We start from the raw sequence: 284,807 nt of genomic DNA on the forward strand, positions 1-284,807 counted from the left end.
CAGCCATGTGTCAAGGAGGCTGATAGGGGGTGAAGGTGGGGAGGCTGGGAAAGCCCTGTAGTCTCTAAAGGCCCCACCGCGGAGCATCCCTGTGCCGAAGCCTTGCTCCTGCGTGGTGGGAGGGCGGGGGGAGGGCTTGGCGGTGCGGCTGCGGTGCGGTGCGGTGCGGCCGGGCGGTGGCAGCAGCGATCCGCAGAGACGCAGCGATGCTCGGGAGGGGGGGGCTGGAAGGCGGAACGTAGGGGTTGGAGGATGGAAATGGGGGGGTTGGAGGCAGAGGGTGGCAGAAAGGCGGGGGTCTCCTCCTTGGGGCCGTCTCCAAACCTCTTGGCATCCTTGAGCCGTTCGTGCTCTGTCTTCCCTCCCCAGGAGCATCCCTTGCAGGTGGGCAGTTTGGAGCACCCCAGGCTGCTGCTGTCCCCTCCGGTGCTTCATTGCACCCCGGAGGATGGATCAAGCAGGGGGGAGGATGGTCCCTGCCCACACAGGATCATCCCAGTGGATATGGGGGGTGCAGGATGATCCCTGCTGGGGTTGTGACCCGCTGCGGTGTCACGGCAGAGCAGTGAGGTGGGAGGGCTGCAGCCCAGCCTGACATTTCCTACAGAGCCCCACCGCCCCAAAGGACTGCTCCCAGATCCAGCTCCTGCCTGGGTTTCTGCCCTCTTCCCTTTGGCATTTTCCCTAAATCTCTCCGATATTTGAGGAAGGGCAGCAGCCCAGGCAGGCTCTCAGCCGACGTTTTGTTTAAACACCTTTGACTTTTAAAGCCCGGTGCAAACAAACGCAGCTTGACTCGCACCCCCTCCTGCCCTTTTTTTTTTGGGCTGCACTCAGCAGAGGGAATTCCCATTTGGAAAACACATGTGAGCCCCCTGCTCAGGCAGAGATGCTGAGAGTGTTTGCTGGAAGCTGCTGGGGGCTGCAGGAGGGCACTGGGCTGCCCTATGGGAGCTCCTGCGCCAGCAGCCCTCTCGATGCCACTGAGGAGCAGAGTGCTGCCTCTCCATATCACCATGTAACGTCTCCTTGGGCCGCCGTGGTGGTCAATTTCTAGAAGCCCAGATTAGCTCTAATAAAGCAGCAGCGAGGTGTGGCTGTTAACCTTTTCCATCCATCTCTATTTATCGAGTCGTTCATTAGGGGCCGCTAATTTCCCAAGCCAATTCCCTGCGTGGATGGGGCTGGGAGGAGGAGGAGGGTCTCTCCTTTGTGGCTCTGATGGCAGTGTGTTTTGCCTGGGTGGTTTTGGGTGATGGGGGACCCTTCTGACCCACGTGTGTGCTGGAAGGATCCCTGGGTAGCACACAGAGGGCAGCACATTGCTCCATCAAATCCAGCACCGATCCGGTTTTAACGTTACTGTGCTAAACAGTAGTATGGGATTTCTCTCTGCTATGTGCTTGGCTGCAGGATTTATTAGCAGAGCAGGGCTTGAAGTGAGAGCTGAGCAGAGCCTGTGGATGGAGCTGTGAGCTGGAGTTACTGGGGAATGGTGCAGCACTGTGTTTGTGTGAGGCTGCAGGGCGGTGGCAATGGGGACGTGGGAGCCTCCGGCCCAAATTCTGCCTGCTGCAGGGGAAAGCTTTGGCTTTGGAGGGGCTGAGAGTGACTTTAGAAGTAAATTGAGGTGTGTGAGATGGGGTGATGTGAGACGCTGGGCATCCTCATTTTGAGGCCAGCCTGCAGGGTGCACCCCTTGGTGTGCAGTGGGGACAGGGCTGGGTGCCATGCATGATGTCACTGCCTGGTCACTGTGTGCTGCTTTTGGGGAAGGAAAGGGAAGAAGCCGCCCCAAGCTCCTCAGGGGTGCTGCTCCCTCGGTTTGGCATCGCCCCACACAGATCCCACTGGGTGGCAGTGTTCTTGTATGGCACGAGGCGTGAGGTTTTCCTACAGAGGGATTTGCATCTTCATTAGCTTCATTTTCTGCTTTGGAACAATCCGAGAAAACCCATCACCCCCTTTCCCCTATCAATCCAATCCCAAAGCTTTTGCAATCCCAAAGCCCTCTCCTCCTTTATTTTACCCCTCTCTGAGCCTGAAGCAAAGAGCTCCCCTCAAAGAAGCTCAGTTAGATAACGGGGCCGGCAATTAATAACCAAACAAAGGGATGGAGACGACATTTCTTATGCTGCTTGCCTTCGAGGCGGTGATCAAAAGCGGTCGGGGCCGGGAGCTCAGAGCTGCTCCATCACTGTGGCACTCTGAAGTCGCAGCCGACAGCTCCTCACTCATCCCTGCACCGCAGAGACTGGTAATGAGGGGTTGCGAGGTGCCACGCTCCCTTTTTGTCGGTCTTTTCCCCCCTTTCGTTTCTGCAAACCGCACCAATACAAAGGGGTGAAATGAGACGGGGCTGTCGGAGCTTGGATGGGCTCTTTGTTCCCGGGGGGGGTTTGGGTTGGACCCCTCCATAAGGGCTGTAGGTGGGATGAGGGCATCAGCAGGCTGCGAGTCACCCGCCCCACGGCTCTGTATGTGCTCTGTTGCAGGCGGCAGCCTCTCCAAGCAGGACTGGACCATCCAATGGCCCACGACGGAGCCGGGCAAGGAGAACCAGCCAGGCTGTCCTCAAGAACCCGCCCCGTGGAGCCGCACGCACCTCTCGGCCAGCCCCAAACCCCCCGCCAAGTGCGCCCAGCACCACTGCCACGGCCCCCTCTACACCCACGTGGACCGCCTGACTGTGGAGGGCCACCCTGGGCTGTGTCCCCCCGTGGAATCCGGCCACCGTTCCCTGCCTCCCTCCCCTCGGCAGCGGCACGCCGCTCACACCCCGCCGCGCACCCCCAACATTGTCACCACCATGACACCGCCGGGCACGCCGCCGCTGCGCCGCAGGAACAAGCTGAAACCCCCCGGCACCCCCCCCACCTGCCTCCCGAAAACTCATCCACCTCCTGCCTGGCTTCACAGCCCTGCACCGCAGCAAGTCGCACGAGTTCCAGCTGGGGCACCGCGTGGACGAGGCGCACACCCCCAAGTAAGTGGGGTCACCCGTTAAGTCCCCATCCCTGGGGTCCCAAACGGTCCCTCTGAGCCGAGGGAGAGGCATGGAGATGTGTCAGAGTGGGGTTAAGGAAAGATTCTGCCCCAGTGGGAGTTGGGCATGGCACAGGTCCCCGGGGCGGTGGGCACGGCCCTGGGCTGCATTCAGGAGCAATGGGACGCTGCTCTCAGCCGTGGGGTTTGGGTTTTGGGTGTTGCGTGTGCTGCCCAGGGAGGTGGTGGGGTCACCATCCCTGGAGCGGGGAGGAGTGGCACTGAGGGATGTGGGCAGTGGGTATGGTGGGGGTGGGCTTGGTGATCTTAGAGGTCTTTTCCAACCTCAGTGATTCCGTGATTCTTTGGGCCCAAGGGTTGGATTTGGTGATCTCCACGGACCCCTTGCAGCTCGGGATATTCCACACTGCTATGCCTGGATGCAGTTTTGGGGTGCTCCTATTTAACACCTCACCAAGGCAGGGCTGGGACCCAACGTGCAGCCGGGCCACGAGATCCAAACAGGGAACAAAGTCCTCCTCCAGCTGCAGCACGGCACATTTCCCACACCTTCCCCTGTCGCCGTTGCTCCGGCTGCTCCTGCTCTGCAGCCCGGTGCCGGCAGAGGCTGCTGCAGTGCTGGGAAGCAGACTTATCCCTGCCTGCTCCTTCGGGCCCTTTTAGGGAGCAAACCCCAAACCCTTCAGCTCTGTGCTGAGGTCTGGTTGCAGTGTGTGGCGACCCTACAGCCCCCAACCCCAGCAGCTGTGGCAGCGCTCGGTGCAAGCAGTGAGGGCGGCCGTCCTCCTCCCGTATGGGCGGTGATGGATTTCTGTCTGTAAATGGGAAACTCTTTGGGAAATGATTTGATTTGGGTTCCTGCAAGGCGACGCTTGGGAAACTGCACTCCCCCCCCCTCCCCCGGTGCTGCCTTCGGTTCTCCTGAGTCGTTTGATCATTGCACACCCCCGGTCATGGTGACACGGCTTCAGGGTGAGGCTGGAGATGCGCACAGAGCACGAAAGCTTTCATCTGCTGCTTCCCCACGGGGACGGGTGAGGCAGGGAGTGGGGTGCCGTGACTTCTTTGTGTGAGCCAAGGGGGCCTCATAAACATCAGAGAGGGCTTTTACATCAGCACAGCCTCACAGCCCCGTCCCTCACCGTGTCCCTCTGCCCAGTGCCACCTCGGTTGCTGGGATGATTCCCCTTCGCTGGCCACCAGCTGCAGCCCAATGGGTGATTAAACTCAATTAACAGAGGAAAGGGAACAAATATTGATAGAGCATCGGTGGGGTGCTCATCTTGGGGAATGGAAGGATGGGGTGCTGCGAGACCCAGCCTCCCCAGAGCAGCTAGGAGTGCTGAGGAGGTTAATTTTCTCTAATGGCACTTAATGATTTTCAGGAGGCAACCACTAAATCCCGTTTCCTAATCCCATTAGTGCTCGGGGATGACAATTAGTGCGTTTAGGAGGCAGCTTCATTTCGCCCTGCCCTGCAGCATCTGAACACGGCGCGGTGCTGCAGCCTGGGCGCTTTTCCTGCCCTGGAGAAGGGCCTTCCTGGGCTCTTATCAGCTAATTCTCACCTGACGGCTGTGTGGTTCTGGGACGGTTTCTCTTAATGTCACCATTTTCACGACGTCCCACTCCGCTGTGCTCCCTGCAGGAGGCGTTTTTCCTCCAGACCTCAGCCCCGAGGATCACTGAAATGGAGCTTTTGGCTCCAAACGGTTTTTTTCCGACTGCACAGCCGTGCTTTCAGCACACTGACCTCCTCGTTACTGCGGGTGTAACCCCACGCTGCCTCTTTGCAGACCCCCACCTGCTGGGACCCCCCCCAGGGGCTGTCCCCAATGGCGATGGGCTGACCACAGCAAGGCCTTGGGCTCAGCCTTGTCCCCATCATGTGGCTGCTGCTTTCCTTTCTATGATAGCTGATGCATTTGCTCACGTTTTGCTTCGGAGCTTGTTTCTAGGGTTTAATCCGTTCTGGATGCTGAAGCTTTCTGCAGCAGGGGTTAAACTTTGGGAGCTTGCAGCCTCCAGCTGCTGACCGTAACTCTGGGGCATGGAACATTACTCCTTGAAAGATCCCCTGGCTTCCATAAATCCACAATCCATAAACATCTCATGATTGGTCTTGAAACGGAAACCAAACATTTAGAGTGGCTGATAATATAATGCCCATTTAATACCTCATGAGTTCCACGGGCCATTTACATCTTTCACGGATAGTTAATGATTATTCATCAGCAAGAAAGCAAAAAAAAAAAACAACAAAAAGCCCCAAACACCAAACCCAACAAGCAACCTCAGAAAGCAAACAAGGTCTTAAAAAAAAGACATTGTCTGGGGAGAGAAAGTTGGGATGGTTCAAAGGGAGCCCAGGTGAACCCCTGCAGGTGTGTGGAAGGGTGAGGTTTGAAGGGCAAAAGGTTGGGAACTGCACTGAGGGCGTTTGTGCAGGTGGGGTTGGGTGTGCTGGTGGGGAAGGCAACCTGGGGATGGGCACCAGGCATTGAGGTCGGGTTTGAATGCTGTTTTTCACAGTCTGGGTGGTGCTGCCTGGGCTGGCGACTCTTTGCCTTACCTTTGTGATAGTTCCAGCTCTAACCTTCTGCTCATTTCTGTTGCACCTGGCCCTATGCAATGCTCACATCTTGCACCTCTACTGTGGGTGGTTGCTTCTCCATTTTGTGTAATAGAAAACCCCCTGAGAATGGTGCATCTCCCATGCCCCTTGCTCTTCCCTTTTGCTTTGCCTTCCCCAGGCACTGGCTCTGCCCTGGGCAGCCCTGCTGGGGGTGATTATTTCTTCAACGAGAGCAAAAACATCCCCTCAAAAGAGCTGTGCTGTGCTGTGAGCACACTCTTTGCAGAATGTGTTGCTCAGGATTGTTGGCTGAGCATCTGCAAACTCATCCTGGAGCTGGAGCAGCCGTTCTTCCCCAGTGTTAGCCATTTTTTTATTGTATCCCTCAGGAAAAAGAGGATCCCTGCGTGCCTGGATTCATGCTGGCTCAGCCATGGCCATTTGTAGGGTGGGCTGAGGTAGGGCACCCAGGCAGGAAACTGAGAGCAGAGGGCTCCCACCCAGTGCCCCGCTGTTAGGCTGCCCCTCGTTAACCAGTTCAGCAGTGGGTCACTCATCCTGCTGTCCTGCAGCCTTGCCATAACGATGTTTTCCCCTCATATCCATCCCAACCACCAAGCAGATCAATTATTTCCTGTTCTACATGGGCTGTGCTGAGGCAGCTCTTGTCTGGCACTGCTTCTTCCAGCCTTGGCGACGCACGTGGGCTCGTGGTGATGGGGACGAGCATCGGTGACTCCCAAAATGTACACACAGTCCCTAGGCAGTATCTTAAGGGCTGTGTTTTCCCTCTTGTACGCTACCTGAAAACTCAGAGACCATCCCAGCCCAGGTGCAGCAGGGAGAGCACTGCAGAGTGGGGACTGGGACAGCCAAACGAGCAGCATCCCTGTTTCCAAATAGCCCTCCTGATTAATCTCTGTGCTTTGGTGGTGAGTCAGTGGAGCCGTGCACAGGTTCTGGATCACCTCCAGCCTTCTCAAAGCACGGCTCACACACCATGCCCTGACAGTGATGGCTTACCTCCGTCCCGAGCTGGCTCTGTGCTGCCATCATCCCTGTGCTCCGGGCTCTGCTTCTCCTTAGGTATGTCATTAATGTTAATTACTGCTGCGGCACTCCATCAAGAGGAGGGGGAGCTTTCACATGCTTGGAGGAGAAACTTCTCACCGTGTCCTTTAACGAGGAGCCCAGCCGCCTCTCGCCACTCAGCGAGCTGCAAGCGTGGTGATGCATTTAGATGGAGATGGGTGCTGGGGGGGAGGCGTGGGGCTCTGACTGCTGGCGTTGTGGTGAGGTGTTGGTGTGGGAGAAGGGCACAGTGCTGCAGGAGGTGTCCCACCCGGAGCTGGGGCATCAGTCAGAAGGTCAGGCTCGAGCTGATCATGGAATCATAGAACAGCTGGAGTTGGGAGGGACCTTGAAGAGAATCCATTTCCAACCCCCAGGGGCTGTGTGCCCCCCACCAGATCAGGCTGCCCAGGGCCCCAGCCTGGCCTTGATCCCTTCTGGGGGCACCCACAGCTTCTATTCCTTTTCTCCCAGCTGTGGCTTTGCAGGGATGATGAGAAGCATCTCCCACAGCCTCTTCTTTATGTGCCCCAAGTTATGGGCGAGCTCATTTCCCCTCCAACGTTGTGGACATCCCGGTGTGGGCAATGCACAGACCAGGGGCTCTGCTGGCTTTCTGGGTAGTTACAAGGAGGAAGCAGAGCTGACGAGGATCTCAGGTTGCCCCAAGAAACAGTTTGCTCTGAGTTCTCTACTTCTCCTTTGGAACACATCTCCCCAAGCCCACCATGCTCACAGCGTGCATCAGCTCATTGCACCCCAGGGCAGCCCATGAAGGAGAACTTTCCGTAGCCTTGTCTGAGATGAAAGGTTTGCAGCACCATAATTAGCTTAATGAACCTCTGCCTGGGGCTTTCCAGGCACGTGCAGCCTGTGCTTCCCCTCTGGTGGTGTGGATTGTGGGGAATTGCCTCAAAAAATGGGAGCACGCCTGGGGCCGTGCAGCGCACTGCCCTGCCTTGGGATGGAAAAAGTGCATTGTGAGCTCCCCGTCCCCGTGGGACTCACCACGTGCTTTTCAGTGGTTAGTGCAGAGGTGACCGTGCTGGGAAATGGAGCCAGCATCCCTCTTAGAGCCACTCCCAAGCTGGGAGGAAAACCCCAAATCCTATCACCCCACCTATTTCTTTTACTAATTCAGGGGCTCCATCACCTCTCCCCATCCTCACCTTTCCCCGCATTGGCTGCTTGTGTCGGTCTGCCATCCTTGTGCGCTCCTCAGAGGAACGTCAGGAGGAAATCAAGGAAGCAGAAGTGCCTAACGAGCAGCAGGACCTGCAGGCAATTAGCTCCTCACCTCCTCCCCGCAGCACCCTCACCACAGAGCACACATCCCAGGGGATGACACAGGGCTGCAGCTCCCTTCAAAGAGCCTCCAAGCGCCGCCATTCGCAGCCACGCTAAAAAGTTCTGCTTCGTGCTCCAGAAAGAGAATAATAGATCAGTGAGAGCTGAACCTCAGAACGCAGCCGGCCTGGGGAAGCGGGCACGGGCACTTGGATCAATATTTCACCGCTGGCTTTGATATGGGAACCCGCTTTTCAGGGCAGGGGGCTGCGGTTGCCTCTTGCTGTAATGAGGATAAATGTAACATCTGCTAGGCTGGGTTTGATTTTTGAGATATCAAGGCAGCGTCGCTCGGTGCTGGCTGTGTGAGAAGGAGCCTTTCAGCTCAGCAGCACGCTGCCTGTCCCTGCGCTCAGCCCCACGCCTCAGTTTCGGGTATTCAGGCGGCTCGCTTTGCACGAGCCTTCAGGAACGGAGCAGAAGGGGCTCTTCCTCCTGAAATATTTACCATAAGCTCAAAGCTGCGGGCTTTCCCCCTTCTTACAGCCATTCCCCACCCGTTCTGCTGGGCAGGAGGTGGCCGTGTGCCATGCAGAGCTCATCGCACTGATCTAATTCAGAATATCGCGCAGTTAAGGCAGTCAAAAGGCCATCAATCTTCAGGGCTGAATTCCGACCGCCGCAACCCAGACGGCCGCAGTCTTTAATCCTTTGCAGAGAGCTGACCGAAATGCTGATGATTTCTATTTTTTGTAACGTTTCACCCTGCTTCCCTTCCTTTAAAAGCAGCGCCGGCGTCGATAATTGGAGTGTGCTGGAGAGGAGCGGAGCGGTGAATAACACCCAGCGCGGTGCAGGCAGGTGCAGGGGCAAAATCACCTGCTTCTGCAAATTGCCTCTTTTTAATCTTTCTATTAAGATAATGACGGCAGCAGGATGGCAACGCATGCCTGCAGAGCAGGTACTCAGCCTGCTTGTTTATCCGCCTATTATCCATGCAGGTTTTATTTGGCAGCGGGGCACGGGGAACCGTGGGGTGAGCAGCCCCACTCCTGCCTCTAGTTGGGTCGGCCATAGTTATCCATCTACAAGGAGGGGCGGTGAGTGCTGTACATCACACGCTGAATATTTCCTTTCCACGGGTGTGCATTGATGATGCTCCCTTTGTTGGGGTGCACAGATCCCAGCCCCAGCCCCACGCACACCTGGCAGCGCTGCCTTTTGTCCCACGTCTGCTGCTGTTTGTCACCGTTGCCTGAAACCCTCTATTTCTTTCCGAGGAGCTTTTGAGTGATTTTGCACAGCGGGTGAGGATGGGCCCTTGGGGCGGGTTGACACCTGAAGGGATTTGCATGGAGCCTCTCGCACTGCCGCGCTCTTTTTATGTTTCCCTTTTAGAAAATGATCATCTGTTTAGCAAAACCTTGCATGAACTGACATCTCTGATGGGGACGTGAGCTGTTCTGTGTGGTGGTGGTAGGGATGGCTGGTGGCCCTGGTGCTGCTATGGTCAGAGTTTGAGCTGGAGGGGGTCGCATGCCCAAGGAGGCTGTGGATGCCCCATCCCTGCAGGCATTCGAGGCCAGGCTGGATGTGGCTCTGGGCAGCCTGGGCTGCTGGTTGGTGACCTGCACACAGCAGGGGGTTGGAATTGGATGAGCACTGTGCTCCTTTGCAGCCCAGGCCATTCTGTGCTTCTGTGATTCTCTATACAGCCTGTGGCATAAATGGGTGCAGTGAGGGGGGGAACAAAGGTTTGGAGGCAATTATTGTCAGAAATGGAGGTGATACATTGGCACAGACTGCCCAGGATGTGGTGGGGTCACCATGTCTGGAGGTGCTCCAGAACCGTGGGAGTCAGTGGGCACGATGGGGGTGGGCTGGGGGTGGACTTGGGGATCCTAGAGGTCTTCTCCAGCATTAATGATTTCATGATCCTAGGAACTAGCAAAGGGAATTGGTGTGGTGTTTGGATTTGGGGTTTTCCTCCAGTTTAGGACTGGCTCGAGGAATGGGCTCTTGTCCCCATGGCAGTGCAGCCCAGGGTGTGATGCAGTGCTGTCACTCTGGTGCTATTCCTCAAGTTTCATGGGCTTTGAGCCTGGGGGGGGGGGAGGGGGGGGCTCTTGGTGCTTCTGTTTGCTTTACAGAAAGCTTAGGAAAAAAAATATATAATAAGTGGGCTATCACAAGCTCCACAGCGCAGGTCAAGGCTCATTTCAGTGGTCACCCAGCTGTGACTGCAGGACGCTGCTCCCCACACAGTGACGTTGGACACTATCACTGCCATCTAAATAGCCCTCAGCGGGCTCTGCAGAGCTCTGCAGCGCTGCCCGTCGTGCTGCCATGCCTTTTCCATACCATCACCTTATAGGGTTCTAATAGGGGTTACCTTCCCCCTCCTCCTATGTGGGGTTGCAGGTGGGGCTGGGTTAGCACACCCCTAGATGCATCAACCCCAAAGGCAGCCTGCACCCTGCACTCCACTCTCACAGGATCCTGGTCAGCCCCAGTGAGGCCCTGGGGCAGTGTCCCCATGCAGCTGGCCGTGGGGCTCTGTGCCCCCTGCTTTGGGGTTGGATTGCTGTTAAGCTCCTTGCCCCGTGCTGCACGGAGTGCTGTCGCAGGGAGTGGAGTTTATGGTAAACAAGCAGCAGCCAGAAGGGAGCTGCTCCGTATCCTCAGCACGCCTGCAAAGGTCGGTCTGTCTGTCTGTCTGTCAAGCTGTCAGCTTCCCAGGGGACACCTGTCCCCATGAACCTTTCTGGGGGGAGGATGCTCCAGCAGCAGCATCCCACTCCCCTCCTCAGGAGCAGCAAGCCTTTCCTCCCCATCCCCTCTTTTAAGATGTAGAACGGAACCAGTGCTGTGGTGACCCTCTCCAGTTGGGTGGCAGTGTCAGGGCTTTGTGCGTGTTTATTATTATTATTAATTGTGGGGTTTTTTTTTTCTTTTTCTGAAGAAACAGGGAAAGAGAGAAAAAAATCTCTCTCTTTTCAAAATCACTCATCCTTCCTAATAATGAAAGCTGTCACCAGCTCTGCTTGGTGAGGAAATGATGCTCTCGGTAAATATTTGGTCTGGAACTGATTTATGGGAGGAAAAAAATGAGATTAGTGGTTAATCACAGTGCTGCAGGAAATGCTTTGGGATGGGCTTGGGGGAGCTGCAAGGGGCTTCAGCAGAAACCTGGTGGTTGTGCCACGGGTTGCGTGTGGGAAGGTGGGTTGGGTTGGGGTGCAGGGGTTGGGAGGGGATGAAGGGGTCAGGATGGGGAGCAGGGGTCAGACTGGCTCTGGGGGCCGTTGAACTTTCCCTCAACCTGTTGGTTTGTGCATTTGCTTGAAGGGATGGGGTTTTGGGGTTGGGATGGGCGCAAGGCATGACTGGCATCAACAGTAGGGCTGCCGTGCACTGCATTGCTGCAGGCAATTGCCTGCCCTGTGCGCTCCATAAAGTTATTACAGGGACCCTAAAGGCAGCAGCGGCTTTTCCTGTGCAAGGAAACAATTAGCTTATTAGAGGGTGGGTTAATTTTCATATGCTAACACGGGCTGGCAAGTGCAGAGTGCTCATTTCCTACCAATTGGCAGGGCCAGATGCCCGGGTGCTCCGGTCAGCGCTGCTGGAGCAAGGGCAGAGCAAGACCTGAAGGGGAAGGGGAAAGCGCGTGGGTGCCTGGGGGCTGTGGCTGGTGAGCATGAAGGGGAAAGTTTCTAGAGAGCGATGCAGGGTTTTGTGCCGCTCTACAGCACTGCGTGGCACGGCGTGCACTGCACGGCGCAACGTGGCGTGGTGCAGCATGGCATGGTGTGGCATTTCCTGGCACTGAGCAGGGCAGCACGGCGTTGCACAACATTTCTTGGCACTGCACAGCACAACATGCCGTTGCACAGCGTTTCTTGGCATTGCACGGTGCATCGTGGCGTTGCACAACGTTGAAAGGTGCTTGGTTGGGCTCTGGGGCCAGATGCTGTGGGTTTCCCTGCTGGGCTGCAGCTGGATGCACCCAGCTGCTGCTGCAGAGGTGCCACAATTCATTCCACTCCCACTTGCTTTCAGTCTAATTAGGATTATAACAATATAGGCAGAAACAAACGCAGTGGATTGAAGAAAAGGCTGTAATTTGACTGCACATCAGTGCTAACCGTACCGTTGGCTCACTGTTGGTGCTGTGATGTTGGGCATGCTGGACATCCCCTATCCACACCCAGGAGTGTTTCTTGATAATAGGGCTATTGCTCAAAAGGGGAGTTTCTGTCCCAAACCCACTGAAGGGGCTGAGATGCCTTTCATAGTGTCTGATTTGGAGCACAGCAGACCTTTTTTTCCCTGACCAGCACAGAAAAAATCCCTGGGGTCTCGTGGAAAGGTTTTTTGAAGATTCATGTGTTATTGGACCACCAATCCATGCAGGCAGGCTGAAGTGGGAAATCTGAAATGTATGGTTTAGTTTTTACATAGTCCTGTCTGCCTGTTTGATCCTCGTGGGTCCCTTTCAATATGGGGTCTCCTCTCCTCTCCTCTCCTCTCCTCTCCTCTCCTCTCCTCTCCTCTCCTCTCCTCTCCTCTCCTCTCCTCTCCTCTCCTCTCCTCTCCCAACCCATCCCATCTGTGTTTGTATCCTTATCCTATTGTATCCCATCCCTATTTCTATTCTGTCCCATGCTTGGAATTTGTGCCTTCAGGTTACTGATGTCTGACACATCCTGGTGTTGACAGGGATGGTTTTCAGGGACATGGATGAGCAGAGTGGGGGCTGACAGTGGTTTTGGACCCACTGACCCTTTGCAGCTGGGTTTTGTGGATGGTGGAGCTCTTGAATGCAATGTTTTCTTTAATATTTCACACACATTACCTTTTTTTGTTGATGGCAGGGAAGGATTGGAACTTCTCACAGTGCTGAGGGTCCAATTATCCTTACTTATTACTTTTGGGGCAGCACGGTGTCCCCCGCTGTGAGAATTGCTTCTTGGGTGCACGGTGGGGGAAACCCCCAGACTTCCTCATGCCTCACTCCTCTCTCCTCCTTTCTCTCCCAGAATAAAGAAGAAGAATAAGCCCCTCAACCTCAAGATCCACAACAGTGTGGGCAGCTGTGAGAACATCCCTGCGCAGCGCTCACCACTGCTATCCGAGCGCTCCCTGCGGTCCTTCTTTGTGGGCTACCCTCCCTTCCTGCCCTCCACACCTCCTGTCCACACTGAAGCCACCTTCTCTGCAAGTGAGTCGCAGCCGGGGAGGGGGAGGACATGGGGGCACAGGGCTGCAAACCTGAACATGTGTGTCTGTATATGTGCCAAAAGACTTGTAGTAATTGTTGAGCCATGCAAAAGCAGTTGGATTGACGATGGTATTGCAATATTGCTTGTGTCAACATAGGGGCAGGAGCTTGGCCACTTCGATTTGGAAGATCCCTGGGCTTTCCCTGTGCTACCTTTTGCTGCTTGAGAGGGATTTTCAAGGACTCCTTTGTGGTTGCAGCCATTGCTTTGCCTCTGCACATGGATGCTGGGGTTGGGTGTTGGGTTTGGGTGCTTGAATTGAGTGTTGGAGTTGGGTGCTGAGGTTGGGTGCCTGTGTTGGGTGTTGGGGTTGGGCAGTGCTGATGCCAAGCCGGATGCAAACCCATGGAGCTGGAGCTCAGCAGCCTGGTCACAGCCCTTGTTTTCTGGTGTACCTCAGAGCATTCTGTAGGATTGGAAGGCGTTAGCAACCAGGTGTGATGCTCAGCCCCCAGCAACGGTGGCTTTTCTCTTTGCCACTCACACTGGGTGCATGCGTGCAGGACCTTGTATGTGGGAAATTGCAAAGGCCTTGCAATTTTGTGGAATCACAGAGCAATTCGGGTCGGAAGGGACCTTAAAGACCATCCAGCTCCATTTCCTTGTCACTCCCCTCTTTCACCCCTATCAGCCGCCATTTGGTCTGAGGACACGTCTGGTGTCCTCTTGCTCCCACTTCCTTGGTGCTGGGCACAATGGGAGCTGGCAGCAGCTCCAAGGGCAGCGATGCTATTTATAGGGAGATGTCCAGCTACCTGACGCTAGCTGGCATGGCCAGCAGATTTGCCTGCAGCGAGGGTATTTTTGCATCGCTCTTCCCTCTGCAGCACTGCCTGAGCTCCACTTGCAGCCCTGGGTAGTGGACCAGAAACCCTAAACCAAAGCCCGTTCTCTGCAAACCGTGGCTGTGTCTGGTCGCATTAGGCTTCCTCATGCATCAGCATTGGATTACATCCCATGGTGTGATAACCTGATGCAATGTGGCAGAGCAGGAAGGCGATACAATGAGAAGTGATGGAGTAGCAAATGACTGGCGCTGCTGGAGAGGTGTCTCCTCTCATTTCACTCCTCTCAGCCCTTCAACTTGCTTGGTTGATGCGGATGTTCATTTTCAGAGCTTGACGTGAGCCATGGAGAGAGGTTGATCCCTGTTGAGAGGTTTTAGCCTCAGCCACGGCGCTCATTCCTTGTGGAGAGCATCAATGTGTCTGTTGGTCCTGGGCACCGAGCACGCCGCAGGCAAATAGGATGCAAGGCAAAAAATAAGCACAAGGCAAAAATAATCATATTTTTCCTGGTTCTGTCATGTTTCTGCATTGTTTCCGAACCTTTGTGTTGACTTCAAGCAGTGTCCTGGGTTTCCCTTGTGCCCCAACTCTGCGGGTGATGTGGATGGGGCAGGGCAGCCCCCAGGTAGCAGGCTGTGGATGGGGTGATGTTGGTGAGAAGGGTGGTGGGACAAAACCTCAAAGCAGGTGTGCTGTGCTCCCACCCCATGGATTTTGGAGCTATAGGTGCATCTTGTAGGCAGCAGCCGGATGCTGGCCGTGATGCTGGCGCTGCAGCAGGGTGATGGAGCACTGGGGTTTAATGGGGCTTGAAACCAGGGCTTGCTACGTTGTGGAGTGAAGATGACTGATTGCAAGCAGTGCAGAAACACGGTTATGTGTGGGGAGGAATAAATGGCTCCAGGGCAGCCTGCTTTCCCTGCTTCAGGTGGAAAGATCATGGCACTGGGATGGAGCCTTATGAGCCCTATGGGAAGCTGCAGGCATGCTTTGGGACTGCACATCAGTCCCAGCATCTCATGGGGTGCTGGGTTTTCCTGTTTGTCCTCAGTGTGATTGGGTTTTCCGCTTGTTGCTGGACGAATTTAGTTTCTCCAAAGTCAGTGCACCAACCTGTCCCAGCCCCCAAGGAGCCCACCGTCCCCATCCCTACCCCTGAGCCACAGACATGGCTCAACAGCCGACTTCTCCACAGTATTCCTTTCAGTATTCCTTTTCCAAAGAGCATGGTTTTAAAAACCCAGTGGGAAAAGTACCACTGCCATGCCTGACGTAGTGTATGTTGGTGTTGATCCTGTTATCTAAGCATCAGAACAAAGCAGTGCTGTTGCTGTTGGGTGGAGGTGCCGGGAGCAGCCCTACGGGGCCCCAGTCTCTCAGATTGCAGACCTCTGTCTCCTGAGGATTTCCTTTCACCTTCCCATCTGACTGCTCACAACAGAGCCTTACTAAACTGTTCCCGGTCCCAGGTGTGGGGTTGGATGCTTCCTTTTTGTTTGTAAACAGTGGATTTTCCCTAATTGCAATGAATTTGCAGCTGGAACGTGAAGGAGAGGCTGGCACTGCAGAAAGACCCTTTCCTCTTACAAATCTCAGCAGAGGGGTGAAATTCCCATTCCCTTCCAGCAGAGGCAGGATGCCTAGGAGTTCAGATCCGAACTGACTTTTATTAGAAAACATACAGTAGAGAGGAAGAAATAACTTTTGGGGTGCCCTTGAATTGTAGCTTGGCCTCAGACGCACTGCAGGTCGGAAGAATGCTTGCTTGGCAACATTCACACTCAGGCTTGAGAACCTTCCTGAGGTCTGTCCCCAGAGATGGATCTTGGTGGCCCTTGTGTCCATGTGCCCCTCCAAAGGGTGCTCTCCCCAGGGTTAGATTTGCTCGAGTTGCTTGCAGATGCAATTACTCTGAACGGTTCCAGAATCTTTAGGACAGTGAGATTATGCTGAAGGTAAAAGAAGGGAGAGCAGCAGGTGAGAGCCCACAAGCAGGGGACTATCATGGTCCTGACCCATTGCCGGTGCTGCTGCAGGGGTGGGGATGGAGATAAAGAAGTATCTGCTTCCTCCCCTGGTGTGGTGGGCAGGGGGACGTTGAGGACATTTGGATGTGGCTCTTGATGTGCAGCATCTGTCCTCACTGCTCTCCTTCCAGCTGTATCCAATCCTGCAGAAGAAAATGAGAATCCAATGCAACCCAGTTCATTTGAACACAGTGCCCTGCAAGCATCAGGAGGGAAAAACATGCAGCCTGTCCTCTGCAAACTGAAGCAACCTGTGAAGTCTCCATGTGCAAGGATCTTGCTAAATGCCTTCCCACAGCACACAGAAAAAGCTCTTTCTGTGGCCTGTGGCATGACAGGAGCCATGCAGCATCCCCTGGTGTGTGGAGCTATGTGCAGTGGGCGCACAAAGCCTTGCTCCTGTAGGGTTTCCTATCCTGGCTGCACTGAGCCTGAGCACACAGATTTTTCTGTGCGAGACTGATTGGCCCTGCAAGGCTCCTGATGGGAAGAAAAATCACGATTCCAGCATTTAAGTCAATTAACTGACCAAACATGACGTTTAGGAAAATAAATAGGATTGTCATGCTGCAAAGGAGAACTGCTGTTATTATGAAGTGACTTATGCTTTTTTTTTTAACCAGAAATGCTCTGGGAATAGCTCTGCCTTGGTTGCCTCAGCTGCTGCTGCTGAACTGAGGTTTAGTTTCAGCCCGCAGGGTTGCGGAACGTCCTTCCACCCCCAGCAGGGACAAAGCAGGGACATCCCTGTGCTGTGGTGTGACACAAGTCCATATGAACCCGAGGGATGTGGCATGTTTCAGTCCTGCGTACACTAAAGAAGAAGGCATGTTGGATGCCTTTTTTAGCCTGAATTATGCAAAAATATTCTGTGCACCTACCCACAGATGATGCTCCCAGCGCATTTGGTGAGGGTGAGCTGAGCCCCAAGCCCATCCCTCCCCATCTGCCCCAAAGGGGCCGGAAACCCCAAACAGATGAAACCCGGCAGCTCTGGCTGCCCTTATCCATGCATTGCGGTGCTCCAGCATCCACCTCCCGCAGCCAGCAGGGGCCACGAGGGCGTCACGGCCCCATCAGCACTCAGCAGCATCCCGGCCCCGTCACCTGTGACGCGCGACGAGTGCCACTCAGGGAACCATCAGCAGTGCCTGTCACTGCTGCGAGGTGACAGGGGCTCCTCTCCCCTTGTCCGCTGTCACTGCTGCGCCGGACACGGCTGTCACCGTCCCCTTCTCTGTCTCTAGGCACATCTGATAGCCGTCAGGCGTGGGCTGCTGACTTGAGATGAATCGTGCCGTGCCCGTTTGTGAGAGGCAGTGGGAAACGTGGTTGTTTTGGGGTGCTTTGGGCGCAGGACTGCCACACTGGGTACCGGCAGCCCGGCTGCAGGGCTGGTGATGCTTCATGGAGGTGGATGTGCACCCAGCATGGGGCCAGTTTTTCGGGTTCTGGAAGGAGGTGGTTTCACTACTCAACTTTTCCTGCTTTCCTCTTTCACTGGGGAAATAAAGTCCCCTTGGTATGAATGGGGTGCAGCACAGATCCTTGCTGAAAAAGGCGTGACAGCAATGCCAAACCTGCACGGGATCCAACCCCACAGTGGCCTTTCTGTTGCACCAATGGCACGTATCCTTTGCTCCCACCGTGGCCACAAGCTTTTATCTTCTGACCACCTCTCATCCTGGTACCTTTGGTGTTTGGATGGGAGAATTTGCATCCATCAGAGGCATCCTCACTTTCCCCTTAGGCACAGCCCTCAATTAATCACGCCTGAGACAAGAGGAATACCTGTTTCTCACAGGTAAATATGCACAGGTGTATGGGAACTGCTGAGTCCCAGCCTGCAGCACTGATGGAGCAGCTGGGGAAAGGAGCCGGTCAGCCCTGGGAGCACAGGGGAAGGCAATTCAGCTATGTGATAGGAATGGATGGAGCCTGGCTGTGCCTCTCTTAGGCCTCACTGAAGGGCTGGCTGCCACTGGGGAAGGATCTCTTTCTTTCCCTGTGAACCTGGAATCTTCTGATAGGGGTGAGCAATCTTCTTTCCTTCCCTTGTAGCACCTTCCTGTCACACGGGTCCTTCTGTCATCTCACCTTTGCTGTAATGCCTTTCCCACTGTACCGATCCACCAACCTCGGGGCTGTGCCGGGTGCTGCTCCCCTCCTGCAGGCAGCAGTGCTGTTGCTGGGCACGCCGCTCTGCACGCTTCATCCCCTGTAATGGAGATAACTAACCATGAAGCATCCAGGTCTCATTTTTGTTCAGAAGTTAACCCTCCTCCCCCCCCAGTACACTTTAATAAATTTTGCAATGAGTGCATTTAGAAGGTAATTAAAAGCCTCGGCCATCTTTCTGTCTCCCCCTTCCTGGGATGGCTGGATTTAATTGGGACCAGTTGAAAGTTGGTGCAAATAAATTGTGGCTGCTTAAAGCAGAGCTGGTAATTGAATTTGGGAGAGGAGCTGCTCTGGCCTGTTTGATTGGGACTGATGGGGGGGATTTTATTTGTGTCATGTGATTTACGTGTGGGAAAATGGCACTTAGGGGATAGAGTGCTTTGAGATTCATCCCCAAAAACTCATCGGCCCCATGGAGATGTGGTGCTGAGAGACGCGAGCCGAAAATATTGGTAATAAAAATACAATAGGCAATGGTGTAAAGTGGGCTACAGGGGCAGCAATTATCCTAATTGACTTTGCAGTCCTCAAACATCTTAATTGCTAACCATGCCCCAGGGCTGGAAAAGCCAGGGAAGGAGTGATGTGGGGTGATTTGGAGACGCTTTGTGGAGCAGGGCGATGGGTGTGGGCATGGAAATGTAACCTTCAGCCCGAGCACAATTACAGCGCACTGCTGCCTGCTATATTAAAGTGGGATCTGAGAGCAAACAGCCGCTGGCAGGGATCGCGCTGCGTGTGTTTAGCGAGGGATTTGCCCGTGCCCAGCCGATGCTGGGGCTGCAGCTGTCGGAAGCCCAACCCCGCATCTCCCCTCTCTTACCCCTCCGAGGTCCTGCTGCCCTTTCTCCTCTCTTTCCCCCTGCTGAAGTACACAGAGGCTGCTTTCCTTGTTTGATTGCCTGTTTGGATAAGAGTTCGCTTGGCTTCCAAGCGGCTGATGCTCAGCTTTTTTTTGTTCAGCCAGAAATGCAAGTGAGAGGCGTGATGTCTTATTAATAAATGACGCCAGTGCCGTTTGTGCTTCATTTTGCCTTTCTTCAAAAATGGCTGCACCTCCTGCCTTGCTCTCTGACCCAAGGCTGCTGGAGTGGTAGGAGCCCACTTCCCCCTGATTCAAAGCTCAGTGAGTCTTTTTCTGGGGAAAAAATGAAGAGCCTTCCAGGATATCTCTAAGTTTGGCAAAACCTCGTATTTTGGTGCCTCTGCACCTCCAGCTTTCTCCTGCATTAACCCTGGTAATTTCCCCATCTTGCCCTCTATAGATACGCTGTCAGTGCCTCGCTGGTCCCCACAGATCCCCCGCCGAGACCTGGGCAACTCCATAAAGCACAGGTATGCAGGATGGGGGCAACCAGTGGGGACACCAGAGCTATCCCTGTCCCATCCCTGCTCCCCCAGGACCTGCAGCAGCCTCAGCACAGTGTGTTGTGTGTAACGGGCATCTCTGTGTCCTCCCGTTGCACAGCACCAGAGCTCTGCAAAAAGTTCCCCCTTTCTCCTGCTTGGCTGCATTGTGCCAGCAGCCCACTGTGCTGCCGTTTCAGCTCAGATTTGGGTCAGATAAGGCTTGAGCTGCTATCAATAAAAGCCACGCGTTGGCCGTGACCTTTCCAACCTTCAGCAAATTTCCCATTTCCAGTTTATTGCCTGTCTTGAGGGAGGGCGTAGAGCTGAAATAACCTTGGTGTAGGCTGGAGGCTGAGTGCTGGGTCTGGGGGGGGTTCAGAACCATGTACAGAGCGTCGGGTGGGCAAAGGTTGGAAGCTGCAGGCCGTCCTCCTTGGTGCCCTCTTTGATGTGCTTTGTAGCAGGCTCTGCATAACCCGAAGATGCAGGGATGTGCTCTGGCATCTTTAGAGAGGTGCCCCTGCATTTCTCTGTGTAAAGCAAAGGGTAAATCGTGGCTTGGCACACATCTGGATGTTTGTGCCGTAGGAAACATTCAGTGCCTTTTTTCTGCAGGTTCTCCACCAAGTACTGGATGTCCCAGACCTGCACCGTCTGCGGGAAAGGAATGTTGTTTGGCTTAAAGTGCAAAAACTGCAAGTACGAAGCTCTGTGGGCTGCAGCTCCTGGATGGTGAAGCTGCAGTGGTGGAAAGGGGCAGGGTTTGGAGATGGGAGGGGGTCAGCATCTCCCCAGGCTGAGTGGGAAGTGGGAAAACACCCAGCACGGGGCTGAGCGGAGGTCTGAGGGACAAAAGCCTTCTGTTTACCAGCGAGTGTGTGGCAACCCATCCAAACCCACAGCAAAGAAGTGGGACCGTGGTGGAGAAGTCCATAAAGTCAGCAGGAGATGGACAAAGATAGTGAGGCGCACTAATGCCATTTAAATGCAGGACTGCCCAGCCCCGGGCCGTATCGAGCAGGAATCAGCACTTAGTGGAACTGCTGCTGGAGCCCAATTGCCTTGCTAGGGATCAGTGCTGGGAATTTGCTGATTGTCTGCTGGTAACTGAGTTAGCAGGGCTATCAAGCGATAACGATCTCTGGGGCCGCTGATTAAATGCTGATGAGTTAGCAAATGGGGGTTGGAATCGGGGTAGGGAATGCAGAATTATTGCTTGGGTCTGGGTGGTGGTGGTGGTGGTGAGGGCTTTCTGGAAGTAACAATAGTAAAAATTCTGTTTTGTTTTTTTAAAAAAAAGTGGTGATTCTTCTGCTTGTTTTTCCCTTGAGCGCCGAGTGCCGCCTGCATGCATCGCCTCGTTTCTTTGGGAAACTTTCACCCTTTCCCTCTGTATGAGGGCTGGAGAATGGTCAGGATGTGCCCTGCTCCTGCGTCCCGCATTTGCTTAGAAAAGAGCAAACGCATCCCATGCTTTTAGAAAGGATTTCTATTTGCTGACTTTTGCGTAGCACGCAGCCCAGTGCTACTTTCCCCTACCTGTAACAGGCAAATCAAACAAATAGAGCCAAAAAAAAAAAAAAAAAAAAAAAAAAGCCCCCAAGTCTCGAATACCAAATTAATCTCTGCCTTTCCCTTAAGGAATGGCTTTGCAATAAAAGCCAACATGCGAGGTTCCTGAATTTTCATTACCCAGCTCATTGACTTGTAGCTGCTGCTGTTTTTCCTCCTTTGCGGATGGCTTTTGAATCCTGTTCTCTTTTTTTCCCCCTTTTCCCCTGGCTCTCCCCATCCAGCGGACTCTTTTCCACCCCTAATTGGGAACAAACAGGAACGTTTTGGGGCGTGGGAGCTGCTGTCGCTCTATGCACAGCCACAGGGTGCAGCCCTCCTGGGCTCTGACTCTACAGAGTGTTCACCACCATGCCTACGATGCTCTCATTATTTCGGTTCAACATTAGAAATATCACTCAGGGACCGTGCTGGGCTGCTCACCCATGGGACCGTGGTGTCCCCGAGGTCCCCAGGCATGCAGTGATGCCCTGGAGGCCGCATCCATCCCCATCCCTTACGGCTCTCTCTCTGTCTCCGCTGTAGGCTCAAGTGCCACAACAAATGCACCAAAGAGGCCCCTCCGTGCCACCTGCTCATCATCCACCGCGGAGGTAAGGGCCTTTCTTCCGCTTCTGCCTCCCGGGATGCTCTCGCCAGGTAAAACTTTCAGAAGCCCCCGGGCGACTTCGGGAGCCCGACCCTCCATCTCGAGGCTCCCGAAACCGCTTTGGGCGCTCTGTGAAAATTTTACCGACCGTCTTTTCCGCTTGTAGGGAGACGAGCCGTGCGGGGCGAGGCAGATTTGCATTGCAAACCGCTTCCACCCACCCTCCCCCTGCCACCTTTTCTTTTCAGATTCCCCACCGCACGGGGTAAGTGCCAACAGGTTTCAGCCTTTTGCTTTGGAGAGCTCAGGGCGTGGGACCGGACCCGCTGCGGCGCTCGGTGCATGGGGGTCCCGGCTGCGCCCCTCCAGATGCTCTCATGATGCTTTCAGAGCTGCCTGTCCTGAGAGCTCGTTGGAAATACAGAGAAAATTGGAGATGCTTGGAAATTCAGAAATTTGGAAATACAGAGAAATTCAGAAATTTGGGCGTGTTGGCAAGCCCAAAAGGAGATGTTCAGCTGGAGAACCCTTCCCACCTCTTCTCTTCCAGATTTTGGCCAGGTGCTCTGATGGTGGAAGATGAAGGGCTGAGACTGCTTTAGGGGAAATATTTGCAGTGCCAGTTCCAACTTCTGCATTTAATTTTGAGCTAATGAGCATGTTACACACCGCCCAAAGCATGCTCAGTACTTTAGCCCTGGGGAAACGCATTGTGCTGGTGGCACCCTGCAAGGCAGTTTGGCGTGGAGGTGGGCGAATCCCCAGAATTGGGCTGAGCACTGGAGCTGCCCACCTTCGGGGTAGTCCCTGCAAGCCAACGTTCAACATGAATGCAATAACCCTCTCCCAAAGCTTCTGAAAGGTCCCTGCTGCGAGCAGGAGGCTCTGAGCCGGCTCCCTGCCCACCGCGAGGAGGAGGATGGATGGTGACATTGGGTGGGAAATGGCTCGCACTGGGCTCTGGTGGCAGCTGCTCTTTTCCAAATGCCTCTTTACATCGTTGGGTCTCTCTCTTTTTTTTTTCCCCCATCCCTCTCCATCCCCGTTCCCTGTTCCCTTCTCCTCGCAGCACGGTTGGTGCGGACTGAGTCGGTGCCCTGTGACATCAACAACCCCCTGCGCAAGCCCCCGCGTTATTCAGACCTGCACGTCAGCCAGACGCTCCCCAAAACCAACAAGCTCAACAAGGTGAGTGCGTGCCCACCCATCTCTGACCCCCAGCAGCTAATGAGGTTCTGTTCCCCTATCGTTCCCTTCTGTGCTCTCCGAGAGGGGATCAGGCTCCACATCCCCAAAATCTGAGTGCTTTTGTTGGGGTTTTGGCCACCACTTCTCTGGGTCCATTCATCACCCACCCAGGGCATCTAAGCCATGGAATCACTGAATGGCTTGGGTTGGAGGGGACCTCAAAGATCACTGAAGGAGTTCAAACCCCATGTGGGAGAAGAGCATTGAAAGGCATTTTTAAGGGAAGGGATGAACGAAAGGCAAAAAAAACCAACATGCCCTATGCTTGGAGCAGGAGAGGTCCTTTGGGTTTTCCCATTGCTGTAGCATCTGCTGGGGCTCTGCAAGTCTTCAGGCACATCACAGCACCTCTGTGGGATACTCTGTGTGTTTTATGTCTACCAACCTTATTTATTTTAAATGGCTCAAAAATCACATGGGATCAGAGCTATTGCCTAAGTCTCATGTCCCTGACCCAGCCAAGCCAGCCCTGGCAATGCACCTGGCTCCCTTTCTCTACACTACATTAATCGTAATAAACCAGCGTGGGTTTATATTAGATGAGATTTAGAGCCTGTTGCAGTCCTTACACCCTGAGCTGTTAGGAGATCCTCGGTGTAATTATCTGCCTTGCTGTTATTGTGGCTCTGGTGTGGTGCAAATGGCTTAGGGGGCACCTGGGGAGGATGAAAGCTGCTGCAGGAGCCAACAGGAGCACAGAGGCATTTCTCTTTTTAGTGCAGGTCCTTCAAGTGATTTGTTTCATGTAGGTATTATGCTCTTTTATTTTATCAGAGGGCACTGGGGAAGTGATTCAGCACTGGGCTGGGGCAAGGAGGGCAATCAGCACTGCGCTCCTTCTGCCACTGCATCAGCTCCTTCCTCAGCTCACCTCTAACCAGAGTGTAATAATGCACTCTGTATTTTATGCTCTGAAAACCACAGATGAGACTCATTCACTCATCGAGTTATATAGATATATGTCCTAATATACATGTGCATATGCAAATTCAATGAACTGTGCTCAGCTTAGAGGATGCAACGGGGCATTACTAAGGAGGACCGATAGCAACGCCTGCATCAGCAGCAGCTGGAAATGGTCCCTATGCTTCTGCCGAGGCTGTGACCCCAGCACTCCCATTCCCAGTAGGGCTTCATGCCTCAGGACCCCTCCTTTCTTTGATGTTTCCAAAAGTATTTCTCTAGAGATATCCCATTTTCTGCGTGTAGCAGAGGAATCACATTGTTTTTAACATTTGGCTTTTGTTTAAACCAAGCCAAGGTTGCTGTGTGTGTCAGGATGGACCACACAGAGTGTGGGTGGCATTCTTGAGAAGCCCAGCTCATTTAAAACCTCATCAACTGGGACAAAATACCAACCAGGGAGGCTGGCAGGTCTTCCCATGGGTGTATGCTTCTGGAGGTGGAAAATCAGAGCTTGCAGAGTGTCTCCAAAATGAGTAGCATGGATGAAGTAGGGAAACTCTCTGTTTTCTTCTCAGATGTTCAGATCCTTCAGGTCCTCCTTGCTGTTTTGCCCCCAGGTGGCCCTCAGTGCCCCATCTCCATGTGCCCATCACAGCTGTCCCGGCCTTGAGCAGGATCAGTTAATGGAGGGCAAGTTCATCCCAAAGCACCTCGTGTGAGATGCCCAGGTGCTGCCTGGAGAGCCTTGCCTGGTTCTTTAAACCTGCCAGGAATCAGCCTGTGCTCCAGTTAGGACAGTGGATTTTGGCTTACAGAGGTCAGCAGAAGCTGCCAGGTTCGTTACACCCATAAGGACCAAACTGCAGGAATGTTTGTCCCCAGCTTTATGGACTTGGAGTGCTCTCATCTCTGGGTGCGCAGCACAGAGGGGTTGGCAAGGAAGGAGCAGCCTTGGTGCAAATTCTGAGTACGCATACAGGAAAAAAAGTCAGGCTGGGGCTCCAGTTGTCCTCTAGACCTTCTCAGACTGTAGCAGTGGGTTGAACCATGTCACTACTACTTGTTCCTTGGTGTCTCCTGCGTGGCAGCACCTTGTGGTGCCGTCGTCAGCACTGCCCTCATCCTCTCCCCTCCCCAGGACCACATCCCGGTGCCCTACCAGCCGGATTCCAGCAGCAATCCCTCCTCCACCACCTCCTCCACGCCATCCTCGCCGGCCCCACCACTGCCACCCAGCGCCACGCCGCCGTCCCCGCTGCACCCATCCCCGCAGTGCCCACGCCAGCAGAAGCAGTTCAACCTGCCAGGTACCAGATGTGTCCACCTTCTGCAGATATTCCACAGAACTGGGCACAGCGGGAGCCTAGGCTCTGCCTCGAGGCACTCAGACACCCATGACTGAAACAGGGCTGGTGAAACTCGTTGGTTCCATGTCACCTCCATGTTGCCTCATCTTCGGTGGGGTGGGGGCCAGGTGGTTGGGTTCCTCCTGCATTTCCCCATCCAACCTGGCATTGAGCACCACCAGGGATGGGGATTTATTTTGTGCTGTTTGAAATGGAAATCAGAAGGAAAGCCCATAGTTGGCACCTGGGGGATCTGGGCTTGTACTGGGCTGGCAGGAGCTCCAACCCATTGCACGTGTGAGCAGCAGCTGGTAGGACACAAAGCAGGACTTACCATGCTTTCATCTTTCTGTGTGGGAAGATCAGAGCGACCTCGGTGACATGGTCATCTTGAAAATTAGAATTTGAGCTGGGAAATCACAATGTGGTGACTTTTTCCCCTACAATTACCTTTGGGTCTCCTTTGATCTTGGATCAGGGTTGCTCTGGTCCCTCTGTGGGGTTGATGATGCTCTGAGGTCTCAAAGCTAAAAAGGAGAAGCTGAAAGTTTGTATTTGGGATCTTGAAGGTCAGGATAAGACCAAGGCACCAAGAAGGTGCTAACCTCTGGTAGGCTCAGCAGCCCTGTATGTCTTTGTTCCTTGTGCTCATACAGATGAGTGTCCAAATGCACCAGGAGGGATGCAGCCCTGTGCTGAAAGGATGTTTCCCTAATACTTGGCAAAAACCTACATTTAGAAATGCAGAATCAAGCAAAAACAGGTGCAACAGCTGCAAATTCACTGCCTGGTGTCTGTGGGACGAGTCGCAATGTTCACGGCCCATGGGTTTTGCTTGCAATTGAGCATTCAAATCCCACGGGCAGCATCATCTCTCCCCAAATGTTAATTACTGGTGTGAAGGAGTTGCTGATGCTGGCACAAAGCAGGGAAGTTTTAGCATGATGAGCTGCTAACCTGACCGTTGTGGCGTCGTCCCCCAGCGCTGCCTGTGGGCTTGGCATTTGTACAGGCACAGAGCATAGAAGAGCTTACAATACGGTATATAAGGAGGAAATGCGAGAGGGAAAATACCTCTGCACATATTTAATATATTTATGGAGCTGGGGAGGGAGCGTGCGCAGGATGGATTGCATTATCTCTGTTCCCACAATGTGGGCAGGAGCTGTGCTCGGGGTCAGATCTCACGGTAGAGGATTGGGCACAGACCCATGGTGTCAGGGTCAGTGCTTAAGCCCACTCTCTCTTTTGCAGCCTCCCATTACTACAAGTACAAGCAGCAGTTCATTTTCCCAGGTATGTCTCCTCAAAAGTCTCTCCTATGGTGCAGAGTACTGAGTGTCCCCTTGGAGATGGGCAAGATCCACCCAGCTCACCTTCCGCCTCACTGGGGGTGGGTGCATGGCTGGATTTTGCATGAAGATGGGGTTCTGCCAAAACCTGACACCTTGCTGCTGAACCATGCGTTCTGAAGGTTCCGCAGGCTAGGGGATGCTAATTCATAACCAGACTGAATAGCACAAGGGCATGTCCCAAGGTTTTGGAGCTTTGCTCCCTATCCTACTCTCACTGCACTGTCTCCTCTCTAGATGTGGTGCCTGAGACGCCAACCCGAGCCCCACAGGTGGTCTTGCACCCCGTCACATCCAACCCCATGTGAGTGATGTCCTTTTGGAAATGCCATTTGGGAAGGGTTTGAAAGAGAGGGGTTTAAATGGCTGGGATCACCTGTTGGGGTCTGAAGGACGCTAACTTATTTCTGGGGAAGTTGTAGGGATAGGGATGCCTTAAAGGTCAGCAAGCACTTCTTGCATCCCTTGGGAAGATGATGTACCTAATGTCAGTTTTCATGCTGTAGTTGTTGTGTCTTGTTGTTTTTTTTTTGACAGCCTGGAAGGAAATCCATTACTTCAAATTGAAGTGGAGCCCACGTCAGAGGTGAGATGCTGTGTGTTTTGCATGAGGAGTGAAAGGAAAAGTTCAGAAGCTGTAGCTGAGACAGGGAACAGGGGCTTGGCATTTTGATGCCTTCGTCATCTGTACACCTCTAGATACAACTCACAGAACTGTTTGGGCTTAGCCTTGGGTTCTGTTGGCACCTGCATTATGTGTATTTCAGGGCATGTTTCATGGGAACCAGATGATAACCTGACTATCAGCCAGGCCTGTCCTGCCCAGTCACAGCAGAACATGGACCCGTGATGGGTCTCAGTAGGTCAGCTTGGTGGTTGGATTTAGTCTTCTCCAACCTGGATGATTCAGGGATTTCGTGCTGCACCTGTGTCCCACCCCATGCAGTGGATCCCGTGTGGGCTTTGTGTCTGCCCTCAGGTTTATATTCAAAGAGATATTATGAGACATGAAAGTTTGACGTAGGGGCAGGGTTTGAGGATGTTCCTTGGCAGCATTTTCCTGTTTTATGGCACGTTGCACGACGCAGCCCCACTGAATGCCCAGGTGGCAGACGGGTGCTGTTCCCCACGTGTCCACCTTACTGTCCCCACACAGAATGAGGAAGGCACCGAGGAGGCTCAGGAGTCAGAGGACGACTTTGAGGAGATGAACCTCTCGCTCCTCTCCGCCCGCAACTTCCCCCGCAAAGCCAGCCAGACCAGCATCTTCCTGCAGGAGTGGGACATCCCCTTTGAGCAGCTGGAGATCGGTGAGCTCATTGGCAAGGGCCGCTTTGGGCAGGTCTTCCATGGCCGCTGGCACGGGGAAGTGGCCATCCGTCTCATCGACATCGAGCGGGACAACGAGGACCAGCTGAAGGCTTTCAAGAGGGAGGTGATGGCGTACCGGCAGACGCGGCACGAGAACGTGGTGCTCTTCATGGGAGCCTGCATGAGCCCTCCACACCTTGCCATCATCACCAGGTGAGACCCAGCATCGTGACCCCGTCAGGTTTTCATCCCAGAATGTTTTCTCATGTGATCAGCTTCTCGTCGAGGTGCTGAGAGGTGAGGCTGGCCAGTCTCCCAGATGGCTGTGTCAATCTCTATCCCCAAAGGGACAAATTCCAGCTCGTTATGCCAGCCTCTGTCCCTAAAGGGATATCCTCCACTTGGCCATGCCAGCCTCCAGCCCTACAGGGATCTCCTCTCTTCCTGGTGATGAACCTCCCGTGATGCATCTCTTGTAGAAGTGGAGCCTGGTGGTTTGTTTTCATCAGAAGGAGCTCAGTGTGGTGCTGGCTGTGGGATGGGATCGGCAGCTTCTATTTCCATGGAGCTCTTGCATGGCTCCTGGGTCTGTGTGTGAATGGGAGATGGGGTTTGGAGCATGGAAAACACCTTGTGTTTTGTGAATAACTTGGTGTTGAGAGAATGGATGGTTTGGCATCTGAAGGATTAACAGAGTGCAAATGTGGTGCCAAATCCTTCATGGAAAGGCAGGAGGGCAGCAGAACTGGAGAAAATGGAGCACATGCAGGGGCTCCAAGGAGCTGGAGCTCATTTGTGGGGACTCCTCGATCCCAAGACCTTGCAAGATGAGTTATGGTCTGCTGAAGCATTTCCTGTCTTTCCCAAAGTATTTGCCCCCACGGTACACCAATGATTGTGTGTGGGACTCAAAGTGAGCTTGGGATGGGGCCAGGGGAGGGAGATGCTGCCTTTGGCGCAGTCACAGAGGCACTGCTGGAGAAATACTTTGAATTACCCCTCGTCTCCTGCTCACCGAGGCCTAACGTGACAGCATTTAAAATATATTTCTCTCTGAATATTCAGCTGTTTCCCTCACCTCCAGCCTACGTGTGCTGCTGCAGGGCTTGCTGTGGTGCTGCTCAGAGAAGTTTTCCCAAGGTGAAGTTGAATTTCCAGAAAGTCTGTGTTGCTGTATCAAAGCAGCAAGCCCTTTGCTGGGCTTTTCAGTCCTATTCAATCCCAGAAATGGAGTGTTAGATATCTGTGTATATTTTAGCTCTGGAGTGTTTTCCATCCTATTACCTCTTTATACAAAACCACTCAGGTGCCGTTTTTGACAGTTTGACAAAATAAATGTGTGCGCCACAGTGGCTTGATGCATTGATATTAGGGCTGAAAAGCACACAGCTCAGCTTTCTTTTCTTCCCCACCTGCACTCGGTCCTTTGTAAGGTCTAAGTACGGCGTTATGCGATTGCCTGGGATACAGCTTGGGCTTGCGGCATCTCTGAGTATTGCATGCTCACAGTCCTAATGATCTCTGCTTCATGAACGTCTCCTTATCCAGTGTTGTTTGCTGGAGTAGCAGATATAGCAGATAACGCAGCCTTGGAGGCTCTTCCTTCATGGTGAAGGGCAGAGATGATGTCTGGGCACTGCGGTGAGAGGACGACGTGACATCAGCTGGACTAGGAGTGGTCCAGGATACCTGGACCACTGTTCAGGGTGATGGCAGTGGCCTGGGATGCTGGGGGAGGTGGGGAAACTGCAGCATTAACCATTGCTTCGTCCCTGAGATGCATCCTTGAGTGTCAGGGAAAGGGAGAGATTGGGCTGCTGGTGGGAGTTCAGTGGTGGTTTGCACGGTGGTGGCTCCGCCGGAGCTGCTAATGGATTTTCTCTTGGGTAATGAGCAGTGGGGACAGTTAGCATTCATCTTAATTATTCTTGAGCACGAGCGATGGGAGCGTGGTGCTGTAAGATGAGCATGGAGCTGCGGGAAGCAGCCCCACAGCCCTTCGCTGCTGCAAAGCAGGGAGTGAGAGCCCACATTTCAGTGCCTGTGGGCCCTTTCTGAACGCGGGGGTGGGGCTGAGCAATTTGGTACATGGGATTTCTTGGGAGACCGAGGAGATGGCTGAAGAACATTATGAATTGACCTGATGAGAGCTACGTAAGGAGGATTAATTTGTCGAAGGTGCCTTTCAACAGAGGAACTCTGAGTTGTTCTGCTGCAGATGGAGCATCTCCAGCACATCCCGCAGCCGGTCCCTGTGGTGCTGAGGATGAACAGTGAAACTGAGAGCATCTAGAGATGGGGAGAGCATAGGGATGTCCTGAACCATGCTTGGTCTGGGACCAAATGGAAAAGGAATGAAAGGGTTTGTGTTCACAATGATTGAATGGGCTGCAGGGGCAGCAACACAGCGCCTGGGAGCTCTGCACTTGAAGACCCAATAATTCTGCACTGAGGGAATAAGGGGAGATCTTCACCTCCTGACATTTACATCCCGGCTCAGCTGCTCAGGATTTGGGACTTGTAGACCTTAATGCTTAGGGAGCTGGGGATGAATATTTAATGGGGTGTGAAGGACGGGGTTCTCTCTCTAGGGTGCAAGGCTTTGCCTCCTATGAACCTCCCCACGCTTGAGTCCCCCAACACCAGCTTTGGCAAACAGCCTCCTTCCCTTTTCTGTTGTTTTTCTCCTCTGGCTTCTGCCACCTTTCGCTTTCCATAGCATTTAGAGTAATGAAGCTCGTAGATCATATAATAAATAGGTATTGACTTCTTGCCACTGGATGGTTCAGAATGGATTGACCTGTGGGAATACACTTCTTCTCAATCAATAAGAGGCCATCGGGCTGGATAAATCTTGATAACGACTGACAAAGGGAAAGTCAATATGTGTATTAATATATACATTAAGTGAGCATATATCTTCTGCCCGCAGACAGTGATGCTCAATGGCAGTGCTGGGGGAGACCGAAATACCCAGAGAGGGGAGGGGCTGGGGGTGAGATGGGCACCGGCGTGGTGTCTGTGGTGCTTTGTGCTGGAATGAGGGATGCAGCATTCAGGGACCACTTGTTCGCAGCAGATGAGCCGCTGGGGACAGGGGCTGCTTTGCATTCCCCTGCCTTGGAGCTGCTTTGCAAGCAGCTGTAGCAGAGCTCGCCTCCTCTGCCACTATCTCCTTGAAATAAAAATGCATGGAGTTTGCTTTTTCTAAATAACTGGCTGCTTCCCAAGGCGTGATGGGCTTGGAGGCATTTTGCAGGGAGGCTGCTCTCCCTCCTCCTCCCCCAGCCTTACTCTGTAATGCCGAGGAGGAAAATACAGCTGTGTCTGTTGCTCCCATCCCAGGACAGTAGGGAGGATGCAGTCGGGGACGAGCACAACAGTGCACCTTCACAGCTCCCTGCTAGCTTTGCTCCGCACAAAGCGTGCTGGGGCAGTTTGGCTGTGGGGCTGCAGCCTTGCTGCTGGTGGCTGGCTCCTGGCTGCCAGAGCTCTGGGAGGTGTTAGGTTGGAAACAAGTGTTTCCTGGCTGATAAAGCCGAGGAGAGCCCGGCTGTGCAGCCCTAGTATGCTTCACATAGGAGCTGGATTTTTTCCTGGGGATTTTTCCCCCTCAAATGATGCTCCAGGAGGGTCTGGGCTTGGGAGGATGCTGCTCAGAAGGAGGGCTCTTGCAGTGCCTGGGGTTGATGCTTTGTTTTGACTGAAAGGAGTGTTTGTGTGCCTCCAGTCCCCAGGAGGAAGGAGAACCCATAGAGTTTGGCAAAACAATGGGTGTGGAGAGGAAAGGCGGCTCCCAGAGGGCAGGAAACGAAGTGAATGTAGTCCTGGGGCAGGAGTGTGTCTGTGCTTGGTTTTAGGACATTGGGTGGCTGAGGGGAGAGCTGCGGTGCGTCCCAGTGACACTGGGATTTCTCAGGCTTCTATTGCTGCTAGCCCTTGTTATTAATTCTCACTCTCTGTCTCTGCCCTGGGCATAGGATGCTGGCCATCGCCATGGCATCTCAGCCGCTTCCCATAAATCAATTGAGCAGCGAGCAATGAGCTTCTTGGGGTCTGGCATTTATCACTTTGGGGTGTTCAAAGCGATCCCATTTATTGGGCCCCCGTGACATTTGCGCCGATGGTTGGGCAGAGTGAAGGAAAGCACAAAAATCCTACTAAAGTAATGGCATCACGACCCGAGCGCAGCCACTGAGGTGCTATCGGCACTGAATTTATTCCAGCATGAGTGAGCAGGAGCTGGGCTGAGGTCTTAGACCCTATTGAGCTGATGACCATCAATATTGCAAGGAAGATGAGGCTGCTTCCGCATCAAATGAGAAAAATACCGCGAGGCAGTGCTGCTGCTCTCCCTGGCTCATCCTTCCTGAATTGTTCCTCTGCAAGTCGCTTTGACTTTGCTCCCATTGCTGATGTCTCCAGCCCACACTGGTGAAATGCAGCATGTTTATAAAGCAATTTGGGATTTGGTTTGCTTGGCTGAACACTTCAAAAACTCATTTTGAATAGTGAGCACCTGCAGTGGGATGGGGCCAGGCTGTCCTGGGGCTGAGGAGGCTGCAAGGGGACTTTTAAGTTTGATATGAGGGCCAAGAGACCATGGGTTGGAGTCATTGAGCATCTCCCCATGGCTCTGGTTGGGTTTGGTCTCGTGTCACCACCTTGCCTGCTTTGCTGATGGGTGCAAACAAAGAGGTTCAGGTGGAAGAGATGAATGCTTGCTTAGGGATGTGCTCTTCAGATATAGATGAGCTGGGATCCAAAAGAAAGCACAGCTCAGGTGCCATTGTCCCCAGTGTCACACTGTGGTGTCGCACGCCATCCACAGCCTTTCAGCAGTGAATTCTCCAAGCAGAAAGGCAAGGCAAGGAATGAGAAGGGCCCGAATGACTGAGAGCTGCCATGAAAAGGTTCTGCAGGTGTTGGTTCAATAGGCTCAGGTGCTGCATAATCGGTGCAAACGGGGCTTTGTGGCTGCACTGGCATCGCTCGCAATTAAGTCAGAGTTATTCATCAGGGGAATGTGAGCAGTGAGTCATGGGGTTGTATCCCTGGGGCTGGAGGAGTGGTGCTGGCATGTCCTTACTCTACCATGCCGCGTCCTACAGTGCCATGTCCCACTGCCAATTGCTGTCCTCGCACCAAGCTCGTGGCATGTGTGGCCAATGACTTGTTCAATGAATCCCCCCTGCCTGTAGCCGGAAGAGATGGGAATCTTGTTGGAAAGGGGCTGTGGGTTATCACTGTCATTTAGAGATGCAGAAATCGGAGAGTTTTTTTTCTCCTACTCAGCCCTTTTCCCAGGCAAACAGCCGATCTTAACTCACTCCAGGGCTGAAATCACAGCCCGACCCAGCACTAAGCTCTTTGTTTGATCTGTAACATTGATTCATGACTAACCCAACCCATAAGCAACTTTGGGTAACTGCTCCGGAGGGAAACCAGTGTTTTCTTGGGATCTTGGAGAGCTGGGCTGTGTGTGTGAGGGGCAGGGAGCCTATTGCATCCTGCAGCCTAAGCCCCACAGGTCCATTTTGCAAACCAGTGCAAAACAAAACAAAAACAACTCTCCATGGAAAGAGAATTCACGCCCATTACTGTTTTGCACCCTTTAATTCCCGCTGCAGAAAACCAAGGGCAGAGATTTCCTTTATCACTTATTTCCAAGCAATGTTGAGAGCACTTCAGAAAAACTCTTGTTTGTCTATAATGGCAGCCAAACCATTCCAGCAGGTAAAGTGGCTGATTTGGGTGGAAGGAGGCAGAGTGGCCCCAGGAGGGGCTGGCGCTGCTGCCTTCCAACACAGCAGCAATGAGGTGCACTGACAGATGCTGTCGCCTTGCCCAAAGTGGTGAAATTTTGGATTGCTCCATTCCTGCTTAGCTGCCTCACCTGGAAATGGTGCCTGTGAGCCGCTCTTGGCTTTGGGGCAGGAGGGGCTGCAGGAGCTGTGATCCCATTTGGAAGGAGCAAGCAAGGATCAATCCCAACCGCAACCCATTCGAACCTCAAAAGCACTGCGGGAGCACAGCTTTCCCCCCCGTTCTGGAGGTGAGCCCCAAATTTGGTAGAAATCTGTGGGCATCCAGACATTTCCTTGTGGTTTGCAAACCAAGGGCTGGCGGTAGGCAGGAGGATGGGAATGAGAATCTGTGTCTTCACGTTCGATAACGAGATCAATTAACAGCTGTGCTCACAGCCTCTCTAACGAGAGGCGCGCCTGCCTGGTGCTTTGTTTCCTGGGCGCAGGTATCCAGTCCCATCTTTCTAGAGTTGCCTATAATGAGTGTGGGTGGATGCAGAGGAGCTAAAAAAGTCCTTTTTTTTTTGGTGGGCGGGAGTCAAGGCAGCATCCACCCACGTCTTCCATTATGATATTCAAATGTCAATATATTTTTAATTGGTTTATATGTCCCGTCCCGTCCCCCCCCCCCCCCCCCCCCACAGCTGCCTTTGGTAATTAAGGCTCTGTAAATAGATTTTACTGTAATTGGTATGAGAAGGAAAATTGGAGGACATTGTAGAGTGCATTGGGGTTTTTTGTGTGTTTTCTTTTTTCCCTTACTCCCTGTCTTTCCTCTTTTGACTCATGTTACATCTGTGAGCATTGTATCCCACAGGGGAAGAGGTGGGAGGAGATGTGGGCACAAAATAAAGCTCTCAGGGAGAGGTCCAGCTGGTGGCTGGGGCCTGGGGATGGGGGCCTCTGGCAGCAATTTATGTAACCCCTACCACTGATGCTGATATTAGGGGATTTTTGCTCAGCAGGAGTTTGTCAGCTTTCTCCCTTTTCCTGTCCTTCCAGCTTGTGTAAAGGACGGACTCTCTACTCGGTGGTGAGAGACGCCAAAATCGTCCTGGATGTCAACAAGACGAGGCAGATAGCACAGGAGATTGTGAAGGTATGCTGTGGTCAGGTGGGACACTGCTGTCTGCCGTGGGCACCCAGATGAGCTGCGCAGGGTGCTGGGACCAGCAGCATCTCTGGCTTTGAGCTCCTTGACCTCAAGTGAACGCTGCAGGTGGGACCTTCTGTCCCCAGCCTGTAACAGGGAAGAGGCCACGAAATCCTGGAATCCCAAAACATCCCATCTTGGAAGGAACCCACGAGGATCGAGTCCAACTCCTGGCTCCACACAGAGCTCATAATCCAAACCCAGTGTCTGAGGGCGTTGTGCAAAGCGGGGCTCAGCATCCCCACAGACAGCAGTGAGGTCCTGTGGACACCGTGGCTCAGCATACATCAGCAACAAAGAGAGCTCTGTGAGAGCTTCACACCTTTAACACAGAATGGTTCCTAAAGCACCAGATATGGGTCGGTCCTACCCCAGCAGATCAAGGCTGGGCAGCGCCTCCAGCAAATTCCAGGGGCTGAGTCCATATAAGCAGCTAGCTATATGCACCTTCATGGTGTACCTGGCCATGGTGTGCCACAGGAGCTCTGTGTCTGCCCCAGGGTTGCCCCGAGCTGGGTGATGTCACCTTCTTGCAAGCTCCAGCCTTAAGTTGGTGTGCCCAATGTCTGTTTCCCTTTTTCTGTTTTTCTCTTTCTGATCTGTATTTTCCGTTTCGAAAAGATGACTTTTTCCTGCTGAGCAAATGTCACAGGCATCACACACGTTCTTGCCTCCCAGATGCTCACAGCGGGTGCTAATGGCTCAGGTCAACCCTTTCCCAGTACCAGTCATGTCTCCTTATGCTGATCAGGGTCTGCAGGAGCAGCTGGGAGGTTGCTGCGTTAGGAATGTGTTGGAGTCCTGAAGCTCTCAGTAGGTTCCTGCAACCCACAACAGACGGCAGATGTGGGGCTGCCCTCAGTGTATGTGGGATGCAGCGAAGCTGCTGTTAGAAGAAGTTGACTGGCTGGGGAGCATCACCCAGAGGAGCTGCCGCTTGGACCATGAGAGGAGTTTGAGCCCCACTACCCTGCACTTGTATGGCTTTATCCTTGATTCCCTGCATGAGTCAGGAGATTCTTGGAGCTTATGGGATTACCGGGTGCAAAGGCTCTTGTTCCACTGTGATCCTCTGGAGCTGAAAGTTAATTTGTTTTAGGAACAAAGCCGGCAGAGGGAGCTGGATTTTCGTGTACATTGGAGCAAAGGAAGGTGACACTGAGCCGGGCTTGTTGGCTCGGCTTATCCTCAGGCCTGGAATTTGTGGATATGTAGGATCTGTGTCATCCCCTGTGGAGGCTGTGGCTCATCTGGAGGACTGGTTGCTGCTCTAGGAGTGCCTTCAGCAAGGGCTGCTCTGTGCTTCTGTTCTGCAGCCTGCTCTCCAGCCTCCCTGTGCCCCATGTTGCAGAGCAGAGCCATTGCAGAAGGCTTGGTGGCATGTCTGGAGGGCGGTCGTGCCTCAGTCTGAACATCAGCATCCACAGCCCCTTTGGCAAGCATCCTCTTCTATCATACTGCTCGGACCCCTGCATCCCAACTCTGCAGACCAACCTGTTCCCAAATCTCTTGCAGTCCTGGGGGCTGCACCGTCCTCTTAGGGTTCAGGGGCAACCCCAATGTTCCAGCTGTGCACACAGATTTTAGTGTGCTGTGGGCTTTGGGATGAGCAGCCTTCACAAGCTACTTGTGGGTGATCAACAACCCCAAATCACCAGACAATATTTGCAGTAACCCACATCTACTGCACGAAGAACACAACATGAGAAGGCAATGGTGGTATTTTACAACAGCTTTTAAACCTTAGCATTGCTCCACGTGCTGGGGCTTGGAGACTCCTAATTAATTTGGCTCTGGCACCTGGGGCATCTGTGTCTGTATGAAGTGCTCAGAGCTGGGATGGTGGAAACCCATTTCACTCCTCCCATGTTGATGATGGGCAAAGGATAATTGCTCTCAAGCAACAGCTTGCTGGCCCGTTCAGCATTTATCCTCTGGTGCCCCCTCTAGAAGAAGTTTCCTTACTCTGCTTATGAGGATGAAAACTGAGACAGCACCGTGGGCCTTGCTGCAGCCCAATGAACATCCCCGTGAGCAGCAGGTCTGCCCACAGGCAGCTCCATCAAACGATGCTCTACAAGCCTGGTGCAGGCGAGTTTGGGTTTCCCACCCATGGCCTTATTTTTGCATCATTAGCAATCATTTTAATTAACTGCCAAGTCTTTTTTCCTAGGGGAAGACATTAAGGCAGGGCTCCTGCCGGGCTCTGCTTTCCAGCTCACTGTGCTGGGATGCATGTGAGAAGCCCCAATGGCTTCAGCAGGGAATGTAGTAGTGGGATGGAGAGCTCTGAGTTCTTCCCCTTTTGCTCTCAACCCTGATAGAGAAGGCAAAACCATTACCACCAGTTTTTCAGCAGAGGGTTTCAGGAAAGAGAGCAGCTTTGCTGTTTCTCAGCATAATCAATCAGCAGACATTGGTGAAGCTGCCCCTTTTCTCTGTTATCCTGTTTCTGTGTGCTTCTTTGTCAGCTCTGTTTTTTTCTCTCCTCCACCCTAGGGCATGGGGTACCTGCATGCCAAAGGAATCCTCCACAAAGATCTCAAGTCCAAAAATGTTTTCTATGACAACGGGAAGGTTGTGATCACGGACTTCGGCCTCTTCAGCATCTCGGGAGTTCTCCAGGCAGGCAGGTAGGATGTGGTGCAATGGAAACCCAGGCTTCATCCTTGGTCCTAGAGCTGAGGGCATGGGGAAGGAACCCCAGAAACTCTTTTGCATGTATGCTTGGCTCTGTAGCCTCGGTGGGCATGAAGGCAAAGAGGATTGGAGCGCCTTTTGGCTTTGCTTCAGCCATCCCCCAGCAGTATCCCTAAAATCCACCAGCATCTGCTCCATCCTCAGCTCCCTGGCTGCTGAGTGGTGCTGCATGCTGACCTTTGGGTTGCTGTGGACATCTGGCCGCGGTGCCTGTGCCTAACTGAGCGCAGCGAGCAGAGAGCCAAGCTCGGGACATTTACAGCCTTGCAACATTTTGGTGTCTCTTTGGGTTTGAAATAAGGCACATTTGGTAAATGTTCCTTACTAAATGTCTTTTTGCCAGTGTTTTGGGAGGGTTGCAAGCTGTAGGCTTAGCAGCACAGAGAGTTTCAACAGCCGTTCAGGGGAGAAAAACAAAGCTAGAGTGAGGGGGGAATGAAAGAGGAGAGAAGGAATTAAAGTTTTATCTTTTGTCTTGAGCAACGCCAAAAAAGTGCTGCTGACTTTGCAATTCCCACTTGCCACTCTTGGTTTTCATTCGTCCTCACCAACACCACGTGGTGGGCTTTTGTGGATGGTGGGACTTCAGTCCTTCCCTTGCAGTTTCCTCCACTGGGGTCTTTGTGTGCTGGATTGGGCAAAAACGGCCAAAGCTTTTGGGAATGCTGCAGTAGAAGAAAGCAGCTGGTGTTTTGAATGGGCCTGAATGCATTAGTGGATGGGGACGTTCCATGAGTGGCCTGTCCCTGTTTCCAAAAGCCAGAGAGGCTCTGTAGGTGAAACGTGAGATGAGGCAGCAGGGAGATGAGTACCCAATTAAATGGGATGATGCTCAAGGTCAGGATGCCACTTGGTGAGATTGCTTAATAGAGGATAGGTGACATGTGGAGCTGTACAGACATACAAGGTCCGCTAGAAACGATGGGCATTCTGCTGGAAAAATGAGGACAGTGCAGAAATTCCTGTCCAAGGAGGTTTTGGGGTGGCCTCCCTTGACTGTTGGACCCACTTGCATCTCCTGTTGGAATCTGCACCCATCGTTCACCATGGATTTTGAAGCAGAAAAGTGCCTGCAAGTCTGATCTCCTTGTTCAGGTGAAGTTGTTATTGGTGGTTGTGGTGTCTCACGATTGTGTAGAGAGGGAAGCAAATGTTGGCAGGCCAGACTAAAGGTGGTGATGTTACTTCATGCACAGATGTGAATGAGGACTACTACCTGGCCTGTTCTCACCAGAGTTTAAAAATGCCAACACTTAAAAACCCTCCTCATCCTCCTAGCCACAAGATTGCCTTGAATGCACTCGGTGCACTGATACCAACACTCTGTTGAAAAATGGGATGGCTATCATACCTACAGCACACTCTGCAGAGAACTTGTTACCTGGCATCTTACCCTGGTGAAATCGTATTTATTTTTCCTTTACTTAAACACTGTGGGACTTGGTAGGGCTGCTCCAGATATTTATTTTTCCTGTACTTAAACGTTGCAGGACTTGGTAGGGCTGCTCCAGATATTTATTTTTCCCATATTTAAACGTTGCATGGCTTGATAGGGTTGCTCCATATATTTATTTTTCGTGTATTTAAATATTGCAGGGCTTGATAGGGCCGCTCTGTAATTAGAGGTGGTTTGGAGTGGCCTGAAGAGCTCTTCTGCTCTCACTGCTGCTCTCTTGTTCTGTGATGTGCCTGGGTTGGTTATGAAGTCGTGAAATTGCCATAGTTTAGCCAAATTTGGGATAGCTCTGGAGCTCAGCCTTCTCTGCTGATAGAACTGATGCTGGGGCACTGACTGAGTCCAGGGCTCCATCAGTGTGTGCTGTTACCAGGATGCAACGTGGGAAAGCTTCACACAAGAGAGAGGGTACAGGGGAGCTCTGTTACCTGGTGAAGCATTGCTTTGGTCAAGCAGCTCTGGAAGGAGCAGGAGAGAGCAAGTTGTGCCATCAGTGCATCCAAGTGCCTGCGGGAGGAAGGCATCAGCATCATCCTCAGCTGTTGGCCAAGTGATCCCAGTGTGTTTGTACTGGCTGGGGGGACCTCGAGGAGATAGGGAAATGATGGGCTGGAAGGGATCAAACACCTGGAAACACCGATTGCTGGGCCGTGATTGGGTGAGTTGGGTTGGAGTGCACTCCTGGAGGTCCCTGGTCTGTGCTCAGGTCTAAGCAGGACCAGCTCAGATGTTGATGCTGGTGGGATTTACCCAAGGAAATGTTTGTCCCTGTTCTTCTGAAGAATTTTGGTTCAAAGTACGAGAGGTGATGGTCTCAAGTTTTGCCGTGGGAGGTTTACATTGGATATGAGGAAACGTTTCTTCTTGGAAGGAGTGCTGATGGAGTGGCACAGCTGCTCAGGGAGGTGGTGGTGTCACCAACCCTGCAAGTGTTCCAGAACCATGGGGATGTGGTGGCACTGGGGGATGTGGTCAGTGGTGGGGTGGGCAGGGACTGGACTTGGGTTGAGCCTTAGAGCCTTTGAGCCTTAGAGGTCTTTCTCAACCTGAATGATCCCTGTGTTTGTATGGGGGGTGTCAGTGAGAGCCAGAACAGACCAAGGCACCAGCCCAAACTGTGCCCTTCCACCAGGGACGAATATGAAGACATCTTGCCTGCAGACCTTTGTCACAGTGGGGCTAAATCCCAGACTTGCAAGGATCCTGAGGGGAAAACCAGGCTTAAATGGGTGCAGGGTCTGGGAGACAACAGTGGTTCTCCCTGCCCTCCCCAGCATTCGTGCTCCTGGCTCCGTATTCTTACAGGAGGGAGAACAAACTGCGGATCCAGAATGGCTGGCTGTGCCACCTGGCCCCTGAGATCATCCGCCAGCTCTCGCCTGACACTGAGGAGGACAAGTTGCCCTTCTCCAAGCACTCGGACGTCTTTGCTCTGGGGTGAGTCCCTGCTGTGTGATGGGTGTCTGGTGGGGCAGTGTTGGTTGTGACCTGCTGCCATCACTGAGGCATGAGCCTGCTTCAAAAGAATTTGAGTGAAAAACCTCCAGCCCCCCCCCCGTGTCACAGACAGACAAGGGTGAATCTGGGAAATTGTCTCTTAGCATGGGTACTGATGGGAAAGCAGCTGGAAGTGGAATGAGGAAGGGATAGGATGAGAGCATGGTAGTGTGAAGCAATTGGGTGGAGGCATGGTGGGATGGAGATGCAGCGGGATGAGGAGGTCACAGGATGGGGATGCAGTGGGATGGGGACACGGTGAGGCGATGCAATGGAATAAAGAGTTCATAGGATGCAAATGCAGTGGAATACGATTGTGGTGAGATGATGGGGTGAGTGGGATGAGGATGCAGTGGGATGGGCGTGTGGTGGAATGATGCAGAGGGATAGGGGTACAGCAGGGCGATGCAGTGGGATGAGGATGCTACGGGATGCAGATGCTGGCCCACAAATCCCCAGAGCCCTCCAATCCTCTCTGCTGGGTGCCTGCAGATGGTCTGAGCAGCCGTGGCTGTCACTGGGGGCTGAACGCGCAGAGGAGGAGATGCCAAAAGGCTGAGCAGGGGAGAATTGATGAGTCTCCTTCAGCGGGAACGCTCAGCCGACCGACTCATCGCTCCTGCTATTTATCTAGCAGAAAGCATCCTTTGTGTCAGGAGTCCCATCACGCCCTGATAAAACCTTTCTCCAGGCGAGTGTAGGGCTGTGGTTTTTGTTTAATCTTATCATGCACACCTTAAAGACTGCAGGCTGCAGTGATTAGTTTACGTGAAGCTGTTATCTGAGGTGATATTTCCATCAAAACTGCAGTAATTAAAGCTGAAAGAGTTTGGATATTCCCTCCTCCAAGGCAGAGCGTCAGCTCGGAGAAAAAAAAGAAAAAAAAAAAAGTAATTAGGGGATCTGATCAAGCTAAGACTGTTACTTATTTTTTTCTGCAGTGGGTCCGCCTGCTCCCCACTGAACATCTCGGTGTGTGCCTGCAGCAGCAGCCAAAGCATGCAGTCTCCTCACTGCTGTCATGCACAGTAAATACAGTTACGTCCCATCAGGGTAGATATTATAAACGTGGAGCAAAACGATGGCTTTGGACAGGGCTGCCCACCCGCAGTGGATGATGCCTCAGATGGATGCTGCCTCTGAGCGAGGGGAAGTAGCTCAGGACCTCGTGCAGTGGAGAAAGGGATATTCCCCCAGCTCAGGGAATGTGAACGGGATGTTCCTCTGTGTTGGGATTTTCGGCCTCAGTTTTCCCATCTGGGAAATGGGAGCAGTGGCATCTTTGTACTGAGCACTGAGTGACACTGGTGGCCTATTTGGGGGTGAAGCAAAGATGCTGCTCTCTGTTGGTTGTGATGGGGTTTGAGTGGGGACACGTTAGGGTGCCGTTTGGGTGTCCCCCCCCTTTGGAATGACCCTGGTCCTGGTACTGCTCTCTCCCCAGCACCATCTGGTATGAGCTGCATGCACGAGAATGGCCCTTCAAGACACAGCCGGCAGAGGCGATAATATGGCAGGTTGGGCGAGGGATGAAACCCAACCTCAGCCAGATCGGGATGGGCAAGGAGATCTCGGTAGGTGCCACGGGGCAACCAGACCCATGGGGGGGGTGGGATGGGGGATGTGTGTCGGGCAAAGGGTTCTGCTGGTGGGGCTCGATCTCGATGCTGAACACGTCCCTTTCATGGGGTATGGGATGGAGATAGGGCTCCCTAGTGGGGCTGTGTGGGGGGGGGATAGGGTTCCCTATAGGAGATGTGGGGTGAGTGTATGGTGCGTGGGCAGTGGTTATGGGACCACCTCCGTGTGCTCACCTGTCACTGTGCGTGGCTGCAGGACATCCTGCTGTTCTGTTGGGCCTACGAGCAGGAGGAGCGACCCACCTTCACCAAGCTCATGGACATGCTGGAGAAACTGCCAAAGCGCAACCGTCGCCTTTCCCACCCTGGGCACTTCTGGAAGTCAGCAGAGTAAGTCCCTGATGCCCAAACCTCTCCTCCCTACCTATGCTCCAAGGCAGGAGCTCAAGCAACTCTGTGTCCCCACATGCTCAGTGCTCCTGGGAACATTGTGCAGCCAGCGGTCGGATGTCCCCTGTGTCACCCGGAACTTGAGCCAGCATTGATCAGGATGGGAGCTAATTGCCAGTCTGTGTTCTGAGCAGGCACTGGGGGTGGCTCTGCAAGGAAAGCTGAACCCCAAAGTAGTGGAATGTGTAACTGCTGGGGGTCTGGGCGTTATTGTGGTAGGATCCAAAGCAGTCCTAGTTGAAGGCCATGGGCACAGGAGACAAAAGCCCCCTTGGGGTCCTGCTGATGCATGCACACGGATGCACGTTTGGGGGACTCTTTTGCAGGACCTCAATGCTGCTGGACACAGTGCCCCACGTTGACTCTGCCATCTCATCTCTTTTCCAGGCTGTGACAGGAGGAGCTGAGGGATGGTGCCTTCCTCCCCTGCGTTTCTCCTCTTCCTCGCTGCTCTCCTTCATGTGCCAAGGAAGGAAGAGCGGTGGGCACTGTGGGATGGACTGGGATGGGATAGAACCACCACAGCCTTTCCCTGCACTGAAGAGGAACTGATGGGCAGAGACGCGTGGGGACACCGTGGTGGCAGGCAGACAGCAGGGGCCGTGCACACATGGGGCTGCAGGGCTGCCGGGCCCAAGATGTGTGAGGGCAGGTGGCTTCTGTTCAACCCCCGGGCTTCTCTGATCCCAATCGGTATGGTCCATGCTCACAGCGCTCTTTTGGGGCTTGCTTTTTTCATTCTAGGGGATTTTATTTAATTTCCTAGTGTTTTTATTTTAAAAGTAGAAAGCTAAGGGGGGAGAGCTGCTGATCTGTGGGTTTGTGTCGCTCTGTTAGCTGCTCCCTGCAGGGAAATGCACCCACAGTGCCCCCTCCTCGGCCCCTCACCACGGCAATGGTGACCATTCACAAGTGGCTCTTTGCTCCTGGCTGTGCCCAGGTCCTCCCCAGGCTGTCCCTCTGCAGGGCCCAGCTCCACAGCCTCACTAGCTCATCCCTGTGCCTGGCACGGAGCTCATCTGCCACCCCTTCCATCTTGCCTTTCTCCTCCTCTCCCTCTGGTTACAGCCGTGGGGTGCTGATGTCTGTTTGTCAGATGCTGTGGGCTGTGTTGGGTTTTAGGACTGGTGGATGGAGCAAGGGGAGCAGTCTCTGGTTGTACAGAACCAGTGCCCCCCTCCCAGCCCCACAGCCATCCCATGCACCCACAGCCAGAGCTGATGTGCCGTGCTTTGTGCTGCCATCCGAGCACCTCGTGCTGGTGTTTCCCTCCCCCTGAGCCCATTCTACATGAGCTGTCATCACGGCAGTGGAGAGAAAATTGTGTTTTCAGGATCCTATTGAGCATAATTGCTCGTTGGGAGCCATCCTGAATAATTCAGCCGTTCTGTAAGTTGGCTTGAACTCAGAGATGTTGCAAAGCAATCGGCCTTGTATGTCTCAAACTGTTGGTGTCTGAACCACTTTATCCAAAATGAATGAAGGTTAAAGCCCTCTGTTCAGTGCTGGGCAGATCATTACGTGAGCAGAGATCCTGAAGGTCCTTCCTAAGAATGTCCTGGTTCTTTGGACAAGGCTCAGGCTGGTGCTTTTCAGGTAGTTTCTGTGCCACATGGTTGCCTCCTGGCTGTTTGCACGAAGGATGGAATTTCTCATCCCCTGCCCTCCCCAACACAACCCAGAGCCCTGTCCTACCCCAACCTTCTTCTGCTGTCTTCTGCTGCCTTCCCAGCTGAACCATTCTCTCTCCATCCTCTCTGTGTGTGCCATAAGCATCGCACTAAACCTCAGAGCCTCTCTGACTTCTCGCCAATGCCTTCATCCAGGGGTCTGTGGGTGCTGGGGATGGGGCTGTTCCAGTGCCCTGTCCCCTTCTGTCCTGTCCAGAACCATGCCCATGTTGAGTGACAGATGCAGGAGCAACGCACAGCTCTTGGTTTTGTTTTCCAAGGAGTTGTGAACCCTCTAGGTGTGAATTGGAACGATGGAGGCGATGCTCAACAGTGGGGTGACAAAGCCTGATAGAATGCTGTGCAGGTTTGCAATGGGATACAATCAATCTTAAAAGCCTTGCTGTGGGTGTGCTTTGTGCCCCAAGCCTTCCGCTGACTGCTCCTCACGGGGTCCCCCCTCCCCTGTTTGTAGATGTCCATCAGATGAGTGCTGTTGGTTGGGGCATCCCGCTGCCCCGGTCCTTGTAGAAATACCACACGACTCCCTGCTGCCCCTTGGCCATCCAAAAGAGCTGGGTAAAGCTATGGCCAACAACTGTGCCCAGCCCAACTGCCCCCACTGCCCCTTTTTCCTCCCTGGAACATTTCCATCCAAGGGAGCCATTACAAAACAGCACCAACAGAAGGAGCTGCCCTGTATTTATCCATCCACAAGCCCAGACAAGCAGCTCCCTTCCTTCCATTCAGCACAGTAGCGGCTGTTGGTACAGCCGTGCTATTTGCATCAATGCCTTCTTATTTTTGAAAGTCTTAATTATAAAAACAATATATTTATATTTTCTTTTTCTTTCTTTTTTTTTTTAAAGTCCAGCTTTGTGCCTGGATCTGTGTTGCTTTTTTAAATTTTATTTTAAATATCTCAGCCCTTCCACATGGAGTGAAGGTGGGAGCCGCTCTGCGCAATGCCTGCCAATGGGCGCCCACCCAACAAGGTGTGTGGGGTTTGGAGGTGGGTTTGGGAGGCGTGGGGATGGGCGTGGGGCACTCTGAGAGCAGCTCCACGTGGGAGAAGCCATCCCATGGCGCATCCTCAGCCCCTGCATGGCCCCAAATGCTGCGTGCGCCGTAGGGTTGCTCAACCAGGCTGTGCTTGGCCACCGCTGTGTGGCACCCATTGCTTGCGTCGTTCCTAGGTTTATTTATTTTAACTTATTTAAGTTATTTTAACTTATTTTTGTGTTGCAAACGGTGATTTTTCTGGGGAGCTTTGCCAGCCTTCTTGATTTCCGTTCCCTTTAAATGGCGCTGTTACATTTTCACAGAATCACAGAACTGTAGGGGTTGGAAGGGACCTCCAGAGATCATCGAGTCCAACCCCCAGTTTTCCTGTACATAAGGTATATATAAATATATATACATATCTCCATATGTATGTATATAGATATATACATATCTAAAGAGCTCGAAATCCTGTACAGTTTCAAACTGAACTCGGTGGCTGCTTTGTTTTCTCCGTGTTAGTTCCGACCGTTGCAGAATGAGCTGGTTTTCATTTCCCCCCTCCCTCCTTCTGTTTCCTTTTTATAAATATATACATAAATATATATATATATATTTTGTTGTTGTTGTCGCAAAACTCTTGTCACTGGGAAAGAGCAATTGATTCCGGTGGGGGAAAAAAAAAAAAATAAATGAAAAACACACATACAAAAAAAAAAAAAAAAAAAAAAAAGCAGAGAAAGGCACGCTAGATCTCCCCGATGTAAATTTGTACAGTAACATTTATAACGTTTTCTACACTTTAAGAAAGTATTTATAATTTCCGCTGTCTGACTGAGTGCGACCCTCCGTGACCGCAGAGTGGTGAGCCCTTGTCCCCGTGGTTTGTCGTGCAGTGTTTGGTGAGGTGACGGTGTATGAATTATTTATGCCAATAAAAAACACTTTGAAAACAAGCGTGTCCCCTGGCTGCGCCGTGGGGCTGCCACGTGTCACCCGTGGTGTGTTGTGTCCCTGGGGGGGCGCACCAGTCTCTCCATCCACGTCCCATAGGGTCCCAGTCTCTGTCTTTGGTGCTCGGTACGGAGACCCCCACGTTGCCCTCCTCATCACGCTGCCCGTTCTCAGCTCTTTGGGGATGATGGCTGATGGTGGCTGGGTGGAACGTGGCCATCAATCTGGGCTGGGTGCTGCTGGGGGTGTGTGTCCCCGCTGGGCCCCCCCCACGGCAGGCTGAGCCCCATGGGCTGCACGCATCTGCTGTGCTGTTTGCTCGCTGCTCCCTTGCCATCAATCTGCCCAGCCTCCTGGTGGAGCGTGGCAATGGGGTCCCTATGGGAGGGGATGGAGGGGAAAGCTGCAGTGTGTTTGTGCCGCTTCCTCCTCCCCAGCCCTTTCCCATGTTGCTGTCACCCGGGTGCTTGAAAGGTAAAATAATGATGGCTTGCCATTAATAACCCATGAGTGCTCCACACTTTATCCTGGTGAGGGCTTTTCATCTTTCAAACCCTGCAGGAGGTGGGAAGCAATTAGGGCAGGCGCATCCCGGGAGTTTGCATGGGAGGGATGGGAGAAGCAAGGAACAAGAGGGAAATTGGGGTCTGGGGACAGAGTCACTGCTCAACGCCCCATTATGCCCAAGGCTTTGCCCCCCAGGTTTGGTTGAATGTTGGGTTCACCTCATAGCTCACGTGTTCAGTAACTCCTGTGTGTTCCCAGCGGTCCAGAGCACAACTGGTTGGTGCTGGGTGGGATGGCACTGTGTTGAGCATGGAGCTGGAGGTGCTGAGCTCTCATGCCTGGCACCACTATGGTGAAAAATCCAAATTGCAGCCCCAGATAACCTCAGTTGTTGGGGATTTGAGGCTCCTCTGGATCTGAGTCCCTGCATGCGGACGTGCGCGTTGCAGAGCCACGGGGTGCATGCATGTGTCTGTCATCCCCGGCTCGCTGCTGATGAATCATGAGCCATTAATACTGCACAGCAACCGGGAAGCTCAGGGAGCAAGAGGGGAGTAGGATGCGCCTGCTGCCAGTGGGGATGTGGTGGTGGTGGCACTGTGTCCCCAGGGCTGCTGGGAGACCCCTCCCTCCAGATACAGATATGTGCACATCTTCCCCTGAGATTAAACACATCCTGAAGCCACTGAGCTGAACTTGAAAAATGAGATACGGGAGCGCCAAACTCACACAGCTCTGAGGTGTGGATGCTGATTCTGCTCGTTGGGGGAGATTAACGTCAGCACAGAGGCGAGTGGCCCTGGGGGTCCCACCTGCAGGGGAAGGGGTTGCCTCGACCCCCAGTGCCTGCCCCCCATCCCATGTCCCCCTGCTCCCATTGCTCAGCAGATTCCCTTTCCTCACCTCTATTTTTACCCTGACCTTGGGTGTCCATCTCCCGAAATCTGAACCCAGTACCCACGGACCTCGTAGGGCTCTGCTGGACACTGACACCCGGGGAGAGCCCTGCAGGACACTTTCCTGTCCAGGGAGGGGCAACCATCCACAGATACAAGCTTTGTGTCCCAGATGTCACAGCTGCAGCTTCCTTCGCAAGGCGAAGAGTCACGCCGTGCCCTCAGCACAGGTAGAGAAACCAGCTGAAGGCTCTCCTATGCCTGACAGCTTTTTGTTCCTTGGTTTTGGGGGCTGGGGTGGCTTTATGTGTTTGTATGGCAAACTGTGAGGCTGGGAGCTCTGGAGCACTACCTTGATATCCTATTGGAACCCACTGGAATGGTGATGGAAATGTGGTGTCGATGTCCTCCCTGAGAATGCCCCATTACAGCATGGGCTTTCTGCCTTGGTTGTACTCACTGGTTGCCACATAGGCACCATGTTGGGGGGTACTGGGCATCCCGGTGGGTCCCCAGCTGGCATGGGAACAGCCCCACAGACCTGATCCCATGGACACGGATGCTGTGCGGTACCCGTTAGATCCTTGTCCCCATTTCTGCAATGTGATGTGGGTCGCCAAAACTGCCATTCCAGCTGGGTGTCCTGAAGCTGGCTGGAGGACATGCTTGTCCCATTCCAATAGCCACGGGGCTGTTTCCCAGCCCACTCTCACCCTGTTGCAGTGACCCCCTCCTGTACTGCTGGGATGCCCCACACTTGGAGACTGGGGACACACATGGTGCCACTGTGGCCAGTCTGAGCCCCGGGTAGGGTTTTACTGTCAGAGGGCTATTTTCAGGCTTGCAAATCCAATGGGTGACAATGCTTCTGGCTGCATGCCCGGGGCAGAGCCAGCCTCAGGGTTACACATCCCTCAGCCTCTATGCTGCTGTGCTGGGTCAGATCCAACTTATTTGTTCCTATTTTTGGCTACAACCCCTGTTCCAGCAACCCGGTGTGTATGGTTCTGCGCTCCCTCCTTGTGTGTGTTACGTTGCTCCCAACCACAAAATAAACCCCATCTGTGCACGAGGTAGGATCCAGCCAAGGGGAAGCCAGGGCATTTTGCCTGGCTGATTTCCACCCGCTCCATCCCCCGGGCTCGTCCAGGAGCTCACCTACCTTCGGTGCCCATTATGCAGACAATGGATCTCCCATCAGGGTTTCTCCCACACCTCAAACACAATGCAGTTTGTGCAGGGGAGCGGCCACAGCCTCCAGGGGAGCACCTGCCTGGTGCTGTGGGGACACGCTCAGACTGAGCAGCACTGCGGGATGGTGGTGAGCAGGGCTGGAGGTCAGTGGGGCTCAGTGGGGCTGGAGGAGGATGAAGGCCACTGAGGACAAGAGTGCTCTTTAGGGGAAGCTTAAAATAAGACCCTACACCCTTGAAGGTAAAATTCCTTTGGTTTGAGGCTTGCCATGGTTCGTTTTCCTAGAATTGTGTCTTTTGCAAATTTGTGGAATGGCTTGGGCAGGAAGGGATCTCAAAGATCCTCACATTCCAGCTTTGGGGTTTTGTGGAGGGGAAGGAGCTGGTGCCCCTCGTGGTACCCAGCTGGCACGATGCTGCAGGATGGGGCTTTGTCCTCTCTGTCCTGTTACCTGGGTGCTCTGCATTGCCCTCCCCCCCCCACAAAAACACACCTGGATGAGACCCAGAGCTGGAGGCCTCAAGCTGGAATACCACAGCTCACATGACTGGGAAAGAGCAGCGCTCGCTGCAGCTGGGGAGGGAGAAGTTACTGAATAACCCGAGTGCTGCGGGGCCCCCAGGTTGCAGTGTGCTGCAGGTGTTTGCTGGACCCAAACCATCCGAAATGCCCCCAGCTCCCAACCCCACGGACCCCACATCCACAGGGCGGTGTGGAGCCCTGGGAGGGATGCACAGCGCCGGGCACAGGGAGGGGATGCAGTGGGGTGTCCTGAATGCCACCGTGGGAAAGCTGCGCAGCCGGCTCGGCACAGCCCTGCCAGCCCTCCTGCAGCTCTTCCGCCAGCCAGCGCGGATCGCCGAGCTGAGCGCTGCCATCCGCATGGCACCCAGATGGAGCCGGAGCTGGGAGTCGGTGCGTGCCTCGCGTTGGTGCTGGGGATGGGATCCTGCATGTGGGTGGGTTGGAGGTGGTGTGTGGTGGCGTGGGGGGCGTGGGGGGGGCTGTACAGTGGGGTGTCCCCCTTGTCTCCATGGTGTTCTATCTGTGCTGCGGCTCAGATGCTGCTGGGGGACTACGTGGGCACGCAGGAGTGGCAAATGTCCTGATCTCCATGTCCCTGCCTGCCCCACAGCCAGGGCTGCACTGCGCTGGGGTTGCTTCCCACCTCCCACCCTCTCGTGGCTCTGATTCGGGCCCTTTAGCCCTAACACCCACCCTGGGAAGCTCCATGGGGGACTTGCAGGTGGGGATGACAGCACAAAGAGTTCTCTCCTTCCCCGGACGAGGAGCTCATCCCACAGCCCTCGGCGCGCAGCTGCTCCGCTTTCTGGGAAGTCCTATTGATGGCAAAGCACTGCTGCGGGGGGGGACACAGCTGAAGTTATCTGGGGCCGCGTGTGCTGCAGATGCAGCCCTCCATTCTGGGGGGGCTGGATAGAGTGATGAAAAGTTGCAGCCCCAGCCCATCTGTTTCTGACAACCTGAACGCTCTCCGGCAGCTTCTGAATTCAGAGTTTCTGAATTCCTCAATAATTGCAGGTTTTTGTGGGGAAAAAAATACCCCACCAAAAAAAACCCAACAAAAATCAAACCAACATCTGGGCTTTTTCATGATGGGAATGAAAAGCCAAGGTGGGTGTAGGAGGGGGAAGGTGGATTTTCATCCTTAGCAACCCAAATCTTGAAATATTACATCAGCACCGAAGAGGTGTAATTAAGAAGGAAACAAATGAGACCGGCTAATCTGTTTTGCTTGTTTGAGCTTAGCAGAGTGCAGAAAACAAACAGAGGCTGGATGATGAATGGGACTTCTTTCTGAACCCCCAGGGGGGCTGGGATGTGGGGCTGGGTTTGGCCGCTTTCCCCTGGCGCTTGCTGGCTCAGGGCTGCCCGGCGGTGCGCGCGGTGCTGCCCGGTTCTGGCTGTAAGTGGCTGCTATGAAGGCAGCTCCCTTGGATGCCATCCCGGAGCAGCGAGTGATGGGGACAGGGCTGTGTGTTGCTGGGGAACAGCAAAGCCTGAGCCCCGTAGGAGGACGCCCTTCAGAGCACTATTCCCATGAGCTTCTCTGCGTCCCCAGGAGGATGAGCTTGGAGACATCCCTTGGGATTGTGTTCCTCCTGGAGAAACAACACTGGTGTGGAGCACCAGAAGCTCAGCACTCCCATCCTTGGGAGTGATGGGGATGGACGGAGCAGCATTTTGCAGCCGTTCAAACGCCCTACAGGGCTTTGGTGTGTTGGCCGGAGTGGAGCACTTCCTGCCTGAGCCCACTTCCAGGGTTTTGTTTTCTCCCTTCCCTGCTCTCCGGCACAGCCTGAGGTGCCAGGAGCAGATGGCAGCCATCGGCTGGGCTCACTCCGAGCCCCCACAGCTCCTGGCACAGGGCAGTGGCTGTGTAACCCTCTCACTGCCGGGCTCATCCTAACCCCATGGCCCGCATCTCAACGGGCTGCTGGGAGATGTGATCCCCTGGGGTGTTCTGAGGGAAATGGGATGTGGGTGAGTGGGATTGGAGTCACCCCACTGAGGTTTTGCATTTTAGGCTGCACCACCGAGCATGGGCTTGCCTCAAAATACAGCAAAGCCCACTGATGCTGGAAACCAGTTTGCTCTGGTTGGCATCACCCCAGCACCCAGGGCTCCCTCTGCACCCATACACTTGCTCCTTGGTGACTTAGGGCTGCCCCAAGCATCCCATTTCCCTCCCGCTCCCCCCTCCCTCCTCAGCCCTCCCCTGTGAGCCACATTGCACATCCTGCCCCTGGAGGGCTGGGAAATTGGGAAGTGGCCAAAATGAAACAAGTCCTCCCCTCCCCTCCTGGGTGACAATTTCAGCCCTGCAGGAGCGCAGTGACCGCCAGCTCCCGCGCCCACACCAGTCCTGGGCAGGAGCACCTGCAAAGGCCACAGAGAGCACAGCCCTTCAGCCCATTATTATTGTTATTATTACATTTTTATTCGTATCTTTCTCTCCAAGAAGGCTGGAGCTGTTTGTCTGCAGCACTGCAGCCAGCAGGGCTGTTCCTGAGGCTCCTTCTGAGCAACAGGAGTGTCTCTGAAAGGGAAAATTGAGCACCTTGGTAGCAGGCGGTGTCCTCCTCACTGAGCCGAGTGCGTATCCCTCCATTTTGAGCTGAATAAAATTACCAGCAGTGATATTAGCCCGGTCTCAAAGACTTTATCAATTTGCAGTTGTCTCTTCGATGATAGTTTTGTTGTTGCTGTTGTTTTATTGAACTGTCTGAGATGACTTCCAAAGAGAGAGCTGCAATCTGAACTATTAAGTAATTTGGAAGAGCAATTACTGTTAATCTGGAAACTCCCTGTGTTGTTCCCAAATAAATCAACCTCGCAGTGAGAGCTGCGTGATGGAGCCAGGCTGATTTATGGGCAGGGCAGGAACATGAGCTGGTCTGGAGAACAGCAAGGAGCAACTCTGTGCTCTGGGAAACTTTTGATAGGATGGTGTTGGGTTCATAGGGATTGCAGATCCCTATGGACTGGACAGAGTATCCCCATCTTGCTCTTTGTGCCCTTGCTGTATCCCCATCCCCAAAATGCTCCCCCCAGGGAGGGCTGAGCCTCTCAGCACTGGGGTTTTGATTCTGGCCTGGCTTTTTCCCATGGAATCTTGGTTGTGAAGAGCTGAGAAGGGCTGCGCTCCCCTTCGTGCTGTGTGACCAGCCCTGGAGCATCACGCTGCGCATCAGGTGCCAGAAATGCTGTGATCATAGAATCATGAAGTTGTTAAGGTTAGAAAGGACCTGTAACATCATCTAATACAGCTGTAGTCTCATCAGCTGGAGCTGGTGGAACCTTTCCTCCTCTTCCCTCCCCTCCTTTAGGCAGATTCTGTGTACAGATGCTCCAAGCTCTCGCTCAGCGGTGTTCCCAGGGCACTATTTCCTACTGCAGGTGGCAAATACAGGGAGCAATCCCTTCCATTGTCCTGCTGGCTTTGCAATGGTTGTTCAGCACAGGAGGCGTTGATCTTGGCCAAGTGAAAGTTCATGGATTAGCTGTTCTAAACCACATCCTCTAGTTCAGTGGTGCCACCATACCCTTTCCTCCAAAGCTGTTTTCCAGCCTTTCAGACCCATCCAGTCACCAGGGTTACCCCACCCAGGACAGGAGGTGATGTTTGCCTTTCACCATCCCTCCAGGCAGAGCCGTGACCATTGGCACACCAACAGTCCCTCTAATCTGGGATCATCTGAAAGTGTTCTTACAGAGCACTGTGCCTGCTTACAGTGCCTCCTTCTACATGCTCTGCTCCGATTTGTCTGTGTATTTGTTCTTTATTTCACCACTTGGACCACAAGAGTGCTATGAGAGGCTGTCAAGTGTCAGTGGCACAGTGGAACCACTCTCCCCTTGCCCACAGAGCCAACCTCCTTGCTCTGGAGGCAGTCAGGGCTGCTGGCTGTGATTTACACCTGGGAAATCCCTACAGGCACTTCTCTCATTGCTCTTGTTCATCGTGAGCAGGAACAGCCACCAGCAGGGCTTTCCATCACCTCCCCAGGCAAGTGCATAGAATTGTAGAATCATTAAGGTTGGAAAAGACCACTAAGATCATCCCCCCACACTGATCACCTCCCTCAGTGCCACATCTCCATGTTCCTTGAACACCCCCAGGGACAGTGACCCCACCACACAGGGATGGAGGCAGCCCAGCAAGGCAGTGCATCGCAGCCCCCCTCCTTCTACATGCTCTGCTCCCACAGCTCACCCTGGGGCAGGGATTTGGGGTTGCATGACATCTGGAGGGCCCCCACCCCTCCGGTCTGTTGATGCTGTTTGGAGCTATTACTGTTTTCTGGTGGCTGCTGTTTGCCCACTCAAATACCTCAGTAATCCGCTAAGGGACCTCACATCTTCCTTCCTTTCTTCTTTTTTCTTCTTCTAAAACAATTAGCTTGGCTCAAGCCCTCTGCAATACATCAATTAATACAAGCTGAGGCAGTAAATTAAAGGGAAACAGGAACAACTATGCTGGGATTAGGTCACTGAAACTATAAACTTTGGAACAAATCAGATTTCCTTGGGAAGGGAAATGGACAGCCGTGATATGTCAAAAGTGAGATGAGACAGGCTTGGACCAACTTTCCACTTGGCTGCTGGATGCCAGAACTTCTTCCCTGGGGAAGTTTGGGCTGCCAGACCCTGCTGCTACCAATAATGCTTGGATGGCAAAACAAACAAACAAGAAGCAAGAGAAAGAGAAGTAGAGTGGGCAAACTGCAGATGGATTGGGAGAAGCATGGAACGGCCAGGTGCAACCTAAGGGGTAGGGAGGAAGGGAGAACCTTGGGGATCCTTCTCGCCCCTTTTTCAAACAGCACATGGGCCTGTTGGCTTGTGACACGTGTCAGAGGGCACGAGAGAAGCAGTTGGCTTCTGCCCACAGAGCAATCCAGGGCTAAGCATCGTTTGTTTCTTCTCCACGGCTCTTCAGCAAAGAGCAGAATCTGGAGGTGGGAAAGGAGGGGAAGGGATGACTGATATTCCCCATCCTGGGCAGGGCCTTGGTCAGTTCACTGAGGAGAATCACTGCACCTATAAGAAAGGAGAGTGATCTGTTTTGCCCATAGTCACGGAGCAAGGCTGCTGGTAGAGTCCATCTATCACCGTCTAGGAAGACATGGCCAATGGTTTGCTCCGTCCAGCTGTTCAGGCTGTTGGCTCTGATCAAAACCAAATCCAGGGCTCCCCCAATACCCACGCTCACACAAACATGGGGGGTGTATGTATGTAACCTCTGGCATGCACACAGAATCTGTCTGGCTTCCGGCACTTCCCTTATGGACAGTTTCTAATGTATCTCCAAACGATATCATGAAAAAACAAAGCTGGAAAGGTCACTTACGTGGCAGAAACAGCTGTTATGGCATAGGGATAAATGCATGGAGTGTGTAATACATCCTCCTGCGGCCTCTAATTGCATCTCTGAGACTTGCAGCTAGCCAGGTGTCCTGTACTGAGCCCTGTGTCACCTCCTCTGCCAGGCCTGTGCTCTGGGATGTACTACAAGGCTGTGTGGGAAGGTCAGGTTGGATCACTGCCTGTTTCACAGAGCCACAGCTTGATGAGCAACACGTCTGTGCCATGTGCAGTGACAAGAGCCATGCAGGGAGAGCAACGGTGCTTGGGGCTCACAGAATCATGGGATCATTAAGGTTGGGAAAGATGCCTAAGATCCCCAAACCAAATCCCAACCCACCCCCACCGTGCCCACTGCCCATGTCCCCAGGGTCACATCTCCACATTCCTTGAACATCTCCAGAGTTGGTGACCACACCACTCCCTGGGCAGCCTGTTCCCTGCAGAAGAACCCAAGGAGGGCAGAACGCTCGCACTTCTGTTCCAGCAGACACAGTGGGGAAAAACTCTCTGAAGGTGGGAGGATTAAAGTGATCTCTGGATGGAGGGATCAGAAGCATCCTTGCTGCGGCCCTGCTGCATGGCACGGGGTGACTGCCCATGCTCTGCAGGACAGACAGACAGACAGATGTAGGCTGGGGCACCAAGAGGTGAGCAAGAACCACTGTGCTCTCCCCAGGATTATGCTCCCAGTGACATGAGGCTTCTGCAAGGCCAAGAGCGGGGCTCCATCCTCCCTCCAGCGCTCGCCAGCAGCACTCATCATGCATGCTCATTAGCCGAAGAAACGCTTCTGCCCTTTCGGCCTCTTGCTCAGTTCTTGGCTTTGGTGCTCTTCTGCAAACTGAATTACACCGTGTTTGTGTGTGAGCAAAACTTCCCCTGCTCTGCACCACCCCTCCCTCCTCCTCACGCCCTGCTGTGTCCCTGGCATTAATGCAGGACCAGTGATGTCCCCACGCCTTCCCCGTAGCGTCCCCACATCTCCGACTCCCGGCACTTCACTCTGCCCACACAGCTTCGTTAGCAGCCCTCTGCCCGCAGACAGATCCCTGCTAATGATGGCAGCTCTTGGTGGAGCTGGAGCAGCGTGGGAGCCGCGGGGACGGGGCTGCGATGCTCTGCGTGGCCTTTCATCTCCGCAGTAATGAGGGATCACGGCCACCCCTGGAGCACGGCAGGTGGGAGTGCTGGGCTGCCTGGTGGGGTGAGGGGGTCTCCAGGCTCCCACCCCTGGCAGGGAGGTGTCAGAGCAGGGCTGGGCTGTGGGATGGGTGCCTGCGGTGCGCAGCATGGGAGAAGCTGCCCACAGTGGGTGTGCAATGGAACAAGGTGTTGCTGGAAGCATGTCGCAGCGAATTACTTTGTCTAAAGGAAAACAAGAGTTCATTTAACCCCATAAAAGCTCTTTCAGTGCTGTGGGAGGACTGAACTGTCTCATGGGTGTAACTACCACACGAAGCAGTGTTCTCTGCTCTCCTTCAATCTGTGTTGCCCTCCCCACTTGCTGTGGCTTTCTATAGGGACTGGCTGTTTCTCTCTGTGCAAAGCGGTGTGAGATTGAAGCAGTGGGAGCTGGTTGGTGGTGACAGTTGGATGCTCAGCCCCCTGGAATCATAGGGGTATCTCTGTAAGTGGTGCTGCGTTAATTTACTGCCCTTTCACCACTTCTTGGGGGCGGTGGTGGGAGAAGCAATGAGATTTCAGTGTCACTGAAGGCAAATTCATGGCTGTTCTGGTGGCACCATGTAAATTGGTTTCCTCCTTCATCTTCACCTCTAAATTACTCATTCCTAAACCTCTTAAAGACGGAGAGCTGATCCCAGTAAGAATGCTCCCAGACAGCACGTTGGCAGCCCAACCCTCCATGTAGGCTCCAGAACCGATGCCAGGAGGACCCCACCAACCCACCCTGTGTCTCAGCATTGCCTCTGTGTCATGGAAGCTGCTGCTGGTGGGAAGAAAACCTGTGGGTACAGTGAGTCCTGGCTGACGCTGTAGCAGGGCACACATCAATCCACTGTCCTGTGGGTTTTTATGAGCTTGATGCCCTTGGACACTTCGTGGACACTTTCAACAACACCCTTGAGTGCAGAGCCAGCAAGATGGGAGAAGCCAAGGCAGCGAAGCACAGTGGGGATGCCCCCCACCCTCCCCATCTTTTCCCTTTGGCCCACTAACAGTTGGGGTTTTCTGGGGTCCGGGAGATGCTGCGGGAGCAGAGCCGCAGGCAGCGTGGTCGGGAGGTTCAGACACCGGCTAATCCTGTTAGGAAGGCAGTGGTTATTGCAGGGCTTCCAGCGGGACCTGCTAAATGAACCGTAATTCTGTAATGAGATTTCCTTTTCCCGGCCAGACTAAATGTTCTCGGCCACTGGGAATAAGAGGTTGGGGGAAAAAAATAAAAAGGAAAAAAAGTATCGGGGAGGGGGAAGCCTGTCCAAGGCTGTGTCAAGTCTCGGTTGCATTGGGGATGCGCAGAGCTCTCAGATGCATCTGCTTGTTGCAGACATGGGCTGCAGGCTGCCCTGTGCTCCTCTGCAGGGTGTTGACAGAACCTGGAGAGCAAGCAAATCCCATCCGAAGTTGTGATATCGCTCCGAATTTCAGAGAGGCCCAGAGGCTGTGTGTGAGGCAGCAGAGGGCTGGAAGGACGGGGGCATGCGAGGAGAAAACACGCTCAGGGAAAACAGAGGGTTCTTTGTGGAGGAGCTGAATGGCAAGAAGTGTCCCAAGTGGGTTTTGTTCTGCCTCATGGCTACAAGGGGAGAGCAGTCGGGCTCCGTGGGGTCTGGGGCTCCTGCTGGGAGCTGCAGAGCCAGGGGCAGTGCTACCACTCATTTCTGTCTTCCCTGATCCCGAGTTCACTCAGTTGTTGTTTTTATTGTTATTATTTTCCCCTTTCTTCCTGATCTTTCTCTTAGAGAATAGGGCAGTCTTGTATTTCTAAATGGGAACAGCAGCTCTTTGCCTGCCAAGCACAGGGCCAGGCTCTCTGGCCATGTAGGTGAGACAGGAGGCACCATCTGCAGCCTGCCCTGTACAGAGTGCCCCCCAGCCCCCAGCCCCCACCCATGGGCAGCTGAAGAAGGAGACAGCTCTCTGAGCCTTTTTCTCCACTTTTATATGGTGTACATTGGCCCCTGCCCTTCACATGCCTCCATTTCCCCATTGGTAAGAGAAGAGTTGGGAGATGGGTGTTTGTTTTCTGGCATTTTGTAGGGCAGTGCTTCACAGGACCAAGGAGTGCTCACTGTTGGGCTATTTTTCCTGATTTCAGCCTTGTTAGTGTTTTTGCCCACAAAGCCTTCCTCAGACCTCAGGCTGCAGGGGCTCGTGCTCTTTCCAGGCATTCCTTCAGTCCACTTTCGTAAGTAAATGGGGTTCATGGCACAGCTGTCCAGGGAGTGCTGGGGCCACCGTCCCTGGAGGTGGTGAAGGAGCATGGAGATGTGGCACTGAGGGCCGTGGGCATTGGCATGGTGGGGCTGGGTGCTGGGGTTGGTCTGGGGATCTCAGAGGTCATTTCCCACCTTACTGATTCCAGGATTCTGTGATTCATCCAGCTGTGCTCTTGCACCCCCCAGCCTAGCACAGCTGCATCCTTTTGACCAAATTGAATGGGAGGGTTGAGACACCAAAGCAATGAGGTTTTGGTGTGTGTCACCTGCATTGGGTCCCAGGTGATCTAAATGAGCATCCCCTGTTAGGGCTGGAACCTACAGGGTGCTGGTCAGCTTGGGAGAAGGTAGTGTAGGAACATTTCTAATCTGGGAGGTACTGCTAGCATTGTGAGATCACCTCAGTGCTCACCTACAAGTGACACCAGGGCTGTTCTGTGTTCCTCTAATTACCAAAGTTGGCTTTGGAAGCAGCAGGCAGAGTTGCTGGGATCCGGTGGCTGCAGGTGAGTGGGTTGCTGGGGGATCCAAAAAGCTCTAACTTGCTTTCAATTCCATGGAGGTGGTGAGCCCAGGGTGCCAAATACTACAGCTGGGGCCTTGTGTCAGCACGGCAGCTTGTGGGGGGGCTGCTGGGATCTGGGCTGGGTTCAGTTGGCTCTGTTTCCTCCTTTTCCTGCTCTTGAAGAAAGATTTTGGTGGCAAGGGGAATGAATTGCCTGAATTGGAGGTGAAATGTCACGATGGTGCTGTTCCCCACGCAGTTGGCTCCTTTCAGCATTCAATTCCATCTTGGTTGAACTGGGGGAAGCTGCTTAATACCTCCAAATTACAGCAGCTTTTCAACATCCCATGAAAGTCATTCCAGAAATAAACCCAAATTCCTGGCAGTGCTTCTGCACAAACTTCTCACTGCTCGGTGGAAAGGCCGAGTGCCACTTTCGTGGGTTTTTCTGGCTGTAGGGAAAAAATGAAAGGGGGGAAATGCACAGCTCTGTGCCTCCCGTTGTTGCTTCTCTCCTTGCTGGCATGTGCATTTGGGATGGGGCAGCTCCTGTGCTGTTGCATGGCTTTGTCTGGAGGACACTGTGTGAGCGATGCAAAGTGTGTCCTGGCGCATGCTGCTACCTACGTGTGCTGAAGCAGCAGCCTGGGGCTGGGATGACCTTCCTCACCATCACCAGCCCTGCTCACCATTGCTGAGCCTCTGGGCTATGCCCGTGGGGCTGCCCTACTGCTGCTTCTAGGGTCAGGGATGGTGGGGTTCGCAGCTCACTCAGCCTCAATGAATGCCCAGCACGTGTTGCTTTATTTCCATGGGTCTGGAGGGTACGGCAGCCCCTCTTCACCCACCCCCAGTAGAACACGAGGGGCTTCACCAATGGGTAGCGGAATATTTCTGTCGCTTTCTTTGCAGCTTGTTTTCTGCTAGCAGGGTCTTTTTTGGGAATGAAGAACTCGGCAGCAGCTGTGGCTCAGTTTCGGGCTGGCTTTGTGTTCCTCGTGCTGTGAATGCTCTGCAGATTGGGCTTATCAGCCCTGTCAGCCTGCTGCAGCCCTTCCGTGCTGCCCCGCGCCTGTTTACCCAGCGCTGCGCTGACGCAGTGCCCCTTCCTGCCTCTGTCCCACCCACCCCGAGGTCTCACACCGATAACTCTGAGATCAGAGATTTGGGTCTTAGAGAAAGAGCTGTGGACCTGCAGCCCTCTGCTGTGCTGCTGCACAGGGAGGAACCTCCACATATACTGCTAAGGGTCGGCACAAAGTGACTTTGATGATTATCCTGTTAATTGACTCAAAGATTAAATAGCAACATTTGGGGGTCAGATCCTCCTGGAGAGGAGTGGGCATACAGCAGGGACCCAGCTGCTGTACAGCACAGGGGATGGGCTGCCTTTTGCCAGCCTTAATGATCTCCATTCTGCTTATTTTTGGATGGTATCTGAGGTCTCTTCCAACCCATCCCATGGTTCTATGATGCACATCTCACTGGTTCTATGGTTTCAGTGCAACTCTGTGCTGCTGAGCACCTTCCCTCCATTTCCAGCTGCCTCAGATATTTGTGTTTGAAAGCGTTTGCATCTGAATAACCCAGGAGTCACTCCAGCCGCTCCAGCATGCGGAGCAAGCGAGGTCTCTGAGCAGGTTTTTCATCTGTTCAAATTAGAGCCCGGATTTACGAGGCGTCCTTGGGCTTTGGTGTGTTTGTAAAACCTCCAGCATGTCCTTAAAAGGAGGATGAAAACAATTTGGGTTTTGATGGGGAGGTGTGGGGCTGGCGCGGGAGGGACGCGGTGCGCGACTCGTGGAGGCAGAGCATCATGTTTTGAAGTAAGGAGAAAGGAACACAGAAAGGGAAGACAGACAGGTACAGCTCTGCCCTGTAACAGTGATGAAACATTAATTCATCCCCCTGGAATTTCTTGTTTGTGAGCTGCCATAATTTCATTTCTTTGGTGTCTGTATGAAGCTGGAGTTAGTTTAATGCCAGAAGCCAAATACTCTCCAACTAATATCTCTTTATTAGATTTGTGAGTGAGTGTGTGTGTGTGAGAGAAAGTTCCTTATAACCTACTTTATGCCATTGGAGGTGGTGTGATGCATTCTGAAAGACTCAATCCAGCCCCGTGACCCACGGTGACGTGAGGCTGTAGGGTTTGACTTTATGATGCCATTTCCAAGTTGGTTTTATTTTTGCCCCAAATGTATCCTAACTGTCACCGAGCTGGGGACTCCCAGGCCCTCAGCCCTGCGGTGCCAGCCAGCAGTGCGGGCTCACTGCCACCCATAGGCAGCTCCAGCATCCGCACCCGCTCCGAAGTGGAGCAGGGATAGAAATCCTGGGATTTGTCCCAAATCGCTGCCAAACCCCCATCAGCTGGCGGCTGTGTGTGTCTGTGTGTGCGCGGTGCCATCGGCTCCTTAAGCTTTGGGTATAAATACGTTCAGCTCTTTCTTTATTCCCGTCGCAGTAATCCCTTGGACGCATTTCGGGCTGCATGGAAATAGCAGCCGGGTGACTGCTGTGTGTGTGTGTGTGTGTGTGTGTGTGTGTGTGTGTGTGTGTGTGTGTGTGATCTGCACTGCTGGCTGCAGGGGATCTCTGAGCACATCCCCCCCACTGTTGGGAACCCCCCCGATCCCTGCAGCTCCCAATGGAGGTGGGTGAAGCTGAGGGGAGGGCAGTGAGCCCTGGATGGGGGGAGAAGGGGCGAGCGAAGCGCTGTGTTTATATTTGGCTCCCATAACACCGCCAGCATATGGCTGGAGGCAAATGGCACTGAGCTGCTTTCGTGGCAAGGGGGAGCGTAGGAAGGGGCAGGGGCAGGTGCTGTCCCCCGCCACAAGCTGAGCTGGGCGATCTCTTGCTCATAGTGCTGTTTGCATTCAGTACATGGCTGGGGTGTGGGGTGACTTGTGCACATGTCTTCCCCGTGGCTCTGGGCTCCCTGGGCTGGATGGGACAGGGTTACAGGAGTGTAATCCCCATGGAGAAACCCTGCCCCGAGTGTTCTTTGCTGGAGGAGGAAAGGTGCAAATGTTGGTTGTCACACTGAGACCTTTTCCAACCCCAGCATCTGGGGGTGGCTGCTATGACACAGCTGGAGGCTGAGTCCCCTGGTGCAGGATGTGCGGAGGCCACCAGCTCCTTCTGATGCCAGCACTGTGCTGTGGGCTTCGTGGGCAAAGCCTCAGCCAGCACAGAAGTGAGCACTGCTCTGCTGAGTGTTATGCAGGGCAGCGTCCTGGGAGGAGGAGGATGATGGTTATCCTAGTGACACATAGAGCACAGCTTGCTTTCTTCCTAGTGGGTCTTGTGTGGTTGTTAGTGGGGTAGGTGGGCAGGACAACCAGAGCTGGCTGCTGGGAGCCCCTCTGTCTGGAGCCCAGCACCCATTACTCTGATCCCTGATTTTTTTTTCCTCTCCAGCAGAGTAGGAGATGGATCTCACCTCATGAATCAAGGGAAGAAGTTCTTGGGCTGCCCAGGCTGAAGGTGACAACTTTTGGCCCGTGACCACGTCACGAGGCCTTTCTTTGCCTGCATGCCCCCACCCCGTGCAGCTCACCCCTCTGTGGGGCAGGCTTCCCTGCCCGATGGAGCACAGCAGATGTCATTTAGAAGCTTGCTATTAAATTAGTCCTCCTGCATCTAAATAGGCATAATTATGTTTTCATTAGCCCCAGACAGTGCGTTACAGCTTGATGTATGAGTAGCGAGAGGAGCGGGGGGGGGGTGCAGCCCCAAAAGTGCTGCTGCCATCCTCCCCTGTTTGCCAGCTCTGTGAGAGTCCCCGTTCAGCAGGGAGGATCAGGGCTGCTTGCTTTGCCCTCCCTGAAGGAAGTTTTGTCGTTTAGTCACCCGCTGTGCCATGGTTTATCCATGAGCATCCTGAGCACCGGGCAGCCGTGGCCATGTGCTGGGCTGCAGATGTGTTTCTCTGCTCCAGGGGAGCTGCCTCTGTGCTCTGGGAGGGGGCTGCATGCAGGTGAGCTCCTGCCCGAGCTCCCAGTGGGGTTTATATAATATTATATATCTATAATTATGTGTTTGTTGTTGCCATGGGAATGAGCACAATTGCAAAGCCTGGAGACTGATGTCAAGCCTGGGTCTGTACTGGGCCTTTTTGGGGGCAGGGGCAGGTCGGAAGGGGAAGTGGAGAGAGGAGGAGCCCCTTCCCTGCACTCTTCCCCCATGTGCAGCCCCTGCACAATGCCCAGCTCTTCAGTGGGGGCAGTGGGGGACACTGGTGCCACCTGCCCTGGGCTCAGGGGTGCACGGACGAGATTGGAGGGAGGCTGCTTGCTATCGGGGAAAAAGGGAACCCCATTGTCTCATTGCCCCCTACAGCAGCATGGTGCAGGGAGAGGACTGTGGCTCTCTGGGGATGTGGGGCTGGGTGGGGAGCTGAGCTGGCTGAGCCCCCCTGCCCTGGGGTATGCTGTGGAGGGCTGCAGGGCAAGGAGTGGGGCTTTCCAGCAACAAGTGGGGGCCGGGGAGGGGGAGGGAGGGGGTCTCTCGGCTCTTTAATTGATAAGGGAGCTGAGGAGGGGGTGATTCTCATCATTGAGGGGAGGGGAGGGGGGGAAGCCAGGCTGGAAATGAGGTTATATAAAAGATGTATGATTTGGAGAGCGGAGTGTCTCCTAATGAGGGCTGCACCGGCTCGCTCCACACCCATAAAAACCCGGGTTGGACGTCAAAGCGGATTCGTTTCGGTGATGCTGGGATAAAGGGGCGCAGCGAGGAGCGCTCCCTCCCCGCACAGCACCGCGCTCGTCCCTCCGCAGCTGCCGGGAGCGAAGCGATGCTCCGGGCACGGACGAGGACGGGGACGGCTCAGCTCCGCCGCACGGTAGGTGGTGGGACGGTGTGTGGGGGGGGAAATGCCCCCAAACCCACACTGCTTCTCCGGGAAACTTTGCGGTGCGGGAACCCCGCGGCACCCCGCAGCCCTAGGTATGTCCCCTCCGCGCTCCTTCTTACCCCGGGGGGATCCGCCGCAAACTTCATCCACCGGGTCCCCCCTTGGCGCCCCCGGGACTGGGGGGGCTGAGACAGCCGCGGGGGGAGCGCAGTTCTTGTCTCCCTTCCCCGCAACTCTTTGCAGTAAGTTTGCATGGGGCGAGCGGCACAGCGGTGTGCTGGGGTGGGGGAGGGCACAGGCAGGGGTAGGGGCAGTTTTCTGGTGGGGGGGGGCGGGGGAGGGGAAGGGGCAGTTTAACAGGAGCAGGCGGACGGTTTGCGTGGGGAAGGCAGGGGGCCAATTTGGCTGGAAAAGGCGGGCAGTGTGCCTGGGACGGGCGGCAATTTGCCCGAAGCAGGGGCGGAGGGGGGGGGGGGGGGGGGGGGGCGGATGTAATTAGTCCGGCAGCGGCTGGGGTAGGGAAGCAGCAGGTCTGGGTCGAGGGGGGGAGGGGAAGGGGGGCGGGTATTGATTCCTGTAGGATGCGCGGGGTCCCGGGGTGGAATGTAGGTTCTCGGGCAGCACTCTGCAGGTCAGCAGGGGAGGGGGGGGGGCAGAGCTGTGGGATCCCGGGGGTCGCCGGCTCCCATCGGACCCAGAGCCGCTCCCCGATGGCCGCGGGCGCTGCCGGAGCTGTCCAGGGTGCTGAACGCGCGCCCCGACCGCACCCTTTGCCCCCACCCCGGCTCTGCGCGGGGCTCGAGGCTGCTGGTTATGCCCCTTCACCTTCCCCCCCCCCCCCCCTGCCCCCGCCTCCCCACGCAGTGCTGCTCCGCCTGCCCCACGCGTGTTACCTTCGTCTCCAGGGCAGTGGGGTGGGGAGGGAGCGAGGTCTGCTTGGGGAAGGGGTACACCGGTGCAATCCAGCATCAAAACCCTGGGACTCAAGGCTGGCTTCTGCCCCAACCCCCACAGGGACAGCCTGAACCTGATCTCTTGTTTGTCCCCACCTGGGCACAGCGGACCTCAATAGTCCCCTCTGCAGCACAGCTGGGAGCTGCGGTGTAGGGAGCGCAGGAGCTGAACCCAACTGGCCCTGCCTGCGCTCCCACTCTCGGCTTGCTTTGTACACAGCAGCTGGGGTGGTGGAAAGCTTTTGATGGAAAGCTTTGGGTTTTCTCTGGCAAAACAGAAAAGAACCTCTGTGCACACACATCTGGAGCCCCTGGCGCTGGGGTGGGTGTCGGTGGGTATCACTCCCCACTCACTGCTCTCCCTGCAGGGCATTTCCCCGCTCAGCTCCACAGCCCAGGTGCAGACATTTTCTTCCAACGCTTTCAAGTTACGACTGTCATGAGGAAATTCTGGCAGGCAACTTGACAATTATCTGCTGAGTCCCCGAGGAGCTGATCCGCCTCTCACTGATATTGAGGGGAAGTGTCTCCTTCCTTCTGGTGGGAGGTGTGTGGGATTGCAGGGCTGGGGGCCCACTGCTGTGCGTGCCAGCTGCTTCTCTGCCTCCCCCTTCTCTGCATCCCCCACTGATGGGGCTCAGGATGCAGAACAGGACATGGATGGAGAGCTATGGGGAGGTTTTGTGGTGGGGGCGTACAAAATAACACTAAGCTGTAGATGTCCAGCTGCACACCTTTGCTATTCCTTTCAAGCTAAAGGTCTCTGGTGGGGAAGTCTTCTTTTGAAGAGTTTGATTTTTGTGTCAGCAATTTCGTCCTCTGTTTCCTTCCAGCTTATGTCACCCGGAATATTTTCTTACCGCTGCCACCAGCAGCCCACCACTCTAGCTTTTGAACGTGCCTGTGTTTGCAAACAAACACCTGGTGCGGAGCCTCTCCTGGCACAGCCGTGGTTCAGGGCAATATTGCACTAATGAGACATCTGCGCTGGGAGCAGCGTTGCGCTCCCCTGAGAGCAGCTCTGAGCTCTCACGCCCTTTGCTTTCCACCCATTCCCACTGCCAGGGATTGGTGTGAGCTCCAGAGAGGCCATCTTAGGCGGGGGCATCGCTGCCTCATGCCTGGGGCTGAGCGTTCTGACAGGGGCCCTTAGGGGTGTTGTGACCCTCTTGGTTTTATTTCTTCCCCCCCCCTTCCAGCTGCCTGCCTCGCGTATTTTGTGTTTTGTGTTTCTGTAGTGAGTCTGTACAAAAGGCTCAGGAAATCTGCCAGATTGCCCAAATCAGCTCCTGAAAACAACTATATATAGTAACCGATAAGTCACATGAGCTCGGCGCGCATAGATTAGCATTTACCTTTCCCGAGTAACGAGGGTATTGTCTGGTACTTGTTGATACCATCAGTTTTGACTAAAGAAAGACAACCCCGATAGAAAGGGACCGGTTCTGACAGAGTACAAATGAGAGTGAAAAGCCCTCGCTCTGCTCCCGCTGCTCTGATTGTATCTGTGTATTAAGTGAAATCTATAGACGTGATCCGATCTCTTGTACGTATCCAAAAATAAACACATTGTGTCCCGAGGAGAGAAGGAGCTGTAAGCCACTGTCTGTGACTGGAGCTGGATGAAAGCACGTTTGCTTCCATCTGCTTCTCCCCCAGGAGCCCCGCTGGGCTGTGTGATGCCAGAGCCCAAGCCCTGCAAGGCAGCTGCAATGTGAGGTAAACCAGCACCAACCCGGAGCTCAGGGTATGGCCACGGGAACCAGCAACCTGCTCTATAATCTATGGCTGCGAAGCCCGTATGCTATCGGTACGTTGATCCATATGCAGAACGTTGAAGCCTGCAAGTGCTGCATGTGTGTAGATAAAACTGGAGGTATTTATGCTAATACAACTCTTTCTATAGCCCCTCTTTTGCATGACAATTCCGAAATGCTTTATGAGATCCCGCAGTACCCTTCTAGGGCAGGCTTGTCTTAATCCCATTTTGCAGACTTTCGGGCTTATGCTTTCAGACACGCTGAAAGCACGCAGCCCATCATAAAATCTGGCTGTTTTCTGAGCAGAACTCACCCTTCGTCCCTCAGTCCACAGAGCTGTGGCTCAGCTGAGGGCACCGGTCCCATTGGGGTGCTTCAGCCAGAGGCGGCACAGGGTGGTCCCATGAGCTAGGGGAGTTGAGCATTGGGGCAGCACCCACAGCACAATGCTGGAAGCTGAAAAGTCTACATCCCCCCACCCCAATCGTGCTCAAATCAGAGCCAAAGCCCTCTGCGGGACAAGGGATGGGTCCCAGGAGGGCACTGCTGCTGCTGTCGGTGCTATGGCAACACGTGCTGATGGAAAACCCAAGGGATGGTGCAACCAGGAGCTCGATATTTTCCAGAGGTTTGTAAATAGTGGCACAAAGCAGTGTTGGTGCAAGGTGGTGACAATGAGGTGAGTTCCCACTCAGCGTCCTGGAGGGGTGACCAACCCCATTGGAGCACTGAGCCAGGAGCTTCACTCCCGGCAGCGGCCCCGTCGACGCTGATGGCTCAGGAGTTGCAGCCCGAGCCAACCTGCTGCAATTTCAGATTCTCTTTTTCCTTTATTCCGAATGGAGCCACGATTCCTCTCTCGTGCTGGGACTGGGTTTCAGCGCCATCCATCACGCGGCATTTTCTCATTTATTTCCCATCTACCTATTTTGTCATTTAGGACAAAGCGTTGTTGTGTTAACACGGCTCTCATTTGTCACATTGGAGCCGCTGGTGCAACTCCAATCCTCTCGGCAAATTGATCGTGGCGAAATTTATGCTTTGCAGATGGGCCGAGCCCTAATAGGAACATCAGTTTGCGGCGGCGTTAGTGGCGGAACCGACGGTTTTATCTGAACTCTGTTTCAGTGCACACCGCAGGCGCCAAGAAAATATTGTACGAAACAGTAAAATAGAAACGGCAGCCGTGCTACCAAAATATGTTCAGCCTCGAACTCCAAATTAAAACAAACCCGGGTTTCTGTCAGCCAGAAAAAAAAAAAAGAAGAAGAGATTTTGTCAACAGAGTTGTCTTGGCAACACTGGAACCGATCACCTCGCAGCCTGCCCGGTGTGGGGCACCAGGTGGGGCAGGGTGCAGGTGAATCGCAGTGCTTTGATGGGTCGTGGTGGCGTTTTGGTGGTACTGAGGTGACGGGGACACGGAGCGCACGGGATGCACAGACTGGACCAGGCTTCCTTTGGTTGTTTAATTCGCTATGGAGAGATGGTTTGGGTGGACACCAAAGGCAGTGGTTGTGTACGTGTGCAGGACAAAGGGATTTGGGGCTGCCCAAAGGTGGGGGGCTTCAGCTCAGATTTGTGGTGATGAGCAAACGCATAAAAATTTGCCTTCCCTAAAGCAAAGCCCTGCGGCTGGGTGCTGCCGTGGGGTTGTCGTGTGAGTGGCAAAGCAATTCCATGATTCAATTCACACCTGGTGTAAATTGGGTTTGTCAGGAAGGTGCAGCAAATGCAGTGCAGCGCCCCAGGTCCCAGCAGTAGGGATGGGATGGAGGACAGGGCTGTGGGTCTTGGCTGCAGCTGCGTGCAAACATCAGAAGGGCTGGAGGGAAGTGGAAGGAAGGGCCGTGCACACAGGTACGGCGTGGTCTGAGCACCCAGAAGGGCTGGCATGAGCGAGCTGCCTGCCAGTGAATCGCTTTAATGCTCCATTTTCAGATGCACAAACATGCCGGTTTACAGTAACTGTGCATATGTTGCATCCCATTGCTCCTCATCAGAGTCGCTGACGCTCCACGGGTTGTAAAAATTAAACGGGCATAAATCCATCAGCCCTGGGGTTCTGCGTTGAGCGGCATAAATCCCACGAAAACTAATTAAATAAGACAATGGTGTCCATTTAAAGCTGGCACGTAGAAATGTGAGCCATTACTGCAGTGATGATTTACGAGAGATGAGACTTGAAATCACATTGTGAGGGCAGGGGCGTGCAGGGTGCCCACGCCAGAGGCTCTGGGTCCATGCCGGCTCTGCCCAGCCTGCAGGTTGTGGCTGTGATGAGCAATGGATTGTGCTCAGGGAAGGAGATTTATTTCCCCTCCGCTTTGCTTTTTAAATCAGATCACCAATTAAGGCATGTGCTGGAGTTTGTTGCTTGGAATGTTATCTGGTGGTTCGGAATGCTTTTCTCTGTTGGCTTGCATAAGACTTTTGAGGCCCTGGAGTGTGTCCAGCGAAGGGACCCCAGCTGTGCAGGGTCTGGAGCACACGTCTTATGGGGAGCAGATGAGGGAGCTGGGATGGCTCAGTCTGGAGAAGAGGAGGCTCAGAGGAGACCTTATTGCTCTCTGCAACTCCTGAAAGGAGGCTGTGGTGGGGTAGAGTGGGGTACACTCCCAGGTAGCAGCAATAGAATGAGAGAGAATGCTCTTAAGCTGTGCCAGAGGAGGCTCAGATTGGGTATTAGCAACAATTTCTTCTCCAAAAAAGTGGTGATGCAGTGGCTCAGGCTGCCTAAGGAGCAGGAGGGTCTGCCATCCCTGCAGGTGTTTAAGGAACGTGGAGACGTGTCACTGAGAGACACTGTCAGTGAGCATGGTGGGGTTGGGCTGGAGTCGAACTTGGGGATCCGAGGGGTCTTTTCCTACCATAATGATTCCATGATTTGTTCCTTATGCAACTGCCCTTGAAGCTGCACTATGCCCCTACACCTGCCATAGGGGTACGTGTGCTGCACCTATTGCACTGGTTAATGCCCACAAAATGAGGCACAGCTGCACAGGTGGATGTTGAGACTGGAGGGAGTTAATGCTTCGGTGATACTGCAATGAGATTCTGAAAGCTTGCAGCTCTGCAGCGCTTGCTGCCTTCTGGGAATTCAAGTTGGCTTCCTCTCCTTTATGCTTCAGAAGTCGAGGGAAACTGAGGCAGAGTCAGACAGCCCAGCAGGGGATGTGTAATGCACTGGGGGCACACAGCACCAGCCCCTCTCCAGGCTGAAATACATTTCCGTGCAAATAGAGCTCAGTGACAACACTCACTGCGCTGATCTGAAGGACTGAGACGGCAGCTCTGAACACCCGACCTGACACACCTGCTGCTGCTGCCGGCTGCATAAATCAGGCTGCTAATGGTGCTTGGAGGCAGCGCCGAGCCCAGCAACCCACACCGCCAGCACAGCATCTCCCTGAGACATCGCATGGAGTCGGTGCTCTGGGGCTCATCTAAATCACGCCCCGTGGTAGAAAGGCAGCACTGAGCACAGAGGGCAGCGTGTTCTGGGGCTGTGGGGATTTATCCTTGCAGTGAATGCAGCGCTGGGCTCGTTGTGAGTATATTGCATGGGCTCTATATGCACTATTGCAGCAGTGACTAACGCAGAGCAAGCACTGGGGCTGACCCCACGGCAGGGAGGCTGGTGGCCCTGCATTGAGTGCTGCTCGCACAGCTCTCAGAGCCATTTGTTCCTACATCGTGTTGGAAATGAATCCTGCACGGCTCAGACTTGCCCGGGATTTGGGGTCCTGATGACCTCCTCAGAGCTGGAGATGTGGGGCTGGGGATGTGGAGATGGGATGGAGAAGGAAGGAGTTGGTCCTTTGGGCACAGCTGGTGATGCTGAAGGTGCAAACATCCCCACTGTGGTGCCTCTGGGGGATGAGGAGGATTCTGCCACATCAGTGCATTCAGTTTGCAGACCTAGTGCCCTCCGTTTCCTCCCCAGAATTCAGGTTTAGCAAGAAACACCATTTGCATCTCAGCTGGCTGTGAAACGCCACAGCACAGCTCCCGAGAGAAACATCTGCAGGGCACCTCAGAAATGCCAGAGGAACACAGAGTGGGTTTGGGAGCTGCCGTTAGCAGTGTGAGCACAAAGCCCCATTGGCAACCAATGACCCGTGGGCGCTGTGCAGTCATGCACAGAGCCCCCAGGAGTTGGGGTTGGCTTGCTACCAGTGCAGACAGCTTGTGGGGAGCTGTTGGGCTCGGGGGAGCCCTGCTTTGTACTTCAGTGCTAGAGTACGGGAAGAGGAGGAGCTAAGCTGTGATCCCATCAGGCAGGCTTAAAAACGCCTGTCAGTGCAAAGAGCTCAGTGAGAGCCTGGGTGAGAGGAGCTGACTGTACTTTCCTACCACCTCGCTTTGCTACCGGCTGCTGCCTTACCTCCTGGTGCATTGAAACGGGCTCAGTGGAAAGGTACCAATTGGCCAGATTGTGCCCTGGGCAGGGATATGGATCCCACTCCCCCGACACATCTCATGTATCGGGTTGGAGACGCTCAGCAAATCATAGGCGGATCTCCAGCAGAACCCTGTGGAGCTCCACACTGCTCTGCTTTGCACAGCGTGTTCAGGAATTTCTGCTCCTGGATAAGAGAGGGCAGGGCGTGAGCTGGGCTGTCCTGCAGCCCTTCCAGCTCCCTGCTCCACCTTTCCATCCCCTCCTGAGCAGACAGTGAGGATTGCTCTGCAGGAGAGTGAGGACTGTGAGAGGCTGTAGCGCGGTGGCTGATATCTGCAGGGCTGGGCTGCTCCATGTGGGTGTCTGTGGCACTTTCTATCTACCCCATGTCACTTCTTCCTCTCTCTTTGTTGTCTTCTCCCCTAGATAAAGCAGCTGTTGGCCCACCCGCAGCCTGAGTAGCTCACGGGATGCTCTGTGGGACCTGGCACTGAACTGCTGCCTGATGCTTGCTGAGCGATGCCCCCGCTGCCCCTCACCCTGCTGACACCTGCTGCAAGGATGCTGCAGACAGAGCCCCGAGGTGTGCTGCAGTGAGACGAGGTGCTCAAAGCCCCATCGTGCCCCGGTTCTCAGCTTCCAGCTCCCAGCCTGCAGGTGGCTGCCATGGAGGAGAACGCCTTCAGCGTGCAGCAGCTGCAGCCCAACGTCATCTCGGTGAGGCTGTTCAAGCGCAAGGTGGGGGGCCTGGGCTTCCTGGTGAAGGAGCGCGTCAGCAAGCCGCCCGTCATTGTCTCCGACCTGATCCGGGGAGGAGCTGCTGAGCAGAGTGGCCTCGTGCAGGCTGGGGACATCATTTTAGCTGTCAATGGGCGGCCCTTGGTGGACACCAGCTATGAGAGCGCGCTGGAGATCCTGAGGAGCATCGCCTCCGAGACCTACGTGGTGCTCATCCTGCGCGGCCCCGAGGGCTTCACCACTCACCTGGAGACCACCTTTGCAGGCGACGGGACACCCAAAACCATCCGTGTCACCCGGCCCCTCTGCCCTGCACCCAGAGCCGTTGAGTTGTCCAGCCCCAACCTCCACGGCCAGGAACTGCCTGCAGCCATGGGTTCTCTCTGGACCAGGGAGACGGGGCGGGATGTGGAGCCCGTGGTCCATGTCAACGGGTTGGTCACCGGCCCCAAAGGGCAGGATGGCAACAAGGGCAAGGAGAGTGCCTGCAGCCACCTCTGTCTCAATGGCAGAGTGGAAGACAACGAGCTTCTCAAGGAGATTGAGCCTGTCCTGGACCTCCTGAAGAGCAGCAGCAAGGACGGCGGTGGAGATGTGCCCTGCAAGGTAGAGACAAGGGATATAGAAGTCCAGGTGGACTGGTAGGTCCCTGCATACATTTTTTACCTTGGGTGCGATGCGCTGGTGTTCGGTGGTGGAGGTGCTGGTAGATGGCTCCCAAAATCATCATACAACGCAGCGGGATGGGAATGGGATGCAGGGAAAGAGGGGAAGCTATTGTGAGGGATAGATGAAAAGGATGGAAAATTTGGAGCAGGTGGCAGAAGAAAGGGAGATGCGGGAGCTGGGGAGGCTTAGGAAATAAATAGCATGTTGTGCTGATTTGATGGGTGATGTAAAGACCCAAGTCCCCGGGCACATCAGAGTGCTCCAAGAGCATTTCTTTGCTGGGACAGCTGCGGTGTTGCAGCAGAGCCCTGGGGGCATGGAGCAGCCCCATCCCCATGTCCCCTTGTCCCCAGCCCAGCAGCCGTATCTCCACCAAGGAAATTCTGCTCTGGTTGAGGGAAACGAAAAACGTGTTTGTTTTTTTTTTTTCTTTGAGGAATCTCTTCTACTCTCGAAGAGATTAAACTGAAGCACTCTAAATTCACTGAAATTGAAGGACCTCAAACCAACAAAAATATTAACAAAGTGGGTACTTCAAAGCTCAACTCCTTCACTTCCCAATACCCTTTAAAAATCTATATAAGTGGCTTGGAGTTGAAAATCCACTTTTCAATCGAAATTAGCCTTCAGTCTTCCGCCTGATGAGGAGCTGCAGCCCTGCTCCTGCGGCAGGACGGGAGAAGCTGGGGGGGGGATGTGCTTGGGGGATTTGTTGGGAGCTGTGCTGCAGGGAAAGGGCAGCCTGCACCCACCGCTGCAGATGGGTCCCCTCCTCTGCTCGGTCTCAGAGCTTGGCATTGGGAAGGGCTTCTGCAGGGAGAGTTTTCTTGGTTTGGAGATGCGCAGAAAGGTCAGGGACTGATGGAGAGTGGAAAGATGTGTTGGTCGATGCCAAAGAAATGCCCCAAACTAAGCAAGCCTTGATGGATTGATGGTACTGCAGGCAGGGGTTTCTGCAGGCAGGGGGGAATGCGCGAAGCTGACATTAATCAAAACAGCAATAGGGCTCTAACTAATTATCAGGAGGTTGCAAACCCTTGCCCAAGGTTGACCTCCAGACCCGCAGCCCGGACCCCTTGGCCATCAATCCAGGTGCCGGGCCCCACCCCGCTCCATCTCCATCTTTGCCTGGTGCTGACCTTCACTGCTTGCAGCGATTGTCAGAGCCGCTCGGGCTGCTGAGCTCTGACAGCTTTCCCAGGGCACGGAGGGGCAGCATGGGGCTGAGGTTATCCATGAGCAGCAGAATGTTTCCTGCTCAAAGTGGGCTTTGCTGAAAGCGATGCGAATTACACCTGATGCTGTGTGATCTCAGCACTGCTTCTCGTAAGAAGGATGGGAAGTTTGCATAGCAAAAAAAAATCATTTCATCCCCAACCCCTGCAGCCAGGGTCTGTGCTCCTGCAGTGACCCATCCTCAGCTCCTTGCCTGTTTTGAGGCGCCCCACGGACATGGTGCATGCTCATGGGATGAGCCAAGGCTGAACGTCCGCTCCATGGCTGGAGCTGTCTGCTGTGAGGTCGGTCATAAATCAGCGTGGAAGTGGGGAGCAAGGTATGATGAGAGCTGGCATTTCTGCCACGAGGCTCACCGTGGGCTAGAAAATAAAAATAGAGTTTGATTCACTCCCTGCCAGCGAACCTAGGTCTGTTTTCCCTCTGAGCTCTGGGGAGATTGTCATGTCCCATCTTTCCTCCCTCTCCACCCCGCCGAGTTGCCGTGATTTATTTTTCTGCTCAGGTCAGCTCCCTAACACAAGTGGCACGATGGAAATGGCAGTGTGGGGGCCTGGGAGGGAGCAGAGTGCTGGGAGCAGGGATTCTGTTTACGAAGGGTTTCAGGCTCCATCCTGCATTGGAATAAACCCCGTAATTTTGCAGTTCTATACGAGAAAATTCTCTTCCTCCCACCTCCCTCGCTGCCGCCAAAATCTCTTTGTGTTGCTCAAAACATTTCATTTGCATTTCTGATGTCTTCATTATTCTGCACTTGGACACAAAACTTTAAAACCTCTGAAATGAAAGGTTCCCTGGGACTATCATGTGATTGCATTCTGTGACATGGTGAAGCTCAAAGCCTTGGCAGTGAGCAGCCCTCCCCTTCCTCCCCTTGCTCCTGTGCAAACCCTTCCTCCTCACCACGCCGACTGCACTGGGCTCTCCCAGGGGGGCTCTTGGTACCTTGCATGTGGCTGCAGATCAGGCACTGAGGCTGAGCTCCTCTGGATGCCCTTTGAGCATGGCTGGAAGGGAACAAGGACAGCTGTGGGTCGTGCCTGACATTGGCTTGAATGATGCTGGGATCAACTGGGGTATTGCAGTCTCTTCCCAGGTCTTTATCTGCCAGCACCCATTCAACCCCGTTTAGCACCCTCCTATGGCATAGCACGGCCTCTCTGAAGCTCTGCTCCACTCATCTCAGTTCCTGCGCTGGTTGCCTTGACCCTGAGAACTGCTCTTGTAACGAGTGGGGCTGTGGTGCTTTCCCATGTGGTGGCCATCCCACATGGGCCCCAAACTCTCGGCTCCTCAGCTGGGATGGAGCCATGTCTCAATAGCATCCCAGTGTGCGGCCATCCCCGCCACCTCACCCAAATTGGCCCCTGGGGATGGCAGCAGCCGGTTGTGCCTCTCATCTCCGCCTGGGAAATCAGAGAGCTTGCTGCCAAGCAAATTCAAAGGAGCCGAGTGACAAACTTCTTTTCTTTTTTTTGCTCATATATTTATATTTTTTTTTTCCTTCCTTTTTGGAAAAGCTTTGGAGATGTTTCTCAAAGGGCTGTTCTCAGCAACTTCCTTTCTGCTTCATCACTCCGAGCACTGCAACATCATCAAATTAGTCAAAAGAAAACAGTGGTGCCTCTCATTTTCCCAAACAGCCAGATGCTCCTTCCGAGGTGAGACAGCATCTGCACGGCTGGGGGAGGACAGGATTCCTCTGCCTTTTTTTAAGCAGTCGTTTTACTTTCAGAACCACAGAAAAAAAACCCGAGGTCCCTTCCCAAAATCCTGCTCCAATCCAAGTGTGCAGGTTTTGAGCGCGTTGGAAGCGCTGCCTGGAGGCTGGCACGGGTCTCCGGGCCAGGAGCATCCTGCGTGGGCAGCTCACCCCGGGGATGGGGCCAAGGGAGGAAAACAGCGGGTCTGAGAGACCCTGCTGCTGCCTGCACACAGGCAAGGAACGGGCAGGAAATATTTGTAAAATGAAGCTATTGATTTTTTGTTTTATTTTCTTCCCCCCATCTGGGTTAGGACTGGAGCAAGGCTCTGAATGGGCTTTTCTCTCCTCGCTTCTGTCTCTGAAAGAGCCGGATACTTGTGGGCAAACCAACGAGGTCTGCTCTTGCTCAGCCAGGGCACAGCTGCTGTGCTGTGGGGACAGCCCCCTCCCGCAGCCAGCTCCAGCTTCAGCTGGTGATTTCGCTGCGTCTCCTGCAATAGGTCCCACCTTGTTGTGAGTGCAAGCCAAAACAGCAACATGCAACCTGGTGCTGTCCCAGGTGCAAATGTGCAACAGGGCACGGAGCTCTGAGTGTCCAACCGCAATGCCTGCATGGATCGTGCTGTGAGATGGTGCCTCTCATATTTTTTCTTCATCAAATCCACCCTGCTTCTGTCTACTCTCCCTTCCCAGGAGCAGTGGCACAGCTGCCTTGGGGGTGGTGGGGTCACCATCCCTGGAGGTGTTCAGTGTGGAGATGCAGCACTGAGGGACGTGGTCAGTGGGCACAGTGGGGTTGGGTTGGACGTGGGGATCTTAGACATCTTTTGCCACCTGAGTGATTCCATGATTCTAATGCACAGAGTGGCTGACTATGACGATGACTTAATTTGAGCATCTGGCCATTCTCCGTGCCATTGGCACAGGTACCGGCCTGTGCCTGGAGGAGGACATGGAGACTCATTGGCTACAAAGGGTGGTTTGTGCATGCTCATCTTTGTTATGCTCACAGGCTATGCATCCATCAACCTTCATGCTCTCTGGTGTCTTGGGGCTCAGGGTAAGGTGCAGGAATGTGCAGCTGTGGAAATGGGTATCTGTAGAATCACATAATCATAGAATTGTTTGAGTTGGAAGGGACCTTTAAGTGCCATCTAGTCCACCCCCCTGCAATGAACACAGACACTGGCATCTGATCAGGTGCTCACTGCCCCATCTAGCCTGACCTTGGGTATCTGCAGGGATGAGGCATCCATCACCTCCCTATATTCTCCAGGAGGTTTAACAGCCGGGATTGTCTTGTGGGAGAGCCAGATTTGATGGGAATTCATGATGCTGTCCTGCTGCTGGGAATTCCCTAGATAGAGGGCTGTGTCCAGTGACCCTGATGGGCTGGTAAAGCACAGAGTGTGTGGTTTGTGCTGGTCCCCAGCAGCATCAAGAATGGCCAATGACCTGCTCTAGGTTGGTCTCCAGTCTGGAAAAGCAATGATGCTTGTCCAGATGCGAAGCCTACAGCAAATTTCTTCTCACCACCTTTTTTTGGTGTTGGGGGGCACAAATTTGGGTACGAACTGCCTCGATGACACCTGTACCCTTCTCATGCACAGCACTGGCCATGCTCGCCCTAAGGCAGCCAATGTCTGGAAGACGTCCAGGAGCCTAGTGTGATCTCTTGGCAGCTGAATGTTATGCTGTAAATGCAGAAAAACTGCTGAAAAGTTAGGGTGCAGGGAGGTAGCCTGTAAGTGTAGTGTTTTGCTTAAGCTTCACCCACGCTGAGGGCGAGGGAGGTCATGAGACTGGATTTGTTTGTGCGTACGTGTCTCCTCGAGATGGTGTCAAGAGCACCGTGCTGGTGTGAATCATGTCCTGAGCACCACGTCCTGCTTCGGTCGGTGCCAGAGCCTGCTGTTGTTAATGGGAAGGCTCGTTATGGACTTTAGAGACATCTGGAAGCTTTTTAAGGACTGACAGTGGGAGCGCTACTACTGCCAGAGCTCACTGCAAGTCGGGTGGTTGAGGAAGGGCAAAGCAGCACCACGCTGCGCTGGACCCATCCGTGGCCACGTGCAGCACAACCTATGGAGCTGAGAAGCTCCTGCCCAAGTGTGGCGTCACTGAGGCTGTCGGTGCTTCGTGGGCGATGCAGCCCGCGCACTCTGGGTCTCACATCTCCCAGACTCTGTTTGTTTTTCTCTTTTACGTGGGTTCGTATGGTGGTGGTTTTCCATCCGCTGGTTGGATGGCATTTAGCAGCCTCACGAACGCCTTGCAGACGGTCCCCAGACAAAGCACACAGGCAGACATGGTGCAGCGAGCTCCATCAGCCGTGTTGTGCAGACAGGGGCAGCAGCACCGGGGACGTCCCTGTCCCCAGAATTACAGATGTACGCCGCGTAGGCGGGCTGCCTGTTTGTTTGCACAGATCCACCCAGGTACAGCCACTCGCACCCGCCAGCGTTTGCAGCATCTGTAAAGGTCAGGAAGAGGAGAGAGCGCTGCCTCTCCCTCCTGGGAGCACCGACTTTTCCTTGGATTTTTTCTTTCCCTCCACTCATCAACACCAACCGCTGTCTGCAAACACATCTGATTTTGCTGCTAGGCTTTGTAGCTAGAAATGTGCACGACTCTCCTTCCCCAAACGCTTTGTTTGCTCTCTTGCTTATTTCATAGAATCATAGAATCATAGAATCACCAAGGTTGGAAAAGACCTAAGAGATCATCCAGTCCAACCGTTCACCTATTCCCAATAGCTCCCACTAAACCATGTCCCTCAATTTTTTCCCTCATTTTTGGGAAGCTTCTCACATAACCCCACTGGGGCTGTATGGGCACGCTGCAGAGCACCAAGTAGGGTGCAGGTCTCCTGCAGTTGTGCTTTGGTTTACCTCGCAGAGGTGATTCATCTTCTTGGCCAAGGCAGAGCGTTCCTTCCACTCCCTCAGCGCAACTTGTGAGTTTTGGCTCCTATACGAAGTTGTTCCATCAGAACCTGGAGCAATCACAGCCCAGACACTGCTGTCCATCCCCAGCCTGCTCACCCCACTGGTTTTAACCCTCCAGTTTCAGGGAAGGGGAGAACAAGTTGCAGACAGCCTTCCCAGCTCAGATGGAGAACGACCGCGTCTTTGGTGACCTGTGGGGGAAGAGCAATGCGCCTGTGGTCCTCAACAACCCCTACTCCGAGGCAGAGCAGGTAAGCGCCCGCCTCTTGTGCTGCTTTGGGTGGGGATGGGTGGTGGAGCAGGGACCCTTCTGGCAGGCTCCCACCCCATGGATGGCCTTCAGGGACTGTTTGGGTTGTCCTGAGGATCTTTGGTCCTGAGAGCTGACAGTGTACTGAGCCCATGTGGTCCAGCAGCCAAATTCCCCATAGCTTGGGCAGGGGAAGGGTGCCCCTCATCCATAGAGCCACGGTGCAATGGGAGCATGGCCAGGACATGTCTCCCAAACCTCCTTTGGGACCGTTGTCCCTTTCATAGCTAAAATGTTGAGCCTCATTGTTAAGGTCATTCTGATTTATATGACAGCAATTCAACACAGCACTTCAGATAATGTGTTGTACCGCACCTTTTCATCTCCTGACGCTGCACGGACATAAATTCTCAGGCTCCCTTGCCAGAAATGGATTAACTCCCACTTGTAGCAAAGCCAGGGAGAGGCAGAATTACCCCAGGGACAACGTGATGTGCGTGAGCATGGCACAGCCTGCGTGGTCAAGTGAGTGTCCCGCTGGGATTAACCAGCCGTGGGTCAGGACATGGGGACCGATCCAGGGATTGTGTGTTCTTGCCTGCCCTCTCCCTGTGAGGATGACATTGTGTTCTCCAAGGGAGGGAAACAAAGTGATTTCATGGTCACATGAAGATTTCTGAGAAAATCAGCATTCCTTCAGCTCAGGAACGCCCTCAGCAAATTCCTCTGTCTGGTGCCACTTCCCAGCTCCAACGAGCTGCCATGCAATGCTCATAGGATTATACCATAGAACCAGAAAACATCCTGAGCTGGAAGGGACCCACAAGGATTACTGAATCCAGCTCCTGGCCTCATCTGCAACAACCCAAACCCAACCCTGTGGCTGAGAGTGGTGTCCCAGTGCTCCCTGAGCTCCGGCAGCTCAGGGCCGTGCCCACTGCCCTGGGGAGCTGTGCTATGCCCACCATGCAGAACCTCTCACTAACACTCAACCCACTCCCCATCGCCACCCTGTGTTCTGCCCCGGTGTCCCACGGATGGATGGATGGATGGATGTCTGTGGAAGCCCTAGTGTCCCCCATGCTCAGTGTGCAGGTCTCAGTGTCAGCTCCCAGGGACAGGTCACTGCTGTGCTCCCTTTCTGGAAACCACAACCACTCTGCCTCCTTCTCTAAGCTCCATGCGTGGATGTGTCTCTTACTATAAGCACTTTATAACCTTCTCTGTTCAGAGCTTAATTCCTCTCCATGTTCAGGCTGCCAAAATCCCCAGACTTAAGCTGCTGTTAAACTCTTTATTTTCCTTCCCGCTCAACGCGCAGTGCTCTCTTTTGATCCCTCTCATCCCAGCACTGTTCTGGAGACAGGGCTGCTTCTCGCTGCCAGAAGGGGCAGTGGGAACGTTGCTGAACTTCTCACATCAAGCCAAACCCCAGCTACGTCTAAGAGCTTTAAGGCAGGATTTGTTGGAGCTGCTCAGCCAGGTGGGCAGTGTTCACTGATGCTTGTAATAAGGTACTGAAAGGCAGCTGGGCATCCATCCCTTCTCCGGGTCTGAACTTTGGGTTTTCTTGCAAAACCACAACGTGTGCTGTGCTTGTTTCCCAAGAGCCCTGAGCCCTAGGGAGATGCACTGACTCCAGCAGGAGTGCTGTGCTGCAGCCATGCAGATTGAATTGTTGGAGCCCCAAGATGGCACAGGGGACGCACGCACAGGCTGCAAAGGAAGGGACCTGCACCAGCTCTGTGCCTGCGAGGATGATTTACAGCTCCATAACAACAAAGAGCACATTTTCAGCCAGTGGAGCTGATGCAGGCTAGGAGGAAATGCCCCAGCCCCACTCTCCCCAGGCAGCACCCAGTGTGTTCCTTCAGTTCTTAAGAGCTGCAGACAGTCTGTGAGCTGCACGCCCTGTCAGTGCCCAGGCTGCCCATGGAAGGTGCTGCATAATGTATGCTGCAACGCGTGCCTCACCGCCCCTCCTGAGTCACTGATATCACAGCTGCCTAATTAAAACATGACAGCATCACGCACAGCCTGCCTGGCAGAAGCTGGGGTAATATTTGGCTCCAGCAGTGCCGTGCAGGGAAGGCATGGAGTCCTTCCCCGGTCCTTCTGGGTGCTGCTCACTCTTCAGTGCTCTGTGCCGTGGTTGGAGGTGTGGTACCCCCACTGCCTGGGGCTTCAGCACACCCTGGGACTGTGGCCCACTTTCAGCAAGGATGCAAACCTTGCAGGTATCTGCAGGGGAAAGACAACAACAAAAGGGAGCCGTTTTGAGAGAGATTTAAGACAGAATAGGATAAATTAGAGTAGAATTGGGAAGAGTGGAGTAGAGTGGAATGGAATAGAACAGAATAAAATAGAACAGAATATTTGTTAGGCAGCCAATATCCACCAGCTTGGACTGTGTGCTTTCTTGCTCCAAGGTTGGGCTCAGTCTTACACCTGGGTTCATGGTGTGCTCTTGGGTACAACAGCATTGTTGTCATCCTTCTGCTTTCCCCCTGCTTTCCCCTGGGTCTGCTCATCAGCAGAGCAGCTTGTTCTGAAATAAGAGATTCCTCCACTGTGTGCTGGCTGTTCTTATCCTGGTCCTTTGGGGACCAGGGCTGTAACATTGGATTTACTGCTGCAGCTCCATGAGCCATGATCATGGCAAGAGCCCAGAGCTATGCTTCACTACAGAACCACCAACAAGGGGTGAAAATCTGGAGGCAGTGCCACCTCTACACTTAAAACAAGCAAACCTTTCATGATGGATTAGAAAAAGAAACAAGCTACAGAGTTCACAGAAGAAGGTTACATCAGAATCCAGCCCACACACCTGTTCTGCAGGGATGCAAGCTTTCAAGTGGCACCAAATCCAAGCAGGATTTGGCCCTGCTGTGGGCTCAGGTTTTCCCTTGAAACCTCCATCAGCAGTCATTGAAGCACACTTGAATTTGAGATGTGATTCCCAGAAGAAGTGTCTCTATTTCCCAGGGCCGCTGTGGATCTCCCTGCCATGATACCCCAGCAGACACGGGCTGCTCTTCAAGTTTCCAAGTTCTTGGGGGAGCAGAGCTCGCATCACAAGTACTGCACATGAGACCTGAAAGCACACACAAACACAAGTGCTAGCAAGCAGAAGGTGCAGCCCAAGCTCACTGCTGGCTAAGCCCCTTCCTTACGTTGGCATGTAATTGAGGACGTGCCGTGTGAGTGCGCCCTGACGCAGAGCACTGAGGTGGGCTGGAGATCCAGAGCTGACACTGAAGTAATCCGACCATGCATAATTCAGCAGCCCTCCCACTCGCATAATGTATCCATCCTTACTTCTGCGTTCTTCCTGTGCTGATATCAAAGCAGATATCTCTCTGGCTTGCTCAGAGGCTGTTAGCTCTGTCTCAGAGGGCGCATATCTGTGAGGCTGAGCTTGGCACGTGCAGAACCTGAGCAGGTGATGCTCCTTAAGAAGATACATCTCGTACACTTCACAGAGGTATGTCCTCCACTGGGAAACTTGAACACAGTGTTCATCTCAGTCACTTCTGTTTTTTTAACTCTCCTCCTACAGGTCTGGCTGTCTGGTGAGCAGAGATGAATTCTCAATTGCATTGAGAGTTAGTTGCTCCGTTGCAGATTCTCAAATGCTGCCACATATTTGGATCGTTCACCTTTTCTCACTGCACCATCACCAAGATTTAAGCGCAGGCATCCACTAACAAGAGACACTGCTTGTTGTCGTGGCTTTTCCTTGTATCCCACTGATGAACATTAACCTGTGCTTGGTCTTCTCCATTGCCCAGCCAGCACCATCAGGGCGGCAGTCCCCGACGAAGAGCGCAGCAAACGGCAGCCCCTCCAAATGCCCGCGGTTCCTCAAAATCAAGAACTGGGAGACGGGCTCCGTGCTCCACGACACTCTGCATCTCAAGACGGCAATGGTGAGTAGGGTACTTTCAGACACTGCCCAAAAGCTGTCTGAGCATAGATGAGTGGATCACAGTGCTCCTAAGATGGTTTTTTTTTTTGCTTGGAGATACAGAGCTGGATGTAACCATGCTTGCCTCCTTTTGTCCTGCCAGACCACCGCATGCACTGAGCAGATCTGCATGGGCTCTGTGATGACCCCCAGCCAGCACGTCCGCAAATCAGAAGACACCAGGCCAAAAGAGGAGGTGCTCCTCCTGGCTAAGGACTTCATTGATCAGTACTACTCCTCCATTAAGAGGTAAGTGCTGGCCAGAGGAGGGGCTGCTCATGCTGACCTTTCACACTTGCAAAGACCGTGGAGCAGCTGTTTCTTCATGGAGTTGCATTCGTAGCACTTACTGTGTGCTTCCACACAGAGGACTGACCTCTTCCATTTGCATCTGGCCACCTTTTATCTGAAAGCACACATACATGCTCCCAAGAGGAGAGCAGCAGGACTCTGCCCTCCAACCAGGCTGGTGAATGCCATCTCCTCCACTCCCTGCCCACACAGATCTGGCTCCAAGGCCCACATGGAGAGGCTGGAGGAGGTGACCAAGGAGATTGAAGCCACCGACACCTACCAGCTGCGGGACACAGAGCTGATCTATGGTGCAAAGCATGCCTGGAGGAATGCAGCCCGCTGTGTGGGCAGGATCCAGTGGTCCAAGCTGCAGGTGAGCACCACGGCAGCACAGCCTGCAAAGGATTTACTGGGGTTTTGGAGAGGCGACTGGAAGCTGGCGCTCCGGAGAAGTGCACCTATGGTACAGAGGTGCCATGGCAGAGATATTTGGCTCCATGCCATTTGGACTAGCTGGAAGCTAGAGTAGGATCTGAGTTAGTGATCTCCAGTGGAATCTGGTGCCAGGGAGCTGGTGGGCTGCTTTGAAACCCAAAGCATAGATCAGATGCTTTTGAGGCTCAGCAACAGCTTAGCCTTCAGCTGTTTTTTTTTTTTTTTAGCATTTCTGAACCTTGGGGATCCATTTCTGTACGATGTTGGCTTCAAGTCTAGTGATGAGTCTCTGTTCTGTTTTCCTCACTCCCTCAGTGTCCCTCAGACCTCTCAATTTCAGCCTTGAGTCATGATCTACAAAAAAGAACAGAAACCAGAGCTGCAAGAGGATGAGCTGGGCTGAGAGCACTGCACTGAGGAAGCTTTTGCCTGAGCAGGAGATGAATCTCCTCTCCAAAGCAGGAGCATCTGGATCAGATGTCCAGCTGTCATAAAGGGGGGGGGGTCACATAATTATGGAGCTCTAGCTACCTAAGATATCAAAGTGGCCTCCAGGGTCTTCCCTGTGCTGTTTCCTTCTGCCTGACTCTGCCCTAGGAGCTCAGCATGCATCCTGTACCACCACCACTATTGCTTGCACTCTTTCAGGTGTTTGACGCTCGAGACTGCACCACAGCCCATGGGATGTTCAATTATATCTGCAATCACATCAAATATGCCACCAACAAAGGGAACCTCAGGTGAGCCACCACTGGGTCACCATGGTTTCTGCGTTGGGATGCGTACCTGGAGAGCTACAGCCAGCACCTGTTCGGGGGAGCATGAGCGTGACCCGGTGTTGGGGAACTGATGATGCTCCCCATGCTGTACCGTGCAATCTCCTTGGTGCTCACGAGTGCTGCCTCTTCCTCACAGATCTGCAATCACCATCTTCCCACAGCGGACGGACAGCAAGCACGACTTCCGCATCTGGAACGCACAGCTCATCCGCTATGCCGGCTACAAGCAGCCCGACGGCACCGTCCTGGGGGACCCTGCCAACGTGGAGCTGACAGAGGTACCAGTGCCATGGGGCACCAGATCCTCCACGTGGGGCACCAGGGGGCTGCTGGGGACACACAGCGGCTCTGGCCATCCCAGGAAGGTTCTGGGTCTGCAGTGTGCATTAAACCCCCTCCGGTGCTTGGTGTGTCCTCCTCTAGTATTTTTCCAGGAATAAAAACGTTTCCAGGTATGGGTTGGTTGTGATAGGCAAACCCGTGGCATAGCTCACTTGGATGGACATCAGTGCTCAACCCTAAGGGTTGAGTCCCTGCTCACAGCACCCAAAAGGCAGATGGCATGCAGGAATTTCTGACCCTCTTTGTTTTGGTCGTAGATCTGCATTCAGCAGGGGTGGAAGGCACCGTATGGCCGTTTCGATATTCTGCCTCTGCTTCTCCAAGCCAACGGCAACGACCCAGAGCTCTTTGAAATCCCCCCAGAGCTCGTGCTGGAAGTGCCCATCCGGCACCCCAAGTAAGTTAGAGGGGCTCAGCTTTTCTGGTTTCACCACTATCTCCTGTGCTTGGCTTGCATCCTTGCATCTCCTTGCTGTGGCTTGGGTGCTTGACTACTCCCGCTTCCAGATCTTCCTTCCTCCCAGATGGAGGTGACCTGGAGACAGAAAGCAACTTGTGTTCTTGTCTCAGGGCTGGTTTCTCTTTGCTTGAAGTCACCCAGAACTCACTTCACTGTGTAACAGTCCTAATGTCTTCCATAAGGTAGACACCTTCTCCAGGAAATGCATCCTTTAGCCCAGTGGTTGCTACCAAAGCCACCTCCTTGATTCCCCAGCCGAATGTTGCTGATTGCCTGACCCTGTCGCATCCTGGCAGGTTCGAGTGGTTCAAGGACCTGGGCCTGAAGTGGTACGGTCTGCCTGCAGTGTCCAACATGCTCCTTGAGATCGGTGGCTTGGAGTTCTCCGCCTGCCCCTTCAGCGGCTGGTACATGGGCACAGAGATCGGGGTCCGGGATTACTGCGACAACTCCCGCTACAACATCCTGGAGGTAATCCCCTCCTCCAACAGACCAGATGCTTCTGGATGTGAGGTCACTGGGCACGGGGACAGTGCGCCTGAGCATCCCTTGCAGACAGCAGTTGGGTTCTTCCTCTCTGGGTCCTTGTCCCCAAGCAGGGATCCTCGCTCCTTGGCTCACCTCCTGTCATGCTTTTTTTTGCAGCAAGTGGCCAAGAAAATGAACCTGGACATGAGGAAAACCTCCTCGCTGTGGAAGGATCAGGCCCTGGTGGAGATCAACATCGCTGTGTTGTACAGCTTCCAGGTGCGGGCACAGCAGTGTTTGACAGGCCTGAGCTGGCCTGCAGGGATGCAGGGGTGAGGTGGGACATTACAGAGAGTCCTGCACAAGGACAGCAGCAGTTGATAAAACTCATCTGAAACTATGCTGTGCCTTCCTCATTTTGAGCTGTTCCAGGAGCCTGCAGTGAAATTTAATAATCTCTCTGCCCTGGATGTTGGAAAGAGCACTACCAGCACCTGAGCTTTGCTTATGCAGAGGGAGGGCCCCGAAGGGCAACATTCATCCCTTCTGTCCTGCTGGTGAGGCAAAATTAGGTCCAGATTCCCCCACACTTGCACTTAAAGGTTGAGTAGCAAAACTGGTCCTTGGCCACTCAACTGCAGAGAGTGGGAACCCCTCCTGGAGCTGGGTCAGAGCTGTGCCAGCAGTTCTGACAGCTCTCTGGGGCGCAGGGTGATGCTCCAGCCTATTTTTCCCACGTTGGTTCTTGCACAGTCTATGTCAAATAAGAGGAGGAGCACCCGTCCCCTAGCATGGCTGCTTATAAGGGATGAGGGCAGGATTGCCTGGTGTCTGCGCTCATTGGGAAGAGCAGGGTTAGCAGTCACCCCCACTGTCCTGCAGAACCATGGCAGTGAGCCTTTCTGGATGGCTCCTGGATTCACCTTAGAAAGAAATGACTTCAGAAGCCAAAATGAACATCCTTCAGCTTTGAGCTTCTGCTCAGTCATTGCTAGCATTGATCACTGGTAGCATTTCCATCCACTGCATGGAACACCTGATGCACACCCCAAGCTCCGCTCCTTGGCCTGAGTCCTTTTGCTGGGAACGGCTTCATTTGGCTCCCACCCTTTGGGTAACATTAACCTGTGGTTGTCTGCTCTGCTTTTACTCCCCCATCAGAGTGACAAAGTGACCATTGTGGACCACCACTCAGCCACCGAGTCCTTCATCAAGCACATGGAGAACGAGTACCGCTGCCGTGGGGGCTGTCCTGCTGACTGGGTGTGGATCGTGCCACCCATGTCTGGCAGCATCACCCCAGTTTTCCACCAGGAGATGCTCAACTACCGCCTCACACCCTCCTTTGAATACCAGGTACCTTCTGTGCACCCAAAGGAATAACCAGGAGTAGGGTGGGAGCCAGGGCACGGAAACTGGGGGATGCAGGAAGGAGAGAGATCCCACCCAGTCCCCTCACCAAGTTGTCCGTGCAGGCAGCAAAGCCCATGAATGAGTTGAAATGACCTCCCGTTTGCCTGAGGTCTCAGCAGGCTGAGCAGCAGTTTGCAGTGCTGCTGCTGGAGTATTTAACACTTCAGACCATGGGAAAAAAGGGCCCTAAGCAAATGCTCCCTCATTAGCCAACCATCTCTGCTTTGCTGGCTTTCACACAATGTGACCTTTAGTCAAGAGCCCTCAAGGAACAATCAGAAAAGAGGAGCAGGCTGTTCATTTCTGTAAGCAATCCACCAGGAACTCCGATGATTCCTGGCCCTGATTACAGACAGCCGCCTGCGAGGGCACTGAATTAGCTTCTGTGCTCTTGTTCCTTGCTTCAGCTGCCTCCCCTTCCCAGAGGGCCTCTTAGAAAAAGAAACCTGTGGGCTGGGAAGGGGAAGGACGTGTTCACATTGCTTCTCCCCTCCTGGCCCTGCCTGCTCTGTCCTTGTGGTTGGTTACTGCTTGTCCCAGAGGTGGGAGGACACTTGGCCAGATGCTGTCAGGAGCCACCGAGGTTTTATTAAACTGTAATTTTCTGTGCCCTGGTGTCTCTGGGGAGCTGTACAAGTGATAAAGCTGGTTAACAGGCCAGCTGGTCCTCCCATTTCCAACTGGAGGAACTCAGTGCTCAATGCAGTGGGTACAGCACCTCTCCAAGCTCTGAGCACTGCCCACAGCTGCTGCTCTTTCTCCCTCCTAGCCCGACCCCTGGAACACCCACATCTGGAAGGGAGTCAATGGGACACCTACCAAGAAAAGGGCCATTGGCTTTAAGAAGTTGGCAAAGTAAGTACAGCAGGCAGTGAGTGCCTGGCGCCGGTTCTGCTTTGGGGTAGCAAGCTGAGGGGCTGGCAGTTCAGGTCCAGGCTGCTGAAGGGGAATGTATGGAGAAGCAGGAGCCCTTCGAGAATCCATATAGACCTTCAGAAGGTGTGGCCAAGGGAATATTGGGTATTCCATACAGACTCTTCCCAAGCTGGTTCACCCTGCAGTACAGGCATTCTTCAGTGCTCAGGAATGGCTTTAGCATGTCCTGGGAGTCTATTACCTTCTCCTCCTTTCTCAGCCTCTCTGGGCCATGCAGACACAAATGAGCTGCCATTTGTGTCTTTATTTCTCCCACTACTAATTACTCAAGGAGCACTTGTCTCCAGCACAAGTCCAAAACTCTGAATGTCCCCATTGCAAGGAGCAGCGCAAGAGGACTTCCTATTCCTGAAGAGCCTTCCTGCAGGCAGCAACGGCTCAGGGCCAAGCTGAGATTTGCTCTCCACGGCTGGCTGACCCCCAGCAACGGGTCACACAAGTCCCTGTCCCCTGCCAAGGCTCCCAGCGGGGGTGCTGTGCTGAGGCACCATTTGGACGCCTTGGCTGATCCTGGTCCAAATGCTTCCCCGGGGGCCAGCAAGGCTGGGGCTGCCCCGGTGCCCGTGGCCAGGCTGCCAGGTGGCCTCACGTTGTTCTCCCCACCCCTCGCTTTGCCTTGCCTCCGCTGTCGGTTTGTTCCCACTCTTCAGCTGTCGCCTCCCGGGAGCTGCTCTCCACGGCGCATCCATAACCATGATCAGCAGCTGATGAATGCACTCCTGGGGCTGACACTGGTGCCTGGGCCTGGGCTGCAGCCCGGGGCTGCCGGGAGAGCAGGAGATTAATTGAGCCATTGAGTCAGGAGAAGCAAAGCTTTTATGCGTGTGTGTACTGCTGATAAACGATTTTATAAAAATGTAAGCGTGGCAGGTAATTTAAAAAAAAAATCTTCTCCTTTGTTCCCAATGCGGGGGAGAGGACAGGGTGAGAAAGAATTATCTTTGCAATTCACCATTAATACTGCCTGGATTGGAGCTAAGTGGTTGAACAAACAGCAGTCCCAGCCCCGCCACCCAAACTCAGTGATTATGAGTGGCCCTACAATAACACACCGAGCTCAGTGCCCCAGTCTGCAGCCCCACAGTTTTCCCATGGCGTTCTCCCCTGCTCCTGTAATGCAGAAACTTGGAGCCAGTGTTCCTAGTGCTGCATCACCCCACCAGGACTGGCAATGCCGTGACCTCTCCAGCCCCTCTGTCCTGCTGTCAGAGCTGAGCCCACAGGCAAAACCAGAGCAAACGTACCCAGTCACGATGCAGCCACAGAAGGCAGCTGGCGAGACACAGCTCTGCCAACACAGGGACAAGTGTGTGGCCTCAGAGGGCTGCTCCACTGAGGTCATGGCATTGCTGGAACACAAAGCAAAGGGACTGCAGACAGCTCTGACCATCTCCATGGCTGGGGGCTGTGTGGAGCTCGGGTGCTTCTGCTGGGCAAGGGCACATCCCCCAGCCAGGTGGGATTTAGAGACATGTGGAGATGCTCCTCCATATCTTAGGCACTGCTTGCTCTCCAGCTGTTCCCTTTGAGGTTATCTTCCTACTGCTGCCCCTGAATCTTCTGCTTCTCCATCCCTCACAAAAAGCCCCTCCATCCTTCAGCTAGCATTGCCCATCCCAATGCTCCAGATCATTGCTCAAAGCCCCCCAAGATGAAGGCTCTTCCATAGCTCCCACTTGGCACAGAACAACAACAAAGTGTTGCTGTGTTTCTTAAGGCAGGTTGCTCGTTAGTAAGAAATAACGTGGTGTGAACAGCTTGGGCTAGAGGTGCCGACAAGGCAGCAAGCTTCCTCACCAGGATTTATTCTTGCTTCTCAGAGCTGTGAAGTTCTCAGCCAAGCTGATGGGACAAGCCATGGCCAAGAGGGTCAAAGCAACCATCCTGTATGCCACAGAGACGGGGAAGTCACAGGTCTACGCAAAAACCCTGTGTGAAATCTTCAAGCATGCGTTTGATGCCAAGGTGAGTGCCAGCCCCTGGCCCAGGGGGTGGTGGGTGCAATCACAGCGGCTTTGGAGCTCCTGCTAACAGCTCTGTTGCTCTCAGGTGATGTCCATGGACGAGTATGACATCGTGCACCTAGAGCATGAAACCATGGTCCTGGTGGTCACAAGCACCTTTGGCAATGGAGACCCACCTGAAAATGGAGAGGTAGTATAGTGCAAGTCTGGAAATCCAGGAGGACATGGGCAGGGTCCCATCCTGTGAGCTCATCCTGACCTCAGACAGCCCTCAAAAGCTCTGGGTGCAGTGCAGTAGCAGTTCTGTGCCTATGTCCCCTCCAAATAGGAATACCTGTGCATTCCTCAGTGAGATGCAGCCTTGTTAAATTCATCCCATACAACTGATGCCACTGTAACTGCCGCCAGCCCATTTGCCAGGGTGCCATGACCTCATACATCCCATACAACAGCAGTACACCTGCTTGGAATGGCAGGCAGAGAATGAAGATGCAGTCCATCACTTTCTGGTTGCTGCTTTGTGTCCTGCACAGGGACTGAAAAAAGTTGATGGTCTTTTTCCTTTGTCTTCTCTGCAGAAATTTGGCTGTGCGCTCATGGAGATGAAGAATCCCAACTCCAACCTGGAGGAGAGAAAGTAAGATCACCTCAAATCCCTCTCTTCTCCCTCCATTTGCCTCCTCCTAGAACAGAGCGGGAAATCAGTCCGGGGCATTGGACGTGTCTGGAGAAATGGGAAGGAGCAGGGGAAGGTAGCAGGGAGGACAGAGCACAGGGTCCTCGTGCTTGCAAGTTCCAGCTTGTGGCTGGGGTCTAGGAAATCTCTCTTTAGGGCTGGGTTGGCGCGGCATGGGGCTAGGTGAAGGCAGCAAGCCAAGCAGCTTCCAGGAGGATGACAGCTTCTGAGACTAGTGTTGGTTGTCCCAGTCAGCTCTAAACGAAATTTAAGGGACTGGCAGGAGGTTCTGAGAGCCGGAACAGCCTGTGGCTGGGTTATCTGACAGCAGAAGTGGTCAGAGCCCTGCAAACAGTGACCCATGAGGGAAGATTAAAAGGTGAGAGCTATTTCATCTGCAGGAGAGAGAAATGCAGCGCGGTAGCAGATTTCACATACGGGAAAGGTGACTGCAGAGGAATAAATTACTCCTGATGCCCCCCCCAGAATGGGCCAAGAGGTCATGGCTCCGGATGGCAGGAGATGCTGACGTTAAGCACGAAAAAAAGCTTTTGCAATGAAGAAAGACAGAAAAGGAGAGCATCCAGGGGCAGTGGCAGCCTGGTTCTGTGGGAAGGGGTGGGGGAAGCAGCTCCTTGGGCTCCCAGCTCCATGCAGGGGATGCTGAGAGCTCCCAGCAGATATCAGTGCCCTCTGAGCCATGCCCATACCTGCACCCAGATGGGGAACTGGGGCTTCATGCCTGTCCAAACCATCACATAACCCCAGATGGGGACAAGACCCAGGGGCAGGGCAGAAAAGTGACTCCATCCATCCGGAGCAAAACAGGTGAGCACGAGGAGCAGGGCAGAAGAGGCCTGTGCAGAAAGCAGGCGGTGGTGGAGCACAGCTGGAGCAGCGCTTTGCGACCCAGCGCTATTTTCCTTGGGGTTGTCTCCTCCGCGTGGCGTGCCGGGCGCCGGAGGTCTGCTGTGACTCATCCCCACACTACTGTTTCGTTGTTCAGGCAGTATATTTAGAAACTCTTGTGTAGAGCAATTTCTGAAGATGGTTCAATTCAGAAATACTTCTGCTGTTGTCAGATTTTTTTTCTGCGCTCCCCTTCCCCCTCCTCGTCCCCTCCTCTCTCACTCCCCTTTTTTCACTTCCTATGAATGGAAAAACCTTCAGAATGCTTGCTCAGGCACGTGCCTGACCTTGTGCACAGGCAGGGAAGGGCAGGTAAAGCCAAGGCTTTGTCAGCTCTGCATGGCTGGTGGGAACGTGGCGGCCAGCACATGGGTCAGCCCATGGGAGGTGACCAAAGGACCCCATGGAGCACAGAATCATAGAACTGTGGAATCACTGAGGTTGGAAAAGACCTCTAAGACCACCAAGTCCAATGGTTCAGCTGGTCTATGTCCACAAACCATGTCCCTAAAAACTTGCAGGTATAGCACTGAGGGACATGGCTTAGAGGGCATGATGGGGATGGGTCAGCTGTTGAACTTGGTGGTCTTAGAGGTCTTTTCCAACCTCGGCGATTCCACTATTCTGTGATTCTATGATCCTTGAACACCTCCAGGGCTGGTGTCTCCACCACTTCCCTGGACAAAGAGTAGCTCTAGCTGAGGATATGCATTGTATGGGGTGCTCTGGCTCACTCTTAGCAGGGTAGGTATTTCTCTACTACCTGCTCATGAAATGTTGAGCATCAAGCTTCAGCCTGCTCTGCTTTTGTCCCCTCTGGAGCCCGGTCCTATTCAAGCAATGGGATTTGTCTCACCTGTCACCTCTGCAATGCTCTCTGCCACTGCTCTTTACAGGAGCTACAAGGTCCGTTTCAACAGTGTCTCCTCCTACTCGGATGCACGGAAGTCCTCAAGTGATGGCCCTGACTCCAGGGACAACTTTGAAAGTACAGGACCCCTAGCTAATGTCAGGTAAACAGAATGGGGAAGGAAGGTGGTGAGTCCTGCATGTCCCTGGAGCAGGGCGGGTAGATGCCATTGTCCCCACGCTGCAGCCACAGCCGTGTCCTCTCTCTGCAGGTTCTCTGTGTTTGGGCTGGGTTCACGAGCATACCCCCACTTCTGTGCCTTTGCACGGGCAGTGGATACCTTGCTGGAGGAGCTGGGCGGGGAGCGGATCCTGCGCATGGGAGAGGGGGACGAGCTCTGTGGCCAGGAGGAGTCCTTCCGCACCTGGGCCAAGAAAGTCTTCAAGGTAACCTGCCTCCCCGGTGCTCCAGCGAGGTGAAGTGCACGGGGCCAGTACTTGCACAGCCGATGGTTAGAGCTGGATTGAAGCCTTCTCTCCTTCCCTACACTTGGAAGCCCAAAAGGGACACTGGCCATCATTATTGAGATTCTCCAAACTTAGATGTTTCGTGGAGAGGGTGCCCCAACTCATGCCAATCTCTTTAGCAGAGTCTGTTGTAATGGGACAAGGGGAAATGGTTCCAAACTAAAAAAGGGGAGATTTAGACTGGATATAAGGAAAATTTTTTTTACACTCAGGGTGGTGAGGCACTGGCACACGTTGCCCAGAGAGGTGGTGGACAGCCCATCCCTGCAGGCACCCAAGGTCAAGCTGGACAGGGCTCTGAACATCCTGGTGGAGCTGTGGGTGTCCCTGTTCATTGCAGAGAAGTTGAACCAGATGGCCTTTAAGGGTCCCTTCCAACTCAAATGACTCTATGCTCATGGCCTGCCCATGGTACAGCCCTACACCTCTAGGGCCTTCATCCCCATGTGTCATCTGTGGTCGGGGTGGGTCAATGGGCTCTTGGGGCTCAGTAGGGCACTGCAGGAGGCAGGGGGGCTGCTGAGAGCCTGGTGCGTGCTGTAGGCAGCGTGCGATGTCTTCTGCGTGGGAGATGATGTCAACATCGAGAAGGCCAACAACTCCCTCATCAGCAATGACCGGAGCTGGAAGAGGAGCAAGTTCCGTCTCACCTACGTGGCTGAGGCCCCGGAGCTCACACAAGGTGCAAAGATGGGGTGACCCAGGGGGTCTGGGGCAGGCAGAGGGGGAGATGTACTGGGAGCAGTGGGGGCAAAGGACCAAATCTTTTTACTCATTCCCTGCCTGCCTATGTTACATTCCCATTGTTTCAGTCTTGCTTTCTCCCCAACCTGTTGTGGTTTAGCCTGGCATAGTGATGCACAAAGTAATTGCTCACCACCTGCCAACCGATGCTCAGCCGGTCCCTGAGCAGTGGCTGCTCCCCTGGCCAACTCCCCTTCATTACAGTTTTTCATATGATGTCATGTGGTATGGAATGTGGAATTTGGCCAGTTTGGGTCAGCTGTCCCAGTTTTGTCCCATCCCAGCTTCTTTGTCCCCCAGCCCCTCGCTGGCAGGGCAGTGTGAGAAGCTGCAACGTCCTTGGCTCTGTGCAGCCCTGCTCTGCAACAGCTACAACATCAGTGTGTTATCAATGTTGCTTTCTCCTAAATCCAAAATATAGAATCATACCAGACACTACGAAGAAAATCAGCTCTGTCTCAGCTGAGACCAGGACACCCTCAAACACTCAACGATGAATTTGTGATGACCTCAGTCCCCTCTGGTTGTTCCTTGCCTGTTTTTGCAACAGGGATGTTGAGCTCTGAGCTTCTCTCCCTCCTCCTGACCCCTTTTTGTGAAGCACAGAGCTGGAAAGCTGGGAACCTTCCAAGCTGGCCTTGTCCAAATGCCGCTCATCCGAGCATTGCGGTGCAATGGCAGGGCCAGCCCACAGACACCTGGCCCCTCAGCATGGCTCCTGCAGCTGATGCTCTGCCGCACTGCCCTGGCGCTTCCCAATTCAGCCACCTTGCTGCTGGCACCGGTAGCCAGGTCCTGTCCCCACACCTTGTGCAGGTGGTGGCTGAGCCCTCCCTGGTCCTCCGCAGAAGGGACACGTGCTGCGTCCTCCCCAAGGCTCCGATGCTCTGCTGTGTCTTTTCATGGGCTCTTCTCCTCTGCAGGGCTGTACAGCATCCACAAAAAGCGTGTCTACGCAGCCCGGCTGATCACACGCCAAAACCTGCAGAGCCCTAAGTCCAGGTAGGAAACGTGAGCATCCCAGGATTGCTGGAACCAAATGTGCTCACAGGGCACCCAAGCACCTGTACATGTGGTGCTGCATGCATCCCTGACCCCAGATGTCCCGTTGACACTACATTTGTGCAGATCATGGCTGTGTGAGCCTGAGAAAGGGTATGTACTGCTTTCAGCCACCTTGTAGTCTCCTGCCTGAGAATGAAACAGGCTGACCAGAGCTGTGGGTGCTCACAACCCTGGTGGTGCTCCAGGGCATGGATGGATGGGGCCCTGGGCAGACTGAGCTGGTGGAAGCAATCATCCCAGGGCAGGGGTTGGGTTTGGGTGATCTTTAGTGTCCCATCCAACCCACTCATTCTATGATTCTATGAAGGCAGGTTGCTATGGTGCCCAGCAACACATCTGTCAAGGATGTCACTCAGCAGCTCCTTGTTGTTCTCCCCCAAACACCATCCTGCTTTGTCTCCTTTCTCTGCAGTCGGTCGACCATTTTCCTGCGTCTCCACACCAATGGCCACCAGGAGCTGCAGTACCTGCCTGGGGACCACTTGGGTGTCTTTCCAGGGAACCACGAGGAGCTGGTCAATGCCCTGATTGACAGGCTTGAGGATGCTCCTCCGGCCAACCAGCTGGTGAAGGTGGAGCTCCTGGAGGAGAGGAGCACAGCTCTAGGTAAGCACATCCCTAGTCCCTACGTGGAGGTGGATTCCCCCCTACTCATCCCCCACGTTGGTCCCTGTAGCTCCTCGAGGAGGTAGGTAGCCTCGAGGAGGAATTTTGCCATCTCATTGCATTTATCTGGATTGGGAACACCTCCTTCCATCTTCTGCTGCCCAGAGCCATTCCTCCTTTCCTTATGGGGCAAAGAAAGGGTTTGAAGGCTGAGCAGGGACCACAGAGAAGAGGTTTCCTTGTTCTCCAGACCAATTATAAGTGCTAATATTCTTATAGAAGAAGTAGAGATATTCTGAGATATTCTGGGAACGAGCCCAGTGCCCTACTGCCATGCACAGTGTGAGAGGAGATGGAAAATAGCACGCACTCAGAGTGACCAAAGCTGAAGGTGCTGCACTATCAGATCCCGTATTTGTACTCACGGCACAGCATCTCACTTGTAGCACGAAGATATCTCTGACACTTCTTTCTGGCTCTTCATCACTCACTGTCTCAGAGCTGAGCAGGGGGGAACGAAAGCAAGGATTTATCCCCCCCGGCTCTGCTGACCCGTGCAGCTCAGCTGACCCATGGTTGTGCTGGATTCCCTCCTGGCAGGCGTCATCAGTAACTGGACAGACGAGAACCGCATCCCACCATGCACCATCTTCCAGGCTTTTAAATACTATCTGGACATCACCACCCCTCCCACCCCGCTGCTGCTGCAGCAGTTTGCTTTGTTGGCCACCAGTGACAAGGAGAAGAAACGTCTGCAGGTCCTTAGCAAGGTAAAAACTCAAATCCCAGTTGCAGGGGCTCGCAGGGGTTGTTTCACTTCTGGAGCAGACTTCCTTCATTTTTACACGTGGCAGTCCCAGAATTAATTAATGACACCCCAGGGTGCAGACCTTCCGCTTCAGCATCAGCCTGTTTAGTAGCCCAGTCCTTCAGCTCCAGATAAAATAAATTTCTGGGCACACAGAGGCCGATGCTGCAGCCCACCCTCCCTCTCAACCTGGCTGCAGGGCTTGCAGGAGTACGAGGAGTGGAAGTGGTCCAAGAACCCCACGGTGGTGGAAGTGCTGGAGGAATTCCCCTCGGTGCAGATGCCCTCCACACTGCTGCTCACACAGCTGCCCCTGCTGCAGCCCCGCTACTACTCCATCAGCTCCTCCCCGGAGATGTACCCTGGAGAGGTCCATCTCACCGTGGCCGTGGTCTCCTACCGCACTAGAGGTACCAAGCTCAGGCAGGGGACAGAGGAGGTGGGCTTGGAGTGGGGAGTAGGGGAAAAACATCAGCACATGGGCAGATCCATAAGGGCTTTGACTGAGAGATGTTATGTAGAAGCCTTTCTGCCTGTTGCAGCAGTTAGATGCCTTCAGCCCATGCTACTGCTGTCACACAGCACAGAGCAGGGCCATCCACCTAAGGGCAGCCTGGAAGACTTGGCCCAGACCAACCAGTAACTCCATGTGGGATTATTCCATTGCCCATACCAAAGTCCACACAGCAACTAACAGCCAGATTTTGGTACCAGTGGAAGCAATGATGTCTCTCAGCAGCCCTGTTTGTGGTGTGTGTGTGTAGAGTCCATTGATGCCACCACAAAGTGTGGGAGAATATGCTGTCCATTTACTTTGGGTTGCCAAGGACAAGACTGAGGGCTTCCAAGGTATCATGAAAGTCCAGCTATCCAGGTCTGGGGGAGATTGGGATCCAAGTGCCAACCCCCTCCCAAAGGCATGGGGATGGATCAGAGATGCTGACAGACAGTGAGTGTACAGGAGGAAACGTAGCAGGGAGAGTTTCAGAAAGGAAAGAGACTTCAGTACTGGCTGGTGTGCTAAGTGCGGCCCTTCCTCTCCTTCCTCCTAGATGGAGAAGGCCCCATCCATCACGGAGTCTGCTCCTCCTGGCTCAACAGGATCCAGAGTGACGAGGTTGTGCCCTGCTTTGTAAGAGGGTGAGTGGCCCAGGCAGGGGGTGAAGGATGGGAGAAGGGGGTGAAGGATGGGGCAAGACCCTTGCAGAAGGAGCTCTTTCCCCCTGGTCCTTCTTTGCAAAGCACCAAGGGAGCAGAGAAAGCAGGGCTGGCTTTGTGAACAGATGGGTCCCTCTTGCGTGTTCTCTTCTGCACTAAAATGCCACTTTTAGAGATTTCAATCCCTGCTTCTCTGAACAATGTCTCGGCTACCAGAGGCAAGGCAAGAAGCATCATGCCTGGCTTTAACTGATGTCTTCAACACGTGCAGGGCTCCTGGGTTCCACCTGCCCCAGGACCCTCAGGTGCCCTGCATCCTCATTGGCCCTGGCACTGGCATTGCCCCATTCCGGAGCTTCTGGCAGCAGCGGCTCTTTGAAATCCAGCACAAAGGTGAGCTGACACTTCTTCCTCCTGCTCCTCACCCCAAGCAGCACTCATAATCCTGGGCTGGTTGGGGCCCTGATCTGGCCCAGACCTCCTTAAAGGGGCTGCAGACTTGGAACGCAGCTCAAACTCCCTAACAATCTTCCTATAAAACTCAAAGTTTTTATGGTTCTATGTACTGTAGCGTTGGGCTGGTTTGCTGTTTTCTTAAGGGCATTTTGGCCCTGGTGGGCTCCTCGCATGGGCTGCTGGGGTGGCTGGCAGTGATGCAGTTTGCAGAAAGGGATGCTGCTGGTCTGCAGGCTGATGGCTTTCCCCCATCTCTCCCCAGGCCTGAAGCCCTGTCCTATGGTTCTGGTGTTTGGGTGCCGGCAGTCCAGGATTGATCACATCTACAAAGAGGAGACGCTGTTTGCCAAAACCCAAGGTGTCTTCAGAGAGCTGTACACAGCCTACTCCCGGGAACCGGACAAACCAAAGGTGCTGGTGGGTGCTGGGGCTGTGGGTGGGGATCCTCAGCACAACACCGCGTCCTCCCCACTGCAACCTCATGCCAAGGGCAGCAGGACAGTGTCAGCCAGCAAGGCGATCCAGAACCAGCAGAAAAAAGTGCCAAATGAAGCTTTGCTACTCACCCATCTCCTTTCTACCTCTTTTAGGGGTGCAGCAAGGCATTGTTTGCTCTCCACAAGAGGCACTGGAGGCAGCTGGGCCTCCCAGAGCATGTGGGTGAAGGGGGCTGAGAAGCTGAAATTAACTCTGCTCCCCCCTCCTGCAGAAATACGTGCAGGACGTGTTACAGGAGCAGCTGGCCCAAATGGTGTACAAAGCGCTGAAGGAGCAGGGAGGCCACATCTACGTCTGTGGGGATGTCACCATGGCTGGGGACGTCCTCAAGACCGTTCAGCGCATCGTGAGGCAGCAGGGCCAGCTGTCGGTGGAGGAGGCAGGCGCTTTCATCAGCAAGCTGCGGGTGAGTGGTGTCCATGCCCTGCACAAGATCCTGCTCCGGGCATTGCACCTGGTGCCTCGTCCTGCAAAGGGGAAGCAGTGAGGTGATGAGCAGCTCCTCCCCATGAGATCTTCAGGGCAACCTTCTTGGGCCCATTCACCACACTGAGTGCCCGCTGTCCCTCAGTCACCGCAGCAAGATAAAAGCACAGGCTGCGGGTCCCCTGCTTGTCTCTCCCACATCAGGGCTGCTCAATGCAGCATGACCTTGGGAAGGTTGTGTCTCTGCCCGTCTGCCCTCCCTGCCCCTTCAGCTCTTGTCACTGGCCCCACAACACTTGGTGTGTAGTGGGGACCTGCCCACAGCCCCGCAGCCTTCTGTGACATAGCAGCACCGACCATTTGTAAACCCTTCCCTTTCCCCCCTGTTCCTCTCCCATCCTCGCTCTCAGGATGACAGCCGGTACCACGAGGATATTTTTGGAGTCACCCTGCGCACGTACGAAGTGACTAACCGCCTTAGATCTGAGTCTATTGCATTCATCGAGGAGAGCAAAAAAGATACGGATGAGTGAGTTGACATGTTTATTTTAACCCCTGCTCTGGTCCCCAAGTGTGTAGGCTGTGGGATGGGAAAGGAAGTTTAACTTCTGCACATCTCTAGCCCTAAAGAATGGCTGGAAAAAGACATTTCACTTCTGCATGTGTCGCAGAGACTGCTGCATGGCCATCTCTCTGTGATAGCAGAGAGAGTGCAGGCAGCTGCTACCCATTTTGGGGGGTACCCATGTTGGAGCTCCAATTGGGAAAGATTTGGAGGCTTTTCTGTCTTTCCACTCTGGAGAAAACAAGCAAAAGAAGTCAAAATTGGTGCCGTGAGGTATCTGTGCTCTGTCACATCCTGCCATGCGCTCAGCTCTGTGCTGAGGGACTCTTCCCTTAGTGAGCAGGTTTGTTTAGGATGAGGGATGTGCACGGATCTCACTCCTCATCCTGGCTTTTGTCCTGGCGTGCAGTTCTGGCTTCCCAACTTCTGTGGTACTTGGGAGGAACTCTGCCCCAATGCAGTGCGTACACCAGGGTCTGCACTGTGTAAGGAGAGCCGCCAGTTCCCATCTGTAGGGAGGGTTAACGAGTGCCCACCTCACCCAGCTGCCACAGCCCTGTGCATATCTGCAACAGTAAGCAGTCCTCTGGAGGGACCTATGGGAAGATCACTGCCTTTCCCTGGCCGTACTGCAGATGCCCTGTGGGGAGGTACACAGGAGAGCACAGTACTCCCGTTTCCAAAGAGACCCCTGAGGATCCCACCCTGCCTTCCTGGAAGCAGAGGACAAAGCTCCGGAACGGCTTTGCTCTACATCAGCTCTACTCATCCCGCATTAGGGCCACATGACCCAGCAGGGTGCTCAGCTGCTTCCTCTGAGCCCTTTCTGCCCTTTCCCTTGCAGGGTTTTCTGCTCCTAACTGGACCCTTCGCCCCAAGGGATGCCCAACCAGTCCCGGCACCTGCTGCCCACTCCTGCCGAGGGCACTGGGTTTTGTATTTCACGGACACAGTGGCTCCTTTTCTGGGGAACTGCCCATGGAAAGCGCTCTGTCTCTTGTCCTGTTGTTGTGTCATGATGATGATGATGATGATGATGATTTTTATTGCCTTTTCTTCCTCTTTCTCTTGCTCTCTCTCTTGTCCTGTTGTGGTTTCTTTTCATCCCTTTTCCCTTCCTCTGATCTCCCCACTGAAGTACGATGGCTTTATAATTCGCAGTGGCTCTTAACAGAACTTCTCGTTTCTCCATCCTCTCATGAGGGCATTTTGCAGCTGCATGAAATTACCATTTTTGTGACCATTTGCGTTTTAGTGTTCTGGGGGCAAGCAGAGTGGCAGGGGCTGGGTGCTGGCTGGCTCTTGCTGCTTTATGGGATCCGGGGGCCGTTCCCTCAGCCCCAAGCTTGGGGCTTGGCTGAGTCCTGGCGTTTATCTTTGCTTTCTTTTGGGCTTATTCAGGCCTGGGCACGAGCCCATGGCTGGGGGCAGTCAATGTGCCATGTCCTTGTGCCTGTGAACTTTGCTCATCCCCACCCAGCCTGGGTGCAAATGCATCTGTATTGAGCCAGAAGGCAGAACATCTGCAGTTCACGTGTTGTAGTTTCTCCTAAATGCACTCTGCGCTGTTTGCCTCCTTCTCTGCTCCCCATTGCCCCTAAGTCTCCCCTTTTGCTCAGTCCCCACTTCTGCTGGCATGAAAGTCTTCCTGCTGAAGAGCAAGCACTGAACACACAGGATGTCTGTGCTAGGGAGAAACTTGTAGCAACGAGTGCTGCTTCGCCAGGCTGTCCTCCAAAAGGCTTTGCAGGAGATGTGCAATCTGCAGCTGTGATGCTGGGGGCAGAGATTCAGCTGCATCCTTGAGCTTTGCAATGTGAATGCTTCAACCCTCTCCCAGGTGAGACTGGAAAGCCACAAGGAGGGAAGAGAAGCAGCTCCAACCCCGGGTGCAGGAGCACCTCCATGTGGGAAAGCAGAACTTGGAGGGCTACAAAGGCTCCCACCACCTGGTCCCTGCTGAGGCTGTATTGACAGAGTTCCTGAAAGCACGGAGAGCACCAGTTCCACCTTAGCGCAGTGTTGTGAGCAGTTCTGGGACAGCAGATCCCAACCCCACTCATGGCTTCGGGAGCAGCGAGCGCCAGCATGGAGTGACCTGACTGCCAAATAAAGACACTGCTGGTGGCAAGCCTGTCCCCTCTTGCAGGCTGTGTGCCACCTGCCAGCAGCACGAGCTGTCTCTGCAGGGACGTCTCGTCGACCTGGAGGTGAGATGGGCTGCGAGGCTGCTGCGTGACTCTGGGCTCTGCCACGCTCGCACCTCAGCCCGGCTGCAAAACTGCAGCCCCACAAATGAGCCGTTAGCAGTGTCACAGGAAGGTATCGGTCCCTTTAGCAGAGGAGAGCTGTCAGAGAGGTAAATCAAGCACAACCTCGTGCGTCCTTCTTCTTCACCCCCCCCTTCTCGCCCTCAGGAGGTTTTGTCCTCCTTCAGTGCAGGGTGAGGGGCTCTGGGCGGTTGCGGCCCTTGCTGGAGGCAGAGACACGAGGCTAGTGTTGGAGCTGATCCTGTCCTCCTGTCCCCACTTTGCTGCACTGTGAACTGAAGCTTGTACAGAACAAAGCACCCGCACCAGAGACAGCAGAAGGCTTGTTCAGGAGCTGTAAAGTAGAGCTTTGCTTTCAGAGGGCTCGGATTTGCTGCCCTAAGACCAAGTGGGAACAAAAAGAGCTGCATGAGGCTTGTTGCTCCCTCAGCCCGTGGTGCAAGGCGCGCTGGCCTCCCTGGCAGTGCAGCTACCATACGCTCAGCCTGCTGCCCTTTCCTGCTGCTTGGTCGGTCGTAGCTGGGACCATCTGCAGCCTCAACTCCCTGGGTGCTTGAAGCAGCTCCAGCTCAAGAGCCAGGTGGGCACCAGAGACCCAGTCTCAGTTTTGCTGGTCCCAGCAGCGCACTTTGCAGGGCATGAAACGCGAAGGAATGCTGCCACAGTGTGGCCAGAGCCGAGCTCGTTAAGATGGCAGTTACAAGGCTGGGTTCGTGGCGCTGCCTGGGGACTTGGGGATGTGGAGGTGAATGCTGGACAGGATGGGATGAAGTGCAGCCCCTGGTCCTCCTTTAGGGCCAGTGCCCCAATCCTAGGGCAGGTAGTGGGGTGAGAGAGCTGGGTCCTTTTTTTGCTGGGATGTGTGAATTCAGACAGGCGTCCTGCTGATGGGAACCAAACCCCTGGCTCTAGACCTGCGTACATACAGCAAACCTGGCCCTAAACCCACGTCCCATGGCTGCAGAAACAGAGCTAAAGAACAAATTCACATCACATCCCTGCCTTGATTCTGATTATGGCTCTCGACTCTGTGCTCTGCTCCTACTTTTAATAGAACTGGTGACACAATCTGAAAAGGAGGGTGTGCCCAAAGAAACGCCCTTGTCTTCGTCCTCTTTTCAGCTCAACCTGCGTTGTTAGCAATTAGTTTTTTCCAGTCCTGCCTTCTGCCTGTACTGCTTTAACATCTCCCATCTGGAAGTCCTATTGCTGTTGCAGTCTGTGACTGAGATGAATTGGCTTGCTCTTCCTGTGCCCCAAAGCCTGCTGTCTCCATCTTCTGCTCCAGCAGATACCAGTGAAAGCACTGGGAAGCACAAAGGAGGGAACAGGGCGTGTGTCTTGCCTTCAGTGGGACTTCCAAAGGGGCAGACAGCTTTGGCTGTCTGAAGCTCAATGGTTAGGTGAGTCCTTCATAATCTTCCGAAGAGAAATGCTGCTTGAAGGGCAGCCGGCCTGCCTGGCTCTGCCACAGATGTCCACAGAGCTGCACATCCTGCAGGACTCGGAGCTGCCTCTCTGCTCCTTCTGCCCTCAGCAGGGCTTCTCACAAGCCAAACTACGGGGAACTTTGATTCATTGCATTTTGTTGAGTCAGTCTCAGATGTCTTCACTCCCCCTTTGTCCTTCTGACCTGGGAAGGCTTTGCGCTCCCCTTCGACTTCAATTTTCTCCCACAGCGCGGGGAGAAATGAACCTGTGGATCTGCTTTATCATTCATTCCACAGATGTGGCTCTTCCACCAGTTGTCTAGACTCTGCTCGTCTCAGTGTGACGTGTCTGACACGTGGGTGCAGCCACAGTATCTCCATCATGCACAAACAGCAGGGAGTGCTGCACACCGGTGCCCTGAGCTGCCCAGGGTGTCACACCAGGATGGACCATGCCTTTTGGGCCCTCGGGTCACAAATGTCACTGCTGGCTGCTTGCTGCCCTGCCCCATGCAGCTCCTGCAGCAAGGGGGCACAAGGACCCAATGGGCTCCTGGCCCAACCCAGTGCCCCAGTCCCTGTCCTGGAGGATGCCCTCCACCACTGTCTGTTTTGCAGCAGTTCAGCTCTTTTTTGCTCCCCAGCGATTAAACACAAAGAGGATCTTTTCTAAATAGGAGATTGGATTTTCAAGATGCTACCAAGTGAGGTTTTTTTGTTTTGTTTTGTTTTTTGTTTTTTTTTTTCTGCAGAGATTTTAATTTGTAAGTTTCTCAGATCTCCACAGAAAGTTATGTACCAACTTGAAAATTCATGGGAAATGGTTCTGTGTTTTCCCAACCTGCTGTGTCCATTAGCAGGGGAAAATAAGCTGTTCGTTCAGCACAAGGGTACCTGCTGCCTGTGTTGTTGATGACTTCAAAGGTTTCATCTCCCCAGAAGGACTGCTTAGGAGTTTGCTGTTCTTCTTTCTACTGCTATCTATGAGAGACAGCGGGAAAATAATGAGACTTCTCTCATCAGGATCAGACTTGCAAAGACAACACACTTCACAATCACCACTGGGTAGACCTAAGATCATTGTGCTGGAGGAACCAAGGCAGTTGCATCCATCTTGGCCAGATAAACAGAGTTTCAGGCTGGGCAGCCATGCTCCCTGCCCCTGTCCTGTGCCTAAACTTCTCAGTGACAAGCAGGGGACTGCGTCCACACTCAGATGTGTCTGTGTATGTCTGGGAAAATTGCAGTTGTGTCCTGAGCAAACGTGATTTCTCCCGTGCAGAAAAGGAGATGTGAAGAGACAGCAGCCGCATGAAGCTGTGTCCAATCTAAATGGGATTGCTCTGCTGGTTCTCTTGCTGTTACCATGCAATGCCTCTCACCTCGGGCTCCCTGCACCACCTCCCCCTGCAGATCCTTCCTGTGTCCCCCCCAGCCCTGTCTGCCTGTCCACAGCTGGGTGAGGGCAGGTCCTCGGGATGCCAACAGGCTTGTAGTGCCTTGTGCTAGGAAGAGGTGCTGAGGGTGCCCTCCTGTTCCTGCTCTTTTCAGAGCTGCTCCAAGCACACAAAGGCTGGAGGCTGAGAAGAACAGATGACTTCATTTCACAAGTGAAAAACGTGGTGGGTAAATTGCTCACCAGGTCACTGAGAGCAGGCTATAAGCTCTGCTGTGCTCTGCAGTTTTCTTTTGGTGGGGCTTCACAGTGGTACAAAGACAGGGCAGAGTTGGAGTGTGGGTGCAAACTGGACACCATCTTCTACACACACTGCTGAGCGGTGAGCACCTACCACAGTTTGGAGGCCAACGTTCTCATTATGCTTTTTAGAGAAGGCTGTGTTTCTGATGAAGCCTTGTGGACGTGCACTAAGCCTGAGCCCAAGCTGCTGCCTCCTGACATACCACCGAAGCCATTACAGACCTTTGATTTATACCTATGGGGAAGCTGCGGAGAGTTCCCAGCATTTTTGGAAGGAAATTTTATGCTCAAAACTAAACTTTGTTCCTGCCTTCACTGGGGACCAGTTCTCAGCTTCAGAACTGCTCTGATAACTTCGCAATTGCTTTGATAGTTCCAGAGGGGAGTGCAGTCTCTTTACGGAACAGATGGAGACACACTTACAGGACCATTCAACTTTGCTGTAGCTCTGCCTTTGTTAGAACAATTTCCTTTGCTATAACAGGAGGAGCAAAATCTGGACAGCATTGCAGGCTTGGAAAATTGAATTCACAAACTCAGGTCTTGCATCTGAGTCCTTCCAGGTACGAAATGCCTTCCACAACCACTGGCTTCTGTGGCACTGGGGGTGTTCAGCAGCTTGCAGGATAAAGCTTTCACAGCAGCAGCAGCAGCTTCACAATGGCAGTATTCCTGTGCGTGTCAATCTGCACTTGCACCTGCCTGCAATGCATGACTCTAGTATTCCATTTGAAATCTACCCTCAATGGGAAGATCTGAGCTCTAGCTTCTTCCATATGGTCGTGTGTATTTAATGGGAATTCAGGGGAGCTGGAGAAAGCTAATGAGATTGCTGCTTTAAAGCACTTGGTTGCAGAAGTAAAATAGATACTTCGGAGGTTGAAATTGGCTTGACTTGAGCACGGCTGCAAGGGCAACTCGTGAAATATTTAAGCACTGTAATGCAGACTTACCTGCATCCTGCTGTGAGATGAAAAAAGCAGATCGGAAAGTCTTGGCTTCTACCCCTACAGATGTTTCCAGCGAAGGCTGTGATGGAAGTTTGAGCCATCAAAATCACTGGGAGAAAAAAAACAACTACCAAACAGGCTGTGAGTTCATAGCTGAGCAGCCGCAGCTTGTTTACCAGTGAGAGTGCCTCACTGTGAGCGCTGCTGTTTCCCTGCCTACTCATTCGTGTGCCTACCTGGCTCGATTTCAGGGAGGAAGGAGGGAGGAAAGACATCAAAAGTGAGATGCATGAGCCTTGCCTTCAGCACCCTCTATTTAATAGGTGCCTGCAGGCCAAGGCTTTGCAGTTGCTCTTCATTGCCATGGCAGGGCAAGATGCTGGGGGCTACTCTGGGACCCGCAGGCTGAGCTTGCAGCAATTCTGGGGCTGAGGAGAGCAGCACAGAGCTGGGCTGCAGGTACTCTGCATGGCCTGACTGCAGAGCTGGCACACAGTTCCATAGGGCCAGTGCAGAAATCTGCCAGTGAATAACACAGGACAAAGTGTTTGTCTTCGAGAGGCATTTTTAATACGTAAAAGTACGGAAAAGGCTAAATACTGCAAAAGCCAATCAAAAAGACCAAGTGATCTACGAGTTCTTTTTTGTTGCTTCGGATGAAATTGAGTGTTTTGTCCCCACAGTAATCGCCAAATGGAGATTTTATAATTTTCCACAGGCAATAAAGCTGCCTTAATATGCATTCAGATCCAACAAGAGGCATTAGTGCTACCTGCTTTCAAACGTGGGTTTTGTCTTTCTGTTTGTATGATCATGGTATGAAGCCATGTCTTAATAGAATATGTTTTGCAGTGCTCACCAAGATGTCTGGAAATAGAAGACGTTTCAGCATCTCCCCGTGCTCAGCATTGAAGTGATGGCTTTGATGCCAATGAAATTCAGTGCAAAATGTCTGCTTTGCTGGAATTCTACAAAATAGGTGTATATCCAGAATAGCTAAGGTTAAATGTGCCCTGCTGCCTTGAGATGCCTTCAAAAACCCTGGGATCCGTATGCTAAAAAGAGCTTGAGAATAGGTTCCCTTAGTCTGTAGCAACATCCTGAGTTCTTGTAGCTTGCACACAACTCCCCAGGCAGGAGACAAATGCAGTGAGATGACTTTCAGCCGGGACTCATTGCTTTTTAGATTGCACGTAGTTAGAAACACGAGTGCTGCCATCCACCCAGGGAATTTGATATTCAGTGCCAATTAATTTTTGTAATAGGAACAGGGATTTCTTCTCCTGATTCCCTTAAGCACCTCTGGAAAGTGTAAGCCTAAAAGACTGATTTGTTGTTGCTTTGTTTTTTGGTGTTTTCTTTTCTTTTTTTTCTTTTTTGTTTGTTTTGTTTGCTCTGGTGGCCTTTTTCCTAAAGAGCAGTGGTTCCAAATTGAGAAAGGAAACCACTCTGTGCAGGGCAGTAGCTTTGGGGCAGGCGACTCCCAGCATTTCCATTGCAGAGCTTTACTAAACGCTTCAGCTGTGGGTGAGTTCTGCTCTGCTGGATGGGACCCCAATTTCTCTCCCCTTCCTGGTCCTCCCGCTCCTTCCTCCCTCTCCTCAGCACCTCATGTCACCGTGCCTTCATTTGGTCAATAAAATGATGCCCCGATTTCAGACCGGTGCATTTTCATCTCACTTGGCATCCCATCAGACACTGGAGAGGGGTGGTTTATCTTGTAGCTTCTCGTGTGATTCTAAGGTAGGTTTCTCCTGAGGAGCAAAGGGGCAGTGGGAGCAAGGGTGAAGCAGCGTTGTGTTTGATCATAGCAGTGCTTTAAGTGGTCAGAAACATGGTTTTCCCCTACCTCTGAGCTCTCAATGCTGCTAAAATCTCTGCCATTCGTACAATGTACTCCAGCCCCCTCTCTTGGACTGACTCTGGCTCTGTTTGCAAGATATCCACATTGTTCTAAAGCATGCACCTTTCTGTATAGTTCCAATCTTACGATTTTATGGAATACTTATGCCTGTTTGCATTACAGTCAAAATAATAAGAATAAAAAAACCCCTAAAATACAGCAGACCTCATTCTACTCTTGTCTGTGGGCTCTTCGCACTCAAAGGTCTCTCCTGATACATTGGCCTTGCTCTGTTTCACTACCTGTGCTGCTGTCGGTGATATCTACTAACCTGACAGAAACGAGGGCTGCATCACAGCACTGCATCACTCATCACTACCCATCACCCACTGCCACAGCCATTGGGAACGTCACCTCAACACTGCCATGGCCATAGGGAACGTCACCTCAACACTGCCATGGCCATAGGGAACATCACCTCAGCACTGCCATGGCAATGGGCAGTGTCACCTCAGCATTGCCACAGCCATGGCAGTGTCACCTCGGGCACTGCCACAGCCATGCAGAGTATCATCTCAGCACAGCCATGGGGAACATCAACAGACCCCATAGGGAGCATCACCTCAGCACTGCCACAGCCATGGGCAGTGTCACTTCAGGCATTGCCACAGATGTGGTGGCATCACCTCAGCACAGCCATAGCCTTGGGCAGTGTCACCTCAACGTTGCCACAGCCATGGGGAGCATCACCTCAGACCCCATAGGGAGCATCACCTCAAGCATTCCCACAGCCATGGGGAACATCACCTCAGGCACTGCTAGAGCCATGGCATAGCATCATCTCAGGCATTGCCACAGATGTGGTGACATTACTCAGCACAGGCATAGCCCTGGGTAGTGTCACCTCAGGCATTGCCTTGGCCGTGTAGTATCATCTCAGCACAGCCATGGGGTGCATCACCTCAGACCCCATAGGGAGCATCACCTGAGCACAGCCATGGCCATGGGGAGCATCGCCTCAGCACTGCCATTGATTTGTGGAATCAAACTCTCTAACCCACGTAAGGTTAGAAGAGCAGATACGTCTTTATTTCAGCGCTGCGCCACACGCAGGGTGCAAGGGGGATCGCTCCTCCCAGCTTGCACACCAAAGAGTGGGGTCCTTTACATTTATAAGCCAAGCCATGCATATTCAACAGTATTACCCAAGATCCATTAGCAAATTAATTGCTTTTCCAGGAATTCATTTACATACTGTCCCCCTCCCCAGGGCATGTGCATTAGTTTCCATTGGATGAAGGCTTGATGTCTTCCTCCCCATTCGGTGGTCGTTCTGGGATGATGTCAGATGTCTTCCTCACCATGTCCTTTCGACCTTTGTTCCAGTTCTGAGCTCCTTTCCCGCCTTGCATGCCTCAGCAGTTTCCCATCTTGCTTATTTCCCCATCCATTGCTTTCTCACGGGCCCCTTTCTACTGACTTGAGAAGGCTCCCAGGTTAAACTAAGCAGTAAATTGGTCTTGAGGTAGCAAGAGGTTAAACTAAATAACAAATGCTTCTAAGCAATAAGTTCCTCTAAGCTATAAATCCTCTAAGCAATGCTATTTGCGAATTCCCTTTGAGTTAACAAAACTAAGAGATGTTATGGATCCCTTACACATTGTATTCTACAGCTCACCATCTCACCATGGCCATGGTGAACATCGCTCAGGCACTGCTAGAGCCATGGCACAGCATCATCTCAGGCATTGCCACAGATGTGGTGGCATCGCCTCAGCACTGCCACGGCCATAGGGAACATCACCTCAGCACAGCCATGGCCACGGGGAGCATCATCTCAGACCCCATAGGGAGCATCACCTCGGGCATTGCCACAGATGTGGTGGCATCACCTCAGCACGGCATTACCCCAGACACGCTCCCCCTGTTCCCTGCCCCGCCCCCAGCCGTCCCCCCGCATGGTCAGCAGGGATCGCTGCCCCAGCCCCGCGCTCCCCCCTGACTAGAAGCGGCCTGTTTTATGTCCTTTATCGCTCTCCGTCGAAAGCCGGCGCTCGGCGGGCCGGAGGCGGGAGGCGCGCGGCGCTCCGTGACCCCTCCTCGCCGCAGGGGGGCGCTCAGGTAACCGGCCAAGATGGCGGCGGCCGAGGCGGAGCGGCCGTGCCTGACGGACCTGCCGGGAGAGCTGCTGGAGCTCATCCTGTGCTGCGACGTGCTGGGCGCCGCCGACATCGGGCGGGTGGCGTGCACCTGCCGTCGGCTGAGGGAAACCTGCCAGCCCCGCGGCAAGGTGTGGCGGGAGCGCTTCCGCCTCAGGTGGGCAGCGCGGGGCGGGGGGCGCCGGGCGGGCCGTGACGGCGGGACGGGCCTGGGTGTGCGGCCTGCGGCCAGGGGGTCCGTGATGGAACTCCGGGCTGCTTTGCTGCTTCGGGGCTCGGTTCGCCCCGCAGGCCGCTGTGGGATGCTAAGTGTTTAATCTAGATGATTCGTGTCAAGGGGCTGTGAGAGGAAAGGGGCGGCGGGGTGTGTGATAAGACAGGGGGAGCGGTGATAAGACGAGGGGAGTAGCTTCAGGCTGAAAGAGGGGAGTTTTAGGTTGAGCATAAAGCAGGAGTGCTTTACAATACGAGTGCTGGGGCTCTGTGAGGCTGCCTGCACAGGTGGATGTCCTATCCCTGCTGACGGCCAGTCACCTGAGCAGCTGTGGGTGTCCCTGTTAGAGTGCTGGAGGCCTTTAAAAGTCCCTTCGGACTCATTAGATCCTCTGTTCCCCCCCATTCCTGAAGCAAACCTGAACGTTTTTGTACAAAGGTTCAGATCCACCAGCTGGAATGGAGTGTGGAGGTAATCAGCACGTGCTGCTGCCCTTGGATAGCAGACTCATCATTGGATGGCTGTGAAGAGGAAAGTGGGTGTTGGTTGATGCTCAGCTGAAGAAGAGCCAGCAGTGTGCCCAGGTGGCCATGAGGGCAAGCACCACCCTGGCCTGCATTAGAAATAGTGTGCCCAGCAGGAGCAGGGAGGTGATCATCCCCCTGTGCTCAGCACTGGTGAGGCCGCACCTCGTGTGCTGTGTTCAGTTTTGGGCCCCTCACTACAGGAAAGACACTGAGGCTCTGGAATGCCCAGAGAAGGGCAACGAAACTGGTGAGGGGTCTGGAGGTCTGGAGCACAAATGTTATGAGGAGCGGCTGAGGGAGCTGGGATTGTTCAGTGTGGAGAAGAGGAGGCTCAGGGGAGACCTCACTGCACTGTACAACTTCCTGAGGGCTGTGATGAGGAGGAATTTGGCCTCTTCTCCCAGGCGACAAACAGGACTCATGGAGATCGCTGCAAGTTGTACCAGAGGAGGTTTAGACACAAGGAAGACACAAGGACACAAGGAAGAACTTTTTCTCTCAGAGAGTGGTCAGGTGCTGGAATGGCTGCACAGGGAGGTGGTGGAGTCACCGTCCCTGGCAGTGCTCAAGAGGCGCCTGGATGAGGAGCTGTGAGATGTGGTTTAGTGCTTGTGGTAGTGATGGTGATGGGAGGACGGTCGGGCTAGATGACCTTGCAGGTCCTTTCCAACCTTATGATTCTATGACCCGCTGGCAGTTGTTGGCACATTAGCCTTGCTGTCCCAGCTGGCTTCCATCTCACATGATTACATTTTATCTTCCTAAAACCGTTGATGTAATTTCAACCCCCCCCAAATCCTTCTTTCTTCTCCTTTTGTCATTGTTATTTCAGTGATAGATGACCAGCTAGGGATCCATCAGGAGAAAGGTTACGGCATAATGTGGGGCTGTTTGGTTAGTCTTTGACTTTGTGTAGCTGCAGTGCAGTGTGGTTTTATGATTAACTGGTAGTAACAGACCTGCTGTGTGTGGATGAACACATCAGTGCCTTCTGGTCCACTGCTAAAAATTGTTTTACAGGAGTAGTGATGTAAAAAACAAATTGTACATAAACAGGTGGGAGCATTTGAGTCCTGAGTTAAGCTTCTGCAGTCTTCTTTTAGAGGGAAAAATGTAGGGTTGTTTTTATTGTGTGTTTGTTTTTAATGTGTGTGTATATGGACTCATTTCTTCCGTTAACACTGAAGTGCAAAGTCATCCCGCTGGCATTATTTGACTTCAGAGCTCTCTGCTCCCCTCCACTAGATGCTGCCACCAGCAAGGGTAATAGAAGGAGCTTGATTTTTGTACATCCTTTTAATTAGGTCCACAAGGGTAGGAGGGAGAATGGAGGACAGCGAGTTTTTGCTTTTAGGTGACAGGTTAGCTTTAATGCGATGCATTTTTAGAATGGCAAGCTTTCTTTTATTATAAAACTCAGCATCTATTTTGCTGATGTGATACTTGTATTTATATTGGAAAGCTCCAGAGGGAATTGCAGAAGTGTTTAGCATATTTTAATATCGAAATACCTGGGTTATGATCATTTTGAAGATTTCCTGTTAACATTTGCTGTTTGTAGGCTGCAGGAGAGCTTACTTTTAAAATGTCCATCAGTATTCAGTTGAAATCCTTTGTGTTTATGCTTTGATGCTTGAATCGATCACTGGATTAATTTGTACAATTACATTTAAGGCTGCATTATCTCTTGGCAGTATCTTAGCTCCTCAAGTCTTGTGATTACAATAAGCAGCATTTTACAGTCCTGGGAGCTATCAGTGATGCTGAAACACCAACAGCCCATTTACTTCTGTCTTGCTGTACAGGTGGCCATCGCTACTGAAGTACTACAGCCACACAGACAGTGTCAGCTGGCTTGAAGAATACAAAGCACGGCACAATGCTGGCCTAGAAGCCCAGAGAATTGTAGCTTCCTTCTCCAAAAGGTTCTTCTCAGAGCATGTAAGTCACGTGGAATAGCCCAGCTCCTTGTGAGCACTTTCTGGCCCTCTGTCTTTCCTCTGTCTCCTTTTCTTCTCTGCTGTCGGAAAATTCTGACTGCCTCACCTGATGTAAGAATGCCAGGCCAGCAGCCAAAATGAGAGAGATGGTCCAAAATCCAAAGGTGCACATTGCAAGAGTCCAAAACATGCCCTGCAGGTTGTGTGCTCTGCAGTTGCTGAGTCTCGCTGTGGCTTGAAAAGCTCTTTGCACATTGCTGCATGTTCAGAGCCCTGGGAACTCAGCGACTTCTGAAGGACTGATAGCTGCCCCCTGCGTGCCACAGCCTGTGTGTTTATCTCCCTGCAAGGATTTGTTCTCCTGGGAGTTGTCAGGAGTTATTTGAAAGCGGGTCAAATGCACATTAGGTTCAGTGAGTTGGAAAGCATGTTGTTTGAGCTCCTGGCCTAACCGTGACACCAGGACGCCTTTCTGTCTTGTGTCAAAAGTAGAAATTTATTCTCTCAGAGGGATTTATCTGCATGCAGAGCAATGGTTGTTCCATTGTCTGTTGGCTGCTTGGGTTTTGTCTAGCTGTACAATTTGGGTGAACCTGGAATTCTGTGATGTAGCCATAACTAAGGCTGATCTTAAAAGCTCCTGCTGGAGCCAGTCAGTGGCCACTCCTCACAAGCTGTTTTGTAAATGCTTTGTGTCCCAGTACAGAGTTCCCCCACAATAAAGGAGACTCACATTGCAATCTTCTATCTGATTTCATGCAAATGCTGACACTTGGGTTTTCACCCCGAGAGAAAGGCCGGGGTGCATGTAGGGTGTCAGGAGGTGCATGTGTCCAAACTGTTTGTTTTGATCTGCTTCACTGTAGTTGCTGCAGCCTGACATTCTACAGTGGAGAAATGTGTGTCCAGGCATTACCTGAATGCAGGGGCTCCTGGCTTCTTGCAGCTTCAGTCATGTATGCAAAAGCTGTTGGGGCTGTTGATCAGCAGTAACCAAACGTTTAAAAACTGGGGCTACCTTCTAGAGAGGGCTTCCTTCCTGACACAGAACTGCAGGGAGGAGACTTTCCACCAAGTTCTGCTAGATCCAGTGGAGTGCCCACTAAGATATGTGTAATAGGAATTGCATTTCCCTTTTTATTTTCCCAGGAAAAAGTTGATTCAAACTTAAAATTGCTTTTAGCTTGGGCCCAGTCCAGATAGGACTGCATCTGGTGTGCTTGGGCTGGTCCATACAGCTCTGCAGGAGCCCTGAATGCTGGAACAGTTAGCTCAGCTTGCTCTAGGGTGCTCCTTAATTTATCAGTGGATCTTCATAATGAATCAGTGGAGTGGAGGCCATGAGCAGCCAGCTCTCTGAGCTGAATATTCCCTAGATCTTAAATGATGTTTAAAAAAATCAAACAAAATTGGTTTTGAAACATTCTATGAAATAACATCCTTTAGGAAAGAATCTCCTGTGCTCTGCGTAATTCAGCACCTCATTTTACAGGTTCCCTGTGATGGATTCAGTGACATTGAGACTCTTGGGTGCCCGAGTCACTTCTTTGAGGATGAGCTGATGTGTATCCTTAACATGGAAGGCAGGTAAGGAAGAGCAGGAGGGTTTAGGAGTGCAGGGCTTTTCTCCTTTCACTGGCTGAAGGAGAATGGTGCCATGGTGAAGGCCTGATGTCAGCTTCTGCCCTTCTGTAAACTGGCATCCCCAGACTTGCTGGGGCTGGGAGTATTGCTTTGCAGTTAGTTTCAGAATGCATTTCATATTCCCAGGAGGAAACCACATAAACCATTCCACAAGGAGATCCTCTGGCTTTTGTTGCTTGCTGGCTTCTCTGCACATTCATACATTCCACAGACCTTCTTTTCTGCAGTGGTTTTGTTCTGAGGAGTTCTCATCCCCACCTTCCTTTTTTTGTTACGTTTTCGTTTCAACTGGGGTCAGTTTGCTGCCCTGAATTGCAGGCTGGCCCCACAGCACAGCAGGGAGGAGATGTGCAGTGTGCATTGCCACTGTGAAGCCCTGCGTCAGAAAATCACAACTTTTTTGTGTTTTTAACCTTTTCTTGTTGCCTTTCTTAGCTGTAGTAACTACGTACGATTTTTATCCCCAAATAAACAGCTGAGCTTAATTGAGCTGCTGCAGAATTTGCTGTTCTGTAAATTATTTAGACAGGTGAAATGAAACTTGTAGTTCATTTCTGCCTGGGTGTTCTCATTACGGTGATCAGCACTGAGCAAGATGAATAAGTTGCTGGTTTACTTGAAGGTTTTTCTGCTGGGAGCATACAAAGCACGCTGGTTTTGCTGTGATACAAAGCAGCAATAGATTTGCCTTAATGGGCTCTAATAGCCTTGATTAAAGGGGCTGTTAGTAGAGCTTGGAAAAAACAAAACCAGCACCACAATCATCTCATTTTTTTTTTTGCTTTTTCACATCCATTTTATTACCTTCTCTATTTGAACTGGGACTAAACATCTCTCATCTGACAACTGGTTAAAAAGCTTTTGAGCTTTTGCACGGGCCAAATGCTTCTCTGTAAAGCAGAGTTGATGCTAATTACACCCTGATTAAGCTGTGGTTGTTGCCATTCAGGAGCATTAGGCTAAATCATTTCTCTGGAAGATAGCCCAGTAAAACAGTCGTCCCTTTTGAGCATCCCGATTTATTGGAAGAGGGTGAAATGTTGGGAGGTTTGATTGTCCTGTTCAGCCGGATGGCTGAGACTGATTTGACCTGCAATCTGAAGAGAGAAAACAGGTGGGGAAGGAGTTACTTTGCTGAAGGAGGAGGCTGGACTTGTTTTATAAACATGGCAGGGGTGCAGCCTGGGAGCTGAATCCTCCCTGGTTTCCTGGGGAGAAGGCAGGGCTGTGTGCCATTGCTGACTGGTGTAGAAGTGCTTGGAAGCCCTGGGTGGCACATCACTGAAGGCCAGCCGTTGCTTTGCTGTGTGTGGTTTGGATGCCTCCAAGTTGGCCTGTCTTGCTTCAGGTGACCTCTGCAAACCTTACCAGGATAACAGGCGGCTCTGTCCCTGCTTCTGGGCCACTCTGCCTTCACCTGCTAATTTCAAAAGTGAAGAGATTTTACTATGAAAGCTGTAAGGTTTTGGGCACTGTTCTCCAGGCCAGCTGCTGATCCCTTCCAGCCTTTTCCAACTATCAGGGGTGTTTTCACTGGCAATTACTTTTCTCAATACTGCTGCACGTACCTTCCTGTTCCTCATCAGTGTTTCTTGTTGGTGAGAGGATATTTTAACGTTGCATTCTGGAAGGATTTAGAGTCAGAGGATAATGTTTTATGCACTGTATCTTCTCAAAATGCCATCCTAGTGGCTGGGTGAAAGTGGGAGATGATAATAGGGGCAACGTATTGTAAGTTGTGTTTCTTCTGCTGATGAATTTCTACCTCTTTGGAGACTGTGGCATCATCAGTCTTGTTTAAAAGATGGGTGTGTAAAATTTAGATTTGCCCTCATTAGAAAAGTTAAATCAGATGCTGGTGCACAAAGTGCCTGTTCAGGGTAATACAACTTTTTGTATTTGAATGTGCAGGAAAGGTCTCACCTGGAAGTACTATGCAAAGAAAATTCTATACTTCCTACGGCAGCAAAACATATTGAAGAATCTGAAGGAGTATCTGCAGCGCCCTGCTGAGCAGCAGTCGTTCCTGGAGGGTAAGTCCTTGCCACCAGTCCCACACACAGCACTGAACAGCTTCCCATCGCCGTTGTTTTGCTGGAAGAGAGGCTTCTCTGCTTATATTTCACTTAGAGACAAACCAGAATTAAGATTGGGTTTTTGAGGTGTGGATGGAAGTGTGGTGGCGCGGTGGGAAGGCTCGTGCACACTAATGAGGAAAGGAAAGGCTGCGCTGCAGCTTGAACCTTGGTTTGTTGGATTATGCTCTGCCTTAAGCTTTCTGAAAACCATCTTTGGAAGGAGGTGAAACGTGTCACTGTCTGAAGAAGAGGCCCTTGCTCTTCATGTCACCTCAGAACATCACAGCAGAGTTGCTGTAGCACCAAACGTGGTTCTTGGTGGTGGTGGAACAGCTTGAGGGAGGGACCGTGCCAGGGCAAGAAGGAGAAGCCAAAGATGGCCTTTTTTGGAAGGTAGTTAACTGTGACTTAATCATGAGAGCCATGAATACAAGTGCTTGTCTGCCATGCAGGTGCAGTTACAGTGCTGACAAATAGACTTCTGGGAAGCTTTACCTGGTCAGAATGGGAAGCACTCGGGAGAGAAGATGTTAAGATTCTGCAGCTTGAATACAAGCCTGTTGTGGAGGTGAAGCACTATGAAGCTGAAGGAGGCGTGATCAGTACAAAATCCTTGCACTTAAATACGGTTGATTCCAAAAGTTGAGCAATTTGGAGCTTTGGGAAGAGTGTTCTTGATTGATAAGATGACAAGGAGAAGATTCTGCAAAGGGCTGTTCTTTTTTTTTTTTTTTGGCAGAAGTTTGACAGAAGAGTGTTGGGCAGCAGACAAATGAAAATCTCGTCAGTTGTAGTGGATTTCTGACATGAAGATGGAAAGCGGGCATGGGAAGATGAATGTAGCAGAGAGGGATCAATGAGCAAGAATGATGACAAGTGAGGATGCGGCTGGAAGAAATCAGAACTGATGTAGAGTGAAGCTGGGGCTGTGTGGGGCTCAGAGTGAGGAGCATTATGAGCTGGGAGGGTGCCAGCGAGACAGGAGTTGGCTGGTTGAGCAAGGCTGGTCCATCAGCTCCCTGCTCTGTGTGCAAATGAATGCTTTTCCTTTCAGGATGGCAGGTTGAGGTCTGCTGACTTTAATGGTGTTTATCACTGTCAGCTCTGTTCTTTGCCTTTTGTGATGAATCCCATATACGAAACTGAGCTTGAAGAAGAAAGCTGTTGTGTCCTGCTGCAATTGCTTGCTGTATGCCATAGGCCTGGAACTTTGATTAGCTCAAACCAAGCCAAGAGAAAACTCAAGTTCTGTTTCTTATATAGTTTGTTTTTTCCAGGTGCTGTTTTGATTGACCAGTATTGCAATCCACTGTCAGACATCTGCTTAAAGGGCGTCCAGGCGCAGGTGGACGAGATCACAGACAAAGTGCGCAAAGCGCTCCGGGCAAAAAACCCAAGGCACCCCAGCGTGGCTTCCAAGGCAGGTACTGTACAGAAATGTTTGCCTGCAGAGCCTTTCCTCAGCTCTCAGTATAGGCAGGTGAGGTGAAACAGCTGTTGAATTATTGCAGCTTCAAGTGTTGTCGTTCCTCACCTTGCTGAAGCATTCTGACATTTGCTTCAACCTCTGTCGAGGCAACAGCTGTTTGTTCAACCCTAGAAACTCGGTTAGCCCAGGGTTGGCTGTCCGTGCGAGGCTGTTTAGGCAAAAAGGATTGGTTAATTAGAGGCAGGATTGTTTTTCCCCATGGAAGTCCCTCAAGTCTTGTGTAGTCGAGACGCGTGCGGCTCAGCCATGGCACAGGGCGTCAGCCTTCTTTCTCTGCACGTCTGAGAAAGCAGCAATAAAAGAGGTTTGTGCTGTAACGTCTCCCACGGTCAGGCAGAATGCTCCTCCTTTCATAAGTTTTTATATTAAGTTTTATAAGCATTAGTCTGATCTGTCTTTCAAAGAGAGAATGAGGGGTCTGTCTCTCTGTATACCTCCAGTCTCTTGGCTACTTGAATCTGCATCTTGTGTTCCCAGTACATACAAGAATTTTGGTGTGAAGTTCAGTACGTAAAAGTGAAGTACACTTGTGTTCTTATTGCTCTGTGTGCTTTTAGGAGAGATCCTGATTCCAGAAGTGGAGCTTCAGCGGCAGGTACTTGATGCTATGAACTGTGTCCTATACGAGCAGTTAAAATACAAAGGAAATGAACTGGATTACTATAACTCCCTGAATTCATACATTCATCAGGTATGTCTTAGGTAAAAACTAGAGGACTGCAGGGCTGGATGGGCTCTCTGTGGTGTTTGATTTGTCTAAGTGTAACCAGACGAGCAATTCTTCTTTGGAGTTATTTGCTGTAAGATGGATATGTCATGTTCTAGTGCTTATTCTGCCAAGTTGGTGTGAAATCAAGCCTTGGTGTTCGTTTTGTTTTTCTTCATACCCCTTGCATTTTTGTCCCTCAGGTTTTGATCCGCAGAACAGGAATTCCTATCAGTTTGTCTGTGCTGTATTTAACAATTGCCAGGCAGCTGGGAGTCAAACTTGAGCCAGTCAACTTCCCTAGTCACTTTCTGCTGCGATGGTGTCAAGGAAAAGAAGGGTAAGTGATCTGCTGGGCTTCAGAGTTTTATCCTCAGTTATAAATGCTAGGAGTTTGCAGTTACAGACCTACACCAGAATGCTCAGGTATTTTCCATCCTAATTGCAAGCTGTAAGGAAGTAAAGATGAGCTCCAAAGAAGCTTTCCCAGCTCTCAGCTCTGCCCATACTGAATGGCAGCATTAGCTGTGTGTGACACAACAGTAGCCACGAAGTAATGATTCTCTTAACAAGGTTACAGAAAGCTGAGAAGAAGGAAGAAGGTGCTGATTTCACATAACCCTTGATGCAGAACAGCTTCTAGAGGCCATTGCTGCTTAATTCTTGATTCTCTGAGTCAGTGCAGCACACACCAACCAGGTCACGGTCAATTTACAGAACTCTGTATTTTCTGAAGGACGCTGGCAGTCCAGCTCAGAGCAGTGGTTTTGTGTGCATACATACACCCCCCCTTTTGGCACTAGGCTTAGCTGCCACCTTGTGCTCTCTGCCACACGTTGCAGTGCAGCATCATGCCGTAGTCTGGCAGTCAGTACAGCAAATCTGAGCATATCTGAAGGAAGCAGCTGATGTGACGGAGTGAAAATGACCTCCTAGTTTCTGTGTCTTTTCCCATGTGTGTTTAGCTGAAGAGGAAGCTAGGAAGAGAAGGCAGCAGGTAATCTCTCTTTAGGAGGGAGCTGGGGTGTAAATGCCACTCGGAGCTTTAAAAATAATGAAAGTGCTGTCAGGAGAACAGAAAGAGGAAATCCTGCTTTACCGTGGGACCCATCTTAACGTCCTGGTGTCTTGCTAGAAGCACAGATATCTTTGACTACACCTACATTGATGCCTTTGGGAAGGGAAAGCAGCTGACGGTGAAGGAGTGCGAGTACCTCATAGGGCACCACGTGACAGAGGAGTTCTATGGGGTGGTGACTTCAAAGGAGGTCCTGCAGCGTATGGTGGGAAATCTCCTCAACCTGGGCAAGCGGTGAGTTGTCGTGGGGCCTGGGGGAGAGGGAGCCACGCTGTGCTGCCTGTGCTGTGCTTGTGTGTCACTGTGCTGCTGTGGGAGCTTTACATGGCATCGCTCATGGCGGGCGGCCTTGAAAGCTCTGGGTGTCACATCGCAGCCCCTGGTGGCTTTTAATCATCCGTAGCAGCACGGTGTGGAAGCAGGAATATTCAGTGAGGCCGTTCTCACTGGAGGGAATGGAGAGATTTTGTTTTCTCCTGTGTGTAAAGCAGACAGGAGCTGTTCTCTTTAGAGCAGACCTTCGTTTTGACCACGTATGTGTCACCCAAGGGCTTTGTGAGCAGTTACAAAGGGACTGTCTGAGCATGCAGAAACCTGGTTTTGTGTTCACGTGTCCCTGGTGATCGCTTCCCCAAACAGCATTAGGCAGAAATTGCAGAGGAGAGGGGTGTAATTTAGCAAGGGGAACAAAAGGAAGTTTCCAAAGGTAAGGACTTGGAGAATGAATCCCCTGAGCGGGGTTATTTGGCCAAGCAGATAAAAGGGGAGGGTAAAGGCCAACTTCCAGCTGTGTAGCTTTTCTTCTGAGCAGGCTGTTGGATGGATGTGTGCCAGCCTGGAGTCACTTGCTGAGTGTGCACACCGACCTGTAGCGTCATTTTTGGTGACTATCCCTGTAAACCAGAGCACGAGGGGTAGGAATTGAAGAGCTAGCCTTACAATTGAGTTTCTTTTTTGCTGGCAGAGAAAGCACTGATCAGTCTTATCAACTCTTGAGAGACTCGTTGGATCTGTACCTGGCCATGTATCCGGACAATGTGCAGCATCTAATGCTCCAGGCTAGGTTATACTTCCACCTGGGAATCTGGCCAGAAAAGGTACCTCGCCACTCGGTTGTGTGTTTTCTGGTAGGCTAAGCATAATTAACACCAGTCCATTGATTTTTATTTTTTTTTTTTTTTTAGACTACATCAGCTTGCATTACAGTCTGCTACAAGTTGTTTCTGTAATAAACACAACTGAACCAGTTATCACATTTCAGAGAATCAATTCCTGCTACGTGAAGCAGGGAAGGAGGATGATTCTTGTTTGCCCTTGGGGAGAGTTGTATGCAGCCTCAGGTCTGAGTCGTAGATGATGATTTAATGCCAGAGTCTGATGGTTTGTCCTAGCACCAATACTTTGGACTTGGAGCTGTGAGTTACTAAAGAGTTCTGCTTGGTGTGCCTCCGTTGTGGTGGTGGTGCTGGAACTTTTGCAGGACTCATATAAAAGGAGCAATTACTTTATCAGGAAACGTGCAGGAAATTATCTTTTACAAACAACCAGCCCTGTTCTCTGAAACCTTAGTTACACCATCAGTGACTTGTAAAGAAGCAACGTGGAGAGGATCCCAAGGACAGGAATTTTGATACCATCTTCAGCCCCGAGAGATCCTGTGGTTGGGAGACAGGTGGCACAGTAGTGTTCCTTCTGGTGCCTCACTGCAGCTAGGAGGATTTCCTTAAGCAAAACTGCCTGTGCTGCCTTAGTGAATATCACCTGCTTGGGCAGTGCCTGTGCTGTGTGTGAATGTCAGGTGTGAGGAGGAGGTAGAAGTATTGCTGGGCAGCTGAGCAGGAGGCACAGTTCTCACCTCCACATTAACTGAGCCACATGATTGCTGAAGAGAGAAGGCGCCTTCCTTTTGAGGAATGCATTGTGCTAAGCTGGCTGTTCCTACCTTATGGCAACGAGTTTTAGGATTCCCACAGGAAAAGCAGCCCTGACAGAGAAGCTGTGCACAGGGGGGCTGCCTGAGCTGAGAAGGCAAGCACGCAGTGCAGGTAGATCATCTCCTTTCCAGCACTCAGCTGCGTGTCTGTGGTGTTTAAGGAGTTGCACCCTGCTGCCCTTAGGACAGACAGCAACCCCCAGATGCTGACTTACCCGCAGCCTCCCTGCACCACGTTGCCAGATGGAATGACAGCATCCAGCTGTTGTTTTCCTGTGGTGTCCTCGTGGATCCCATCCTTCCAGGCTATCATACAGGACTGTAGTTAGCAGAGAACCCCGGAGCTCTGACAGAGCAGGACGTACCAGACTTCATAGAGGTCTGTCAGGTTTTGTAAGAACTGATACCAAATCTTCCAAGTCAAGCAGAGCTGCCCGGAATGTTGTCTGAAATTTGCCCAGAGATGCTGTGGGTGCCCCATCTCTGGAGGCATTCACAGCCAGGCTGATGGGGCCCTGAGCAGCCTGGTGGTGCTGCTGGCAGTCCTGCCCACGGCACAGGGCTGCAGCTGGATGGTCTTTAAGGCCCCCTCCAACCTGAGCTGTTCTGTGAGAAATGAAAGTGTTGAGAATCTGTGGCAGCTGCAGTCACCACGCTGAGCCTTTCCCTGTCTGTGAGGTTTTTCCATTTGCACATCATTCTTCAGGCAGTGAGATGCCAGCCAGCAATTTCAGGTGGCTGAGAAGCCCGAGTGCTGCTGCTTCTCATACCTGAGGCCTCGTCTGTTTTCCTGAATAAACTTTTTTCCCCCCCACCATTCATGCTAATTAGCCAGAGCTGGAAATTTTGGCCGACGAGCCTTGATCACTTTGCCAGGGGCGTCAGATTTTGGGGTTGATGTTGGGACTGACCTATCTGCCTCTTTCCAACCTGTTTAGACAACATTTTTAAGATCAAGATGCAGGAAGACAGAGCACAGCTTGCATTGCCTGTCTCTAGCAAAGCTGGTGCAGCTGTTGTGCCCTGGTGCTGTGATAGCGTGCCAGTAGGCTGCTATGTTGGATTTACTTTGGGAACGCTTGTAAAGTCAGTGCCCTTCAGTCATAGTGAGTCAAGCAGATTCTCTGTCTGCTGTTCACTGTTTCATGAGTACAGCATTGCACACATTGCTGCGTTTTTCTTCTGTGATGAGGAACTGTTTAAAATCTTTGTCCTCAACTATAGCAGAAGTGATCTGGAATGACTTCAGAGTTAGGAGGCGAGCAGCAGAACCCTCTTAGCATCTCAGGAGCCTTACAGCACTGCCCCGTGATTGCAGGGCGTGCTGCTGCCTTTTGTGACTTAGTTTTAAGGAGTTACTCTGCTCAACAGCGCCCTGCCTTGGAAGTGAGCATCTGTACAAGCAGAGGATCGAGCTGTTTGCAGTGGCTGCAGGCTGAGTGTGAGGAGCTTGGGGCTGTGCAGGGAGAGCACAGGTTTGCAGTCCTGTGTGGAGAACATAGTGAAGCACATGTGGGGCACTGAGAGCCAGCTAAATTGAGAGAGAGAGCGTGTCTGACTGCCCTAGAGACCTGCTCTGAACGCTTTCATGTTTTGCTTGCTGAAGGTTCTGGACATCCTGCAGCACATCCAGGCTCTGGACCCATCGCAGCACGGGGCTGTGGGGTACCTGGTGCAGCACACCCTGGAGCACATCGAGCGTCGGAAGGAGGAGGTGGGACCTGAGGTGAAGCACCGTTCGGATGAGAAGCACAAAGAGGTCTGCTTCTCAATTGGGCTGATTATGAAACACAAGAGGTGAGCTCTGCGGGGGATTCCCTGCGCCGTAAGCACGAGTGCAGAAGTGTTTGTGCTGGCAGTAATGAGACGTGGTTCTGGCAGCCCAGAGACACCTGGAGCCGAGGGTGCCTGGCACGTGTGCCTGTGCTGCGTGTCTTCTCAGGGAAGTGGGGGCAGATCTGTCCTATCTGCTCCTTCAGAGAGCAGCACTGCTGCTCCTGTGTGCTGGGGGAGGTTTGTGAGGTGCTGTGTGAGTCATGGTGTGGCACAGATAGCATTTCCACAGTGCAGAGCTCTTGAAGAAACATCAGTAATCAGTTAATGAGGAACTGTGGAACAGAATCGATTTCCAAAGAGATGAGATTTCTAAGACAGCTTATGAATCTTGTGCTGGGCTATTATTACCTCCCCTCCTGCACTGCACAGGGCCTTTGTGTTCCTGCCTGTACAGCTCTGCCAGAATGACAAGCTAGCTCTGTTTCTTCAGCCATTTCTCCATCTCAGCAAGACGTCTGGAGCTTATTTTAAGAGCATCAGCAGTGCTGGTTGTGGTACCACAGTCATATAAATGCTCTGAAAATAACGTTGGCTTTGTTTCTGGCAGTTCAGTATGAGGACTGCCACGTCTGTGTATGTGAACAGAGGGTGGTTGTTTCCCCTCCCTGTTCCCAGTTTCCTGCTCTCCTGCTTGTTGACATCCCAGTCTCTTTCCCATCCTCATTCTTACTTGAATCTGCCTTTCCTTTGTCCTCGGCTGTTTGTTGCTCCTGGTCACTTCCCCCCTCTCAAAACACCAAGTGCACACAAGTCTTTTGTGTTGATTTTGCTCTCTTTGCTCTCACCTACTCACAGAAACCCTCCGTCCCATTTGTGCTGCATTGGCCTTGGTGAAAAGAGTTGGCTGTGAAGTTTTCTCAGTCTTTGCCATGAATTCTCTTTCATCAGGTATGGCTACAACTGTGTGATTTATGGCTGGGACCCTGCCTGCATGATGGGACACGAATGGATCCGGAACATGAATGTGCACAGCCTCCCCCACGGCCCCCACCAGCCCTTCTACAACGTGCTGGTGGAAGATGGCTCTTGCAGATACGCTGCTCAAGGTGAGCAGGAGCCTCCTGTGCTTGCTGTTCGGAGTGCAGAGAGAGCAAGAAGGTGCTGAAGGGAACAACTCTCAAGCAGCAGGCAGGAAGCGTGAGTTATAATTGAAGTAGGAAGGAAAATGATGTTGAATTGGTGGCAGGTTTCTTGCTGTCCGTGAAACCAGTGCTGCCAGGATTGAGTGTGAATCCACTTCCTTGAAATCTCCTACTGCCATAGAAGCAAGTCCGTGTTGGACACCATTGATTGTCAACTTCTTTCTGAAGTTTGAAATTCTGCAGGCAGCTCTCAGTGAGATCACAGCCGTGCTTTGAGCAGGACCTGGAAATCCAGTGGGAGCACGGGGGGCTTCAGGGCTGGTCTGTGAGCTGCTGTACGGGAGGCTGTGTGCCCAGATCTGGGGAGCGCAGGCAGCGTGGACCCAGTGCCACCCCTGGGAGGAATGGGACTGAAGTGAGCGTTCCTTCAGAAGGTGTAGGGGGGAAAAAACCCAAAACAGCTCTGTCTTCATAGGTTTAAAGTGCAGGTGTTCCTCATATGCGTTGCAGCCCTTCTTAGAATCATTTGGCCTCGTTAAGAGTCTTTAAATTACAGATGTTGTGTACCATAGATTCATCTTAAAATGTGCTCCTCAGCGACAATTAACCTGGTAATCACCTGCAGTGCTTCTGGAGTTGAGTCATCTCTCAGGGTTGTTTTTTTTCCCCTCTTATTGTTGATAAACAAGTATAATGAGCTCTGAGTACAGCAGATTCCTGAGCACAGCACTCTGCCTGAGCTGCAGGTTGGTGCTGTTGTCTGCAGACAGGGGAGGCCGGGCTTTGTCCCTGCTGAGGCCTCGCTGCCTGTCTGAGGTACAGCTGCGTTGCCCTCTGTGCGTGGTGAGAGCTGCCTGCTTGCTGTCCTGCAGAGAACCTGGAGCACAACTCGGAGCCTCGGGAGATTCCTCACCCCGACATCGGCCGCTATTTCTCAGAGTTCTCTGGCACTCACTACCTGGCCAACGCCGAGCTGGAGCTGCGCTACCCGGAGGACCTGGAGCTGACGTGCAGCACGGTGCAGAAGATCTACAGCAAGGAGTGAACGCCAGCAGCGACCCGAGGACGGAAGCAGACCGGAGTGCAGCTTTACCCTCTTTGCAAGACTTGCCCGGGGGGCGAGTTTGGTGACAATCCTTTGGCTTGATGCACTGAAAACTGCATTAAACCTCGTAAGCGGTGCTATAGGATCTTTCTGTTGCCTCCTGCCCGTTCTGGCCCGCAGGGACGCTGTGGTGAGGAGCCCAGGCTGAGGGTCTCGCAGGGCTGGTCGTGCTGAGCAGCGTGCTGTCCTATGGAAGATCTGCCCATGAGCTGGTGCTGTGCTTGTCCTGCCTACAAGGCCGGCACCCTGAGATCCCTGGCGTGGAAGAACCCCGTCTTCCAGAGAAGTTGCTTGTCCTTACAGTGTTGTGGGGTTTTGTTTTGGTTGGTTTTGTTTTTTTTTTTTCTTAATCTGTGTCTCATGCAGGTGGTAGTTTTTAAAGCCTGTAACGTTCCACTCTGTCTTCTCCAGTCTGAATTTGTGGTCAGCTTCTGCTTCACCTCACTGTTCTGGTTGTTCACAGATCCGTTCCCATACTGCCCATCCTCACAGGCCTGGGGCAGAGCCCTGCCAGCAGCAAGGCTTCCAGGGGCGCAGCGCAGCGCCGTTGGCTGCCGCAAGCTCTCCTACTGCAGCAGAGGAGCTGCTGCTCCCTCTCCCTGTCCTCACCCTGCCTCTGAGCACTGTGCCACTGAGCGCCCTCAGCCTGCCTCCCATCCCACATTGCTGTCACCGCTGCTGCCCTGTGCTCCTGTCGGTGCCCTGCAGCACAGCGGGGTGAGGACTGGGACTTGGCCAACCTCGGACGCAGCCGGCCAGGCCCTGCAGCAGAGATGCTGATTCCTGCAGCTTGAGGCCCTTTGCCTGCTGTCAGAAGTGCTGGATGTGGGTGGGGGCACTTACCCTGCCCTTCTGGGCGCTGAGTGTTTAGCAGCTCCATGCACGTGAGTTTCAGCACAACCTGAAGGCCCGAACAGCATCTCTGCAGAAGGGGTTTTCCTCTGCATTCGGGTATTAGCAGGATGCAGAACAGCAAAGTGTTCTCGTGCATGCAGAGCTGCACGGCTTGGTGGTTGGTGAAGCAGAGCCTGCGGGCTGCAGCCATCCGTGTTTGCTTTTAATCCAAGCTTTAGAGCAGAGCAATAGAAGCTGCCTGCAGGTGGAGGCTCTTAAAGCACTTGGGGAATGGCCACAAGAAATCTCACACCCCTCCTCCTCTTGCCAGAGCGCTTGACCTGCTGCATGCCCTCCTGCTCACGTGTGACAAACAAACACCGAACGTCCTTTTCCCCTCGGTGCTCCGCAGCGCTGAGTGCTGGAGGCGGTGCCGAGACCGAAGTAAAAGTGTCTTTCAACGTGTGTGTGCTGATGTCAGCTCTAAGGGGGGCAAAAAATCCTATAGCAATATGGGATGGGATGGGATGGGATGGGATGGGATGGGATGGGATGGGATGGGATGGGATGGGATGGGATGGGAGGAGGGGTGGGGGAGCGGTGCCCGCCCCCTCCTCGCTGCGCCGTCCCGGGGCGGTGCTGCCGGTGCCGGTTGGGCGGAGCGCTCCCCGCCCGCAGCGCTGCCGGCGGCGCGGTTCCCTGTGCGCACAGCGGCGGCGGGGCGATGGGCTCGGCGCAGTCCGTGCCCCCCGAGATGCGGGCGCTGGCGGAGCGCACCGGCTGTGAGTAGCGCAGTGGGGGGGGGGTTACCGGGAGGGGGGGCATCGCCGTGGGCTGGGAGGCGGTTGGCTGATTCCCGGTCCCGGCGGCACCCCGCGGCTCGGATCTGGTAGGAAGGACCGCCTCCAAAAAGTCCCACGGAGAAGAAAGGTCGGGGCCGGAGGGGACGCAGCGCTGTGGGGGTGCACAGCGGGACCCCCAGGCTGCAGCCGCTGCTTCCCATCTCCCCTCTCCTCCCCCCCCAGGAACACCCGCAGCCCAACAGCCGTAGGTGGAGGGCAGCCCCAAAGCCCCTTCATTTCAGCCCTGATGACTCCTGGGGTTGATGTGCTGGGGGGGCTCGGAGCGCTGCCCCGTGCCGGGTTTGGGGAGAAAAAAGGGGAGAACGGCTCTTTTGGCATCGTGCTGCGGGAGATGCGGGGCTGACCCTCGAGCAGCCCGCGGGCGATCGCGGGTCCAATCGCACTGTGGCTGCGATCCCCTCTGAGCATCATCAGGGATTTGGGTTTGCAGTCACCGCAACAGCAGCAGGCGGACAACATCCCGGGGGTGGGATGGGGGGTGGTTGGGGGCCTCACCGTCACCGCAGAGCGACCCCGGAACCCCCAGTGCTGCCCACGGGGAGCTGAGAGGCAGCACAGCGCCTGTGCGGGGCACTGTGAGCGCTCGGATCGATGCGGCGCAGGGTTCAGGGCTGGGAAACGGCAGTAACTAATGGAGCCGTTAATTAAACATCATAAAAGAGAGAGGGAGACGGAGCAGCAGCGAGCGCGGACCGTTGCTGTGCTCGTTCCGTTACCCACGTGCGGCTGCGACGGGGCGCCCCCGATGTGTCCCCGCGTGTCCCCTCACCTCTCGCTCTCCCCCCGCAGTCACCTCGGAGCAGATCGAGCAGCTCCATCGGCGCTTCAAGCAGCTGAGCCACAACAGGAAGACCATCCGGTACGGGCTGTCCGCTGGTGGGGTCGGGTTGCAGGGGAGGGGGAGGGAGGAGGAATGCAGCAGCGATCCCTGGGCCCACGTCCTGGAGCATCGCACAGAGCTCCGTGTGCCGGGGACCCAAACCCTGGGCACCAGCATCACTCACTGATACACGGCGCTGCTCGCTGCCACTCTGAACCGGGGCAAAAGCTCACACTGGGGCAAAACCCTTTTCTTGTGGTCGCGTTGGAAGGACGGGCCGGGATTTCTGCCCGCAGCGTTCCCTCCCCTCCCGCCCTCTCTGCCTTGTTCTGTGCAGCAAAGAGGACTTCGACACCATCCCCGACCTCGAGTTCAACCCCATCAGGGCCCGAATCGTGCACGCCTTCTTCGACAAGCGGTACGTGCAGCCCCGAGGGGAGGAGCATAGAATCACAGCGTGGTTGAGATGGAAGAGACCTCACAGCCTCCAGCCCCTGCCCTGGGCTGGTTGCTCTCACCAGCTCAGGCTGCCCAGCGCCCATCCGTAGCCATGAGCACCGCTGGGGACGGAGCACCCACAGCTCCCTGTGCAGCCTGGGCTGCGTGAAGGTTGGGCAGAGCTCTGGCCCTGAGGGTTGAGCCAGAGCCAGGCTGGGAATGAGGGAAATTGGAGCTGAGCTCTGGGGAAACGCTGGCGCCGTGCTGAGCAGCCCTGGAGCTGCACGGTGCCCATAGGGAGGGCAGGTTGGGGCACTGCAGCCGCCATCCCCAGCAGCTCTGCTGCCATCAGGAACCTGCGGAAGGCGCCGGCTGGGCTGGCAGAGGAGATCAACTTTGAGGACTTCCTGACCATCATGTCCTACTTCAGACCCATCGAGATGGACATGGACGAGGAGCGGCTGGAGAGCTTCCGCAAGGAGAAGCTCAAATGTGAGGCGGTGCTGTGGGGCAGCGGGGCTCTGGGGGTCGCACGCTGACCCCGCATCCCCTTCTCATCCCTCCCAGTCCTCTTCCACATGTACGACGCCGACTACGACGGGATCATCACGCTGCAGGAGTACAAAAACGTAACGTATGGGGGCAGTGGGGGCCTCCTCCTCCCCGCCGCCGCCTCGCCGCCCACCGCAGCCCCCGCTGCCCCGCAGGTTCTGGATGAGCTGATGTCTGGGAATCCCCACCTGGAGAAGGAGTCGCTGCGTGCCATCGCGGAGGGGGCCATGCTGGAGGCGGCCAGCGCGTGCATGGCCCGCACGGTGCGAGTTCACACGGGGGGCACAGAGGGGCTGGAAGGGGCCGTGGGTGCAGCTGTGAGGGTTCGTCTCCCGCTGTGCGCAGGGCCCGGATGAGGTGTACGAAGGCATCACCTTCGAGGATTTCCTGAAGGTTGGTGCCTCGCTCTGCTCCCCGCTGCCTGCCAGCACCCGGCCCTGCTCACCCCTTCCCTGCAGGTGTGGAAGGGGATCGACATCGAGACCAAAATGCACGTCCGCTTCCTCACCATGGAGGCCATCGCTCACTGCTACTGACCAGGAGCAGGACGGAGGCTTCCCAGCACCACAAGGCCTCGTTCCGCTCTCTAGAACCGTAAGAGGTATTTTACCTGTAATAAAAGGTATTTCTGTTTTTACTCTTTGCTGAGAAATGCTCCAGCCGCTGCCCGGTGCCTGATGGAGCTCCGTGTGAAGTTACGGCACCGTCTGCCTGACTGCACATCAACCCCAGATCTGCCACTGTGAGCAGAGCCACAGCACGGCTGGGATGGGGACAGCAGGGACACAGAGGGGCTGGAAGACACAAATGGGGGCACGGGGACATGGGGAGTGGGGGGTAAGGGGGCACCACAGGGACATAGGGATGCAGGGACGTGGGGGAGGAGGGATTGGGGGATGCAGGAATGTAGGGCCATGGGGACACAGGGCCATAGGGGGGACAGAGACTGGGGGACACAGGGACACAAGGACTGGGGGATACAGGAGGAAAGGGTCATGGGGACACAGGGATGTGGGATCTGGGGACCCAGGAAAGCAGGTTCCTGGCTGCTTGTGGCTGCCACCCCCACACGTTCCCACTGGAAACGGAGACAACACTGCATTTACAGCACTAATAACCGGAGGCTCGAGGCAGATCTCTGTCTCTAAGGCAGCCCGAGCCAGGAGGGAGGGAGCTGGAGAAAAGGGCAGTGGTTATTTTTAGAAAAGCTGGGGAAAAAAGTGTTTGTTTCTGTCTTACAAACCCATTCCCCTTATGCCATGGCACTGCCCCCCACCCAGCAGTGGGGCACAGCAGCAGTGGGGCCCGGTGAGCTCCCCAGCCCCAGGGCTCAGGCGCGGCTCCTTCCCTATGGGGACAGCACAGAGATGCTGCAGCACCGCACGGTGCCCCGGCAGGAGCTGTGTGCTGTCCTTCTCTGCCTGAGAACTGCAGCACAGCACTGCATTGCTGCAAGGCTGAGGGGAAAAAAAAAAGCCCAACCTGCAGCCGCCGTTGCCTCTCCAGGACGTTTTCTTGGAGCATCAGCACTTCCCGCTCAGAGCTACTGGCAGCGGGCTGCACTGCAGCCAGCCAGCCCTACAGAGGATGCACGCAGTCACGGCTGCATGTGCTGCACCGATGAGAACCCACCGAAGTGGGACAGCAGCCCTTTGCAGAAACAAAAATGCAGCTCCATCCCAGCGCTCTCTGGCTGGGTGCCCTCGTTTGCATCAGGGATGCTGGCTGAACACCCGGTGCTGCTGTTCACACCGAAACAACCGCAGTGACGGAGCGGCAGCCTGCAAGGACCAGCCCACCCCAACCCACCACCAGGAGCTGCAGCCGAGGGGAAGGGGAATCCTCCTCCACTGGAGGGGACCCCACATCCTCCAAAGACCGCATGGCTCGGTCCCCAACAAGTCCATGACCACCAGCCCCACTGCTCCAAGCCCATCTTCTAGCAGCACAGCGACTGCTGCAGCTGTCAGGGCACAGCGCAGAGGGACGGACGTGTCCTTGTCACCACAGTGCAGAAAGAGAGGGGAAGTGGCTGCCCGGAAAAGGTCCTGACGTGCACTGGCATGGGGCAACTTATCTGCTGCTGCTTGCAGAGGCAGATGGAGAAAGAACAAAGCTGCTCTGAAATAATGAGGCCGAGATAAGGAAGGTCAGCCTCCTAACGAGCCAAGGACACTGAGTGAGACGAGGCAGGGGGTGACAACCCTGAGGTGAGCAGAACAACAAAAGACAGCAGCTCTGTGCTCAGCCACAGGGCTCGAGCAACCCCAGAACTTACTGTGCCCTAACAGCTGTCCCTTGCTGGACAGCTTTCATCCAAATTCTTCTCTGCTTCATGGATGCTTCTCTGCAACGTCAGTGCAGTCACCAACGCACTGCAGCCAGTTGGTCCCTCCACTCACTGAAGCAACATGTAGCTCTGCAGCAAGGACAGTCAGCAGCCCAAGTCCCTGCCAGCTGGGGACAGCCTCTGGTGCTGTTAGAGTGCTCAGCATGGGGAGTGCCTCATGCTAACCTGAGATGTGATGGGCCGTGGTTTCAGTGCATGGGGATCTGCTCACCCCAACAGACTCGGGAACAAAAGCCACAAACCACGCACATACACATAAAAGAATCAGAAAACATTTAATTTAGAATTGTAGAGAATTAAAAAAATAATTTGCTTTAAAACCATTGCTCTGTGTGTGACTTGCTGTGGGTTTCCAGTCATCCAGGCCGGACACGGCCAACATTCACCTCATCAGCCCCATCATCTTCAGTGCCCCTGCCTGTTTCTGGACACAACCTGATGCACTCAAAGAGCAGCGAGCAGCTCATTATTAGGAAAGCAGTGCCAGACACATGGGCTCAGCAAGGTGCTTTCTCCAAATCCCATTTTTCCTCCCCCAGGAGAGGCACCTGCAGGCCGTGCCCTCCTTGCTGCTCTCTCCCATCTCAGCAGTTTGCCATCAGGATTCCTGCCTCCCGAGCAGCCCATGCCCTCTGCCAGGATGGGATCTGCAGCATTCCTCCCACAAGCAGCAGGACAGAACACTTCTGTTCACATCAAAGTGCACAGTTCCCCCTCATCCTCCAGTCTCCCTGTTCCTCTGCAGAGGATCTCTGGACCCTTGCACAACACGTTCTAGCATCAGCTTGAGGGCAGCCCTGCTCTGCTGTGGTTCACAGCCCCACGTTTTCAGCTAAAGCTCAGTGCTCCCCACCTGCAGCCAACAAGTCCTGCTGGTGCTCAGCCCCTCCGAGTCGCCCTTCTGCCTTCGGCCTCTCACGTGGCAGAGTGCTGAGCCAGGTGAGTTAGCTAGATGTGGTCGTAGGGCACTGCAAGGCTGATGTTGTAGTTGTAACCCATCACCTCGTCGTAGGAAGAGCGGCAGATGGGGAGGACGCTCTCCACAGCCAGCTGGTCCACAGAGAACTCGTAGGCATAGATGATCCCACGATGCCTGTATGAAATACATCCGAGACAGCACAGCATTGTAACTTCACTGTATTTCAGCAGGGATAACTGTCAGAGGTTGCCTGAAAAGTCCAACATTCAGTGCTTCAGAAGACGAACATCAAAGCTCGTCTTTTCTGCACTGGGGCTGTTTGTGCAGACGCAAGAGGAGAAGATTCTCTTCTGCCTCCTTCCTGCCTCCCTCCAGGGACCCCCCAACCCCTGCCAACACACTGCATTGCCTTACAGACAGGTTCAGAGACGTAGCTGCCGTCTGCTGGAATACTGCTCACCCATTGGAGTGGGAGAAGGTAAGCACACTGCAGTTTGTCAGTTCCATCAGACACACTAATGTCCATAAATACCCAAATCTGCCGCTTAAGTACCAGCAGCTTTTCTTGAGGAGGAGACATCATTGCTAATATTTGAAGTAAGGGAAAGACTGCATTCTCTGTCTTGCTTCAGAGGCCTTTATATTCACACCTTGATCACGAAATGCTTTTTTTCCTGTGCTCAGAAGTACGCAGAGAGCCAAAATTCATCAACACTTTTGAAAGGCTTCTCTGCGTTTTTTTTCCAAACACGCTTTGTCTCTGTTTGTGCTCTGGATGATGACTCAAGTGCATATGGAGCCGTTTTTAAAGGCAGTGTCACGCTGTGCTGCAGATCCCAGCCCTCAGAGCTGCGCTCACCTGCGGTGTGCAGTGAGGTCGTCGTCCATGATGCTGGCACCGCGGGGCGTTTTCTCATCAGGGATGTTGGCAGTGATGAGGCTGTGAGAGTTAAACCACACATAGCGCACTGGATGCCTGGAAAACAACCCCCAAGCGCAGTATTAAATGAGAACTCATCCAGCTCAGGGCCCCCCTCCAGCCAGGGCTTCGGAGGCTGCACCTTTGGCTCCTCCCCGCCTGGCGGCGCCGGATGAACGCAGCCTAGAGCGCCACCTAGCGGACGGCTGCCGCAATGCACGCGGCGCCACAGCACCCGAACCTGGCAGCGGGGCCAAGGCCAGCAGCAGCAAGGCGCAGGGAGGAGCTGGTTGCTCCCCAAGGGATCACAGCACTCCCTCTCCAAAGCAGGGAGTGAGGGCTGATGCAGAGATGCCCTACGCAGCACATGTGAAGAGGGCTGGGCTTTCCTTCCTTGGTTCAGCTGACCCTGAACCAAGCAGGGCTAACAGCAGGTAAAGACTGCTCATCTCCACAACCCTAACCTTCCTCCTGCCCTCTCCCCTACCTCTGCCCTTGCCTTCCATTCACAGCACGGGTTACAGACACGGATAACAACTTCAGCATCTCTCCTCTACGAAGGCCTTTTGACTGAAGCATTCCTTTCCAAGTCCTACATAGATTGAACAGTATTTAAGCTCATGGTTTCACTTCGAGTACATCTCCCCTCCACCTCAGAGCTCAGCAGATCTGCACTGCCTGCCCTCCTTCTTGGCATGCTCATTAGTGCTGCCCCAGAGGATAATCAATGCAGTATTGTCCTTAATGCACCGACTGCATCACATTGGGCTTTATAACTCACAGGGTCAAAAGAGAAGGAGATAGCTGCTATTAATTAATGACAACTCCCACTTGAACTTCTCTGACTGTAAATCTCTCATATCACCTCTGTGGGGGAGAAGCATTAATAAAATAACATCAGCATGTATTTGGGATGTATCTGTTCATTTGACTGAGAACAGTGCATCAGCTGGAACAGGTCGCCCAAGGAGGCTGTGGATGCCCCAGCCCTGCAGGCATTCAAGGCCAGGCTGGATGTGGCTCTGGGCAGCCTGGGCTGCTGGCTGGTGACCTGCACACAGCAGGGGTTGGAACTGATGAGCATTGTGCTCCTTTGCAACCCAGGCCATTCTGTGATTCCACGACTCTATGATTTGGGCTTACTTGTGGCTAAATCCTTCAGGTCTTTATTCAGACAAAGCAAACTCCCCGGGAGTTTTGCCTCAATCAGAAAATGGTAATTTGGCTAATAGAAGCCACTAATAGCCTTCTGTCAGCTCCAGGATCCTTATCTCAGCTTGTACTTTCAGCTCCTTCAGCACTGCCTGTTCTGTGCTTTCAGTACAAACTGTTACTTCCCTATCAGTGTCTGTGTGTTTAAATACCAATCTGGCTTTGCTTGTTGCTGCTAAGGGAAATGTGGAGGAGCAGAACAGAAGCACAGGTACTGCAGGAGGTGTGGCAAGTAAAGAGAACCAGTCACAGAGGGGACAACAGGCAGCAGTACAGCGCTTGAAGGCCAAGGTTTGGTAAGGTCAGAATTGATGGATGGGGCAGGAAGAAGATGCTAACTGAAGTCCAAAGGAAATCCAGGGGTGGAAAAAGCATCCATTCTCCCTTACCCTGAGCAAAAGCACCGTGAGAAGTGAAAAGCCCTCGCGAGCTAGCGGTGCACAGAAGCTCACACAGTTACCTGGCGTGCATCTCCCAGAGCTTGGCGCCCATCCGCTGGTCCCACACACACACCAGCCCATCTTCTCCCCCACTGACGATCTTCCAGTCGTCCATCTGCACTGCAGACACCCCCAGGCGGTGGGCAAACAGGGAGCACAGCGCTTCGCTCCCGCGCAGGTCGTACACCCTGACCCTAAGGGAGAGCAAAGCAAGAACTGGGATGAAAGCAGCCGCACTGAGAGCACGTGTTAGGCTGCAGCAGTACATGCAGGGCAGTGACACGGGTGGTTCTGAGGCAGACTTCTCACGCCGTGCAGGATCTCACTGTCTCTCGGCAAGTCTCAGGTGATAGAAATGAAATTTGGAGGTCATCTGTGTCTGTGCCCCCCAACCTGTGAGAAATGATGTGAGGAAGAAAGGCCATGCGCTCAGCACACCACTAACATCCCCTGCACCCAACCCACGTCCACTAAGGGCTCAGGAAGGATAAACTATTTCTATGGAGACAGAGGACTACATGTGTAGGAATCCAAGAGAAAAATCAAGGGGATCACAGGTTTCTATGCTAGAGTTATGACTGAGTACACCACTACTGAAACAAAGCGATCCTCAAGCACCAGCAACCAGTACCTCTTCTCAAAAGTTTACATACATATATGCATATATAAACAGTCTCTCTATATTGTGACTTTGGGCAGCTTTCAGGTACACCTGACTCAAAAAGTACTCAATGAACAGTTTGAAGAGAGGCTATGATTAAAGAAGAACTTTAGAAAAAGAGGAGAGGGCCTCAAGTTGTGCAACAGGTCTATAAAAGCAGTTAAAGCCAAAGGTGTCATTTTTTACATCTAGTATATACCACAAAGGAGGATGTTTCCTCATCCTTACGTGTCAAGATTAAGATACAGCAAAAGAGATAAAATGCAGTGAGTGAAAACAGAAGTAAGGGGAAATACTGATCTCAGCTGAAAAGCAGCCAGAGAAAGTTCCTCCCAGCTGAAGGCTATCAAGAATGAAGCCATCAGGTACGCATTAATTCAAAAAAAGGCCAAATCACACTTGATCCAACACATTAGCTGTATTCTGTTCCACACTCTTGCCACGATCTTAATGGTGTGGCAAGTCTTTCCCTTTCCTTTCTCACAGGGAGATTGCATCATAGGATTTTACAAATAACACATTTCAGCAACTGAAATAAAAGGCTGCAGAACGGTCCAAAACTCCAACTGAGCAACATCCATCTGACATGCAGAGAAACACGCTGGAACAGAGCGAGGAGCACGCTTTGTGTGGCTCTGGGCTCACCCCCAGGAAAATCCCCCCCCAAACAGTTGCTGATAGTGGAAAGGACTTCTTGCTTTCTCCAGCTCCAGCAGAGAGAACCTTTGGCTAGACATAAGAGCTGTGCTTTGGGTAAGGATGGGGTATTTTGGAAGTGCTCACACTCGGCACTCTCCCTGACTTGCTGCACGTGTTCTGTATGACAATCAAAGCTTCTTCTGTTTGGTAAGCACAGTTGGAAACCAAGATGTGTCCTGGTTATTTCATTAGCAAGGGTCCAGGTTTCAGGCAGGTGTCCATTCTGGCACATCCTTGGAAGAATTAGAGTCACATGAGTCGCTTAGATGCGCTTACAAAAAAGAAAAGAGCATTTTGCAAATCTAATGTGATGCTCTAATGTGCTCTAATGCAGACCTGGCACTGCCCTCCATCTCCTGCCTCAACAGCTGGGCTCAGTGGGAGCACATCGGGCTCATCCCAGTTGAAGGGAGCTGTAAGGAAGGTGCTCTTGTGAAAGGCTGTGACTCTCCTGTTCCATTGCTTGAGCAGTGGTTGCTTTTGGGAGAAGACAGAACACAAGTTTGGTTGCACACCTTTCAGCAGTAACACACACTGGGCTTGCCACGCTGGCTTTCCCCATGCTAATCACTGTCTTAGATACCCACGAGGCTGCAGTGCATTAGCAAACACCCTGTTATCAGATCTTGCACTGGTGTGAAGCACAGCCATGTTATCACATCATCCAGCAGTGCTTCAGGAGAAACATTTTCCAAGTGCTGCATTTAATTCCACCAAGACATTCTCCCAGAGGTGGTGTGGCAAGGCCCTGCTGAGGGGCTCACTCCATACCAGGGCTAGCGAGGTCCCGGCCCCAGCCCACCTGTGGCTGCCCAACACGTATGAGCACCTTTCAGGCAGCTCCCTGTGAAGAGCTGACCTCTGAGATACACGTGGTTCTGTCTCCTGGATGCCAAACTTATTTGCTGAGCTATTGATTCCTCATGTCTTGTTGGTTTAGTGATGGCCAACCCCTGAACTCAGCTGGTGCTTGAGCTAAATACAGCTGAAAAGCTTTCTTCAGGGGAAAGGCCAAGACATTTACTCTGGTATAAAGGGAGGACATTTTAATCTCACTTAGGGGCTATTAACTTTATCTGCTCTCTCACCACTGTGGGAAAGATTAAAATTGCAGGTAGTTTTACCAGGGTGCTTTGGAAAATCAATTATATGCTTTTAGAGGAAAAAAAGCAAACTCCCAAGGATTCAATTACACATGTCAAACTTCAGATATTTCCTTTACCCCCGTGCTGAAGAAGTGTGAGGTTTGCTTCCGCTGCCTATTCACTGAGAGAGGGGGGAAAGAAAAAAATGCTGTTTGACAAAATAATCATTTTTGCAAGCTGCTGTGCTGGCGGGATGGAAGGCTGGGATTTGGCAGAGGGAAGCACCCGCCTTACAAGCTGATACCCACATCCACACCAGAGCACCACCTGCAGCCTGGTGCCCAGCGCGGAAAGGAGGAGGGAAGGAACCAGGAGCCATTAGAGACTGGCTCCTCGCCACCCCACATCTCCGTCGGTGCACTGGATCAGACCCCGCACGCAACCAGCCAAAAAAGAAAACCTAAAAATTGGACTCAAAGGGTCTTTTTAAGCACTTTAATCCTTTCGCGCTGACTGTTCCCAGCGCGTCCATTCCTGGCACCAGATACTGTGCAGGGAAAATCCTGCTCCCCAAGCCAAGGAGTTAAAGAGAAAGCTGCTAATCAGCTAAATAGAAGTTGGAATCTGTTCATATGAAAGTCTCTCCTTTTTTTTTCTTTCTTTTTGTCACCTGAGGGACATCGCAGTGTTCCGAAATACACTCCTGACATCGCTTGGCAGACGGACCCATCTCATCCTACGTGATTCATCCCTTAGGTTATTTTTTTAATATCAGAAAGTGAGCTTTTAAATGCCAAGCTAATTTTGCGGGTGGTGGCGGGGAAGTGGAAGATATTCCAAGTGGTCTCGCTGGGCTGTGCACCAACTGCGTCCACCAAATGGCTCAAAAAGAAAGTCTTCCCATGGAGCTTTCCGAAACAAAGCAAACTGGCAGCCACGTCCAACTATTACCTAATATTTTGTTCCTGAAGTTCACGCTGGCTGCGTTTGAAACATTAGAGGAGAGACAAATCCTAGCAGGTCCAGATGTAGGACAGCAGGACAGGAAGTAAGCTAATTGGAAAAGGGTTACAGCTCTTGGTGGTACCTACCTTCTGTCTTTATTGCCTGTAACGAGCATGTTTGGAGGACTGTCCTGGAGGTTGACGCATGTAAAGTCACCCATGGAGTTGCCTAGCTTCCTTAGACACTGACTCGTTTCCAGGTTGTAAAGAAGAACCTGGCAGAAACAGAACAAACACTGGCTAAATGCAGCGTGAGCACAGCTACCTTTTGGTGCAGTGGGAAGCAGAGCGCAGTCACCGCCATCAGAGCTGCTTTGCAGGGCTCGTTTCTCACTGTTCTATCGCAGCCAACATACAGGCACTCCCTGTCAAGAAGGACAGAAACACACATTCAAAAAAGAAAATCAAAGTCTCACAATGGAACCCACCGCACAGCTGGGGTGAAGGCTCTCTGCAAGCCTTGTAGGACAGGCAGAGGTCCAGGCAGTCCATAAAGCCATACTCGTTTTCTCCAGGTCAGTTTTTACAGGTTCACACGGGTAAAGAAACCACCTGACTTGCTTTTCAACTTGCATATTTGAAAGAATAGCAAAAGGAAACGGAGTCAGCACTTGGAAGGTTTAGACAGATGGACTGTGCAGAAAGATTCCATCAAACAGAGCAAAAACTGAAGAGCAGAAGTGCACTGACTCAGTGCTGACAGGCCCTGCAACCAGCTTTGCGCAGATGAAGAGAAATTGTGCATCTGAAATGGCAGCTCAGATGGGAAAGGAACAACAACAGCTCTGATTTTAGGCTGCATCCAGGATGACACCGCTGAGGACTGAAGGGAGGTACGAGCCGTTTCCCTTCTGCTCTGCACACCCTCCTCTGTGCTGCACAGCAATCAGTTTAATTATGTTCACTGTCTCCCCTGTGGGGCCAGATGAGGTTGATCTGTTTGGGCCTTTCCACGAAAAGGGAGGAAGTATTTTTAGATCCAGCAGAACATACTGGGCAAAGTCCGGTGAAGCTCAGCGAAGTTCTCAGCTTAACACTGACCTCAAAAAATTACTGCATTTCATGGTGACGTCCCTTTAATTGACTCATTCAACAAAAATAATCATCTATGACCGTGAAAAGAGAAACAGTACTTAAAATATCAGAAAAACAACCAAACCCTTATGGTTTCCATGGCAATACCAGCGTGGCTATGTCAATGCCACGTGAACGTTCTCACCTTGTGCTTTTCTGATTACATCCTCACACGGTTCAAGAAATATTACACTGTCAGTGCACACTGCTTCCACGCTCAGCAGAGCAGTGACGTGATGCTGTCTGCCCTTTCACTCCCTCACCGTGCAATTTGAAGATGCATCTGAAAGGTTGAATTAAGAGAGCAGGAGATCATTCTGTGATGGATGTCTCCAAACCTCTAGGAATAAAGCGAAGATGTTGCAGGCTTTCTCCTGCCCCCATTTCCTCCAGTTAAAAGAAACACAGAGTTTTATCCACATAAATTATCAAGTTCTCCACTAGAATGAAGACACTCATATCCAATACACTCAGTTACTTACATTTATCATCTCCTAACCAGTTCCCTTGTCCTACAGTATAGTGCTGTACAAATTGCTTGCCACAAATACCATTTCTAGCACGTGTTTTTTCATCCCTGAGACCAAAACAAGAAACACAAACCAAAGCAATTTCACCGTATCTCTGTACAGTAAGAGATTCTGCCTTTGCAGGGAGACTTGAAAGCTGTTAAAATAATGTAAACTTCCATTCCAATAAAGTAGCTGCTACAAACTGGAAGTGTTTGTCATCAAGATAAAAAACAACACGCACAGAACAGCTCCCAGCACCTCCCTAACCAAAGATAGGGTGAACCACATTCTGGCAAAGGCACTTTGCAGAATTCTCAGTGCAAAGAAAATGAGCATCTCTGCCTTGCAACCAGATTTCTCTTTGGGAGGTTTTGTTGGAAAAATACAAAGTCAACACACTGCTGAACTCAGCGTGCAAATGACAGACGATGGGCTCAACAGCAACACTGCAGCTCCCAGTGTGTGCCCTGCAAGCTGCCCTGCCAGCTCTGCTTACAGCTCTGGAGAGGAGAGGGGCAAATGCTGCTTTCTCCAAAGTCCCCTGGGAATACCACTTACCATAAACATCCAAAGCCTATTAATTTACCTAAATGACCAGCACTTCTGTCTCTCCTATCAACATCTGATACACACTTGAACAGTGATGACCATGGAAGACCATAAAGATGAATTGCTTGCACGTAGCATTCGAAGTTCTGCTGCTTAAAATCTGAGCAAATATTCCATCCTTTCCTGCTTGTGGTCCAGTTTTAGACCTGTGCTGCTCTCCTACGTGCAGCCCCAAATGAAAAATGACTGGCTCTCCTCACCTAACATGCTGCTGCCCATCACTTCCAAAATGTTTCCATCTATTAGAATCTGTAGAAATAACGTTTCAGATCCACAAAGCTGCTATAAAAGCTTTTGTTTTGCGCTTCCTCAATTCATGTCAGTCTCCAGTCTTTGAAAATTGCTTTTTACAGATGTTTAGAATGCAGATGAGCATTTCTAGCCAACGAGCCCAACCACTTGGTAGGAAGGTGCTTCCTGTGATTTCCACCCAGCTCCCAGTTGAACTTCTGTCCTGGTCTGCAAATGAACTTCAAAACCTGGTAGGTAAAGAAACAAAAGGAGTACAGAATGCGTTTTGAGGTCTGAATAACTTCTTGGATACAGAGCTTTAAAAGCATACTGATAACAATTTTGAAGATGCTAAAACACCTCTGATGAGCTCTTCTCTAGTGTCTCAGCAACGAGGATTTTCTTTAAAAAGGCCAAGGAGAAAGAGTGAAATACCTGGTCAATAGGGACTTGAAATAAGGGCCTGTATGTTAAAGGGCAGATAAAGCATAAGATCTTTAGGAGGTTTATAATCCTATAATGCACACTGCAAAGGGATTACCCTTTCAAAGACATTTATAATCCTATAATGGCCACCCAAGACCAGTGACCTAACAGTCACAGACCTGAAGGTAAGCAAACCAAGAGCACTTGGGTGTGAAATGAAGTACCCTGGGATAGCACACTAACGAGCATCCCAGCCCCCATGGGACTTCTGGGGCACAGGGGAGGACAAGCATTAAATACTCCGTGCAGATGTATCAGGATCTAATGCACAAAATAAAAAGCGTTACCTATTAACATTGTTCAAATGAAAAAGTCTGAGTTATTGGATGAGAGCCAAGCAATCTCCCAGAATGCTTAATAATTCAACAAGCCAGAAATAGCTAGAGTACCTTTACCATTATGTTTAGTTAAAGACCACAGAGATTAGAAAACACATTATCCATCTCAGAGGCGATTCTTTCCATGTTACAAGTCCCTTAACGACCTTTACCATCTCTCCCTCTCTCTCTCTCTCTTTTAATAAGGCTGAGCAAATGGGACTTCATTTTATCCGACTGCCACAGACTGGTGGTATTAATTATTCATGCTCATACTCTCTTTTGTTAAGGCAGTGCATTAGACTAATTTCCCTCCTTACTGCCCGAGTTGGGCAACTCTCAACCTGTGGCCACCGTCCTCGGATGGATGGACTGAGCAACTGGCAAACTGGTGGGCAGAGGAAGAAAGGAAAGCTTGCTGCACTCCAGGAGCTGCACACCGGTGGGTACAGGAAGCTCCCTTTAAATGCTGTCCAAGAACTGAAGAAAGAAGGCTACATTAATTCAGCAAGTCCCTGCAGCCAGGATAGCTAAGCCGTGAGCTTCGTTACATCTTGCAGCTAAGTGAGGTCAAGCATACTCTGTGCACTCTGGTTGAGATACTTCCAAGAAAAACCAAGGAACTGAAGGAAATGCTGCTGATGGAACTCTTCCATGCATGTCCAACACCCCAGCAGGTGTTTCGGGATCCTGTGTTGTTGGAGATGTCTTTTTTGGATGGAACATTAAAACAACAAATCCCCGAGCACTTGTTATCAAAGAGCCTGTGGTATTTTCAGCAAGAGCAGGGGTGTTCAGCCCACTGTCCTGGCTGCAGGCCAGCAGAGAGCTGCTTTGTGCAACTGTGTGCTTCCCCTGCAACCGTGCTTCTGCTTCTTGTCCTGAGTCACTGCAGCTCTGGGCTGGTAAAGGCACTGCCTCTTGGAATGGGGGGAAGAACTCTTTCTATATAGTATATTTAATTCTTATTTTGATGAGGTATTAGATAGGAAAAAGCACGTTGTAAAGCCGTGCTTCCAAAGCCTACATCTTTGCCCTTACTGAGTGACACAGGATGCCTTCAAGGACTGCTGTCTCAGTAACTGCCTGGATGGAGGTTTCTAACCACTGACTACAGAGAGCAGTGAGCAGAGGATCAAAACAAGAACCCCAAAACTGCCTACATTTGTTTTAGGATTTTGTTTTGCCTCCTTTCTTCCTGCCCATCCCTGTGCCAACCCAAGGGAACACTGCCTGAATACACACAAATATGACCAACAAGAGATGGGGACGTGACATTTCAAGTCCACAGTGGATAAGAAGGGATCTGGCTTTTGCTCAGGTTAAAACCGTTTCATTCAGAGAATAAGCACAGAAGTGACAGGGCTATTCCATATGCATTTGTGAAAAAAGCTATCAAATTAAGTACAGCACACGGCTGCAAGTTGGAATTCTATTTCTAAAGGGATGCAGAAAAAATATTTTCAAGGTTCACAAGCCTCAGAGGCGCAGTTTCCTACTGCAAATGTGTTGCATTGCCTACTGTAAATATGGCACGTAACACTGCAACAGCAACAACAAAATCTGCCTGCTAACAAATGCAAGGTCAGCATGTTGGTACTCGCACAGAGATAAGTGTGCTGGCTCCATAAATTTAAAGATGAGCTAAGATTTAAAAGGAGCAGATGAGGGAGACAGACAGACAATCAGAGAGAAAGAAAAAGAGTAAATCATACACAAAACAGCCAGCAAGAAAAAAAAAATTAAAAAAGCAGTTAATATACATGAATAATGGATGCTTGATTTAAAAGCAGTTTACTCCAATATGATGTAATTTTTGACAATCAGCCAGAGAGACTATTTTGCAAGTTCTTGCCAGATATAAGTCATTGTGTGAAGCTGGTAACAACATTTCTCCGAGCATGTGGAAAATTGACTTTCATGCCATCCTAAAGGTGACTTTCTGCTGGCAAGCAGGAACTCTTATTTCACGTGCACTTAGCTGCACCGAGCAGCCTTCAGCAATGCTTCAAGACCTGCACAGAGAATTACAAAAACAGTCTGCAGCAAACCCAGCCCAGCTGCCAGCCAAACACGCTGCCTGCTCCTCCAAACAGCCACAGCTGCCACCCAAGTTACACACAAAGCTGAAGACAAGCACAGGACAGCTCTTCCTTGTAAGTTTTCCTCTGACTGGAGTCACAAGTAAGGCTGCACGCTGGTGGCAAGAGGCAGAGCCAAGCATTGCCCAGGCAGCGCACAAACCCCAGGAAAGCAGCTCTGCCAATGCACCTGCAACCCCTGCTGCTGCTCCAGCACTGGACACATCCCGGGCACAGACTGCCAGCTCCAGTGCTTTGCCAGACCCGATGGGTTTGTGGTGCTGACAGATGTCTGCGAGGACCTGCGGTGAGAGCACCGGGCTCATTTAACTCATGGCTGAAGTCTGATGTAAGAGTTCAGGTATCCAGAGATGAAAGTCAAGTCACCACCCACCACGACACAAGCAGCAGCCTGGAAGCGCTCCTTCCTAAGCCAAGGAGTGGGCAGGTGAAGGGAAGGCAAAGTAGTTCTTAAAAATTGAATGAATGGCTTTGGTTTCATAGATCAGCACCTGGGATAAACATGGCACATCCCAGCAGCTCTGTTTGCAAAAGCAGAGACAATCGCCACCAAAGAAGCCGTGCCAATTTTGAGGTATTCACATTGATGTGCGAATAGGAAAAAAAAACCCAACCTGAATGTCATTAACATCAGCCAGGAGAAAAGAGCTTCATTTGCCAAGCTGCAAAATGATTCTTGGTCATTTGCAAGCAGAGAGAAACCAAGATGGATTATTGTTACTTTTTGGTGAGACAGAGGTTAAGTGACATATCCTGCAAAATTTAGGCAAAGAAAACTCCCGCTCTCTCAGCAGGCTGTGCTCCTCACAGAGCCTGACTGGTGGGCACATCCCTCCTGTCCTCTTCAGTCCACAGCAACTGAGGACAACAAGAGTTTGGAAAGATGAGCGCATTCAAAGTGCTTACAGGATTTGTGCTGGCTAAGAAAACTGAAAAGCACTCACAGAAAACTGAAATCTCCAGAACTGGAGCCATTATGACACCAGAAGAGCCCACATAAGATCACTGGTGCCCAAAGAAAAGGAATTCAGCTACAAGAGGGTAAAGATGTAAAGGTTTACATGGAATATCTGTGACCTAAAAACATCATCCAAGGGAAACTAAACTACGAGATTCAACTGACAGGATTATTTTACAACTTCTGGTTTTTATTTTTTTGTATTCACATAACACCAGTTCAGACAAACTGACGTTAGCAGGCAGCTGAAGAACTCTGCAGGAATGTTACATACAGGTGCACAAAGAGGCAGCGTTTCCATGGCTGATGAGAAGAGACAGGTGATATTGAGTAGCATCCATCAGCACAAGCCAATCATCAGCCCAGAGCAGATGAAAACATGACAGCAGAACAAACAGCTCCAGAGCGCTGCTCTCAGCACACCTCCCTGCAGCCTGTGACATGGGGGCCCCGAAGCCACGCTGCCCTCCTCCCACCCTCATCCATCCGGTCTGAAATAATGGTGAAGGTTGTGCAAAAATAAAATCCTGCCACGATGACAGAAGGTAATTAACAAGAATTGCTGAAAACATGAAATGATTTCAGCTAAGCTTTAAATGCGGGAGAATAATCTCACCAGGAGATTAAAGCACCTGTGCATCTCACTGAACTAACTCACAAGTAGGACAAGTGGGCTTCTCATGGAGTCCAGACTTACGTGATGGAAGTTCCATGCAGGGAAGCTTATCAGTATACAAAGTATAAGAACAGCTTCACTCCATCAGTGAGATACACGCACCAGAAATCTGATCACAGAGTTAATCCTTATTGCCCAATTCAGATATCCTGGCATGAACAGTACCAGAACTACCTCTAGATTAAAATTATGGATGCCTGTGGAGTTAGGAAATAGTTTCACACACAGTGTGCAAACAGGTGAGCAGCAGAGCTCTCCCAGCAGCTCAACATGGGGTAACGTGCAGTCTGTGCAGCACCAGCCTGCAGTACATCGCCTGCTCTGTACTGCTGGGTAACAGTATAAGCCAAGGGGGGGTAAGGTAAGCCAAGGTAACCCATAAGCCAAGGGGGGAACAGAGGCCTCTGTGTTTGGATTTGGTACTTAAGGAAAACAATGCACTGCACTTTAATATAGCTGAAACATCCCTAAATAAAGAAGTTCCTGTTAGCTCAATGGTAAAAAAAAAAAAAAAAAAAAAAAAAGGGTTTGAGGAGCACTCATAACTTTCGATATGCACCATCCTCAGGCTGACAGATGCTTACTGAGGTGGGAGGTGAACTTTCTCCCACAGATGAAGCATTGCTGTTCCTCCCTTCTCCTGCACGGATGTCTATCATCTAACAAGAGGTAAGCCTATGCTGTGGATTTCATGTTTTTCTCCTTTCCAACATAAAAGTGCCTACAAAATGTATGCCTCAGATCTCGGCTCTGCTGTCAGATTTGGTTAAAATTAGACAATGATTAAAAAAAAAAGAGGGACAGAAACGATTTCCCTGCCTGCACTGCCTTCAGAAAGCAGGTTACCACTCAGCAACCTTAGGCTCATGCGCCGACACTCAACAAGAAAAAAAACCCTCAGGAAAAACAAAGAGAACCCAAACAGAGAGGCAACAGCTTTTCTAGCACAGCAACACAGCCAGCAGCAAATGGGGTTGGAATTCTCCACGAGCAGGTTTTGGAGATCAAAAGCTCTCCTCAAGACAGATTGTCAACTCATGACCGGCGTAATCAACCAATGCAAAGTCCCTTCACGTCTGCGAGAGGTGAGCAATTATCATCAGAGACATTAGTAATTAATTTCCGGTGTGATGTCAGCTGCTGCAGCAATGCCAAGCACGTGTCCTTGTCAAGCACGGCCCGGCCGTCTGGGCAGCAGCAGCCCCATCTCCTGATTAGGATGTGGGCTGATGTGCTGCTGAATGCAAGCTGCCACCAAGCACTGCAGGGATAAAGGAGATGTGTCCGGCTGTAGCTATGGAGATTTCTCTGCTCCTTATGAGGCACAAAGATGACCGCCATTGTAATGTAAATGAGGCAGTTTTACCTTCTAACCTCCCACCTCTGTGGGGAAAATAACTGGATTAGGACAGCAAAGGAATTAAGAAAGATGGCACAGCCTTGCAGCACCTCCCATCCCTACAGATGTTCATGGTGGGCTCTGCATTTCCCCTGGGAACATGAACTTTGTGGGGAATCAGATGATGCAGGTGGAGAGATTTATCCCTAACAAAGTAGTCCTAAATAAAGCTTTCTTGTTTCAGTCACTTGCCAAAGAAAACAGTGCTCTTGTGCAGACCACAGCTCCTACCTTCTGGATGTTCACCTCTACCTGCCCAGGCACTCCTCTTCCACTCAGCTGATGGCCTGTTGTATGCTGCAGCACAACCACAAACATAACAGACTTAAGCAATGGGCAAGTTAGGCAAGATGCAGGAAAGGGATGGAAACACTTAAGCAACTGGAAGGAGGTCTGCCTGCAGCCTGCTCCCTGCCCTGGAGAGGTGAACCGAGGTGGAAGGGTTGCACCCAGAAGCATGTTTCTGAGCCAGAAAGATATACAGTTCTTTCTGTTACCTTCTGGGATGCAAGAGCCCAAGAACAGCCCATCCTGAAAGCAGAGAAGTTTGAGAACAGCTGCATTAAAACAATGCCTCAGCCACGAGTCTGTAGCAGTTACCAAATGGGCGCAGTTTCCATCAACCTTGCGCTGCCAAGATGTGCTGATGAAATATCTGACTGGGTCACAGAGGCTTCAAACCTACGACCAGCATGGAGCTTCCTCTAATGCAGCAGCACCACCACTCTCACTGGTTTAGAAGTAACTCAGCTCAAACACTCAAGTGTACACACTGAAAAAAGCCTCCTCCCAGAACTGCGCATCAGCACACGCAGGGCTCGGCACACTGCTCAGGATGTCCTCACTACAGAGGCTGGAGAGTGCATTTTTTGTTTCTTTGTTTGGAGAGGTTGTTTATTTTATTTTTTCTGGTTTTGGATTGTTTTCTTCTTGGTTTTGTTTTTTTTGAGACTAGTTCCCCCTAGAGGACCACTGGTGCAGCATACAGCTGGTACTGAGGAGCAGAGAGCGCAAAGCAGTTACACAGTGAACGCAGTTAGCTGAACAGTAACCCCTTCAGCTTACTGTAAGAAATCAGCAACACATTACTGTACTTAAAAGTGTTTTCCATCTACTGCCACCCCAAAAAAAAAAAAAAAAGCTCAGTAGTAGAGTGGAAAATGATCCTTAGCAGAATTTTTCATGACACAAGCGCAAAAACACGACAGAAAGCATTAAATACCTGGTTGGGCTCATTCAGTATCCAGCCAAAGCCTTTGACCCCAAAGGCTGCTTCATGAGCAGAGACATCAAGACATGTGACAGGCTGACCATAGACAGAATGAAGGATTTTCCCAGGGTCTTCTCCTTTCAGCAGATAGACAACATCTTCTGCAGCTGCTACTGCCACCGGACTGTCCCAGACCTCTGGAACCAGATGAAGGAAGTTCACCTAAAAAGAGCAGACTTCATTTTTATTGCAGACAAAAACTGTTTTAAATCACTGCTGTGATATGTTAACCTAACAAGCTACTGATGCACAGGTTACCCGTGATCTTGAATCATCCCAGTTACAAATTACTTTCAGATGAAGAGCATTTCAGAGCATCAACTTTATTTCAGAATATCTGCAAATTTAGCTCCTGTGATGGAACACGGCTTACAGACAGCATGGATCCAACTACAAGGGAGAGAGTGTTGTTTTAACACTGTTACTAGGAACATTCTTCAAATGTTTGGGGATTTTGTCTATTTTTAAGTACTGTAGGACTGGCAGATTTGAAAGAGGGGATGAATCAGGAATGGTTTAAATTGACTTCATACCCATTAGCTGCGCAGTTGATTTCCTGCAAAAGAAAAGTTGCAAGGCTCCATTTTTTTCTTACACAATTCCTTCCCCATTTCAAAAAGGGTTGACACACTGAGCCATGATAAAACTTCAGAGAACGGGATCGCTCTTGGTTTTTAATTAAAACAGCCACAAAAGTTCAGTGACAGAAGGTGCAACCTGAAGGAGCTGCACAACTAGTTACAGCTTCACAAGTGATACTATTAGCTCGTCTGCAATATCCTGCCTCAGAATTAATCAGATAGCATTCATCTGGAATGAGACCTCGAGTTTTAGCTCCAACTCTATGCGAGAAAACTGATTTACAAGATGAGCCAACTTAGCTTAATGTTGACAAAAAAAAAATAATTGATAACAGCCAACCTCCTGCACCATATGGACTTCTGTTCATTTTCACTTGTAGCTTAAGCCAGCACTGCACCCTTGCTCCTTAATAATGAAAGGTTCATCCATTAACCTGCTACAGAATCACTGCCTCTATCTGATAGTGCCGTTATCCAGCTCACACAACACTCCTGTAAGATTTTTAAAAGATCCCTCTTAACCATACCAAAAATAATTAGTAGATCACGAGCTCCTGGAATGAAGCTGGGCAGTCTGGAGACTCACCAACTTCTGGATTTCGAATGTTCCTGTAGTTTGCCAGAATCCCCTGTCATCAGGGCTTTCCACCTTGACCTCTAAGCCAGATGCTGTTGCTACTGTTGTACCCTTGGAACCCAGAGCTAAAGCCTGTATCCTCTGGTTATGCTGGTAGCGATGGATTGGCTCGCGCCCCACCATCAGGCTCCAAACACTCACAGTACCTGCATACAAACACAAAGCAAACTCACGTGAGAATTTAAGGAAATCTTGTAAGATCAGCTGAAGATGCAAGCTTATAAATGTTCTAGCAAAAACAGTATGCGTGCATATGGGAAAGAGACTCTAGAGCATGGGACCAGAATTTCAGCACAGAGGTTCAGAAGGAACTTTCCAAAATGATGGGTACAGGCGCTCGAGGCTGTGCTGCTCTCTGCAATTCCCAAGCTTAGTTTTCAGGTAACTCTGGTATCTGCCTTGAGGAAGACTGCTTGACTTCTATCCTACGCTTGGAGAAGACTGGACCTAAACCTCTGATGATTGGACTTGATCATCTCTGAGGTTTTTTTCCAACCTTCATGATTCTGTGGTGCTGTGATTCCTAAATTCTTCTTCTTACACTGAAGTAACACGAGCACAGCGAGGAGGAAAAACGTGAAGCTCTGACACACAGCAGTCAGGCCACAGACATTAACACCATTCCTAACAGTCAGCAGCAAAACTCTGAACAGTGACACTCTGGAAAACAGAGTTCAAAGCTTTCAGAAAGCCAAAGAATGCAACCTCAAAGAATACAGGAGTGCAAGTCAAAAGAAAATGCATTTGCAATTGCAGATTTTCCTTGCACAGATCACCAATACCCTATTTAAAAGCATGGTACATTAAAGCAGCAATCTGAATAAGAGCAACCTGAAGCAATTAGGAGCGTATTACAGAGCAGAAGGGCCAGACAGAATTGGAGACTCCCAGGCCACCTTTGCACTGAATTAACAGAGAAGCAATCTTCAGACATGACAAGAGGAGCGGGGCAGGAGAAGCCTTCTTCCTACGTGAGTATGCCCATTAATGATGAAATGATTAATGACAGCTCTTCCTTCAAAAGGAGACATAAAAGCTCTGACAGACAGCTGCGGACGGGCACCAATGCCAGTTTGCAAACACTCCTCCCGTGTCCCAGAGGAGGTGAAGCAAGAGTGTGGTAATGAAACTGCACAGAGCAAAATGGTATCTAAATGAGTTTAAATTGATTTATGTTTGCTTTTGTAAAGATTATTTGGTATCTGGAAAGTGCTACCAATGTGAAATAATGCAGATAATCCTTAAGATCCCCGTCTAATGGCACTCCCACTGAATATTTATATTCCTCGCCATGGGAACGTGCACCATAATGGGGACCATTTTTGTTTTATTAGGGATGCATATTTAAATTAATCTGCTATTTGCCTAAACAATTAGCTGCCTCTGTTTGTTCACACAAAGCCAAAACTGCAATTAGGCTTCCATCAAAGAGATAAGTCCCGACTCAAACTGTCCCGATGGAGTCGTAAGGGCTGCGAGCAGAACTTCCCAAAATTACTTCTTAGCATAATGGTAATTATGTTAATTGCTTGAAAGGTAAATAACCACTGAGCTGGTTTTGAGCAACACACCACTGGCCCGCAGCACGCACACAGAGCTGTAGGGAGAGCTGGCATTTAGGGGTCTGCTCCCCAAAGCAGGCAGCAAATCCACTGCCACTGCCTCTCAAATGAGAGGACAGTGCAAGCACACTGTGCAATAATGCAGTCTGTTCAAGGCAGGTATGCAGCTTTTCACCAAATGTGTGACAGTCATCTCTTCCAGAGCACCTGAAAGCTTCACAATACGGTGTTTGCAGCAGCTGACGCACAATATGGTGTGAAAATATCCTCAGCGCCACCAAAAAGCAACTGACTTGTAAGGTCACAAGTCAACACAAGGAGTGAAAAGAATGCAAATGGAATGCAAAGAGAAATACCACTTTATTTCATTGGGATGAACCACTACTTCAACATGAACAACAACTACACTGGAAAAGCAAACACTCCACTGTATTTATCAAGAGATAAAATTGCTACTACTTCTAGAAGTGCCACTTAACAGCATTCTCTACTCTGCTTTTCATTGCATAGAAAGCAAAATGTATTTATTAGCATGTAACTCTTTGCAACAGTTCATCTCGTTTGTGCAATAGCACAAAAATATCACCATTACAGTTGAAGATATCAGTATGGCAACACAGGAAAAATTAGGCTTAAGATTTACCAGTGCAGATGAGATCACTGCTTTACATAGTCTATCTTCCTGTCTCCAGCACTCTCTAGTACTTCATTCCCAAAGCAGAAATCTTTGCTAAGGTGAAGTTAAGGCTGCAAGCACATGCGTGTTTTCTTTTTTCTTCTTCTTCTTTTTTTTTTTTTTTGAGTACTGAAAGCCATTAAATCAAAGTTATACGTAATAATTTCACAGCAGGCTGAAATCTGCATGGCAACTGTGTTTATATTAAGTGAACTCCAACAATAACTCCTGGAATTTGGACTTTGCAGAGCTTTGTCTTGGCTCAGGAAATGAGTTAATTGCAAGAGGCTGCTGAAAATGGTACAATTGCAGACACTTGACATTACTGGTCTTCCTATTTGTCACTTTAGCCCAGGTTGTACAAAGGATGTAGGCTTGTAACTCACCCAATATACTGCTGAAATGTGGTCTGGGGAAAGGTCCAGTTATCGCAGCTGACTCTATGCTGCAGGATATTTGTGTAACACATTTAACCACGGCTCTATTATACCTCACACAACGCACTGCTGACATACTGTAGTCCATTCCAGCAAACATCAGCAGCACTGCATACACTCCTGCTGTGACAAAGGAGGGCTGGGGTCATTCCTCAGTAATGGGGCAGCCTCCAGTACAGCTCTTCATATCTGGGAGCACAACGGCACCCTGCAAAAGCAGCTGCATGACTTGGGAGGCAGTCATCCCTGGCCTGGAGGTGAAATCACACCTCATGGAGCCAAATCCACGGACTGTACACATCTCTCAGGAATAAATGTAAATGTACACCTATAGACACATGCTTTGTTTAAAGAACAAACAAAGAAACCTCAATCAAAAGAAAAAAACAACCCCCAAACCCAAAAACTTTCCTTAATTTGAGGCAGCCTGCCTCCTGCTGTAGCTTTTGCCTAGCTCTCCATAGTGCTTGGAGGAAGACTCCCATCACATCACTCCACTTCTGCATCTACAAGCAGGGCACGGAAGGGACAATGCCTGCAAGCAGTGCTAAGGGCACCAGAACGGACAAGACAGCAGATCCCCTGTCCCAGAAAGCACTGCCAAAATTCCCCTCCTAAAGGCTGCCAAGAAGTGAGCCGACTTCCAATCCTTGCAGAAAGCACCCTCCTCTGTCCCAAGGTGCTGCTGTGCGACTTGAGAAGTGCCACCAACTCTCCCCATAGGTCTTAAAGAGCTGCTGTGAACAGGAGCAGTGCTGCATCACCCTGTCATACCTACACGAGTATGTAGCACTGCATTTAAAACCAAGAAAGCCACCACCCAACCACTTTTCTTGTTGCAGCACATTGTTTTCAAGTCGAACTATGAGACTCTGGAGGGTGGAGGGCTGATGGCTAAAGTAGACCGCTGCTTCCCAAAGCTGTGGCTCACAGCCAAAGGCAGGCAAGCATGGAGCAGATGGAGTCCTGGCAAGGCCCTGACTGTCCCTGCATTAGCAGCATCTGCTCATTACCCAGAACCCTCGCCTGCTTTATCTAATGCTCCAGGAAAAGCATTTTGATTTGATTCATTTCAGTTCGGTAACGTGCAACACAATTAGTGGTAAAATCAAACTGGAGGGCTGCCAGTGCTGACAATAGGAAACAAGGCAGAAGAAATATGAGGCCAGTGGGTTGGAATTCAAAAATCACAACTGTGGATCGAGTTGCCAAGTCCCACTGCCCCAGGTGTACATGCAGTACCCCCACCGAGCACTGGCACGAGCAGAAGGAACTTCATTTTCTCCCTGTACTTTTTTCCCCTCCTTTCCCTCTCCTTGCAGCTTGTTCCACAGAGGCCGACACTGTCGGAAACATTCACCGAAAGCCACAATTCAATTTTTCTTTAGTGCCATCACAGAGATGCAATTCACTTCGGATGCAGGCATCCTGGTAAGACAGCCTTTCCTCGCTGCACCTCACATGCCTTGGGAAGCGCTCTCTCCTGCAGAAGCGCAGAGCAGCGCTGCGAGGCAGGCATGGTGTGAGCAGGATCTGCCTGTTAGCTCTTCCCTGTGATCAGGTGCCAAGGACATCGCTGCGTGAGCTCTGTTGAACTGGGAGAAACTGATGTTATCTGCACAAGTCTGCTAGCCAGGGATTCGACAGAGAAGTCTAGACTCTCTCTGCCTGACAGCACTACCTCCAACACTAGCAGATGGTTTCTCTCTGTTAGTCAAACTTACAAACAAAGAGAAAAGGGAGCTGGAAGAGTACAACAAAGAACAATCAAACACATTATCTTCAAAGTCATCCCCCCCCCCCCCCCCAAAACCCCCTCCTCCCAAGTTTAAAATAATTCTCTCCATCAAACTGTAAATATGTGCTTTCAGATTTGAGTTGGTAAACATTTCTAAAAACAGTATTTATAATTCCCTGTTCACATAGAAACTAATCTATTCTGACCAGGATTCTCAAATCAGAGTAACTGCCATATCACAGAGCCCATTAAAATTTCCACCCAAAAGAATACGACGCTGAGCTTTATGCAAACTAGTGCAGTCACAGCACACGCAGGGCCGACAACAAGGAATCTGACAGGAAAAAAACCTGGAAAGATTATTAGATTAGTCAGTGGGAGACTAGAAAGCAAACAAAAGAGCCTCTGGTATATTCACTGTTTGGCATACTGGACAAAAAAGTCAACAGTTAAAACCATCACTGTTATAATTTCCTATGACTTGAGTAAATAGCAGTCATGTTTTGTAATACCAGGCTCACTGTTGTCATAAAACGTTGCCTATCAATTTTTAGCCACGGAAAATGGAAACAGCACAATCCAGATTAGAAAAACCACTAAAAATGTTGATCATCTTTCACACTTACTTTCAGATACAAAGCATATAATTTACTTATAAAATAAAAGGATTAGCTATTTTGTTTGGACATCCCATCTCTGGCTTTGCTTCCACACGGAAAGTGCCAGGATCAGAGATGATACACGTACAGCACTCCTTAACTTAAAAAGAAACAGTCAAAAAAATCCTCTTTATTCACACTCGAGGAGAAGTTTAAGTACCAAATCACACAGTCTAAAGAAAGCTGCCAGGAGCTGAGTCCTGCCTGGGTTCTTCAACTTAGGACCCCAAGTGTCAAGCACTGTTCAAACCCAGGTTTTTTAATTCCCATTGTCCAATAGATGCATAGTTGGTCCCTGGCTCTTGACAGCCATTATATTTAAGCACATTTAAAACAATGTGTATAAAGCAGGATTTCATTAGTTTCATTAAATATTAGGGCACAGTTTTCATTTCTCTATATCAAAGTATGAAAGTCAATAATGCAAACCAATACTTCAGCTACGTCCCTGTGTAGCACACGGATGCACAAGGGAGCACGCAGCCTCATCAGACATGCAAGTTTACCACTATTCCCATTACAAAGCCTCACAGTACCCTCAGGGAGTTTTGGACAGAGGAGAATGGCAGTGGAAGAATATTTAATATTTTTTATAGCAAAACAAGTTATTTGCTTAAGATAGTTTGGCTGGACTTCAGCCTGGCACTCAAGCTTTGTGTAGCAGTTCCAGTAGGAATTAAACATCAGTTTTAATGGGTGCTATGTTCCAATGCCTCCTAATGCATTTAGGGTTATTGGCCAACTTTCTCACATAAAAGCAAGAGTGTGCGTGTGTGTATATACAGGATTACGGGCACACAAAAAGCTGAGCACAGCTGCTTCATTTTTATAAAGCTTTTTTTTTTTTCCTCCCCTAAATAGGGAGGAGAGTTGTGGTTACTTACCATCCTCGTAAGCTGCTACAGCCAGAGAGCTGTTTATCCTCACAAAGGAGACATGTGGCTGAGGTCCAGCATCACCAGGACCCTGCACTGGTTCCAGGATGGGGGCTGTGTAGTCCCAGGTGCGCGTGTCCCACAACCTCACTTCCCCCGATGTGTATCTGGAAAAGAAAGCTTTTATTCGTTCCAAAAACATCTGAAAAGAGGTAGCTGCAAGGGAACAGAGCGAGAATGAGAAGGTCTGAAAACTCGATGCCATTCACAGTTCCTGGACGGATTCTCCACACATCAAATCCCAGCAACTTTGTTCATTTTATTCCCATTTACTGAATGCAGCAGCAAGTCTACTAACACAGGCAAACTGGGGCTTTGGGGACACCACTGGGCTACCACGGGTTACCAACTATCGGAGCTAGCTTTACAGATAAAATGCAAGAGGAGCAGGGCTCCAGGAAAAATAAACTTATCAGCAATGAGTGTCAATTACATCACAGCAAAACTTCAATCTGTTTCCTTCTGGTCTTTAAAAACGTTGTGGTGGTGCCAGAGAAAGGCTGTTTAATCAGAGTATTTATGTACACACGTACAAGCATTCACACGCATCCATCCATCCAACCTGCCGCCCTGTAGAGAAATAAGCTTCCTAATGCCTCATCAACACATCCGAGTTGCCTACATCTCTGAAGACTAATTAATTTATTCACAGGATTAAGTGTTGTCTTTAGAATTAGAGCAGTGCTTCCTTCCTCGCAGAAGACTCTCTTACACTGTAGTTTTTCTGATGTTTTGCTAACACCAGACACACTACAGTTTGCAAAGGAGAAAAAAAATAGGAATCAGCTTCTCAAATGACACTGAATACATGTAACGGGAGAAAGGCTGTGACACAACAACACAAGAACTGTTCTGTGTCACCTCTGCTGCGCCACAATGTACTATTAATTGAAAAAAATATCAGTCCAGCATCTTGCAGGCAAGATTGAGAAGTAACTCTCCATACGTCTGACCAAAAAATATGGTCAATCTGGAGCAGATCTACAGTTATTAAGTTTCACCAGAACTATGACAACAGTCAGTCTCAGCTGCGTTTCTCTGTCACACCTGAAACACAGATTTGTTGGAAATGAAGGCTGCTGCTCTGCCAGCTTTGTTCTATTCTGCTTTTGGGGGGAAAATCATTTCAACAGCGATTCTTAGCCCCAGAGGTTCACAGGGCAGGAACAACCCATGTTTATGATGACAATAAGAAAGTATGTGTTAACAAAGGAGGCGAATGGAGTCGCTTAACAAAGATTCAGGCGATGCTGGACAGGTGACCCAGTGCCATACACCAGTACTGCAGGTACTCCGGAGCAGAGCATCACTTCCAACACCTCTGGTAAAAACGTACCACTTTATACAACAAACTGGAGTGTCTGAGGAGGTGGCAGAGAACTGCTAAGCAAAGAGCAAAGCTCATCTAAGCAAACATTAATTCTCCGTACTGAACTTAGAAGAGTCGAGTCCTTGTGACAAAACTTCTCTCCCAGTGCTTCACACCACTAAATAGAAGAAAATGAGAGAACTGGGAGAGACGGCACTTCTCCATCCTCCTCCTTCTGCAGATAAGGTCACAGTCCTCCTATAAACCTTGCTTTTCTTCCCCATTTACAGCAGCACTACTTGAAAATAACAGTTCAAGAAAGAAGCTTCCACAAAGCAAAGCAAAAACTAATTTTGGACTAAACAAGCAGTCCAGGTTTGTCTACATGAAATATGTTCAGTCTGCAACACTGGAAAGCTTTTGTTTCAGATAAATTTCAAGCTTTGGGGATAACACACAATAATGAAAGTATTCAGGACAGGTAATCACATCTACCTGTTGCAGGCCCCGCTCCCTCCCTCATCAGTGACTGAGAGATGCACAATGAAGAGCTTTCACTTTGGCACCACAAAGCTGTGCTCTCCCACCCTCAGCAAGGACTTGTTAACAGAAGAGCTTTGTAGGTGTACCTCAGGAATGCCCTAATGAGTTTACTCAGATACTACAGAGTAACATGTAAGGAGACTGAAGTAACAACACCCATTTCTTATCTGTGATGACAGAGAATCACAGAACCATCTAGGTTGGAGAAGACTTTCAAGATCATCAAATCCAACCACCAACCTGGCCTACAGAGTCCATCAGAATGGAGAGCCCCATGTGCCAGGAGAACCAGCCTTTGCACGTTGCTGTCCAGGCATCCCAGAAGCGCAGTGCAAGCTGACACAAGTGCCACAGGTCCATCAGGAAGAGCAGGGAGGAGGGCAGTAAGGCAGCTTCCCTCCATACCCCTCCCACCCCATTTCACTCACGTCCTTCCCAGCACAGCATGACAGCATCTCAGTCCAGTGCGACAAACCTAATGGATTTGCAGAGATGTTCCAAGATCACGCTGGAAACCCAAGAAGAGGTCCAGGTTTGGGCATGGAGTCAAAACGGAGAAATGGGAGACATAAACTATCTCTCACTCTGCTGGCCAGCACTGCCACATGCCTGTTTCCAGCACCACTGGGCCTGTACCAGAACTGAACTGGAAGAGTTTCAAATACAGATGAATCCAATTCAGAACTAAAAAATTTAATGGTTCAACTCCCTGCTTTTAATGCTGTTGTAAAGAGCAACACACTTTCAATTTGTAACCACAACAAAAGGCTTTTAAACTATTAAAGCAATGCCTTGCTGTAAAAAAATAAAAAGGCTACTTTATTGCAGATAATTGGCAAATCTGCCATATCAATATAGATGGCGAGGGAAAAGAAAGCTGCTGCATTGCACAGAAACTACTCCTACATAATTTCTGTATTTCTATTCATTTCCTACCACAACAATCTTTTTTTTGCCATGAAAATTTTCCCTGATTACTAGATACCAAATGAAAGATTCCCAGATTTAAGTCTTCTGTTTCAGGACACCAGAATACTCCAAGCTCACCGAGTTACTGATTTTTTTGCTGCAATAGCTATGAGAAGCTGCTGGAGAGAAAAAACACAAACAAAACCCACTTATCTTAATATAAATAACACCACATATTCATTGTTATAATACTCAACAGCACTGAACTACTGCTTTTCCCAAGACTCCCCATGCAAGTAACTCAACTTCTCCAACAGACCTGAATTTCACTTTGCTGTGGTTCTCACATTTCTAAACATCTCAGAATATGTATGTGAGAAGTAGCAGCAGGAGGCTGAGCTATATTTTTCTAGCTATTTTCTCTTCTTCTCCCCAGCAATCCAGTACTGTTATCTTAGACAGATAATTACACAACCATAAAAGTGAGCCTGCAAATTCAAGTTAAGCTTTGCAGATGAATAAAATAAACTTGCTGAAATGGAGCAATAGCTGGATTGCACGTGGTACAAAGGAATTGAAAAAATTAAATTCATATGGTATCTACATAGTATAATAAAAATGTCTGCTTGCTAATCAAAAGCATTTCAACCACTTTTACTGGCAGTAATGTCATAATGAGACGAACAGCTTCCTCATAGCCTCTCACATGAGTGAAAGCAGAAGAGTGAAGGCGAAGGAGACGGAGGCTAAAAGCTGCTGCTGCCCCACGATGGCTGGGAAGCAGGTGGTGAAGTGCTGAGCACATGTGGGAGGAGGCAAAGCTGGAGGCTGGGCACCACTCTAATGAAGTGGTGCTGAAGAGGCAGACGATTTCACAAGGAGAAAAACATCAGGAAACCGGTCAAAACACAGGGTCTCATCTGAAAAAGCTCAACTGTGTTGGATAGCAATAGCCAGAACAAATTTGGGGAAGAGGAGGAGGGGGTGCTGATCTCCCTCCAGAGCCCCAGATGTCTTTATCGTTGCCTAATGACAATTATACTCAACCAATTAAGACACTGCTATCACAGTTGCATTGTTAGTAAGCCTTTGGCCCTGAGTGTTGATGGCTGTCTAATTAGTGTTTGTGCAAAGTACAACTGCAACTAATATATAAACTGACAAATACACAAAAGAAAAACTGTTAACAGGAACGTTTTCACAACAGCAGATACGCTCCTCATTCAGTCCACGGCAGCAACAAAGACAGACCACTTTCCTTCACGGCCTACTTACTGCTGGCACTGCACAACTGCACTGAAGCGGATGGGTCAAGCGGGCTGCCAGGGGCTCTGCTGGCACAGGGCAGCAGTGAGGGCCCATTTTGCAGGCTGCCTGCAGCACAGCGAGCCGGGCAAGTCCCGCTGCACTCAGCTGGTCCAAACACCAAAGACTTCTGATAAGGCACTTCACAAATCAGTATCTGTTTTTCAAAATTTCTCTAAAGGATTTGAGGCAAGAAAATAAAAAAGGGGAGTGAAAAACCTTTGTTTCACAGTCAGGTTTGATTTCCAGAAGGCAAAGTCTGTTCAGTTTCCAGATACCTGCGGTGATCAACAAAGCAAAACAAAAAAAAAATCCAACAACTTTGTTTCAGGCAGTCGGTGACCATCTGTTAATACTCAAAAGATCTTATTATGAAGTCCTTACAGTGTCAGTGCATTTTATTGAAGTCAGTAGGAATTTTGCTCAAGTAACACTCTCTAGCTATGGCTCTGTTTGAACGGATGCCTGATGATAAGCAAGTAAAATAATGAGTATTTTGCCTCGTCTTGCTGCAACAAGCACCTCAGACCTTTCCCCCTTATTCCACCGAAGCAACTAATCTTCACATGGTTAATTAAAGTACCTACTCAGATCCCCTCAGTAAGCTTAATAAGGTTCAATGGAGCATGTGAACCCAAGTCCAAATGCTTTTGTTAATGAGTTCCAATTGCTCCTTAAGCTCCTTCTCACATAAGAACGTAATCTTTCACAGCCTTCAACTGCAAAGTCCTCTTCATCAAACATGTTGGAAGTTGCAAGATACCTCAGATGCAACACACGATCTCTGAAATTACTGAACAGATTCTACTACCATCAACATTGAGGCCCACAGCTCTTCCCTGAAGAGAGGGAGGAGGATTGACTTAGTTAACTTAGTTACCAGAGCTAGAGACAGCTCACAAGAAAGGCAGGATGGAAGAGTAAGAAGCTCCTCAGCCTTCATGTGTTCTCATTTACAATTATTTACAGATATTGATTTCATCACTACATATAAAACCAGCAGAGAGCTTGGCTAAGGGACTTCTTGAGAGAAGAACTCAGGAAAAGCAGTCTGGTAGCAGTTAAGGAATGCTGTGATGGAGTAAAGAGCTACTTTGTACTGCAGAAAGGAATATAAATATAAGATGATGACAAAAATGAAATACAAGTGGAATAGAAAATAATTTTTTCTGCTATTACGTGGAGTGGCAGAAAGCTACACCAGAAAATGCAAGAAAAAAAAACACAGATGGAGGTAAACTAAAACGAGCACTTGAAACCATCACAACAGTGGCAGAAGAACATGAAGTGGAAAGGTAATGTCTGTGATACCACACAAACATTATTTGCTAGCTGTATGAGATCAGCTATGGAAAACAAAAGACTAAAACTTGTACCAAAAATGATCTGAAAACGCTTTCAGACTTAACGTGTAGGAAATACATTCTGAGCATCCCTATGATCAGTTCCCAAAATCTCCTATCAGGAACTTGACTTTCCAGTTCATCAGCCCACGTCCATCTGCGGACCACGCTTACAGAAACTAAGCTGGGAAAAAGCCTGTATCTCCCTTCTTATGGCCTTGTTTAGGAAATCATAGCTCAAGGAAGTGGGTTAAGCTGCTCGAGATAGCATGCAATTTTTCTGTTATCTGTAACAAAATTAACATTTCACCATCCTAAGTACTTCTGCGCGCCTCACTTTCTTATTAATTTTAAGTGCATGCAAATATCATACCAAGGGAACAGAAACAAGCCAAAGGGTTATACAGCAGGCAAAACACTTTAATGAACGCTTTAAAAAGAAGCTAGAGAAAGCCAAACTGTCTCCAGTAATTTCCTGTTTAAGGCCAAGGCTCTCCCATCATTAAGATCAAGGTTCCAGTGCCTTGCATCAGCCCACGTCTATTAACAAAGCCAGCTGCTCTGACCAAGGACACACGTTACTGTGTACACTGCCTACAGCTGCTGCCACAAGAGGGGAAAAATGCTTTATTTCAAGAGAATTCAAGAGAAACTATGATGTAATTTGGGAAGGATCTGGCACATCAGCCATATTATTTGATAATACAACTGTGTAGTGCAACAAACAGAACAATGTCTCCAGTTTTAGACAGAGGAGAGAAAACATCATTTGAAGATGATGTAAATTGATCTGCCTGTATATCAGAAGGGATGCAAACAGCAACACGCTGCAAACAGCAGGAAGAAAAGTACTGCCTGAACTTTCAGGCACTGATGGCAACTGAGGCTGGGTGGTCACGAAAACTGTGAAAATGAAACAATTAAGAAACTGACAAAAAAGGAGGATGGAATCAGCAGAAAAAAAGGCTTTACAAACTTCAACAGAACTGGTGTGAGTGGGCATCACTATGTGTACAGCAGGGCTTACTGCAGCGATAAGACCTGCAGGTAAACCAATAGCTTAATGATGGGACAGGCTGGCAAAGGGAGTTGTCACAAAGATTCAGTATCAGGCTTCCACTATTAGTTTCACCTGAAAGGCCCTTTTCCCCCACAAGATGACTGAGAAGCCAATGTGGCTGTCACTTCACACAACCTTACCTAACTCCCGTGGTTTGTCATCTGACCCCTCTGAACTCGTGATGTCATCCTGCTTTCAACCCTTCTAAAGGTGACTCACATGAAAAAACAGAAGGCCTGACACTTATTACTTCTTAACAATAACAGGAATGAGTGAAGAGGACACAAAAGGGCTGGCGAAGGTTGAAGGAAAAAGACAAGAGTGTTTACATTCTTCTTTATCGCTCTGTTTGACATCCAGGTTCTCTGTCACCAGGAGCGGAGGAAGAAACCTATCAAAGCTGTGACATTATGCAAGTGAAATTTAAGCAATTAAATAAGGAAGGGGGTTTATCCAGGCTGTTTAACACGCTGGTTTGTTAACTTTTATTCATTTTCATTACTAATTAATATTTTGGTTTCCTCAGGTCTGCACACTGAATTAAGATGCAAGAGCTAATAAATTCCTAGAGAATAGCCCACAAGCCCTACAGCAAGAAAAAAACAAATTAGACAAGAGTTGACATCAAGTTTTTCAAAGTGCAGAGAAGTATTTTCAAGCCTTTCGGGCTAGTTTCACACATCATTATGAAGCTAAGAAGGGTGGCAAGCCCGTTTTTTAACTACTCATTTGCAGGTCACCTTTGAGCAAGAGGAAAGCGGTGTGGGAGATGATCTTAGAGAACAAAGAAAGTCACTACAGAGCAGGAACTACTTGCCTGCCTGTGTTTTGCTCATAGTGCCTTAAACCAAAAGGTCCACCTCCTTGGCACATGCTGCAACGTTCTACCTGCAGCTCCCATGAGACTCCTCCAGAATGAAGACTGCTGTATGGAAGTTCTCCTGGTGCATTTAGCTTTTCAGTACAACAGAACCAGAATGCATTGGCACCTCTGATACCAGTGATTCTTCTTTTGCTTCTTCTTGTCTTTATTAAGCATCACTGCTCAAATAAAGGAGAAGTACCATCTGTGTCAGCTGGGCAACACCCTGAAAGGGGATGTGTTAACCCAGAGCGACTGAGGCACTCGGAGCAGATGAACCTCAGAAGTTGTTAACTGAAAATAAATAATATTTATTTATTTATTTAAAATAAATAAAAAAAGGTATATTGGAAAGGAGGCAGTAATTACATGAGAGAACATGGAAACCTCTGAGGTTAAAACATGAAGAGAAGAAGGCAGGGGCGACTCCCAGCCTGCCTGTGAGAGGTGCAGAGGCTCCATGCAGCATCTGCTAACTAGGTCTAAATAGCTAACAGTGCAGGCATGCCCTTAGGTCTCCACTTATGAAAACCCTTAACAGTATACCACACTTTGTTCAAAGAAAACTGGGGAAAGAAAAAGCATCCGATTCTGTGCCTTTGGAATAGCAGTCTGACTATGGATCGGTGCTGTTGCTTTCACTTGGAAAGCTTTCAGAGCCACAAACTGCAGCAGTAAAGGCCAAATCGCCCTCTCTGCAAGCATCAAAGTTAACACTGCACAATAAAACATCAGCTTTGATTTGGACTGATGTGGACTTGGCTCGGGTGTACACAGTGCAACTCACTGCACAGCTCTGGGACATCCACAGGTGAGGACTTCAGAGAGCCACGCAGCAGAACAGCCCACAGCTCACCTCTGACATGCTTCACCACCAGATCCACCATGTAACAACAGCTCAACAAGTGCTGGCCAGATTCATGCTCCAAGATCTGTATCTCAAGGAGGAACTAAACTCTGACTAGAAACAGCCATCACAGTGCGTCTGTCAGCACTGCTGAGAAGAAGTACTGATTTCACTGTTTGAATATGTTCCTGCTTAATCAAATCTTGCTGATTTGATTAAGATTTTATTAATAGAAGGTGAACAAATGCAGGCATTCTGCACTGAGACCAAGCACACAACAGCATCAAGTACAGCAAACCTAAGCAGCGGTAGTAATTTATACAGGCCAAGTAAGCAGGCATATAATTGCTTTAAGTAAACTCTGACTTAAAGAAGAAACTACATTTGAATTGAATATGGATTGGAAGGAGGGGGGGGGGGAAGACAACATCTTTAAAGAAGATCCTCTGAGACATGTAACTGTAGAAAGGCTGGCAAATACAACATTGATTGGGAGTGAGGTAACCACAAACACCGCTGTCTCAAATGAAAAGGGATTCGAGGTCTGACCCAGAAAACAAGCATCGTAACCGCCGGGATAAAAATTTAATGATAAACACAAGATGCTCTGCATGCAGGCCAGATTGAATTATCTGATGTCAGCCAGTAAATGCAAGGCTCTCTGAGAAAGAAGAGCTGCTTGCAGCCACCTTCAACTCACAGCTCAGGTTGCACTTAATCAATCCTTGATATTCTGCCATCTTCTGGCTTGAGCTTTGGCAGCAGCATGAAGAAAATACAGGAGAGTGCAAGAAAACAGGCACATTTCTCTAAGGGAGAGCCAACCCTGTCTAGCTCATCTTTGCCTCTTTGCAAGAGATTATTAAAGAGATCCACTCTGGGACCAGTTCAGGCAAGCTGTGTCTCTATGGGTTACACTCACAGCCAGTGCTATACATCACTCTGTCCACAGCCTGTACAAATTCCCTTTTTGAAAGATTAAAACAACTCTACAGCAACTAAAATAAAGCTGCATCACTCTGCTTTCCTGCGGAGTTTGAAGCAGTATAACGAAGCATGAAAGATCAGGTCTATTACAGCGCAGGTTCAGATCAAATACCATTTTCCCAGGCCAGTACCAAGGTCCAAAATACATATTTCTGCTGGAAAACCTTTCTCTCAACACTTCTCTCCTCTTGTTTTTGGTGTTTTTTTTTTTTTTTTTTTTTTTTTTTTTTTTTTTTTTTTTTAATTTTTAGAACCATCCTCTTATCTCCCAAGATCCCGACGGCACCTCTGGAAAGCAGGGAGCAGCTGCTATGCAGTGCCACAGCTCCCAGTGACAAAGCAGCCCGTAATGCCTGGCTGGCCTGGCCGTGCTCAAACACAGTGCTGCAGCTGCTCCCCGAAGTCAGGCACCACAAAACCTGCTCACAACCGAGTGGCCCTATTTTTCTCCAGGGCAGCAACCTGTCTAGAGAAAAAAAAAAAAAAAAAAAAGGGTACATGATGCCACAAGCCACTGCTGACAAATCCACATAAAATGCAACACGCTGAATTAGCTGCAAGATCACCACCAATTTCTCCAGTGCTGCAAGGTCACGCATCCCTTCAGCTTTATGCACATGGCAAATCTTGCTGTAATCTATGATTATTCACATGTAAAGCTAAGCACATAAGTGCGTGCGAAACTAGAGATATAATCATTAAATGTAACAGATAATTGATATTTATACTGAGAAGAAAATTGACTTTTGTTAACCTCAGCTATTAAATTACTTCTTCAATACTATAAGAACGCAACAGCGAGCTATTGATCACTAGATTCATTACACTTTTATGACAAATTTGAAAGCACAGTGCCATTAAGTACAATACTACAGTTGGAAGAGAAAGGGGTGGGTGATGTTTGGGTTTAAAAGACAATAAAAACTCTCCAGTCTGCTAAATTCTTACCAAATGTATGTAAAGAACAAAGTATTTCCGTGCACAACCAACTCACATCCTCACAGGTTTTAACCATGCCTGTTTTGTTTGTTCTTTACTACTGCAAATTTTTACCAAAGCAATGCAACTAACAGAAAGCAAATTGGAGAAGGGCGTGCTGGAGACCTGCCAAAAAAATATTTCATCGTTCATTGACAGATGAACTGCAAACCTCAGTCCTGAAAAGTGCATTCTCTCAGGTTGTGAAAATCACAAGATGAGAGAAGTGCTGGGTAACAATGACCTGTATGTGAGTCTGAAGACATTTCAGGCATCAGATACTTCCAGCTTTCATAACAGCAGTCATATTTTCTTACAGTTCCACGTTACTAAATTAGCTGGATAGTTTTTAAGGTATTTCTGAGGGGACTGCAGCATGCTATTGTCTTGCAGGCTCTGATCATCACAGGCAAAACAACAAATTCACCTTCTGCTGGGCGAGTCACAGAACAGCTTTTAGTTCACAGCAATTTACGAGATGCTTTCAGAGATCCAAGCTATCAAAGAAGCATGAGGGGGAAGAGGTAAGCAGCAATGGAAGTCATATAATTTTTGTGTTCTAATATTCTAAATATTTATTTTAGCAATCAGGTGAAGTCAAACAGTTGAAATTTAAGTTCCCCATGCTGTTCCATCAACTGTATAGTCACAGCTCCATAAAAGGACGCCTCGTTCTTACAATTTGTTTTCTTAGAGAAGGAAAATTACTGAAAAGTAATCGGAATGAAAGCCCTAAACCAGTTTTCCCTTTGTTGTCTCTCACCTACGTTTGTGAATTCTGTGGGAATGTCAGTTCCCCATCTCCCTTCACTTTGCCAACAAAGGACAACTCACCAGCAGACTCAGGAGTACTGCAAGAACTGGGAACCAACACAAATGTTTTGTCTGAAACCACCTCAGCCTGACTTCTGCAATACACCAGGCTAATGTATGGACAATTGAGTTTAATTCTCAGGATTAATCTCCTTTGTTTATTAATCATTTAGGAACTAAATTTATTCTGCCTACTTTCTACATACTGCCTGTTTGGATATAAACACAATGGAGAAAATGAAGAAAAAGAAGAGCTGGAGATTTTGGCAGCAGCGTGATGACAACTGGGGTTTCTGGCTCCGAAAAAAAGTAGAGGAGGTTTCATTAGAGACAGCAGAGCAGATACAGTAGAGCAGACCCAAGGCCAGGCAGCACAGTGCCCAGGCTGAAGGGCACAAAGGAAGGCAGGATGCTCTCTGCAGAGCTGGGTCCCAGCTGCAGCCTCAGCACTTGGGGACCTGTGAGGGTCTTACCAAAGCCTCTGCGGCCAAGGGAAGCCTCAACATCAGGCAGGAGCCAAGGAGAGACCTGCTATACAGCTGCAGTTTCTCAAGCCTCTTCCCACAGCCACTGTCTGGGTTAACCACTGTGTGGCACTGCCCCTCCAGAGGTCACAGACCACACGTGTCTTTGGCAGACACTTTTTCAATTGCATGGAAATAAAGAGAAGCAACAGTCAGTGAGACAACAGAGAAGCAAAAAACAGGAAACAAGACCTTCAAGTGAAGTAGCATGGCAAGTGGGAAAGCATCTAGTAAATAGCAGAAACAACGGTGGTTCTAATAAAGCTTAACATTCTCTTTTCATTCCTGCTGTCTTCTAGGTTGCATATCAGCTCGTAGGTGCCCAACAGAATTCAGAAGGGTTCACAAAGTATATGGGAGTTACCTACAGATGATGTATTTCAAGTCACCTTCCCTGTCACTGATGAGTGAATTTTACAATACTTTACAGGCAGTTTTCCTTTCATTCCACAATGCACAATCATGCCATTAATGTGGAGTGGTGTCATAAAATACAGAACTCTGGTAGGTTGAAGGGCAGTGTCCTCTGCCCTGTGATGTTTTCATTTCTACTTACTAGTGTGACCTCTTCTGCAGGACTAATAATTACTGAATGCAAGCAGAATACAGCAAAACTTTACTTCAACTGTTGCGAGTCATGGCAATCTCTGCCAAGAGTTTGGGATGGTTTTAAGACAGTGTTGTGAAAGAATAAGAGAAGTGAATAACTAACACAAAAGTTCTGACAAAGTTTAGCACTGTGAAAAAAAGGAAGTTGAATTTCTCCATGTTTGTTTTTCCTCCATACTGTCCCTTAAAAAATAGTAGAGAACAGTAACAAACCTAAATGTATCTTGTTCCAAGACACACCTGTCTTTGTGATCAAAACAATTTCATAGAAAAAAAGTTATTACTCTTTTCCCAAGCATTTCCCAATGCGCATCTGCCTCATTTTGAGTATTTCTGCAGCAAAGTAATGGATACAATTCATTGGAAAGTAAAGGCTTTACAAGCACTATACTTACCTAAGATAGCATTACAATAAAAACTTGTGCTGCTGAAGTGATTTGTAGATGCCTGTAATTATTGCTTACCATAGGGCCAAAGGGAAAAAAAAAAAAAAAAATCACCCTTCTTGTCTGAAACTGGTACTTCTTTTGAATTTGTACAAGAAGCAGCACAAGATTTCAAACAGTGAAGAGCAAATGAGCACTGCTCAATGTCATACTCACCCAGCAATAACAACTCCATCACAAGAATGTACATCACACAGGATTTTTCCCAGCTCGTATTGCAGCTGACTCACAGCACCACTGCGGTTCTGCACAGGAAGACAAGACTTGCTATTAGTATTGCAATTCATTCGTCTACCAAGTTTGTTTGCTTCCACATAGGACAGCCTTGAGCTTTCCTGTTGCTGCTGACAAGTTGCTGTGCAGCTGAGACAGAAGACCCATGTATTTCATGCTTCCCTCCTGGAACTTTTTACAGACAGAAAAAGAACAAGAAAGAAGTCATCATTCACCATTATCGTTTGTAATCATTAAGCAGAGAAACGTAACCATGACATCAAAGAAATGATACCTTTCTTTTTGCCAGGATACGTAATGAACAGAGAAGAAGCCTTCATCTTACAGGTTGACTGTCAATACCAAAGGATGGATGAAGTAAAAACATCTTTCACCAAAGTCACAGGAACAGAGCTGCAAACAAAGACCCATTCCCAAAAGCAACTGACCATCAAGAAAATAAGAAGTCTTACAGCTGGGGCAAAGTCTCATAAATCCCTCAGCAGCTTTCCCCTTTTAACTAGCCAAAAGAAGCTGCAATGCAGAAGACCAGCTTTTCACCGCCACTTGTTTGAACCAGGTTCCCATTTTTCTCCAGCATCTGGATCCCATTAGGCCAGTCTCTCCCTTTTACCTTCCAGTTGGTTCGCAGAGCACGCTCTTTGGCACGGCAGTCCTTCAGGGCCAGCTTCCAACAGGGCCGATCAGAGATGCTCACACCCAACAGGTATCCTTCCTGTTGGCACAGCCGGTACCACAGCACTTCATCTTCTGCGAGCACTTTCCATGTTCTGCTGACCTGGAAACCAAACATACCTATGTATCTCACATTGAATCATGTCAGATTTTGTATAAAAAGGGGGAATGGCTGTTCACAAGGGTGGACAGTGATAGGACAAGGGGGAATGGTTTTAAAGTGAGACAGGGGAGGTTTAGGTTGGATATGAGGAGGAAGTTTTTCCCCCAGAGGCTGGTGAGGCACTGGAACAGGTTGCCCAAGGAGGCTGATGTGGCTCTGGGCAGCCTGGGCTGCTGGTTGGTGACCTGCACACAGCAGGGGGTTGAGACTGGATGAGCACTGTGCTCCTTTGCAACCCAGGCCATCCTCTGATTATTCTAAAACAACACATAACATTTCTGTTGATTCTTTTGAGAAAAACTCGGTCAAAATACTCAGATTCCCCTCTGCTAAAATTGCACAAAACACAGATACCAGCATTTGGTGGCCACATTGCTAACATCTGACATAAGCGCCACAGAAAATTTGGAAAGGAAAGGGAACAAGAAAACAATTAAGGCAGCATTGTAAGCTTTGAGCAAAAATATGAGTTTATTTTCACATTTGTTATTAAGAAAAGCTTGCAGATCACGCCACCACCCTACTGACAATGCCTGATTAGGCCGGGTGACATTAGTGATTTATAACCTATTGTATTACAGTATGCATAAATAGGAATGAATTATTAAGTTTTTCAAGTGGCCTCAAGTTGCTGTCCATTTCAGAGAAAGCCGCTTCATCATAACCAATTGTGGGCTGAGAATTAAAGATTCAAGAGGTGAGAGGCAACTTAAGTAGCATCTGTACTCTGTAACTCTTAATTTAAAAAAAAAAAAAACAAAAAAAAAAACCAAAACAAATTTAACCAATGAAAACTGCTGCCAGTGAAAGCAGTAATCAATTGGACACTGCTTCCAGAAGACTGAAAAAAAAAAAAAAAAAAGCTTCTTGGGCTGACATCATTTTTAGCTGTTTACAATTAAGTCCCCAGTGCCAAGATTACACCAAAAATCTAGGTCTTGCATTGATACAGAACCCCACAGCACCCATCACCCCATGCCTACTTGCCATTGCTTCCACGCCGACACAGCATAGCACAGAAGGAAGAAATTAACTGCATTACTCACCCCCTGTTTAATAAAATTAACCCCCTTTCTATTTTGTTATCAACACGCATGCTTTGCTCCAGCCCTGCTAGAAACACAGCTGTTAAACACAAAGCACAGCCTCACAAAGTGGCGTAGGTTAGGAGGAACAGTGAAGCTGTGAGAACCCTGCAGCTGGTGCAGGGCTGCAAGAAGTCCCTGCATACTCCACAGTGCCCCAGCAGCAGGTCGTGCTCAGCAATGAGCAGCTCTGACTCAGGACAAGCCCTGAGAACACCGTGAAGCTTCTGGCTGGTTTATTTACACTGTGCTGCCTCCATTGGGCTTGTTGGAGTAAGACACACATCACAGTTGTGCTTTCAAAATCCAACATCCTGTCCCATTAGGAAGGAAGAATTGCATCATGTTTCATGACTGGTTTCCTTCAGGAAAGAAAGCAAAAAGAAGAGCAACCTGTAGGTGTTTTAGGATCTGATACCTGCACACAAGAGCAGCACTCAAACAGGAATACCAAACCCAGCAGCTAGCATTCCACAATTCCACTCAGCCACCTAAACATTCAGAAGACACACAACCCCTCTCCACCACCAAAGAAAGCAACCTGGCTAGGGCAGCGCTGCCTTACAAATTACCAAACAGCCCTGGGCACCTCTAGCACTGTGTGTCATCGAGTGCTACAAAAGCAAAAACTCATGTGTAACGCTCCTGTCGCTGCAGGGACACACTCAGGAAGCTCAAAGTAAAAAAAATATATGTATTTTTTCAAACTGCTAGAGTTTCATGGGGAATTTGCTCTGAAGTTGATTTTAAAGCAGTATAAACCCACACTGCTCAAAGGAAAAACCAAGCAGCATTTGGTGTCCCCACAAAGCAGCAGAGCGCCCAGCAGAGCCACGAGGCAGCTTCTGTCCGTGCATCAACTCCAACAAGCCCAACTCTGCCCACTTTTGATTGCTTCAATTGGAAAAAAATAAAATTAATAAAAAGGAAAAACACCACCGGAGTTTGCCAAAGCAGACAGTGCTTGTGCAGACCTTTCTTGTTTCAAGGCCATAAAAGTATTCCATAAAGACAGCTAAAAAAAAAAGGAGAAGGGGAAGACAATCACATAAAATCTAGATGCCTATTCAGCTTTCAGGAATAAACATTCAAAGGGAATAGAGATCCTATCCTATTATGATTTTTTTTTTTTTTTTTTAAATCAAATTACATCGAATCCTGCTGCTTTACAGGCACGACTTTCCAACGGGTCCCCAACGCAGCCTTTTCTTAACGCACCAAAACTGGCATGGCAATCCCTTGTAAAAGCCCCACTGAGCGAGCCTCAGCTGCAAGAGCCCTCTAATAAAAGTATCTCGAGCATTTTGCTTTACAGCACCACTGTGAGCTGCCACATTAAAACCAGCCACTGGCTCCAAGTCAGCTTTATTGGAGCTGCCTGAATCGGGGTTTCAGGTGAGGCCCCAAAAGCCGCAGCATCACAGCTTTATCTGCTTGCACCCACGCATTCTGTTTGTTGGAGAGAAGCTGTTGCACACAAAGCTCTTCTGAAATGACAGGCATAATTATTTCCAAATTTACACTCCATGCCAGCTCCTACAGTGATCAATAACAACATCTTATGGGGTTGTTTATAGATTTAGAGGCTGCAATTTAATTTTGTCATTAGTGTTCCTGTTATCGTTTTACTATGATTCTCAAAGCAACTTTGGTTTCCCCTGAGCTCTGCAGAGGAACAATTTTCTGTCTGGAGTTCAGCAAGGAATAATGCTCTGAAGGACTTCAGAGGCTTTTGCTGACATAGGTTTTGCTGTTTGGTTTTGTGTCTGGGGATTTTTTTATTATTATTACTTGTTTTTGCAAAAGCCAGCAAAACAAAGTAACCAAAGAAATCCACCTCTTCCATTGAATCCTGAACTCTTCTAATCCTGTCTTAATCAACTGGCTTAAATCCTAATGAAGGTTTATTCATCCCTCCCCATCTGATAACTGCCTTTGCTTCATTAGGTTTGTTTTCTTCTCTGGTCACACAAAGATAGACTCAAGGTTCATTTGCTGAATCCAGGGGCCTCATTTTGAAGTATCTGGACTTTCAATTCAGTACAATGCTTAGCGCCAAGTAGTATTTCAGCCAAAGCCATTCAGATGCACATTTACCAGGTGGAAGCTGCTCATCTTTTCAATTCGCAGCCATAATGTTATTTTAAGTCTCCTCCTAAGCCCCAAGCTCAGGAAATCCTCATCCACCCCTTTCTCTGCTCTCTCTCCCCTAGCTGAGAGGACGGGGGGCGATTATTTGTACACCATCACGATAAAAAAGAATGAACATAAAATACCTAAGATTTTATTTTTCAGATTTCTGAACACTCGACAATTCCAGACTCTTTAACAGCAAGCATGTGAAATTCTTGATCTGTGCAAGACAATTCATTCTTAAATTCCTAGAAACAGGCTCTCCTGTCCTAGATACATACACAATTGCTGTGTTAGTAAACATTTCCAAGCGTCTCGCAGATGAGAACACCAGCAGTTCAAAGACAACTTCCCACTGATCTGTTCAGAAATAGAACTCTGCCCTAGTGTTGCTAAAATTCAATGCACGCTGTCTAGAAGTGTTTCCCACCACAAAATGTAATTTATGCAGCCTCTGGTGTTTACTAGAGAGCAGTAACACAACTGAAGAGCACAGAGCTTCACACACCGGACGCATCGCCTTGTCCTAAAGCTGACAGTTTGAGGCCAGACCCTAAGGCCACGAGCCCTGCAGAACCAGCTCCAAATAACACAAAGGGTTCTGATGTATTCCACGTGCCACAGTGGCCCAGGTGATTGTTTTCCCTTTTTCCTCCACTGTAGAGCCAGAACGAAGGAGAAAATGTTCTCAAATTCTCATCTCAGCAGTCACAAGAGTCACTCATTGCATGGATCCTCCTTCTAACAGCCGGACAAAAAATAAATCAATCAAAATGTTCTCCTAACTGTCCATAGGGCCAGTGCAAAGCTGGGAGAAAAAGCACTGCGATGCTGCTGAGACACTGAGCCCCAGACACCTTTCTCTGCTCGCTGAAAATAGGGGATATCAGTAGGGCCTGGTCTGCTGGAAACCAGTGGGCATCACACGGGTACTGCACACCCAGCACAGCTCAGGAACTGGTGACACCATGAACTGATGTGCTGCACATGGCTTCAGTGTTCCAAGTGTCATACAGATAGCTTGTGTTTTATGGTACTAATTCCAAAAATCAAAGAAAAGCTGCGGGAAAGAGGGGGAGGGGGAAATATCAGGGTGAAATTAAACTTCTCCAGAGCAGTCTGATGTGATTAAATCTCAAAGAGACTCTGCAGTCACGCTACCGTACTGTTTGTTGGTTCCCAATTTGGCTTAAAGAACTAAGCAAACAGGTTTTCTCCAAAGGCACTCACATAGTTCACAATGCCAATTCCACTGGCTGGCCCAATTTCACTAAAGTCCCAAGGCGCCTTAATAAAAAAAGCTTTCTAAGCTAACAACGTAAAGCAGCAGGGCTTTCCATTTAACAGAAGAGGGCTTTCCCCCGCCTCCCTTCACAAGGCAAAATCACCAAGAGAAAAATGAAAATGGCATTTATTTTTATTGCTCCTCTTTTTATTTAAACATGTCAAAAGAAGCCAGCTCTGCACTAAAAGCATTGGATACCCATCTTGTTCAGAGAGCCCCGTAAAGCACTGGGCATGTGCTCAGCTACCTGTCAGCTGCCACAAAGGAGCATCTGACTCAGTCTTCGTAAGCAAATGAGAAACGTGGAAAATCTGCTGAGTGTTAAACACATCTTCTGAGAACAGATTCAAATTTAAAACAAATGTGCGAGAGAGAAACTGAGTGCAGCTCAACGCAGAGAAAAGGAGCAGCCCTGTAGCAGCCAGGCTTTTTGCTACACCACGAGGTAAACTGATCAGGCCTGAGAGAAACAAAAGAGAGAGACTAAACTAAAAGTAATCAACTCCCCAAATGCAATGCTGTTCCATTTTGTGGAACGTGGCCTTAACTGGTTGCATCTCCCTGTATCAAATGACTGAAACTCAGGATGTTTGAAAGCTTCATTCTTCTAGACAGCACCAAGAATCATTCCACAGAATGTTTTTCCTTTGCACCAGCAGCCCCATGAGAGGAAGTACTTCTCTTCTAGCAGCTCCTGTTCCTACAAGTCATTAGCAAGTCAAAGATTTAAGCAATAAAGACCCATAACTGCTTAAAACTGTGACTTGCTCAGACTCTAGGTTCAAAGACTAATTTAATTTCTGTGCACGTCATTCAGTTAATGATTGCATTAAGCTTGCCATCCACTACAAAGCTTTACCCTGTTGTACACATTAACATTTCTTTATCTAACAAACTGTCCAGGGAGTATTTCCAGTGTCTCAGAAAGAACCATTCTGATTGGATTTTAAGCAGCAGCAAGACGTGTTTTGTACATAAGAGTTCAATGAACACCAGCCTGAAGCACTAAACAGCGATGATGGGAGAAGCTGGCAATTCACATTCACAACACTATTTTACAGGGTAATCAGCACTTGCTGATTTAAGTTTGCTTTGGAGACTCATTCAGAGAGGAGGTTCATCTTTTACTGCGAAAAGAAAGGAGACAGGCTCAAGAAGAGCAGATGAGTATCTAAGTACAGTTGGCTGTGTGTAAGTTAGTACGGCCACTTGGAGAGAGAGGCAGTTAGTGGTGACACGAGAACTACATCAGAGAACACACTGTGAAAGTGCTATTGCAGAGTACTGCCACAGAATGCTATAAACCAGGAGAAGGGGGTAGGAAATCAGTATCACTTAAGAATTTAGTTTTGTATGAAACTACTAAAGAGAAAAAGTTGCTACTCTACAACGCCTGTCAACTGAGAAGTGTTGGGGGGGAGCAGCTTTATTGCCATTCTTGAGTGCTGAGCTCTCAGTGTTGTAGCAACACTGTCACCTGCTTCTGACTACACTTGCTTGAATTAAAAGATCTTTGCAAACATTTCTTTTAAATTATAAGGTCTTGGTTATGTGCAAGTCACAAATGTTTGGGTTAGCTATGCTTGACTGGAGGCTATTAATATTACTTTTCAATATGCAGTTTGGGAAGAATTTCCAGTAACTACAACCAGCTGAGCCACTAGGACTAACACACACATTCCCTGCATCACAGTGCCTTATTGCTGCTTGAGCACACGTGCTCATTTGATGTGGAAAGCAAACTGCCAGCACCGCTTACCTGAGCACACTTTCCCAGTTCAGCCTTTCCCAGATACTGAAATATCTTCAATGCCAGTTCATATGGCAGATGGACATCAAAGAAAGGAACCTCATTGATTTCATTCTGGAAAGACAAAGAAAATAATTTCTTAGGCTTCTTTATTGCATAGCCAAATAGCAGCAAAAGTTATGGGCAGCCTGATCTGGTGGGGGCAACCAGCCCAGGGCAAAGGTGGTAGGGGGCTGTAAGAACCCTCCCAACCCAACCATGCTGTGTTTCTACAATCTCCCCAGCAGTCTCCACTTATGCCAGGCTGGGACTGTACTCTGACTCTTAGCACTTCTCTGGCCCAAAGAACTTCATTTTTCAGCAGGTCTCTTCTACACGAGCACCTTGCTCATTAAAACCTGGTCTATTTGCAGCGCCAATAAAGTGGCAAAACAAACACCAGGTTTCCAGTTACACAGGAAAATTATTGTATAATACACTTAAAAGTTTTAATGCAAAGCGTACCACATGCTAGAGACAAGTGTGCAGACAGCACAAAGATGGGCACTGCTCCCATTGGGCTGTTTCAGCAGGACAGCAGCAGCCTCTAAGCACCAAACCCTGCCCATGTGCTGAGGCTGCTGGCAGCTTGCAGTGGCCCTCCTGCTGCATCCCTTCTCTCCTCTCCCAACGAGGCCCACAGGCACTGCTCCCCACTGTGGGTTTGCACAAACACTGTTTCCACGTGGCTTTAACTGATTCCATCTCCAAAGGGGACACTAAATAAATAAATGGATTCCAAGTGCATTGCCACAGCCACACACAGGCAGAGCCTGAGCTGGGCAGATGTGAACCAGCCTGGCTCTTGGAGCCACACAGCCCAAATGAAAGAGAGGAGCCATGAGCAGCGCTTAGCCCTGGGCTTATGGGCTTGGGCACAGCACCACTGTGAGTACATCGCTTCCAAATTGGAGCTGACCCACTGCCAACTAGAACCCAGTCTGTCCATGTGTACCAAACATACAAGGCTGCCTACAGCCCTGCCAGCACAGGCACAGCGCAGCAAGGACAGCTCACCCAGGGAAAAGGGCAAAAAGGACTACAGCAGATTTATAAACTAACCTACAGGAGAACGCGCAGCCACACTGTGAGCATCAGGAACACAATTCTTGTGCACTGTGAACATAAGAACTCAATTCTAATGGGATATTAAGAGTGCTAAGTGTTAACATCAGTGCTGGTGAGCAGCAGTGACCTGGCTGAGTGCTGGAGAAGCACAGCCCTGGGACTGCTGCTCCCCTAGACAGGTTCCTAGGGGCCAATGGAGAGCTGATTCCTTGCAGGGATCAATCTATGCCTTGCAGGCAGAACTTCAATCTGCTCCTTTTTATTTATATATGTTTTTTTAAAGTAAAAAGTAAACAGCCACAGTGCAGACAGTGAGAAAAATGGGTCTCCCCATAGTTGCAAATAAAAATTCCATTGCGTTTGAAGGATTTGCCACCACAACTTTTAATGGGCTCAGAACTGTACTTAAGGCTCCTTCCCAATTAACTCTTCTATGCAAAGAACTCACGCTTGTTTTCCTGCTATGCAGCAGCGTCACAACACGGAGCATCCGACACACCTACACTGGAGGGGCTTCAGTAAGGAGCAGAAAAGAAACCGAAATTCTTAAAGCAAAACGCCACAAAGCCGCTCTGCAGGAAGGAAAATCCAGCCGTAGGGCTACGGGGCACGCGCAGCCCGAGATCGCACATGTTCTGACGGCCCCCCCCCCGGGCCCCCAACACAACAGGACAGGCCTCGCCCCGCAGCCCGCCCTACCAGGTCTCGAATGAGCTGTCCCAGCAGGTCGTCGGCCTCATCCCTCGCGGCCTCCTCGCGGGGCCGGACGGGCGGAGGACTGCTCGGGGCCGGGCTCTCGCCGTCCAGCAGGCCGCAGGCCAACGCCAGGCAGCCCGACCCGTCCCTCCCCGTCCCGCCGGGCCCCTCCTCCGCCTCCCGCCTCCGCTTCTTGCCGCCTGCCGCCAGCTCCTCCCGCCATCGCCGACGGAACAGCTCCAGCTCCGCCGAGCCCTCGGCCATGGCGGCGGGGCCGGCCCGGAAACTGCTCCCCGCGCCCGCGAGTTCCGCGCCGCGAAGGTTCCTACCCCGCTGCCACCGCGCGGGAACGAGGCGCTGAGTGCCGCCGCCATTTTGTGCCTGAGGGGAGAGCGCGAGGCGCGGGCGGTGCGCGGCGGCGGAGCCCCGGGGCGGCTGAGGCGGTGTCTGTGGCGATGGATGGACCGTGTGCTGCCCGCCCTTCTCCCACCCGCCCCGCGGTCTGTCCTTCATGCACTGCTGCTGCAGCACGGCCGGCTGGGAGAAGAGGAGAGAACGTAGAGGGAAGCGGGGATGTTCACCTCAGTGCTCCCCGCTGCCCACAGACCGTGCCCAGCACCGAGCTGTCGGCACTGCTGCAGCCCCACAGGAGAGCAGCGGTAGCAGGCAGAGAAGCAGCGCAGGGATTCTTGTTCCTGTGGATTACCTCATTTTGGGATGGAACCGCTATCTTTAGACCCCTCCCCTCCATCAATACATAAACACACACAAGTTTCCCTGTACAAACGCTGCTTGGAGGGGTGGGTGCCATCAGTTCCCCGGGGGTCTTCCAGGCCCCTTTGCAATGCCTGAGCATTGCGGGCTCCCTGCTGGCAGCGCACTGTGGCCTGTGGTCAGAATCACTAATGCTGCTGCTGATGAAATCCTCTCCAGCCCTTTGTAATCCCCAGCCGCCCCCTCCGTCCTCGCTCTCAGTCACTCCCACTCCATCCCCAGCTCCCTGAAACCCTCCATCTCCATGCTGTGACAGTTCCCCCCCACACACACAGTGCCCCATCCCACGCTGTCCCCTGTCACTCCAATTCCACACTGACCCCCACCTCACCGTCCCCCTCAGCCCATGCTGCCCCCCCCACTCCCTCACCTCCCACCTAAACTGCCCCCCCCCTCACACCCTGCCCCTCTCACCCACATTTACCTCCATCTCTGCACTCTCGCTAACTCTGTTCCCAGGTCTCAGATGTCTCTGTACACAAGCTCTGTCCCTTTCCCCCACCAAAATGCACTCTGACCTCTGATCCCATACCACCCCTCTCCCCCACCCCAATTGGATCCTGTCCCACCAAAGCTTCCCTCACATCCCCCAGTCACCTGCCCCACCATCCGGACCCTCAGTTCTCAGTACAACCCCTAGACTGTCTCCTTGCCCAGCCTGCGTTCCCCCTCCCTCAGTTCCCACGCTGCTTTCCCACCCCTTTCTCCCTCAAATTCCCGCAGCGTCCCTCTCCCACACCCTCTCTGTCCCTCCTGTCCATCAAGTCCCACCGAAGCTGCCCCCCACACCCACCTGCCCCGCCAGTCCCTCACTTCTCACAGCACACCCCAAACTGTCCCTTCACCCCACCCTGTACCCCCGTCCATCAGTTCCCACCCAGCCTCCTATCCCCCCGTCCCATGCCCCGCAGCCCCCCCACTCCGTTATCCCCTATGCACTCTGCCCCATACCCCACTGTCCCCCCAGCCCCTCCATTCTTACACCCCCACTCTGCCCCCCCCCAATCCCCACCGCGCCTCCCTCCCGCACCACCCCACATCCCCCGCATCCCCCCCCCGACATCCCCCCCATCTCTCCGTCATCCCCGCTCCGTCCCCCCACTACCCTCCGTCCCCACACCTCCTCCACCCCCGCTCCCCTCCGCCGCCGAGCACCGCCCCGCGGGGGATGATGTAACCCCCCCGGCCCCCGCCCGCCGCCTCCCTCCCTCCCTCCCTCCCGCACACGCCGCGGCACTCGGCGGCGAGCGGCGGCTCAGCCATGTGCCCGTGCGCGCTGCGCGGCGGCCCCCCCGCGCCCTGCCCCTGCAGCCCCGGCCGCGCCGCCCGGCCCTCGGCCGCCGCCCGCCTGGTGGCCGCCCGCCTGCGCCGCGTGGCCGATGAGCTGGAGCAGCGCGCGGCGCGGGGCAAGGCGAGGGGCCGGGGCCCGAGCTGGGCCGGCCGCCGCCTGGCCGCCGCCGTGTGCCTGCTGTGCGCCCTCACGCCCGCGGTCGCGCTGGCCTGGCTGATCCGCAGGAGGAGCCTCTAGGCGAGACGGGCGCCGGCCGGAGCGGGGAGCAGGCGGGACGCGCAACAGGTCGGCACCGCGGCGGGACGGGCGGGCGGGGAGGGGCGGCGGATCGCGCTGTCCGCGGTACCCGGCGCGCTTGACAGCGGGGAGTCGGTGAGGGCAGCGATCTCTCGTCCTCTCTTCCCTAATTTCCCCTTCCCCGATTTCCCCCCTTTGCCCTTTCCCTAATTCCCCCTTTCTCCCTCCCCAAACTTTCCCGCTCCTGTCTCCTCCCCCCAGCCCCGCATCGCTCCAGCCCAAGGAACGTAGGACCCACTGCTCTCCTCCGTGTCCCGCACCAGCCGGTGCCATAGGACATCACTCCGGAGGTGCAGCACGGATCTCAGCCTGGCTGTTCCCGGCTCCGTGCATTGGGTCATGCTCTGCTCAAGGCGAGGGTCCCACACCAGGGAAAAAAAAACATCCAGGTGCAGTTGGTGAAGGTTCCCGGAACCTCCCCAGCACTGCGCAGACCGGCAGCAGGGCAGTGGGGGGCAGCTGCTCCCATAACGTTGCTGCTGCCCCAATAACATCCCTGAGCTGGCTGGGACAGCCCTACGCCTCTGCCCCAGCACCACCGGGCACGGGTGGGGAGCAGAGTGCGGGAGGAGGGTGTTTGTTACACAGACAGCGGGGAACGTGCACTCGGCACCTCGGAGTGCAGGGCCTTGTGGGGTCATCTCAGGGATTTGTGTGCTCTGCTTTGGGACAGAGACGTAGGAGCGGAGCTGTGAATCCTTTTTCAGGTGCTTTAAATTAAAAATGTGTTCAGGTTGGGTATTAGGAGATATTTCTTCTCCAAAAGAGTGGTGGTGCAGTGGCACCAGGTTGCCCAGGGAGCGCTGGGGTCACCATCTCTGGGGTGTTCCAGGAAGGTGGAGAAGTGACACTGGGGGACGTGGTCAGTGGGCACAGTGGGAGTGGGCTGGGGTTGGACTTGGGAATCTTATAGGTTTCCAACCTTAATGACCCTGTGATTCTATGAGAAGTGAATGCTTCCAGTGCCAAGCAGCTCAGGTAGGATTTAGCCAAGACCCTAAAATAAAGCAGATGAAAAATGCCACTAATGCTGCAGCTGACTTCTGACAGTGCCTGCCTGGGCTGCATGCAGCCACAGGCAGTCCTGCACAGGCAGGAGCGGGGCTGCTGGTGCTTGTGAGGTGTAACGGGGTACGATTAAACACAGATGTTCAGTGTGGGGAAAAGCGTGCTTGTCTCAAGAGTTGAAAAGCAGGGGCTTCAGCAGGGTGTGTGTGCAGCACTGCTGGGCTCACCGCTGCCCGCCGCTCAGTCTGCCTGCGGCTCAGCGGGGTGCCTTGCAAAGATTTCTTTGGCAACAAACCCTGTGTTTTGTTTGAGTGAAGCAGAGCTTCCATCTGTATGGGACCATCAGAGCAGGGGGGTGAGGCTTCAGGATAGCGCCCTCAAAGAGCTGGGCAGTGCTGTGGGGCCAGGCTTGGGTGCTGCCTTCCCTCCCCTCGCTTTGCCTGATGGCAGCAGTTGGAAGTGAAGCCAGCCGTGTGGTGTGCGTGTGCCTGTTTGTGCTCAAGAAAAGTTGGAATCCGTGGGGAAGTGCAGTGCTCTCCGTTATCTGGAATCCCAAGTGTGCTGCTCTCCTACAGCTCAGGGAATTCCCTTGCCTGGCGAGGCTGTTGGATTTCAGGTTTCTGTGCAGGTTTGCATGCCGTTGGCTATGTGGATTTTTCTCCTGATCTCTTCTGTTGTTGGCCCTGCACAGCCCTCACCCCCACCGGCTGCGTGCACACCAGGCCCAGCAGAGCCCAGGTGCTTAATGTGGCTTTGAGGAAGACGCAGCAGAAAAGTGAAGTGCTACCCTCAGCACATCGTGCTCGAGGAGGACAGAGCAGCCAGGTGTGGGGCAGTAAGGGGGTGAAAAGTCTCTGTATGGCCCTGTGCATGGTGCAGCCCTGACTGCTGGCATCGTGTGGCTGAGCTGCACTGCAACTCCAGAGTCATAAACGCGTCCTCTACCTCTCAGTTCCCGTGCTATTTCTGCCACTAATTTGTTTGTTCTTCTTGAGTAGCACTTTGCTCACACGATGAGATCAGCTGATTGTCTGAAATGTCTCAGAGCCAAGTGGTAGCAGAGTGCAGTTGGGTTAGGTGTGAACACCACAGGTATCTTTCTGCCATCCTCAGAGACGCTCCCGAGTGCCGATAACTTCATCCTCTAACAAGATGGGAAGCCTGGGCTCTGAGCACTCGTGGTCTTGCGTAGTACAGCTCCTAAGATGAGAGCAACTTGTATGGTCTTGGGAGCCGTCCCTTAGGGTTGGGAGCAGGGCTGGAAGCTGTTCCTCAGGGCTGGATGTGGCTGTGCAGCTCAGGACAGAGCCCCCTGTGCCAGGGAACTTCTGCTCCCAGCCGCAGGTGATGGCGGAGGAAGGAGGATGGGGCCCTCTGCATGTGACCGATGTTTTGTCTCTGTAACCGTGCTTGGGATGTGGAGATGAAGGCTTTGTAAATGGCAGTTTGATAATCTATAATCTGACATCACCTTGAAATATCCAGCCAGGGCATGAAGTGTAGTTGTCAGTGCCAGTTTGGCATACAATGTCACTTGTATTTCGCTCTATTAGTTCAGAAGTGGCAGTGTATTAAAATCGAACCCTGCTCGTCCCTGCCAGCTCCAGCAGCCTGGTGCTGTGCCCGCCGTGCTGCCAGCAGTTCCCCCGCTGTTTGCTGCTAGGTTCATGCAGAGCCACTCTGTCCAAAGTCTCAATGCAGTTAATTATCTGTGTTAAAACGGGGTTGATAAGATTTCTGGAGATGTCACACAGAGCGGTGCAGGAGTGCAGAGAAGACAAAGGCCCAGAGGCAGTGCTGCTGACACGGGTGGGCTGAGGGGCTCAGCAGCGCTGCGGCTCTGCAGGAGGACACATGTCTGCAGGGCTGTGGCACAGAGGCTCTCGATCCCCTCCTGAAAGGCAGGAGCCTGCTCTTGCTGCTGGCTGCACCCCACACACCGACCCCGCCAACCCCCAGTCCCAGTGTCAAAGTGTGCAAGGGAAACCTTCAGCATTAACTTCCACGATGAACAGGCAGCAGAGCTGTCAGAAAAAAGCAGCTGTTCAGAAATGCATCTTTCCTCAGGCAAGGGTGGCAAGGTGGGCTGGTCCTGTTCGGGGAGGTTTGAGCCCCTGCGCACTTCTTTACCCACTCTTCCTACAGTGAGCTCTCCCATACACATCATCCTTCCCATTTCCTCTCCTGTGGATCCACTCTTTTTCCATCTTACCCCTCCAGCCCCCTCCTAATAGTTTTTTTTTGCCTTGCAAGGTACCCTTCTGTCTCCCACAGAGATGCTAATGAAGTGTGAGTGCACATGGATGCGGGCTGCTTGGGAATTTGACGGGGCTCTTGCCTAGTCCTTGTTTTCTCATTAACCTTCTGCTGCATGAGGGAGGAAGCAGGAGTGCCTTGTTTTGTTCCTACCTTAAGCTCTCTGAGCCCTCAGATACCATTTTTTCTTTAAATGTATTAATAACAGTTATTTTGTTTATTAGGAGTGGAACGCGCGCCAGGTGAATTGTAATCCATTTAGATCAGAAGTTACATGCTGCTGCGTTAGCTGTGAGCAGAGCTGCTTCTGCCAACTGCTAGAGGGGCACGGGCTCAGCTTTTTCCAGGGCTTTGCACAGGTGGTGCCCAACCTTGGCCTGGTGTTGCTGAATAAAGGTGAGCTGAAGAAGTGCTGAGATCAGAGCAGGGACCCCACACCTGGGTCAGCCCACGCCTGTCCCACGCAGCTTTCCTTTTTCAGCTGAACAGCAGCTTAGCAGTCCTGCAAGAAAACTGCAGGATTTAAGGTGGGAGAGTTCCAAGCGATCAGGAAGTGTGGATGTCTGGGTCTATAAAAGCAACGGGTCGTGCCAGGGGTGGCTGAGATAGCTTTGCAAATATCAGCTAATGTGATCTGTTGTCTCTCAGCCTGACTGCTTAACATACAAAATGAGCACAGAGGCAGTTCTGAGTGGGTCCTGCATCTCCCCACCCCAGGAGAGGAGGGATGTGCCACCAAAGGGAACGTCGGCTCACCTGGAGAAGTTCAAAGCAAAATGGTTTTTTTTTTGCTTTGTCACATTTTCAGCCCATGTTTTCACTAGACACTGCATTTGGCTTAAAAGAAGTCAGTTATAATTCCTTCCTTCTTAATGGAAAAGGAAATTGGTAACAGTGGACAATCCTGCCAGAAAATGTTGACATTACAGGAGAGGCACATCAAATAAACACATTTTCAGCAGCACTGCAGAGGGACTGCGCTGGCACTCCTGTCAACTTACCATCCACCCCATTATTGCAAGCAGGATGCAGTTTGGCTTTTCTGAGCCTTTTTCAGACCCAAAGTACCAAATCTGATCTATCTGCTGAGTGCCTATTGTGGGAAATTTGGAGTAACTCCACTGAAGTCAAATGGGTTGCCCTGGATTTACAGTGCTGTAAGTGAGATCAGAATTTGGCTCCAAGTATATTCCATTAATGAGTCAGATTCTGGCGCTGCAGACAGTGTGCACCCAGAAATGGCTTTCACACAGCCCAGGGTATTCAGAGTTGTTTTATAGGCGGATGGGCTGAAGGCCAGGATTCTGGGACTCTCTTTTATTCTTTCTATGAAATTCACCTTTCTGCAACACGAAGGCCAACACGAGGCTGATGCAAAACCAGAGAGTCATTTAATCTCTCAAAACTGAGCTCCTGAGACGTGTGGACATCGAGCCGAGCTCCCTGCCTGCCCCACAGCAGATTGATCACCCGGAGTTCAGGATGTTGTAGGATTTATCAACTTTTACGGGTCTTTAAAGATTTTCTGTATGTGAAGTGACACAGAGAGGCAGTCTGTAAAATATAATGGCACTGCAGAGGATGTGTATTGGGCCGGGTAGGGCAGAGTAGGGCAAGGGATCAGGGCTGGTGTTTGGGAGTGCTGCTCCAGGAGGGACAGTAAATGCAAACGGAGTGGTTTTGCTTGGAAGAAATTGTCGAATGAGATCCTGAAGGCTTTACTCAAAGGTAACTCAGTTGCATACCTCTGTGTGTGTAAGCACTGACGTTGCTGGCTTGCAACCACAGGGCTCAGGACCCTCCAGCCGCTCCGGCTGTGCCGTGCCTTCCCATCAGTGGACATGGTGTGTTACACAGTCAGTGTGTGTGTGAGAAGTGTAGCAGCTGGAAATCCCCTCCTTGGGACGTTCCATGAGGCAGGAGGCAGCGGGGCGCTTCACTGTGTGTGTGCCCGTGTGCATGGAGGGAGGGAAGCTGTAGGAACAGTGCGGCCCGCTGGTAGCAGCGATCACAGCAGGACAGGTAAAACGTGCTTCACGTCTCCATGATTCATTCTGGCTTCAGTCCTTCGAGCTGTTTGTGCTGTTGCTTTGGATTCCTCAAAACTAGAAAGCAAAAGCCGTAAACAGAGAGGGGGAGGCTGTGCTTACTGCATCCCGCGCATTGGGTGGTGGGACAGAGCAGCAGGCAGCAATGGCACGAGGCCGACCGGGGCTGTGGGCAGCGCCTTCCACCCTCCTGCCCACCTCAGGTAATCCCAGGGCTGGTGCTGCTGGACCGTTGTAACCTTGGCAGCAGCACAAGCAGAGCAGAACCACAGGAGGCAGGGAAGCGAGTCCGGGTTTACACCGGAGTAATGCGATCTGAATGCTCCCCAACGCTGTTTGCAGTCCTAATTACACTCTGACTTCATAGCCGATGTGGTTGCAGAGTCAGCTGCTCTCCCTCCCTCCTCCCGCCTGGGTGAAATCACCTCATCTTGAAGGCTGGCAGAGATTTCTGCACTGAGGTTGCTGTGAGATCGCTGCTTGCTGTGGGATCTGCAGCCTGAATGTTGGGACGGGCCCCACTGAAGGCTGGCACCGACAGACCTGGGTATCGGTGCGGGAAATGGCAATGTCAGAGCAGATGCCCCTTGGGCACCTCTCCTGCTAATTTGCACTTAGATGGGTGCCTTCCTCTGAGCACTTTATTAATTAAGGCTCGCAGCCCACCTGTGAGGCAAATAAGTTATTACTGCCCTCATTTTCCAGCAGCAGCTGAAGGAGGTGGTTTGCCCGAGGCCACAAATCTAATCAGTGGCAGAACCAGGAGTGAGTGAGTTCTGCCAGTCTCTCGTGATGCGCAGTGCACCCCACTGCCAACCTGTAGCAAAATGCACGGCTTCCCTGAAAGTTCAGTTTTGTTGGCACGGTGTAAGAGAAGATGGAGCGTCCAGAGGAGGCCTCACAAAGTGGGAGCACAGCACAAGCCCTGCACAGCACAGGGATAACGGCGTCTCCTCTTGTGTTGAACCACAAAACCGTCTTCCCCATAAATTATATACCTCTTCCAGTCGGTAAATTTAGCAGGAGGGTTCAAGCATAAATTTTAAGGAAGCTTTTATTGTAAGCAATGCATCAATATAATTAAAACCAAACACGATTCTTTTGCTTTCTTAGGCTGGAGAAAACCCTGTGCCCTTGGAGAAAATTGTTTCCCCTCTTCCTACAGGGAATCCAGAGCCTGAGCAGCAGCTGTGAAGAGTGGAGATAAAGAAAGAAGTGGAAGATGTTGGAAGTGCTTTGGGCAACGTGAAGAAGGATTTGCACTGAAGGAGCTGTTCAAGGGCCCAGCCGCAAAACAGAGACACATACATGCTTATATATAGAAGAATGTAAACCCTCCTGTATGCATACGTTAAAACGTGCATGCCTTGTTGAGAACGTAAGCAGCATTCCTTGTAGATGATGGTGGTATGAGCATTTGTGCTCCTGCAGTCTGGTCAAAAGATTAGTGATGTCCCTGCTGTGACGCGAGCGTTGTCTCCTCTGCACCTTGTCTGTGGTGGCATAAGTGTCCCTTTCGATGCAGCAAGCTAGGAAAAACAGATACACATCTGGAGTTAAATAAGATCTGCTGCAAGGTGGGCATGTCGTAAGCGTGGCGGTGGGGGAAGAGGTGCTTAACAGCTCGGACAGCAGGCAGTTTGTGTGTGTATATATTAAGCGCTATAGCACCAGGTGAGATAAGCTTTTCTTATGGTTTTTGTTTCTCTGGTGCTACATTTACTATTTGTCTGGGGCTAGATTGCCTCTCTGTGGTGCTACGGTTTCCCCAAGAGGATGTTCTGAAACATGGGACAAGGAGAAATCTATTTTGGTTATTGATATTTATACACAAGAGAGCAAAAAATACTACTTGTTGAGAAGGTGCTATTTTTTTTTTCTTTCTATCAGCCTCTCCATAAACTAAGGCAAAACAAACCATCTAGCTCAGAACTTTACAGGACTAATTTTCTTTGGGGCAGCTCTTTTTCTTTTCATGGTTCTGAGCTTGGGAAGCAGCGTTCACTGAGGTGGCAAGGACACAGCAGCTCCTGCCACAGCTGCATCCACGTCAAAGCCTGCTACTGCAGAACCTCCTGGACGGGGGTGTAAGTAGTCTCAACTCCTGTGATCCAGGGAAAAGAGTTACATCTAGGCTCAGCAAGAGACTTACTGACAGTAATTCTTACGCACATTTTTTAGAAACATTTTTCCCAGCTTCAGATATTTGCAGCACAAAATTGACCTTCATGTGGCAGGGGGGCTTCCAAAGGCATCCAGGGATGTTAAGGATCCAGTTTCCAAAGGAAGTTCCTTGTCTTTTAAAGACACTTCCTAACCTGCAAACAATCAGGGAGCAAACTGCTCTGTCCCAGTCAAACTTTCTGTTTGTCACCACCGCAGGAGAAATGTTTCTAAGCAATCTAAATTGTCCCTTTATCAAATATTCACTGATGTGTTTTGGGCACCTGCACACGTATTCATGGGGAATATTGATCCGAATCAGTTCCCAAGCAGCAGGAGGGCTGTGCAAATTGTTCCTGATGAGTAACCTTGCCCCACTTCATACCGTGTGCAGGGGTGGCAGGGATCATGTAGCTGAGTGTGTTCTGGATAGAGTGTGGACAGCCTCGGAGCCGCAGGGATTAGTCACCACTCAAACACTGTTCTGCCACTTGTGGCCTGATGCATCCTACATCCCTGCCCGGCTCGGCCTCCTACTGATCTAAGTAAGAATTCTTCTAGCAAAAGGAGGAGCCCCAGCTGATTCCAGCAGTGCTGCAAGGATTAGTGACTGCTGGGTCAGGTACAGCCCAAAAAATGAAGTTTTCTGCAAAAAAGCCAGGGGAGCTGGCTTACACATCTCCACATCTCAGTGCGAGAGAGAGGGCTCTCCCACATCTCCCCCACCCTTAACAGTTATCACTAGCTCCCGAGACCTGAATGCTTATAATAAACTTCTGACCTGGAATATGCATTATTACTTCTTCCCTTCTCTCTCCTGTGCAAACAGTTTGCACCGCGTTGGTTTCCCTGCCTTGCTGGCTGTCTGGGCCTGCAGCCTGGAGACTTGTAGCATTCCTCCCAGATGGCAATTCCCCTGAAACATTACAGCACAGCAAAGGAAGGAGAAAGTTCTGTTCTTACCGTAGCATTGCTATGTCAGTGTACTGTGGCACACCTTGGAAAGCCCCTTCGGTCGGTGACAGCCTCGTGTTCCTCAGTCTGAACTCACCACAGACAGGCTTTTCTGCAGAGCAAACCAACCAAACCGCAAGCAAACCAACAGAAACAAAGTGGATTTCCCAGGGGATCTCTGCCCTGGCTGCTCCCAGTGCTCAGCCCCAGCGGCTGAAGGCTGGTGCCTGTTGTTACCCTCGTGGGACGGCGGCCAAACCCGGGGTGCTTCCCAAGCGTAGGCAAGAGCAGGAATGGAACCCAGCCCTGTTTTCATCCTGACTGACTTCACTTTTGTAGTTCTGAATTTGATGTTCAGTGTGAACCAAGGGTTAACTTTTGGAGACTTTGATCTGTTAGTTTCTGGTCAAGCAAGCTTTGCCAGAGAACAGCCTCCCAGCACTTTATAGCCAGCTCTCACTGTACAGAAGTCGCATTACTTTCTAGAGCGTATCTATTTGTCAAAGCCTTATGTTTTCTGGTATAATTGCTATTCTTGAATGCCTCCGTTTTTTGAAAAGGGGTGTTTTTATCCTTTTTAAAATACCTGCTCTCAACCTGGTTGATGTTTGTACTGGACAAGACAGCATGCTGTATGCTCCCCCAGTGCCCTTTGTGCCACATTGCAGCGGCTGTGAGAGCTGCTACTGATGGGAAGGAAACCAGCACAGTTCCTCTCTCTCCCACTCGCTCCTCTCTTCTCTTTGTTGTTTTTTTTTTTACAGCAGCCAAGAAGTCATTGATTTTGATTAGCTCTGCAGTTGTGCCTCTATGAAGACTGGGGAGTGCTCTCTAAATGAAAAAAAAAAGCCCTCATCTTGGGTTTCAGCAGCCGGCGCGTGTGAAGCTGGAGGAGGAGGTTATGAGATCATAGTCTATATAGAACGCCGCATAATGTGGCTGTGAGAAAAGTCTTTATTAATTTTTAAAGCTGTACTCCACCAAGGCAGCTCCTGTCACATAGCAGAATTTCATCGTTCAAGTTAAAACAGCACTGCAGCAGCGCTCATCAGCTGCCCTCCCTGCCTGGTGAAGTCACTTGGCCGAAGGAATTCTGCTTACAGGACAGAACGGAGCCCACTGGTTCCAGATTCCTTCTTAGAATTACTGTAGGTAGGTGAGGAAATAGGGAATGGAGTTCCACCTCTCGCGCTGTGCAGGATGGCAGTGCCTGCTGTCTCGTGCCTGGGACAAATGCCACCCAGTGACAGTGCAGAGCAGATCAGCCATCAGCGAGCTAACAGCCGTGGGGAGTGAGAAACCCATCCTGCTTCTGTTTCAGCGCATGTTGGCATGCAGAAATTATCCCAATTTAGCTAAGCCCATTACTCAAGCAATTTTCTTAAATCAGAAACACTTGCTAAATCAGCTTAATCTGATCTGCGAAGTCGTTTTGTTTCCACATCATGCTAAAATTATACGAGGCTGAACTGCACTGCAGAAGCAGGAGCGGCACTCTTTCTGCTGAAGGTGATTGGAAACATCTGGTGTCAGCTGGTTGCTGCATCCGCAGGCACCGAGGAGCCAGGCCTGTCCCTGCCATGTTAGCACACAGCCCTGCACTCAAGCTGCCGCGGCCGCAGCCCTCATGGGCAGAGCAGAGAGCAGCGTCCTGCCATGGGGCAGAGCAGGAAGCACGAACCCAGAGGAGGTCCTTCCCTTCTGCACACATCGCTGTGCACAGTGGCGATGGTCAGACAGCGTAACACATCTCCCTTGGTGTGTGTTCTTAATTTCCTTACGCTTTGTTCTAAGACAGCCGTCCTGATCACAGCAGGAGGCTGAGTTACGTATAGCAAACTACCTATGGCTCCAAATGGAGCACCTGCCAGTCTGCTGGCTCTCTTCTGCCTCCACCTCAGGCTGAGCAGTATCCTCACCACTCTTAGAGCAGATCTGATTTGGAATCTAAGCTGCACAGTTCAGTCCCCTGCCCCCGTGTAATGCTCTGAGTTCACTGCTCTCCGTACACTGTATTCAACTGCTTCGTGTCTCTTTACAAATATTAGGAAGCACTGGCACGTGCACTCAAAATCCGAGGGCTGAGGGGAGTCTGAACCAAACAGGACTTGATCTTCTTTAGGAAAAGCCTTGTCTGAATTGGGGAGAGGCATCTGCCTTCCCCTCTGAATCTGCCCTGCTCTGACCACACAAGCCCTTTTCATTCAGTGTTCAGTACAGCTTCTCCCCCTGCCTGTCCTCCTGGCTGGAGTCCCATTCTGGCTGCACAGAGCCATTCTCCATCAGGACACACTCCCAAACGTGGCTCTGCTTTCAGTACTTGAATTTCCCAAGGTTTTCAGTGTTTACAGAAAGTGAGTTTGACAGACACTGATGGCATCTGGGCCTGGAACTGCTGGTCTCCTCCCATTAGTAGCTACGGCTGCCACAGGACTGCGCTGTGCGCTGTGTCTGGGGATGTTCACAGCATGGCCTTTCCAATCACTCCAGTTTAGCAACAGAAATCTCCCCCTTAACTTCAATCCTTGGGACATTTGATGAGTGTCCGGTCTGCTCCTGGACACGTTTCTAAGGAAGAAAATAGATGAGATGCACTGAGCTCCTTGCACAGGTCTGGTTTAGCACGGCTCAGCTGTAAGCTCTTGCAGAGGCACTGTGCAAGTTTCCACCCTCAGAAAAGCAAGAGCAAAGCGTACGCTTGCTGTTGATACAGATTCACAAGGTCTCCTGTTTGTAGTTGGATGTGGCTTCTCTCTTTTGTAAAAGGAATTTCATATGCTGAGACTCTTTGTACATATTTATAATGACTTTATTAAAAAAAAGAAAAACTACTGTTCAATGGCAAAAAAAAAAAAGGCTCCGGTTTTTATTTCTGCTCTAAAGTTTGAGAAAATGGTTTCCTTCCACACAAACCAACTGTTTGCCCATGGAAACCAACAGAAGTCTCCTGTCCTGCCATTGGAACAGACGTTACCCCGTCCTATGCCCCGAGGTTCCCATTTTGCAGGCACTCACCAGGCTGTGCACAGAACGGCAGTTTGGGGGCACTGAGAGCCTTGCTTGCTTCCTTCCCAAGCTCTGCATCCCATCCCAGTCCATCTGTTCCCACCAGAGATAATCACTGGATTCCTTGCCTCGGTTTTCAGGGGATCCACTGATAGGAATCAAAGCGTGTTGATACCAAACGTACGGCTATTCCTCCTCCTGTATCTCACAGCAGATGTGGGCTATCTCCCCTGCTCACGCTCTGCCTCTCCTTTCTCCTCCAGCCATACTTAACCATTATTTCCAACAGAATGTCGAGCTTTAATCCTGTTACCATTAGCTGCTGTTTGCTTTAATTCCTCTCCCCGTGGAGTTTCACAGCAGGAGGGAAGGCGGCACTCAGTGCCGCGCAGAGGCTCATGTCCCCCAGGTACAGCTCTTCCTGATTATCCACTCAAGTGGGATTGTAACCTTACGGCCATTTCCATAGCAATGAGCAGAGAAGATGCCACAAAGCCTAATGAGGCACCTTCTGTGGGCAAGGAGCACAAAGCAGACTTTGCGCAGCGAAGGAGAAAGCTCTGGCAAAGCAACAGCAGCTCCATTTACATGCAAGTGCTCCTGCATCATGCTCAGCAGAGATGGAAACTGCAGTATCTCCTCTTCCTCAGACACCAAGAGTGCTAATTTTCCTGTTAACAACACAAGGCATCTCCTAAAAGAGCTTTTTCTGAAGCGGAGCTGCTAGAATGAAGCCTGCACCTCTCAGGTGGGCAGTCCAGCTTGGATACGAAGCAGGCTGGCTCTCGGAGCAATGCAGCTGCTCCTCTACAATCCCACCCTCCAGACAGGAAATCTCACTGCAGCCAGGCTCTGCAGGAGCTCTGTCTCCCATGCCCCAGCCCTTCTGTTTGCAACAGTGCCACCTGGGCTCTGTGCTGCCCAGTGCTCTTGGACCAGGTGGGCTGCAGTGCAACGCAGTGAGCAGTGCCGTGGCACAGTGCTGCGGTTGTGCTGGGGAGCGTGGTGCACCTTCACTTGTGAGCTTGGCCCAGTTAGCACCTGACATTCAAACCAAACCTGACTTTACTCTCTCTTTGCCCCCCACGGCTCTCCCCGTCTGCCAGGAAATCAGAAAGCCCCTCATGAAAACTAAAGGGGAAAAGCATTCCCAAGGAAAGAAAGCATCAGCTTCAGCTCCGCCAGCACGGAGCTCCTGGAAGCGTCAGGAAGATGGCAACACTGCACCACAGTTTGTGAATCAGTCACAGAAACAGCCACTGGGACGTGACACGACTCCAAGCCCCAAAAGAGTCTTTGGGAACGTGGTTCTAAAGAGGGGTTTGGAATTGTTCTCAAAGGTAACAGCAACTGTGAAATGCTATGAGGTCACAAACTCAAGGACATTACAGCCAGAGAAGGACAGCTTTTTTCCAGTGTACCAGGTCACACACGTGCAGTGGGGAGTGGAGTACAGCCTCCTACTACGTGCAGTTTTTACCCCTACTAGAAGGGCAGGAAAAAGGAAACAAGGCAATCAGTTTCTAACCACGTATGTTCAAGGAGAATTCTTGGCTGTAGCTCAGCCATGGAGGTCACCACAACAGAAGCACATCTCCCTTGCCTTGGAGGATGACTTTTTTGCCACCAACAATTGCTGCTCTACCGCTTGTTGGAGAGAGAGTGCTGGGAGAACAAGCAGGTGATTACATAGCAACACGGGGTCAGCAGATGTTCTGGTCTTCCTTCTCTCCATGCAGGTCATTCTGTTGGGTGATATGCGTTGGCTTTAATACACCTGGAAGTGAGCAGAGGTGGTGCCATCCTTCCAGCAGCGCAGGGTTTCCACTGTGACAGAACGGCAAAGGGGACAGGTCTTCTCCCTGTCAAACCAGAGGCAGAGGCATTCTTCACAAAACACGTGCTGCAGAGACAAAAGGGCGCTGTCACAACACGGGCAGCAGGTCTGTGCTCATCCCTACGTGTGCATGCCCCACAGTATGGCTGTGCAGCAACAACCATTTAGGTTCATGGGGAAAGAGAACCCAACTAGCAGTCCTTGGGTGACAGGAAAAACAAATCCCAGCGTTGTTAGTACACCAGTTTGCCCAGAGGTAAGGGTATTTGTTGTGGTTGGACTTGATCTTTAAGGTCTTTTCCAACCTGAGCAATTCTGTGATTCCATGATTCTATGTTATTCTATCTCTTGTATCTCTAGAAAGGATTAAAAGAGCCCAAGAAATTTGCTCTAATGAAATGACTGAGAATAGAAGCACGCTTTCACCCTAACTCTCCTTTACCCTGTTTCCACCCCCAATGCACTGGGTTAGTTTACAACCCTTTGCTTAGCTCAGACAACCTCCTTTCTGCCTCCTGCCCCTCACAGTGTTTGTTTCTGCTCACAGCTCCCAGTAGCTTCCACAGTCCCAATTTCCTGCTAACTTATCAGCAGTTCAGTAGGCTTATTGGCTTGCCACCTCTCCAAGGGTCAGATAGAAACATGCTGCATTCCAGATCCAAGGTCTGGACAGCCAGCAGGGAGTCCTGGGACTGCAGGGCTGATCTTTTCCATCTCAAGAGCTGTAATCAGACCCTACAGAGTGGAGTTCATATGGCTCAGCTGTCATGAATCACTGGCTATCAGAAGGGGATATATCTAATAGGACATCCTATACCCAGCACATACCCAATATATACATACTCAGTGGATATCCTATACCCAGTAGTGCCCAGCAAGAGCTGCCAGAATTGTCTAGGCTGGCTATGCCTCTCCCTAGCTGCAGAAATGCCAGCAGGGGAAGGCGATGTGTGAAGCTGGGGTCTTACCTGGCACATAAGGATCAAAGGTTCCCTGAACTCTGCTTGGCAGATGGCACAGATGTCCCCTGCCTCACTGCACTGCTGGCTGGTGGCACGGGCCCCGTAGGTCTGTTAGGAACCATGGGGGGAAAAAATAACACTGTCAAAAGGTTTGAGGATGATCTGGTTTGTGCTGAGAATGCACGCAGTGCTTTTCACACTCAGATTTCCTGCAAGACACGGGAAGGAAAGTGGTGCTGCTCCACTGCGTGTGGGGAGGAGAGGTTTGGGAACCAGCATGCAGAACCTGGGCAGCCTGGCATCCCGTGTTCTGCCTTGTCTCCCCCTCAAGCCGACTCCATCTTTTAGCATTTCCACTTGTGGAGTAATGATAATGAAATTTAATGAGCTCAACAGGGAGCTGAATGGATTAATTCAGCACCATTTGCAGAGGTGTTTAGATGGTGGGAGGCGTTACTATTAGCAAGTCAGACAACAGAAGGGGAACAGCAGCACCTGGGGTGTCCCACTTCTCCTTTTTGGGGTCTGGAAGGTAAATGTTGCTTCTCCCACTGTAACACTATCATAAGGGGAATGGAAACATGCTGAGGATAAAAACCCAGGACAAACCCACAGGACAAGCAAGGTGAACTCCAACAAACTTCCACTATGTTACATTCCTTTCCTCTACATCTCTGGTTTTAACACTTTAAAATACAAATCACAGCAGATCTGAACATCAGTACTGTACAGCACTACATGGGGGGCAATTTCCATGTGCTGCAGCATCCCTTTGAATGGCAACACACATCAGGCACTGCATCCACTGCTTTAACATCTTCCTCACGCCCTGCAGCTCAAAGCACTGCCAGCTTTGTGAAGCTCTGCGTTGGTGGGTTCACCCACACAGGGCTCCCACTCAGACTGGGCAGTCCAGGCTTCCAGCAGCCTCTCTACCACAAACAGGACAGGGCAGATGTCAGAACGGGTTCCCAGTCTCCCCGATAAGGGACGCTGCCTTACCCAGCCATGGACAACGTGCTGTTTTGATTCTGTAATTCTGATTTGGTTCTGTAACACTGAGCTATCTTCAACTCTGTCACTCATTAGTGAGAAAGCTCCACTTATGAAACCGATGACCGCTTACCTGGGGGGTGCAAAGGACCTTCAGTGCTTTCCGAACACTTCCCACGCGGCCACAGATGTCAAAAGACTGCAACAAAGACATTTGGTAGCAGATATTTTTCAGGACATGTGCATGTACACAACTCAGAGACTCAGGAAATGTGTGGCAGGGTTTCTGCAAACGAATCCTTGGAGGGAGGAAAGATCCCAAGCAAGAACAGTGCTGAAAATATTCCATGGAAATTATGGAATGCAGTAAAAGTGAACCAGCAGCGCAGCAATGGAATACAGCTCAAAGACTTCACAGGGCAGAAAGAGGAGCAGAGATCAGAGCATTGCAGTAGGGCAATGTGCCCACCCTAATGCGGACCCTTTCCCATCCGAAGCCCAGAAATAAGGCCAGAAAATGCCCAGTCCGCTGTGAGAGAGAGGGAGGGCAATGTGCAAGGGTTGGAAACGGCCTGTGGGGAAAAGAGGATTTCCAGGGCTGCAAGGCTCCGCCACACAGCTTGGGACTGCAGGGCCCAGCAGGTGCTAGGAGGGAAGGAGTGGGAATTGCCTGTCCAGCTGGAGAGGAGTGCAGTGATTAAATATCATCAACAGAACGAGGAATGAGAAGCAGGATCGATGATGGCTTGCTCCCATTCGCCTCAAGAAACCTTAAAAGCCAGGAAGGGAATGAGTTCCCAGCACCCACAGATCAGAAAAGGGCAGAAAGTAATGCTGCAGAAAATGACTTCTGAACAGAGACTGAAAGATGTAGATATTATCAGCTTGGCAAAGAAGTACAGGAATGGGGGAAAGGATGCATGATAAGCTCTCTACACACATAGGGCTCAGCAAGAGAGGAGACACTGGCAAGTGAAGAAGACACAGCACTACTACTAAAAGGGAAAACAGCTGAAAACCTAATCTGATTTGCCATCTTCCCTACCTGCTGGCAGGGCTCTATGAACTAGATAAGAAGAAATAATTGGGCAGAGAACAGTTCTGCATTAGCCAGGAGAAAGGCCAGATGTCACAACAGGCCCCTGCATTTGTAACCTGGGTGAGGAGCTCGGAGGGCAGGGATGCAGAAGGTGTGGAGTGGCAGCAGAGTAGCAGCACGGAGGCACCAAAATGCCTGGGCTTGGCTTTCTTCTGAGCATGATTAAGTGGGCTCACTGCAGGGAATGCCAATGAGATCATCGAGCAATAGATGTGGAATCAAATGAAAGCACCAATAATGCTTCCAGTCAGCATGTAAAGAGCTCCCAGGGTCCTTCCAGTAATGCTTCCAGTCAGCAACTAGCACTTGAGGCTGCCGACTACTACAGATTTTTTCTCCTCTAACAAGGATGGGGATCAGCTCCCTCCCACAGCACAGCCCACAGCCTTCTCTGGCTGCTTTGCTTGTAATGTGAATGGCTTTGCTCTGGCTCCGATGTCTCCTGTTCTTCCGACCTGTTTCCCCTCCTTTATTTTTCCTCCAGTTTCCTGTACCCCCAAAAGATGCGTGTCCTACAAGTCCCTTTCACATCCCATGCACTGAAGCCTATGTTGCACCATCATCCTTCTGGCAGGTGGATTGCAAATCGGGTTCACAGCCAACAAGTGCTCACTTCTGTCAACAGAAGAGCAGCTATAGTATTGCTAGTTTGAAGAGTTCGTGCCTGAGACAGAACTCAAAGCACTGTCACACCACATGGTATCTGTTCCCTCTAGCATCGCTCCTACCCTCGGTTGGTGCTTCTGTTCAGGATAGAGAACTGTAAGAGCTCAATGCCTTTATTTACAAACAAAAATCAGAGGTTTCCATTGACACGGTCTGCTCAGAGCACCCAAACAGCTCCCACTGTGCTCTGTGTGGGCAGAGGGGATGCAGCCGAGCCCTGGCCTTTTGCCAGACGTACAGAAGGTCTGAGTGCTAAATTGGCTTCTGTGGTTTTTCTAATGTGGTTTGTGGCTTTGCTAATGTGAACTCCTTTGGGTATATTTTCAGCGTCTCCGGCAAGGAAGGAGACCTGCAACTCTTGTGATGGTAAATGGGATGCACGTACCTACTATTACATGACCTGCATTGGGACCATGCTCCCTGCTCTTCTCTCTCATTTCCAAACAGAGTCTCCAATAGGCACAGGTCTACTCCTAACCTGGCCACACGTGCTGTGCTGAGCTGCTGCCACATGCTGACATGGGACACGCAGGCCCTTGTCCCTCCACCTGTGCTCTGCAGGAGCAGGAGGGCCCCAACGCTCTTGGACAATGACTTGTCCAGATGAGAGAAATAGCATGTAGAAGTGCAGGACAGCTGCCCTTCTGCAGTCGTCCCTTCTCTTGCACAAGCAGGGATGCCAGACAGATCACTTGACGCCTGTCCCTGTGTTGTGATCTGTCTTCCTGACCCCCACAAGGCCAGAAAGCCTTGCAAGGGGTTCCCCAGGGGAGATTCACACAGTGAATCCCCGTCCATCACGTGGACATCGTGTGTCCCTTATTCTGGCAGCATGCTGCCTTGTCTTGGACACAACAGATTCCCACGACCTCCTCTGCCTGCCCTGGCAGCAGGGGCTGCATGGCCCACTCCTGTAGCTGCAGGCTCATCTCGGGTTACGAGCCATCCTTGGATAGTTACATGGTTCAGCAACCCACCAGCTCTCAGCTCTGCAGGTTCAGACTTTTCTCTCAGTTCTTCAGTCCCGCAGGCCCTTTTTCCCATGCTGAAAAGAACATGCAGCAAGCCAGACTTACTTGCACCTTCTCAGGGGAATGGATAACAGTGCATCCGTTGTTTGCTTCAGCTGCTGCCCTGCCCCGACATAACGAGACTTACAGCTACTTCTAGACCTCAGGTTTGTGACATGCCTTCCTAAAGTCACACCTATTCGCTTGCAATTGTACAGGCAGACTCTATGCCTCGTTATTTTTGAGAAAACATCAGTTGTATTTGTCTGTCACTGAGACCCTCGACTTGTCTCAGAGATGCCAGCCCCTAGAATGGGGCGAGAACTGCCTGCTTATCCAGGCAGGCCCTGGAAGTCCTTCCATTTGCCTGCTGCACTCAGTGCTGTGCATAACAGAATAGCTGCTCTCTCTCACAAGACAGAGAGAAAAGCTTAACTGCAGCAATCCCTCGTGGTGCTGAATCTACAAGCCTGGAGACAGCAAAGCTCTCTTCCAATAGTGGCCCCCCACGGCTCTGCTGTCATTCTCTGCTAGCCTTCACAGAATAAAGACTATTAGAGAGCAGCAATGACTTCATCAGCCTGATGCAACATTGCCGAGCAGTCACACATCTCCCTCCAGCTCACCGCTGCCCATACAGTGCTGAAGCAGAATGTTTTGGCAGTGAAGCACAGGGCTGCCAAGCTGCAGCTTCCCCTCCTGCCCAGCGATGGCAACATCTAGAGGTGCATTTCTCCCCCCAGCTGTGCTTCTGGCTCTGTTCTTGCCTGTTAACGAGGCGCTGCTCACCTTGCAGAGGCTGTACAGGATGATCAGGATCCCTCCTAGGAAATAACTGCTGGATGGGTCATCTCCCATGATGTATTTGTACCATAGCTGGATGGGGACGAGGGATCGGAACAACTGGCTCAGCTCTTCAATAACCAGGTAAAACTTCCCCTGTAAAAAAAAAGGTGATCAGTATCAAGAAATCCAAAGAAGAACATTTAAGAGGTGCAAAGCTTGAAGCTTATAGGACTTGTGTTCACCTATGCAGTTTGCTACCCCACACAAGGACTCGTGAGATGCAGTTATCTTTGTGGCCACCTAACCTGGTGCCTACAAAGGATAACTGCAGTGTTTCTTTCTGTTCCTCTCGCTCTTTCACTTATCCAGCTGTTATTTTACATTTGTGAATCTGAAGCTTTTAGAGCAGGTTATGGGTGTAGATCTTCTTGCATACCTGTACAGCATGTTAGCAGGAGGGGTTAAGGCTTACAGGTTTACATATATAAAATGTAGACACTATCAGTAATGAGAAAAGGAAAACAAGACAGATCTTTTTCAAGCTACACATCTTCCGAAGGTGCAGAGATTTAAATGCAAGGTGACACCATCTTCATGATGGCTTTGCAGACCATCCCTAAGAATCTAATTGCGTAAGCATCCTTCCCTTACCATTCAGGTGTTGGGATGTCTACACTGGCTCTGAAGAACACGTGAAGGCACGTTACACTCTAAGATGCCCATTTTTCCTCTCCTCCTTCCCCTTTCCCATGCCTTTGTTTCTCCGATTCAGAACCAGAAATCAGAGAAGTCTCCACGCAACACACTGTGGGGTTCCCATGGATGTTGTCTGCTAAAAGCAAAATAACTGCAACAAATTCCTAGGCACTCCTGCGTGACCTAATGTGTGTGTTGCTGCTCTGGATGGGGGATCGGATGAGATGATATTTCGGGGTCCCTTCCATAAGGGAAAGGCTGAGTTGTGCCTGCAGGTGCAGACAAAGAGTTGCTGAAGCAAACTTTATCCCAATACCGGATTGAATGCCACAAATGCAGCAAGGCAAACTCTCCTGAGGACCTTAACGTAGACAAAGGGGTGGGGGTCTCCCAGCCTCAGTAAGGAGTAATCTCTCTTCTGTCCCACAGGGTCTAAGAGGGAGAAGTGGCGACAGCACAGCAAGTCACTTCAAGCTGTGGGCCCAGAACTACGCTTAAAGCGTAACAACATTATCCAGACCACAGAAATGTTTTAATGCCAGCTTCTATTCGATCCTAACAGGGAGAAGGGGGAAATTCCCCTGGAATTTTGCTGTGCTGTCCCTGTTAGCTTTGTCATCACTGGTGTCAGCTCGGGTCAGCAGCCGTTTGCTGAGATGTGGGGTGGGATGAACCCCCACCGCCCAGCAGGACAGCAGCAGCCAGCGCCCTTCCCTGGGGCTGGGATGAGATCACTCGGCGGCCATACCAGCAAATCGAATCCTTCGGAGAGCTCTGGCATTCTCATGATCTCATATCCCCCCCGGGACAGGGAGTGAGGTCACACCAGCAGTTGCTAACGGACCTGGGCTGTTTTCTTCTTCTCCCCCCCCCCCTGTTAATCCCAGGTGGCATCACGGAGCAAAAATGTAACGGCGACAATCCGTGGGCCTGAACGCAAGCAATTTATTAAATGAGCACTGAGGGCCTCGTGCCTCCATACCATCATCGGTTATTTCTGGAGCCTTTGTGACAGAGGGTCGCAGCCCGCTCATGACTGCACTGCCGTTTCCTTCCCTTCACGCAGGCGTTTCCCCACCTCCCCCTGCTCAGCCAGCGCTGATGAAAGCAACCAGCAAGCTGCAGGCTGCCAGCTGCTCGGCTCCTCCGTCCTCCTGCTGGGCTCAGCATCCTTCATTCGGCCTCGTTTCCCTGGCAGGACGGGCTGGCCCTGGTCACTGCTTGCTTTCCCATTGCATCAGATGGATTTTGGGGCATCTGTCCTCTGAAGGCTGAAATCAGGACGAAGCTGAAACTCTTCTCCCTCAAAGCTTTTTGAGACACTGAAGTGGCTGAGCCCGCAGCACCACATGAAGGTGGGTCAACGGCTGCAGGACTCCGAAACAAATGTGCCACGAGTGACAAAACTCCACGTTTTCCAGCCACAAAACTTGTACCCTTGACAAAGCTTCACTAATTCCTCCCTGCTGTGATGTGAACCTGCAGCTTGCAATGTACCAGGACTGCTTAGCACCCTCACAAGAGCACAGGGAGGTTTCCAATCAAGGCACTGTGCCTCTTCCCATCACCTCTCAGCCCTTAGGAGAGGCCCTGTGTAGCTCAGCGATCACAGGAGGGGAGAGCAGCACAAGGGCAGCAGAGCAGCACTGAGAAGAGAATCAGTGCTACAGTAAACGTTTACAGATAGAGCCCGTCAGGCATCCCAGTGCAACACCAGCCCTTCTCTAAGCTAGGGAAAGAGCCAAGGAAATGAAAGTGGTTCTGCAGAGGGCCATGCTGAGGATAATTGTGATCTTCTGAGCCAGAAGCTTACAAAACAAGGTTGTTAGCCACAACTTCAGCAGCAAAACAGTCTTCTGATAGCTGGAAGCCGCTGCAGGCAGCGCCCATCATCTGTAAGTGCACTCAGTGCTCCATTCTGCCTTCTGCTCTTCAGCTCTGTTATTTCTTGGCTATCCAGGCTGAAGTTTTCTGAGCTGAATTGTGTGAAATCTTGAACTTCTGCTATTTTTCATCCATATTAAGAACTGTATGTTCTCTTAAGCGTGAGTACAATTACTGCTCCTATACGGATCTGCTTTGAAACGATGACTGCAGGTAAGGCAAGCACTGCTTCTCCTTCAGGTGACTTCTCTTATTTCATGGAAACCCATAGAATCATAGAATGGCTGGGTTGCAAAGGAGCACAGTGCTCATCCAGCTCCAACCCCCTGCTGTGTGCAGGTCACCAACCAGCAGCCCAGGCAGCCCAGAGCCACATCCAGCCTGGCCTTGAATGCCTGCAGGGATGGGGCATCCACAGCCTCCTTGGGCAACCTGTGCCAGTGCCTCACCACCCTCTGATGAAAAACTTCCTCCTGATATCCAGCCCAAACCTCCCCTGTCTCAGTTTAAAACCATTCCCTCTTGACCTGTCACTATAAATCTAAGCACCATGGCATACAGCATCCCACACTGCTGATGGATGAAGGTCTTACAAAAAAATAACATGAAATCACGTAATTAAAAAACTAATTGTAATATACACATAGCAAAGGGGGGCAGTTACAGCTGCAGAAGCAATGCTAATTCCTACACACGCTAACCAAGCACTGATTTTGGGCTCTCATTTGACATCAGGCTTTGCACAAGTGTGCATGTGCTTCCACAGAAGGAAACGGAGAGAGGCTTTACACCACGGAATTAAAACGGGATGTAAAAGAAGTGAGAGAAGTTGCAATGAGGCAACTGTAAGTTGTGATTAGCACTCAAGGGAAGTTCCAACTCTCACTTGTTCCGCTGCCAGCAGCATTAGGACATACACTGAGGCAGGAAGATGCTAGAAACACTTCGAGACCTGCTGGCAATTTGGATCAGAGGAGAGCAGACTCTGCTGAGATCTCAAATCACACTTTAAGGAAGGAGCAGTAAACAGCACTGTGACATGGAGGATGCTGGTGAAAATCCAGGCAAGGCTGATGAGAATCAATTCCAAAGTGGGTCTAGAAGGACCAGGAGATTTTCATGGTTAGTGTACAGCACCTCTGACAGCCACACCTCAGACAGATTAATCTGGGAACTTAAACTTGGAAGGTGCTTGAGAGCACTGCTTTCTTTAAAGTTGAGCAGCAGTGACTTCCAGAGCCTGCTAGAGAGAAGAAAGAGTCCCAGTTTCTCAGCGCTTAGGCTTCAGTTTCTTTCTTCCTTCAACAGATCTCTTAAAGCAGCTGCACAGGGAGGTCTTTATGGAACCATCAGACCTCCTGTGGCTCTAAAGGAGCAACGCAGTGTTCTCTGAGCAGAGTGAATCCATTTCTGAGCGAGCTTCCCCATAGAGCATCCAAGATCCTCAAGGAGAGGATAACAAGAGGACAGGCCATTGCCTGTCTAGCCACAATTTAGACACACTGCTGGAGGAGACTGAGATTAACTCTGGCACCAACCAGACAAGGGACAGGAAGACCATACTTGGGGATTTTTTGTACCGTACCGCTTCTGTTCCTACTCCCAGTGCTTGTGCAACTTGTTTTAATGCCTCCATGCTTTTGATGAACAGCATCCAGAGGACACAAACATTCCAAGCAACAATTCTTTTCCACGAGTATGAAGAAAGGAACGATACCAGCTCCTTAATTAGTTGTTTCATCATACTCTGCCCTAGGATGAAAGAAGGGCTTCTTTCCTCTTAACATAAGCCTCTGGAAGAGCTGCAGCCTAGAGGAATTGCTGTGGCAGCAGCAAGCTGCTCCTCCTCCCCCGTGATCCAGTGGGACCTGTTCTATGTGATGGGTTGTTCTAGAGGAATGCAGTCTGCAAGGTGAGCTAGGTGCTCAAGGAACTTAACAATTCTGCACACAAGTCCTCTGTGTGACTGAGGACAGGTCAGTCTGACCAGTGAGAGGCTGCATCCCAAAATTCGGAGCCATGGTATCTCATGGTGCTGAGCTATGATGGAAAATGGAAGCAGATTGCTGGAAACCTGAACCATTGTGCTTATTTGCCTTACAACAATTGTTTAATTATACAGGGCTGTTCACAGAGACAGAAACAGGTGGTGACATGACAACTACACACATCTGCATGCTCCATTCTTACACAGAACAGCACTGGGGCTACCCTAAATTAAACCAGCTTCCACAATAGAGCTGTAACCACCCTACACCAGGGAACTTGGGCTGCACTCGAAAAAAGGCATTTGGTCCAAAGTCAGAGTGCAAAGTTATGTAAAGAATGGCTGTCACACACAGACTGGGGTTTTTTCCAACCAAATTTGCTGAGATGGCAAGCAAAGAAAAAACAAACAAACAAACAGAACTAAAGACACAAAACTAAGCAACCAAAAATGTCCAAGCAGCCATTCCCAGAGATGCAGTGAGGTTCACTCAGTGCTGGTTCATACATTTGCCACTGATGCAACTTGAACAGTCTATAGAACAAACCTCACATGAGTAATGCTAGTATGACCCCGGCCTTAAACTCATTTGCAATGTCTAGATTCATCTTTCAAGCAGAACAGACAAGTATTTACTCAAACAGTAATTTCATGCTATGCTTTCAACAAATGTTACTGTTTTCCTCGTGAATTTCCAGCCTTCTAGACGTGCTCTGGGCTTCCCTGTGTTCCTGTAACTGGGCTGTGCACCTGTACAGAAAACACAGTGAAAATTCTGACTTATTTATTCACTGCTGGATAACAGTGCCCCTGGTATGTGCCTTTCTCCCCTGCATATCCCAGATTCTTACACAGCTCTTTTGTCCTGCTATTCCTTCTCTACCCCACCCCCACGCTGCTCTTCGCTCCCCAGGATATCAGCTTAGATTGCTGACAGCACCATGAGGAGGGGATGGGAGACTTGCAGGCACCTGGGATTTCCTAAACAGAAATCTTTGGCAAATGTCCTTTTATTATTTATTTCCTTGTTTTTAATTCCACCCCCCTCAAGCTGTCATTCCTTAGCAGTGAAAATGAAAAGCTGCCATTTACGTGCACACAACAATGCAGGCTGCTGCAGGCCACATGGCTCCTGCAGTTTAATTTACTTTAATTCATTTTACATTGAACCAAATGATCTTATTTGCTTATTTTAATGGACAGCCTTCAATATACAGGGTGGGAGCCAAGCTTCAAAGAAATTGCCAGCCCAGCTGCCATTAAAAGTTGCACTGAGCTTTGAAGGGTACAACACAGCTCTTGGGGTGAAGGGACATCTTTAACCAGCTTCACCACCTTCTCTCCAGTGCAGAGGTACAAGATCTGACTCTGATTTGGGTTACTTTCCTTTCTTTGCTGCTTTTTTCTGTTATGCACACACTATTCTTTCTCCATGACTTTCTTGGCATCTCTGTTTTTCCAGGCTAGTTTGGAACCTGGGAAACTCTGTGATGTTTTTACATTTCCATTCTTCCTTTGGTGGGGATACGTGCAAAGATATTCTGTGTCTAACATACTCAAGCTTGGAAAACCCTGGGTAGATACAGCAGCCTTCATGCTTTGCATTCAAGCAATGAGTATTGTTTTGGTTCCTGTTAACCTTTTCTGGGCCCAAAATGTTCATTGCTGTCTGTATTCAAACTGAAAAGACAAACCTCTTTTTCTTCATCTTAACGTTAACTTGTTTTTTCTCAGTTATGAGTTCACACTTTAGTAAATCTCATTCTGAATACGGTGAAAATTCAGGTTGTCCTTCAGCTGTTGCAGCAGGTCCAGAATTGGGCCACAAAGATGAGCAAAGGGCTGGAGCTCCTATAAGAAAGGTTGAGGGAGCTGGGCTTGTTCAGCTTGGAGAAGAGAAGGCTGCGGGGAGAGCTCACTGAGGTGCTGCAGTACTTGAAGGGAGCTTACAGGCAGGAGGGAGACTGACTTTCTACATGGTCTGATGGTGCCAGAACAAGGGGGAATGGCTTTAAATTGAAAGAAGGAAGATTGAGGTTGGATGCTGGGAAGAAATATTTTACTCAGAGGGTGGTGAGGCACTGGCACAGGTTGCCCAAGGAGGCTGTGGATGCCCCATCCCTGCAGGCATTCAAGGCCAGGCTGGATGTGGCTCTGGGCAGCCTGGGCTGCTGGTTGGTGACCTGCACACAGCAGGGGGTTGGAACTGGATGATCTTTAAGGCCCCTTTCAACTTAACTCATTCCATGGCTCATTTCCATTGCCAGTGAGAAGCCCTTTTACTTTTTCCTTCTAAATCTGTACTGGATCCAAGATGGTTACTGATGTCACCTCAACCAAATGCTGCCCTTCCTGTGATGGGGCCATACTCACAATGCATGACCATGTACTTGAGACTGGGAGAACTGCTCTAGCCAAAGTTTTTTATGTTCACTGTCCAAATGAAAAGATGCATCTGAGCTAAGTGGAATTTGATACTACTCACTGCTTTCATTAATGACTTTAATGATAGAACCAAGTAGGCTTGTCAAACGTGCAGTTGAGGCTAAACTGAGAAGTACATTGGAAGAAAGATTCATAATCCAGAGTCATTTGACAGAATAGAGAAATGGTCTGTAAAACATGGGGTGCAATTCAGTAAAGAAACAAAGAGAGTCCAGCAGAGAGCAATAAGAAAAACAAAGATCTGGAATGAATGAGTCTGAGGAAAGGCTCAAATAATTGTTTCTTCTACAGAGAAGACTGAGAGGACATACAAAGGTTTCAGTGTGTAAGAGGAAGAACAATCTGATCTTGCTTCAGTCACAATGGATGTGGAGAAGTAAGAGATTCAAGAGAAGGACATTGAGAGGCAACGTATCACAAGAAAAAACGATGCAAGCATCAGTGAAAACAATACAACAGAGACTAGAATCTCAAGGAGCAGTATGAAAAGCCAACTGGCTTTCAAAGTGCCTTTGAACTTCCCAGACGAGGAACATCTGAAGAGCTTGCTCTGAAGCTGACCATGGAATGATCAAAGCCCCTGATATTCCACCCATTGGCAAACTTTATCATTTACTACCACCAGCAAGAAGATAATGCAAGGAAATTCAAGATTAAATACCTATATCCCAAATGCTGCTGCACTGAACTCTGTCCCTGACAGCGTAGTAATCCCCACTTCAGGACTTGCATAATAAGGAGCTGCCAGCTTTATCCATGGAGAGGCCCTTGGTGAATATTTCCTGGGGAAAAAAAAAGAGCCTACGACCTTACAGCTCTACCCTACAAAGTTGTTTCCCCAACAGCTTGCTATCTGTGGTGATTAAGGAACAGCCATCCAGTTCACAAAACACAGGCTAGGCTTCCAGCACAAACACTGACACAAGCATTTGGGGAGGAAGACAGTAACTCTATATCTGATAAATATTAAGACAGGAGGTGGCAAGTACCTTGGTAAGAGTTTGGTTAAGGTAATGTCCAGAGTGCAATAGAACTGTTTTAACTCACAACAAGCTTATTTGGGGATAAAAAAGTCACTTGACAAATAAGATGAGTAGAATTGTGCTGGCTTGTGGAGGTAAGCTGGGGGAGGGCTCAGGGAAAGAGCTTGGCTCTGTGGTTACCAGGGATGGTTTCTGTGGCACCCTGTGGTTCTCTTGGAGCTCTCCCATCCCGGTTTGATCTTGGTTAATTTGTTACACCAGATCTCATCCCTGCTCGGCCTAATGGATGCAGTGTATGGAGCAGGATAAAAAGCAAATCCAGATCCATAGCAGTAGGTAACAGCAGTCTCAGATGTCAAGGGACAGTGAGACCATCAGCAACATCCTAAGACAAAAAGGCACTTTAAAAAAAAGTGAGAAGTATTGCCATCCAGAAAAAGGTATTAAAAAATGAAGCATCTGTGCTCTGAATCATTACAGGCCCTTGACAGATGTGATCTTACCAGCCTCCCACTGTAGCTGCAAATAAAGCCCCCTTCTCTTTCTTCTCTCCCGACAAGGATTAATGAGTACTTGGGATAGCTCTCAGACAAGCAAGCAAAGGCTGTGAACCTTTTCCAATGCTGCCATTTATCTTGGGAAGACTATTCACATCATTTTTTTTTCCTCCCCTCCCCAAGCTGGATTATGCTCTGACCCAGCACATTAATCTCCCCAAATAAAGTAATAATAATAGGAGAAGAAGGGGGGGGAAAAAAAACAAACAACAACAACAAAAAACAACACAGAGGACTTGGACAATTGCCAGAAATAAATTAATAACCACCTCAAACAGCCCTGCTGTGCAGGAACAAACTGCTCAACTCCCCTGCCACCCATGTCATTTGTAAGCAAAACTATTCCCGGCTTAGATATCCCCTAAGTGCCCTGCCTGGGACTTTCATCCATTAATGATGGTATCTGCATCCACCTCCCATACCAGCAGCTGCCAGAAAGTTTCTTCACCAAATGCCCACAGTCTGCATTGCCACCTTTGGCCACTGAAACACTGCACGTGGAAGGATGCAGAACGTGGTAGGTCTGCGAAGAGTAAAATCTGCATACGCAAATGTATGAAAGGATACCTTCAGAAAAGATTTGGTGAGGAGGTTTAAAATGTTAGGCCCGGTTTGTGTGTGGTTTATTGAAGTATTTTAATTGTTTACTGAAAATATTTCTTCAACTATGACAGGAACAGGCATTATCTTGCGTGGTATCAGTAGCTTCAATTTCAAAGTTATTTTTTTGACCCAAAGTGGAAAGAAGAGGAGTGTTTTGCAATTTCTTCCTGTTAATAAGAAATTTGTGCCTCAGAAATAACCTACTGACAAAGCCAGCTCAGAAAACAGAGCAGCAGCCATCAGAAAAGCAGTTATCTCACTGCTAGCACTTACTCCTCAAGCAATGCTTACCTCTCTCTCTGGCCTTCAATCACTTGCTGGCATTACCAAAGCCTTGCTCAGGTCCGTGATTTTTCAAAACCCAAAACCTACTGCCAGGTGACTCTGCTAAAATTTCATCAGAGGTTTCCTGATTCCTGCCCTTCCACCCGTATTTCTGGCCGTACCCATGTTGTAAAGACCTCATGTTATCAAAGATACACATCCGTGGATCCAGAAGGGAAGGGGCTCTTACCTTTGACTTGACAGCTAGGATGATCTTAGGCAGGGCAACAATCAGGCATTTCAGTGCAATGGTGAGATACTTCAGCACAAAGTCTGTGATCCCCACGATCCACATCAGGTCAAAAAAGTCCAATCTCTCAACGTTGGGCTTCAAAAATATAAGGCTGAAAGGCATGACAACAAAGTTCAAATAGCAACGAGGAGAACCTCATTTAAGCTTCTTGGTTCCAGCTCTACCCATCATCAGCCAAAGGCAGAGAAACTCCCATGAACCACAGTGAAGTTCTCAAGGGCAACAGCAATAAGACATGCAGATTAGTCCCACGGTTCCTCTGGGCCTCTTGCCCATTTCTACCAAGGCCAGCAGGCTTGCCTGCTATCAGAACACAGGACCCAAACACGTACAGAATCCATTTCTGAGATTTCAAGCATTAAAACCTGCAATCGACCACTAAAAAAGAGCCTTTGGTGTAACAACAGCGCCTTCAGTCCTCCTTCAGTCCTGACTGTGAAAGCTTTTCCCTTGAGGCCTCGCTCTTTAGTACGGTTCCTTGGACAGGAAAGTCACAGCCAAACTCAAGATCACCGTGTCTTCCTTCATGGAAGCAGCCTCACCACAGGCAGAGCTATTTCGGGGCAGCAGTCTGTACAGCTGTGCTTGTCACGAGCGGGTGACAAGGGAACACAGCAGAACTGTGGCAGGAAGGTTAGGGCTCCAGGAGGGCCATGCTCTGTCACAGGCTCACAGGCTGTCAGTTAGCAGCTCTCACCTGAACCAAAGCTCCATAAGGCAGTGGTCTTTGCTTAGTGCTACTGACTGGGCTGAACGTCTGGTCTTTAAAGAAGGGGAGTGCAGGACAGCACAGCTTCACGCAGCCATGAGGTCTGGACTCTACTCCCACTGAAAAAATAGGATTCCTCTCTACGGTATTTCCCTACCCAAGCCTCGTGGTAGAAAGCAAAAATTTAAAAAAATAATAAAATAAAAAGAAAGGAAAGGTAAAATAGACAACCCAGAAAGATAAGCCTGAGCATGAATTTAAAATACTCACAACATTGGCACAGCACAACAGGTAAAATTAAACCCTAAAACAAAAACAGAATCAGAGACTTTACTACTGTTTATGCACTAGAAACGAGTAAAGAGTAAGTAAATCAGGAGTTGAAAAATAAATGAGGAAGAAGGAAAAAACAAAACAGTTATTTCTAACGTCACAGGCCTGTCTTGTGAACGGGCACAGGTCCCCCTGTGCACCAACACATCACTTGCAAGAAGGGGTTTTCCAGTAAGTGATTGCCCAGACTGTTTACTCTTAATAAACTATGCCCTAAACAGTGTGCAGGATGGTCCCAGATTGCCAAAACCCTTGTATTTCAGGGTTCTCATATTTTAAACTATTTCTATTCGTGAGCTTAACCTTAACCTGCTTCCTAAAGCCACGTTGCTTCCCTATGGTGCAATAAATTTCTTCTGAGCACCTTCACACCTTTCTGCCATACCTCTTTCGTGTCCCCCATAAACTGCATGGAGATTATCCCACAGCTCATCACCTCTCATTCTTACCTACATATGCATAACTTCCCAGCTCTCTCTCTTCTTTACAAACTCAACTTTCCAATAATGAAACCCTAATTCATTAGGAGCAACTCCAAAAGCAACCAGGGGGGTGTGCAGACTGCAGACCTGGACTCCTCCACTGCACAGACAGTATTTGTGGGAAGAATCTGATAAGCAATGAACTAAGTGAGAGAAAGAACATACCTGAGAGATGTCCAGCCATAGCCCAACTGATGCATACTATGTGCACTGTATACTCCAGAAAATATTTTAATTCTGAAATTTAAGTTTCTTCCAGTGGGACAAGTAATATTCTAATTGGGAAGATAATTCATGCGGTGTTAACTAAGAGCCAAAACTACTTTCTCAAGTGACTGGGTTTGATAATTGCTTCATTTCTTCCTACTTATTCCACTAATCTCTCTTTGCTTAAGTATCTTTGCAGGGATAGTACTGAACCAAATCCATGGATACTAACTCCTCTGTATTTGAGAATTGCTTCAGTCAGAATTTGAAAGTTGAGCCCATCTTAATCACACCAGACCCAGATGCCTCCAAGTGCTGAGTACAGTGAGGTAACACACAGCTGCTTCACGACCAGCTTATCTCCAGTAACAGAATAAAAGTTGGACAGACCAAAAAGAAAATATGACAGGACCAGTCAAACCAGTTGGTCCATTCTTATCTGCTTCCAACAGCTGCTCCCTACATTCAGTCACAGCGTTCAAAATGGAAAAGTTCTGCTATGAAAAACTATCCAACCTGCTTTGATGCTAAGAAGTGTTTGTATTTCAGTGGCAAGTATATGTATTTCAAGCAGAAACTGTAGCATATCATCACAGCTGGCTCGTTCAGACCTGGTTATGTCACTTACTGATAGGGGCATAGTCCTCTGATAAAAGTGATAGGCATGTTCTTTTCCTGCGTTGGAAGGTACCACAAAGGTGTAACAACGACAGCAAACACAGTGAGCACCCACACTTCCTGAAGAGTGAGTAGAAGTGGGCTTCCTCCTTTCCAGCCTGGCAATTATCACCCACCGCCATCAGATGCAATGTAAATTCTGCCCACCTGTTGTACAGCTGCTGGGAGCTGAATGTGTAGAGCAAGTACAGGGTGTTCCCAGTGAGAAAGGCCAAGATCCAGAAGACAACCAATACTGATCTCTTCTCCTGAGCAACAAAAAGCAGAGAACATAAATTCCAAGCCTCGAGGGCTGCACTGAGCTCCTGGCTGCTGAAAAATGCAGGGCCAACCCAGGGGATCCAGGCATGCAATTGAGAATTCAGGAATTAATTATTTACATGGGACTAAGACTCACAAACAGGCTGCTGAGTAAAGACACTTACAATACAAGCAGAAAGGGCTCTCATCACCCAACCTCTGCAAATAGAGCAACTTCAGAGAAATTAATGCAAACACACTGGTGGAAACGACAGCCTGGTTTGCAGAACGTGGTGTTCAAAGTTGGGATCTTTCTGGCGACATCTAAATTCTCCTGATATTTAAAATGCAGTTTGAGACACAGTTTAAAGGAAGTCACTTCCACATATTATACTGCAGTTCTGAGCCTAAACCTGTGTGGAATGGTACTTTGTGAAAGGAGTGTTTTACAGATCTACCCAAAGTCACTTAGAAGGCTCAGCTAAACCAAAGGTAGCATAGCCCACTGCTTCATGCAGCACATGAATGTTGTCTGAATACATGAAGGCTCTGGAACATGTATTTTTGACTCAAGAAATAATTAAAGGTCAGAAGAAGTACAAATTTTACATTTCAAAGCACGAGGAACATTACGGATGGAAGCTGGAAGGCAGAAGATCTTGTCCTGGGTCTTGGCCCAGTGTTATTTTGGAGAGCAAAAAAACTCTTGGGAAGGGGAAAAAAAGCAGCTTTATTAAGATGCATTAAGAATAGAGCTATTTGTAGCTATTCAACAGCCAGGGATGTTAGGCTGAGATTTAAAGCAGGCAGATTAATGGGCACAGTGCGAGAAAGACAGAGGTGCAAAGTGCAAGGCAACAGCAATCTATTACACAACTGTGCAATTTATCTGTTCCCTGGGCACTCTATCACCTTTATTTCACTGCTACTGGTACATATAAATGTATGCTTGTGCATACAGAAAAGCAATTCTTGTTTTGTGCTTTTGGTGCTGTTGAACTATTTTGCTGACACTGAAGATTGTAAAAACTGAGATAATCCCCCAGTTTCTTTATATTCTAAGTTTAACATCAGGACAGCATTATAGAGACATTAACAAGTACCACACCTGCAAATCCTTAATCTGAACAATTAAACACTAGAGAATTACATCTCATTACTATTTAATGACACTGATTTCCACTGGGCACAATGGGAAACTGAGGCACAGAGAAGTGCTTGATGAAGCACTGCCAGCCAGTGGCAGAACCAGAAGCAGGTTTGCACCTCCCTGACTTTCCCTCTCTTGCTTTTCTATGACTTCCTTTCCCAAAAGCATCAATGGGGAGAAGTAGGCAGAAGTGAGAATTGTGGCACAGGACACATACTCTGACAGACCTGTATCTATACAACAGCATTCAACCCTATGTTGCAAAAGAATTTTCAGCATAGACATTTTGTGTACTAAGAGAAACATTGCCTGGGAGCAAAAGAAAGCAAGATGCTGTGCTTACCTTTAGAGCAACCTGCTCTCGGAGTGTGGAGTTGGCATAGGCAAATGTGCTGGCCATGCCAATGCACACAGCAATCCCTGCAGGGAAAGGCACTGTGAGTATACATGGCCATGCAGGAGGAACTTCAGCCCTAAGCCATCTGATACAAGCACCTTGAGCTCTGAAGAACAGTTACTGAGTAATATTCTGGATGCACCAGGAATTAAAATAAATAAGCAACTGAAAAACGTCAGTCTGGCCTCACAAAATTCAAATACAAGCTGAACTGAAATAAAGACACCACAATGAGTGCTTGCCAGCCAGCCAAGTACAGTCTCTGCTAACAACAGGACAACAGAAGTGCTGCAAGTTGTGGCTGCACTGGGCAAGCAGAAATCAGCTGGAAGACAATATTACAGCAGCAGTTTGGCAGCACCTAGAGCACAGAGCACGCTATCAAAAGGATACAGAATACCAAGTTTAAAGAACAAGACTTTGCAGACATAAATCAGTGGTGGTTTTGGGTTATAAGCAGAGTAAACTCAAGCATTACTGGCTTCTCTATGATGATAATCTCAGCACATTACACCCAGTAAGGACCTTCAGACATGCCACACAAACCAGGTCACAGAAGAGAAGGATTTGGTGAGTGCATTTTACATGACCACTGAAGGGCCGAAATGCTCAAGCTCCAATATAGAAACTAGAGCATATTCTTTAGGGAACTCTGAAGATGTCGACTACAAGTTGTAACTGCTGATGCTGTTGGGCTTGATCCTCAGCCCCTGTAGTAGCAACTGGGAACAGGAACGGGAAGGATCTCCCACTTATCAGGACAGGAGCAGATGGGACTGACACAGATGAAAACAGCTTGCATTGGAAGTCAGGTGAAAAAGTAGAGCTTGCTATTCCATGCATTTTAATGTGTCCCCTTCGTGCTGTAGACGCTGCCATGGGGATAAATGCATCAGACATCCCAGCAAGGCAGAACTTCCTAACCACCCTCTAGTCCCCTTACAGCCCCAAAAGGACAGCCGCTTACCAAGCTTGTGCTGGAAACAGACTTTAGCCAAGAGGATGAGGATGAAGGGAAGGCCCTTCTGCAGCCAACCGATCACCGCTTTCAGCTCCGAAAGCGCCGGTGCCGGGGTCCCAGCCTGCTCCTCACTGCCCTCCTCAGCGTGCCCGTGTCGGTCCCCTCCCGCCATGTGCAGCAGGGACGCACCGCGGTGATGGCTGTGGTGGAAATGATGGGGCTGCTGGCGGTGGTGAAACGGGGCTCCTTCCGTGCGGCCCGCTCCCTCCTCCCTTGGGGCCGGCATCTGAATGAACACCTCCCCACCTCCTGCTGAAGAGCCCAGGACCAAACCCGACTGGAACGGCGTGGCTGTGATGGATCCCGAGGGGATTCCTGCCAGGCCGGAGAACAGCTGCTGTGGTGAAGAAGTCTCAGCCTTCAGGCTTTCAAACACTCCGCTTTCATCCACGCTGGTTTCAGAACTGACCGTTTGGCTCCGGTTTCTGTAAAGGGAGGAGATGAGAGAAAAGTGATGGAATACAAATGTGTGCCACAGAACTCGCAGCGCCATCCTAACAGCATCCTGACATCGCCTTCGTGCACTGCCAGGACATGCAGTTCTGCAGGTAACAGATGTGATTTGCTCCTGGAAAGTCACAGCTGCAGATCCAGGGGCTGGCATTGCTCACAGTGCACCAGTTCCTTCCTCTGAGGGCTGGAGCCCCCAGACCATCCCTTTCCCTTTGGAGGAACCAGACAAATAAGGCATCTAGTATCTAATTCAGCATCTATAGCAATTTTAAGATTTAAAGAAAATTATAGAAAAAAAAAAAAACAACAGCAGACCTTCCCACAGCTCAACCAAGACAGGACTGATTACATAGAAACAAATCAATCATGCTAATTCAAAGAAATGATCTGCCCCCAAGGTATTCCTTCTTTATTTAGGGGTGGTCACTGCTTGTCCCTAACAGCAGTGCAAAGGAGAGAGGCAGCTGGAAAAGACAAGTGTTGAGAGCTGCCTGTGTGCCCCTAATCCAACAAATACAAAAATATATTCCTGAATCACAGAAAAAAAATGTTTTATTTTTGTGTTCTCAGCCAAACAGACACGGATGTGCTCATGGATGGACCAGGCAGTGGGCAGAATTGGTCCTGGCACTGATTTGTTACTAAGTTTGTTGCATAGATTATAGCCAGATTCCAAAAGAAAGTTCTAGATGTCTTCACCCTAACACCAAAAGAAAATATGCTTTCTTCACCTGAGCCCAATGCTGCAGTACTGAACATGTGGTAAGTTTGGATGAAAGGGGACAACAGAAGCAACACACAGAAAGGGTCCTCAGGCAGTAAACGCCCTGCAGACAGCAGAGAGCTCTCTAATTTGCAAAAGAAGACTAAAGAATAAATAAAGCACAGCAAGAGGCAAAGCCCACAAGTAAGGCACGTTGCACATCTCTCTTGGTGTGAAGCCTTGGAGATTTCCAGCTTCAGAAACAGTGGTCACAGGCTGAGCCAGCACACACAGGGCCTTCACTCTCTCCCCCATGGGCTCAGAAACCTCCCCAGGTTCCCCACAGGGCATAGAGCACTGCCTTCATCTGACTCCAGAGACAGCTCCAAACCTCTCTGGGCATACCTTCCCACTAAGTAAACTCCTCATAAGGCTTCTTATAGCTACACCCCATTCCCAGTGTCTCTCCACAGCAAGGAGTCAAGTCAACAAGACAAGGCACACTTCTCTTTGGTTCAAATTAACCAGATGTTGGATCTCACACCTAGGTTACAACGCAGGGATGCAGACACAAGACAGAGACAGAACACAACAGATCTGTGCCTACCTCTGGAACATAAACACATTGGGTGGGACAGATAAACACAGAAGTATTGTTTGCAACAACACTACCAGGGCACACGACTTCTCAGTAGGAAGGAACTAACCAGGCATATATTAAAAACAGACATGGATGAAATGCTGAGCCCGATGAAGTTAACCAAGTGACAGTGTCAGTGGCAACAGCATTTCATTGTGGTTAGAAAGCCTTCAGCCTACATCACTGACATGTATTTACCTCTACCTGCAAAAGCAGCAGAAAATACTTAGCAACTGTTTGTGATCCAAATCTTTCATTTACAATCTCAGCTGAGCCAAAGCAATACAATTTGTTAGTTCTATCTTAGTCTCATTAATTAGATTAGTTTCTTCTTCAGAGAAAAAAAAAGTCAACACTAACTCTGGGAAAACACAAGGGGACATTCAGCACCAGAACAACAAGAGTGGCAAACCCTCCCTTGTTGATGTGATAATTACAGAAATGAATTAGGAGTACTGTGCATCTAAATCTTCAAGTACGTGAAGCTAGATGCAGATTCTGGGATGACACAAAGAATCACCCCAACTCTTAATGAAGGCTCTGCTCATACAGATTGACCCTTCTGGATTGGTAGTGCTCAGTACCCCTGCAGCACTGTGCTGTGGGTTGCTCTTCCAGAGCCTCAAACATCCTGCTGCCTGAGCCAGCTGTCTGCATGCATACCACAGTGCATCACCAAACGTGAAACATTGCAGTTGGCAGCAGTTGAAAGAGAAAAGTAAATCTGTCTCTAAACCCAAGCAGAAAAGCTGGCTGTATCCCACACACAGGAAGTATTTGTCTGTCTCACTTCTGAGCTTTTGTCTTCCAAAACCAAGAGATGCACCACACACTTAAATCAGAACACTGCCACCTGCAGAGGAAAAGGTAGGAAAAACTGAAGAGGAAGCATTCAAGGCCAGGCTGGATATGGCTCTGGGCAGCTTGGTCTGATGGTTAGCGACTCTGCACATAGAAGGGGGCTGAAATCAGATGAGCACAGTGCTCCTTTTCAGCCCAGGCCATTGGGTGATGCTACGTACCTTTCAGGAGGAGCGCTGTCAGTGTTGCTGCTGTGCCGTCTCTGCATTTTCCTCAACACCTTGAAACACAGCACACTCAACATCAACGCTGCCAGTCAGCGATTCCAGCGTGACTAACAGAGATCCACTGAGCCAGAGAACTGGGAAACCTCTTCAGCTGGTGACATGGCTGGTGTAAACCATCTGCTTCTCCGCAAGAGAGGCCTGCAGTTGTTTCTCGGTACACTTGTGAAGAAACAGCTTTCAGATGGCAAATGAGAGCACATGCAAACAGGTCTCCATGTTGGGCAGGAATGAGGCAGACCTCCTTCTGCAGCACAGTGCAGCTCCCCAGGGCGTGCAGCTGTACGGTGACATGGCCTGCCCTACATCCCGCAGGGCAGCTCCAGCTGTGAGGTGGAGCAGTGTGTGCTCTCTGCAGCCTTCCTCCTCTTGTGAAGAAACTTGCAGAGCAATAAAAAGCAAAACTGAGGGGGAAAAAAGAAGATGTATAAGCATTTTAAATGAAAAAGTACAATCAAGGCTTGACAACGTTCTTTTAAATAGGCAGCCCATCCCTTTTAGGCCACAGATTGCCATTAGCAAACCCTGTGCAATGGTCAGAAATAATATCCATGTGTGCAACAGGAAACTGAGATACACGCAGCCCCGTATCTGTAGATCAACAGAGGTACACTGTGTTGAATTTGTGAAAGGATGAGAAGGAAAGTAACACACAGTCATCCCACCAAGCAGGATGAGCTGGGACAATATGGGATTTGAGTCACAAAGGACAGAAAACATCAGGGTTTTAACATGGGATGCCAACTTTTGGACACTGCTTTTAGGGCTTGTGGTGGCAATGGTGATGAGGAGACAGTTGGACCAGATGATTTCACAGGTCGTTTCCAACCTTATCATTCTATGATTTCTGGAAGTAAAAGAGTGAGCCAGTCCACATATCCCATTTTATAATCTTCAATATATATGTGTATAATCAAGATGCTATAATTGCAATATAGTTGTTTAATCAACAGATATCAAGATGTTGTAATCACAATATAATCGAGAGAATCAAGCAAGGTAGACAATGATCACAAAGAGAATAAGCGGAAGAGCTTACCCTTCGGCTGAGCTCACCAGAAGACACCAAGAGAGGGGATCTCCAGAAGAGATCCTTCCCCTCTGGTAGACAGCTCTTAAATAGGTCTAGGAGGGGTAGAGCCTGGCTCCACCCCTTCTGGCAGCACAGGTGAATTGCCTTCACCTGTGCTCCTCTGGCTGACTCATGGCTCGCCTCAGGTGATCAATCAGAGGTTCAGGCCGTGACTCAGCAGTTCCCATACACTCCACCCCTTCACGGCGTGAACCACTGATCAGGTTAACAAAAGGGTGAGCTTTCCCTAATACAGAGATCCGGTATATCGCGACGCTTATACAATTTTATCGCGACGTGTGTTGGTACAGTTCAAGACAAGTGATGATTAGTGAATGTCCATGTTCTTCTATGGGCCAGTGCTCGATGATGTGACTGGAGGCATGAGGTCCTGAAGTGCAGGTCCGTTCTATGTTCCATCAGTCCCATGCAGACCATCACCGGGTGTTGTACGTGATCTGACAGCAACACTGGAACACTTGATGGCGTTTTGTTCCTTCCGGTGGTCCTGAAGGCTCACAGACTCACGGGGAGTAATACAGATGTTTTACAGGTACCAGGAGGGGAAGGTCTGCTCTCCAGGGCAAGATACAGGCCGTATTTCTGTCTTGGGTCAACACTTCCGCTTGTACGGGGGCACGTCCTGGCCGCCTGTACCACACCTTTTGGCCGGATATCTGCGGCTGCATAACGATATCAGGCACCAAAGGAGGTGTCCTGATCTGCCACAGGGACATGATGGGGGTCCCTTTAGCAATAAAGATCGGAGTGTTGACCACAATATCAGTAGGCCATGTACCTATTACTGGAGGGACTACTGAGCCTCCCACCTCCAATAGTCTCCCCCAAGGTGCAAGTAGGCCACACCACTTGGGTCCTACCTGCACCTTCCAGGGCCATTTTATTTTATGGGTACCTGGCTCTAAATTTTCAGGGGCAGGGAGCAGAAGATTATTTTCATTACCAATCTGGGGTCTTACCTGATGATCAGTGCCCGTAATTTGGATCCTAAGCGGGGTGGCCCATGTCGTCTGCAACATTCTCAGGGCACTGGGTCTGCCATCTCGAGGTCTTTCATTCAGGTCCCGCAGGGTTTCATACAGTCTTTTTGTCCACCCCTGCAGGGACTGGGAGTCTGTCTTCAGGGCAGCCTTAAGAATACCATTATAACGTTCGATGAGGCCTGCCCCCGTTGGATTATATGGCAGGTGGAATCGCCATTCGATGTTATTTTCTTCTGCCCAGCGCTGTATCGTTGCACCAGTAAAATGAGTCCCTTGGTCGCTCTCGATGACTTGCGGTGTCCCGTAGGCAGACATCAGTTTAGTGAGTGCCTTGATGGTATATGCCTGGTTTGCTTTTGGTACTGGATAGGCCTGCAGTAGCCCACTTGCAGTATCGACACAGGTCAGGGCGTATCTTGCCCCTTCGGAACGAGGAAGGGGCCCGATGTAATCGACCTGCCATCGCTGGAGAGGATTGTGTCCCCTAGCAAGATGGGCTGTTGTTTCGGGCAACGATCTCGGTCTCATCTTGGAGCAAGCGTCGCAATCCTGGCATGCCTGGATGATATCAGATAGTTGTATGGGCAGTCCCCATGCTTTAGCAGCTGCCCACATTGTCTTTTGTCCAGCATGCCGTAGCTTCTGATGTAACCAGCGGGCGATGTTCTCAGATGGTGAATTCTCAATCCATCGAACTCGGGCCAGTGTGTCGGCTTCATCGTTTCCCGGTGACTGTAGGGGCTGATGACCAGAAACATGGTAGACACGTACAGTCCTGTGTTTGACCGTATTCCATATATCTAACCACATGTCTTTGCCCCAGATCGGTCGGGCATGGATAGTCCATTCCTGGGTGGCCCACTGTGCAATCCAAAGAGTGAGCCCCCGGTACACAGCCCAACTATCTGTGCAGATGTTCAGGATACCATCACCGGGTTCCTTGGTTATAACCATCCACACGGCTCGCAGTTCTGCCCATTGGCTGCTCTGACCATCCCCCTCATCGAACCAGATTGTCTCGGTGGAAGGATGATATGCTATTGCTCTCCACTTGCTCGGGTTGCCCTTGCTGGACCCATCTGTGTACCAGGCATCTTCAGGGATAGGATATTTTCCCTCCTGAACGGGACTCTTCTCTGGTGGAGAGACCAGTATTTCTTTTGGTGCATCACTGTGATACGTCACTGGGCCTAGGATCTTCTGGAGTTCTTCTTTCAAGGGTGATGAAGACAGACTGCTCCTTTGGCTGAGATAGGCGACCCATCGTGCCACTGTTTGTGCTTGGGCCACCCCTGTCTTAGGAAGGTGGGTCAGATCTTTCACCCACCCCTGAATTGGCAGAGTGGTCTTGACTATAACTGCAGCTGTTTAAGTTATTGGCTCTACTGCCTGTAATGCCGAATAGGCAGCCAATAACTGTTTTTCAATCATACTGTATCTTTCTTCTGCTCCGTGCCAAACCTGAGACCAGAAACCAATGGGGGTCCGAACAGAGCTCTGGCGTTGCCACAGGCCCCAACCGAAGCCGTCTTGGGTAACATGAACGTCCAACTCAGCTGGGAGGGTAGGATCGAATATACCCAATGCCTGAGCTTGTTTAACTGCCAATTTCGCTTGTTGGAAAGCATCCTGTTCGGTTTTCCCCCAGTCCCATAGCTGCCCCTTTTTTGTGAGTCTGTATAGTGGCCGTAGCAGCTGCGCCAGGTGAAGTATAAAGGAACGCCAATAACCCAATATACCTAGAAACTCTTGCAGCTGCTTTGATGTTGTAGGGACTGGGAAGGCCTGAACCTTATCTATGACAGCACTGGGTAGCACTTTGGTCTTTCCTGACCAAACCACCCCCAGGAATTTTACGGACAGGCCTGGACCTTGCACCTTTTGGGGATTTATAGCCCATCCCCTCTGTTGTAAATAGGCAGTTAATAATGGCCATGCCACCATGGAGGCAGCCAGTTGTCTTTCTTTAGTAGTGAGGACATCCTTGCCAAGTCCTTGAAAATAGTCCGCCATGCGATATGGGGAGATATTGCCCATAACGCGTAAGGGACCCCATTTTTCAATGATAGTAGCTAACTCATAATAGGGCGATCCCTCAAATCCTGGGATCTGCCCTGGAATCATTTTCTCTAGAGGAGTATTGTTCTCCCCCTTGACCCATTTATAGAAATTCCATAAAAAAGACATGATGTTAATTTCAGTATATTTGGCCTGCCTGGCTCGCCAAGTGTATAATCAAGATGCTATAATTGCAATATAGTTGTTTAATCAACAGATATCAAGATGTTGTAATCACAATATAATCAAGAGAATCAAGCAAGGTAGACAATGATCACAAAGAGAATAAGCGGAAGAGCTTACCCTTCGGCTGAGCTCCCCAGAAGACACCAAGAGAGGGGATCTCCAGAAGAGATCCTTCCCCTCTGGTAGCCAGCTCTTCAATAGGTCTAGGAGGGGGGGAGCCAGGCTCCACCCCTTCCAGAAGCACAGGTGAATTGCCTTCACATGTGCTCCTCTGGCTGACTCATGGCTCGCCTCAGGTGATCAATCAGAGGTTCAGGCCGTGACTCAGCAGTTCCCATACAACACACACATACATAAAATACACACAAGTAAACAATCAGCTATGGCAGGAAGAATGTAACTTGCAACAAATGTTATGGAAAAGACACAGGCAGCCATCAGGAGCACCAGAATTGAAACTCTAATCAAAGCATTCTGATAACCTAAATTACCAACACTCCCTTAAGTTCCCTTTTAACCTGAACAACAATCGACATGTGATGAAACGGCCAAGGTCCCAGGCCAACCACGCATACAGTGCTCTCCCACCACTGAGCAACTCTAGGTTCACTGCCTGTAATGAAACCTGGAGGATCCCCAATTCCTTCCCAAACCATGACAAGTCTCCCGGATTGTAATAGCAGGATGAGAACAGCGTTTTAAATGACATGCAGCTTTATGGGGAAATAACTTTGTTTTAGCATCAGCTATAAAGGGGACGGTGACGCAAATGTTAGGTACTGAAGACATGAGGCTCCAAGAGATGTAACCTATTCTATGGATAAGGTCAGGTACCATGTAATTGGATGTTATCCTGGGCAGTGTGGTTGACACGCCTGTGGATGCCAGACAGAGAGACCTGTGCAGGCTGAGGAGCAGGCCCAGGAGAACCTCACGAAGTTCAGCAAAGCCAAGTGTGAGTTGTGCATCTGGAATGTGGCAACCCCTGCTATCAGGACAAGCTGGGGGATGTTAAGGATGGAGCACAGCCCTGCTAGAAATGACCTGGGGGTACTGGTGGATGGCAGCTGGGCTTGAGCCAGCACTGTGCTCTCACAGCTCAGAAAGCCAACCGTATCCTGGGCTGCATACAGAGCAGCATGACCAGCAGGGCGAGGGAGGGGATCTGCCCCTCTGCTGTGTGCTGTGAGACCTCAGCTGCAGTGCTGCGTCCAGATGGGGAGTGATCAGTGCTGGAGAGACATGGAGCTGTTGGAGCACGGCCAGAGGAGGGCCCAGGGATGGAACACTGAGCTATGAGGGCAGGCTGAGAGCTGGGGCTGTGAGCCTGGGAGGGCTGCAGGGAGAGCTGCGAGAGGCCTTCAGTACTGAAAGGGGAGCTATGAGAAAGTAGGGACAGACTCTTTAGGGTCTGCTGTGACAGGACAAGGGGAAATAGCGTCAAACAAAAAGAGGAAGACTTAAGCAGGATACAAGGAAAAAGTTTTTTATGCTATGGGCCTATGCTATGCTACGGGTCTGGTATTAAACGGAAAGACTGGCGGCCCTGCATGCGGCAGGGGGTTGGAGATTCATCATTCTTGAGGTCCCTTCCAACCCCGGCCATTCTGTGATTGTGTGATGGGTGGTAAGGCACTGCACAGGGTGCCTGGAGCGGCGGTGCTGCCCCAACCCTGCAGACACCCGAGGTCAGGGGACGGGGCTGCGAGCACTGAGGAGCTGCGGGTGTCCACGAGCACCGCAGGGGGGAGGACGAGATGGCCTTGAAGGGTCCCTTCCCATTCAAACGACGCTATGATTCCATTCTTCCATCCCAAAAGACGCTCAGCTCTGACACCCGCTCTTTCCGGGTTACTTTTCACCTTCCAGCAGCAGCCGGAGGTCTCACGGAGGTTCCCGCATCCCACGCTACGGAACAGCGGCACACAACGAGCAGCTCCTGGGCCGCGCCGGGAGCACAAAGCCGCACCAATCGCCCAGCTAAGGACGCATCCACACGGACGCTCCGGCTCGCAGACACCCACCAACGCACCAACCCCCCCCCTCCGCACCGTGGAACCCTTCCCTTCTCTTCCTCCCCCCCCGCCGGACGCCCCGTACTCACCGTGCCGCCCCGCACCGCCCCCAGCCCGGCCGCTCCCCCTCCTTGCACGCACATCCGCGGTCCCGCCCCCCCCCGCCCCGCAGCCGGCGGAAGCGCTCGGCCGCGATCCCCGAGAGCGGCGCCGCCGCGGGAGGAGATGGCGATAGAGATGGCGGGCTGAGCCGCCATGGTGCCGTGCGGAGCCGTGCTGTGGCGGCGGCTGCTGAGGAAGCGCTGGGTCCTCGGCGTCGTCTTCGGGCTGTCCCTCGTGTATTTCCTCAGCAGCACCTTCAAGCAGGTCGGGGCTGGAGGAGGACGTGTGTTGGGGCGGGGGTAGGGAAGAGCTGGTTTGTCTGGTTGCGCTGATGTCTCTCCTTGCAGGAAGAACGGACGGTGAGAGACCGGAACCTCCTTCAGGTGCAGGAGCACGAGCAGCCCATCCTATGGAAGGAGCAGTTCAGCTCGGGGAACGGCAGCCACCTGAGCAACCAGTGCCGGAATTCCGTGCAGGGGAAGCTGTTCATCACGGACGAGCTGGGTACGCTCGGTGCCGAATGCTTTGTAGCCTGTTTGAGTGCTGATGGGAGCGCCTGGTAACAAGGGCTCCTCATGGGGCCTCGCCTGTCGCTGTTTCCGTGGTTATATTAATGTGATGAGCGCAGCACCTGTGTGTGTGGCTGTGTGCTATTTGCAGGGCTGCCTAGCATCCAACAAACACCAGCTGCCCTCACGCAGCACCTAAACGTGCAGTGCTGAACACAGGCTGGGTGCTCAGAGCTATTTGCATCCTCTGCAGCGCGTTCCTGTGTTCAGGCGTTAGCAGGAGTAATCGAGGAAACCTGATTGGCACAATTAGTGCTCAGCCGCAGCTAACGAGCTCATCTAACACTTGTAAACCCTGAGATATTTCTGTTGCAGGTTCTCAAATTAACTCCAGGTGTTCAGTGGGTGAAGCCTTTCCTGCCATGGCACGTGCCTCAAGTTGCTCCAGTGCTGGGCTGTTCTTGGCCAGCAATGAAAGGCTGTATAAAAATAATGCTAATAAAAAACAGCACATCTTTTGTGCATCAATACTAAATGTAGCACTGCTGAGTTAATGCTCTCTGCTGATTCACCGAGCTCTCTAGAATCACTGGTGCCTTTCCCAGTCTAGCAGGGGTGGTGCAGCTTCCATAAGGATGCATGCTGTGGTTATAGGCTATTGAGGGCTCCTGTAAGCAGTGAGCATCACAGCTACTTTGTTTACAGGAATCTAAGTCCCTTCTTCAAGATGAACTGTAAAGAGAGTTACCCAGATTCAGACCAGGTAAAGGAACATCTGTCAGTTTTGTTCCAATGTAATCACCATGGTTACCCTTCTAGTGACAGCAATAAAGTATGCCAATAAGATATAACGTAAATATTATGCACATCAGGAATGGTGCTCTGTATATTGTATTAATGAGGTTCATGGTAGTGTGCAGACAGCACCGAGCTGTTGTACAGCTCAGCTCTATGTTCGAGTACCATTTCAAATAATTGCTATGTAGGACTTCAGTCAAATTGAGGAGGATCACAATAAAACAAATCTGTCAAGCAATGCATTTCTTCCTATAACATTTCCATAGGACGTACATAGAACAAGACTTCTCATTTCTTTTTTTGTTTGTTTGTTTTTTCAGGCTACATCTGTGAGAGGAAGGACTTGCTGGTCAATGGCTGTTGTAATGTCAACGCGCCCAGCACCAAGCTGTACAGCTGTGACAGCTGCCTTCCCAATGGCTGCTGCAGTGTGTATGAGTACTGTGTGTCCTGCTGCCTGCAGCCCAACAAGGTGCACAGACTTTCTTTTGCTTTTCAGCAGTGGCTAAAAGCTCTTGCTTGTCAGGAGCCTTTTCCTGAGAGGGGATGGTTCCTGCTCCATGAAGGGTGAGAGAAGCCTGTGGCAAGCTATAAATAAAAGCTTAACAAAAATAAACCAAAAAAATCCATCCTTTCCCTCTTGGAGAGAAAGTAGTGGGAGCTCTGCAGCAGTTGAGCTTTAGTGGCATTTATGTGTTTGCTGAAGGAAAGCGGCTGTAGAAAAGCCAGTCAGTACAAGAGCTGCCCTGTATTCTGCTGGCCAAGCAGAGAAAAGAGCTCCTCTGGATTCTCTTTCTCCTGCTGGGGTGTCATGATGTTAACTTTGAGGTGCTTGCTAGCAAGCAGCCCTGCTTGGAAGCTGTATTCCTCTGAGGCTTGAACTGCGTAGGCTATGGTGGGTTTTGAGTACTTTATTGAAATAAGGTCTTTTTTTGATTGCCACTATTATTTTCTTGCTGACCATGGTAGCAACATCTTCTGGAACGTTTCTTGAACCGGGCAGCTATGGCTTTCCAAAACCTCTTCATGGCAGTGGAAGATCGTTTTGAGCTGTGTCTGGCGAAATGTAGGACTTCATCACAGGTAAGGCACCAGGATGTGTAATATCTGAAGAGTACCCGTGGTCCTACCATTCGTTGGTCTGTTGTGCTTACAAAACGCTGTGCATTGGAGGTGTTGTGCAAATGGAATACTGAACAGAGCAATAGGGATGAATTGTTACTAGTTATGATTCAATGTGAAAATGCTGTAACGTAGCAACTGTATTTATACACGTTGGGAGCACGGTGATATTTGACTCCGGAAGGTACTGTACTCTGTGGAAGAGTTTGGGAAGTTTTTGCATGCTTGTACTCTGGGTTTTAACCCTCAGTGAAGGGGTATGTTGTTACATGTGAACTGTTTAAGTCTCTTCTTCTGTTCCCAACAGAGTGTGCAGCATGAGAACACCTATAGAGATCCAATTGCAAAGTACTGCTATGGAGAATATCCCCCCGAGCTGCTGCCCGTGTGAAAGCTGCATGATTTGAGCAAGGTGAAGGAACTGGAGACCGGAATCCAAAAGAGCAAGACAACAGCTGCTGCTTTACAAGAGCCTCAGTGTAAATGGTTTACGGTATTGTCAGTGGCCAACCCGGAGGTGTACGGAGTAAGCAAGAGACTCAAGTTCTGTGGAATTGAATCTTGCTTTCTTCAGCTGATACTGTGCACCTGCTTTGGGGCACTAGAAGGGGCGTTCTTTGAATCGTTCTTCTACAGTAGCTTGTTTTTTAGGATGCATGGAGTGGATCTAGCCTATAAAATATCATAGAAAAAGAGTCTGATGTAGCTTTGCAGCTGTACCTGTAGGCTCAGTGGTCCCTGCAGTCCAGAGACTTCCCAGAATGGCAGTAATAATGACAGAACCTTTGCTTGTAGGGAGTAAAGCGTGCCTGTTGTTTCTCTGGAGTGCTATCCTGATGTGCATGGTGTACACTACATCTGTAATTATGAATTATTTATTCAGTTTATATGGATTTCCAGCTGGAAGCATTGATGCTTTGCATAACTAGTTGTTGATGCCTTTCAGCCTGTTTCTTTGTATCGTGTAAAAAGGATATTTTACATCCTTACTAAAATTGGTTGGTGTTTTTCCCTCCTTAGTCTAAAGGATTTGTATTGGCTTCATGGCTATAGTGCTTATGTTCCCCTTAGTGAGTTTAAAGCATTTGAAACTCCAATGGAGTTGTTATCTGTCAAAGTCCCCTAGCATGAGAGAAGAGCAGAGATCTCCCTGTGATGGGACCTCTACTGTCTGTAAGTGCTCCCCTTAGTTCTCTGCAGCAGTTTGCTTGAGGAGGAGCACAAGCCTTGCAAACAGCTCTTTGCCTGTCCATTCGCTGACAGGAAACAAAGAAGATTTATTTGCTTGAATTTGTTCAGGAGTCAGTAATTCAATTGTGCTTCACTTCTGGTTGTGCAGGAGGCAGAAGGGTGGAGTTCTTCCAGGATCCTCGCCTAATGACGTCCTTGATCACGAAGTAAATATGCTAGAATGTTACGATATGGTGCAGGCCCTTCTCTGAGGGCAGCTGTGTTGCATGAGCTCGGTTAAACCATCAGGGTGTTTTACGTTGCTGTTTGACATGCTGCTCCCAAGTTTCAACCTGATCAGAATGGCAGTAGAACTGAGTTGGTTCTCCCAGTTTTCTATAGTTGACTCCTTAAGTGAGGCTGCTCAGCACAGAGGAGATGGGTAGAGAATGTGTAAGATATTGACTAAATCTGTGCTTCCCTACATGTCACTATGTGAAGGCCAAGCACCAGACAAAACTGGGCTGTTTTTTGCTATGCAAAGCCTCATTTCCCCTGTTTTTACCCCAGCCATCTCTGTACAGCAAGGCCACTTCAGGGATTCTGACTTTGCATATGCATGTTTAAACTGTTGCTTCCTATTCCCAGTCTAAAGGAGATTTTAAAGAATCTACAGAGACTTTATTAAAAAACAAGCACGGTGGTGGAGTGTCCTTGTGCAAAAGATATCTGTACAATGCTACAGCAAGATATCCTGTGTTTCCAATTAAAATTCTCTGTGATATAAACAAGTAGTGTTACCAACCACCTGATAAAATCCACTTGCATTGTTTTCATTGTTCTTTCCCAGAACTCATCAAGTGAGACATTGATTCCGTCAGCAGATTTTCTTGAAAGTCTTGTTTCTCCCAAGGCTGCAGTGTGAGCAGTTTATCCGGATGGAAACAACTCCCCTTTGCTGCCATCCCATGGCAAGTCGCTGCAGCAAGCATGATGCAGGGTGAAGGTGCAATATGAAGTGCTGTCTTAAGAGGGTAGCAGAGGTTACTCGCGTCTCTTTTCAGTGTTAAACAGATTCTTCACCTCCCTTCCACACTTCATAAGTGAAGGCCATGGGGTTGGTCTTGTTATATCATTCCTACTGGGATGTGCTCCCACGTGTCACATTGCTGCACAAAGATCGAGGTACTGACGGCTTACCCTGGATTTCTTTTCCAGCTTGGTATTTATTCTTCTGCTGGTGGTATCTCTGCCTTGAAGCAGTAACTGAGAAATCATAAGAACCAACTTAACGTGGATGGCTTTAGTGGGAGTTCCTGCTCCCTCTCAGAGTGCGTTCAGCAGTGTGTTGTAACCACTGCCCATTCGCTGGGGCAGAGAGTGCATCTTCCTTCCCTGGTTGTTAAGTGCTGTGTGTTAAATCATTAAAAATGTATCTGTGTTCCAAAATGCTGCTTCTTCTCGTGTCTTTCCTTGACCTACAACAGAACTAGATTTGTCATTTATAATAATATTAATACCAGTGAGAAATGCCAGCAGTATGAGGAACAGGTATGATATTTGGCTATCCCAATTTGGAAAGAGAAACCTATGGCACAGGGTGAAGTAGTAATCACTACAGCTGCTTTAGCTGAACTTGAGTCTTTGGCCTTGAAACCACATGCTGTGCTGCTCCGTGATGGTGGTGGTAGGAGAACTGGATGAAGAATTCTTCACATGGTGGACCAGAGTTCTGGTTTGAGGCCTGTACAAAACTTCTGATGAGTTGGGGGTCATGGTTTCTACACTTGCAATCTCACTCACAGTTGCAGTTTGTCACTTGAGCTCCTTTCAGTGCTGAGGCTCTAATCGCTCAGAGGAATTTCAGGCAAACTAAGTGAGGATTAGTGGATTGTCAGTTCTGAATATAAAGCAAATCCTCAACACCAGTCTTACTTCTGACATGCTTTCAAAAGTGCTTTTCTGACTGTCATCGGCATTTTGCTGGACAAGCTTGAGGTTTAGGATTTGTTCTGTCTTGTGCTAGTCACTTAAACTGCAAACAGACTGGTTCCTTTAGCTTAGCTCCTTAGTGTGGTATTTGTTCTTTGGCTATTCCAGTCTAGAAGAGGTAGGGGAGGAAACAAAAAGAATTCTCTAACTCAGCAGGTCAACAAAAATGGAGTACAGCAAGTTACTGGTGCTTTAATTAAAGCCCTCTCTGTTGTTTTACAACCGGGGCAAACAACTACATGCAGAATAGGGGAAAATGCCAGCTTCAGAACCTGCAAGGAGTGATGTGAGAGTACACAGCTGTTCAGTTTTTGATCAACATCTGATTAAAAAGACATTTCTAACTAATATTTTCTAAGAAATCTGACTTGGGACAATATGTGTGTTATCTACATGATGATTTCTGTTTTTGAGGCAATCAGGTTACAAGAGATTTTCCTTAATAGATCATTGTTCTTAGTAGTTTAGAAATACAGGTCTTAGTCCAGAATTCTCAGCATGCCTTCAGATTGAGGTACGTTTGTTGCTGTGACCTGTTGCTTCACCTTGCAGTAATTGGACAGATCAGTATGATGGGAAAAGGGGCTTCACCAGAGGTGTAACGACAGAATGATAAGTATGAGAGAAAGGTGCTATAAAAGAAGGAAAGAAGATTACTCACCTGTATCAGAAGATTCCAGGTTCACAGAGGAGAGCTTCACTATGGAGGAACCTTCAGAAAGAGACCCTTCCCCAGGGGCAGCCAGCCCTTAAATGAGGCCTAAGAGAGGTGCAGCCAGGCTCCATCCCTTCCTATCACAGCTGAATTGCATTCACCTGTGCTCCCAGGGCTGACCGGCTCCTTTCCCCAGCTGCTCCATCAGTGCTGCAGGCTGGGACTCAGCAGTTCCCATACACACCTATGGTGTAACACGAAGTCACAGAACAGAGAAAACTAAAAAACTATTCCAGCTGAGAAGCTTGTCTTGTAGAAACCCTTCTAGTGTGTACTTCAGTTAAGAGAATAGAATACAAATTATAGCTGCAAAAGAACTGAAGGCAGCTGTTGGTTCACCTGTAGTTTTCCATGGGCGAGATTACAGTTAATCTGTTTCTGTTGTTAATGGTTGAACTCAGGGATGGCAAATGATTTCTTGTCAGTTAACAAAGCTTCCAATAAAATGCAGCTCACATTTATCCAGTGTGTTCTCTGTCTCTCTGAATGCACCTTCAGAGTGGGAATCAAGGTGAATGCAGATCAGATGCCATCTATTTATGTTCTGTTCCTGCCCTGCACAGAATCTGTTTAAGTTCCTTGGAGCCAGAAGACAACTCCACTCAGGTAGTTTGGATTGCTTCTAATCATGGCTTCACAAGAAGCATCTCATGTGCCTTTTGGTATGAGTAGAATGGCTTGAGTTGGAAAGAACTTCAACTATCACCTGTTTCCAGCTGCTGCCAGGGCAGGGCTGCCTAACACTGCAGCAGGCACCAGCTCAGGCTGCCCAGAGCCTCATCCATGGCCTTGGGCACCTCCAGGATGGGGCACCCACAGCTCTGTGGGCAGCCTGGGCCAGTGCCTCACTGCCCACAGTGAACATTTCCCTGACATCTAATCTACATCTCCCCTCTTTAAGCTTTAAACCGTTCTTCCTTGTCCTATCACTACCTACCTGTGTAAAAAGTTGATTTTTCTCCTGCTTTAAGCTCCCTTTAAGGATTGGAAACGGTAATGCTGTCATCCGTGTGTGTAGGAAGTGACACTTGGGAGAAGTGGATGAAGATAGGCTGAGCACCTGACTTAGAGCCAATGTGACACCCGAGGCTGTAGGCATGTGCATCCATTAGCTTTGTGACACCGGTGGGGCAGCATGCCCATCAGTCCCAGATGCTGGAGGTCTCACGGAGATGAGAATCAACAGCGCTCTGACTGACATCAACACCGACGTGCTGCTTTATCTCAGCAGGAGATTTGATTACTTGGAGGCTTCCTTGGTCTGACTGCCTGCTGTGGTGTTCTGGTTAAAACAAGGCTCCCATATTCTAAGATGGAAGGAACGGGAACATCGAACCACCCCCTCACACACCTCTGCTTTCCTCCTCCCTTTCACACCTGCTCCTCTTTCTGCTCTTTGTCCCACTGTCACTCTAAACTCATTTTTCTGCTCTGGTTCCTGTTGATTTTTTTTCCCTCAGGCAGGCCCTTACATCTTCTTTCCCTCCCCCTGCTTTGCTTTGGGTCCATCTCACTGAAGGTTGAAACAGAACACAGGAATCTTCACTCCTAGAGGAAATGTTCCTTTTCTTAGTAAGCAAAGGTATTACAGTACTATCCCTGCTTTTGAGGCAATAGAGTATCTCTATTCTGATCCCTCCTTTTCAATTTCTCTTCACCCCTCTTTGATCAGGCAATAGCTGTTGCTCCCAGTTTTCTCAGCCTGCCTTTGCTTTGAGTATTTATGCAAAATTTCATGGCATCACGGTTGCAGTATGTGTTAAAGGGCACCTTGACACCTAACCAGAGTTCTGGGAGAGAAAAGTGGACCTCTTCCATGCTGTCATGTGGGATGGGAAGCAGAGCAGGAGCATTGCTGCTTCTCCCATGCTTCCCCTAAGAACTCAAATCTGGGTCCCATTGAGCAAATACGTCTCTGATGTATGGGTTTGTATGTGGTTAAACCACATGGCTCAAAAATGGCACCAGCATCAGTTATGTCAGAATGAACCCAGATGAGCTGCACTGTGGGCCTCCCTCCCTCTGTGTGGAAGCCCAGCCCTATGCTGAAGAGTAATGCCACAAAAATAAATACATACATAGGACAATTGTAAGTTCAACCTGGGCTTTAACTGCATCACGTGTATTCCTGTTGGTGAAAGATTTGCAGTTGGAAGTGAGATGAATCAGTGATGCCTCCCTGGAGGCATTCAAGGCCAGGCTGGATGTGGCTCTGGGCAGCCTGGTCTGGTGGTTGGCGACCCTGCACACAGCAGGGGGTTGGAACTGGATGATCATTGTGGTCCTTTTCAACCCAGGCCATTCTATCATTCTGTGATATGATTCTATGATGCACAAAGACCAGCACAGCGTTAAACCCAGATGTTCAGTGGTTGCAAGGGAGGTCCACTTCTCACACCATGATGAGCTTAAAAATAAGTGAGAGGCTGTGGCTGTTTATTGTCTGGAGGTGAGTACTGAAGTCACAGTGCTTCAAGTTCCTCTTTACAACTGTAGGGGTCTCATTTTTCCTTTCCTGTGTGAGAGCTGAGGTTTCTGTGTGTCTGCTTTCCTGCAACAAATGAGATTTGTGAGTTGGCAACAAGGAAAACCCTGTTATCTGCAGTGTGAATACAACAAAAATCCAACTGCGCCCTGTAGGAGCATGATTTTTTTCTGTGCAGCAAATTGAAAGTCCTTTGTGGTTTTGGTTTTGGCTTTTTTGGGGGCAGGCAGAAATACAAGTAATAGCTATGGAGGATCTGTTAAGGAACTGTAATTGTTAGGAAATCCTGAGTCCTACAACACAAAGAATAGTGGGGAGCTGCTGCAATTGTTTGGAATGCCATAAGTGCTGTAAGCTGGGTACAGATGCAGAGCTTTGGACCTCCTTGGGCTTCTCCTTGGGTAGTTTCCATAGGTAAGTTTCCATAGTAGTTCCCATTGTGTAGTTTCCATAGGAAAGCTGATATACTTTGTCCTTAAACCAGGATTTGCAGTGGAAACACTGCCACAGAACAGGCCATTAAAGCAAATCAAGGCATCTATCTGTGAGGCTCAGTGAAACATTGTGTGATGTGACACTGTATGCAGTTGTCATGGCCCTGCCACATCAAGGTTAGAATGGGAAGGTGAGTGGCTGGCACTCGCTCCATCAAACAGAGATGTTGGTTTTGCAGGTAGCCCAGGCAGGGTGAGGCCTGCATGCCCTGTTGCTTCTAACAACCAGATAATGAATATGCTTCCAGAATTCCTGCTTCTCGTAGTGGAAGCTGCAGCTGCTTGTGATCAGTGTCTCTGTCAAGGGAAAGTGAGGTGTAGTTAATTCAGGTCTGCTCAACACAGATGTATTGATCAGGGCTCTCCTTCCCGTGGCCGGATGTCTGCCATCGCAGTGCATCAAACCGGGATGGCAAAAACAAGGGCATGTTGCCTCAAAGCTGGAAGTGATGATGCTGTACAGGGCAGCTTCAGTGCCGAGCCTCAGCAGCTCCAGAGCAATTCTGCTCCAGCCTTCAGAGGGTCAGGAAGATAATAAAATCAAGTGAAAAGGGCGCATCTTGTGCATGTCATTGCAAATACACTGCGTGAGTAGCTATAAAGTTAAAAGCATGGTTCCATGTGAGCAGCTTGTGCTGGATCACAGGATTTCAGGCAAAAAATGGGCAAAACAAGACCTGTTCATGGCATCTGGGACATCATGGGCATCTGGGGCTGCTTGCAGAGGTACTGAAGGTTGCAAGAATTAGACGGAGTGGACGCTTCCTCCTTCTCTACTAGCAGTACTTGGATGTGGGTGATGAGAGGCTTTATAGCTACTAGTTTTCATACTGCAGTGTGTTATTTCAAACAAAACTAGAAATCCTCGTATTCTGGTTTTGTATTATATGCTGTGATGACATTTTGTGTCTGCAGAGGTGCCCTGCTTATCGTCCTTCTCCCACTTTTCCTTCCTGCCAGTTTCCCCAAATAGCTGCGCCTGTTTTGTTCATGTGTTGCACACAGTTGGACACCCACAGGTTAGCTAATTACTGACAGTTTCTGTCCAGCCTCATGCTATTAGCACAGAGCAATATGGCTCGATGGCTCTCACACTTCTCATTGCACAAGGACTTTTGGTGCAATAGGACTGTCTTCTGGGGCTGTCATCAGTAGCTTTGGATTTTCCACACCTCCTGTTTTATCTCAGCGTGCAATACTGCAGTCCTCCTCATCTTTCCAGAAGGGCTGTTAAGGGTGCAGTGCTGTCAGCCCCTCTCATCCCCAGTTTGTTCTAAGAGCTAGCAGAGCTGAGTACTGGCATGCTGAGCACCATGAAGGACCATCCTTTGACCAGTGGCAGTCCTCCTTCCCACCGGTAGCATCGCTCCTGTCAGCTGTCGGCTTTTACTCCTGTACCCAAAGGGAAGGTCTTTACCCTTCCTGCATTTTTTGCTGCTGCTGCCTGAGCTTCTATCCTCAGTGCAACCCTTCGCTCTTGTCAATGTCATCTCCTTCAGCTGTGTTTACTGCAGCACACTTTTTGTCTCATCACTGTGATTATATCAGCTCCTGTGGTTGTACTTTAACCTCATTATTGAAATAAAGTTAACATTAATGAGAGTCATCCAGCTGAACCTTTGCTCACCTCGCTGGAAATTTATTCTAATGATGGAAAGGAGATGTGTGTGGATCTGTGTAAAGCCAGCTTTTTTCTCACCCCCACCTCACTACCTACCATGTGTTAAGTGAAGTATGTTGTTACTAAGTGCAGATGATGCAAAAGAATCCAAATACATTATCCAGCATTAGTGAGGACAACCTATATTGGTTAAACGCTGCTCTGCTACACAATTCCTTTATGACTGAAGGTTCAGTGTCAATGCTGTGTCTGAGAAAAGTTTCTTCTGTTTGGCTCCCGTTGTAATTAGCTCTACAGCTCTTGGGGATGCTATGGGGCATGCTAGGAAAGCTGAAGTCATTACCATGTGTTTACAGTACCTATAAATGAGGTGTAGCACTGAGAGAGGTGGGAGTCATTCACAAAAAACAGAGCAAGGCTTCAAGCTGAAAGAAGAAACATATTTAGATAAGCAGAAGTTAATGAGATGTGACAAACTGCATGGTGCTTGTGCTGGGTGAAGAGGTTCATGAGATCTCTTTTAGGATCAGAATTTAGATTTACCATAAGAGCAGCCATGCTACTACTGGTTGCTGCAAGGGAAGACATTTTGGTGGAGGTGGTTTGGCTTTTTGGTCTCTTGTTGCCTTATTTGCTTTTAGTTTTGGTTTGTTCAGCTGTTCTAGTGAAAGACTGGAGAAAAAGGATTCTCTTTTCATTAAGTCCTCTTACACACAGCTGCTGTGACATGGTTCTGAGCTGTCTGAGGCCACAGCACAGGTTAATGGGGAAGGTACTACCATTGACTGAAAGGACTGCATCCTCTGAATGTGTTCCTCTTTCATGTTATCCTTACATTGTTCCCTTCTTATGCATCAAAGTATTGTGAGCCGGATTAGTTTAAGGTGACCAAAATGTTTCTTGCAGAAAATTTTCAAAATTTCAGAAAAAATATCAGAAAATAAATATGTTGTTCACTCCAGACAATGCTGAGAGCAGACAAACTCCTTTCTTTTTATAAGTATAAAGATATGTCTTGCTAAAGAATGCCTCTGGCTTGCATGGCAGACCTTAGAATGCTTTCAGATGCTTGCTTTAGGCTCTCAAATAAGAAAAGTGATCCAAGAAATACCAAAGCATGGTTTAATCTGAAGAAGGAGTGAAATGTCGTAGGGACGTTCTGACCTGTTTCGAATTCCAGGCTGTAGGAGTATTTCCTTCCTTGTATAGGTTTGTGATTTGTAGCAGAGAGTTCCCAAGGACGAGGACGCAGCCGTGTCACCAACAGAGATGCTCTCCACTGGGAGGGCTGCTCAAGTTAGCCTTTTCAAATGTCAAACTCCTAAGCAAAATAGATAAAGTTGGATCAAGGTAACCCTTTACAAAGGTTGGTGAAATAACATGATCGCCCTTTGGCAGAGGGAAGGACTTGAAACACAGTGTTTAAGAGACATCAGTGTTGACAGGAGATGGAGCACGAGGACTCGGGTACCCATTGCTGGTGGTCAGGTTGCTGTCCTGCTCTGCCTTGAGGAGATTCTGGACCTCCCTGTCTGAGGTTGTGGCTTCTGTGCCTGGAAATAGCACTGACTCATGTCAATGGTAGCAAACTCTTTGAATTAGTAGGCTGAAATATGCCTTATGAAATAATATGTATGTTTAGTTGGAGAGATGTTTAAAAGACCCTATCTTAAACCAGCCTTTGGTATGGACACAGACAAAATGAAGCAGGATCTGTGTAGGAAAGGTGAATTAAATAACGTCCAGTTCACGTTTCATGGCCATTCCTACTGGTCCTGCAAGTGCTCTGTTTGGAAAATAGTCTCTGTCAGCTGCAGGTGTTTGCTGCACAGATTGTTCTTTTCCCTTTACGTGCACATCTCCCTCTTCTCCCACCTGCTGCCCAGCTTGGCTTTTCCTCATCTTGGTGCCCAGGAAGTGCCAGTGTCTGCTTGAATGAGCTGTGCTATAAATCAAAATGTCATCACTTAGCTGGCAGAAGTGATTTAATTAAAGCGTCATGCCGTCCCTGGAGCCTCTCCCCACCTGACTGCTAATCAACCTTCATCAGCAGGAGAAAAACGTGACCCTTCTTAGAACTGAGCCGGAGAGACGGAAGGAGAGACTGCTAATTGTAGTTGCAGAGATCAGCCTCGTCACTTGTCTCTGATCTGTAAGCTGCTTCTTCAAATACTGCTGTCCTGGTCTTTGCAAGCAGTGCTTCACTCCATTCATAGAGGAATTATTTAGCATCATATCAGCCTCCGCTTTCCCTCAAAAATCTGTTTGCCTGATGAGACATTTAACAGCATCCTATTGTGCATTTAAGTATTGGAGCAACTTTTTATGTCCTGAGTGCTGCTGTAGCTGGAATGAGCAGTTTATATGTAAATATTTTCTGTGCACTGTGAATGCACTCCTGGTTAGGTGGTGCTGTACAGTTAACACTGCAGATCATTAAGCCAAAAATAGTCATGCCAGCATGGAATTACAGAGCAGACACTATTAGACATCGCTGTCCTGTGTCAGCTGCTGAATAATTAGTTGATGATTTTTATTTCTTGTGTGATAGTGATGATTTCTGTGTGAGCCAGGGTCCCGTTTGAGTTTGGTGTCCCCATCACATAGGGCTGCAGCTGTGGTGATGGGAATCTCAGCCTCCATCCACAGGGTCACGTGAGCAGAAGGGAATTGGAGGAGTGTCGTACGTGAGATGATTGCAATATGATCATTTCTGCTTGATTTGTTTTATTTTTATTTATTTACTTTACCATTTCTACAGGCATTGCACGGTTCTGCTCTGCTTTCGGAGCCTACAGCAGTGTCTCATTGTGGATTTTGGGTAAGCCAGTGAGCCCAGTGAGCTTTGTGCTGCTCCTCAACCTGCAGTATGGATGTCAGCTACAGCAGCACTCCTTCAGTTCCATCCTTGCACAAGGCTCAGCCTCGGGGCTGGGTGCTCTGCAATCTGACCATAGCCATTGCCATAATGGTTAAGCAGCTGTTTCCTTTGCAAGTCTATAATTTTGAGGGTTTATTACACGGACATAAAAGTCCTCTCCAGGCAGAGATCTGGCAGACACAATCCAGCCAGGGAGCTGTTGAATCATTTGTTAGTTAGTTTGGTTTTGCATCTGCTGGGCATTTTTTTTTTTTTTTTTGATATTTTGTGTAGCAGGCAGCAAAAGGCACAACTGCAGTCATTCCCAATTGTCTGCCATTAAGGTCTTCATTGGTATTTGTTTTATGACCAGTTATTTATGATTTATTTAAAGAAACAAACGTAGATTACAATATTAAGAGCATTTCCCACGTAAGCACACGCAGCACTCAAATAGCAGCTTCTTCCAACACTTCACTGATCTTGTTTAATGCACGTGCTTTATTTTGCTTAATTCCCACAAACTGCTGCTCTATGACTGCTCACTGCTGGCTCTGTTGCTTTCTGTTGGGGTACTCTGCTGATTCAGTAGACAGAGACAGTGCTCATTGCATAGATTTGCTGCTATTCCTGTTCTTTCCCCAGCTTTCTTGACACAAATTCTGGAAGCATGCTGCATTCATTCTGTCTCTTCTTGGGGATTTGAACTGAGAACTCTTAAGGCCATGGAATTACTGCAGGGTTATCCCAATACAAACAGCAGCAGTTTGTGCCTATTGAGGGGAATCTGTTTATTTATTTAGCTATTTATTAAGGAGATGATGTTCTATATAGCATGAGTAAATTTGATCTCTGAAAGGAAATGTGTCCTCAGGCTTTCTCAAGTTCTACATCTTCCCTTATTTCTAGCGTTTAAGCCACACCTGAACTGATTTAAAAGCAAGATGCACCAATACCCATAGCAACAGATGCCAAATGAAAGTCTCTCTCTTTGTATGATTTAGACTGGGGCACAGGGACTGAGCCTTGTCATAAGGATTGGGCTGCAGGTGAGCAAATGGAGCCCTTCCTTAGCAGGCAGTTGGGTGTGAGTGACTGTCATTGCTTGCAGAATCTGAGCTTTTAAGTGCTACACCTGTGCGTTGTGGTTTCTGTCCTCCTAAATAACACTGGCAGTAAAAATGGAGTTGTCACCTGTCCAGTTCCCACCCTGTGTTGAAAAATGTCTTAAGGACTTCTTTCAGAGGGGAAAGCAGCTGTGGGTATGTTTTCATCTCACCTCTTTGGTGAGCCCGAAATGTGGCATAGGGAATTGCTGCACAGGTGTTACATGCTGAGAAAAGGAAAAGTTACTCGTTCTTCATCAGTGACCTGGATGAAGGGATGGAGCCAATTTGCTGATGGTGCAAAGCTGGGAGGAGCGGCTGACACACCAGAAGGCCGTGCTGCCTTCAGCCAGACCTGGACAGGCTGAGAGTTGGGTGGAGAAGAACCTGATGAGGTTCAAGGAAAGCGCAGAGTCCTACACTTGTACATCTGTACAGGTTAGGGGCTGAGCTGCTCGAAAGGAGCTCTGCAGAGAAGGACCTGAGCATCCTGGTGGACAGCAGGGTGACCAGGAGGCAGCAGTGTGCCCTGGGAGCCAAGAAGGCCAATGGTGTCAGTGAATGCATTGCCAGCAGGTCAAGGGAGGCTTTCCCCAGCTCTGCCCTGGGGAGGCCACATCTGCAGCACGGTGTCCAGTTTTGGGCTCCTCAGTTCAAAAAAAAGGCAGGGATCTCCTAGAAAGAGCCCAGTGGAGGGCCATAAAGATGACAAGAGGCATGGAGTATCTCCCTGATGAGGAGAGAGCTCTCAGCCATGGGGCTGTTCAGCCCGGAGAAGAGAAGGCTGAGAGGGGATCTGATCAATGCCTGTTAATATCTCAGGGGTGATGCCAAGAGAACGGGGCCAGGGCTCTTTTTGGCGATGCCCAGTGACAGGACAAGGGGCAACGGGCACAAACTGGAACACAGGAAGTTCCATCTGAATATGAGAAAGACTTCTAAACTTTGAGAGTGACACAGCTCCGGAACAAGCATCCCAGAGGTGGCAGAATCTCTTCCTCTGGAGATATTCAAGACCCACCTGGATGTCTTCCTGCCCAACCTGCAGCAGGGATCTGCTTTAGCAGTGGGATTGGACTAGACAGTCTCCAGAGATCTCTTCCCAAGGCTATGATTCCATGATTCTCATCTCACCGTTGAGGTTGGAGCAATATGATCAGATGTTTGTGACCAAAAGATGCTGCATGGAGGAGCACACAGAGCTGTGGATGTGCACTTTCTGCATGCCACCAGGACCCTTCAAGCTGCATCCAAGGCTCCTCGTGAGCTCATTGTGAAAGCTGGCTGCTGCACAGGCAGGAAGGCTTGTGCTTTAGAACAGGCATCCCACAGTTCTGTGATTGTTATCACAACAACCACTTGGTCAACCAGGAGTTCATAAGTACTTACTGATAGGATTCTCCTACTTGAAGATGTCACATCAACAACTTTCTATGTATATATTATTATTTTTTACAATAAAATGGCTTTTTGACAAAATGAAAAAACAAATCAGTTTTGTTTTAAGACAGATTATTTAACACCTTTCCTTAAATTTTGTATGTTATACAGAACTTAAGCTTGCTCCACATAGCAAACAGAAGAATAAGTCGTCTTTTCTGCAACGAATTTTTAGATGGATGGATAACATACCTGGGAGAGGATTGGGCTGAGAAGAAAGCTGCCCTTTCTGTTGGGAGTGGAGAAGAGGATTGTCATTCCAAAGGGATCAGAAAAGCATGCTTTTTCTATTCCACCCCCCCCCATGACTGCCTCTTATGCTTATTTCTGTGTGTGCATTAAGTGGCTCTTGCCGAGTTCTGCATTGAGATGTGTCATTGTGATAAATCACTTTTAGTGGAGATTGTATTTTTCCTCCAAATGAAGCTGCCAGCAAGTAGCATTTTAGCAGCAGCAAGTGGCTGCAACATTCTCTCTCTCTTCACCTCCCCACCCCACCATTATTCAATAGATCTGAGTACCTTACTTGCACAGGACCGTGTTTTCTAACGGGGAGGAAAAATAACAGGGGTGACAACAACTGTCAGCACTGGTCAAAGATCTTTACAGATGTAAATAAATCTGTTTTTTTCCCCCTGCCTTACTTACATTCGAGGAGTCCTAGGTTCCTTATTACCCAGTGGAACTCTGAGCCCTATGAAATCAGGAGCCACGCAACAGCTCAGGGTTGCCTGAGATCCAATGGGGAAAAACCATCTGCCATCTGTATGTTTCCTAACTTCTTACACAGAGTTTTGGTCCTCTGTAATCACTCCAGGACCGGGGAGCTGTTGAATCTGTTTGGTGATGAGAGGACCTTTGTCCGATTTCCCCTCTAAATCTGTTCCTGGCTGCTTACCCGCTGTCTGTTACACTGATATTGCTGTTGGTCTGAGCCCCTAAAAAATCCCACTGTCATTAGAGGAAGTACTGTATCTATTGCAGTGGGATAGAAATACAAAAACACTGTTACAATAAAAAACCCAATTCTTTACCTTTCATATTTCAAAACGTTAGCAACACACAAAGATCGACCACAATTTATTATTATTTTTAAGAGTCTTATCAGGGACATTGAAAGCATTACTAAGTTTGTTTGGATTTTGGCAAATCGTTAACTGATTCTGACACTTTTGAGGAAACCAATTTGATCAGCCTCAGAAATGCCAGCATTTAACAGCCCAAGGAACGTGTAATAAGTTTCACACTGACAGCTTTGGTGCACTTGGCAGTGGCTCTGTAGGCTAAGGTTTTATTCCCCAGGAAACAGCTGGTTGAATCCCAGCTAGAACCCATAATGTAATAAAAGAAACGGGTGTGAGTTATTCACAGCTTCATAAAATAAAACATCATCTCCTTCCAGAGATGGCTGGTTCCTGAGGGGTAAGGTAAAGCCACACTCAGAAATGAGTGCTGTCATGCTCAGGCTCCATGAGCCCTATGGAGTGGGATAAGAGTTCACCAGACTCCCCAGCTGTTCCTCCCTCTCAGGACTTGTTCGCTTGTTGTCATGCTTTGCTTTCTTTCTTCTAACGTTTCTGAACTCACTCCCATTTTTGTTTTCCCTCCTGGATAAATTCCACATGTTCGCCCTTGAAATCCAGATACAGAAAACCACTGCGGGTGACAAATCTGTAATTTCACATCCCTACATGAAAGCCAGCTTCAGGTTTCGGTTAGGACTTCATTCTGTTCTTCGTTCCTTTCTAACTTCACATGACTGGTGGGCACTCGAAAGCCAACATGATTTATCATTTTCTTCTCTCTTTGAAGAGGTCTGAAAAAGCATAAATATTACAATATGTCCTTTTGAAAATTCTTTCCTGCAGCTGACCAGTACATGCACCAGGCACTCGCTTCTGCTTTTCTGGCTGAAATTCTCACCTTTCGAAAGTGAACCCCTTTAGGAAAGGAGGACAAAATCAGCTGTATTTCTAAAGTACAGTCCTGATGTTAATGACCAAACCTCTGTAATTATCACACCCCTAATATTATCACCATGAACGCTGATTGTCTCCTCCAGAAATACTTTAGATATGGCATTATTTTGTCTTGGAAGACTACTAAGAATCATAACAATGAGAAAAGGTTGTAATGATGAAAAAGACAAAACATGGAGGAACAGTGATACAGGAGGTGTCATGAGAAAGGGAGGAGCAGGAAGGAAAGGTGTAACACAGAAAAAAAGCAAAGTGCTCACCTATCTCTGAAGATCCAGGCTTACAGGAAAAATCCACCAGAGAGGGATCACCAGAAAGAGATCCTTCCCCAGTGGCAGCCAGCCCTTCAGTGAGGCCTAAAAGAGGTGCAGCCAGGCTCCATCCCTTCCTATCACACAACTGAATTGCCTTCCCCTGTGCTCCCAGGGCTGACCAGCTCCTTTCCCCAGCTGCTCCATCAGTGCTGCAGGCCATGATTCAACAGTTCCCATACACCTGTACAGTCTCACAGTGATGAAGAGTGTGGCTTGGTTGTAAAGGAGACTCCTGTTCCTCTGTGGTTACTTGATAAACACTTTTAATTATCAGCACTGTCATTTGCATAATGGAGTTGTACAGCTGGCCCCATGCAGTGAATGGCATTACCACGTGGTCTGGCAGTACTCGTGCATGGGAAAAACAAGAGGAAGATTGTTTGCTCTGAGCAAGGGAAGAGCTTTGCACATTGCAGATGTGGGGATGCCTGCACAGGAGGAAGGGTTAACTGTGCTGGGTGATGGAACACTCTGCTGCCCTTTATCGAGGGCCACTTGCTGTTGGTTGCAGGAAGCTAGTTTAGGGCAAGTTGTAATTTTTTTTCTTTTTTTTTTCCCCACTCTATTTTCTTTTTTAAGTCGCGGTTCAAAGCTGTGAGCATTGGGAATGGCTTTTTGACAAGGATCCAGGCATCTTAATGTAACGGTCAGCTGCACTTTGATATCCTGCGGTTTTGGCTCGCGCTGCTGCTCGCCTGTAGCAGAGACAAGCAGACTCCACGTTGCATATTCTCGTGTACCAGCATAAGCTGAAATCAGAGAGGGCTGTGAGAAAAGATGGATGGCTGCTTTACCTTGAAGGCTATAAACACAGCTGTGTCGATCAGCAGATGGCAGGCTACTGCTAGCAATGGGCCGCCAACAATATGAGCCGCTCCTCCTCCGTGCTGTTCCAGATGGGAGGCCTCTGAGGGGACCGAGCAGTGTGCTTGCCTTGCTGTGCTCCCTCCTTGCTGTGTTCCCCTTCTGGGGACTTGTTTTTCCCTAGAGTTGTACAATTCAAGACTGTCACAGACTGATTTTATTGCGTGTGCTCTTATATGGCTCTTTGACCTTCCAACAGGTATCTCCCCCTTCTTTACACTATCACCAATTTTAAGTGTAGAATGAGATGCATTAAATGCTGTAATTCCTAATGCAAGATTGAGTCACAAGTGGAGCTTTTGGACTGCGGAGCCACAGTGAGGAGACGACTTTCGGAGAGAAGGAATGCGCCCAAATGAATCTGCTCCATCTGGGGCAGATGGCAGTTAGCTGCCAGCAAACAGGAACGCATCTCTCAGAGTGGCATGGTTGTTTTTTGGTAAGTTCTAATATTGTCCCCTTGCTGAGGTGGTTAACTGTGCATCAGCAAAACCTCTACCTTAGATACTGATCTGCAGCATCGGCTGTTTAGGATGATGGAATGTAAGAGAATTAAATTGAGTTTTTGGCTAGAGGAGTTGAGTATTTACTTGTGTCTTCCTGGGATCAGGTTTCCGAGTGGGAATTTCTTTCCTGGACATGAGAAGAAAGAGAAGTGCTGTACTGTTTGCATTTGGCCAACCTCTGCTGTCGGTGGGTTGGGCTGCTCCATGGAATAGCTTGGTGATGTCCTGGTTGTGTGCTGGCCACTTCGTGAACTGCCTGACAGCCTCCATGTGCTGGCTGAGGGAGCACAGGAATGGATGGGGAACTTTGAGGAAGGTTATGGGAAGTCAGCCACCTCCACAGAGGTGGCTTTTTGACTTACATTACTCTCTGCTTCTCAAGTGTACAGCGAATGAAATAGGCAGCAGGGGACAAAAATTCTCATCAATCATCTTATGTTTGTATATGCTAGTCAGAACATAAAAATCCACCTGGGGTGAAAGGAGGAGAACTCTCAAGGATTTTCTTTGTGTTATCACACAAGTGATTGCTTCCAGTCAAAAGTCAAGGCCCCATGAAATGACTTTGTCAACAGGCTGTGTATTGGCATGAAAACAAGAGCTGGCTGTCTCTTCTACAGCCTGCCAGGTCTTTGCTTCTGGCCTCCCAGCAGATGTCCACTTGAGGGCCTGGAGAAGTTTCAGAATGAATGCTGAGCAGACACCAGGAGTCCTCGGGAGCTTTGCTGTCACATGATCAATTGCAAACACCTTGTTTCTAAGCACAGCTGGTGAGGATGCTCTGATGTAATGCTCTGATGTAAGGATGCTACAATTGACCATCAATGTACATAAGTTCCCACAGAAATTTTCGTGCTAATCCTCCCTTGTGAGATAAAAAAACCCACAATATTTCAGGGCTTTCCTCTTCTTGGAGGCTTTTCAAGTTCAGTGAACAGTATTTTCTTGCAAAGACATTTTCAGATGACTTCTTGAAGGCAGAATCTCAACAGACGCTGAAGAGGACTCAATACAGATTTGCACCTTGTCTGGAGTCATCACTGTTTTGACACAAACATCTGTATTGCAGCATTTGGAAAAGGAGTTTAAAGGCATGATTTCTGCACAAAATGCAGTATTAAGGGAATTAGTTGGTGAGTTTGCTGTTGAGATTAATGTGTTAAGTTTATTAATGACCTGGAAAAATTGGACCATAAGCTTTCAAGATTTGTGGATAAAAGCTATGGAGCTTGTAATGTCATACAAAGATAAAAGAGTCATTGGGACAGCGAGAATAGATGAAATTTCATTTGGCTACATGTCCAGTGCTACGTGCAGGAAAAAGTGATCTAAGCATTTTATATGTAATATGCTGATGGATTTCAGCAGAAGAAAATACTGAGCAGATATTTGGTTCAAAAAGATGCAGGGGTTGTAGAAAAACACTGCATTAAACAAACTTGTGGGATGTTCTGTAGGCAGTTTGTTGAAATCCTCTAGTGTGTACAGATATTTCATTTCATTTTATACAATAACTTCTGTTCATTATATTTTTCTGTAGCATTTTCCTTAGGTTACTTTGTCATGGATGATGAAAGTATTTGTTTTAGAAAGGATGATTCGTGTACCAGCATCACAAACCATGAAGGCTTCCTAGCTAGTGATCTGCTTGTGAATAAGTGTTAAGCAAAGCCCTTCAGGCTCTGTTTCTTCCTTATTTCCATTGGTTTGTGTCACTCTGGCTGAAAGCAGTTTGGGTGCTTTGGAAATAACAGGAGACCCAGGGTAACAGGACCTGAGCTGAACTTATATCAGCATGGAAAGGGTTCAGATCTATGCTATGAGTGTCCAACCTGTTGGCTTGCCTAGGCTGCAAACTGTCTAGGGCTGCACCAGTGAACATTGCTTTGAAACTAGATGATCTTGGAGGTCTTTTCCAGTCTTGGTGATTCTATAATGCCTCCTAATTATTTCCATGGAAACTATCAAAGACAAAAAGAGCACAGTAACACTATTTAATAGAGCAAATTCTCGGCTACAAAACATTGCTTTTCGACACAGTCACCACCATTAGCTCTGCATTTTCACCAGCAATGAACATGAGCTGTACCATTGGAGGAGATCCACGTGGCCCTTGAGCTGGACATGCCTGATCCTGAGAAGCAAACCCTGAAATATTTCCAGTCTAATGGAAATCCCACACGTCAGCAGAGAAGCAATGCAGGCTGTTGTGATAACTCAGAAAGCAATCTGCAGTGATTACCCTAGGTCACAAAAATGAACCCTTGGGAAGTGATTGGCTTGTACCTAAAGATACCATTGCGTCTACACTAGAAATCAGATAGCAGGGAAAAAATAAAGGATGCTTTCATATTGGCTCTCCTTGCAAAGTTAATATGAAATAGAAGTGAAATCAGATGATAAAGGAGAAGTCTGAAACCAGAGCCCATGTTTTTATATGTAAATTCGCCTTGGAATAATCACAGCAGTGGTAATCCTCTAAATTCAGGCTCGCTGTTTGTTGTAAGCCCAAACCTTAGCTGTTACAGACATGATTCTTCAAACAGTGAGACAGAGAAATACCTGTGAGAAGTAACATGTGGGACACTGGTTAAAGCTGCTGCAGTTGCCCAAGCACACCACAGAGTGCTGCTTTAAAGCACTGGGTTAGCTAATGGTGTATGGCATGTAACAGCAAGGGTGAGGCAGTCCTGGGACAAAGATTGCTTTGAAGCATGTAGCTGCTCTGAACAAAACCTGAGCCTGTTTGCCGTGCCTGCAGCCTGTCAACCAGTCCTTTGCACCACTCAGACATATAGTCGAAATAGGATTAAGTTTAATTTCTGCAAACAAGCCAATTTTGGAAACGTAACAGAGGGACTTGGCTCGAAGTTTTATAACTGTTCCTCACCTAAGAGAAAATGAGCTGCTTACAGGCAGCCAGATCTGGTTTGGGGAGCTGGAGAAACCCATAGCTACAGGCTTACTGATTCTGGGGGAGGTCCCAAACGAACCCATAGCTGTAGGGTTTCCTGCTCAGGCCGTGGCTGCTGGGGATCGTCCAAGAGCTTCTACCAGCTGGCAGCCTGACACTGCCGCAGCTCTGCGTGCAGCAGCCAGCTGATGCAGCCAGAAGGGAGGGCTCTCACCAGCACCAGAAGTAGCACAGAGCGGATAGAGATCTGCTCCCATTATCAATTAGCACTTGGGACACTCAGATCGTTAGTCCCTGCACACAGCTGGAACTTCTCCTGGATCAGAAGCCTTTCTCCAGCAAGCCCTATCCAGACACAGGGGAAGAGGTCGTACTGCCATGTTTTGCTAATGAACCCAAGGCTGAGCTTGCTGAGCAGCCTTCCCTCTCCTGCTCCCCCAACTGGCAAGCACGCTGTTTCCTCGTACAGAATTCCACGGCAGTTAATCCAGCATCCTGCCCTGGTCTACACTGTTTGATTTCAAGTGCCCCTAGCTTTACTGAAGGTGTCTATACTATCTTAAGTGTCTGCATAGTATGAAGGCTAAGTTCCAAAAGCAGTTTTGCTGTGGCTGCTGCAAATGCTTGGATGTGCTCCAAGTCCTACTCTGGCATTTAGAAGGGATTTTCCAGGGTGTTACAGTTCACCCAGCACTATGACTGTGCCAATCCAAAAGCCTTGCTGCCTTCAAAGATACACTACTGCATGTAGTAACAGTGTGTTCCAAGGCACACAGAGCGCTAAAAAGACCAACTCAGCCAACGGCTTTACTGGCATAGATATTAAACTATCCAGAAATGCTTTCTCTGTGCCACTTTTGGGCTGTGTGTTCTAGTCAGAGCTTCAGTGCTGCTCTGTGTTTATGTGACAGTCTGTATTCTTGCATCTGCTTCTGCATGTCTGTGGCATGTGTAGGGTTTGTGATGAATAGGTGGAATACCCCCTTCCTTTTTTTTCCCCAGTAAATCACAGCAACCAAACCCATCCTAATCTCAGTGCTTCCTCAGGAGAGAGGGGTACAGAAGAATGTGATGTTATAGGGAGAGCTCTCAGAGAGCAAGAAATCAGTCTGTTTCTAGTCAAAATGGAAAAATAGGGAGGCCATAAGCAGCAGAGCGGCAGCAGCATGATGTTATTCAAAACTAAATTACTAAATATTCAAAACATATATATATACAAAAAAAGAAATATGCTTAGTGCTCAGTAATTTACACACCCCTGCCCTGAGCTGAGTGCTTTACTGTGTCTAGCTTAAAGCAAACCATTTGGAAGGGATGGGTCAATGGATGGGTTGATCCAATCTCTACATATAATACAAAACTGTGCTAAAGGTGGAGTACAGTAGGTACAACTGAAACGTTTATATGCGTTCAACTGTGCTGTTACAGCCCCTGAAAATGTAACATCATTCAAAGAAAGTTGCCTCATATTTGTTCTCAGGGTCCCAAATCTTGCTATGAATGTAAACTACAAGGCTCTGTGGGAAGATACGCTTCAGCCAAACACAAATTACTGGAAGGCTGCAGACCGTCCTGAGCTGGTGTGCCATTGCATTACTGGCTCTGTAATGTTAAGCTATAAGTGCTCCCTGTCTTAATAAGAATAGCAGTGCAGAGAGTAGCAGTTTTGTCAGGACAGAGCAGCCAGTTCTCTGAGACATAATTAATTGAGTGCTGACAAGCTCAGACATAAAACTCACATAATAAATTCGTTACAGTTCCTGGGTAAGAAGGATGAACTCTGCCACGAGGGCAATTATACAGAATTTCAGGCTCATGTGTGTTGGGAATCACATATGAATTGTATGGGTCCTTAGCAAAACAGAGAAATTATTAACATTAAAACAGCTATAAATTGTCCAGTCCAAGTGAAATCTAGAATGACTGTTCCAATAACACGTGTTTTTGACAGGGATCTCATTCTGGCTTTAGAAACAAAGCAGCAAGTGTGGAAACCCATTTACTCTACTACAACTGGACTTGTAATTACTGAACCAATATTTTAAAAAAACCCACAAAAATCCAGCAGCCTGACTAGCAGGTCACTAGGACAAGGGGGAACAGCTCTAAACTATAAGGGGAGATTTAGATTAGAGGTTAAGCAGAAACTCTTTGTCCACAGGGTGGTGAGATGCTGGAACAGACTGCCCAGAGAGGCTGTGGATGCCCCATCCATGGAGCAGTTCAAGGCCAGGTTGGGTAAGATCCTGGGCAGCCTGAGCTGGTGGTTGGCAACCCTGCCCATTGCACAGAGCTGGAGCTCAGTGATCCTTAAGGTTCCTTCTAACCATAGAACCATTCTATGCTTCTATCATATGGAGTTGAGATACATTCTGGCTATTAGTGAATAGTTTTCAAGCCCAGCAATCACCACAGGAGCTATTTTAGAAGTATTATTTGCTAGTTCCCCATTTGTCTTTGCTTATTTTATTCTTTCCTTGCTCTATATCCATTCTGACCACATTCAACTTGCACTTAGGATTTCTGTGCTTTTATGTTGGCGGATGATTTTACTGATGCAAGCAAGATAAATGATTGAATTTTTCTGTTTTAAATTCCATTTCATTGAGGGTGGAAGAATCCTAAAGGAGCTAGTGACCCTTGCAGAAGAGTCATCATTTCTCTAGCAACAGCATACAACTTGTCCCTGAAAGGAATTGCCTGCTACGCCTCAGATAATGAAGAACATTGTTTTATTTGCTTTCATATAAGCAGCAGAACAGCTAAGATACCAGCTAAACATTTTCTCTAATTATATATGGTCTAGAACAGTTTCCCTTACTGGCTGACGCTATAGTTTGGGCTGTTAAAGTAAGGAAGCTAATTAAATGGTAGGAAACAGAAAGACCTGAAAGAACAAAAATAGAAGATGTGTCAAGAGTAGCAATATTCCAGTGTTTCGTAGTGTCACAGAAATACACCAGCGTCAGAGGGAGAGCAGGTGACAGTGCAACAAACGTGCTGTGAATGTTATCCGTGGGCAGAATCCTAACCAAGAATCTGAGGCAAATGGCTACTCAACATTAAATGTACCGTCGGATCCTCGGCATCAGAGCAGATGGTGCTTGAGCTTTTTAGATCCCAGCCAAATAATCTATATGCTAAACAAAAGCGTAAGCAGCAGAGAAAAAGGTTCAAGATGGAGGAAGAAAACAGCACAAGCAAAGCACTTGGGCACTGCTTGGGTTTGCAAATAATTTTACTGAGAGAAGAACAATTATGTAATTGAAATTAAATGGAGTCCAGGACATTATTAGAATTAACATCTACATTGATTAAATGAGTTGCTGACAGCAGCGGCAGCTTTGCTGGGCTATTAGTCTTGCACTCTTGTTTGACATTTTAAAAGGAAATGATGAATGCCACCAAGTTATTTGCCATTATTTGTATGAGGTAAGAGAGTTTGCTCGACGGATTTCAGATCTTATAGATTAGTGGGAAATCTTTACTGCTTATCTTGCGTGGAGGAAAGCTTAATTTGTTTCTGTACTGTGGTTCCACAACCAAGAACTTCTCTACTTACACCTTGAGCTAAAGCAACAAAAAGCGCTTTTGATTGATTTGGGCATTTATTTCAGCGCAGAGCTGCGTGTTCGTACCTCTTCTGGCCGTCGTATCTCAGAACTGGCTGAATCCCAGTTTGTGTGTAAATGAACCTCAATAGCTGTCTTGCACAGTGCTTTTCTAGTGCTGTGTGTTTTTCATGCATTTTGAAGGCTGTGCAGCTGGACGCTTGGCTGCAGCTCTCCTTTCAGGATGCTGTCTCCTGTTCCATGTCTGGCACTGCCATGTTTCTCCCGGTGCCAAGGAGGAGGCAGTGGCTGCTCTGCTGTGTCCTGGCAGGAGAGTGGGGCACAGACTGGTGGTGACCTCTGGTGGAATCAAATAATTGCCATGGAACCGATCCAGTCGTACAAGGGCACGCTCCGTCCCCTCGGTCCTGGCTCTTCCAAGCTGCTGTAAAACCTCTTGAAAAGGAAAACATTCTGCTGCATATACAGATAACTAATTCTAACTAGGTCTACCAGACTGAAGGCTTTGAGTTCGGTGTGTGTTATCGTGCGATTCGTAAAAGCCAGGAAGAAATTTGGATTTAGTAAATGGGTTTCAACATAAGGTCCTTTGATTGGCAGCAGTCACTGCATGTGAATCATCACCTGTCTAATGGCAGTTAGAGGAGAGTAAACAAATAGAAATTACACTGCCCCAAGGCTGATGTGGAGTTAGGCCCTGTGCCTCACCAAGCACCGTGTTACTGCTTCCTCACCCCTTGTAATATTCTCTGCAGCTTCTTCACTTACACACTTCCTCTGCTCTTACTTTCCTGCCCACTAAAACACACACAAAAAGCAGCCAGATGACGCAGCCCCAGCACCTCTCCCTCCTCAGGACTCAGGCTGCTGTTACTGCTGCTGTCCTTATCTGCTTTGCTCTCCTTAAGTCACAAGCTGCTGTTCTGCCCAGAGACTTCAGAAGCTGATTGTTAAGTGAAAATACGTCTTGAATATATGAGCATAGCATCACTAGAGGGCATCCCACACCTCGCCACAGCCAGCAGTGAGTCCCAGGGGGCCGTAGGGCAGGCACACGGTGTCCCTCTGCTCAGTCCTGCTCCCTGGGCTTTCTTTTGCACCTAAAACGGATGGAAGAAGGGTGCAATTTTCTTTGCAAAGGAGTGATGCATGTGTAAAATTTGTACTGTAAGTGCTAGTGTGCCAGTACTGAAGTGTTACAGCCTGCTTCTGCTCAGGATCAGTTGTTAGCATCGATCTTGCACGTTGTACCAGTGGAAATAGACCTGTATACATGTACACACACATAGGTGAGTAGGAATTGGTTTGACTAGACTAAAATAAATACAGTGATTTATCCGATTTAGAAAGAGTGATGAGACTGAGTGTGTAAGCCAGTGAGAACACCTTTCCATCCCAGCATTCTATGAGAGATGTCAGGAATACCCTGCCTGCATCCCAGGATCTCAAGCTCTGTGGCAAAGGATGCAGTGCAATGTTCTAAGTGGAAGATTAAGAAAAACAAAATGTTTGTTTATATATATAATATATATCCCAGTAATGCAGTGGGAGAGAAGGGGGAGGCCAAGGGCAGTGTTGTTTTACAGATGTCTGTGTTGAGACAGTAACTGGAGACAGAAGCCCAAGGCACAGTGGGGTTCCCAGAGTGCACATCTGCCTCCCAGCCCCTGCTCCCCAGAGCTGAGGGATATTTCCTTTCTTTGCTGCCTTTGCCATCTGTATATCAGGGTTGAAGTACTGCACCGGAGGATTCCAGAGAACCTGTTGCTTTCTCATCCTATTAATTGACTCCATGCCTTGGCACTAGGCTCCTCTCTGGTCTTCCATATAGTTTATGACAAGAGGCCAGGGCTACCTTGTGCAGTATGATTTTCCAGTCCTGGAGTTTGTTGCTTTTGCACCCTCTGTTATGATTGCCCTCCAGATCCTATAGATCAACTCCATTTATTTCAAGACCCATAGCATGCCTTAGGAAAGGAGAATGCTCGAGCTCTGTGGCAGTTCTTGGCAGGAAACCCTTTGCACAAAGCCCATTAGGGCAGCAACATCTGAGCTTCCCTCTTAGCAACTCGCAGAAGCAGATTGGAACAAATTGTTCTTGTGGTTTGTTTTCCTCTTTTAAAAAGAAGTATTTGGAGAGTGAAGTTTGGTTCATGACACACACACACACACACACACTGCTGAATTACTTCATAATGGGAGCAAAAAAAAGGCGTCAGTTGAAAACAGAGGCCAAAGAGATGCTGGAGAAGGGACGTCTATCTGTCTGTTCTATGGCTTCAGATGCAAGGAAGAGCAGGCTGCAGCCAGATTCTAAGAAATCAGTTTTCCCTTCCAATCCTGTGGCAAAGGTCCAAGGTTCAAGTCTGATTCTGGGAGATTTTAACATGTGAAGGGGAGCCAAGCACTCGTGTTGTCTTTTCAACTCAGTTTTCTTAACCCACTTGTGCCTCTGGAAGTCTCTCTCTCTCTGTGTTTGTCTCAAGGATTACAATTCTAAGTAAAGCTTTGGGTGCTTGTGGAAGTTATAAGGCCTGGAAGGAGCCCTGGGACAACACAAAGCATCCTGCCGTGTGTTCGTGCCTATCCTCAGGTGAACGGGTGTAAATCTGAGCCCCAGAATGCATAAATAAACCTTCTGTTTAGTGACACTAATTATTTTTTACTCCACTAACTACTTTCCCACATTACAGGTATGGCAACTGACACTTCCATACAATTAAATAGTTCCTTAAAAGATTTCTTGGGTATTAAGGCAGATAAATCACCTGTACAGGCCAGAGCTTGGGAAGGCTTGGTATCTGCTATATGCCTGTTACATTTCATGCATTGCATGTGTAGAGGTGAGATTTCTTGCTTCCCCAACAATGTAAAGTAGCAGGTAGGTTCTGCAGACCCTGGTTTCCTACAAGCTGCCTGCACTGTTCTGTTCATGTGAATGGGAGAATCACAGCAGTAAATGCAGAAGGCATTTGAAACAAAGAGCTTGTATAAAGGATTGTATAAACCAGCATATCCCATTAGGATCAAAAAATGTGGAGCATGAAATACTCTGATGGAATCGCTGAGGGCTTTGGAGCAGTTAACTGCTTCCATGCTAAGGTGATGGTCTGCCTCACTGAACATTTGTAACCAATATGAGCAGTATAGGTCAAAAAACACATTCTGCTGTCCAGATACATTGCATCCACAGTGCATTAAAAGGGTTAAATATAGTTATTATCGACAGTGTTTGGCCTGGCTGAGTGTTAGAGCTTATTTTAGCTGTTCCTCCTAAACATAGCAAAGGTCACGAGGGAACGGGCTTTGTTGCTGAGTCTTATTGGCCTTGTTCCCTGTTGGGGTTTTGCAGGGGGACAGGATTGTCTCACTTACAAGGATAATAGATGACAAGTCTGGCGCTGATTAACCTCATTTTAATTGATAATTAATTTTAAACCCTATTTACTTTCCCTGGAACAGCTGAGACTTCAAGGGAATCACAGCAGAGGTGAACAAGAACTGAAATCTTCCCCAAGGAAATGACACGGGCAGGAAGGAAAAAGGGAAAGATGGATGAAGATTCAGATTGTCACTGTGGATCTTCATTAGATTTATTGCCTCTGAAAATGGAGGCCTCTGTCCTTTCTGCTGGCTATTACCCGTGCCTCCTCTGCTGAGGCATCCCCCACCTCACTGCACTTCCAGTTCTGGGTCCTTGCCCACCAGTAAGCTGGCTTTTTCCTTGATGACAGCTTCGTTTGCCCACTTCTGAGCCTGTCAGATTGGTGGGGTGGCCTGCTGGCCATCTGGGAGCAAAACGCTCCTTTTGTACTGGAAATGTTTGTGATGCGCTATGGTTTTACGGTAGGAAAAGCTTCAGTGTGTGTGTAAAGGGTCATTTTTATTCACAGCCCAACTCTCTGCACTTCCTGCACTGAGTTCTGCAAATCAGAGCCTTGCAGGATTAACAGCTGCATTAAGTTTCCTAGCAGTGCATTCCTGCAGGAGCTTTCTTCCACACGGTTCAAATCTATGCCTGCAATAATCAGTGTGCCTTTTTACAGCACCTTCTGCAGAGGGATCTCAAATCATTTTACAAACATCAGGGAGTTCATTCCTTAAGCAAAGCTGGGATGCATGTCATCCCCATCGGATGGGCTGACGCTGGAAGGCTCAGTGCTTTATTCAGGGTCACTTAACATCAGTGGCAGAGGCAGCAACTCCTCCCGGCACTTGGAACTGCCCTGAACTTATTGCCAGGGCTACATGGCAATAGGAGCCACATTGTAAGCACCTTGCTTATCAAGGCTGCAGTTTGTCTCTCTGCAACAGTTATGGCGTTACTGAACCTTTACTCAGGGAAATTACTCAGTTTTCTTGGCTATGTTTGCAGCCTTGTTGCTCATCCTGTATCTTGGAGCCTTTAAAAATAACTCGGTCTGAATGTAAATAGTTTCATTTGGTCAATGGCTGGAGTCAAGAAGTTTGGAGTCGGTCTCACGGCATCATTCTGAGATATTTGCATATTGTGATTATGAATTGCCACCTGGGCCATCCCCCCACTGCCGTTATTGAGCAGCGTAACCCCCACTCAGGTCACAGGAAAAGAGCTTTTCTGAGTCCCAAGCCAGGTTTCCAGAGTGATTAAAGAGCTTTGTAGCCTATGGGACATCTGCATGAGAGCTGGGAGGTGAGAAAAGGCAGCTCCCGTTTGATCAGGTAGAACCAGAAATTCTCTGCTGAAGGGCATCTGGCATCGCAGACAGTTTTACTCTGTAGGTCCTACTTCTGCCATTCTTGTTTTAGTGAATGCCTGCATGCTTTTCCTAGGGGGTGCTTTTCTTTTGAGAATTAGCAGTTTGCATTTCCTCACCTGCGCTCTCAGATTCCAGGTTTGTCTCAGTGGCTGCAGATCAGCTTTACTTCATTTACGGGCAAAACAAAAATACCGACTTGAGTTCTGCAGATTCAAACGGGACTCTGAGACCCAGCTGGGATCTCTCTGGCCCTTTCATTGCCAGCAACATTCAACACTTTACCACTCATTTCTGAAGTATAGAATACTTCTCATCTCTTGAAAAATTAGGAGACCTATTTTCTTAGGCAGGTGTTGCAAACTTCACACCCTCCTTGCAGAACTCTCCATGGCCAACAGTTTTTCTGAATGATTCCTCCTGAGAGGTAAACATTTGAAAATGTGGCCATGGTTATCAGAACCACTTGGAAGCTTCTGCCATTTTGATAAATGTTTGCCCAGTAATTGGCTATAACTGCAGGTCCCAGCAAAATGCTCGTGGGAGGAGAACAGCATGATGGTGGTGATGGAGTAACAGTTGGACTACATGATCTCTGTGGTCTTTTCCAACCTTAATGACCAAGCAAGAGCTAGCACTCTGATTATAAGTTCCAGCCCCAACATTGCACACCTCTTGCATCTCCCACACCTTATAAAACATCAATATTCCTATGCTGTGAGTTCTTATGGTAAAGCTAAGTGTTTGTTTGTAGACTACGTTGGGATGCATGCACAGAAGGAATGTGGAAACTCAATTTATGACAGTAATTCAGTTTCAATAGCTGCAGTGTGAATGCTGGATCTGCTCAAGCAGAGACGAGTTATTAAAGGCAGTAGTGCAGTGATGATCAGAGCCCCAGCTGCAACCTTTCCTACATTTACAGTCAGTTCAATCACCAGGCACCTACAGCTCAAAGTGGCAGCACAGGTGGCTTACCTGCTTAAACACACACGTAGGATCTCCCTGAGCTTTTTGTTCCACGTGTTTTTTGATAACATCTTCTTTCCCTGACCGCTCCCCAGCCCCTTTGCACTGGAAAAAGGAAAATATTTCCCTCTCTCTTTCTGTCTAACGTCTGCTCTGTATTTTTAGCTGCTCAGGATGTCTCCAAGTAACACGCAGACCCTGAAGTTGCATTGTCAGCCTTCCCTGCACAGCCCCTCCTGGGAGGTTTATGGCTGACTCTCTGCAGCATTGCTGATACAGCGGGTGATGTTTATACCTGCAATCAAGCATTGGCTGAGCTGCAGCCCAGTGCTGGCAGCTTCCCTCTTTCTCCCGCTGCCCCCCTTCTCTTGCAACCCAACTCCTCTGATAATAGATGGCTGTAGGACAGGCAGCACTGAATGCCTGCGTGAAAGTTTAAAACAATAACAGCTCTGCTCAGTGGGCAGAGGAACGGGTCTGTGCTTTGCCCACAGCGCGAGGCGGGCTCAGGGTCTGCTTCTCTCCTTCTAGATGATTTATAACGCCTTCTTCCCCCGTGCTGCTCCTTTCCAAGTGATTTCATGGATGTCAGGATGTACCAGATTAGAGGTTTGCCAACAGTTTATAAACCATTTTGGTCTCTCAAATAGAAAGTGAAGGTTAGCTTCTTTTTTTGGGGGGGTGGGGGTGCTTAACAGAATTTCTCCCCACAGCATCCACTGGCCTGCAGTTGTCTCAGAATGGCTCAGCAGGATTGTACCAGCCCACAGCCCATGTTATGCTTTACCAACAAAACAGGGGTCACTTCCAGGTGCAGAAGTGAGGATAACACAGTTGGATAAAAAATAGAAACCAGTTTTACTTAAGCATTCACAATGCAGACAGCTTTATTCCAATTTAGGAGGGTCTTACTCATGTTTTATTTTGCTCTGCTGTGTATTCCCAGTCCATGTCAGCGAAACCAAAATAAATATATCACATGGGCTTTTGCCAGCATCTGAATAAATGGGTTTGAAGTCACTCTTTCCTTAAGTTGGTGCAGCTGTGGCTGAAAGTAAGGCTGAATGCACTCAAGAGTTGTGAAGGCAATGCCAACAAAGTGCAAGAAGGAAAGTGTAGGGTGTATTTGTCATGATTTCTGTATCTGCAAGTTCTCAGCTGCTAACACAATGAAGTGAATGAAGTTCAGGCTCAAATGGCATGGAATTGAGGGTGTCACTGCTGTGTGAACTCATTTATTTTAATAGTGTCTCTGCAGTGCATACTACTTTGTGTGGATGATGTTAGGTCACCGTTTGTCTACGTTCAGCACAAACAGGAAATTGTAGTTGCCATGCAGCTGTACAGTCAGGTTTTTGAGAGTCTCCTTTCAGATACATTAAATGAAAACACCAGGAAAATCCAAGAGCTCAGCTTCTGCTGATGAGTGAATCTTGTGATGCTTTGGTGTTGCTCAGGTCTGTTTGAATCTCCCATGAGACCTCAGGACCTTCTTCTGATCCACACTGACCCCTGTCTCACTGAGCATAGGAGGCTTCCAAGACTGGTGGAGTTCACCATGTGGTTAACAGAGCTGAGGTTGCTCTTATATACCTGAGGATCCTTGCCTAATTAACACGGCCCTAGAGGAAATAAGGCTATCTTAATTTTATCTTTTCCCTGAGAAAATGTCTGAGAGCCATGATTCTAAGCAGATCTAGGCTTTATTTATATTAACAGGAGATACTGCTGGATACCCCAAAGCCTTTTGGGCTGACAGCCAGAATTCTTTTGCTACTTCATTAAGTTTACAGCAGAAGTACAGAATTGCATCGGCATTGCCAGTAACACTGCACAGAAGAGAAAAAATAATTAACTACGTTCTCAAGGTAGAACTCAATCAGACTTTGCTTTTAAACTTCACAGTCAATATCCCTGCTGTTTGTGCAAAGGAGTTTTTTTTTCACCATGATCCATCAATATAAGTTTGTCTCATCTGTGAGTTGAGCTCCCACAATATGGTTGCCTTCTTAAGTTCCTATCATTTGTTTGTTGCAATAACTCAATTTATACGTGAATTTCCTCTATGAACCCTTGAGTTTCTTGGATCTGGAGCCTGCTATTCAGCTCTTTCTATCCAGGACAGGTTGTTAAATGGCTGCTACTTTCCAAACGAGCCAAACAAGCCCACTGTTGACCTTTGCAACATGTTACCCTTTGGAAGCAGACCTACTAACTTTCGTGTGGTCCTTGTCCACAAAACCTCATCATCCACTTTGGACTTCAGTGGGGCTGGGAGCACATTTTTTTTCAGTGGAGAGAATATTATTATGTGCTTTCCTACCTTATAATGCACTGAGTTTTGTTGCACAATTGAAGCAATCTCTCTTGCAGCTGAAGTTGCTTTGTGCTGTAGTGAATGTTGTTTATTGGATGTCGTATCTCAAACATGCAGAGGACAGATCTATGTTTTCACTTCAGAAATATTTGCTAAAAAACTCCTTTCTAATGCAAGGTTAAGTAGTAACAAAACTTCCAAGATTGAGTTCAGTGTGTGCATCTTCCTCCGAACAGCTGTGAAAATAAAATAGCTTCTTCTCTAGCAGGCTGTTAGAGCAAAATTAGCTCTTTAGAACTCATAAATAATCTGGTACTTTGGTATATCAGCATCAGAATAAGGAATTAGTAGCTCCTATTTATGTTTGAACTCTCAAAGCTTTGAAGAAGAAGGTTTCCCTTTCCACAATGCCACTTTCAGCTGGGAGAGAGCTGTCATAAAGCACGATTAATGTTATTTTATCATTTGTCCTCATTCCATCTCTCAGTAATGTAACCTGTATTCCTTGAAACATACTTAATTGCAATCAGATTTATGCTTGATGCTGCAGAGCTCCTTCAAGGCAGGTAATTTGGAGAGAAACCTGAAGGTGAGTGGTGGCTGCAGAGAGGCATTTGGAATTGCATTGAATTGGGGTTGAATGTGCTGTCAGGGAATGAAAGGCACGTGGTCTCCAGGTAGAGGCTGTCTCACACACTGTGCTGGTGCATTGGGAGCTCTGGGAATCTCTCCAAGCAGCAGCTGCACATCTAATGATGTTTTGGAATGAGCAGCAGAGAGGTATGGGCAAGATGTCAAAGGTGTGGCTGGCTGTGTCCTCCTTGCCTTCCAGCTCTGAAGCTCCATTCTGTGACTCACTGGGTATGCGTGTTGCTGCTCACAGCAGAACTGCTTACAAACTCATGTGGTGCTGATGAGGAGAACCCAACTCCTAGTTAATCCCACCTGTGTGTCAGGCTGGGCACAGACTGTGTCCCAGCAGCAGCTTGGGTCCTGCTGTTAGAACAGGAAAACCTGTGGCTCTAATAGAAAAAGTCGTAAGCTTACCTTCTGTGCATGGGGGCAGGAGGAAAAACGTAGGCAAACAGTGAGATAAAAATAGTGAGATAACTTGTTGCCACTTTTGCCTGTATTTTGAAGTGACATGAACCTGCCCGTCAGTGCCAAGACTCGCTCCCTTCCCAGGATTTGGCTTTAACAGAGCACAGAGCAAGAAAACAAACCCATGATGGCACAAGACTACATGAAAACCTGAGATGGGCTGCTCTGAGCAGACCGGTGATCCCTGCCCCATCACTGCTTGACTGGATGTCTGAAATATCCCATCAAACATGCTGGTGACTGCATGCAGGGCAGTGGCTGAGCAGTGGCCATTTGCAGCTGGGGGCTGAGCTGCTTTGAGAGCCCATTCCTGGCTGCCAGCATTCAGAGGAGCCTCTCTCACACTGCGTTAACCATCCTTGCACAGATAATGGATAAACTAGCTGAAGGCTGCAGGCTCCCTTTGGGAAGAGCTGGCTCATGGCACCATTGGACCCGTTAGAAGACAGTTCTGTATAAAGGAGTGCTCATAGTCATCTTCCAAACAAGCAAAGAATTTTTCTTCTTAAAATAAAGAAATAAATTCTTCAGCTGACAGCAATAACCATATCAACCTCACAGACAGATTTGACCACCTGTGGCCTCACAGAGAATGCCTGCATCTCCATAGGTCTTCCTTGGATTTCTCCTTAAATTACCAGAAGTAATTTAATCATTTAATAATAATAATAATTTAATCATACACATCTTTATGGAGTGATCTCTGGGAGGGAGTCAGGCAACAAGGTTATACAGTGCCTCTAATTGTGTTTCCTGTGCAGCCTTATGGGTGTAGCTCTGGCCGAGAGGCTGGATCAGGCACTCAGACTCCTACTGGAAACCAGGAGTGACTCCAGATTTGTCTCACTGTGAACTGCACAATCACACCTGCAGGGCTTTAAGAACTGCCAAGGCATTATGGTGAACAAAACCTGGAAGAACAAGCTGCTTACTATTAAGTTTAAACTTCAGACGCCACTCTGAGTCTATGTACTGCCCACCAAACCTGCATACCATAATGTGGGTGCTACCTTTGGAGTTTTGCTCCCCAAGATACTCTAACCTAATAAGGAGAAAGCCCATTAATCCCTAGATAGCAGAGTGTTAAAACAAAGCTGAGCTGTCATCCTGAAAATTATAGTTTCAGGAGAAAGATTTAATGCCATCTCTGGATGGTTGCTTTTGCTTCTGCTTCTTTTTTTTTTTTTCTTTTTTCTTTTCTTTTCTCTTTTTCTTTCTTTTCTTTTACTTTTCCATTCTGTTTTGTTTTCAGGCAAACTTCCAAGTGGCTCATTAGATGCCTTCAGAAGTCATGGTGATGAAACGAATAAGAAGCGATTCAGGCAAATTGTTGACTCCAGAGAAGGGTTTTAAAAAGCAACAACACAAAAGCAAAACCCCCAGGGAGAACTGTAATTGCATATCTGAAGAGAATCTCGGAGCTGGTCTGCCAGCCCTGCTTAGCTGAGGCACCTTCTCTTCATCCCAAGAAGGGCTGATCCTTTTTGTCCCAGCTTCTCAGACATCACTCTGAATTTTCCTCGACTGTCCAAATTTCCCTTGACTGTGTCATAGTGATTGAGCCTCACAGATTTCCTGTGGGAAATGCCTTATGCTACAGAGTCAATTCGCTAAGGAGAGATGTATTCAATATCTGTTTTGTTTTTAAAGCACTTAGGAATCCAGGCAATGCGATAGCTGGAGAGGAAAAAATATTTCATCCTTTTATTTTTTTTTCTTTAAGGTCTATTTGTTTCTTTAAACTGATCTAGTATAGAGTGAGGAAAGGCAAAGAAATGACATAGTGATTCTCTCTGCTAGATGGCTTGCATGCTTGCAGGAGTTAGATCCTTGATTCATGCTGAGCAGTGAACCCCCCATTGGGAGCACATGCTTTGCTCTGCCAGGTTCAGTTGAGTCCGCTCTCCTTGGTGCAACTATTCTTTTGCAGAAGCACAGGTAACACAGCAAAACCTCTGCTGGGTGACCCTGTAAGCATGGGGATGTGTTCCCTGTGCCAGCAGTGAAGGGCAGTCATTAGGAGCTGTGGGGATGGAGGAGCTCCCGAGCCACGCTGTCTGGGACAGGGTGCTCTGCCATAAGAGTGCTACTGCAGCTGTCTGGGTGATGCTGATCTCTCTGCAGTGTCATGGACACCTGGGGATGTGGATGACAAAGGTCTAGTGGGACGTGCTACATAGCTTATTGCTCTCTACAACTGCCTGAAAGGTTGTGGTGAGGCAGGGATCGGTCTGCTGCCAGGTAACAGCAATAGGATGAGAGGTGATGGCCTTAACTCACACCAGGGGAGGTTCAGGTTAGACGTTAGGAAACATTTTGTCTCCAAAAGAACAGTGATGGCACTGGCACATCTGCCCAGGGAGCGCTGGGGTCACGATCCCTGGAGGTGTTCCAGAGCTTGGGGATGTGGTGCTGAGGGACGTGGGCAGTGGGCATGGTGGGGTGGGTTGGGCTTGGAGATCTCAGTGCTTTGTTCCAACCTTATCTGCCCCACGATTCCATGGCTTTTTGCAGCACTTCCTGACTTGATGCGAATCTTTCCCAAAGGAGTGAGAAGGGCTGTGGTGGCAACCAGCAGGCAGAAACGTGCTTCCTTTTTTCTTGTCTTCGCAAGGCCAGCATCCTTTTGAGCTTCTCCTTCTGACCACCTCCACATGGTTACTGTTATGACAGCTCCCAGATCTCCTTCTGCATCTGCTGCCTCAGCAGTCCCATTGAGCCCAAAGCACAGTGAGCAGCAGCAGAGAGGGAGGGAGCTAGGAAGGGGTTTTGTTTTTTCTTCTCTTCATAGTCACTTTTATTGCATACACAAGGAATACACAAAATGTAGGATGGGCTGAGGACAGTTCTGCATGTCACATAACGATGCGCCAGCTTTTATAGCAGAAGTAGTAATTGTACTCTAGTTACAATGATCAGTGGGAATGAATATGAGCAGGCTTTACAGGAGGAGGGCAATCGATTTTATGGTGCTCACTGCTGCAGCTGAAGAAAGCCAGACCCACTTGCAGGCTCAGCCCCTTGCTCGGTGACTTGATTCATCTTGTGTTTGCGGGTGTGTGCCAGACAAGTGCCACGACCAGCGCCACGGCCAGCAGCAGCCAAGCGTGCATCTCTGGCCCTTGTGCTGCAGGGGAAAGCACAGGCACTAGGGAAAGGACAGTTTGTTCCAAAACATTGGCTTTGTCACGGGGTCATCCATAAACTCTGGGATTTCCTGTTTGTGGAATGGCAGGCTTCCCTTTTTTTCAGGTTACATTCTGGAATAATTTTATTGCAGCTCGTCGTAACCTTCTTTCCTACCCAAGATTTGCAGCCTTTGCACAGAAATTTCCCAGCTTTCATGGGTTTTAAGTTGTATCCTTCAGTGCCGTCCTCTTGGGCTGTGCTTCAATTTCCTCTGGGCTTTGGAAGCGGTGAGATCATGGCAGTTTGAGGGGGAAAGCATTAGACGTATTAATGGGTTCTTTCCATGCTTGTTTGTTCTGGATACCAGAGAAGTAAAACTTGAATAAAGTAAACTGGAAAAATAGTAATATTAACCACAAGAAGCCTGATCCTGTATCATGTACATCTTGTGAATTCTTCCTTGACTGGGAGTTGTCGTGTTCAGGAAATACAGGTTTTAGGCTACAGCTGGAGCTGGTCAGGATATTTAAAGTAAAAAGAAAAAGATTTTATTTCAGAAAACACCCATTAATGGACCTTCTTTATCAAGGATGTGGCTGGGGAACGCTGTCAGTGCAGTCCCTCAGCTCCAGGCCTTTCTGGAGACCTGTTCCAGAGTATTGCCCACCACAGTAACAGCCTCACGTGGAGAGAATTTACATGGGGTGTTACCTCCAGGTCAGGGCGCAGGGCTGGAGCAGACAGAGTGACAATTTTCCACACGAGTGCCTTGAGTACTCTCCTTCTATTTCATGAAAAATGGGTGAAACAACCAAAAAATGCACCCGGAGAGACCTCCTCGCTCTTCCTGATGATAGATGAGAGAGGAAGAGGAAGGTAATTGCAAAGTTTTATGAGGCAAGATAAGCGTTTTCTGCCTGGCTGTGACATGAGATATGCTCTGCAATCTGCTGACACTGGCGGGATGAGCAGAGTGGTACCAACGTCTTCGGTCAGAGCAGTTGTGTGGCTGGCACCATGCTGCACAGGGCTTCAGACAGTGAGGGACCCTGGACCCTCCTGGCTGGTCTGGGAGCACCCTATAACCACACTGAGCTTGAATTTTTATCAGTGATAGAAGATTTAAGAAGCTCTGAGAGCATGATTTAAAGCCGTCTGTTGTTGGGCACGTTGGGAGCACTCTGTCCTTATGCTGAATTTAGCAAATGAGATTCTGGTCCACAGTTAGCATTATTAGGTGCTATTGTAGCAATGATGGAAAGATGATGATTAAAATCTGCCTACTAGTGGCTGGGGATGGTGTTACCATATGGTGGTGGAAATAAGCTGGTGTGCCAAGCGTCGTGGGGTCTTCACTGGTGTGAGCACACACTGAAAATGTCCCCCACTCTTGTAAGGAAAAATGGGATTTGCAAAAGAGCTAAAGTATGTAATTGCTGTTTTCTCTTTAACAGATGCAATAGCTAGCTTCTTTTCACAGGGAACTGATGCTTTCCATGGAAATTTTGTCTGTGTTAACTTTGGTGAAAGCTTCAGACTATTTTTGGCAGCAATTAAAAGCATTCAAGAGATGCCTGTCACTTCAGCTCACATATTTCCAGAGGGTACTTTATTTGTGTTTTATGAAAGAAATAGAAAACACAGCAATACGGCTCCTGCTTAACTTGAACGATGCCACATCTCGAGGCAGCAGTGACAAGCCATTTTTCTTCATTGGATTCTGTTCTTCTGGATGCCGTCAGCACGGAGACACCGATAGCATTTGCACAAGAAAAATAGGAGTGCCTGGTGCTCACCAGCACCTGCTGTCCTGCAGGTGAAATATTCATTAGGATTTGTGACAGTGAAATTGGTACAATGTCACTGAGGTAGGATTGCAAGTCAGAAAGCGAATTGTTGGGAGTCTAATACTCAAAATTGCTGCTCATCCAGGATGCTAGAAGGCCTGATTTAAAGGAACCGAGACCTGATGTTGGAAACACATCGGTTCCTGCTTTCTTCAAGAAGGATTAAGTGCTAAACAACTGAAGAGTCAGGCCCACAGCTTTCCAAAATGGAGAAAGGTAAAGAGACTAGGAGTCTGTGTGTGGTGATCACCGACAGGGACAGGTTTGTGTAGTAGTTCAGCAGAGAATAAAACTTGGATGTGTTTTATTTGAGGATCCTCTTCTCATTCAAATGTTTGCAAAGCTTGTCGGAAGCATCTCTGTGCGGATTATGTGGGAGGAAGTATGGGATGTATGTGTGGTATCTCTGTGATAACATTTAGCTTGATGTGTGGGTATAAGCTAAAAAAACATTCGATCAGGGGCACAACTATGCTGAGCTCATCCACCAAATAATACACCCAGCTTCTGAGAGTGGTTGTACTGCAAGAACAAATGCTTTGAGCTTCCACCAGAATTCCTCCTACCTCTGCATTATGAATTTTAAAATCCATAATCCGGCTCTCTGACAGCCCTCACTAATTAATACGGTGTTGAGCCATCTGAAACCACAGGAGCAATGGCTGCTCTCCAGGCACATTGCGGAGCTGCTTCTGAGCAATTCGTGCTGCCTGCATGCAGTATCCACCACACGTGTTTATATATATAGGCTGCTTCTACTACTGCAATTCCTGCCTGAACTAAAAGTCAGTAGATGTAATGCATGGCCAACATTGGCAATTGGGCACCTCTGCGTTGTTCTGGGGTATTGCAGCAGCCCTGGAGTCCTGCACACAGACCAGACCCACGTCCCGCACACACTGCACAAACAGGGGAAAAAAGGACAGTTTGCATCTTCAGCTCCTCCTGGTTCACAGAATCACAGAAACACCAAAGTTGGAAAAGACCTACAAGATCATCCAGTCCAACCATCCACCTATCACCAACAGTTCTCATTAACCATGTCCCTCAACACAAAATCCAGACGTGGTTCTTTGGAATCACATTGCTACGAGTCAAGACTTTGGCAAGGATAAAAATCCCAGGAGGGAATGGTTCATCTCTGAGCAGGGAAATTCTTTTAAATACAATTACAGCTGGATGCCAGAGTTTAGAATAAGGTCTCCTGCTCAGCAAGGCTGTCTGCCAGTTTTTCTAAAGCATACATGTAATTTATGCGGTATTTCTGTTAATCATGCTCACTACTTTTAAAGCCCATCGAGCTAATTTAATTGAAAAATTCTGTGGGAATCATGTTAGATCTTCCCCCCATTAAGTTAATATTACAGCCTTTAAATAGAATTTCTGGGCACCCACCATTGTTCACAGGACTACTGTGCGAACCGATATCTGCTTTCTGCCTTTCTTGGGTCTGTCCACTGCAACATTTTGCTCTTCTTTTGCCCCCTCCCTACTCCTTTCTCCTGATATCTAATTATCCTCTTCCTTTTGACTCCTGGGGTCATTAACCCTTGCTTTCTGGCTCTTGCCATGGGATCCTCTTTGCTTTTCTGCAGTGCTAAGGGATGGGGACTGCTGTGTGCCATCCCTTGGGCAGCAGCTTCCCTTGAAAGGGAGGGAAAGGGCATCTCCCTTCTCTCACTGACTGCAGAGAGGTGAAATGAGATCAAGGCTGCTCAGGACTGACCTTTAATTGGGCAGTTTGGAGACAAAGCCAGCGCTGTGCCCAGGGCTGGGATGGTGTCTGAGGGACGGAGCTGGAGCCCTTTAAGACACTGGGGCACAATCCAAGTAGCTGCTGAATCTGAGAGCCGTGACCGTGTGTGCTGGAGGGAACAGGCCGTGCTCGCCGGGAGGAACAGGTGCTGCAGCACAACTGGGGGCACAGGCACAGGGAAACAGCAGCTTGGCCGGCGCTGCTCTCATATTGTTCCACCACCCGATGCAGGCTCGCCCCGCGAAGTGGGGTTGCTCATACTGCCTATCTCCCTCCCCACCTTGTCCTAATTAAACTCAGGCTGGGGAGGGCTCCGGCTCGTCCCATCACCCAAAGGAGCAGAAGAGCTCTCAGCACAGGCCCTGAATTAATGCGTGGTGGGGGGCTGCACCTAATCACATGGCTGCAGCAGTCTCTACTGCCTTGGAGGGTCAATGTGTTTTTCTTATCACTTTCTCTAAGAAAGCACCGGTCCTTGTCTGGGTGGTTATTTCTGCAGAACAGCTGTGCTTCCGGTGAGCAGCTGGGGGAGCTGCCTGACTCAGCACAACTCCGTTCTCAACTGTCCAAAAGTGCACCCAGGCAGGACCAGGGGTGCAGCGGGGGAACAGAGGGCTCCTCTGCCCCCTCCTGCAACTGCAGCAGGAGAGATGTTCACTGATGGGCACAGAGGTGTTCTGATCCGAGAGACAGGAGTCATCTGCTCTGGGGAGCATGCCCGCTAAGAAGGAACAAACACACAGCCTTTATTTCAGAAACATATCGTATGCATCAGTTGTCAACGTCTGTAAAAGCACTCGATCATGTGGAAAGAGTGAGGCTGATGCACGGCCGGGGTGCTGCAGGGAACTGAAAGCTGCTCCCCGTCGGAGCGGAGCGGTCGGGGCTTGTCAGATCAGCTCTACAGAGCCATTCCTCCTCCAGCCCTGTGCTGATTTGCAGTGCCCCCTGGTATATTGAGTCACGCTTCCCAGTCGGGTTCATCCCATCCTTCTCATGGTGTAGCACTGGAGCTCTCCGCATGTGTTACTGATTTGTGTGCCGTTTGCACGCTATGGAATTGGGGGATTTTTGAAGGGAGGAGGTTAGGGAGGCACTTCTGCCTAGAGGTCTGAGTAATGGAATGGGAATAGGAAGGTTGTATTACCAGCTGTGCTTTTGACCTTGGACAAATGAACTCTACCTCTTGGTTTTCTGCCCATCGTCTGTTTATTCTCTGATGAAAAGAGGCAGTCCCTCTTCATAGGATTGTACAGTGCCCAACAGCCCCAGCCTGCAATGACAGAGAACTTTTCAGATCTACTCTGCTATAAGTAAGTAGCAAAAGTAGTGTGGGAACAAACCTGCTTTGTAATACAACGAGTCCTGCACGGACAGCAAAATACCAGTTAGAAGGAGGAGGAACTGAACGCCCGATGTAATTTGAGTCCACCATGAAAAGCAAAAATCTGAGGACGGGGGCAGGGATAAGAAAAAAAGAGGTTGAAGGTTCGGTGTGATTCACTCCAGCCCGCTTCAGAAGGACCCTTCCCTCTGCAGGCAGCAGTGACTCCTCACATGTCTGATTGCTCCATTTCCTCCCTAAGCCCTCAGCAGACCCCGCTTCATGCCAACTCACACAGAACTCGCAGGAGCACAGGAAGCCCTTTGCTGTGTAAGAAGGACTGGAGCCCTTTCACACGCTCGTTTGTGAAATTAGATGCACATGTTGCCTCAGTGCGCAGCGTGCCGGCCCTCTGTGTCACAGGTTGGTTGGAAACAAAAGCACCGTGGCCATGAATCATAGGATCAGTAAGGTTGGAAAAGACCTCTACGATCATCCCATCCAGCCATCTGCTGACCACCAACATTGCCCCCAGACCATATCCGCAAAACCACATCTCCCCTTCTCTTAAGCACCTCCTGGGCTGAATACAATGCGTGTTTCTGTGTATGCATATCTATGTATGTGCGTACAGGGACAGAGTGCTTTGCTATGATTCGAGTTGACTCGGTGGCGTTTGCAACCAATATTGCTTTCCACAGGGCTGCTGAGGCAGAGTTTTTAAGATATGAATAAATAACCATCACGATCTGCTCCACACAGACTTGCTGAACCATGGATACCATAAATATACAAATGGTCTCATTAGGAACAAAGGTTTCAGAGGCTTTTCCCAATTCATCTGCTCCAGTCCTCTGCTGTCACAGGCAACTACATCTCATACATCTGTTCGCTCAGGGAACGGAGCTGTCAGCTGAGAGCTGAGTGCTGTCTTTTGCCCACATTTTGTGACTTCATGCGCACACAGAGCTGAGAAAACACCAGCAGGTGGTTCAGAAGGTTTTTAAAAGGGACACTGGTACATCACATTTCACTGCTTGTGCTGTGATAATGGCTCAGAGCTGTAGACCCCCCTCTTCAGGGTCCATCCTGCTTATTGAAGTAGCAGTGTGTTGTTCAGCCCAGGTTTTTGTGTTGGGTGCCATCAGTGCCATGGCTTTTCTGCAGACGGTGCTATTTCTGTGCACAAGGATCTTAAAATGCATTTGTTGATGAGACAAGTGGCTCGTGGTGTTGCATTCAAGGCAGCTGTATTGTATTTCTCTGCTATAAAATATTAACAAGATGGAAGTATTAAAATAAATGGGGAAAATATGTTTCAGTCTCATGCAGGTACATTATCTCTTCCAACCAGTGGAATTCAACCAAGATCACCTCTCTCTGTGCAGAGCTTTCCTTTTAGGTTTGAGATGAGTACATTGGCTGTAGCTGGGAAAACTCATTGAAGCATCTGATAAAGTTTGAGGACATTCAAAGTCATAAAAATGCACTCTGTTTTTCTCAAGTTTAATGGTTGGATCTTCATTTCTCAACAACTTTTCATGTAGGAAATGTAATTTTTAAGGTGCATTTTGGTTCTGATTCCAAATGCCTCAATACTCACTCCTGAAATTGAGGATATTTTCCATGCTTACCGCTTGCGTTTTTAGGTTCACACAACCAGCAAACCTGAAAGCACTAAAAAGCAGATAAGAGTGGCAATATCTGACTCTGTAATAACGTTCAGTCTTAAGAAATTTAATGTGTTTGGAAGGAAAAGAGGGAGCAAAACCCTCAGATATTCGCCTATCTTTGTCATTCACAGTAGGCCTAATTCTGTGTCCACGCATACATTACAGCTGATCGAACCTCAGTGAACAAGTGATTGCACTGTGCATAAGTGAATGAAAACAGAATGCAGACCATGGATGAGAAATGCAGAAAGCTGTTTGCCATTCACAGAGCTGACACACAAATATCTAAATTGCACAAACCGTCTTTTGGATGGGCATACAGTTGGTGCTCCAGGAACCTGCAGTGCTAGCTATGCTCAGGACATGCCAAAGCCCCAGTTTTACACATCAGAATGTGTACCAAAGTATACATGCATGCATAGATCAATTGACTGAGCTGCCCAGAGAGGTGATGGAGTCACCATCTCTGGAGGTACTCAAGAAATGTGTATATGTGGTACTAAGGAATGTGGTTTAGTGGGGAATTGGTGGCAGGTGGACCATGGGACTGGATGATCCTGGAGGTCTTTTGTGAATTGAACTTGTGTTTGCCTCTTCAGGCACCCTTACGTGCATCTGTATCTGAGTATCTGCCCTGCTACCCTTCCCAACATAGGGCAGTGTCTGAGCTATTGCTCTTTAAATGTCAGGGATGCATCCTTCCTTAATTTTTTCCTTCTGTGGCAGAGAAGTCTTCCGAGTGCAGAACTCCAAGTCAGTGGTGACTGCCTTGTGGAGAGTCACTGTGGGAATACGTTTAAATCCCATTCAGACTATCCTGTTCTGCACTGAGCATTTATAACAGGAAACTTCCCTTGAGATGGTTCCAGTTCATCTGAAAGTCCTTAAAGGCAGTGTGTACCAGTCCACGTAACCCTTTCCTTCTGGAAGTCCCCACAGTGACAACAGGGATGCTCCAGTGTCCATTATAGTCTTACATGGGAGCTCTACAGTGTGTGGCTGTAAAATTTAGCTCTGTTTGGAATTGTTCATTTTTGTTGTGGTTTAATGCAGTCTGAAGCAGAGTCACACACGTCAAAGAATAATTCCGAGATGAAAAATGCAACTATTACTGGGAAGGAAATGCATTGGAAAAAAAAAAAAAACAACCAACAACCAAGCCATTAATTTTGCAAAAATTTTGGAAAAGCATTTGATATCAATACAGGTATAACTATGTAATAATGCAATTGAACAAAATGATTTCCTAAGGAGCAGAAAAACAAATGAGTGCACGTCATGAAATGAAAGCACACTGCTCAAACATAACTGTAGCAAAGTGCAGCAGCTAACCCAGTGGATGAACTGCTGTACTGAGGCAGTTCAACCACGTGCACAACCAAGACCGACGTTTAGAAAGAGGATATAATAATTTTACTCCACCTGAGCCTTCTGGAAAGGACTGCTCTGTGGGTTCTTTGAAACTCTTCAGATACAAAATCCAAGCTGATCTGTGTCTACAAAGAGAAGCAGATGGAAGCTGGCATTGGAGTCGGAGATCATTGAGCCTAAGGCAGCAAGATGGTTTAATGGGACAGTTCTTGAGTCCTTCTCTCCAATTAATGGAAAGCTATTAGAAGCTTGACTCTTGGATGAAAAGATGTATTTCTCTTCCTACCTTTCTCCTGTGTTAAAAGAAACTTCCTTTACACATTATGCACATCTATATGTATATGTGTCTCTGTGCACAAATGGGCGTGTTGTTGAAGCATCTCACACATAGGATTTCTTAAACCTCCATTTACAGAAACTTGAGCATCTTTAAATTTGCTCATAAACAACATTCATACTTGAAACGTACCCCTCATTTCCTGAAGCTGCAGCTCCTATAGGTGAAACTGTGCCCCAAATGGGCTGCTCAGCCCATACTCTGTTTTCTTCCCTCAAGGATCTCCCACCTTCTCCACACCGAGATGCATGAACCCTACCTCTCATTTAGTCAGTAAAATGCATGTAACCCTTTCCCAGCCTGTTCAGCATAGATTCCTGTGTAGCATTTGTGCCAAATGCTTATAAGCCCTTTTTGGTTTTCCCCTTTGTCTCGTTTTTCTTCAATCCATTGCTTCTTATTAAATCGCTAGCTGTCCTGGGATTATTTAACTGCATGAGCAGCACTTCCCCTGCCAGAGCCGTCAACATAGGCGATCACCTGCCCCTTAACACAGGGCACTCATCCATAAAAGAAAGGAAGGTAGAGAAGGGGTAAGGACTCCCACCAGTGGAAGCAAAGGCAGGTGATGGGCGCTGAGGCTGCACGCCTGCCTTGCACACGCGGCTGTAGCAGCATCTTTGTGCTCTGAAAGCCTCAGCCCGCCTCGCACGATAAATAATGCCTCCGAGCAATGTGACCTGTGGCAAGCAGTAAGTGATGACATTGTCAGACACACACAACTGTTGAAACAACCAGGCTGTAATCATCACGCTGTACCCACAGAAAGGCATTTGGCAAATGAGATTCCATTTTTACATCGGTCTGTGCCGAGCATGTAAATTTCCAGCGGGACAACCGGCATTAGGGAGATGTAATTGATTGTCTGAAGTATAATAAACAAGCTGTGACAGGTGATCATCCATCATTTTCCTGCTGCATGTTCCAGCGCTGCTGTGAGAGAGAGAGCTGGAACACGGGTGAGGGAAATGAAAAGCCAGAGTCATGCAGGAGCCGAGAGGAGCCACGGTGGAAAGAGAGGGGACTGTAACCACAAGGAAATAACACAGACTAAAAGGAGTAATTAATTCCTGTGATTTGTTAGACATTTCAATGAATTTGAGTAGATTGGTGATGCTATTTTCCTGAGCATTTACAAGCATGCCTCAAGCAAATTAGAGTGAGAGGCTGTCCCTCCTCTGTATTAAAGATGACCAGGCAACTACGGGAGTAATTTACCACTCAGCATTCCCAGTTTCCCTGCTTTTACTTATTGTTTATCCAGAATGAGCAATCAGACCGATCAGACTCTTGTGATGAATACTCGGTTCTATCAGACTTGCCCATGAACAGTTTTTTTTGGCATTTCTTGACATACACCCAAACTGTAATTGTGGTGGTGTTGTCTGCATTTGCTGTTTGAGCACACATCCTCCCATAAGGATTTGAAATTCACTCTCTACAAACGTGGCACCAGAAGCTGTGGTATCAGTGTTTGGGTATGAGAACAGCTGGTGCAAACTCACCCACACGAGGCAGAGGAGTGAAACAAAGCATGGCGAAAGTTCTTCCCACAATTGCTGTGAAATGTATGAGAAAATGGTATTAAAGTCTTTGTAGTTCAGATCAGTTTGGATTCGATCGGGTGGCTGAAGGAACAGACACAAACCCCTCGGGTCTGCAGCAGGAATGCAACATGTTTTAAGGAGTAGAAAAAAATGGGGTCGGGATGGAGAAGATCTGTTGAGAAGCAGGATGCGCTCTGGGCAGAGACGTTTTGAATCCAGGACAGAACATTTACCTTCTCCTCAATTTCTTTTCTGGTCGTTATTCTGTAACTCGAGGCAAAGGTGGGGAGGGGTTGAAGCGAGAGATCCCCACAGGGACTCTATCTGCGAGGGCAGAGGGAGCTGCAGAGCCGGCTGTTTGCCTGCACGGAGCTGCTGCTGGCACAGCAGGGTTTGCTTTGGCCCAGACTTGCCCTGGGAACAGCAGAGCAGTAACGCTCTTGGAATCCTGTGTCTTTATGATTCACTCAGCAACTTGGCTTCAAAAGGGTATTAAAAAAAAAAACAAAAACAAAAACTAAAAAAAGGAGGTAACGTATCCAAATATCAAAGCCAACATTTGCATGTAAAAACCCAACAACCCTGATTTCCCTGACCCGAATGTGTAAAGGGGGTTGGGAGGGAGGGCTTGTGTATGGATGAACATTTGGGCAGTGGCTTCTATTTGGGAAAGCTTGCTCAGCCCTGTGTGAAACGTGCTGGTGATCTCTGGGAAGGCAGTGCTTGCTCTCTTCCCGAGCAATCATGTGAGATGTGCAGTGGCAGGAAGAGGGATGAGAGCGGTAAGGAAGGAAGCAGCAAAACCGTTTTTCAGTTTCTGTGTTTTGGATCATTCCAATTCTTCTTGTTTCCATCAGTGCTGCTGTTGTCCTCCTCAGGCTGCCCTCTCGCTTCCTTCCCTCCAGGCTGTGGTGTCCTGGGTCAGACTTGGTTTTACTTGGTGGAGGTGAACCACAGAGTCCTGAGACCATGTGGGATCTCAGCCGTGGCACAACCAAAGCAAATGGTGGGATGGAAGTCACCCGACACGTGGCGGTTCAGACGGATGCAGGTTAACACATCAGTGTGAGGAGTGTGTCAGGAACTCCTCCAAAGCTGCTGGGTCGGTTCACACAGGACACAGTACAACTCAGGTGAGAGCAGTGTGGACGTCTGATTTTCCATATGGGTATTGTTCTTGGCGTGGCGTATTTTTAGCACTGAAGATGACTTCTATACCTGAAGTACCTGTTTCAGCACATGGCCATATGGTTCACAAACCAGTGGCACAGGCTGGAACCCGCAGGTTAAGCGCAAGTCGCGCGGGGTGGATTTGATACTGCTGTAATGGTTTGTGAAAGGGCAGTGCAGTAACCTCCATTGAGGAAAATAATTGTAAATGACATGGTTTATAATACCAGACTATCATGAAAATATGATCTTTTTTCTCTTTTTTTCTTTCATTTCTCCCAAGCCAGATCCTCTGTTAAGCTAGCCATGACTATATTTTTCTCCTCATTTTTTTACATCAACAGAACTGAATACAGAGTAGAAATTCTCTGTGGCCTTAAAAGATCCAATTTTTCACTTGACCTTTATAAAAAGTCAATTTGTGCTTTGTTTCTTTAACATGAAATCTAAAATGCCCTCCAGTCACTTCCTCGCAGTATTCATTTTTGACCATAAGGGAAGCAATTCTGCATTTGCTCTTTTCAGGAACTGCTAATGCTCTGGGGACAGAGGATTCATTTCTGCTTCTTCTTTGTACTGAAGAGTTCAGGTTGCAAAGATCTGGTGTCACCACCATGATGCCGTTCATGTTGCAGTTAGCTGTGTATTGCAAAATGTCAATGCAAGCTCAATTTGAGAAAAAGAATGGATAACTGTAGATTGAACAGGAAATGAAACCCCAGAGTTCTGACTTTGCCTCTGTGGCTGAAAAAAAGCAACAAGTTGGGCAAGCTGCTTCAGCAAAAAGTGACATCACAGTTTGGGTGTCTCACAGCATGGAGATTCCCCACCATGACACAACGAGTCTGAAGTTTCGGAGCAGGGAATTACCATTTCCAGTCAGGGGCTGACAGGCTGTGGGACAAGTGTTCTGGGTTAGAGCGGTGTGAGCGAGGCGTCCTCTGGCTTCATTCACTTCTATTTCACCATTGTTCACAAGTGGCTTTTTTCACTGCCTGTTAGATGCTCTGGCTCTAGAGTTCCCATGGGAGATTCAAGCCCAGAGATTTCTTTCTGTGCCTCTAAAAACCTCTTTCTACATAAATCTCATTAAATTATTTAGCAGCTCGTCGGTGTCTCTCATTTATTTGGAGTGGAAAACCCTCCTAAAAGAGAGCTGCCCTGCTAGGTCCCACCACTTAAGTCCTCCTCCACTCTTTCCATCCAGGACCCATTGAAGGCTCACGTCCCTTGACCTTGTTCTTCGTACCACACCCAGGATGCATATTTTTGGACACGAGTATGCATGCCTTATCATGCCAGCTGTTGCTCAATCTCTCTCATGAAATACGGAGTCTCCGAAGAAGATGGTGCAGGCTCTCAGTGCTGTTGAAGAATTGCAAGTTCCTATCAGCCATCCAAGCAATTGCTGCTTTAACTATGAATACAATTACATCACTAGTGCGTGGCACTGGGCTGGAAACAATATCAAGATGCAGTTGATCACATCAGTGGCATTTCTTTTCTAGTTGCTGAGGTGTGCCTTGGACGTCTTACAAAGGTCAGAACTATATGAATTGAACATGGTTGTGTGCAGACTTTTTTCACCTAACCACGATCTAATCAAGGATTACACTTTGGGAAATTTCAATGTGGCACACTATCCCCTATTGGCTGCTATTCTAAAAACAGCAACAAAAAAATCAGCCATAAAGGATGGTCAGAGTGTCTCTTCTCAGCGTTTCTGGTCTGTGATAATCCAGATTTTGCTTGTAAGATATTTTAAGTATTTTGTTACAATATGAGTAATTTGAATGTCAAAATGCTTTATGAACACAGACGTGTAAAGTCTTCCAAGGCTCGGTGGAAGAAAGTGAGTGTTATTGTGCTGGAAGTCTGCAATCCGGTTGGAAAGAGAAGAAGTCTAGGCCTCTGAGTTCTGCAAATTCTTTAACCACAAGATCTTCCTGTGACTCAAAAAAAGAAGTGATTTTTCTTCATCGTAATGGGATGTAGTAATTAGAATATGGAATCAATCTGTGGCCTCTGAAACTGTACAGATGTCACTACTGCATTTTATAGTCACTTGGGGCTCTGTGGTTAACTGGAGATAGGATTTGAACTGTCCTGTTCCAAAAGCAATGGCTCTTAACATTTAGGCTAAAAAAAGAATATGCACTGCCTCTTTGCAATAAAAGGCTTCTGATGTTCACATTTAAGAAGATACAGTTCTGACCACTCAGAACAACATCATTTGTATGCACATATGAAGGACGCAGCATTAAGAGCTCCTGGACAGTTTTTTGCAGTTCTTGATGCCGGGTTTATTAATCAGTGGAATCGTTTGATGCAGCTTTGTGTGCAGACTGATAAGCTTTATGTTCTATAATTTATTTCCCTCCTACAAAGAGTCATTGTCCTGGTTTGCCAATGAGATCTTGTAGGTGTGCATGCATGTTGCTCAAGTAACTTCTTTCTTTTTCTTTCTGGTTCCATTCCTGCTTTTAGCCATCTGCTAGACATTACTGTGTTGCCTTTTGTGCCTACACGACTTCCCAAGCCATTGCACACTGTGCAATCCAGCTCTTCTTGTCTATACCCTCTTCATTCCAAAGTCACCCATCTGCAGAGCCAGGGAAAAATGTGCAGAGGTGGTAAAACGTATCTTCATTTATACTTGAAACACACAATTGTATTTGATCATGAGGAGCTAGTGAAAATTTGTCAGACCTAGAAACCAGTTTAGATTTCATTAGGAGTTGATCGAATCTCTGACATTGATGGCGGTGGTAGGTATAGATCAGGATTTTATGAAGCCAACGCTGAGATTGCCTTTGCTACTAGCTGTAAAGTGAGAAGAGCATATTACCTGTATTTTTGTTGAGTGGGCAGCAGAGCCAATCCCTCTCTCTAGCCTTGTCCACATAGAAACTTCTGCTGACTTACCACAGAGGTGTAATTCTAATGCTCTAGCTCTCCCAGTATATCTTACTGTATGGATAGGCTTATTCCAGTGTAAGAACACTCACCCAGGGAGCTATGGTGCTGTAGCAGCCAGTCATGCACACCCATGAGGATGTAACATCTTTACTGCCAAAAGATTTGAGAAAAAAACAGTGCTGGCAAGAAAAAAGATATGAAAAAACAAAACTTCTGTTACTGTAAGGAAGCTTGCACTCCTTTATTTGACCTAGCCTGGAGTGTTACGTCCACTTTCCCAAGCATCCATATATGTGCATCATATAGGCTTTGCCTTTTTTTGCCCCCAGATAAATTATTTGGATGATATTTGAGGCTTTTATCCATCTCCTGGAATCCAAGCAGCCCAGCAGCCTGGCCAGAGCAGTGGGGACTGCTTCCAGCAAACTGCAGAGGTTTTACACTTCCCAGAAACACGAAGCTCAGTGTGCATATTACAGAGCACACATCACGCTGTATCTCTACCCAGGATTTCCCAAAAGTAAATATGGCTTCCTACACCATTCTGAACTCAGATGAACTTTGTTGATGCCCAGAGGCTGCAGTCACTGTTAAAATCAAGTTTTGTTGTTCGTAAGTGGAAAAAAACAGCAGCTCTTTGTTTCTGCAACATTATCTGAGCAGGAAATTTTGTTTAGCTAGAACCAGTGGCTAAAAGGAATTACACCTTTCGCCAGACTTGCTACCAGTGGGACAGTTTGGAGTAGAATAATCTCTATAACTCCCCTCAGAGAGAATTGGAGCATAGCATACAGCTGAGGTGGCAAACATTGAGTGGGAATTTGGATTCTTCATCATGGTAGGAGGTACGTGTACACCTCATAAAATATGATATTCATTGTTATCTGTTGTATATACACAAGTGTTACTCATTTGCACAGCTCAGCAAAGGCTTGCTGTAGTTCTTAAAATAGCCAGATAGAGTGCTGCTCTAAAGACTTCATTATTTCTTACTATAAAGTAAGCTTTAATTACTTCCTATTTCTCTGTTGTGACCTCTCAGTAATTTTAGTCTGACTGTGTTCCTTCTTCATGGATACATTTCAGACAAGAAGTCAGAGCAACTATCAGGAAATTGAGATATCATTTGTATGCAACGGCCTGAAACGTTTCAGCTGCTGGCCTTATGGGGAGAAATCTTCAAGTGAGAACTCATGAGGAGAAGGAAAACATTACATTCTTCTTTTCTGCACCTACTTTTCGTGTGATAAGAATATTATGAATGACATATACCTGTCAGCAAGTAATATGTTAGCAAAACCACATCCATCTGAGATCGTTGCACGAAGATGCTGGTTCCTCCAGCTTCAGCATGGGAAGTTGTTAGGGAATCAGTCTTCTCCAAGAGATACTTCTTGGGGAGAGAAATCTTCGTGCCTGCATCATTCCTCATTGTCTTCTGAAAAGAACTCAACATCAATATAACGGAGTTCAAGCGTTCCTCAAACTTCCATGATTTCAAAGCTGGTTCTGTCATTGTAGAATCTCCTCCAGACCTGAAGTACCTTCTGTTTGCAATTGTTCACCAAAGCGTACTGCCTTTTTATAGAGTTTTCATATCTACTTGTAATAAAGAAGAGAGATGGCTAACAAGCAAAGATGAAGGAGCAGACCCTGTGTTCATGGTGGACAGACTAATTTGTCTATTATCAAGCTACACTTAGACAATTTTCAAAACAACAGCTTTTTGCTTTTAAGAGCTTTACTCATCAGTAGGGAAAGATGTGGAGAGCCTCAGCACACCCTCTTGAAGTTATTTCTTTTCCAAGGAGACAGAGTAAAAGTAGGTTATTTGTGTTCTGAAAGAAAATGACTTCTGCCCCTTTCTTTTCTATAGGAGACTTGCACCCACTCGTATTCCTCTGTGTCTGTAACAACAGTGAAATTCCATAATCTTTATAAAATCCCGAGTTTCTCAGCTAAAGAAGGTTAGGACATAACTACAAAGATTCATTATAATCTGGGACAGTCTTCATTAAGAGATTGATATTAATTGCCTATTGATGCTGGCAAATGTTTTATACACGAGTTTCTTTTTCCTCTAATGTTGACTCGCTGGTGCATTCCTAGAGGCCACTAAGATCTCATGCCTGTGTGGCCAGCACTACAGAGAATATACAGGCATTTTGTTACAGTAGAGAGAAATAATTTGAGGGTATTTTTGTACAAGAATTGTCATTATTGATCTGGCAAGGCAAAGATAGAGAGCATCATGGCATGCTGCAAAGCATCAAGGAGCTGGAGGCTTACTCTCAATAAGTCGGGGGACAGACCAAGTGCATGGGCTGGCAACACCTTGAGTAACTGCAGACTGCCTTACCTGTGGATCTGGGAGAATTCTTAGAGAGAAAGTAGTTTTCATTCAAGGAAAGCTTTGGCAATAAACAGAATTGGGTTTTAATGGGGTTCATATTGATAGAATAGAAATCAAATTAGAGTCTAATTGGCATATGGAAGATGGAAAGAGAAAGCAGAAAGCACAGAGCTGCAATGGCTGTCTTGAGCTGAGCAGCTCAGCAAGCAGTGCGCATGCAGCCAGCGTCCATTAAGATCCTATCCATAATGCATAAGATGTGGAAACCCAGGGGACCGTCCAACAGAAAGGGAAGAATCCTCCCAACTACCCTTCAGAAAGTGATGGGTATGCTGTCCCAGAAGGGCCCGTCTGCAGAGCACTTTGAGTAAGTAATGGCTCACTTTGGCAGTGGAGGTGATAGAGCACTAATGCACTGCCAGCCAAGTGCTGGCTCTCCTTCCACTGTACTCTAACGCTCTGCTCTTCCAGGATTGCTATAGATTGTAGCATTTTCATCAAGATCACTGTTATATTTATTTCATGTTCAGGAGGCGATCCGTGCCTTACATTTTATCTCACGTCAGGAATCCCAGTGTTCCCCATTAATCAGTTAAGCCCTTAAGTGTTTATCTATCAAGTCTTTATTATTCTTTTGTAAGTCTGAAAATAAAGGTGTTTAATTCAATAATTCTGTAGTTTAGAAGAATTGACACCTACAGTTGAGCAAGGAATTCTGAGTCAAGGTTTTGTGAAATCTTTTCTAATGACAGAGGTAATAAAGCACTGAAATAAACTCCTTAGGAAAGCTGGAGGACTTTAATTTGAATAAGCACCAATTGATCTTGCTGCAGAGCAAGGAAAGGACTGCATGATGACACTTTTCCAGGCCATGATCACATGATTTCAGACTGGCTTATACCTGTGAGCAAAGTCCTGGGATTCTGGTGGCTGTTCATAAGATGTTATGTTCCAACTCTGATCATCTACCATAGAGAGGGCAGGAGAAGGTTGGAAAAGTTTATTTTTATGCATCTTTCTTTTGTATTCCTATATATTTTTCCATTTAAATAGAAAAGGGATTCTTGCTCCGTGCTGGGATCAAAAGCTCTGTGCACTGAGATTCAAAAGGCTGAAGTCTAGAAAGAGCCATTTCTAAACTTCAAATTACATATTTGGCCTGTTCCCATGTTGGCACATGGATCCTATAAAGCCAAGGCAAACGCTGAGCAGGACTTTCTCAGCCTTTATGTCAATGCTTGGAAGTCTGGCAGTAGTCTTCAGTGGAACATCCATGCAACTCCATCAGATCACCAGGAGTGCCAGGTAAATGAAGTCGTACTCCTCACTGCACTTGTCAAGGGAAGTTAATGCGCAAAGTAGTGGTGCACTTAATCCTACTTTGTTTTAGGTATATTTTCCTTTCTTAGTGCACTGTTGTCAGTGCATAGATTCTATTCCATCCTACTCATAGGTTCCTAAGTATGTATGACCTATGGATCTGTGTTCTGCCCATAGAAATTGTAGACTCTTTCTACGTGTTTACATACCCTTAGATTCTTATGTGACTGTTGGTCTGTCAGGGAGAGACTATTTTTTTTTTAACCTCATGGGGGCTTCATTTGATATATTTAAGGAAAAGCCCCTAAAGCAGTTCTAACTCTCAGCTGTGCTGTGCATTTTTGCAGAGATCACGTTACTTGCAGTTCATGGGAGCAGAAGGTCACCTTGTAGGAGCAGCCAATGCAGCCAGTGGGCACTGACCTGCCAGGTAACACTAACATCAGGAAAGTTAATGACATTTCTAAACCATACTCTTACAACATGTGTGTTCCTCTTATGAAGCCACTCAACCCAAGGATCAACCAACTGGACCATTCCCACATGTGTGTAGCACTTCTCTACAAATCTCTCTCTTTGAACATTATTGAGAGACCTGCAGTCAAGTTATGTTTCTTTTTTTCAAGCCCAAAATATTTTCCAGACTTCCTGAGAAAAGCCTCAGAAATCCTGAGGAAAGCTATCCTCTGATGGCATCACCTAATGCTCCTCCAGGTATTTTATTTCTTAATTGATAAACCTTTGCAATCTTCTTCATGCTGTCTTTGAAAACGCATATGTGTCAGGCCTGGAGTCTGCTTTGCTCAGAACAGAATGCCTTATGTCTATTTGTCATTCTCATAACCTTTGTCTCTAGATGTCTCTGCATGGCTCTCGGGTTCTGTAGCACTGGAAGCTTTTCTGTTGTTATTGATTGCTGTTGGCTGGCTGTGACCATGCTTTCAATGTGACTAAACAGTTTTTTCTTCCACCATCTCTGCGTACTGCCAATTGGAAACAGACCACCTAGGAGAAACAGATGTGAATTAGGAGAGTTGAGCTTCCCAGGGTCGTGTGCAGGCAGACCTAGAGGAACTCGTCTCACTGTCTGAGATGGGAGCAGAAATTAAATCAGGCTTTTTGAAACTGGGTCCTTTGGTTGTTCTAGACATGATTTTGAAGAAAATCCAGTGTTCAGATTGCTTTGAAAGCAGATGCTCCTCAGCAATTATTGCTGAGCTGGGGAGATAAATTTGTTAGTGTGTCAGTTGTGATGATGGAAGAGCAGAAAGGCCAGCTGTAAGGATGAGAAAGACCTTTGTAATTTAGATGCAGACAGTGAGGTTGTTGTTCCATAGTGATGCAGAATGGTTCACAGAACCATAGAATGGCTTGGGTTGGAGGGAACCTTAAAGATCATCTAGTTCCAACCCCCCTGCCTTGGGCTGGTTGCCAACCACCAGATCAGGCTGCCCAGGGCCCCATCCAGTACACCCTTGAATGCCTCCAGAATGTGTCAGTGGTTGAGAATATCCTTTCTATATGAACTGATGTCACTGTTTTTGTGAAGGAGTTAGACACGTGAGCCAAATGTACACTGAATGTGTTTGCAGATGATACTAAATTAAGAGGGGGGACAGGGCCTGAGGGAACTGTGTCAGGTGAGGGTTGGGGAAAGGTCCTGCACCAGGGGGTGGTGAGCATGGCACAGCTCCCCAGAGCAGTGTGCAGGGTCCCAAGCTGCGAGAACTCAGCACTGTGAGGATGTAAGGACTTAAAAGGTTTGGGGTTGTGTGTTCCTATGTGGGGCCAAGGGTTGACTCCAATATCCCTGTGGGTCCCTTCCAACTTGGGATATTCTGTTCCGTGATTCTACGTTAAAGATTGAGTATTGGGCTGCTAGGCTTTGGCTGTCACTGTGGCCAATTAGAATCACTGAAGAGTGAATTGGAAGGTCCACAGAGACTAAAACATGTGAAGAATTTGCAAAATGCATAAACACAGTGAACTCAGAACTGGTCTAATGTATCAGGAATTTCCTTTAAATGGTACCACCATATTCACATAAAACATACAGTAAACGCATCTCATTTTAGTAGGACCCATACAGAACAGCATCATCTGCTCTGATGCCTGAGAGCCAGCAGAGGGAGTGAAAGTTAACCACTAAACCACCTCGGGCAATGCTCAATTGAGACCAGGAAAAAGCCAGAGCACGAACAAATTTCACATCATATTCCTTTCAAGTCCCATTAGAAATGAAGACTGAGTAATCAGTCTGCCAAACAGAAAATATGATAGCAGTAACAGAAAGCATTTTAATTCCGTGCTTCTAAGTGGGTATTAGCAACAATAACACTAAACACAATTAAGCCATAGGAAAGTACTCCAGAGTATCCTATTTGCAGTCAGCATATAGAGTCTGATGAGACTTCTGCTACACTCTCTCCATTACAGACGCTGGTATGAAGGAAGAGAAAAATCTCTGTGTTGCCCCTGGCTCGCTCAGGTCATCGCATTGTTTCTTTCTATGACATTACTCTGCCTCTCTCAATAGCTCATGGGTTTCAAACGCTGTTTTGCTCAGTCACAGTGAAAGATGCTTAATGAATCTTCATTAATATGCATGAAATGCTGTTACTGCTGGGGAGTTTGCTGTGGCTTTTCCATTGTGGGTCTCAGCACAGGAGCTGTGCGTGCAAGAGAGAGAGAAGGAAGCAGTGGAAGTGGAAAAGAGCTTTGTGCTGTGAGCATTCGTAGGTAGCTTTAAATAAAAGATCTGCCTTTGTCATTCTGGTAGAGTGTATTTTATATATTCAGAAGGCTCTAAGCAAAGACTTGTGTCAGGTGTGGTGGAGGAGAATGCTGGAATTCAGGTCCAGGAAATGAGTGGCAGCAAGGAAACTTATCCAAGTTTGTACCAAGACCATATTTTCCTCTACAACTTACAAATGTGTAGTAAATGATGAAGAATGGGAGATTTCTTGAAAATGTTAAATTTTAAGGGCTGCCAGTCAGCTCCTCATCAGTCTGGTGTATGTCATGTTGGCTTCTTAATAATAACTTCCTGCTACAGCAAATCAAATGTCTTCTCCAGCCATGAAGCTGGTGAAAGAGCTCCCTGCTCTTGGTTTGCATGGCACAGCTCACACTGGCATAGAAATCAGTGAGTGAGGTCAGTGCAGTAATACATCAGCAGAAGAGTAACAACAATAACAGGACATGTACATACATTATTAATCATATAACCAATGCAGTTAACCTACCTCTTGGTCATGTCTACTGCATTTCTTATATCAATAAATGCTGAGATTTTTGGTATCCAAGTGAATTGTGCTGTTTCTTCTTCTCAAAACAGGCAGATGAGTGCACCAGCAGGTTGGCTTTGAAGTTACAGCCATGTGGTGAGGATAAATCATTTAATGAAATGAAAACATCTTTTTCAGTGTCAGGAACACCGACTTCTCTGGGTAAAGCTGATTTTCTCTTTCATTTGCATCTTTCCTCCCCAGAATTTGTTCCTTGCAGTCTATTTACAGGTCGCAGAGTAAGAAAGGTTTTTAGCAAGTAGGGGAAATTCTTATCAGCATCGGCTCAAAGGATGAAATATCTGAAGGTTTGATTCATGAAGGCAGATCCAAAGAGCTTTTTTATGTACGGCTCAGAAGAGGAACATAAGAGAGAAGTGGTTGGGTAATCTCAAACGTTTCAGAAAGTTTCAAATGCTGTGAGGCTGCAAAATGAAGCCCAGAACGTGCAGCGCAAAACCCTGGGGAAAAACCATTAAGGACGGTGCAGTGGAGTGCAATTTCCAGAGGTAAAATGAGATGATGAAATTTGTTCTTGAGGATGAGTCAGTGTATGGAGCAGCACATTTCTAAGAAATGTTGTGGAGGCACAGTCACTGGCTAAGGCAGAGCACCGTTCTTGGAATACACTAATTGCTGCTCTGATCAGGACTACGGTCTAGGCAGTCTTTTCTATCTCTAATTTTTGCAATTCTATGGATTTGTTCACTCTTTCTGCCCACGCCATGTAATATTCCACATTCTTGCAGCCTCTTTCAAAAAATAGCTGTAATTAATACTTAGAATTCCCTACTGAGATCAACAAGTGCTCAGTTTGCTGCACGCGAACAGGTAAAAGGAGACAGGCAGGAAGCGAAGCTCTGTGCAGGTGGGCACCTATGGGATCTGTGCACTGTGCTGCTGCTGGAGTGAAGGTGTGAGAACAGCTGAGCTGCGTAACAGAATGGCCCAACCTGGCTAGGACATAGGAACAGGCCACCCAGAGCTGTCAGTAGATCACAGGCTGTGCAGTGAATGCTTGCAAATTGTTCCAATAAAGGGTCCGTTCAACAATTTGCTATGCAGTACCTGAAGAAAGTCCAATTAATTGCAAGCTTATGCTGAGCTGTAAGAAATGTATTTGGGTGTAGTTGGTGGGGAGGGCATTAGTGATGGCAGAGCATTATTTGGTGCTATTTTATGCATCCCAGGTAAAATCTGGAGTGCTGCTCTGAGGAACGCTATGATTTGATAGAAAAGTGAGGGATGTCAGAGTCTGAGTTAATGTTTGAAAAGAATCAAAGACTCTTTTATCTGTGCTGAAACCTGATACACAGAGTTCTGCACCCAAGATTTCCACTTCCAATGCATACAACTGCTGTAGGCTCTGCTTCCTGCGTCAGCTATCGAGGGAGTAAACCTCTCCAATTGTTCCAAACTGCGTTGATGCATCATACCAGGAGGAATGTGCAGAGAATGGATAAAATGTGAAAAATCCACAAGGCTGAAAATAAAAACTAAACACCCCTCTGATCTGCACGCGTAATCCCGTGGTGCAGCTGACCCAGAATTGTAATGCAAATATTGTAGTTCAATCAGGCTATTTTAAGACAGGATAGGAATGAGGCTTCTACTTCCCCCAGAAGGAATGTAAACCATTGCCTCTTCTTTAATTTCCTTTTGATTAAAAAAATATCAGACTGTCTGAAGAGCAAGTGCTATCTTTTCTGTGCATTGGGAAAAAGAGAAAAATCAAAAGGAATGGGAAATACAGGTGAACTTGTCGATTCTGGTTCAGTGGGAAAAGCTTAGAACTTTTTGTAAGATGCTTTTTGTGGGATTTAGTGTGGCTGATTGCAGGATTCAATTTCTTTCCTTCCTTCTTTTTAAAATTCTGAAATCCACATCTGAGATTCCAGCTAAGGCACTGAATGAGGGGACAAGGGAACGAGGATTACATTTCTGGGTATTTCTTTCCTTACTAATGGTTCAGGGCTTATCTACAATAGCTGTGAGTTCAATGGTTGGGTTGGATTTCTGGAAGAATTTCTCCCCTGAAATAGTGGTAATGAATTGGCACAGGCTGCCCAGGGTGTGGTGGACTCACCATCCCTGGAGGTGTTCAAGGACAGGGCAGATATGGACTTAGGGACATGGCCAGTAGGTGATATTGGTGGTGGATGGATGGTTGGACTTGATCTTAGAGATCTTCTCCAACCTTAATGATTCTCTGTTTGTGAGGCCTGAAGTATGCCAGAGCTGAGCTTTATTGTCACCTCATTTACTTCAGCCAACAGAAACAAGTGGTGGCCAAACCTTTATTTTTGAACTTCAATTGTTGTTGATCTTTTTTGAGATTTGCACAATATTTGCAAAATGAAAGCTGATGGAAAATTTCCAGACGGTTTGTTTTTATTATTTAACTGACTGTGATGACCATTTTCCATGTGTTTTTTGGTTTTGAGCCTATTGGTTTAGCTTACTGTGGTTGACATACGACTTTTGACCAGGTGTAAGGATGGCTAAACCTATTCAGTCTGCTTCCAGCAGAAAGCATTTTTACACTTTTCGAAGTTCTCTACAAAGCATTTGGGAAATGTCAGTTGCAGAAAGCACTCTGTAGATGACCATCCAAGCTTTAAGCTTACTATGGGGAGAGTGGCTTTCCTGACAGCTTCATGGAATTACCAGAGAAAAAAAATGTCAATGATTATATATATGTAACAATGAGAATAATGAGAGGTTTCCCATTAAGAAGGCAGTATCAAAGAAGGGTGAAGAAAGAGAACTTCTGACACAGAAAGAGAGCTGTAGGCTTTATAAGACAAACCCTTAAAGAACCCAGTGTTGAACTTGCTGGTGCTGTTGACTTTCTATTCTTGCATCCAGATATACTGTCTCATTTTGCATTGCGTTGCTGCAGATTGACAGTGGAATGAATACGATGCTGATGTAATAACTTTATATCAATGAAAGTTTGAGTATGGTAGGTAGTGGAAAATCAGACCCTGTGTTGTGTGAATATAGGCTTACACACAGGTAAAATGACATAAAGCTTTTTAGTCCCTGAACTTGAGAGAGCATTATTTTCCATTGACGTGGGTTTCTTCTGTTTTATATGCACCATTATGTAGCAGTTTCTATTACTTTCTTTGTGAATCTGTCAGCCTCACACTTCTCTCCCAAAGCCAAGGAAGATGGCTGTCTTGCACACAAAGCTTTAAAATATGAAATCCCCATAAAACATGAAATCCTGATAAAATATGAAATCTTGATCTTGTCATGGCTTTCTGGAGCTGATCTCCCTCACCAGATACAATCGTTCCATTTGGTACAAGCTCTATACATTTTCAGGGATTTTAAAGTTTTGCACTGGTAATTGGAGAATGGAGAAAGTCATTTTGGTGATTCTGCATGCTGATTCACTGAAATCAAGGGAATATAATCTTTGTTCAGTGGAGCTCAGGCACACATAGTTGTAACTCTGAGCGCTACAGGACTGTGGTTAAATCATTGCTGTGAGTTGAAGTGGTTACATCCTAAGTGAGATGGTGCTAGTAGCTCTAGACTACTAGTGGCCATAAGGCTGTGCCTGCGTTCTTCCCATTATGGTTTTGTTTGGTTTTGAATTTTATTTTATTTTTAAAGACCCTTCCTTTGTTTAGTCTCAATCATTTCTTAGGGTTTTTTTTTTAAGTCTCTTTTTAGCTTCTTCTTCTCTTTTGCAATGCATTAGTTACTATAGTAACTATGCTGTGAATGGTATGGATAGAGGCTAGTTCACCCCAGCAGTGAAGTATAAAGCCACTTTATATAATAGTTTGAAATTTATATAATGATTTAGAAAATACAGCAGTTTTTTGTGGTGGTTTCCATGACCACATATGTGATATAAGTATATACAGCACTCTTAGGTCATCGCTGGTAATTATCCTCTTCTGCCAACATCCAAAGGGTGATAACAGCCTTGCTTACATTCTGCTCCCTGGACAGAGCATTCTGAAATACGTGCCTGTGTGCTCCACCACCATCCCTATTCGCCTTCTGAATATGCTTAAGGTTGT

The 284,807-nt window shown here is 49.5% G+C and overlaps 8 protein-coding genes across 9 annotated transcripts in view; 6 read left to right on the forward strand and 2 right to left on the reverse strand.

The window, feature by feature from the left end:
- KSR2 (kinase suppressor of ras 2) overlaps window positions 1-42,481 on the forward strand; it is a gene marked incomplete at both ends in the record, with an annotated part of 47,078 nt that extends 4,597 nt beyond the window's left edge. Inside the window, 17 exon segments of the mRNA XM_079543937.1 lie at window positions 2,496-2,869; window positions 2,871-2,986; window positions 12,982-13,163; window positions 19,486-19,555; window positions 20,186-20,269; window positions 21,668-21,735; window positions 22,801-22,919; window positions 25,024-25,192; window positions 26,486-26,527; window positions 26,821-26,887; window positions 27,121-27,169; window positions 27,740-28,107; window positions 34,704-34,800; window positions 37,354-37,487; window positions 40,316-40,447; window positions 41,952-42,081; window positions 42,344-42,481. Of these exon segments, the coding sequence (XP_079400063.1) occupies window positions 2,496-2,869; window positions 2,871-2,986; window positions 12,982-13,163; window positions 19,486-19,555; window positions 20,186-20,269; window positions 21,668-21,735; window positions 22,801-22,919; window positions 25,024-25,192; window positions 26,486-26,527; window positions 26,821-26,887; window positions 27,121-27,169; window positions 27,740-28,107; window positions 34,704-34,800; window positions 37,354-37,487; window positions 40,316-40,447; window positions 41,952-42,081; window positions 42,344-42,481 (2,339 nt within the window).
- A 28,722-nt stretch (window positions 42,482-71,203) lies between these two features.
- NOS1 (nitric oxide synthase 1) lies at window positions 71,204-98,397 on the forward strand (the record flags this gene model as incomplete). 2 transcript variants are annotated; one of them, XM_079543940.1, is made up of 27 exons in its annotated part: window positions 71,204-71,916; window positions 77,952-78,084; window positions 81,875-82,012; window positions 82,154-82,299; window positions 82,555-82,717; window positions 83,428-83,519; window positions 83,695-83,836; window positions 84,158-84,297; window positions 84,657-84,831; window positions 85,006-85,107; window positions 85,990-86,184; window positions 87,011-87,096; window positions 88,998-89,142; window positions 89,227-89,331; window positions 89,720-89,778; window positions 91,623-91,739; window positions 91,848-92,022; window positions 92,647-92,785; window positions 93,771-93,849; window positions 94,325-94,518; window positions 95,119-95,288; window positions 95,526-95,736; window positions 96,379-96,466; window positions 96,756-96,877; window positions 97,203-97,351; window positions 97,650-97,844; window positions 98,275-98,397. In XM_079543940.1, the coding sequence occupies 27 exons, from the start codon at window positions 71,204-71,206 to the stop codon at window positions 98,395-98,397; spliced, it is 4,296 nt and encodes a 1,431-aa protein (XP_079400066.1). The 2 variants fall into 2 exon arrangements, with proteins under 2 accessions (XP_079400066.1, XP_079400067.1); XM_079543941.1 differs by having other exon boundaries at window positions 77,958-78,084.
- Window positions 98,398-108,755: 10,358 nt separating this feature from the next.
- Window positions 108,756-124,352, forward strand: FBXO21 (F-box protein 21; the record flags this gene model as incomplete). Its single annotated transcript, XM_079543943.1, has 12 exons — window positions 108,756-108,937; window positions 111,327-111,462; window positions 112,954-113,048; window positions 115,017-115,138; window positions 116,461-116,607; window positions 117,230-117,363; window positions 117,582-117,718; window positions 118,514-118,690; window positions 119,421-119,553; window positions 121,996-122,186; window positions 123,114-123,271; window positions 124,180-124,352. The coding sequence occupies 12 exons, from the start codon at window positions 108,756-108,758 to the stop codon at window positions 124,350-124,352; spliced, it is 1,785 nt and encodes a 594-aa protein (XP_079400069.1).
- Window positions 124,353-125,970: 1,618 nt separating this feature from the next.
- Window positions 125,971-128,455, forward strand: TESC (tescalcin; the record flags this gene model as incomplete). The annotated part of the gene is made up of 8 exons (XM_079543761.1): window positions 125,971-126,028; window positions 126,899-126,968; window positions 127,267-127,347; window positions 127,720-127,859; window positions 127,935-127,996; window positions 128,075-128,182; window positions 128,265-128,312; window positions 128,378-128,455. 8 exons carry the CDS (start codon window positions 125,971-125,973, stop codon window positions 128,453-128,455), a joined length of 645 nt encoding a protein of 214 aa, XP_079399887.1.
- Window positions 128,456-131,217: 2,762 nt separating this feature from the next.
- FBXW8 (F-box and WD repeat domain containing 8) lies at window positions 131,218-175,994 on the reverse strand (the record flags this gene model as incomplete). The annotated part of the gene is made up of 11 exons (XM_079543987.1): window positions 131,218-131,362; window positions 132,048-132,164; window positions 133,780-133,953; window positions 137,296-137,423; window positions 146,795-147,004; window positions 148,010-148,206; window positions 154,017-154,174; window positions 166,759-166,847; window positions 167,450-167,614; window positions 173,937-174,041; window positions 175,734-175,994. 11 exons carry the CDS (start codon window positions 175,992-175,994, stop codon window positions 131,218-131,220), a joined length of 1,749 nt encoding a protein of 582 aa, XP_079400113.1.
- A 1,771-nt stretch (window positions 175,995-177,765) lies between these two features.
- On the forward strand, window positions 177,766-178,032 carry HRK (harakiri, BCL2 interacting protein; the record flags this gene model as incomplete). The annotated part of the gene is made up of 1 exon (XM_079543843.1): window positions 177,766-178,032. One exon carries the CDS (start codon window positions 177,766-177,768, stop codon window positions 178,030-178,032), a length of 267 nt encoding a protein of 88 aa, XP_079399969.1.
- A 13,263-nt stretch (window positions 178,033-191,295) lies between these two features.
- RNFT2 (ring finger protein, transmembrane 2) lies at window positions 191,296-214,730 on the reverse strand (the record flags this gene model as incomplete). The annotated part of the gene is made up of 9 exons (XM_079543746.1): window positions 191,296-191,430; window positions 192,333-192,434; window positions 193,453-193,518; window positions 196,884-197,033; window positions 206,550-206,703; window positions 209,169-209,269; window positions 210,755-210,831; window positions 211,776-212,254; window positions 214,648-214,730. 9 exons carry the CDS (start codon window positions 214,728-214,730, stop codon window positions 191,296-191,298), a joined length of 1,347 nt encoding a protein of 448 aa, XP_079399872.1.
- A 6,570-nt stretch (window positions 214,731-221,300) lies between these two features.
- SPRING1 (SREBF pathway regulator in golgi 1) lies at window positions 221,301-223,967 on the forward strand (the record flags this gene model as incomplete). The annotated part of the gene is made up of 5 exons (XM_079543969.1): window positions 221,301-221,411; window positions 221,495-221,651; window positions 222,775-222,926; window positions 223,424-223,537; window positions 223,884-223,967. The coding sequence occupies 5 exons, from the start codon at window positions 221,301-221,303 to the stop codon at window positions 223,965-223,967; spliced, it is 618 nt and encodes a 205-aa protein (XP_079400095.1).
- Between the last annotated feature and the right edge of the window lie 60,840 nt (window positions 223,968-284,807).

This window comes from Tetrao urogallus, assembly GCF_951394365.1.
Source record: "Tetrao urogallus genome assembly, chromosome: 17".
Lineage (NCBI taxonomy): Eukaryota > Metazoa > Chordata > Aves > Galliformes > Phasianidae > Tetrao > Tetrao urogallus.